This window comes from Ranitomeya imitator, chromosome 1 (genome assembly GCF_032444005.1).
Source record: "Ranitomeya imitator isolate aRanImi1 chromosome 1, aRanImi1.pri, whole genome shotgun sequence".
In the NCBI taxonomy this organism is placed as follows: domain Eukaryota; kingdom Metazoa; phylum Chordata; class Amphibia; order Anura; family Dendrobatidae; genus Ranitomeya; species Ranitomeya imitator.
Window position 1 is genome coordinate 903,146,863 of NC_091282.1, and position 288,358 is coordinate 903,435,220.

Genomic DNA, 288,358 nt, shown 5'->3' on the forward strand with positions numbered 1-288,358 from the left:
CATGGTGTCCGCTAACAATTGGAGCTAATTTTCCATTCAAAAAGTCAAATGGCGCGCCTTCCCTTCCGAGCCCTGCCGAGTGCCCAAACAGTGGTTTACCCCCACATATGAGGTATCGGCGTACTCGGGAGAAATTGCCCAACAAATTTTATGATCCATTTTATCCTACTGCCCATGTGAAAATGAAAAAATTGAGGCGAAATAAATTTTTTTGTGAAAAAAAAGTACTTTTTCATTTTTACAGATCAATTTGTGAAGCACCTGAGGGTTTAAAGTGCTCACTAGGCATCTAAATAAGTTCCTTGGGGGGTCTAGTTTCCAAAATGGGGTCACTTGTGGGGGAGCGCCAATGTTTAGGCACACAGGAGCTATCCAAACGCGACATGGTGTCCGCTAATGATGGAAATAATTTTTCATTCAAAAAGTCAAATGGCGCTCCTTCCCTTCCGAGCCTTACCATGTGCCTAAACAGTGGTTTACCCCCACATGTGAGGTATTGGTGTACTCAGGAGAAATTGCCCAACACATTTTAGGATCCATTTTATCCTGTTGCCCATGTGAAAATGAAAAAATTGAGGCTAAAATAATTTTTTAGTGAAAAAAAAGTACTTTTTCATTTTTACGGATCAATTTGTGAAGCACCTGGGGGTTCAAAGTGCTCACTATGCATCTAGATAAGTTCCTTGGGGCGTCTTGTTTCCAAAATGGGGTCACTTGTGGGGGAGCTCCAATTTTTAGGCACACGGGGGCTCTCCAAACGTGACATGGTGTCCGCTAAAGAGTGGAGCCAATTTTTGATTCAAAAAGTCAAATGGCGCTCCTTCCCTTCCAAGCCCTGCCGTGTGCCCAAACAGTGGTTTACCCCCACATATGAGGTATCAGCGTACTCAGGACAAATTGGACAACAACTTTCGTGGTTCAGTTTCTCCTTTTACCATTGGGAAAATAAAAAAATTGTTGCTAAAAGATAATTTTTGTGACTAAAAAGTTAAATGTTCATTTTTTCCTTCCATGTTGCTTCTGCTGCTGTGAAGCACCTGAAGGGTTAATAAACTTCTTGAATGTGGTTTTGAGTACCTTGAGGGGTGCAGTTTTTAGAATGGTGTCACTTTTGGGTATTTTCAGCCATATAGACCCCTCAAACTGACTTCAAATGTGAGGTGGTCCCTAAAAAAATGGTTTTGTAAATTTCGTTGTAAAAATGACAAATCGCTGGTCAAATTTTAACCCTTATAACTTCCTAGCAAAAAAAAATTTTGTTTCCAAAATTGTGCTGATGTAAAGTAAACATGTGGGAAATGTTATTTATTAACTATTTTGTGTCACATATCTCTCTGGTTTAACAGAATAAAAATTCAAAATGTGAAAATTGCGAAATTTTCAAAATTTTCGCCAAATTTCCGTTTTTATCACAAATAAACGCAGAATTTATTGACCTAAATTTACCACTAACATGAAGCCCAATATGTCACGAAAAAACAATCTCAGAACCGCTAGGATCCGTTGAAGCGTTCCTGAGATATTACCTCATAAAGGGACACTGGTCAGAATTGCAAAAAACGGCAAGGTCTTTAAGGTCAAAATAGGCTGGGTCATGAAGGGGTTAATGAGTTCATTGCTACTGGGTAATGTAGATCATTTCCCCTTTGACTGCCAGCCGAACTGCCGATATTAATAAGTTCGACCAGCGGTTAGTGTATTGTTTATATGGGTTTATTTGCTGCAAGTCTGCTGTAATACTGGCAGGAAAAATGCAGCATAAAATACATGCGATTTTGGAGACCACATAGCCGTCCAGGTTCTGGACACGTAGGCCACAATATTTGTTCATTAATGTGTGATTGGTCAGGGTTAAACACCAAGGAGCTCAGTCAATGACTATATGGAAAAAAAAACTTGCTGGAGTGCTGCTATTCATTAATTAATTTTACTTGCATAGCAGGTTATCCATACAAGTGGCTGTGACTAAGGCTATGTTCACACGTTGCGTTTTGCTGCTTTTTTTCTGCAGGCAAAACCTGCTCTCTTGGCAGTAAAGACGCTGCTTACAAAAAGTAGGTTTTGCAGCGTTTTTCAGGCTCCCAAAGTTCAGCTTTACTTCCAGCACAGAAGCATGAATAATGCAATGTGTTAGGGCAGGGCCGTATTTAGAGTTTGTGCTGCCCTAGGCACTTTTCATGCTGCCTCCCCCATTTGTGAGTATGACTAATGCAGACACGGTCGGCAGTGACTTAGGCTACTTTCACATCAGCGATTTTTGCCATCTGTGGCAGATTCGGCAGTTTTTCCGCATCTGCCGTGTAACAGATCACTTAAGGCAACACTGCGTTCGGCCTCATTCATTCCCTATGGGACTTGTGGACATGTGCGGCACTTGCGGTTTTGCCGCAAGCCTTGTAGCCCTTTTTTTTCCTAAAAATTAGCGGTGATTCAAATTAATGAACTACATTGACAAGACATTTGAGAATTTGCATTTTGGACCTTTTAAGAAATCTTATTACAAACCACACGTTTTTCATGTGAGATCTGCATGTTCTGCTCCCTTGACACATACGAAAACGGGTGTCCAGGAGAGAACCAGTGTAATGATACCAGCTTAGAGAAAAAAAATACTATTGGATATTGCCTGGCATACTGTACCAGTCCACTATAACCATTGGATACTGCCTGGCATACAGTACCAGTCCACTATAACCTTTGGATACTGCCTGGCATACAGTACCAGTCCATAAGAACCATTGGATACTGCCTGGCATACTGTACCAGTCCATAAGAACCATTGGATACTACTTAGAGGGGGGAGGAAAATATCCAAACAACAACCTAAGGTCTATTATATTAACATTGCATTATTGTAGAATGCAAGGAAACAGTGAAAACTGCAGACAATCATTCAAAAAAATTAAAAAGGGGCACAATGAACCATGAATGCCATAATTTGCATAAGGTGCTGAATATTACACACCATTTGTAGCAGCGGTGGATGCATCCAAACAGTAACGCACCAGAGGATACAAATAATTGGATTAAATAATAAACATTGCCATAACTAGTACCAAATATAACCTGTAAATATACTAGAACGTACAAGACAAATAGCAAGAATACATCACCTGAAGTGCAGGCAAACAGAGGGTCCCCGTGCCTGCCCCAACGCGCGTTTCGGAACACCTTCGTAAGGGGGCGTGATCAGGGGTGGATTAAGGGTAGCCAGGGCCCCGGGCTGTTCAGACACTGTGGGCCCCCCCGGTCATGTGACGGGGGTCATGTGACGGGGGTCATGTGACGGGGGTCATGTGACGGGGGTCATGATATACCCGAACCAGATTATTCCAGAAAAATGGCCAGGCCCTACTCTACTGTAACCTATTAAGTATTTGTTAAAATCTGCAATACAATTTAGGTATATTTTGACCAATAATATCACATACAAGGAACAAATACCACCGCACCATGACCAGACCACAAATTACAACCAAAGTGATCGAATAATGTCACATACAAGGAACAAATACCACCGCACCATGTCAAGACCACATATTACCACCACTTGGTGACCAAATAGCACATACAAGGGACAAATACCACAACACCATTTCCAGACCACATATTACCACCACATAGTGACTGAATACTACAATACCGATCAGTAATAAAAAAAAAAAAACAACACAATACTATCACCATAAGTGCCAGTATTCACAGGAGATCTGTACTTAGTATGCAGTGTCTGTGTAGAGGTAATACAGAGATCACTGGTGGTATTATACACAGGAGCTCTGTATATAATGTATAGGTAATACAGTGATCACTTGTGACATTGTACACAGGACCTCTGTAAATAGTATACAGTGTATAGCAGGGGTGTCAAACTGCATTCCTTGAGGGCTGCAAACAGGTCATGTTTTCAGGATTTCCTTGTACTGCACAGGTGATAATTTAATCACCTACACAAATAATGAGTTGGTGATTAAATTATCACCTGTGCAGTACAAGGAAACCCTGAAAACATGGCCTGTTTGCAGCCCTCGAGGAATGCAGTTTGACACCCCTGGTGTATAGTGTCAGTGTATAGGTAACACTGACTCACCAGTGACGTCTCTAGGTGAAGTTCTTCATCTTTCATCCAGCACAGACCGCCATCATTTCTTCCAGCCAGGACTCGTTTCTGCAGGAAATAAAACAGTTATCTCGAGCTCCGCTTGCAGAATACATTACTTAATTTTTAACAACTTCTACATTACACCACATGAAGAAAAAAAGGCGATATAGTATCACTCTGCACAGTAACAGGACCGCCCCCATTTAAAACAGTGTCCTCAAAAAATAAAATAAATACATCACTGCAGTAATAATATCCCTTAATTAGCCCCTATGGTAATAATATTCCCCATCCTGGCCCCGTTTATCTCATTCCTGGCTCCAGCCATATGTTCTTGCATCCTGCCCTCATGAGTATCCATTCTACATTTCTACCCCATATGATCTCCTCATCCTGCCCCATTTGTCTCCATCCTGCCCCATGATCCAATCCTGCCCCATGTCTTTCATTTTGCTCCGTGTCTCCAATCATGACCCGCATCTACATTCTGCCCATGCCTCCAGTCCTGCCCCCAGTGTGTCCAGCATTGCCCCCAGTTTGTCCAGCATTGCCCCCAGTGTGTCCAGCATTGCCCCCAGTGTGTCTAGCATTGCCCCCAGTGTGTCCAGCATTGCCCCCAGTGTGTCCGACTCCAGCATATTGCCCCAGTGTGTCCAGCATTGCCCCCAGTGTGTCCAGCAATCTTCCCCAGTGTGTCAAGCATATTGCCCCAGTGTGTCCAGCATTGCCCCCAGACAGTGTGTCCAGCAATCTTCCCCAGTATGTCAAGCATATTGCCCCAGTGTGTCCAGCATTGCCCCCAGACAGTGTGTCCAGCAATCTGCCTCAGTATGTCCAGCATATTACCACCAGTGTGTCCAGCATTCTGCCCCAGTATGTCCAGCATTCTGCCCCAGTATGTCCAGCATTCTGCCTCAGTATGTCCATTTGTCCAGTATTGCCCACAGTGTGTCCAGCAATCTGCCCCAGTGTGTCCAGCATTGCCCCAGAGTGTCCAGCATTGCCCCCAGACAGTGTGTCCAGCATATTACCCCCAGTGTGTCCAGCATATTGCCCCAGTGTGTCCAGCATATTACCCCAGTGTGTCCAGCATATTACCCCCAGTGTCTCCAGCAATCTGCCCCAGTGTCTCCAGCAATCTGCACCAGTGTCTCCAGCAATCTGCCCCAGTGTCTCCAGCAATCTGCCCCAGTGTCTCCAGCATTGCCCCAGTGTCTCCAGCATTGCCCCAGTGTCTCCAGCAATCTGCCCCAGTATGTCCAGCATTGCCGTCAGTGTGTCCAGCAATCTGCCCGTGTCTCCAGCATTGCCCCAGTGTGTCCTCCAGCATTGCCCCCAGTGTGTCCTCCAGCATTGCCCCCAGTGTGTCCTCCAGCATTGCCCCCAGTGTGTCCTCCAGCATTGCCCCAGTGTCTCCAGCATTGCCCCAGTGTCTCCAGCATTGCCGTCAGTGTGTCCAGCATTGCCCCAGTGTCTCCAGCATTGCCCCAGTGTCTCCAGCATTGCCCCAGTGTCTCCAGCATTGCAGTCAGTGTGTCCAGCAATCTGCCCCAGTGTCTCCAGCATTGCCCCAGTGTGATCAGCAATCATCTGCCCCAGTGTGTCCAGCAATCTGCCCCAGTGTGTCCTCCAGTATTGCCCCCAACGTGTCCAGCAATCTGCCCCAGTGTGTCCTCCAGTATTGCCCCCAATGTGTCCAGCAATCTGCCCCAGTGTGTCCTCCAGTATTGCCCCCAATGTGTCCAGCAATCTGCCCCAGTGTCTCCAGCATTGCCCCAGTGTGTCCTCCAGCATTGCCCCCAGTGTGTCCTCCAGCACTGCCCCCAGTGTGTCCCACCGTTAGCTTACAAAAAAAAAAAAAAAACGAGTCTCCTCACCTGACCTGGAGCTCCAGCGGCGAGCTCCCTGCAGCAGCGCACACTCGCCGGCGACTGACAATGATGTCAGACGCCGGCGACGTGTGCGCTGCGGCCTACATCAGCCGCCAGCCTCCAATTGGCTGGCGGCTGTTGTTGTTAACTATTGACGTGCGGGCGCGCGGCCGCACGTCAATAGGAAACCGCCGCAGCGCCGGAAGGGGCCCGGTGAGCAGACGAGACGGGGCCCGATGCGGGCCTCCTCTCTCTGCCCACCGGGTACGGGGGCACCACCACACTCAGGGCTCCGCCGCTATTCCTGGAGAGTTGTTTCACTTGCAGGCTGCGGCCAATCGTCAGCTTCAGCCAGGGGCGGATTAATAAGAGGGTCAATCTGTGTGGTAGCTCAGGGCCCCCCCACACCACTGGGCCCTGGGCTACCGCCCATATTGACCCTCTTATAATCCGCCCCTGGGCGTGATGTATAACAAGAAAAACTGATTTGAAAGGCCAGAGACCGGAAGAAGACACTGGATTCGCTCCGGAAGTGATCATGCGCTGCCTAGGTAACCAGGCGCGGCGCCATCCGGGCCATGAAGTCGGAAACACGTGGGGCCCCAGGTGATTCAACTACCACCGCCATATAGACATCGCCACCAGCAGAATAGTAAGGGCGTAGCGCATGGGCAAATCCAACGGTGGCTAAAAACGGCATATTAACTAAGGACAAAGCATGTCCAACAATCACTACGTTAATTCAATGGCTAAACTAACTCAGAGTAGCCACAATTAATAAAGGTAAGACATGCAGATGCAACCAAAAATAAAGAACGAAAAACAGAAAATAAACATAACAAATAAAAATACATATTACATCATAACAACAGTGCCGACACCACCGCCAGGAATACAAAAGAGCCAAACACATTAATTACATCATGTCATAGAGAGAAGAGAAGATACATAAAAGATCAATTACAGCATAAATCTATACAGTATATGATCATAATATCACCCTCAATGTGCCCAAGATAAAATGTTCAGATGATACAACAAATATAGTATGAAGGGTACATGCAATGCAACATCAAATGCCATAAAAAAGAGCATTAAAGGGAACCTGTCACCCCGAAAATCGCGGGTGAGGTAAGCCCACCGACATCAGGGGCTTATCTACAGCATTCTGTAATGCTGTAGATAAGCCCCCGATGTTACCTGAAAGAGGAGAAAAAGACGTTAGATTATACTTACCCAGGGGCGGTCCCGCTGCTGGTCCGGTCGGATGGGCGTCTCTGGTCCGCTGCGGCGCCTCCCATCTTCTTTCCATGACGTCCTCTTCTGATCTTCAGCCACGGCTCCGGCGCAGGCGTACTTTGTCTGCCCTGTTGAGGGCAGAGCAAAGTACTGCAGTGCGCAGGCGCCGGGCCTCTCTGACCTTTCCGGCGCCTGCGCACTGCAGTACTTTGTTGTGCCCTCAACAGGGCAGACAAAGTACGCCTGCGCCGGAGCCGTGGCTGAAGATCAGAAGAGGACGTCATGGAAAGAAGATGGGAGGCGCCGCAGCGGACCAGAGACACCCATCTGACCTGACCAGCAGCGGGACCGCCCCTGGGTGAGTATAATCTAACGTCTTTTTCTCCTCTTTCATCGGGGGCTTATCTACAGCATTACAGAACGCTGTAGATAAGCCCCTGATGCCGGTGGGCTTACCTCACCTGCGATTTTCGGGGTGACAGGTTCCCTTTAACAATATTGTCAGACAATGGAAGCATGTCCGAGGTAAATCTATAACATATAGTATAGTATATAAGGACAGATCGAAAATACTCATATCCTTTTTCATGGAAAAACCTTATCATATTACACTACATAAATCAAAGGGCACAAAGAAGTCCATAGATAAGATTAATTAAGATGGTAAAGGACTTGACATTTTCATCTTCCTCTGTTAGCCAACCAAAAATACATTCATCCAGCCAAGGCCAAAATACAAGGATGGAATATATTATCTAAAAAAAATAAAAAGGTATTAAAAACAAAAATGGATAACAATCAGCAAGCAAATGGAGCCTCACAGTCTGATACTCAGAGGAAAGGGACAAAGCTGAGACTTTCATTTAAACCATGAAGATGTACAGTTCCGAAGGTCCAGATCCACCTTGATTCAAAACACGCAAGCTTGGTGGATAATTTACCACCCCGTATACCAACATCTAGTGTGCCAATTCCTCAAAACCGTATCAATTTGCTATTACTCTCATGAAAAAATTTAAAGTGCCGTGGAAGTGTCTTCAATGTGGATGCATCCACTCTGTCCGCTGCCGCCTCAATGCCCAACACATGTTCGCATATGCGAACCTTCAGTTGGCGAGTTGTTAGGCCAACATAGATTAAACCACATGGACAAGTGGCATAATAGATGACAAAACGTGTGGTGCAGGTTATTGATTTCTTCATTTTAAATGCTTTGCTACCGCTAGAGTCAAAGAATGTATTGACACGATCTACATTGGGGCACGCAACACAATGACCACATGGAAAACATCCACATTGAGGGACAGCCTTGTCCAAAAAGGTAATTTTTGGTTCTCCTTCATAGTGGCTACGTGTTAGGTGGTACTTCAAATTCTTAGTCCGTCTAAAAGACATATATGGACGAACTGGTAGTATCTTAGAAATTATCTTGTCTACCTTGAGAATGGGCCACGATTTTTGCAAAGCCTCACGTATTTAGTGGAATTAAAGTTTGTTACAAATCATAATTGCCTATTGGTCACAGAGGACCTAGTCCCTGTATTGTTATACAGAAGAGATGAACGAGAAGCTATCCTAGCTCTGTTATAGGCCTTCTTGATGGACCGCCTACTATATCCCCGATTCAAAAACCACATTTTTAGCTCTTTGGCCTCTTGCTCAAAATCTGAGTCAGATGAACAAATCCTTCGTAGATGGAGAAATTGTCCTATCGGTACAGCTCCGATCACATGTGCTGGGTGACAAGACGAAGCATTCTACCATGCCAGTAGAATCTTTCTGCTGGTGGTGACGTCTATGAGGTGGTGGTTGTTGGATCACATGGAGCCCCATGTGTGTCCGACTTCATGGCCCAGATGGTGCCGCGCCTGCTGGAGTGCACGTAGCTTACCTTGGCAGCGCATGATCACTTCCGAAGCGAGCTCAGTGTCTTCTGAAGAAGGTGTTCCGAAACGCGCGTTGGGGCGGGCACGGGGACCCTCTGTTTGCCTGCACTTCAGGTGATGTATTCTTGCTATTTGTCTTGTACGTTCTAGTATATTTACAGGTTATATTGGGTACTTGTTATGGCAATGTTTATTATTTAATCCAATTATTTGCATCCTCTGATGCGTTACTGTTTGGATACATCCACCGCTGCTACAAATGGTGTGTAATATTCAGCACCTTATACAAATTATGGCATCCATGGTTCATTGTGCCCCTCTTTAATTTTTTGGATGATTGTCTGCAGTTTTCACTGTTTCCTTGCATTCCACAATAAAACAGTTTTAATATAATAGACCTTAGGTTGTTGTTTGGATATTTTCCTCCCCTCTCTAAGTTGTATGCTATTGAGAACCGGTCTTTTTACAGGTCCATAGCATCTACTTTTTCTGGGTATTAAATGCTTATGATTTTGTTATTATCTATGGTACATACTAGTTACCCAGATGATTTATTTGCTTTTGTTCACTCCCCAATTTTTTTGTTATTTCCACCTTTGAATACTGCCTGGCATACTGTACCAGTCCATAAGAACCAATAAACACTAGCAGCCCATTGTAACCAGGGTACAAGTCAGTATATACCTCTGTACTGAACCAGTCCATTGCAAACCCTACCCAGTAGCTGCTACTGCCAGTGCACCCTACCAGCTGGGACAGATGGGAAGTGGCACATCCGCCAATGCTCATATGCCACAACTGGACAGGTAGCCCACTCCGTGCACACGATGCCCCCAGTCTGGCTGCCTGCTTCCACCACAGGACCAGGTATAGCTGCCTGTTCCCGCTGCCCACACCATGTCCCGTTCCATGCAGCAGTCACATAGTGGACACTAATTTCCTCCAGTCCCAACCACCCCGCAGGGCTGGCAGTCTGAGCCCCCAGTACCCACCATCTCATCCCACACCGGGCTCCGGCCGCTGTATGAAGGATATGTGTGCTCCATCATCCCCCAGGAAATCGCCAGAGGCGCGGGCGGACACACACAGCTAGGAGCCCCTGTGCAGGAAATATGTCTGGGCCCCCCTCCTTTTAAGGTGACAAAGCTATTTTAAATATATATACACACGTACACATATACATACACATACACACACACTGCTCAAAAAATAAAGGGAACACTAATAAAATCCCACATCCTAGATATCATTGAATGAAATATTCGACTTGTAAATCTTTATTCATTACATAGTGGAATGTGTTGAGAGCAATAAAACCTAAAAATCATCGTAAATCACAACTAATATCCCACAGAGGTCTGGAGTTGGAATGATGCTCAAAATCTAAGTGGAAAATGAAGTTACGGGCTGATCCAAATTCAGTGGAAATGCCTCAAGACAAGAAAATGATGCTCAGTAGTGTGTGTGGCCTCCGTGTGCCAGTATGACCTCCCTACAATGCCTGGGTATGCTCCTGATGAGGTGGCGGATGGCAGGTACGGACTGGGGCTGTAATTCAGTCCTGGCATTTGAAATCACCCAGGCCCATGTTGTCCCCTTCCCCATGAACCAGATGGGATATATTACTACTATTATCCTGGATGGAGGAAAGGAAGATTTTCTACAAGACCAATATTTCTAATGATATCTGTGGCCTGCTGGGGTAAGTGACAGAGTCAGCAACTTTGTGCTCCATCACAACTCTTAACAGTATGGGTATCTTGAGAACACCGATTCTATTTAACAATGTAGCAGACAAGGCAGCCCATGACCAGACAGGTCCTTCTGGCATTTGCCAGAATTGCCAGTCTGGCCCTGGCGGATGGTCTCCTGAGGTATCTCTTCCCAGACCTGGACTAAAGCATTCGCCAACTCCTGGACAGTCTGTGGTGTAACGTGACGTTGGTGGATGGTACGAAACATGATGTCCCAGATGTGTTCAAACGGATTCAGGTCTGGGGAATGGGCAGGCCAGTCCATAGCTTCAATGCCTTCATCTTGCAGAAACTGCTGACTCACTCCAGCCACATGAGGTCTGGCATTGTCCTGCATTAGAAGGAACCCAGGGCCAACCGCACCAGCATATGGTCTCACAGGGGGTCTGAGGATCTCATCTCGGTACCTAACAGCAGTCAGGCAGCCTCTGGAGAGCACATGGAGGGCTGTGCGGCTGAGGTAGCGGTCCTGCTGCTTGGTTGTTGCCCTCGTATGGCCCCTCCACATCTCCTGGTGTCAGTGGCGTATCCAGGGGGGGGCAGCCGGGGCATGTGCCCCGGGCGCAGCCGACAGGGGGGCGCCAGCGGGCCGCCTGATGATGCGGCGGTCCAAGAAGGCTCGGGTGGGACTGCACTTGTCCCGCAGCTGAGCAGAGCCCCTGCACCGCAGAGAGCCGCACACCACAGCTATTGCTTGTGCAGCTCTGTGCTCACAGGACCTGTGATGAGGTCACGGGGGGGGGAGGAGTCAGGAGTCACATGATGAAGGGCTTCTGTGTAGTGCAGGACTCTGCTGATTGTCATGGTGCTCGGTGCTGGACGAGGGTAAGGGTCAGGAGTGGTTTGTGTGGATGTAGCAGAGCCATGTGTGTACTAGGTGTACAGAGCGGAAGCCGTGTCTGCAAGGTGTACGGAGCGGAGCCGTGTCTGTGTACAGAGCGGAGCCGTGTGTGTACGGAGCGGAGCCGTGTGTGTGTACGGAGCGGAGTTGTGTGTGTGTGTACGGAGCGGAGCCATGTGTGTACGGAGCGGAGCCGTGTGTGTTTACGGAGCGGAGCCGTGTGTGTGTACGGAGCGGAGCCGTGTGTGTGTATGGAGCGGAGCCATGTGTGTACGGAGTGGGGCCATGTGTGTACGGAGCAGAGCTGTGTGTGTGTACGGAGCAGAGCCGTGTGTGTGTGTACGGAGCGGAGCCATGTGTGTACGGAGCGGAGCCATGTGTGTACGGAGCGGAGCCATATGTGTACGGAGCAGAGCTGTGTGTGTGTACGGAGCGGAGCCGTGTGTGTGTGTACGGAGCGGAGCCGTGTGTGTGTGTACGGAGCGGAGCCGTGTGTGTGTGTACGGAGCGGAGCCGTGTGTGTGTGTACGGAGCGGAGCCGTGTGTGTGTGTACGGAGCGGAGCCGTGTGTGTGTGTACGGAGCGGAGCCGTGTGTGTGTGTGTACGGAGCGGAGCCGTGTGTGTGTGTACGGAGCGGAGCCGTGTGTGTGTGTACGAGGTGTACAGAGCTGAACTGCGTGTGTGCAAGGTGTACATAGCGGAGCCGTGTGTGTACGAGGTGTACATAGCGGAGTCGTGTGTGTACGAGGTGTACGGAGCGGAGCCGTGTGTGCAAGGTGTACGGAGCTGAGCCGTGTGTATACGAGGTGTATGGAGTGGAGCCACGTGTGTACGGAGCGGAGCCGTGTGTGCAAGGTGTACGGAGCTCAGCCACGTGTGTAGGAGTAACTAGGTGTGGCCATTACATTACTGTACTCAGTGTGTGTGTGTGTGTTTGTGCGTGCATGCGTAGCGCTGCGGGTGAATGTGCAGAGACGTAAATGGTTTTGTGTGTGTACGGAGAGGAGAGGCGAGGGCAATGATGGGACTGACGGGGAGAGGGCAATAATTGGGATGGAGGGGGAGGAGGAAATGATGGATGTGGTGGAATGGGCAATAATGAGGGGGGAAGAAATGATGGAGGTAGTAGAATGGACAAGGATGGTGGTGGTGGAAAGCACACTGATGATATTGGAGGGGGAGAAAATGATGGAGGTGGTGGAATGGGCAAGTATGGTGATGGTGGAAAGGACAATGATGATGGTGGTGGAAAGGGCAAAGATGGAGATGGTGGGGGAAAAGAAAATGATGGATATGGTAGAAAAGGCAAAGGAGGAAATGATGGAGGTGGTGGAATGGGAAATTATGGGGTGGTGGGGGAGAAAGCAATTATAGTGGTGGTGGAGAAAGTAAAGATGGAGGTGGTGAAGAGAGCAATGATGGGGTGGGGTAGAGGAAAATAATGGGCATATATGAGGAAACAGTTCAGGAGAATGGGGGGCATATCTGAGGAAACAGTATGGGGGATGGGTGCAGACAGTATGAGGAGCGAACGGGGGAATGTATGTGGACACAGTATGAGTAGCAATGTGAAAAATGTATGTGGACAGAGTACGGGGAGTGAGGGTGATGGGATGTGTGCAGACACAATATAGGGAGTCAGGTGAGCAGGCAGTATAGAAAGCGAGGGGGTAAATATATGAGGAGACAGTTTGGTGAACAGGAGGGATGTGAGAGGAGACAGTATGAGGAGGGAAGGGAATAGTGTGAGGAGACAGTATGCGGGAGAAAAGTGAGTGGGCACAGAATAGAAACTGAGCAGTAGGGGTGTAGAATGAGGGGACAGTGTAAGGGCACAGCCAGCAGAGGACGGTATACCAAGGAGGGGGGAGTGTAATCAGAGTACAGTACAAATACTGGGCCCTATAGAGGGGGACACAGTGTGAGAGGACAGTGTGAAGAGGGGACCGGTATGGAAAGGAGAGGTTAGAGTGAAGAGTATGTACCATAAGAGGGACAGTGTGGGGGTCATATTTTGGGCAGACAATATAGTGAGGGGCAATTTTTTATTCAGGAGCATTATAATGACACTTGTATCTTTAAGGGCGTCATGTGGAGATTTTCTGCAAAAGAGCGGACAAGATGGAAGTCTGCAGAGACGGCTGTGGATGAGAAAACTCATCATGGGGTCTGGACAAGATGAAGAAAAGAAGTAGAACGACTCCAGAGATGACGACATCTATAAGGTACCTGGATGTAAATGTTATTTGTGTGTTGTGAATTCTGTGGCAGAGCTCCCTCCTGTGGTCACAAGTGGTACTGCGGCTTCTGAGTTTCCTTCCTCAGGTGATGTGGTGAAGTCGTAAGGTGTTGCTCTATTTAACTCCACCTAGTGCTTTGCTCCTGGCCTCCAGTCAATGTTCTAGTGTTGGTCTTGCTTCCTCCTGGATCTTTCCTGTGGCCTGTCTGCTCAGCATAAGCTAAGTCTGCTTGTGTTTATTTTGTTGCTATATTTTCTGTCCAGCTTGCTTTTTGGGTTTTGCTTGCTTGCTGGAAGCTCTGAGACGCAGAGGGAGCACCTCCGTACCGTTAGTCGGTGCGGAGGGTCTTTTTGCCCCTCTGCGTGGTTGTTTGCAGGTTTTTGTGTTGACCGCAAAGCTATCTTTCCTGTCCTCGATCTATTCAGTAAGTCGGGCCTCACTTTGCTAAACCTATTTCATCTCTGTGTTTGTATTTTCATCTTACTCACAGTCATTATATGTGGGGGGCTGCCTTTTCCTTTGGGGAATTTCTCTGAGGCAAGGTAGGCTTATTTTTCTACCTTCAGGGCTAGCTAGTTTCTCAGGCTGTGCCCGAGGCGCCTAGGTCTGTCAGGAGCGCTCCACGGCTACCTTTAGTGTGGTATTATAGGATTAGGGATTGCGGTCAGCAGAGTTCCCACGTCTCAGAGCTCGTCCTATGTTTTGTGGGTTTTGTCAGGTCACTTGTGTGCTCTGAACTTCAAGGTCCATTGTGGTTCTGAATTACCTAATCATAACATTGTGATACTGACTAACTCATGTTTTTATTTATGTTAGGAGCATTAAAGGGGTTGTCCAGGTTTGTAATGAGTCTGCAGTCATTCTTTGTGACTGCAGACTTCTGAATTCTCACAGTGCGCCCTGCACGCTGTCAGGATTCTCTCGTGCTGGTGATTTACATACATGCGGTCACGTGCTGACTAGACATGTGTGGCCTCACTCAATGAAAATGAACTGAGCGAGGCCGGCACGTCTAGTCGGAATGTGGTCAGAAGTATACTAATCACATGCTTTTGCTGACATGACCGTCCACCGGCAAGGGAGAATCCTAAAAGAATTCAGAAGCTGCGATGTCAGGATTCAGCTCTGCAGGTTCCAGTAGTCGTCACATGGACACTTCACTCATATGCGACTTTCAGACTTGTGGTCCTGTGACAACGAGCTTCTCTTCTGCTTCTCTCAGTTTTTCACTGAATATTGAGAGCATTAGGGAGAGGAGCTCGTGGGTACATGACTAAGTGTGAAAATCACATATGTCCTGGGGGGGGCGCCGAAATGAATTCTTGCCCCGGGTGCCAGAAACCCTAGATACGCCTCTGCCTGGTGTACTGGTCTGTCTCCTGGCAGCGCCTTCAGCCTCTGGACACTACTCTGACAGACACAGCAAACCTTCTTTCCACATCCCGCATTGATGTGCCATCCTGGATGAGCTGCACTACCCGAGCCACTTATGTGGGTTGTAGAGTCCGTCTCATGCTACCACGAGTGTGAAAGCACAACCGACATCTAAAAGTAAGCAAAACATTAGCCAGAAAGCATTGGTACTGAGATGTGATCTGTGGTCCCCACCTGCAGAACCACTCCTTTATTGAGTGTGTCTTGATAATTGCCAATAATTTTCTTCTGTTGTTTATTCCATTTACACAACAGTATGTGAAATTGATTGTCAGTGTTGCTTCCTAAGTGGACAGTTTGATTTCACAGAAGTTTGATTTACTTGGAGTTATATTCTGTTGTTTAAGTGTTTATTTTCTGAGCAGTGTATATATACACTAAGGCTTCTTTCACACTTCAGTCGTTAGGCTCCCGCCAGAATGCATCATTGTGACGTATCAACGGATGTCTTAAAAAAAGTGAAAAACGGATGTAACGCATCCTCTGTCCTGATGGATGCATTGAACTAGGCGCTGCCTGAATTTTAATGAGAGAGAGAGACTAGAAAATCCTTCCAGGCATGCTCAGAATAGAAAAACGGGATACGTCGCTGGATTCCTGCTTTTCACAGTCAGTGACGGATCCTGTGTCCATAGGCTTCCATTATAACCAACGACGGACAGCGCAGGACCCGTCTCTGGCCGATTTTCCGACGTGCAGAAAAAACGTACCTCTGAACGTTTTCTCCGCCCGACGGACAGCAATTTTTCGACGGATCCAGTGCACGACGGATGAAATGGATGGCCATCCGTCACAATCCGTCGCTAATACAAGCCTATGGGAAAAAACAGGATCCTGCAGAAAAATTTGTAGGATCCTGTTTTCTCTAAAATCGACGGATTTTGACAGGAGCTAAATGACGGAAGTGTGAAAGAGGCCTAAGGGACTGTGCTATATATAAGTGAGTACACTTTATGCTACGGGACTGTGTTAGACATAATCGATAATAACGTCTTCCTCCACCTCCCCCTGTTCCTAAATCCATTATAAATCCCCCTTCCTCCCATCCCAATCCCCCACACCCTCATTGTCCTCCTCCAACTGCATCTCATTATTGCCCTCTCATACACCCCCATGATTGCCCTCTTCACAACCTCCATTATTGCTTTCTCCTCACCACCCCATTATTTCCCATTCCACCACCTCCATCATTGCCTCCTCCCCACCACCCCCATCATTGTCCTTTCCACTGCCACCATCATTGCCTTCTCCCCCACCCCCTCCATCATTACCTATTCCACGACCTCCATCATTACCCACTCCACGACCTCCATGATTTCCTCCTCCCCACCACCCCCATCATTACCCATTCCACCCTGTCAACCCAATCATTGCCTTCTGCCCCATCACCACCATCATTGCCCACTCTGTCGACCGAATCATTGTCTTCTGCCCCATCACACCCATCATTGCCCTCTCTGTCAACCCAATCATTGCCTTCTGCCCCATCACCCCCATCATTGCCCTCTCTGTGAACCCAATCATTGCCTTCTGCGCCATCACCCCCATCATTGCCCTCTCCGTCAACCCAATCATTGCCTTCTGCCCCATCACCCCCATCATTGCTCTCTCCTCCACCTACACACACAGCACCATTCACCTCCCTGCATACACACACCTGTTGTGAATTCTGGCTGAGTTCACTTCTGTGGTCACAAGTGGTATTGCAGTCTCTGGGCTTCCTCCTTCAGGTGTTTTGGTGAGCTCGTTGGCTGCCTTGCTATTTAGCTCCACCTGAGTCTGTCTTCCTTGCTCCTTGTCAATGTTCCAGTGTTGGATCTGAGCTACTGCATCTTTCCTTGGGCCTGCTGCTCTGCTAGATAAGTGCTTCTAGTTTGTTTTCTGTTTTTTCTGTCCAGCTTGTTATTATCTTTTGCTGGAAGCTCTGAGAAGCAAAGGGGTGCACCGCCGTGCTGTTAGTTCGGCACGGTGGGTCTTTTTGCCCCTTTGCGTGGTTTTCGGTTTAGGGTTTTTGTAGACTGCATAGTTCTCTTTGCTATCCTCGCTCTGTCTAGAATATCGGGCCTCACTTTGCTGAATCTATTTCATTCCTACGTTTGTCTTTTCATCTTGCTAACAGTCATTATATGTGGGGGCTGCCTATTCCTTTGGGGTATTTCTCTGAGGTAAGTCAGGCTTGTATTTCTATCTTCAGGCTAGTCAGCTCCTCAGGCAGTGCCGAGTTGCATAGGTAGTTGATAGGCGCAATCCACTGCTGCTTCCAGTTGTGTGAGGATAGATCAGGTACTGCAGTCTACAGAGATTCCACGTCTCAGAGCTCGTCCTATTGTTTTGGGTTATTGCCAGATCTCTGTATGTGCGCTGATTACTGCACGCTGTGTTGCCTGATTGCCAGCCATAACAGTACAAGGAGCCATTCGATGATTTCCAATAGAGGGAAAAAAGAAATCCTGACATCATTTTTTTTTCTTAGCTCTGTCTTCAGTCTTTTTTTTCCCCTAGACATTAGAGTGCTTCAGGACACAGCTGTGGACATGGATATTCAGGCTCTGTGCTCCTCAATGGATAATCTCGTTGTAAATGTACAAAAGATTCAAGATACTATTGATCAGAAATCGATGCTAGAACCAAGAATTCCGATTCCTGATTTGTTTTTTGGTGACAGAACTAAGTTCCTGAGCTTCAGAAATAATTGTAAGCTATTTTTGGCCTTGAAACCTCATTCTTCTGGTAATCCTATTCAACAGGTTTTGATTATTATCTCTTTTTTGCGCGGCGACCCACAGGACTGGGCGTTTTCTCTTGCACCAGGAGATTCTGCATTGAGTAATGTTGATGCATTTTTCCAGGCGCTGGGATTGCTTTACGATGAGCCTAATTCAGTGGATCAAGCTGAGAAAAATCTGCTGGCTTTATGCCAGGGTCAGGATGATGTAGAAGTATATTGTCAGAAATTTAGAAAATGGTCAGTACTCACTCTGTGGAATGAATCTGCACTAGCGACTTTGTTCAGAAAGGGTCTCTCTGAAGCTCTTAAGGATGTAATGGTGGGATTTCCTATGCCTGCTGGTTTGAATGAGTCTATGTCCTTGGCCATTCAGATCGGTCGTCGCTTGCGCGAGCGTAAATCTGTGCACCATCTGGCGGTATTGTCTGAGAGTAAGCCTGAGCCTATGCAGTGCGACAGGACTATGACTAAAGTAGAACGGCACGAACACAGACGTCTGAACAGACTGTGTTTCTATTGTGGTGATTCTACTCATGCTATTTCTAATTGTCCTAAACGCACTAGGCGGTTCGATAGCTCTGCCGTTATTGGTACTGTACAGTCCAAATTCCTTTTGTCCATTACCTTAATGTGCTCTTTGTCATCATATTCTGTCATGGCGTTTGTGGATTCAGGCGCTGCCCTGAATCTGATGGATTTGGATTATGCTAAACGTTGTGGATTTTTCTTGGAGCCTTTGCGGTGTCCTATTCCGTTGAGAGGAATTGATGCTACACCTCTGGCCAAGAATAAGCCTCAGTACTGGGCCCAGCTGACCATGTGCATGGCTCCTGCACATCAGGAAGTTATTCGCTTTTTGGTACTGCATAATTTGCATGATGTGGTCGTGTTGGGGTTGCCATGGCTACAAACCCATAATCCAGTATTGGATTGGAACTCTATGTCGGTAACCAGCTGGGGTTGTCAGGGAGTACATGGTGATGTTCCATTTTTGTCTATTTCGTCATCCATTCCTTCTGACATCCCAGAGTTCTTGTCGGACTTTCAGGATGTATTTGAAGAGTCCAAGTCTGATGCCCTTCCTCCGCATAGGAATTGTGATTGTGCTATCGATTTGATTCCTGGTAGTAAATTCCCTAAGGGTCGTTTATTTAATTTGTCCGTACCTGAACACACCGCTATGCGCAGTTATGTGAAGGAGTCCCTGGAGAAGGGACATATTCGCCCATCGTCGTCACCATTGGGAGCAGGGTTCTTTTTTGTAGCCAAGAAGGATGGTTCGCTAAGACCGTGTATTGATTACCGCCTTCTTAATAAGATCACTGTTAAGTTTCAGTATCCCTTGCCATTGATTTCTGACTTGTTTGCTCGGATTAAGGGGGCTAGTTGGTTTACTAAGATTGATCTTCGTGGTGCGTATAATCTGGTGAGAATCAGGCAGGGAGATGAATGGAAAACGGCATTTAATACGCCCGAGGGTCATTTTGAGTATCTGGTGATGCCGTTCGGACTTGCCAATGCTCCATCTGTTTTTCAGTCTTTTATGCATGACATTTTCCGTGAGTATCTGGATAAATTCTTGATTGTTTACTTGGATGACATTTTGATCTTCTCAGATGATTGGGAGTCTCATGTGAAGCAAGTCAGAATGGTTTTCCAGGTACTGCGTGCTAATTCCTTGTTCGTGAAGGGATCAAAGTGTCTCTTCGGTGTGCAGAAAGTTTCATTTTTGGGGTTCATCTTTTCCCCTTCTACTATCGAGATGGATCCGGTTAAGGTTCAGGCCATCCAGGATTGGACTCAGCCGACATCTCTAAAAAGTTTGCAGAAATTCCTGGGCTTTGCTAATTTTTATCGTCGCTTCATCTGTAATTTTTCTAGCATTGCCAGACCATTGACCGATTTGACCAAGAAGGGTGCTGATTTGGTTAATTGGTCTTCTGCTGCCGTGGAAGCTTTTCAGGAGTTGAAGCGTCGTTTTTGCTGTGCCCCTGTGTTGTGTCAACCTGATGTTTCTCTTCCGTTCCAGGTCGAGGTTGATGCTTCTGAGATTGGTGCAGGGGCGGTTTTGTCACAGAGAGGTTCTGGTTGCTCAGTGTTCAAACCATGTGCTTTCTTTTCCAGGAAATTTTCTGCTGCTGAGCGTAATTATGATGTGGGCAACCGAGAGTTGCTGGCCATGAAGTGGGCATTCGAGGAGTGGCGTCATTGGCTTGAGGGTGCTAAGCATCGCGTGGTGGTTTTGACTGATCATAAGAACCTTACTTATCTTGAGTCTGCCAAGCGCTTGAATCCTAGACAGGCCCGTTGGTCGTTATTTTTTGCTCGTTTTGATTTTGTGATTTCATACCTTCCGGGCTCTAAAAATGTGAAGGCGGATGCTCTGTCTAGGAGTTTTGTGCCCGACTCTCCGGGGTTATCTGAGCCGGCGAGTATCCTCAAGGAAGGAGTCATTGTGTCTGCCATCTCCCCTGATTTGCGTAGAGTGTTGCAGAAATTTCAGGCTAATAAACCTGATCGTTGTCCGGCCGAGAAACTGTTCGTCCCTGATAGGTGGACTAGTAAAGTTATCTCTGAACTTCATTGTTCGGTGCTGGCCGGTCATCCAGGAATCTTTGGTACCAGGGAGTTGGTTGCTAGATCCTTCTGGTGGCCATCTCTGTCACGGGATGTGCGTGCTTTTGTGCAGTCCTGTGGAATTTGTGCTAGGGCTAAGCCCTGCTGTTCACGTGCCAGTGGGTTGCTTTTGCCCTTGCCGGTCCCGAAGAGGCCTTGGACACATATTTCGATGGATTTCATTTCTGACCTTCCCGTTTCTCAAAAGATGTCAGTCATTTGGGTGGTCTGTGATCGCTTTTCTAAAATGGTCCATCTGGTGCCCTTGGTTAAATTGCCTTCCTCCTCTGATTTGGTGCCTTTGTTCTTCCAGCATGTGGTTCGTTTACATGGCATTCCTGAGAATATTGTTTCTGACAGAGGTTCCCAGTTTGTCTCGAGGTTCTGGCGAGCCTTTTGTGGTAGGATGGGCATTGACCTATCTTTTTCCTCGGCCTTCCATCCTCAGACTAATGGCCAGACCGAACGAACCAATCAGACCTTGGAAACATATCTGAGATGTTTTGTTTCCGCTGACCAGGATGATTGGGTGTCATTTTTGCCGTTGGCTGAGTTCGCCCTTAATAATCGGGCCAGCTCGGCTACCTTGGTCTCTCCATTTTTCTGCAATTCTGGGTTCCATCCTCGTTTCTCTTCAGGACAGGTTGAGTCTTCGGACTGTCCTGGTGTGGATTATGTGGTGGACAGGTTGCAGCAGATCTGGACTCAGGTAGTGGACAATTTGACCTTGTCCCAGGAGAAGGCTCAGCTTTTCGCTAATCGCAGACGCCGTGTGGGACCCCGACTTCGTGTTGGGGATCTGGTTTGGTTATCTTCTCGTCATATACCTATGAAGGTTTCCTCTCCTAAATTTAAACCTCGTTTTATTGGTCCGTATAGGATTTCTGAGATTCTCAATCCGGTGTCTTTTCGTCTGACCCTCCCAGACTCCTTTTCCATACATAATGTATTCCATAGGTCGTTGTTGAGGAGATACGTGGCACCTATGGTTCCATCTGTGGAGCCTCCTGCCCCTGTTTTGGTGGAGGGGGAATTGGAGTATATTGTGGAGAAGATTTTGGATTCTCGTGTCTCTAGACGGAAACTCCAGTATCTGGTCAAATGGAAGGGTTATGCTCAGGAAGATAATTCCTGGGTTTTTGCCTCTGATGTCCATGCCCCAGATCTTGTTCGTGCCTTTCATGTGGCTCATCCTGGTCGGCCTGGGGGTTCTGGTGAGGGTTCGGTGACCCCTCCTCAAGGGGGGGGTACTGTTGTGTATTCTGGCTGAGTTCACTTCTGTGGTCACAAGTGGTATTGCAGTCTCTGGGCTTCCTCCTTCAGGTGTTTTGGTGAGCTCGTTGGCTGCCTTGCTATTTAGCTCCACCTGAGTCTGTCTTCCTTGCTCCTTGTCAATGTTCCAGTGTTGGATCTGAGCTACTGCATCTTTCCTTGGGCCTGCTGCTCTGCTAGATAAGTGCTTCTAGTTTGTTTTCTGTTTTTTCTGTCCAGCTTGTTATTATCTTTTGCTGGAAGCTCTGAGAAGCAAAGGGGTGCACCGCCGTGCTGTTAGTTCGGCACGGTGGGTCTTTTTGCCCCTTTGCGTGGTTTTCGGTTTAGGGTTTTTGTAGACTGCATAGTTCTCTTTGCTATCCTCGCTCTGTCTAGAATATCGGGCCTCACTTTGCTGAATCTATTTCATTCCTACGTTTGTCTTTTCATCTTGCTAACAGTCATTATATGTGGGGGCTGCCTATTCCTTTGGGGTATTTCTCTGAGGTAAGTCAGGCTTGTATTTCTATCTTCAGGCTAGTCAGCTCCTCAGGCAGTGCCGAGTTGCATAGGTAGTTGATAGGCGCAATCCACTGCTGCTTCCAGTTGTGTGAGGATAGATCAGGTACTGCAGTCTACAGAGATTCCACGTCTCAGAGCTCGTCCTATTGTTTTGGGTTATTGCCAGATCTCTGTATGTGCGCTGATTACTGCACGCTGTGTTGCCTGATTGCCAGCCATAACACACACCCAGCACCATTGACCTCTCTGCACACACACACACAGCACAATTCACCTCTCTGCATACACATACACACAGCACCATTCACCTCTCTGCATACACACACCCAGCACCATTCACCCCTCTGCACACACACACACAGCACAATTCACCTCTCTGCATACACACACACACAGCACCATTCACCTCTCTGCATACACAAGCACACACACACAGCATCATTCACCTCTCTGCATACATACACACACACACACACACACACACACACATACACACACACACACCTCACCTCTGCGCATGGTATCCTGAAGCCTCACCATCGCCTGCAGCTTCCTGTCTTGCACAGCCATGGCACTGAATGATGATGTAATTCAGCCGCTACTGTGTGAGACAGGAAGCGTGGGCAGGAAGCAGGATGGATCAATTCCCCGCAGATCCATTCCGCTGCCATTTTCTCTTGCAGGCAGCGGAGCTGCAGGGATTGCTCCCTGCCCGCCGCACATGAGGGCAATCTGAAGCAAAAACACACGAGAAAACAACGAACAATAGGCCAGGTATATTGAAAAAGGTATAACAAATCTTTATTTAATTATATACAATAAAACAGGTGAAACAGTGAGTGTCCCTACAGGACATGTATGTTAATAGAGTCAGCATAAACGGGACATGGGAGGTCTGGTGTGAGTACCTACAAAATTGTTCATATATAATAGCTCAATATGCTATATTTCAGTACTAACAAATTATAGTCCCCATTCATATATATAGGAGCTGCCCTATGGGTCTTTATCAAAACCTCACTTATGCCAAAGAGGTAGAGGAGAGGAGAAAGAGCCGAGTTCCCATAGGGCAGCTCCGGTGGAGTTGTGTGAAAGCGCATCCGCCTAGTGGGTGATGTCATCCCCATTTGGGTCGAAACGTTACCCGAATTGAATAGTCCGCCACCCATTTACCTCCTAAAAAAGCACCTGGTGATGTTAATTGTATATGTTAATAAAGAAACTACACAGTTTGCTGAACTTTCAACCATTTGAGTGCGGCTGATTTTTCCTATACTTAGCAGTGAGCATGCCCTCAGGACACACTGATAGTGTAGGACAGGTTACACCGTGCAGCAGTGAGCACGCCCACAGTACACACCGATAGTGTAGGACAGGTTACACTGTGCAGCAGTGACCACGCCCACAGGACACACCGCTAGTGTAGGACCGGTTACACCACGCAACAGGGAGCACGCCTATAGGAAACACCGCTAGTGTAGGACATGTTACACCGTGCAGCAGTGAGCACGCCCACAGGACACACCGCTAGTGTAGGACAGGTTACACCGTGCAGCAGTGAGCACACCCATAGGACACACCGCTAGTGTAGGACAGGTTACAACGTGCAGCAGTGAGCACGTCCATAGGGCATACCGCTAGTGTAGGACAGGTTTCACCGTGCAACAGTGAGCACGCCCACAGGACACACCGCTAGTGTAGGACATATTACACCGTGCAGCAGTGAGCCCGCCCATAGGACACACCGCTAGTGTAGGACAGGTTACACGGTGCAGCAGTGAGCACGCCCACAGGACACACCGCTAGTGTAGGACATGTTTCACCGTGCAGCAGTGAGCACACCCACAGGACACACCGCTAGTTTAGGACAGGTTACACCGTGCAGCAGTGAGCCCGCCCATAGGACACACCGCTAGTGTAGGACATGTTACACTGTGCAGCAGTGAGCACTCCCACAGGACACACTGCTAGTGTAGGACATGTTACACCGTGCAGCAGTGAGCACTCCCACAGGACACACCGCTAGTGTAGGACATGTTACACCGTGCAGCAGTGAGCACACCCACAGGACACACCGCTAGTTTAGGACAGGTTACACCGTGCAGCAGTGAGCCCGCCCATAGGACACACCGCTAGTGTAGGACATGTTACACTGTGCAGCAGTGAGCACTCCCACAGGACACACCGCTAGTGTAGGACATGTTACACCGTGCAGCAGTGAGCACTCCCACAGGACACACCGCTAGTGTAGGACATGTTACACCGTGCAGCAGTGAGCACTCCCACAGGACACACTGCTAGTGTAGGACAGGTTACACCGCACAGCAGTGAGCACGCCCACAGGACCAGGGGTGGATTAAGGTTAGCCAGGGCCACAGGCTGTTCAGACACTGTGGGCCCCCCCGGTCATGTGACGGGGGTCATGTGACGGGGGTCATGTGACGGGGGTCATGTGACGGGGGTCATGTGACGGGGGTCATGTGACGGGGGTCATGTGACGGGGGTCATGTGACGGGGGGTCGTGTGATACCTGAACCAGATTATTCCAGAAAAATGGCCGGGCCCTATTCTACTGTAACCTATTAAATATTTGTTAAAATATGCAATACAATTTAGGTATATTTTGATTTATTTTTCAATTTTTAAAATGACCAATATCATATACAAGGAACAAATACCACCGCACCATGACCAGACCACAAATTACAACCACAGTGATCGAATAATATCACATACAAGGAACAAATACCACCCACCACATATTACCACCACTTGGTGACCAAATAGCACATACATGGGACAAATACCGCTACACCATTTCCAGACCACATATTACCACCACATAGTGACTGAATACTACAATACTGATAAGTAATAAAAGAAAAAAAAACACAATACTATCACCATAAGTGCCAGTATTCACAGGAGATCTGTACTTAGTATACAGTGTCTGTGTAGAGGTAATACAGAGATCACTGGTGGTATTATACACAGGAGCTCTGTATATAATGTATAGGTAATACAGTGATCACTGGTGACATTGTACACTGTATATAGTATACAGTGTATAGTGTCAGTGAATAGGTAACACTGACTCACCAGGTGATGTCTCTAGGTGAAGTCCTTCATCTTTCATCCAGCACAGACCGCCATCATTTCTTCCAGACAGGACTCATTTCTGCAGGAAATAACACAGTTATCTCGAGCTCCGCTTGCAGAACACATTACTTAATTTTTCACAACTTCTATATTACACCACATGAAGAAAAAAAGGCGACATAGTGTCACTCTGCACAGTAAAAGGACCGCCCCCCCATTTAAAACAGTATACTCAAAAAATAAAATAAATACATGACTGCAGTAATAATATCCCTTAATTAGCCCATATGGTAATAATATTCTCCATCCTGGCCCCGTTTATCTCATTCCTGGCTCCAGCCATATGTTCTCCCATCCTGCCCTCATGAGTATCCATTCTACCCCATATGATCTCCCCATCCTGCCCCATCGTATCCATCCTGCCCCATGATCCAATCCTGCCCGATGTCTTTCATTCTGCCCCGTGTCTCCAATCATTCCCTGTATCTACATTCTGCCCATGCCTCCAGTCATGCCCCCAGTGTGTCCAGCATATTGCCCCAGTGTCCAGCAATCTGCCCCAGTGTGTCCAGCATTGCCCCCAGTGTGTCCAGCAATCTGCCCCAGTGTCTGACTCCAGCATATTGCCCCCAGTGTGTCCAGCAATCTGCCCCAGTGTGTCCAGCATTGCCCCTAGACAGTGTGTCCAGCAATCTGCCCCAGTGTGTCCAGCATATTACCCCCAGTGTGTCCAGCAATCTGCCCCACTGTGTCCAGCATTGCCCCCAGACAGTGTGTCCAGCAATCTGCCCCAGTGTCTGACTCCAGCATATTGCCCCCAGTGTGTCCAGCAATCTGCCCCAGTGTGTCCAGCATTGCCCCTAGACAGTGTGTCCAGCATATTACCCCCAGTGTGTCCAGCAATCTGCCCCAGTATGTCCAGCATATTGCCCCAGTGTCCAGCATATTACCCCAGTGTGTTCAGCAATCTGCCCCAGTATGTCCAGCATTGCCCCCAGACAGTGTGTCCAGCAATCTGCCCCAGTGTGTCCAGCATATTACCCCCAGTGTGTCCAGCAATCTGCCCCAGTATGTCCAGCATATTGCCCCAGTGTGTCCAGCATTGCCCCCAGACAGTGTGTCCAGCAATCTGCCCCAGTATGTCCAGCATTGCCCCCAGACAGTGTGTCCAGCAATCTGCCCCAGTGTGTCCAGCATATTACCCCCAGTGTGTCCAGCAATCTGTCCCAGTATGTCCAGCATATTGCCCCAGTGTGTCCAGCATTGCCCCCAGACAGTGTGTCCAGCAATCTGCCCCAGTGTGTCCAGCATATTACACCCAGTGTGTCCAGCAATCTGCCCCAGTGTGTCCAGCATATTGCCCCAGTGTGTCCAGCATTGCCCCCAGACAATGTGTCCAGCAATCTGCCCCAGTGTGTCCAGCATATTACCCCCAGTGTGTCCAGCAATCTGCCCCAGTGTGTCCAGCAATCTGCCTGTCATGATCCCAATGGCAGGGGATCACAAAAGGACAAGCACAAAAACAAAACAAGCTCTAGGGTGATGGAACCTGAGCTGACCGCGATCCTGAACCTAAACACACAACTAGCAGTAGCCGGGGAACGTGCCTACGATGATTCCTAGACGTCTCGCGCCAGCCGAAGGATTAACTTCCCCTATGAGAAGAAACACAGACCTCACTTGCCTCCAGAGAAACACCCCACAGAAATAGCAGCCTCCCACATGTAATGACGGTGAAATGAGAGGAAAGCACATACGTAGTTATGAAAATAGAATCAGCAAAAATGAGGCCCGCTAAAGCTAGGTAGCAGAGGATACAAAAGTGAACTGCGCGGTCAGCGAAAAACCCTTCAAAAAACCATCCTGAAATTACTTGAACTCATGTGCCAACTCATGGAACATGAGGAGTAATTTCAGCCCACTAGAGCAACCAGCAGCAAGGAGTCACATATCTGCAAGCTGGACTAAGACAAAAAGAAAGCAAACGTAGAACAGGAAAATCAAAACTTAGCTTGTCCAGAAGATAACAGACGCAGGGAGCAGAGGTAAAAAGACACGCTGATTACATTGATAGCCGGCGAGGAAATGACAAAAAAGCCAGGTTAAATAGGAAACACCCATAACCTGATGGAACAGGTGGACACCACAGACCGCAGAGAACACAAGTCACCCAGTACCATCAGTAACCACCAGAGGGAGCCCAAAAACAGAACTCACAACAGTACCCCCCCCCCTTGAGGAGGGGTCACCGAACCCTCACGAGAACCACCAGGGCGACCAGGATGAGCCCTATGAAAAGCACGGACCAAATCGGCAGCATGAACATCAGAGGCAATCACCCAAGAATTATCCTCCTGACCATAACCCTTCCACTTGACCAAATACTGGAGTTTCCGTCTGGAAACACGAGAATCCAAGATCTTCTCCACAACATACTCCAATTCACCCTCCACCAGCACCGGAGCAGGAGGCTCAAGCGAAGGAACAACAGGTACCTCATACTTCCGCAACAACGACCGATGGAACACATTATGAATAGCAAACGATGCCGGGAGATCCAAACGAAACGACACAGGGTTAAGAATTTCCAAGATCTTATAGGGACCGATGAACCGAGGCTTGAACTTAGGAGAAGAGACCTTCATAGGAACAAAACGAGAAGACAACCACACCAAGTCCCCAACAAGAAGTCGAGGACCCACGCGGCGACGGCGATTAGCAAACTGCTGAGCCCTCTCCTGGGACAACTTCAAATTGTCCACCACATGACTCCAAATCCGATGCAACCTATCCACCACCATGTCCACTCCAGGACAATCAGAAGGCTCCACCTGACCAGAGGAAAAACGAGGATGAAACCCCGAATTACAAAAGAAAGGAGAAACCAAGGTAGCAGAACTAGCCCGATTATTAAGGGCAAACTCGGCAAGCGGCAAAAAGGAAACCCAGTCATCCTGATCAGCAGAAACAAAACACCTTAAATAAGTTTCCAAAGTCTGATTAGTTCGTTCCGTCTGGCCATTCGTCTGGGGATGGAATGCAGACGAAAAGGACAAATCAATACCCATCTTAGCACAGAACGTCCGCCAAAATCTAGACACAAACTGGGATCCCCTGTCAGAAACGATGATCTCCGGAATGCCATGCAAACGGACCACGTTTTGAAAAAACAGAGGGACCAACTCAGAGGAGGAAGGTAACTTAGGCAAGGGCACCAGATGAACCATCTTAGAAAAGCGGTCACACACAACCCATATGACGGACATTTTTTGAGAGACAGGGAGATCCGAAATAAAGTCCATGGAAATGTGCGTCCAAGGCCTCTTCGGGATAGGCAAAGGCAACAACAATCCACTGGCCCGAGAACAGCAAGGCTTAGCCCGAGCGCAAACTCCACAAGACTGCACGAAAGAACGCACATCCCTCGACAAGGAAGGCCACCAAAAAGACCTGGCCACCAAGTCTCTAGTACCAAATATTCCAGGATGACCTGCCAACACAGAAGAATGGACCTCGGAGATGACTCTACTGGTCCAATTATCCGGAACAAACAGTCTTTCCGGCGGACAACGATCAGGTTTATCCGCCTGAAACTCCTGCAAAGCACGCCGCAAGTCTGGGGAGACAGCCGACAAAATCACCCCATCCCTAAGGATACCAGTGGGCTCAGAATTTCCAGGGGAGTCAGGCACAAAACTCCTAGAAAGAGCATCCGCCTTCACATTCTTTGAACCTGGCAGGTATGAAACCACAAAATTGAAACGGGAGAAAAACAGTGACCAACGAGCCTGTCTAGGATTCAGACGCTTGGCAGACTCAAGGTACATCAGATTTTTGTGATCAGTCAAGACCACCACACGATGTCTAGCACCCTCAAGCCAATGACGCCACTCCTCAAATGCCCACTTCATGGCCAAAAGCTCCCGATTACCAACATCATAATTCCGTTCAGCGGGCGAAAATTTTCTAGAAAAGAACGCACATGGCTTCATCACTGAGCCATCGGAGCTTCTCTGTGACAAAACCGCCCCCGCTCCGATCTCGGAAGCATCAACCTCAACCTGAAAAGGAAGCGACGTATCTGGCTGACGCAACACAGGAGCAGAAGAAAGCCGGCGCTTAAGTTCCTGAAAGGCCTCCACAGCCGCAGGAGACCAATCAGTAACATCAGCACCCTTTTTAGTCAAATCCGTCAAAGGCTTAACAACACTAGAAAAATTAGTTATGAAGCGACGATAAAAATTAGCAAAGCCCAAGAACTTCTGTAGACTCTTAAGAGATATAGGCTGCGTCCAGTCACAAATAGCCTGAACCTTGACGGGATCCATCTCAATAGTAGAAGGGGAAAAAATATACCCCAAAAAAGAAATCTTCTGGACTCCAAAGAGACATTTAGAACCCTTTACAAACAAAGAATTGGCCCGCAGGACCTGAAACACCTTCCTGACCTGCTGAACATGAGACTCCCAGTCATCAGAAAAAAACAAAACATCATCCAAATACACGATAATAAATTTATCCAGATATTCACGGAAAATATCGTGCATAAAAGACTGGAAGACAGAAGGAGCATTAGAAAGTCCAAAAGGCATCACCAAATACTCGAAATGGCCCTCAGGCGTATTAAATGCGGTTTTCCACTCATCACCCTGCCTTATCCGCACAAGATTATACGCACCCCTAAGATCACTCTTAGTGAACCATTTAGCCCCCTTAATGCGAGCGAACAAATCAGTCAACAATGGCAAAGGATACTGATATTTGACTGTAATCTTATTCAAAAGACGATAATCTATGCAAGGCCTCAAGGAACCATCTTTTTTGGCCACAAAAAAAAAACCTGCTCCCAAAGGAGACGAAGATGGACGGATATGTCCCTTTTCCAAGGACTCCTTAACATAATTCCGCATAGCAGTATGCTCTGGCACTGACAGATTGAACAAACGACCTTTAGGGAATTTACTGCCAGGAATCAAATCTATAGCACAATCGCAATCCCTGTGAGGAGGAAGCGAACTGAGCTTAGGCTCCTCAAAAACCTCCCGATAATCAGACAAAAATACAGGAACCTCAGAAGGAGTAGATGAAGCGATAGAAATCGGAGATGCATCATCATGAACCCCCTGACATCCCCAGCTTAACACAGATATTGTTTTCCAGTCCAGGACTGGGTTATGAGTTTGTAACCATGGCAGACCAAGCACTAAGACATCATGTAAATTATACAGTACCAGGAAGCGAATCACCTCCTGATGAACGGGAGTCATACGCATGGTCACTTGTGTCCAGTACTGAGGTTTATTCATAGCCAAAGGTGTAGCGTCAATTCCTTTCAAAGGAATAGGAACTTCCAGAGGTTCCAGATGAAACCCACAACGATTGGCAAATGACCAATCCATAAGACTCAGGGTAGCGCCTGAATCCACATAGGCATCGACGGAAATGGATGATAATGAACAAATCAACGTCACAGACAGAATGAACTTAGACTGTAAAGTACCAATGGCAACAGACTTATCAACCTTTTTTGTGCGTTTAGAGCATGCTGATATAACATGAGCTGAATCACCACAATAAAAACACAATCCATTTTTCCGCCTATAATTTTGCCGTTCACTTCTGGACTGAATTCTATCACATTGCATTGTCTCAGGTGCCTGTTCAGAAGACACCGCCAAATGGTGCACAGGTTTGCGCTCCCGTAAACGCCGATCAATCTGAATAGCCATAGTCATGGACTCATTCAGACCTGTAGGCGCCGGGAACCCCACCATAACATCTTTAATGGCCTCAGAAAGGCCATCTCTGAATTTTGCAGCCAGAGCGCACTCATTCCACTGAGTAAGCACCGACCATTTCCGAAATTTCTGACAATATATTTCTGCTTCATCTTGCCCCTGAGAGAGAGCCAAAAAAAAAAAAATATATCCTCAGACTACTTTTCCTCCTACTTCAGCCAAAACGATGACCAATTTTTTTTTTCGGCCGGCTATACTGTCATGATCCCAATGGCAGGGGATCACAAAAGGACAAGCACAAAAACAAAACAAGCTCTAGGGTGATGGAACCTGAGCTGACCGCGATCCTGAACCTAAACACACAACTAGCAGTAGCCGGGGAACGTGCCTACGATGATTCCTAGACGTCTCGCGCCAGCCGAAGGATTAACTTCCCCTATAAGAAGAAACACAGACCTCACTTGCCTCCAGAGAAACACCCCACAGAAATAGCAGCCCCCCACATGTAATGACGGTGAAATGAGAGGAAAGCACATACGTAGTTATGAAAATAGAATCAGCAAAAATGAGGCCCGCTAAAGCTAGATAGCAGAGGATACAAAAGTGAACTGCGCGGTCAGCGAAAAACCCTTCAAAAAACCATCCTGAAATTACTTGAACTCATGTGCCAACTCATGGAACATGAGGAGTAATTTCAGCCCACTAGAGCAACCAGCAGCAAGGAGTCACATATCTGCAAGCTGGACTAAGACAAAAAGAAAGCAAACGTAGAACAGGAAAATCAAAACTTAGCTTGTCCAGAAGATAACAGATGCAGGGAGCAGAGGTAAAAAGACACGCTGATTACATTGATAGCCGGCGAGGAAATGACAAAAAAGCCAGGTTAAATAGGAAACACCCATAACCTGATGGAACAGGTGGACACCAGAGACCGCAGAGAACACAAGTCACCCAGTACCATCAGTAACCACCAGAGGGAGCCCAAAAACAGAACTCACAACATCTGCCCCAGTGTGTCCAGCATATTACCCCCAGTGTGTCCAGCATATTGCCCCAGTGTGTCCAGCATTGCCCCCAGACAGTGTGTCCAGCAATCTGCCCCAGTGTGTCCAGCATATTACGCCCAGTGTGTCCAGCAATCTGCCCCAGTGTGTCCAGCACTCTGCCCCAGTGTGTCCAGCACTCTGCCCCAGTGTGTCCAGCACTCTGCCCCAGTGTGTGACTCCAGCATATTGCCCCCAGTGTGTCCAGTAATGTGCCCAAGTGTGTCCAGCATTGCCCCTAGACAGTGTGTCCAGCGATCTGCCATGATCCAATCCTGCCCGATGTCTTTCATTCTGCCCCGTGTCTTCAATCATGCCCTGTATCTACATTCTGCCCATGCCTCCAGTCATGCCCCCAGTGTGTCCAGCAATCTGCCCCAGTGTGTCCAGCATATTGCCCCAGTGTCCAGCAATTTGCCCCAGTGTGTCCAGCATTGCCCCCAGACAGTGTGTCCAGCAATCTGCCCCAGTGTCTGACTCCAGCATATTGCCCCCAGTGTGTCCAGCAATCTGCCCCAGTGTGTCCAGCATTGCCCCTAGACAGTGTGTCCAGCAATCTGCCCCAGTGTGTCCAGCATATTACCCCCAGTATGTACAGAAATCTGCCCCAGTGTGTCCAGCATTGCCCCCAGACAGTGTGTCCAGCAATCTGCCCCAGTTTCTGGCTCCAGCATATTGCCCTTAGTGTGTCCAGCAATCTGCCCCAATGTGTCCAGCATTGCCCCTAGACAGTGTGTCAAGCATATTACCCCCAGTGTGTCCAGCAATCTGCCCCAGTATGTCCAGCATATTGCCCCAGTGTCCAGCATATTACCCCCAGTGTGTTCAGCAATCTGCCCCAGTATGTCCAGCATTGCCCCCAGACAGTGTGTCCAGCAATCTGCCCCAGTGTGTCCAGCATATTACCCCCAGTGTGTCCAGCAATCTGCCCCAGTATGTCCAGCATATTGCCACAGTGTGTCCAGCATTGCCCCCAGACAGTGTGTCCAGCAATCTGCCCCAGTGTGTCCAGCATATTGCCCCAGTGTGTCCAGCATTGCCCTCAGACAGTGTGTCCAGCAATCTGCCCCAGTGTGTCCAGCATATTACCCCCAGTGTGTAAAGCAATCTGCCCCAGTGTGTCCAGCAATCTGCCCCAGTGTGTCCAGCATATTACCCCCAGTGTGTCCAGCATATTGCCCCAGTGTGTCCAGCATTGCCCCCAGACAGTGTGTCCAGCAATCTGCCCCAGTGTGTCCAGCATATTACCCCCAGTGTGTCCAGCATATTGCCCCAGTGTGTCCAGCACTCTGCCCCAGTGTCTCCAGCATTGCCCCCAGAGTGTCCAGCAATCATCTGCCCCAGTGTGCCCAGCATTGCCCCTAGACAGTGTGTCCAGCAATCTGCCCCAGTGTGTCCAGCATATTACCCCCAGTTTGTCCAGCAATCTGCCCCTGTTTGTCCAGCATATTGCCCCAGTGTCCAGCATTGCCCACAGACAGTGTGTCCAGCAATCTGCCCCAGTGTGTCCAGCATATTACCCCCAGTGTGTCCAGCAATCTGCCCCAGTATGTCCAGCATATTGCCCCAGTGTCCAGCATATTACCCCCAGTGTGTTCAGCAATCTGCCCCAGTATGTCCAGCATTGCCCCCAGACAGTGTGTCCAGCAATCTGCCCCAGTGTGTCCAGCATATTACCCCCAGTGTGTCCAGCAATCTGCCCCAGTATGTCCAGCATATTGCCCCAGTGTGTCCAGCATTGCCCCCAGACAGTGTGTCCAGCAATCTGCCCCAGTGTGTCCAGCATATTACCCCCAGTGTGTCCAGAATATTGCCCCAGTGTGTCCAGCATTGCCCCCAGTGTGTCCAGCAATCTGCCCCAGTGTGTCCAGCAATCTGCCCCAGTGTGTCCAGCATATTACCCCCAGTGTGTCCAGCATATTACCCCCGTGTGTCCAGCATTGCCCCCAGACAGTGTGTCCAGCAATCTGCCCCAGTGTGTCCAGCATATTACCCCAGCGTGTCCAGCAATCTGCCCCAGTGTGTCCAGCAATCTGCCCCAGTGTGTCCAGCAATCTGCCCCAGTGTGTCCAGCATTGCCCCCAGAGTGTCCAGCAATCATCTGCCCCAGTGTGTCCTTCAGCATATTGCCCCCAGTCAGTGTCCAGCATTCTGGCCCGCCCGGGCCTCCCAGATTGCCGTCAACAAAAAAACCCCAAAAAAACGAGTTCTCCTCACCTGACCTGCGCTCCAGGCGGCGAGCTCCCTCCAGCAGAGCGCACTCGCCAGCGACTGACAATGACGTCAGACGCCGGCGACGTGTGTGCTGCGCCTGCGGCCGACTTCAGCTGCCAGCCTCCAATTGGCTGGCGGCTGTTAACTATTGACGTGCGGGCACATGCAATAGGTGAAACTGTCGCAGTGCCGGTAGGGGCCCGGTGAGCAGATGAGATGGGGACCGATGTGGGCCCCCTCTCTCTGCACACCGGGCCCATAAATTATACGCCAGTCAGGGCACGGGCAGTAATGCCCTGATGACGGCGGGCAATATGAGTGGTAGCCCAGGGCCCCCCACACCACTGGGCCCTGGGCAACAGCCCAGATTAACCCTCTTATAATCCGCCCCTGCACAGGACACACCGCTAGTGTAGGACAGGTTACACCGTGCAGCAGTGAGCACGCCCATAAGACACACCGCTAGTATAGGACAGGCTACACCGTGCAGGAGTGAGCATGCCCACAGGACACACCGCTAGTGTAGGACAGGTTACACCGTGCAGGAGTGAGCATGCCCACAGGACACACCGCTAGTGTAGGACATGTTACACCGCGCAGCAGTAAGCGCGCCCACAGGACACACCGCTAGTGTAGGACATGTTACACCGTGCAGCAGTGAGCACACCCATAGGACACACTGCTAGTGTAGGACATGTTACACCGTGCAGCAGTGAGCATGCCCACAGGACACACCGCTAGTGTAGGACATGTTACACCGTGCAGCAGTGAGCATGCCCACAGGACACACTGCTAGTGTAGGACACGTTACACCGTGCAGCAGTGAGCACGCCCATAGGACACACCGCTAGTGTAGGACATGTTACACCGTGCAGCAGTGAGCACGCCCACAGGACACACCGCTAGTGTAGGACAGGCTACACCGTGCAGCAGTGGGCATGCCCACAGGACTCACCACTAGTGTAGAACATGTTACAACGTGCAGCAGTGAGCCCGCCCACTGGACACACCGCTAGTGTAGGACATGTTACACTGTGCAGCAGTGAGCACGCCCATAGGACACACCGCTAGTGTAGGACAGGTTACACCGTGCAGCAGTGAGCACGCCCACAGGACACACCGCTAGTGTAGGACATGTTACACCGTGCAGCAGTGAGCCCGCCCATAGGACACACCGCTAGTGTAGGACAGGTTACACCGTGCAGCAGTGAGCACGCCCACAGGACACACCGCTAGTGTAGGACTTGTTACACCGTGCAGCAGTGAACCCGCCCATAGGACACACCGCTAGTGTAGGACATGTTACACCGAGCATGCCCAGAGGACACACCGCTAGTGTAGGACATGTTACACCGAGCACGCCCACAGGACACACCGCTAGGGTAAAACATGTTACACCGTGCAGCAGTGAGCACGCCCATAGGACACACCGCTAGTGTAGGACAGGTTACACCGTGCAGCAGTGAGCACGCCCACAGGACACACCGCTAGCGTAGGACAGGCTACACCGTGCAGCAGTGAGCACGCCCACAGGACACACCGCTAGTGTAGGACAGGTTACACCGTGCAGCAGTGAGCACGCCTATAGGACACACCGCTAGTGTAGGACAGGTTACACCGTGCAGCAGTGAGCACGCCCACAGGACACACGCACCGCTAGTGTAGGACAGGTCACACCGTGCAGCAGTGAGCACGCCCAAAGGACACACGGCTACTGTAGGACAGGTTACACTGTGCAGCAGTGAGCACGCCCACAGGACACACCGCTAGTGTAGGACAGGTTACACTGTGCAGCAGTGAACCCGCCCATAGGACACACTGCTAGTGTAGGACAGGTTACACCGTGCAGCAGTGAACCCGCCCATAGGACACACTGCTAGTGTAGGACATGTTACACCGAGCACGCCCATAGGACACACCGCTAGTGTAGGACAGGTTACACCGTGCAGCAGTGAGCACGCCCACAGGACACACCGCTAGTGTAGGACAGGCTACACCGTGCAGCAGTGAGCACGCCCATAGGACACACTGCTAGTGTAGGACAGGCTACACCGTGCAGCAGTGAGCACGCCCACAGGACACACCGCTAGTGTAAGACAGGTAACACCGTGCAGCAGTGAGCACGCCCATAGGGCACACCGCTAGTGCAGGACATGTCACACCGTGCAGCAGTGAGCACGCCCACAGGACACACCGCTAGTGTAGGACATGTTACACCGTGCAGCAGTGAGCCCGCCTATAGGACACACCGCTAGTGTAGGACAGGTTACACCGTGCAGCAGTGAGCACGCCCATAGGACACACCGCTAGTGCAGGACATGTCACACCTTGCAGCAGTGAGCACGTCCACAGGACACACCGCTAGTGTAGGACATGTTACACCGTGCAGCAGTGAGCACGCCCACAGGACACACCGCTATTGTAGGACATGTTACACCGTGCAGCAGTGAGCACGCCCACAGGACACACCGCTAGTGTAGGACAGGTTACACCGTGCAGCAGTGAGCACGCCCACAGGACACACCGCTAGTGTACGACAGGTTACACCGTGCAGCAGTGAGCACGCCCACAGGACACACCGCTAGTGTAGGACATGTTACACCGTGCAGCAGTGAGCCCGCCTATAGGACACACCGCTAGTGTAGGACAGGTTACACCGTGCAGCAGTGAGCACGCCCATAGGGCACACCGCTAGTGTAGGACAGGTTACACTGTGCAGCAGTGAACCCGCCCATAGGACACACTGCTAGTGTAGGACAGGTTACACCGTGCAGCAGTGAACCCGCCCATAGGACACACTGCTAGTGTAGGACAGGCTACAACGTGCAGCAGTGAGCACGCCCACAGGACACACCGCTAGTGTAGGACAGGTTACACCGTGCAGCAGTGAGCACGCCCATAGGGCACACCGCTAGTGCAGGACATGTCACACCGTGCAGCAGTGAGCACGCCCACAGGACACACCGCTAGTGTAGGACATGTTACACCGTGCAGCAGTGAGCCCGCCTATAGGACACACCGCTAGTGTAGGACAGGTTACACCGTGCAGCAGTGAGCACGCCCATAGGACACACCGCTAGTGCATGACATGTCACACCTTGCAGCAGTGAGCACGTCCACAGGACACACCGCTAGTGTAGGACATGTTACATCGTGCAGCAGTGAGCACGCCCACAGGACACACAGCTATTTTAGGACAGGTTACACCGTGCAGCAGTGAGCACGCCCACAGGACACACCGCTAGTGTAGGACAGGTTACACCGTGCAGCAGTGAGCACGCCAACAGGACACACCGCTAGTGCAGGACATGTCACACCGTGCAGCAGTGAGCATGCCCACAGGACACACCGCTAGTGTAGGACATGTTACACCGTGCAGCAGTGAGCCCACCTATAGGACACACTGCTAGTGTAGGACAGGTTACACCGTGCAGCAGTGAGCCCGCCTATAGGACACACCGCTAGTGTAGGACAGGTTACACCGTGCAGCAGTGAGCCCGCCTATAGGACACACCGCTAGTGCAGGACATGTCACACTGTGCAGCAGTGAGCACACCCACAGGACACACCGCTAGTGTAGGACATGTTACGCCGTGCAGCAGTGAGCCCGCCTATAGGACACACCTCTAGTGTAGGACAGCTTACACCGTGCAGCAGTGAGCACGCCCATAGGGCACACCGCTAGTGCAGGACATGTCACACCGTGCAGCAGTGAGCACGCCCACAGGACACACCGCCAGTGTAGGACAGGCTACACCGTGCAGCAGTGAGTACGCCCACAGGACACACCGCTAGTGTAGGACAGGTCACACCGTGCAGCAGTGAGCACGCCTATAGGACACACCGCTAGTGTAGGACAGGTTACACCGTGCAGCAGTGAGCACGCCCACAGGACACACCGCTAGTGTAGGACAGGTCACACCGTGCAGCAGTGAGCACGCCCACAGGACACACCGCTAGTGTAGGACATGTTACACCGTGCAGCAGTGAGCACGCCCATAGGACACACCGCTAGTGTAGGACAGGTTACACCGTGCAGCAGTGAGCACGCCCACAGGACACACCGCTAGTGTAGGACAGGTTACACCGTGCAGCAGTGAGCACGCCTATAGGACATGCCGCTAGTGTAGGACATGTTACACCGTGCAGCAGTGAGCCCGCCCACAGGACACACCGCTAGTGTAGGACATGCTACATCGTGCAGCAGTGAGCACACCCACAGGACACACCGCTAGTGTAGGACATGTTACATCGTGCAGCAGTGAGCACACCCACAGGACACACCGCTAGTGTAGGACATGTTACACCGTGCAGCAGTGAGCCCGCCCACAGGACACACCGCTAGTGTAGGACAGGCTACACCGTGCAGCAGTGAGCACGCCCACAGGACACACCGCTAGTGTAGGACAGGCTACACCGTGCAGCAGTGAGCACGCCCATAGGACACACCGCTAGTGTAGGACAGGCTACACCGTGCAGCAGTGAGCACGCCCATAGGACACACCGCTAGTGTAGGACAGGCTACACCGCGCAGCAGTGAGCACGCCCATAGGACACACCGCTAGTGTAGGACAGGTTACACCGTGCAGCAGTGAGCACGTCCATAGGACACACCGCTAGTGTAGGACAGGTTACACCGTGCAGCAGTGAGCACACCCACAGGACACACCGCTAGTGTAGGACAGGTTACACCGTGCAGCAGTGAGCACGCCCATAGGACACACCGCTAGTGTAGGACATGTTACACCGTGCAGCAGTGAGTACGCCCACAGGACACACCGCTAGTGTAGGACAGGTTACACCGTGCAGCAGTGAGCCCGCCTATAGGACACACCGCTAGTGTAGGACAGGTTACAACGTGCAGCAGTGAGCACGCCCATAGGACACACCGCTAGTGTAGGACAGGTTACACCGTGCAGCAGTGAGCACGCCCATAGGACACACCGCTAGTGTAGGACATGTTACACCGTGCAGCAGTGAGCACGCCCATAGGACACACCGCTAGTGTAGGACATGTTACACCGTGCAGCAGTGAGTACGCCCACAGGACACACCGCTAGTGTAGGACAGGTTACACCGTGCAGCAGTGAGCACGCCCATAGGACACACCGCTAGTGTAGGACAGGTTACACCGTGCAGCAGTGAGCACGCCCATAGGACACACCGCTAGTGTAGGACAGGTTACACCGTGCAGCAGTGAGCACGCCCATAGGACACACCGCTAGTGTAGGACAGGTTACACCGTGCAGCAGTGAGCACGCCCATAGGACACACCGCTAGTGTAGGACAGGCTACACCGTGCAGCAGTGAGCACGCCCATAGGACACACCGCTAGTGTAGGACAGGCTACACCGTGCAGCAGTGAGCACGCCCATAGGACACACCGCTAGTGTAGGACAGGTTACACCGTGCAGCAGTGAGCACGCCCACAGGACACACCGCTAGTGTAGGACATGTTACATCGTGCAGCAGTGAGCACGCCCATAGGACACACCGCTAGTGTAGGACAGGTTACACCGTGCAGCAGTGAGCACGTCCATAGGACACACCGCTAGTGTAGGACAGGTTACACCGTGCAGCAGTGAGCACACCCACAGGACACACCGCTAGTGTAGGACAGGCTACACCGTGCAGCAGTGAGCACGCCCATAGGACACACCGCTAGTGTAGGACAGGTTACACCGTGCAGCAGTGAGCACGCCCACAGGACACACCGCTAGTGTAGGACAGGTTACACCGTGCAGCAGTGAGCACGCCCATAGGACACACCGCTAGTGTAGGACAGGCTACACCGTGCAGCAGTGAGCACGCCCATAGGACACACCGCTAGTGTAGGACAGGTTACACCGTGCAGCAGTGAGCACGCCCACAGGACACACCGCTAGTGTAGGACAGGTTACACCGTGCAGCAGTGAGCACGCCCATAGGACACACCGCTAGTGTAGGACAGGCTACACCGTGCAGCAGTGAGCACGCCCATAGGACACACCGCTAGTGTAGGACAGGTTACACCGTGCAGCAGTGAGCACGCCCACAGGACACACCGCTAGTGTAGGACAGGCTACACCGCGCAGCAGTGAGCACGCCCATAGGACACACCGCTAGTGTAGGACAGGTTACACCGTGCAGCAGTGAGCACGCCCACAGGACACACCGCTAGTGTAGGACAGGTTACACCGTGCAGCAGTGAGCACGCCCACAGGACACACCGCCACTGCTCTCCTGGCTCTGAGGAACATTTCCCAACCCATGGGGATACGCCCTCTCCCTCCAGCTGTGAGCGATGCTCCTCCGCCATTGGTCAGTTTAGCGTTTTGTATCCGCCCCTCCTCATCTAACCTATCCAATCGCCTCCTGGCTCTATTGACGACCCTTCAGTACACTAGAGACACCCGCTACGCAGCCCTTCCAAGTTCTGAATTAAAGAAGCCTCCACTTCCCTGGCCTCAGTCTCACACCATTCCTCCCGCTCTTCCTCTTTCAGACACCTCGCGAATATAGAAGTGGTTTATCCCAGAGACCAGAGCAGACTCCGCCATTGTCGTGTAACCGCGCCCCCTCTCGTGTGGGCGTGTCGAATAGCGTTTGGTGGGCGTGGCTCAGGGGGGACGAGTGCCGCCGCAGGGAAAGACGTGCAAGTCTACAGAGACTGGGGCAGCGCAGCTACCGCTCCAATATGTGACTGACCGGAGGAGCAGTGCGAGCGGCACCACAGCACCTGGAGCCGGGGACGGACACACGACACCTCATGGACGCGGGACGCCTGCTGTAAGACACGTCGCCATGGCTGCCCAGTCCAGGTATGGGGCTCCAATGAGGAGCGTTATTTATTATTTATTATATACCGATATGTGCGCCGTTATCCCGTGCTGTGCATGTGACGTCTGACAAGTGTGTGCCTGTGCAGCAACAGGTGGCTCTCTGAGGGGTTAATTATTCTGGGGGTGTCGGTGAGCAGCCAGTTAACTCTTTGTATCGGGGTGAAGTGAAAAGCCAGCCCTCCCCTCCCCACCATCCTCGGTGGCTGCCATATTGCTGCAGGGTCCTGCCATGTCCCAGTGTAGCTATAGGGAGGTGGTCCTGGCAGCGGGGCTTTCATGGCGCTGGGCAGCTGGCCGGTCAGTCACTGCTCCTCCTGACTCCCTGTTTCCAGGCTGTGGGGAGTGCGGGCTTTGCTGACCCAGCAGTTACCTATTCGCTGCCTTTTATAGAGCCTGCAGCTCTCAGCCTCTTCCTAAAGTCACTGGTGACCTCCCCTCCCCCCATCCAGTGACCTAGAAACTTTAATGGCCACTTGAGGCTACCAGAAAAGTTAGACAGATGGCGATTACCGTGGCCAAGGCACGTAGATTGGGCCTATCCGACAGGCATTCACACGTAGCGTAAATTCTGCCTTCAAAATATGCAATAACAATCTTCACTGATTATTGCAGATTTGAAGCACTTTATTTTTTTGACTACAGAAAAGCTTAGATGCCGCGTTTAAAAAAAAAAAAAAAAAAAATTAGCATCTTTTTTTTCGTACTTCTTTGTGTACTTTCCCTTTTTACATGCATTTTTTTATCCTCCCATGGAAGCCTATAGTGTAAAAAAACAAACAAAAAACCACCCCTAAAAGCTGACAGATCAGCAGCCTATTTGGACTCACAGCAGGTGTGAATTTTCATAAGATCACAGCTGATTTGCTTGGACAGTTAAATGCAGTAGAAAGAAAGGCAGCGTTTATGCTACATTGGGGCCCAGCCTTGGAACTTTTGGCTTACTAATGCCAGATTCCGCATAGATTGCATTTATAGCTAGGGTGTTCATATATATATCTTCCATTGATTTGCAGATTTTTTTTCATGGGATGGTTACAAGCTGCTTTCAGCTGTTGAGCCTGGTTCAGAGATTGTGTGCTAATGAGGTGGGCTGTGCAGTCTCTGAAGGGAGAGGGCCAGGAGTGCTGCCCACCACACTTGCAACTCATTAGCATATAATATAGTTTCTACCATGGATCTCCCTAAGGCCATGTTCACATGTTCAGTATTTGGTGTGGTTTTTTCCATCAGTATATGTAAGCCAAAACCAGGAGTGGAACAATCTGCATATATCACCCACTCCTGGGCTTAGAAGTACTGATGTAAAAATATTGAATGTGTAGACATGGCGTAAAAGAGCAAAACAGCTTTTCACAATGTAAGGATGTAATCAGCATTGGAGAATCTCCCACCATATTTTTGTTATCCCATATCAGAGACCCTTATTCCAGCGATGTATCACTTGCTGGGCTGCATGCTGTCATTTTGCTAAAATCCGTTTTATCTGCTTCAGTTCTCTGAATATTGATCTCTGTGTAACCCTGCACACCACTGGTAGCTTTCTGTCAATCAGTGGTATTATACAGAGCTTATGAATATGCTTGACTACCTGCAGGTCTACTAGTCCTCTAGTGATAATCTCCTGCTGATAAAACTAGACACTATATAGCCCAGTGAGTGACACATCACTGGAAGTCTCTGTCCCTACGTTTTGGTGCTCTCAAATTGGGTGGCAAAAACCTGGTGACAGATCCCTTGTGAATCACCTTATATAGATGCCATTAGTTTGGGGAGTAAAATCCTGATGACTGCTTCCCTGTGAAAAGCACCTCTCATCAGAAAATGACCTATTGTATAAAACAGGTTTTTGTGTTACGTGTCTTTAATGTTTTTGTCTTTTTTTTCATATCAAGATCTTTATTAAGAAAAAATAACAATTGTGCAAATTTCAGTTACTACTGGGGCTATTTTAGACACATGCTTTGTCCTTTCAGGAAGAGTTTTCAGCAGGCTCCTCGGCATCAGAGGCAGGATTACAGTGACAGGTAACAGCTTATAACACAGTATCTAACACTTTGTACAAGCTTATTAGGTGCTTCAATACAAAAAATGGGGTTTGGGATCTGACTATTGTAGCTACGTGCATGTATTGATTCCCGAAACTATATATTAAAATCTAAAAAAGTCCCAGTGGGCAGGGTGAAAGTAGCAAGAGTACTATTTTACATTTTTAATACCGATTTTGATATGTAAAAATCCCAAATATTTAAAAGAAATACATTTAATATAAAAACATATCTTAAACAGGTCATTTTCTGATACATTTTCTTTAAACCATCAGTAAAACGTCTGTCTCACATAATCATTCTGAGCATTTGTCTACTACTGGGCAGCTCCTTGATGGCAGCAGTCTGCAAAATACCCCCCGAAATAAAAATGCTTACTTGTCTTCTGTAATGGCTCTGGTCTCCCGGCAGTGAGGTAACGTTCACACTAGCGTTATGCTAGTGTGCGTCGGGTTAGCGTCGGGCGACGCACGCGTCATGCGCCCCTATATTTAACATGGGGGACGCATGCGTTTTTGTTTGTTGCGTTGTGCGACGCATGCGTCTTTTTTGCCGCAAACGTCGGACCAAGAAAACGCAACAAGTTGCATTTTTCTTGCGTCCGATTTTCGGCAAAAAACGACGCATGCGTCGCAAAACGCAGCGTTTTTGCGTGCGTTTTGCCGCGTTTTTGCGTGCGTTGTGCGTTGCGTCGCCGACACAGCGGCGCACAACGCTAGTGTGAACGTAGCCTTACATGACTGCTGCAGCCAATCAGTGGATTCTGATTAGCTGCAACCTCTCAGTATTTGGTCAGAAATGAAGTCCTTACTTCATGGTCGCACTGAGACCCAAAGAACGAGTTACTCCTAGTGTTCTCTGATCGTTTGGGCTAATAGATGTGGTCCAGAATAGGGGAATTGCCCCCTCTAAAGGTCATATATTCTATTATGGCACAGACAGAGATTGCCTTGGGACAAGCGTTAAAATATTTCTATGAAATGCAATCTTGTCTTCATATTCTTATTTTTTTGGCTGTGGTCGATTTAGAAATATATATTTTATTATATATTTCCATATGTTTTAAATGTGTCCTAATAAAAGGTTCTAACTAATGTGTACAGACTTGGTCAGAAATATTTCTTCAGTTACTTGTATTCTGCGGATTCATTTTAAATGTCTAAGCAGCGTAAAATGTCCGTCTGTAGAGAAATGGCATGAGCTTGTATGTGAAAGTCTCTAATCCATAAATATTGGGTGACTTATCTGCCCAATGTGGGATCCCCTTACGCTATAGTTCAGCCCCCCTCTCCATGCACCTGCTCTATAATTCAGCACCCCACTCCACACACGCGTGCTATAATGCAGCACCCCACTCTACGCATGCGTGCTATAATTCAGCCCCCCACACTCCACGCATGCGAGCTATAAATTATCCCCCCACACTCCACGCATGCGCTATAATTCAGCCCCTCACACTCCACGCACGCGAGCTATAATTCAGCCCCTCACACTCCACGCACGTGAGCTATAATTCAGCCCCTCACACTCCACGCACGCGAGCTATAATTCAGCCCCCCACACTCCACGCATGCGAGCTATAAATTATCCCCTCACACTCCACGCACGCGAGCTATAATTCAGCCCCTCACACTCCACGCACGTGAGCTATAATTCAGCCCCTCACACTCCACCCACGCGAGCTATAATTCAGCCCCCTCACGACTCCACGCACGCGAGCTATAATTCAGCCCCCCCACACTCCACGCACGCGCGCTATAATTCAGCCCCCCACACTCCACGCACGCGCGCTATAATTCAGCCCCCACACTCCACGCTTGCGAGCTATAATTCATTCCTCCACACATGCGAGCTATAATTCAGCCCCCAACACTCCACGCATGCGAGCTATAATTCAGCCCCCACACTCCACGCATGCGAGCCATAATTCAACCCCCCACACTCCACGTGTTTGAGACATATTTTTCCATTGAGCCGGAGTATTAAATTTGAAAGTACAAAAATAAAGCAGAATTGCTGTTTTGTCTATACTGTCACATAAAGTTAAGTTTGTGTACCCCAGGAAAACCATCCCTCATCATGAATGAGACTGAAATAGTTATGTATTCAGAAGTGACACAATAACATAAAAAAAGTGCAACACTGACATGGAGGGGTTAAACTCAATTGAAAAATGTAAAAGGATACACTTTTTTGAATCTAAATTTAAGAGGTTCTCTATCTTGTACTCCTGCCTATGGTCAGAAATATAGTAGCCAAATTTGTAAGTTTTGTACCCAAACTGCAAACCACAAGGACTTCCTGTTGCAAAACCTTGGCAGACGTCCTTGCATTTATAGCTATGATTTAGTTTGCGGCTTTAGTTTATTACAGGGTCTAATGTTTAGCATTTTTGGTGAGTAGCCTAACTCAGACCCGAAAAACACATCTGCAGCTAGATAACCATGTGAAGGGAAAAGTCATCTAGTCTAGACATTGTCATAACATGTCAAAATTTGACAAGATTGCTTCATTTTAGAAGTTTATATGTGAAAAACACTGTGGGTCACCCAAAATGGGATATGGCTTATCAGACAAATGGGTGTTTATCTGTAGAAAGGGGTGTGGCTCAAGATCCATCAACTGGTGCCACAATTTTTGCATAGAAATTGTTTTGAAAGCAAACCGCTTAGTGATGTGCGAGTGTGCTCGTTACTCGAGTTTACTGAGCATGCTCGGGTAATCTCCGAATATTTTGGGTGTGCTTGTAGATTGTTTTGTGTCCCCGCAGCTGCATGATTTGCAGCTGTTAGACAACCTGAACACATGCAGGGGTTGCCTGCTTGTTAGGGAATCCCCACATATATTCAGGCTGTCTAGCCTCTGCAAATCATGCAGCTGCGGGGGACACAAACATAATCTACGAGCACGCCCAAGATACTCGAAAATCACCCGAGCATGCTCGGAAAACTCTAGTAATGAGCACACAAGCTCATCACTAAAACGGATGCTTCTAAAGTTGTGCCAAATGTATCCAGCATGAGGCGCTGTGATTTTTTTCAACGATAGCGGTACATGGTACTACCATATTAGAACTCGCTAATGGCTAAGCTAATATTTGCAGAGATCCAAAACCAGTTTGATATCGGCTCACAATGAAAATTTTTTAGTCAACACTACTGTTTATAAACATCTCTAACCGTGATGTTGGTCTGACCACTGGGACAATAACGATCAACAGAGCAATGAACAGAAAAGCGCACTGGTGGAGCATGCGTTTCATTCACGGTCTGTGACTGCTGGAGACGTCACAGCTGTGTACCTGGCTATCTACGTGGCGCAGTATCGTGTATGCTGGTCCAGTGCTCCATTCACACTGGCTATTCGCTAGTTGGGTTGTTTTTTTATGTTTTGCGAGAGGTAGATCACACTGTACAGTCGACATAAGTCTGATTTTGCATACATCACTTTTCACTAAAAGTACCAATGAATTTAGCCACGACGTGGAAAATTACAGTTCTTTAACTAGTTGAAAACTGCTGCTGAATGCAGACTTTGCTAAAATAAAAAACATGGCAAAAAGAACCCCTAAACTGGACTTTGCATACTTGTTAACATCACGTGATTTTGGGACAGTAACAGCTGCTGTACATTGTCTATCACAATCTTCCCTTGGGCTTTGACGCAAAGCCTGGGTTATGCTGATTCACTGCCAAAATACTGCAAGTTGTTGGTTCAGGAGATAAGCCTTCATTGAACTAAATACACAAACCAACAGTAGCCACACATGTTGGTTCATGGTTATGTGGATAATATTGCATAGTATAATATTGTATAGTAGATGAAGTATAAGCAAACATCTTTACCAAATCCAACCGCTCAAAGCCTAGAGTTTATTGCCTCATTTAGTGATCAATGTGTAACAACATCTTTATGGAAGGCCTAAACTATACTGTCTTATTGAAGAACTGGCCAGGCTGGCAATAAATGCTTAAAGGGAACCTGTTACCAGATATAATATACGGCTACCACCTTTCAGCCCCATGTGACTGCATTCTATAATGCTGCACATATGCCTCCAATTCACCCTGGAAGGCAAAAAACCTTTTATTATACTCACCTGTGGCCTGGTCCGATCCGATGGGCATTGCTGGTTTTGGTCAGATGGTTCTTCTCTTCTTGCGATGCCATCCTCCTTCTGTGGGTGACGCGTCCACCATCCACAATGTTCCCCTTTGTGCTTCTCTCTGCCCTGGAAAGAGCAAAGAACTTTGGTGCACATGTGGCAGAGCTCTTTTGACCTTTCTTGGCGCATGCGCACTGCAATACTTTGCTCTGTCCTCAGCAGGTTGGAGAGAAGTGCAAAAGATGAAATAAAATCCAGCTCACTGCGATTGGATCTTGAGGGTGTTTGGAGCCCAGAAGCGCCTTCTCAAGGCTTGGAAAATGCAAAGACTCCAGCTCCAGATTTACATAAGCAATTCGGAGGACATACACAGTCAGAGATACAAATTCACATGGCCCACATCGATGCGTTTCAGATGTCTGCGCACCATTAATCATGATGCCAAGTTTTGGGAAGTGACCTTTTTTATGTTGTTGAACACACCAGTGCACTAATTAGCGTAGCTCATTAATATCTGTTATAACACACAAGTGATATACAAACAACATAAAACGTATAGAAATAAAAACACTTTGACAATTTGATGTTCCGTGGCTCAACGTTCAGCTGATCACAGTATAAGTGTAAATGTATATACCCATTATAGATTCCTAAATATATACGATCAAATATGACAGTGTATAAGCTCTACTGATAATATAGATGAGTGGTCATCTATTTAAAGGAGATAAATTATAATCTATCAGTACATACCAAAAGTTTGGACACGCCTTCTTATGTAAAGATTTTTCTGTATTTTCATGACTGTTATGTCTTATATTCCAGGTTCTTCAAAGTAGCCACCTTACCTTTTGCTTTGATGACTGCTTTGCACACTCTTGGCATTCTCTTGATGAGCTCCAAGAGGTAGTCACTGAGAATGGTCTTCCAACAATCTTGAAAGAGTTCCCAGAGATGCTTAGCACTTGTTGGCCCTTTTGCCTTCACTTTGCGGTCCAGCTCACCCCAAACCATCTCAGGTCTGGTGACTGTGGAGGCCAGGTCATCTGGCGTAGCACCCTTCTGGTTCAGTATGCCTTCAATTTTTAATAAATCCCCAACAGTGTCACCAGCAAAGCACTCCCACACCATCACACCACCTCCTCCTCCATGCTTCATGGTGGGAACCAGGCATGTAGAGTCCATCCATTCACCTTTTCTGTGTCGCACAAAGACACGGTAGTTGGAACCAAAGATCTCAAATTTGGACTCATCAGACCAAAGCACAGATTTCCACTGGTCTGATTTCCATTCCTTGTGTTCTTTAGCCCAAACAAGTCTCTTCTGCTTGTTGCCTGTCCTTAGCAGTTGTTTCCTAGCAGCTATTTTACCATGAAGGCCTGCTGCACAAAGTCTCCTCTTAAGGGTTCTTTTCCATTTGCGAGAAACACGTCCGTGTCTCGCATGTGAAAACCAAGCTCTGGCACCGCCACTTTGGAGCGGAACGTGCAGCTCCAAGTGTTGCTATGCGGCCGCACGCTCTGCTCTGGAGTGCCAGCGCCAGAGCTTGGTTTTCAGATGCGAGACACGGATGTGTTTCTCGCAAATGGAAAAGAGCCCTTACAGTTGTTGTAGAGATGTGTCTGCTGCTAGAACTCTGTGTGGCATTAACCTGGTCTCTAATCTGAGCTGCTGTTAACCAGCAATTTCTGAGGCTGGTGACTCTGTTAAACTTATCCTCAGAAGCAGAGGTGACTCTTTGTCTTCCTTTCCTGGGGCGGTCCTCATGTGGACCAGTTTCTTTGTAGCGCTTGATGGTTTTTGCCACTGCACTTGGTGACACTTTCAAAGTTTGCCCAATTTTTCAGACTGACCTTCATTTCTTAAAGTAATGATGGCCTCTCGTTTGTCTTTGCTTTTTTTTCTTGCCATAATACAAATTCTAACAGTCTATTCAATAGGACTATCAGCTGTGTATTTCTGCACAACACAACTGATGGTCCCAACACCATTTATAAGGCAAGAAATCCCATTTATTAAACCTGACAGGGCACACCTGTGAAGTGAAAACCATTCCCGGTGACTACCTCTTGAAGCTCATCAAGAGCATGCCAAGAGTGTGCAAAGCAGTCATCAAAGCAAAAGGTAACTACTTTGAAGAACCTAGAATATAAGACATATTTTCAGTTGTTTCACACTTTTTTGTTAAGTATATAACTCCACATGTGTTAATTCATAGTTTTGATGCCTTCAATGTGAATGTATAATTTTCATAGTCATGAAAATACAGAAAAATCTTAAATGAGGTGTGTCCAAACTTTTGGTCTGTACTGTGTGTGTGTGTATGCATAGAGATACTCATAAGGTTACGGTCACAAGATGGTACTAGCGCGATGCCAGGAAGTCAGCGGATTGTGACTATAATTGTAAGTTCATGGACCTTAGGTTAATCCCCCCCCCCCCCCCCTACCCAGCTGGAGTGGTGCTTTAGGGCAACTTATAATTTTCGATAATTCTTTAGACTCTAACGTAACAACCCATCATTCATGATGGTTGAGTGGCTGAATATGTCCAAAAAATGCTCGCTGATCATGCATCAAATCGTTTAGGAGGGCAAAATATTCTCATTCATCTTTTGAAAAGTGTGTAATGGTTCGCTCGTTGAATGATTGGACTGGCAAAAGTCCTACATAGGCATGGCTTTCAGTGATTTACATCGACACATGATGGATCATTGTTCAGAAGCAGCTGTAGTATTGGAATGAGTAGGTTACAAATGCTACTGTTCATAGAAAAACTTGAAATTGATTATTGTACAGTATGTAGATTTGTGCTCAAAAGTTTACATACCCGGCAGAATTTTTGCTCATTTGGATGTTTTGGGTTGTCATTATGATTTTAAAAAGAGAAACCACAGTAGTTTGACAATAAATGGCTTCACCCAACCACTAATCATGAGTGGAGAAAAAGTTTTCGTGTTATCATTCATATTCGCTTAAAGGCCAAGAAAGTAAAAATTCTGCCGGGGTATGTAAACTTTTGAGCACAACTGTAGCTATAGTTATAAAGGAAAAAATTGCTTCCATGACTGGAAAACCATTACCCTGAGTTATTGGGGCAGCAGTACAGCATAGCGGAGGTATATACACTGATAAAAGGTCATTGAGGGCCGTAAATGGCCCTGGGCCTGAGGTTCCCCACCCCTGGATTAGCTGAATAGTCAATTTTCTGATGTCAATTTCTCTTTACTCAATGTCCGTTTCTCTTTACTCACTGCCTCCTTTGTAGGTGTTGAGCTAGTAGATATTCTTACACTCCCCCAAACATGCCAATATTTTATCAACAGCGAGAGGGGAAACTTTATTTACCTTTTTAAAGCGTTACTGTTGTTTAATTTTACCTTCATATATCAATAGTACACATGAACATAAGCAACAGTGTAATATATCATCAGAGAAATCTGCTTCTTTCTCTGACAAGATTGATCAGTCATTATCAGACCGCAGTTCTGAGGTAAAATCTATTCAGTAAAGACGTTCTCATTACTGAGATAGGAGACGTCAGTTACTATGGAAACAGTTTTATATTTTTATGTGTCTCTTTAGTGTTTGCTTTAATTTGCGAAGTGCAAGTAATTCAATACCACAAGCCTCCCAAATGAGCTGGGATTACAGGTGCACGCCACTGCACCCAGTTCTGCACTTGGCAGTTCTGGTTCATCCTGTCTTGTGTGGATCAGGGCTCTACTCTGTCCCCAGCATCAATATGGTGACTCTGAGCCAGCTTCTTGGAGACACAAAGGAGGGGTTGCTCCTAGTCATCAAATATAAATCATGGACTTGTGAGGAAGAGCTAGAGGCAGAGCTCCTCCCCCTATAAAAATAGACCTAGCAGCTGCCATCTTCTATCTCCGTAATGGGAAAGTCTTCACTGAATACAGATTTTACCTCAGAATTGAGAATTTTGGTAATCACTGATCAGTTCTTTGATGGACGCAAATTCCTCTAATATTCCTAAGGCTAGGTTCACATTGCGTTGGGGCAATCCGTTAAGCACATAGCGCTAGCGGATTGCGCTAATGCAATGTTTGTTTTGGGGCCGCATTCGCCCTCCTCGCTAGAGCAGATCCCCGATCTGCGCTAGCGAGGGACGGACCTCGGACGCTGCGATGCGCTACAGGCAGAAATCACATTGGTGCCAATGGGTGCGCTAACGGACCCATTGCACGGTGTTAATTGTGACATTTTCGCCGTGCAATGCAGTCCGTTAGCGTTAACCCATTAACGCAATGTGAACCTAGCCTAAGATATATCACAAAGTTGCTTATTTTTACGTATACTATTGATCTATGAAATAAATTATAACAAATTGTTATACTAGAATTTGTCCACATTTTTGGGGGACTTTTTTCTTAAATGACTGACTAAAAATAATTTTTTTACAGTTTGCCTCCTATAGCTGATGTATCCTGTGGTCTATTGTGTTATCGAGGCTGGCCAAATTATCTTTATTTTATCGATGTGTTGGGGACATGTTTACGTGGCACTTACATTATATGGGTATGACCGGTTCTCCTGCTGCTGAAGAATCTGTCTACTTGTATAATAGTAAGTGCCACAAAACCATGTCATCCTCACGTCTGGTAAAAATGAATTACCGGTATGCAGCCAGCCATAGACCATGTAATACAGCGGCTGCAAGATGCAAATGGTGCAATATTTTTAATGAAACCCAACTGCAATTTTTTTTATTTTTTTGCCACAATTTTCGTGCATTAAAGTAACATAGTAACATAGTTAGTAAGGCCGAAAAAAGACATTTGTCCATCCAGTTCAGCCTATATTCCATCATAATAAATCCCCAGATCTAGGTCCTTCTACAGAACCTAATAATTGTATGATACAATATTGTTCTGCTCCAGGAAGACATCCAGGCCTCTCTTGAACCCCTCGACTGAGTTCGCCATCACCACCTCCTCAGGCAAGCAATTCCAGATTCTCACTGCCCTAACAGTAAAGAATCCTCTTCTATGTTGGTGGAAAAACCTTCTCTCCTCCAGACGCAAAGAATGCCCCCTTGTGCCCGTCACCTTCCTTGGTATAAACAGATCCTCAGCGAGATATTTGTATTGTCCCCTTATATACTTATACATGGTTATTAGATCGCCCCTCAGTCGTCTTTTTTCTAGACTAAATAATCCTAATTTCGCTAATCTATCTGGGTATTGTAGTTCTCCCATCCCCTTTATTAATTTTGTTGCCCTCCTTTGTACTCTCTCTAGTTCCATTATATCCTTCCTGAGCACCGGTGCCCAAAACTGGACACAGTACTCCATGTGCGGTCTAACTAGGGATTTGTACAGAGGCAGTATAATGCTCTCATCATGTGTATCCAGACCTCTTTTAATGCACCCCATGATCCTGTTTGCCTTGGCAGCTGCTGCCTGGCACTGGCTGCTCCAGGTAAGTTTATCATTAACTAGGATCCCCAAGTCCTTCTCCCTGTCAGATTTACCCAGTGGTTTCCCGTTCAGTGTGTAATGGTGATATTGATTCCCTCTTCCCATGTGTATAACCTTACATTTATCATTGTTAAACCTCATCTGCCACCTTTCAGCCCAAGTTTCCAACTTATCCAGATCCATCTGTAGCAGAATACTATCTTCTCTTGTATTAACTGCTTTACATAGTTTTGTATCATCTGCAAATATCGATATTTTACTGTGTAAACCTTCTACCAGATCATTAATGAATATGTTGAAGAGAACAGGTCCCAATACTGACCCCTGCGGTACCCCACTGGTCACAGCGACCCAGTTAGAGACTATACCATTTATAACCACCCTCTGCTTTCTATCACTAAGCCAGTTACTAACCCATTTACACACATTTTCCCCCAGACCAAGCATTCTCATTTTGTGTACCAACCTCTTGTGCGGCACGGTATCAAACGCTTTGGAAAACTCGAGATATACCACGTCCAATGACTCACCGTGGTCCAGTCTATAGCTTACCTCTTCATAAAAACTGATTAGATTGGTTTGACAGGAGCGATTTCTCATAAACCCATGCTGATATGGAGTTAAACAGTTATTCTCATTGAGATAATCCAGAATAACATCCCTCAGAAACCCTTCAAATATTTTACCAACAATAGAGGTTAGACTTACTGGCCTATAATTTCCAGGTTCACTTTTAGAGCCCTTTTTGAATATTGGCACCACATTTGCTATGCGCCAGTCCTGCGGAACAGACCCTGTCGCTATAGAGTCACTAAAAATGAGAAATAATGGTTTATCTATTACATTACTTAGTTCTCTTAGTACTCGTGGGTGTATGCCATCCGGACCCGGAGATTTATCTATTTTAATCTTATTTAGCCGGTTTCGCACCTCTTCTTGGGTTAGATTGGTGACCCTTAATATAGGGTTTTCATTGTTTCTTGGGATTTCACCTAGCATTTCATTTTCCACTGTGAATACCGTGGAGAAGAAGGTGTTTAATATGTTAGCTTTTTCCTCGTCATCTACAACCATTCTTTCCTCACTATTTTTTAAGGGGCCTACATTTTCAGTTTTTATTCTTTTACTATTGATATAGTTGAAGAACAGTTTGGGATTAGTTTTACTCTCCTTAGCAATGTGCTTCTCTGTTTCCTTTTTGGCAGCTTTAATTAGTTTTTTAGATAAAGTATTTTTCTCCCTATAGTTTTTTAGAGCTTCAATGGTGCCATCCTGCTTTAGTAGTGCAAATGCTTTCTTTTTACTGTTAATTGCCTGTCTTACTACTTTGTTTAGCCACATTGGGTTTTTCCTATTTCTAGTCCTTTTATTCCCACAAGGTATAAACCGCTTACACTGCCTATTTAGGATGTTCTTAAACATTTCCCATTTATTATCTGTATTCTCATTTCTGAGGATATTGTCCCAGTCTACCAGATTAAGGGCATCTCTAAGCTGTTCAAACTTTGCCTTCCTAAAGTTCAATGTTTTTGTGACTCCCTGACAAGTCCCCCTAGTGAAAGACAGGTGAAACTGCACAATATTGTGGTCGCTATTTCCTAAATGCCCAACCACCTGCAGATTTGTTATTCTGTCAGGTCTATTAGATAGTATTAGGTCTAAAAGTGCTGCTCCTCTGGTTGGATTCTGCACCAATTGTGAAAGGTAATTTTTCTTGGTTATTAGCAGAAACCTGTTGCCTTTATGGGTTTCACAGGTTTCTGTTTCCCAGTTAATATCCGGGTAGTTAAAGTCCCCCATAACCAGGACCTCATTATGGGTTGCAGCTTCATCTATCTGCTTTAGAAGTAGACTTTCCATGCTTTCTGTTATATTTGGGGGTTTGTAGCAGACCCCAATGAGAATTTTGTTACCATTTTTCCCTCCATGAATTTCAACCCATATGGACTCGACATCCTCATTCCCTTCGCTAATATCCTCCCTTAAAGTGGACTTTAGACAAGACTTTACATAGAGACAAACCCCTCCTCCTCTCCGATTTTTACGATCCTTTCTAAACAGACTGTAACCCTGTAAGTTAACTGCCCAGTCATAGCTTTCATCTAACCATGTCTCGGTTATTCCCACTATGTCAAAGTTACCTGTAGATATTTCTGCTTCTAGTTCTTCCATCTTGTTTGTCAGGCTTCTGGCGTTTGCGAGCATGCAGTTTAGAGGATTTTGTTTTGTTCCAATCTCCTCACTGTGGATTGTTTTAGAAATGTTCTTACCTCCCTTCTGAGTATGTTTTCCTGGGTCGTCTTTGTTCGGGGGAAAAAAATTGGACAATCCCACTTAAGAATAACAGGATTGATTTTTCTGGAAACCCAACAAGGTGGATTCTTCTATTATTTGGCATCAGTCATCGGTAAAATGGTGATGACATCATCATACCGTAGACTGTTCAGATTAGCGTACTTCATGGTCCATATACAGCCTGCAATGCCTGACTGACCGGTCTCCTGACTCAAACTGACAGCTTTATAGACACACATAAGGCTGTAAATTCAGGAGAGGAAGAAGCACAGTGGCTCCAGACATTGCAGTCCTTATACAGACTGAAATACGCCCTGGACATCCTGTCCTCTTAACAAATAGCACCTGCTAATTTGTAAACAAGTAGATTTTTACAAGACCCCATTTTCTTTAGTCTGGGATCCCCTATCGGATACAAGCTAACCCCTGCACCCCTGGCCCTCCTACTTTATATTTTTAGCTGAGCGAACAGGAATGATGTGTATGTGTATGACCTGCCATAGGCAATTGGATTGCTTGTACTGTTAACGACATGCATAGAGTTGTGTGCCTCCCTCAATGTTCTTTCCATTGCTGGAGAAATACTGCACCATTAATCCTAAATACTGAAAACCGCTCTTTCAACAAATGCTAAAAGTCCATTGTAGGAAAAGTTGCTTTTCATTTATGTGAAAATGTCGGATTCTCAGGATTAGTAAGTGCACATCTACATAAGTACGTGTGTTGGCTCTCCACGTTGATATTATGGGGGTGTATTTGCTTACCTTTTTAACATGATGTTGGTTCTACGGATTTTAGTTGTAATATTTGTTTTAATTGCCCATTTCCCCCCACACACACCCTTGGGAACGTGTTTCGGAACATCTGTTGCTTACATTTCAGCACTACTAAATTAAGACCTGTCCTTGAGGGAAGGGAAGCATAGCCTTGTAAATTGTGCTTGTTTTCGATGCTATGAGCTTATGTTTTGAGCTTTCATTGGTCTGTATATTTAGATTACCGTAGATTTGTTGGTTAACCTATATATGGTGATGATAATGTGTTTTCATGATTATTTAACCACGTATTGCTGTGTTTGGAGCATCTGTGCTGACTGACTTCTGTTAAGCCTTCCATACACTATAGCTGTTGGTCGAACAATTATTCAGCTGATCGGCCGAATATCTCTCTCCTGAGTCAACCATATCACAGGAACAGTCAGCTCAGTGCTTCTGTGTCCTCATTGAAGGGGACGTCACCAGACTCTTCTGGAAGCAGCTCATCTCCCAGAGAGTGGAAGGATCGTCCTTTTGAAATCCGAAATTCCAGATCTTTCTCTTCCCCGACATCGGGAGACCACCATCCACATTAACTATCGGCGGTTTCAGCTGATATTAGTCTGGTGTTTTGTAGTCTTTAGTATTGTACAAGTATCTGGATTGAGCGGTTAGAAACATTGTTTATATTTTTGTCACAAATTTTTAATGGCAATATCACAAATATTTTTAAATAAATGTAGGTTGAATAACCGACATCCAGTCGCTGACATTTTCATTAGTTATGGTGCCTCCTATATTTTCTCTTCCAATAATTTTTATTGAACATTCAAAAATTTTCAAAGGGTGGGAAGGGGAAACATGGGGAATTGGGGAAAAAGGAAGGCGGAGAGGGGAGAAAGGGATAAGGAGGAAAAATAGGGATAGACAGGCAAACATATATATCAGAAATACACATTTTTAGGCTGGGTTCACACTGCGTTCAGTGTCTCCGTTAAACGGACTACATTACACCGCGGCATAACGCGGTGTAACGTAGTCCGTTAACGCCGCCATTGAATGCAATGTCGAACGCATCGCTAGCGCACGCCCACAATAGGCGTGCGCTAGCGATGTGCCGTCATTGAGTGACGGACCCGAGATGCGGGCTGCAGCGTTTCCGGGTCCGTCACTGGTAGCGCAGATAGAGCTAGCAGATGCTCCATCTGCGCTAGCACTGTGCCAAAGTCGGCACTTGCATTAGCGCCGTCCATTTACCGTATGCATTGAACGGACTGCACTAACGCAATGTGAACCTACGCAGCTTAATATTTCAACACCTAAAATCAAAACAGGTATTAATAATCATACAAAGATTGAGATGCAAAATCCACAAAGTACAGAGTATTATCATGCATGAGTAATATACATATATCGAGTAATGTATGAAGGTATGAAGAAACATGAGAGCCTGTCGCGTCTGGAAACACCTTAAGATGATTATAGGACTACAGTAGTTAGAGGGATAAGTCCGGTTATTTTATTATAGCAAGTGGAATAAAGATCTTTTCAAGTGGGATACATGTTTGCTGAAAACAGAGAGGAGCGTACAGGAGAGTCTGTAGAAGATGATATTGGTGCCTCTATATTTTCAATGGCCGTTGGATGAGCGTAGGAGTGGGAGTTTGCTGAAATCCAACTAGTCCGATCCTTCTTTTCTTCAACATTTGTTTTTGGGCGAGTCGTAACACCTCATACACATAGTTAGCCTATCATGCCAAAATCAATGGGTATGGTTGGCTTTTCTCTTTGTTATATGGAAGTCTATATTTTGGGAGTTTCAGCTCTAATGACTTGGAACATACTAGAATTATATCCCAAATGTGACTGAGCTCTGATGGACAGATTTATCAAAACTGCCTAAAAACTAAACTGGTAGATATGGGAAACGTTTGAATCAACCATATGGTTTGATCTGAGCGCTTTCCTGTGCAGTGTTTAAATGCAGGGGCACTGAAGCTGGCCGGATCCAGCACGGAGCTTGCCTAGGTGATCAGCCACTCTGAGACTACAGGGTGGCCGGTAACCTAGGCAATGAGCTGTGCACAATAGATTTAAAAATCCCTCTGTTCTAAAGAACGGGGAGGGCTTTTGATAAAAGGAAATTGCAGTTACGATACTTGTTTTTACAAGCACTTTTAAAATTGTATCCATTAATGAAGATGACAACCCTTAAGAAACGAGAATACTGTGCAATCCAAAATGTGCTTTTTCTATCCCTGTTGTGGGCCTTCACCATGACCTGGGTAGATATACCGTAACTTCTCAAACATATTTTGATTACTAAGCAATTTGTTTTGCAGTTGAAATACAGCAAAAAGGTTATCCCCCTAATGGTAAGTTGATTACAGGGTATCCAATTGCTGACACCTTAGCAATGTTTCCCTGCAAAGCCTCCAGAGGGAAAGTGTAAGCATTGCATAGTGCCTATTGAAATTAAAGAATGCTTGAATGTCTGCTTCATAGATGGCACGTCTCCGTATGCAAGTGAAGAAATTTCCATATTGGAAGTCTCTGATCTCTTCCTTTCGTCTGGGATTTATTACAAGCGCCCTCCCCCCTGCCATTTGACCAGTCCGTGTGATTAATGACGAGTCAGCTGTAGTCCATGTAAGCCTGTCCAAGCGGTTGCCATGGCAGTACCAAGCTTCATGGGAACATTGAGGATGACTAACTAATGACTGCTTCATCCATGCAGGTCAGCAAGCTCCTGTCTGGTATGGGGAAGAGAAGGGAACCTGCATGGTGTTCTGTGTAATGTAAATGGAAAATGGAGAAGGATCCGAATTTTTCAGATTGCTTAGAGTATCTGATTTTTGGATGGCAAACCGTGAATACAAATTTCACTGTACTTGTGGTTAAAGGGAGTCTGTCTCTTACACCCCCCTCCCCAAAACGCAAATTGAAATATTGATCATTCATATAGGGCTATATACAGTCGATTTGACTAATTTACTATCTATCTGTCTATCTCTAGGCATATCTGCGTGTGTATATGTATATATATTATATAAATGAGGGGGCTTTGGCGCACCCTTAGCGTGGCCACAAGTTACAGTACACTGTACAATCCTCTGTATCTCCCCTTAATTTGATTGAAAGCACTCAAGTGCTGCCTAATCAAAATCCTCAGCGCTGCAATAAGGTGTCAGTGTGTTCTCATCCCTCCCCTGTGGGTAGCGGCCCCTCGTTCTCCTCTCTTCTTTTGCTGCCCCTTGCTTTGTGACCCTGTGTGCAGTGAGTAGCCTCTATAGAAGGATGAGCACACACCTGCGGACAATGACACAGCATGTGATCTAGACTCCTGCAGTGTCAGTGCCTGCAGGGCTGGGGATTTAGATAAGGCAACACTCCAAAGGGGGCGCTGTCACTTACCATAATGGGAGGTGCTGAGGATGTCAATTGAGGGGGCAGACCAGTGCTTGCCATGCCAAGGGTGCAGCGAAGCCCCCTCCTCTATATATGTACTAAATCTTTTTATAAAATGCGCTGTAGATTTTACCAGTTTCAAGTATGAATTGTGTAGGGGCGAAGTCCCTTGTATGAAAATGTTGTGGAATTAATGGTGTCATAAAAGTAAAATAAATATATCAATTTCTAAACTTCTCATGTTTTGCGGTATGCAACTTTTCTTCCTCCCCATATGTCATTAAAAAAAACTTTAGTGCTCAGTTAACATCTACTAAGCTTTATTTGCTAAAGTAAGAGATGGTTTTAGAAGCTCAATTCATGAAGCAGTTATTTTTCAATATGTTCATAGAGGCGTTTTTATGTTTACTGAGTTTTGTACTAAGTCACTAAAATCATGGGCTACATATACTCTAGAGCTTAGACATTAAAAAAAAACCAGGTTAATGGATCTTAACATTGAAACCCACAGCTGTAAAGACCAAATCTGCATGGATTGGCATGGATTTTATGGCAGATTTGAGCACTCACAGCAGTGGCGTGTGATGTGATAAGTAAATATGGAGTAAATGCAGGGCGGGATCCAGGATTCTTCACGTATGTGTCAGTAGGGGTTTCTGACTCCCACCCTTTCTTTACATGAATTGTACCTTGTTTTACAGACTTTTTGAGGTGCAAATCATTAATTAGGCTTCTTCCACATTTCCGTCGGTACGCGGCCGTCGCTAAGCGTCGGCGCGACGTACCGATGAACGTTGTGAAAATTCTGTGCAACGTGGGCAGCGGATGCAGTGTTTCAACGCGTCTGCTGCCCACAGTAAAGTCCCAGGGAGGAGGGGTTGGAGTTCCGGCCGCGCCTGCGCCCTTAAAATTGCAGGACCCGATGTACAAAAAAAAGTTCCCTTGAACGTTTTTTCACTACAACGGTCTGCCAAAAAACGACGCATCCAGTGCATGACGTATGGAACTTGTGTCCATACGTCGCGATGCGTCGGTAATACAAGTCTATGGGGAAAAAAACGCATCCGGCGGCAACTTTGTAGGATGCGTTTTTTCACCAAAATGACTCGGCAAAAGAGTATTCAGGATTAAGTGTATATAGTATGGGCCCAATCAATTCTAAAGTACTGTATAATTGGGTTAAACCTTTAAGCAGATCAAATGGGAAATCCAACAAAAGTAGAGAGTATATCCATAGAATAATATGCATTAATGTATGCCATTAATCCTTATAAATAAGCTTGTTTGTATAAAATTGGAGACAGAGGGATAAAGTATGATCACTGCATTACTATTCTATATGACAATAATTTAATATGGTCACTTCTGTACATTCAAGAAACAGAAGGTGCTTCCATACCCTAAAGTAGCCAGCAGAGCCCACCGATTTCCAGATGACTTGAGTTCCTGGTCAGGGTGAAAGAAGGATTGGGATTATGAACACCCGATCCTTTGATTCTCTCTGGAGAAATATGCCTTCTGAGGTGTATAGCAGCTGGTTACTTCACTCTCCCCATTCAGAACAAACATTCAGCCAAACCGAGCAGACATGTTCAGCTAGTGTAGGTGCATGGGCACCTTACCCATTACTCTAGTTTCAGATTTGCTTTGATGGGGCTTAATTGACCTTTAAAACCTTGAATACAATTTCTAAAGGACCCCATGCGGAACAGGTTATAGCTGTGGTCTGAATAATATAAAACAACTGCTGTTAAACTCTTCTGGTGGCAGCTAATCTCACCAAGAGCAATAGGGTCTGCAGTCTGAGATTGTACCCATTGGCCTCTTCTGTTGGGGTAGAATCTGGATTGCCCCATACACCAGCTGAGAACGCTGATATTGGGGGGGTTCATCTGATATTGCTCTGTTTGTCGTAGGACTACAGCTACGTACTATTTTTCCTCTATGTGAATATACATATTTTAGATAAAGTTCTCTCATATTCTTATCTAACCCCTGCAGATTTACTGTACCCAGCTGCTGTTTTTCTGATAGTAATATATTAAAAGAGCAGCAGGTTTTGATAAGCACCATTAGGTGATGATGCAGAACTTTGAACATTATGAGCCTGGTTATACTTGATACTGTCCTGGTGTCCATTTCTTTTGTGGATTTTCTATATTTTTCTTTTAACATGCATGTCATGTAGAGTTTTGCTGTGTGTACTGTGATAGTATATCATATGGCAAGCAAGTTCACAGAGTTAAGCCACAGGGAATTATGTTGAATTAATTCAAGTCCTGTCTTGTACATTATGGCAATCATTAACCATTTGTTAGCGTTTTAGCCACACCTAGTTGCTTAAAAATCGTTCTCGACAGCACACTTGTGACTTGCAGATGTAAATCTAAATTCTTTCAGCATTTTTGCTGCAGATTTCACTCGTGCTAACGAGTGGGGAAAAAATCTGCCCCTATTTTTCACAGAGTTTTTCCTGCCAAGAGAAAAAATTCTGCATCTTATACTTAAAGGGAATCTGTCACCCTTTTGAGCTTTTTCATTTAATATTATGGGCATACAGGTTGTATACAGCTGAAATTATTCATACCTGTATGCCTCCTGGAAGTGGTCATGTTTAGTAAAAAAAAATCCTCTTTTATACCTTCGATCTTCCAGGCTATGGGGCGTAGGCTGTCCAGAAGAGAAGACTGCCTCCGATTTTGACGCCCCTTTGACTTCATGTGCTACTGTGTCTGAATGTCCGCCCCCTGTAGGTGTAGACTCCCCAAAAAAGTGCACGGCAGAGCGTACGTTCGCTTTGCCTTCACCATTACAGTGTATGGCCCTATCGGCACATACGTCCGGACCCTTTTATGCAGGGCCCTGACGGGGACACAGAACACAATGTGCAAGCACCCTAAGGATCTAACATACCAGGTTAAGCTCCCATAGAGAGTTTTGATGCTAAAAAGTGGATGGGATTTTGAAGAAATCTCATGTCCACATTTTTGTAGAATTGCATTAGATTTTTAAAGTCAGCAGGAAAAAAACACACATGACTGTATTAATAAAGTTTTGTCAAAGCCATATACTGGGAAATAACTAAAACAATGCAGCTTTATTTAAATAGAATGTAAGTCCGCAAGGACAGGGTCCTCTCCCCTCTGTACCAGTCCGTCACTGTAAACCTGTTTACTGTAAACGATATCTATAACCCTGTATGTAACCCTTCCTCATGTACAGCACCATGGAATTAATGGTGCTATATAAATAAATAATAATAATAAAAATAATAATTTAAAGGGGACCTTTCACCAAAATTTTACATATTGAACTGGTCACACAATATAATAGTGGCTGCTGTGTGGAAGAAAAAAAAATTGTCTTTAATTTCACCTCCGTTTCAGAGATATTGGCAATCTTAAGTATTAGTACACGAGTTAGCTTGTAAAAAGCTTGCAGTCACTATGTGGAATGAGACTTGTGAATCCTCCCAGCGCCCACACTGTGATCTGTGAGGATTCCCTGTTGTCAACCCCCTGGAGCGGCAGTGAAGTATGTGATATGCATAGTCCCAGACAGACACCATCACTTGTATTGAGAGAGGCTGTGCCCACTAGTCGGGTCTTTCCAGGACTATGCATATTGTATACCTGACCGCCATTCCCGGCGCCGACAACAGCGAATCCTTGCAGCTCACAGTGCGTGCGCTGTATTTTTTTTCTAGACTGGACATCCCCCTTTAAGTCCAAGTTGGCCTTTTTTTACATAGCAACTAGTACAGGGAGAAGTACATGCCCCAGTGAAAAGTATCTAATAACACCCACTTGGAATTAACTTTAGATAACTTATGTGCCAAATACTTTGCTAACATATCTGCAACAAAGGCAAAAAAAGGTTTTATTCTGCTCTGCAGCTGCTATTTCATCCTGTGCCCAGTTTGATATGAAAAATGTAACAAATACGTACAGTTAATAGCAGATGTCAAAAAGAGAGAAAAGGGCATGTAAAAAAAAAACCTACAAGTAACCTAATTTAGCTAATGCTGCCGAAAATCTGCAAAATCAAACTCCCCAGAGACATTGCTTTAATGATTTTGAAGTGAGCTACGCTCTTTTCCCGGCTCCTTTTTGTATTTCAATAGACAAGCTATCATGGAGGCAATGCTGTACTTGGAGAGGGATTCCCTGATCTTCACACCTCCTCGCATAACCACGCTGACTGTAAACCAGTAAGACCTGCGTATTCATGGATTAACAGATGGGCTGGCGAAAAAAGTGTGACCGACAGTTCTGTAGCTTTACTGAACTGACACTTTATAATGTTTAGATAATGCTTTTCTTTGGGTCTTTTGAAAAAAAAAAAAATGTTGTATGTAGGTTGAGAATGTAAAATACTGTATGTAAAGTTTTAAGAGAAATCACAAATATGTGTAGGTTTGTGTGTGTATGTATATATATATATATATATATATATATATATATATATATATATATATATATATATATATATATATATATATATATATATATTTTCATGTGTGAATATGCTGGTGTATATATTTTTATTCATAATCTGTGTACTTAATATTTTGCGTTATAGAATAGGTTACAATATATATTTTTATTTTCTCAGCAGCTTATACAATGAAGAGAGGAATTTACTCCGCATCAGAGAACGGGAACGACGAAGTCAGGAAGCTCTTGAAGAAAAAGACCCTTTCATTGACAATGCTCCACTTTTTCCAGAACCTTACAAGGTATATTTACCTACAGGATAACAAATTTCACCCCAAACAGTGGTGACTGTGACTTGACTTTCTACAGATGTTGAATTTCTAGAAAGCAACCAAAAATTACTCCCAATAGTCTGTTAGGAGAGCAGCTGCAGTTTAGTTTTAAGTTGCAAGATAAAAGGATTGGTTATTCCCTTGCCTAGTGAGAAGGCACCAGAGAGCAGGAAAATAAGGGAAAGCTGCTGTTTGGAAGATCTCACCAAGTCTTGAAGTCAGTCGGCAATTTCTTTGCAGCGTTTGCTTCCGTTCTGCAGTTAGTTACAGGTCTTTTTATTTTCTGTCCTTTCAGCTGTTGAGCATACAATTAAATACTGCCACTTTGTATAATAGTAACTTTAAATGTGAATACATAAATCATTGTGGTTGAAAAAATAGATTTTTTACAATGCGTTAATGATGTACAATAATAAATTGTATTGTGGTACAATGTGTTAAAAATGTTATAATAACTGAGCAGAATCATATCTTTTGTTTTCTCAGACAAGCAAAGGAGATGAGTTATCTAGTCGTATTCAGAGCATGCTTGGTAATTATGAAGAAGTAAAGGAGTTCATTGGTGCAAAATCACATGAGAACCTTATTGGCATCCCAGTTACTTCACAGGGACGATCTGATAAACTGCACCAAATTTGCAGCAACACCAGTCAATCCATCGACCCTCCAAAACTATCAAGTATGTCTGCAGGTCCTAGGAATAGGCCTCGAACAGCTCCTGAACTGTCCTCTGGTGAGCCTATAAAAACTCACGTTGAAAGTCATAGCCTTCAGAGTAAGAAGACACAGGAGCAGCGTTCTGGAATCATGTCTGTGGAAAAAAATGGAAAACAAGGTCAAGATAAACACTCCATGGGACAGTCCTCCTCACCAGCATCAGTCTTGGCCCTTTCCCCGTTGCTGTCATCCTTGTCCCCTCCTGTTGAGCCATTATCCCCGTTACATTCCAGCCATCAAAGTGATTCCAAGCCTCACTGTGGTCAAAGCCATGAAAAATCTTACAAGCGTGCCACTAAGTCCCCAAATCTATCAGACCCAGCTATCAGGGAAGGTTCTACCACTGTTGCCAACCTAGTGCCTTCATCACAAACCTTCCCAACCTATTTGACTTCAAAAACACATACGTTGCCTCCAAAGCCCACAGCCTATGTGCGTCCTATGGATGGTCAAGATCAGGCTCATACTCTTTCTCCAGATCTGAAGCTAATGCAAGAGGGCTATCATGAGGAGTCTTATGAAGGTCATGGAGATCTTAAACCAAATGCCAAAGACAAGCTTTCTAGAGTGGAAATGACTTCTGAACATTTTGAGGTAGGTTGTTATAGGGTTTTAACAAGCTTGACATAGACAGTAATTGTATGTCCTGTTGCTTGCAAGTATAGTTGATCTTGGAAAGTGTGCAAATCTCTCAGTAGAAAGATATACTAGGGTGATTAAGATACGGTATATATTTAAAGGCTTCATGTAACATTCGCTCTATTATCAAGTAAACACATTTGTCACCTTTGTGAGATGGAAATATTACAGGTGTAGACTTTCCCAGTGCAGTGAAAACATGCATCCAAACATTCATATTCTTCTTAGGTCACATAACTGTAATGAATTAGTAGCTGTAACTCTAGAATAGACCTCCCATTTTACTTGCAACTTATACACCATGTTACTTCTTATTTGGTACCTTCTTATGTTGGGACACATTAGGCAACATTAGGCCCCCTACTCATATAATTATGCTACAGAACACCTTCCCATAGTAGGATGTAATATAACTAGTGATGAGCGCAAGTAATCGTTACTTGAGTTTGCCTCGGTTGCTTGGGTATGCACATGTAACGCGGGTGCTTGAGTGACATGTTTGAATTCTCCTGTTTCGTGGTTGTTACAGTCAAAAAATATGCAGGGATTGCCTGTTTATCAGGCAATCCCTGCATGTTTTGCGGCTGTTGTAACAGCCGCAAAACATGCGTCTGCGGGGACTCAAACATGTCACACGAGCACTCGCGATACTCTATGAATAACCAAGCACCCTAGGCAAACTCAAGTATGGAGCACTTGAAGTCATCACTAAATATAACCTCCCTCGTCGGGTCTCCATGTAAAGGAACTGAGCACGTGCCGAACCCGCAGATGTTGGTTACACAGCTGACATCTGCCTTCAACAGCAGTGACTCGATCAAAGCTCCAATTGCTGCTGTTTAACCATTTATATGCTGCTGACAATTGTGACAATACGATCATGGGGTCAAAATAGCTTATGACGTAAGCTGTGGGGCTAGCTGAATGGCCCCATGGTGGCCATCTTGGTCCTTCTGCGAAGTCCAGCCTACCGGCTGTGCTGCTTAGGTCAATGTAATTTTCTGTACATACTGCAATACATTTAGTATTCCAGTATATAAAACAAGCAATAAAACAGTCACAGGTTCGATTTCCCTCAGGGGCTTTTTCAAAAAAATTTTTTTTTTTTTTTGCAGATTCGAATTGTATTTTTTAATACAATTTGAATTTTTTTCCCCTCAAACTTAAAATATACAAAAATTAAAAGTTCCCCTTTTTTTCACCCTTAAAAATAAATGGTAAATTTTTTTTGCCATTGCCTCTGTGAAGGTAAAAAAAAATAAAATAAATAAATTACCTGTGCAGTGAATGAAATAAATCAAAACTTAAGAATTACATGTTTTTGTTGTCACCACACCTCTTAAAAAAAAAAAAAAAAAAAAAAAAAACACAGAAAATAAGCCCTCACGCAGCTCCATAGATTGGACAATGAAAGGAAATGGTGACCCAAATACATTTTTAGAATTTTTTTTGTATCCAAATTATTTTCATAGCTTGAATAACAAAAAAAATAAATCTATGCATGGCATCTCCATAACTGGACTGACCTGGGGATTCATGTTGTCAGGTTATTTTTACTGCATGATGAATGCCATAAAACAAAAATTAAAATGATAGCTGAATAGTTTTTTTTTTCCCTCTCGCTGCACTTTGGAATTGTTTTCCCTTTTTTTTCATACATTGTATGGTAAAGTGAATGTTGTAATTCAAAACGCCAACTTGTCAAGCAAAACGCAAACTCTTATGGCTATGTTGATGGGAAAAGTAAAATTGCTGTTGGAAGAAAAGGGGCAGAAACTAAAGCACAAAAATTAAAATTGTCAATTGAGGGAAGGGGTTGAAATTTATAGTGTAGACTAGTCACGCTACAGAAAGATTGCTGTGTGTAATATGCGGTCTTGTTATTCAGTGCATATTTGCTGTAGTTCAGCAGTGCGGACATCCGTACAGTAAACCCCAAACTTACCCTTAGGCATTTGAGATTTTCTCCTGTACATAAAAACATAGATCGCTGTTAAATCGGATCCAAAATACTGATTTTCGTCAACTTGGTCAGGATAGAACACGTACGTGATTCCCAGATCTCTAAATCAGGGGTCCCCAACTCCAGTCCTCAAGGCCCACCAACAGGTCATGTTTTCAGGATTTCCTTTGCATTGCACAGGTGATGCAATTATTACCTGGGCAAGACTAAGGAAATCCTGAAAACATGACATGTTGGTGGGCCTTGAGGACTGGAGTTGGGGACCCCTGCTCTAAATGACTAGTGGCATTAAACTGCTGATCAGCCGCTACATGTTACCTGGTCGGCAGCCATTTAATGGCCTGTTTAGACAGGCACACCGCATTTATCATGCACATAGAACGATCAGTAATTAATCGTTGTGCGCACATAGGCTGCCACTGTTCTAGACAGTTTTCCACTTTTAAACAAACTAAAAGATTATTTCAGCTGAGGATTTAGCGTTTTGCTCATTTGTCCGGTGGTCAGCAGCCTGTTACATTGGGAAATGAGCATTCCTAGGAATACGCGTTCCTGAAAATTGCACAGTGTGAATAGGCAATAGGAGTTGTTACACAGCCCACAAAATCTCCCCACAAAGAACACGTGAACGCTCAGCCAAGACTTCATGTGTTAGGGGAGAGTCGACAGACTACGGATATCGAAGACGCATGGGTATCTTTAGGTCCCTGGTGTTGGCCATCCCTGGGCCCTATGTGGTCATACGCTGGTAAGTCACAGCCTCAGTAGGATTAGCTATCCCTACTGCCCTCCATTGTTCTTGCTGACATTACTAGGTAGCATTATAGAAACGGTTCTTCCTGTTTAGATGTTGGAAGTGAGTGACGGGGTTTAATTTGGCAAGACATCATAAGCCCAATAAAAATTCCCACGTGCTGCTTCATTCCGTTCAAGATGTTGTTGCTCAATTTTATTTTTCTTCATGTGAGTTTTCCGGAGTCTAGTCTGCTTCACTTGATTTCCATTACTATGATGTGAAATTTCAACATTAAATATGAGTGCAGAGGAAAAAGGAAGGGACCTGTGGTCTGGATATTGCTCACTTGTTGCTCTTGAGAGATGGGTTTCCTTGTGCTATTTAGCTTTTAGCTCCAGGGCTGCCGGAATTTGTGTAGGTAGAGAATGTTCTGGGAGCATTTTATGGAGCGCAAGTGAAGGAAGTCACTGATTCCATTGTTGTATTAATGACAGCAGTTCCTACTGTAACAATGCTGAAGAAAAGGCTCTGTGCATTTGGCATCCTTATTCAATGTCTCTTAATTATGCTTGTTTTAAAAAAAAACCTTAAGCAATATTCTGAATTGTGTTCATTTAAGAACGCTACAATTTTGTGTATATCACTGCCTTGCATATGGCTGTCTCCTCACTACAAGCGAACAGTGTGCAGTGACGCGGTTTTGATCAATCATTCAGTGTCATCATATCTGTAGTATAGATTTTGGTTGCCAAACAAAACTACTTGGTGTGCAAATGAGGGGATTCTTGTGCACTGTGTCGCACCATAAGTTTGCTCACTGAATACTTTGTCATATCTTCATTGACCGCTTTCAAGCGAGCGCCTCCTGAATTCAGCGGCTCTGCAGAGAGTCCCCCTACAATTCTGCTATGTGAGCACGGTTGCACTGCTTGTGTCCGAGCTGAGTTCAGGCAGCACTATCTTGAGCACAGTTAAACAGCAATATGGTAGTGGTTAGTATGTAAATTGAAGTGTTGTAGCGGTGCACTGAAGCCCAGTCATTTGCATAATTTTTCTTTTTCTGGCAAATAAACCTCAAATCTATACAAGTATGCTATTTATTGGAGCTAAGTCCCGTACACTTTTTTTTTTTTTTTAATCTAAGTGGATTAATCAGTATTTTGGGGGTGACCTACTCTTTTAAAGACCATTTGCTATTGCAGTTCTAAAAATGTAGTGTAATGGGAGAAAACAAATGAATGGCAAAAGGGCTCTTTAGCTTTAAGTTATTTGTTAGTGGGTTAAGAGAATGGTATAGAGTCTTTATATCCCAAATTGTTGCGTATTGTCATATTTTCAGTGCAGTCTGTAAGATGACGGCAGTGCAGTCTGTAAGATGACGGCAGTACAGTCATGGCCAAAATTTTTGAGAATGACACCATAATTATATTTTCACATGATCTGCTGCCCTCTGGTTTTTATTAGTGTTTGTCTGATGTTTATATCACATACAGAAATATAATTGCAATCATATTATGAGTACCAATAGGTTATATTGACAGTTAGAATGAGTTAATGCAGCAAGTCAATATTTGCAGTGTTGACCCTTCTTCTTCAAGACCTCTGCAATTCTCCCTGGCATGCTCTCAATCAACTTCTGTACCAAATCCTGACTGATAGCAGTCCATTCTTGCATAATCAATGCTTGCGTTTTGCCAGAATTTGTTGGTTTTTGTTTGTCCACCCGTCTCTTGATGATTGACCACAAGTTCTCAATGGGATTAAGATCTGGGGAGTTTCCAGGCCATGGACCCAAAATCTCTCTGTTTTGTTCCATGAGCCATTTAGTTATCACCTTTGCTTTATGGCAAGGTGCTCCATCATGCTGAAAAAGGCATTGTTGGGCGCCAAACTGCTCTTGGACGGTTGGGAGAAGTTGATCTTGGAGGACATTCTGGTACCATTCTTTATTCATGGCTGTGTTTTTAGGCAAGACTGTGAGTGAGCCGATTGCCTTAGCTGAGAAGCAACCCCACACATGAATGGTTTCAGGATGCTTTACAGTTGGCATGAGACAAGACTGGTGGTAGCGCTCACCTCTTCTTCTCCGAATAAGCTGTTTTTCCAGATGTCTCAAACAATCGAAAAGGGGATTCATCAGAGAAAATGACTTTGCCCCAGTCCTCAGCAGTCCACTCCCTGTACCTTTTGCAGAATATCAGTCGGTCCCTGATGTTTTTTCTGGAGAGAAGTGGCTTCTTTGCTACCCTCCTTGAAACCAGGTCTTGCTCAAAGAGTCTCCGCCTCACAGTGCATGCAGAAGCACTCACACACCAGCCTGCTGCCATTCCTGAGCAAGCCCGGCACTGCTGGTAGTCCGATCCCGCAGCCGAAACAGTTTTAAGATACGGTCCTGGCGCTTGCTGGTCTTTCTTGGGCGCCCTGGAGCCTTTTTGACAACAATGGAAGCTCTCTCCTTGAAGTTTTTGATGATGCGATAGATTGTTGACTGAGGTGCAATCTTTGTAGCTGCGATACTCTTCCCTGTTAAGGTACCTTCACACATAACGATATTGTTAACGATATTGTTGCTTTTTGTGACGTAGCAACGATATCGTTAATGAAATCGTTATGTGTGACAGCGACCAAAGATCAGGCCCCTGCTGGGAGATCGTTGGTCGCTGAATAAAGTCCAGAACTTTATTTCGTCGCTGGACTCCTGCTGACATCGCTGGATCGGCGTGTGTGACACCGATCCAGCGATGTCTTCACTGGTAACCAGGGTAAGCTTTGGGTAACTAAGCGCAGGACCGCGCTTAGTAACCCGATGTTTACCCTGGTTACCATGTCAAAAGTAAAAAAAAAACAAACACTAGATACTTACCTACCGCTGTCTGTCCTCCAGCTCTGTGCTCTGCTCTCCTCCTGTACTGGCTGTGAGCCGGAAAGCAGAGCGGTGACGTCACCGCTCTGCTTTCCGGCTCACAGACAGTACAGGAGGAGAGCAGAGAAGCAGAGCGCAGCGCTGGAGGACAGACGGCTGTAGGTAAATATGTAGTGTTTGTTTTTTTTACTTTTAGCATGGTAACCAGGGTAAACATCGGGTTACTAAGCGCGGCCCTGCGCTTAGTTACCCGATGTTTACCCTGGTTACCGGCATAGTTGGTCGCTGGAGAGCGGTCTGTGTGACAGCTCTCCAGCGACCAAACAGCGACGCTGCAGCGATCCGGATCGTTGTCGGTATCGCTGCAGCGTCGCTTAATGTGAAGGGGCCTTTAATCATGACTGATCGCTAGCCCTGTCCTCATCAACACCCACACCTGTGTTAATGGATCGATCACTAAAACGATGTTAGCTGCTCCTTTTTAAGGCAGAACTGGAATGATGTTGAAATGTGTTTTGGGGATTAAAGTTCGTTTTCTGGGCAAATATTGACTTTGCAAGTAGAGTAATTGCTGTTAAGCTGATCACTCTGACATTCAGGAGTATATGCAAATTGCCATTAGAAAAAATGAAGCAGTAGACTTTGGAAAAATTAATATTTGTCTCATTCTCGAAATTTTTGTCCATGACTGTAGATACAATCTGTGACACTTTCTATCTGGTTAGCTAAAAGCTGGAAATGTATTCAATTACCTATGAAGAAGTCCGATCTTTACATCTAGTACTATGGACGCCCCCCAAGTTTCTAAACACCACTGGATCCCCTGGATAAAATAGTCTGGATTATTTTCTGATGCCTTCAGATCTGTTGTCCGGCTGTCCAGCAAACTTGAAAGCTAATGCAAGAATCCGCATCTGTCAGTCTGATCAGAATTGGGGTATGTTTCCACGTGCAGGAAACGCTGCGTGTCTGACGCTGCATAGAGCCGCAGCGTCAGACACGCAGCGTCCAGATGTTACAGCATAGTGGAGGGGATTTAATGAAATCCCGTCTCCACTATGCGTGGTAACACGCACGCGGCGGCCCTGCGACTCCGGACATGCTGCGCGTCTTTTCAGATCGCAGCATGTCCGTATATCTTGCGGCGACGCTGCGTCACCGCAAGATATAGCACAGGGCCCTATGGTGGGGAGCGATGATGCCGGATGTGTGCTATGAACACATCCGGCATCATCGTGTCCCAGAAAGGGGGCGGGGCTTACCGCAGAGCGGCTAAGCCGCTCCGGCGATACCGCCGGCCATCCTGATCGTGGACACATACCCTAAGGCTGCATTCACACATCCGTTGTACACGTCCGTATGCTAAAATTGACACACAGACCTATATTCCGTAAAGTGTTTTTATGTACAACTCTGAAAAGTCGCATGCCACTTGTAAGGCTATGTCCCCACGATGAGGTTTGTGCAGCATTTTGGTCTCTGTATTTTTGCTGCATCCAAAACGCTGCGTTGTAATCACACAGGTAAGTCCCCATGTGCTCATTGAGCCATGCTAATTTACTGCATCTAATGGCTATGGGTGAAACTTTGCAGAAGCCTAGTGTCTCCGCTGCAGATAGTTGACATGCTGCAGCTCGTAAACCCGCACCGCTGGTGATTTTACACAGCGTTAAATAGAAGCACAGTGGGCATGGGATTTGTATACAGCCAATCCACTGTGCTTATAACCTATAACGCAGCGCAGGTGAGCTTGGTCCAAAATTCTGGATCGTGGGCACATAGCCTTAAGACGTGTGCCTCTTAATGACTCTCAGACGCCTCTGACTCCTCCATGCATCTTTTTCAAGACTGATGTTAACTTTTCTCAGCAGTTTATTGGAAACTGAAGCTGTTAGATTGCTTGAACTTTTAGGGTACGTGCCGATGATCAGGAATTGCTGTGGGTTTGACGCTGCATATTTCTAGAAATCCCATGTCCACTATACCTCCACAGTCTTCTGCGGATCACCTGCAGAGACGGACATGCGGCGCATCTTCCAAGTCTGCAGCATGTCAATTTTTCTTGCGGAGACACTAATCTCTGCAATAGAAATGTATTGAACGTGGTAAATCCGCATGGTTCATTGAACACATGCTGATTTACCTGCATTCAATACACTTCGTCCACAGCGCTTCTACTTCTGGATCTTGGGAACGTAGCCTTATCCGTTGACTTTTAACAATGGGTCATTGAAAAACTGATGAAACTTGGGGCTGCTCCAAAATCCACTTTTTCTGTTAAGGCTTTTTTTTTCCTTTTACTATATAAGTAAATGGAACATTTCAGAAGAAGCCCAAAAGATTCCAGGGTATCTTTTGAGCGTTTGTGCTTTAAAAATCGCCAGTGGTTTCCTCATGAAGGGAGTTTAAGAAACGTCCAGAAAACACCATATAAAGACGCCCCCAAAAAAATGCTCAAAAAATAAAACAGCATGTTGCAAAAGCGACTGGTAAACGACCAACAACCAATATAAAAAGAGGATTACTGGGCTACAAAACAGTTTCCTGAAGCGTGTTCTTCTTGGAAAAACTCTGCGTTTTTCCTCTGAAAAAGTCATTATGTTCATGTACACTAAAAATATGCTTTTATAGAGGGAGGCATTGACTTTTTTTTTTTTTTCTTCTCGTGCATGATCATTGCTGTGCCCCAAAATTTCCTAATAGATACATGCCCTCTGAGTAGCTTTGCTGCCCTGCTTTGGGAAGGGCAGCACGTTTTAATGACAGCTCAGAGAACACATGTTGCATGTCAGAAACAAACTTCAGCATAGTAGCCACTGACTTGCTGGCCTTCGTTATAAATGTATCCCTTTGTATATCCACACATAGGTACATACAGGTTGTGCAAGTGCAGGCAGATGAATTGTGGAATGTTTCACCCGGAGTCCAACTATGTAACTATTCATCATCTGCTGTGGTGCTGGATGCCACATATGAACAGTGTGAGCTACAGGAAAGATATAGATCTTGGTACCGTGTTAGCCAGTAGATAAAAAAATATTTGTGAGCTAGTCATAATCTGCTCTTTCATCACTTGTGTATTCCCTGTCTGATATTTTTTTTTAGCTACTTATCCTCATTACTTGCACAATGTCCATCCCCCTTAACACCCCAGACTATGACATCAAGCTAAAGAGATTTCCTCTTCCACATAGCTATTCACTAATTACATTTCCAGGGCCTATATGTCACCTGCAGCTGCTGTTTCCATTGTTGGCAGCTCCCATGCTTGGCACCAATCTCAAGCTGAGCCTTGTCTCCTGAATAGGCCAGCAGCAGAATGGAATTCTCCACAATGGATGGCTGCGCAGTGACTCACGTGGACAGTACTGTGCAGGCAAAGCTGCTCTTTATAGGACGCCCTTACATCTTAACTACCAGATTATTGCAGCAAGCCGATTCACGTCAGCATCAAGCTTCAGAGCTATAGTCTGGTATGACTGATGTCCTAATACCACATAACTCATTATGAGCTTCTGAGTGTAAACATGTTTGTTTGGGCCAAGTACCCATTTAAGGGGCAGTCACTAGGTTTTCCTTTTTGCTTATCTGTGCTTGACCTAGTGACCCGTTCTCTTTTGGAGAGCACAGATCCAGGATAAAACCACCTTAGAGTGATACCTGTACCACTGAGCTCCAGCCATGGAGTAGATATTTGATGACCTGACTACTAGAAAAGTGACATCTCATGACATAGTAAATAGGCGATTAAAGAAATACACATCGGTGATCATGTTACTTTGCTGTAATGTTGTTCGAACAGTAAGGTAACTCTTGTTCCTCATTGACGTTAGCAAAGAACATTTAAAGCCCTCTACTTTTCAATAGCTTGGTCTTGATTTCCCACCAGGGAACTGATATAAATGGTTGTTTTACAGAGATGACAATATTGGCCATTCCGTAGAGAGACCTTGACATCTGACACTAAACTCTGACTAAAATTTCTGCAATTGTTGGACAGTATGTGAACTTAGAATAGACCACACATGTCAAACCCTGGCCTGTGAGCCAAATCTGGCCCGCAGGGTAAGTGTATTTGGCCTGCTATGCTGGGAGGGTACCCCCTGAGTATATTTGGCCCGCAATGCACAATGCGTCCCCTGCTTAACATTGCACTTTCACCCGGTATCACACTTTCAACTAAATCGGCATCTTAGATGCCCGATACAGTTGAAAGCAATGATGGAGGAAGGCGCGTCAGGTGACATTCTCTCCTATCATTCCCCCTCTACTTCTGACTTCTCAGCCCAGCGGGCGCTATGAGGTCATTACAACGCTTCTGCTATACCGAGATGTATCAGATCAATGGGGTCTGGCACCTTGCCCCCCATCAGCTGTTCTAGGTGCCAGGCAGATGTTGGCGAGGCACCAACCGCACAGCTCAGCCAGTTGTGTAGTGGCTGCGGCCAGGTACTGCAGATCTCTTGATCGGAATAGGGGGAAGAACAGATGTATGAGCATGGTTTCCCTGCAAAAGTCACTGCTCTTACCCAAGAACCCACATCCCTTTTTGGATAAACCAGTCTCCTAAACACAGAATAAATTAGAGGTAAGGTACATAAGCGTGTGTGTATATAAGATACTGCCTGCATTCTGGCAGATTTCGGATACTTTTACATTTGAGCATGGGATGGTGTCTCTCACTTTGGGGGGAGGGCTGACATGGCTGTGGGAGGACTTGCACATTGAAAACATATAAGACAGAGAAAAATGACTGACCAAGTGCGATGAGTCAGGCCATTCATACGATGTACAAGGACCCAGTTAAATGGCAAATTCTCGTGTCCATGTAACATTTTTGTTCTGTGAAATCTCTCAGGAATACCCTCACCCCTTACCCCCCCCCCTCCTATCCAGAGAATATTTTCTTTGACAGATTTACATTTCCACAATATCTTACATATACACTATTAGGGGTGAGCGAACCAGTGGAAGTTAGGGTTCAACAGAATTAGGCCGGCTTCACACTCAGCGTATGAAAATACGGTCCGTATATTACGGCCGTAATACGCTGAAATGTCCCGAAAATAGTGGTCCGTAGCTCCTCCGTAGGCAGGGTGTGTCAGCGTTTTTTGCGCATGGCATCCTCCGTATGTAATCCGTATGGCATCCGTACTGCGTGGTTTTCTCGCAGGCTTGCAAAACCAACATACCGCTATAGAAATGATCCATGTGTCCCAAAAAGAAAAAAAAAAAAAAAAAAAATATATATATATATATATATATATATATATATATATATATATATATATATATATATATATATATATATATATATACTGTATGTAGACACATATATCTATATATATTACTATTTTTTCCAGCGCTATACAGCTTGAAAGCCGGTAATTCAATTACCGGCTTTTTCTTTCTCCTTCCTAAAACCCGACATGATTTGAGACATGGTTTACATACAGTAAACCATGTCTTCTCTCCATTTTTTTTGCAGATTCCACACTACTAATGTCAGTAGTGTGTATCTGCAAAATTTGGCCGTTCTAGCTCTTAAAATAAAGGGTTAAATGGCGGAAAAAATTGGCGTGGGCTCCCGCGCAATTTTCTCCGCCAGAGTAGTAAAGCCAGTGACTGAGGGCAGATATTAATAGCCTGGAGAGGGTCCATGGTTATTGGCCCCCCCCTGGCTAAAAATATCTGCCCCCAGCCACCCCAGAAAAGGCACATCTGGAAGATGCGCCTATTCTGGCACTTGGCCACTCTCTTCCCATTCCCGTGTAGCGGTGGGATATGGGGTAATGAAGGGTTAATGCCACCTTGCTATTGTAAGGTGACATTAAGCCAAATTAATAATGGAGAGGCGTCAATTATGACACCTATCCATTATTAATCCAATTGTAGTAAAGGGTTAACTAAAACACAAACACATTATTTAAAATTATTTTAATGAAATAAAAACAATGGTTGTTGGAGTATTTTATTCTACGCCCAATCCAGTCACTGAAGACCCTCGTTCTGTGAAAGAAAAAACATAATAAACCAACAATATACTTACCCTCCGCAGATCTGTAACGTCCAACGATGTAAATCCTTCTGAAGGGGTTAAAACATTTTGCAGCAAGGAGCTTTGCTAATGCAATGCTACTCCTCGCTGCAAAACCCCGGGGAATGAGTCTAAATATAGATCAATGAGCTATATTTAGCTTCATTTGCAGTGAGGCGCCCTCTGCTGGATGTTCATAGATCGTGGGAACTTATCTAGAAAGCTCCCAGGTTGGTTTATTATGTTTTTTCTTTCACAGAACGAGGGTCTTCAGTGACTGGATTGGGCGTAGAATAAAATACTCCAACAACCATTGTTTTTATTTCATTAAAATAATTTTAAATAATGTTTGTGTTTTATTTAACCCTTTACTACAATTGGATTAATAATGGATAGGTGTCATAATTGACGCCTCTCCATTATTAATTTGGCTTAATGTCACCTTACAATAGCAAGGTGGCATTAACCCTTCATTACCCCATATCCCACCGCTACACGGGAATGGGAAGAGAGTGGCCGAGTGCCAGAATAGGCGCATCTTCCAGATGTGCCTTTTCTGGGGTGGCTGGGGGCAGATATTTTTAGCCAGGGGGGGGGCCAATAACCATGGACCCTCTCCAGGCTATTAATATCTGCCCTCAGTCACTGGCTTTACTACTCTGGCGGAGAAAATTGCGCGGGAGCCCACGCCAATTTTTTCCGCCATTTAACCCTTTATTTTAAGAGCTAGAACGGCCAAATTTTGCAGATACGCACTACTGACATTAGTAGTGTGGAATCTGCAAAAAAAAAAATGGAGATAAGACATGGTTTACTGTATGTAAACCATGTCTCAAATCATGTCGGGTTTTAGGAAGGAGAAAGAAAAAGCCGGTAATTGAATTACCGGCTTTCAAGCTGTATAGCGCTGGAATAAATATTAATATATATACATATATGTGACTCACTGACATATATGTATATATATATATATATATCTCTCTCTCTCTCTCTCTCTCTCTCTCTCTCTCTCTCTCTCTCTCTCTCTCTCTCTCTCTCTCTCTCTCTCTCTCTCTCTCTCTCTCTCTCTCTCTCTCTCTCTCTCTCTCTCTCTCTATCTATATATATATATATATATATATATATATATATATATATATATATATATATATCTATCTATCTATATATCTATTCTGTGTGTACACATTTATTCTACCTATTCTACTGTAAGCTGTCAGTGTGATTTTACTGTACACCGCACTGAATTGCCGGCTTTTCTCTCTAACAGCGCTGCGTATTTCTCGCAAGTCACACTGCTTGTCCGTGTGTAATCTGTATTTTTCACGCTTCCATAGACTTTCATTGGCGTATTTCTTGCGCAGTACGGTGACAAACGCAGCATGCTGCGATTTTGTACGGCCGTAGAAAGCCGTATAATACTGATCAGTAAAATACGGCAGATAGGAGCAGAGGCATAGAGAATAATTGTGCCGTATTTTTTGCGAGTTTTACGGACGTAGTTTCTGCGCTCTTACGTCCGTAAAACTCGCAAGTGTGAAGCCGGCCTTATAGTACCAAGTTTGATTCGGGTATCTGTGTAACAGGCTGGATTAACCCCCCACCCCCACCCCCGCCCAGAATATACCCGGGGTTAAAGTGGCCTAGTCCAGATTATACCCTGGGTATATTCTGGCGTAGCCCAAACTATACCCCAGGGTATAAATTGGACTAGTCCAGTTTATACCCCTCTGGGCCAGAATATAGCCCTGGTATATTCTGGCCTAGCCCAAACTATACCCTGGGGTATAAATTGGACTAGTCCAGATTATACCCCTCCAGGTCAGAATATACCCCAGCTGCTGTAGATCAGATTTTTCAGCCTTTTGAGAACCATTGAGTGATATAATCAATAACGGGGCCCCAGGGAGCACGCAGCGGGCCCCAGGGACTGCATAGGGCCCCAGGCAGCCCACAGGGGCCCCAGGCAGCCCTCAGGGGCCCCAGGCAGCCCACAGGGCTCCAGGCAGCGCACAGGAGACTTAGGCAGAACTCGGGGCCCCAGGCAGCGCACAGGGGCCCCAGGCAGCCCACAGGGGACTTAGGCAGAACTCGGGCCCCAGGCAGCGCACAGGGGACTTAGGCAGAACTCGGGGCCCCAGGCAGCACACAGAGAGGCCCCAGGCAGCCCGCAGTGCCCAGGTGCCCCAGGCAGCCCACAAGGGTCCCAGATAGCACACAGGGGGCAGAGACAGTGAGCAAGGGGGAAATAGACAGAGCGCATGTCCCCTGTGCACTGTCTGGGACCCCCTGTGCGCTATCTGGGACCCACTGTACGCTGTCTGGGGCCCTGCTCTTGAGTATATCACTCAATCCTGTAAGGCTAGTTTCACATTTGCGTACAGTCGTGCGCATGCATACACTCAGTGAAGCCTTGACCACTGCTGCGCCCCTCCGGTTAAGCTCCGCCCACGTTCTTTTGACGGTCCTGCAACCCGCAGTGAAGGCAACAAGTTGGATTTTCTTGTGTTCACTGAATCGTCAAAACAACGCCTGCGGACGCAAACACAAACATCCACAGGGCCTGCGTACCCAATGATAGAGTACGCAGGCTGCATGCATACCTGGGCGGAGCTTAACTGGCAGGCGCGGCATTGGGCGGGGCTTCACTGAGAGCGTACACAGCGGTGCGCAAATGTGAAACTAGCCTAAGATGTCTAGGGCCCCTATGCGCTCCCTGGAGTCCATGTGCTGCCTGGAGCCCTGTGCGCTGCATGGGGCCCTGTGTTCTGTCTGGGGCCTTGTGCACTGCCTGGGGCCCCATTAGCTGTCTCTGCCCTCGTGTGCTGCCTGGGGGCCCCTGTGCTCTGCCTGGGGGCCCCTGTGCTCTGCCTGGGGGCCCCTGTGCTCTGCCTGGGGGCCCCTGTGCTCTGCCTGGGGGCCCCTGTGCTCTGCCTGGGGGCCCCTGTGCTCTGCCTGGGGGCCCCTGTGCTCTGCCTGGGGGCCCCTGTGCTCTGCCTGGGGGCCCCTGTGCTCTGCCTGGGGGCCCCTGTGCTCTGCCTGGGGGCCCCTGTGCTCTGCCTGGGGGCCCCTGTGCTCTGCCTGGGGGCCCCTGTGCTCTGCCTGGGGGCCCCTGTGCTCTGCCTGGGGGCCCCTGTGCTCTGCCTGGGGGCCCCTGTGCTCTGCCTGGGGGCCCCTGTGCTCTGCCTGGGGGCCCCTGTGCTCTGCCTGGGGGCCCCTGTGCTCTGCCTGGGGGCCCCTGTGCTCTGCCTGGGGGCCCCTGTGCTCTGCCTGGGGGCCCCTGTGCTCTGCCTGGGGGCCCCTGTGCTCTGCCTGGGGGCCCCTGTGCTCTGCCTGGGGGCCCCTGTGCTCTGCCTGGGGGCCCCTGTGCTCTGCCTGGGGGCCCCTGTGCTCTGCCTGGGGGCCCCTGTGCTCTGCCTGGGGGCCCCTGTGCTCTGCCTGGGGGCCCCTGTGCTCTGCCTGGGGGCCCCTGTGCTCTGCCTGGGGGCCCCTGTGCTCTGCCTGGGGGCCCCTGTTATTAAGAATGTCACTCAATGGTTCTCAAAAGCCTAAAAAAATCTGATCTACAGTAGCTGGGGTATATTGTGACCTGGAGGGGTATAAACTGGACTAGTCCAATTTATACCCCGGGGTATAGTTTGGGCTAGGCCAGAATATACCCGGGGTATAATCTGGCCTAGGCCACATTAACCCCGGGTATATTCTGGGTGGGGGGTTAATCTGGCCTGTTACACCGGAACTCTACCTGAACTCTAACCAGAACCCGAACCCCTATGGAAGTCAATGAGCATTTGAACGTTAATCTCTCTCTCTCTCGTCTTATTTCAGAGAGAGTTTTTTTCTTATATGTGACTGAGCTGTTAAGATCTATGGACCAGACTTAGATCTCATAAAGAATCTGACTCCAGAGCCTATTTTAAATAAAAGCAGTGTTACCAGTATGAGACATGTAGTGACTGACAGTCTGCTTTCATAGTTTTCATGTCTGACACTGGTAACACTTATAATTTAAAATATGCTCTAGATGCAAATTCTCAGTGAGATCCCTGCCCCACCCATAGATCTTAACAGCTCATTTACATATTAAGAAAAACATGGATTTCTCTGGAATTGGACATCGGATCGCAGATATCGGGTATCCAGCTTTCTTTGACCTGCATGCCCATATACAGGTCCTTCTCAAAAAATTAGCATATAGTGTTAAATTTCATTATTTACCATAATGTAATGATTACAATTAAACTTTCATATATTATAGATTCATTATCCACCAACTGAAATTTGTCAGGTCTTTTATTGTTTTAATACTGATGATTTTGGCATACAACTCCTGATAACCCAAAAAACCTGTCTCAATAAATTAGCATATTTCACCCATCCAATCAAATAAAAGTGTTTTTTAATAACAAACAAAAAAAACAACAAATAATAATGTTCAGTTATGCACTCAATACTTGGTCGGGAATCCTTTGGCAGAAATGACTGCTTCAATGCGGCGTGGCATGGAGGCAATCAGCCTGTGACACTGCTGAGATGTTATGGAGGCCCAGGATGCTTCAATAGCGGCCTTAAGCTCATCCAGAGTGTTGGGTCTTGCGTCTCTCAACTTTCTCTTCACAATATCCCACAGATTCTCTATGGGGTTCAGGTCAGGAGAGTTGGCAGGCCAATTGAGCACAGTAATACCATGGTCAGTAAACCATTTACCAGTGGTTTTGGCACTGTGAGCAGGTGCCAGGTCGTGCTGAAAAATGAAATCTTTATCTCCATAAAGCATTTCAGCCGATGGAAGCATGAAGTGCTCCAAAATCTCCTGATAGCTAGCTGCATTGACCCTGCCCTTGATGAAACACAGTGGATCAACACCAGCAGCAGCTGACATGGCACCCCACACCATCACTGACTGTGGGTACTTGACACTGGACTTCAGGCATTTTGGCATTTCCTTCTCCCCAGTCTTCCTCCAGACTCTGGCACCTTGATTTCCGAATGACATGCAAAATTTGCTTTCATCAGAAAAAAGTACTTGGGACCACTTAGCAACAGTCCAGTGCTGCTTCTCTGTAGCTCAAAAGTGGCTTTACCTGGGGAATGCGGCACCTGTAGCCCATTTCCTGCACACGCCTGTGCACGGTGGCTCTGGATGTTTCCACACCAGACTCAGTCCACTGCTTCCTCAGGTTCCCCAAGGTCTGGAATCGGTCCTTCTCCACAATCTTCCTCAGGGTCCGGTCTCCTCTTCTCGTTGTACAGCGTTTTCTGCCACATTGTTTCCTTCCAACAGACTTACCATTGAGGTGCCTTGATACAGCACTCTGGGAACAGCCTATTTGTTGAGAAATTTCTTTCTGGGTCTTACCCTCTTGCTTGAGGGTGTCAATGATGGCCTTCTTGACATCTGTCAGGTCGCTAGTCTTACCCATGATGGGGGTTTTGAGTAATGAACCAGGCAGGGAGTTTATAAAAGCCTCAGGTATCTTTTGCATGTGTTTAGAGTTAATTAGTTGATTCAGAAGATTAGGGTAATAGGTCGTTTAGAGAACCTTTTCTTGATATGCTAATTTATTGAGACAGGTTTTTTGGGTTATCAGTAGTGTTGAGCATTCCGATACCGCAAGTATCGGGTATCGGCCGATACTTGCGGTATCGGAATTCCGATACCGAGATCCGATATTTTTGTGATATCGGGTATCGGTATCGGAAGTGTAAAATAAAGAATTAAAATAAAAAATATTGTTATATTCACCTCTCCGGCGGCCCCTGGACATCAGCGGGAGGATCCGGCGTCCGGCACGGCTTCTTTCTTCAAAATGCGCGCCTTCAGGACCTGTGGAATGACGTCCCGGCTTCTGATTGGTCGCGTGCCGCCCATGTGACCGCCACGCGACCAATCAGAAGCCGCGACGTCATTCCTCAGCTAAAGTCCTAGAATGAGCGCCTTCTAGGACCTGAGGAATGACGTCGCGGCTTCTGATTGGTCGCGTGGCGGTCACATGGGCGGCACGCGACCAATCAGAAGCCGGGACGTCATTCCACAGGTCCTGAAGGCGCGCATTTTGAAGAAAGAAGCCGTGCCGGACGCCGGATCCTCCCGCTGATGTCCAGGGGCCGCCGGAGAGGTGAATATAACAATATTTTTTATTTTAATTCTTTATTTTACACTTTAATATGGATCCCAGGGCCTGAAGGAGAGTTTCCTCTCCTTCAGACCCTGGGATCCATGAGGATACATTCCGATACTTGATGTCCCATTGACTTGTATTGGTATCGGATATCGGTATCGGCGATATCCGATATTTTTCGGGTATCGGCCGATACTATCCGATACCGATACTTTCAAGTATCGGACGGTATCGCTCAACACTAGTTATCAGGAGTTGTATGCCAAAATCATCAGTATTAAAACAATAAAAGACCTGACAAATTTCAGTTGGTGGATAATGAATCTATAATATATGAAAGTTTAATTGTAATCATTACATTATGGTAAATAATGAAATTTAACACTATATGCTAATTTTTTGAGAAGGACCTGTATACTCTTTAAACTGCTTATTTTGTGTCAAGTCTGATGAACCGTTCGTTGTCTAGGTCTGTGATGTGTTGACAGAGCGGTGGCCTCCCTGCGTCCTGCTGAACCTGCTACTGTGCACAGTATATTCTAGCATGCTTACCCAGGTTATTCCGCTTGCTGGAGATGGGCACAGACACAAGAAGTGCCAGTCTTTGCTGACATCTCTGGCTGTTAAGTGTGCTGTTCCCATGACTTCCTGCAGGTCAATGTCAGGCCGTTGCTAAACCAATTCATTGTGCTGTCAGAGCAGTAGGCTTATAAAAGGTGCTGAACGCATTGTAAAGGGTGTATGAGTTTACAAAAAACCTCAAATATCCCTCGTTCGAAGTATATCGCTGCTGAATTAGCTATGTCTTGCTTTTTCTTTTGAAAATAATTTTTCCCTTTTAGTAAATTGAATCCCATATGATTCCTGTAATGTGAAATATCGTAGTACTCCCCTTCCACGCTCCGCGTCCCTGCAGCAGTGACAATAGACGGTGACATCACTAGGCGCAGTGGTTGTAGCTGTCATAAACCACTGCGCTCAGCTGGTATGATGAGCCTTATTGTATGGTAATTAGCGTGGCGTAATGGGAGACTCATTCAGCTATTTTACTACAGGAAAAGAAATGCTGGATTCTAGTTCTCTGCACATGACCTTAACCCCTTCACCCCCATTTTTCGCACCCTCTTTTTTTTTTTTTTTTTTTTATACCATGTTCACTAAATGCTAAAACTGACCTGCCATTATGATTCTCCAGGTCATTATGGGTCCGCAGATACCAAACCTGACTCGTCTTTCATATGGTAGCATAGATCTTAGTAAAGGGCAGGGGCAGGGTGAGCTGTGACATCGCCTATTGTGCTCCCTGGATTCTGTGTCATCAGCTGTGTTTGCATATATAGGTGTTGCCCATCATTGTAGTCCTGACTTAGATAAGGAACCTGCTATAAACTTTTCCAGAAAGGACAGGAATTAGGAGCCTAAAAAAACTTAAGCGGACAGTGTGAAAATTGCAATACTACAAATGTAGTTGTTTTTCTTTTTTTAAAGAAAGAGCTTGATATGAAAAAAAAAAATCCAAATTATGAAATATACTTGATGGTTCCCTGTGAAATAAGTTGGTGGAACCCGCTGACTGTTATGTCTTATGCTGGCCATACACGTTTATGGCTTTTGGTCTCTCCCATACGCAGGACCACTCCCTGCGCTGCTATTAGTCTGTGTGTGGGGACCTGTAGGGCCTCCTGGCTCTCCCCTGACAGATGACTCAGGACAGATAAGGGCACTTGAAATGCAACCACGTAGTATATAACAGTGGCCACATAATATATAGCACAGCCCACGGAGTAGATCACACAGCCCACGTAGTATACAGCAGTGTGGGCACCATATCCCTGTTTAAAAAAAATAAATAATTAAAATAAAAAAGTTATATACTCACACCCTGGGATCCAGCGAAGCTCCGGCAATAAGCGTGCGGCTGCCGCCATCTTCCGTTCCCAGGATGCATTGCGAAATTACCCAGATGACTTAGCGGTGTATGTATGTATGTATGTATGTGTATGTGATTTATGTAGACCACAATTCCCTGCTGTATTGATAAACCTGTCAGAAAAGTCAAATCAAATCCCTTTCTCTGTTTCATAGGAATAAAGTGAATCTTTGGCCCCATTCACACACCCATGAATTGTATCAGACCGTTTACGCATGTAACACTGATGGCGTCCATCTCCTTTGTTACATCACGGACCCGTTTATAGATGGGTCTGAATTTGGTTCATGAATTGGACTAAACTCAAACGCTTCTTCCTTTTTTATAAACAAACGGTCTACGCTATGAAGTGTTTCGGTACACCAAAAGAATGTAATGCGTGTTCTATTTGTGAAAAAATCTGGATAGCACACATAATCAGACACTCTGTGATTGGGGCCTAATGTGTTTTCCTTAATTGATTGATGTGCACAAATTCCACTTCCGCGAGATGTCCTGTTAGGTTAGATGTTTGCAGCTTTCCCGGGAATTGCTTGACACGTTGTGTTCTTGTCAGTGGTTAAGGTAAAATATAAACCTTTTATAGAAGAGGCTTCTACCTGGGACTTATTGAAGTTTGTGCAAATTGCAGCAAAAAGGCCAGGTTTTATGAAAAAAAAAGTCAATTTTGTGCAAATTGCAAAATTAAAGACATTCTGTACAATGCCTGTATTCACAATTGTATTAGGTCCAGTGCTTCCCATAACATAACTATGAGAGCACCTTGTATTTAAGAAAATGATTTGCTGCTTGACCATTGACCATCCTGTGTTCGCACAATAGGACTATTATTGTCTTGATCATATACTGGCGTGCCTGTTTGGTTTTCCTCTTGCCATAGCTTCTGAATGGCAGCGTGTGTCTCCTGCACCTCCAGTACGCAGGCTGCGCCACCGCAACAGCTGATACATAGCGCCCTATCTGCACTAGGATTGCTTGTGCTTCTTCAGTGCCACCGACTGATAACACATTAGTGTATGCTGATAAATACACAGGCAGTGAGCGAAAGTGAGTGAGTAGTGATCCAATAACAATCTGCTAGCAAAAAAGTTGTGCAGACACAAGTTTAGTCCATTTTTAAATAACTGATCTGTTCTGGATCTTTTTTTTTTTTTTACATTGAAGTCTATGGAAAACTGATCCGTTGATTATTCATCTGTTTTTCTTTCACTTGTAGTATATCTGTTTTTGTTGCTTTTACTGGATCCAAAAAATGCCTTACTCTGCTTGGTAATGCATCCTTATGATGGCAGTTATATAGCAATCAATAGAAACCTTTTTTAAAGTGACATCCACAGATGACGTCTTGTGACTGGCCTGTGTCCTTAGAAGTGCAAAGATGAAAGTTCCCTTCAAAGGGAACCTGACATCAGATTCATGCTGCCTAAACTGCCAGCAACATGAATCAGAGCTTGGCTAAGTTCTACTGTGACATGCGTTTCAGAAAAAAAAAACAACCTCTCTCTTTCACCATGGCCTGTGTTGTTGCAGTGTCCTTGATTACACCCCTCAATGATCGCCAATACGTCTTTTTACTGGCCTGAGATGAGAGAATAGCATCCGCATACTGGTAACAATCCAGCAGCTGTCGGCTGTACAGTATAGCTGACAACTTGCTGCATCAGCCACGATCATTGTTGGCACCGTCCATATGTTTAACCCCTTAGATGCTGCTGTCAATAGTGACTACATCATATAAGTGGCTGAGTGTTGGGGCTTCCTATTTAACCCCAATGGCACCCTGATATCATGATTGTGTGGTCCTGATATTTGCCGTGGCAGTTCACGACCAAATAGCGGCCTTAGGGTATGTTTCCACGGTCAGTATTAATCAGTGCTTTGGATGCAGCTAATTTCCGCTCCGTCCAAAGCGCTGCCGGCTTTAGTATGCCGGTGATTCCGCATGTGTTCATTGAACCGTGCGGAATCACCGCATCCTATAGATTAGACTGTGATATATTTATCTTGCGGAGACTGATCGTCTCCACAAGATAAATGGACATGCTGCGGTCTGGAAAGATGCGCCGCATGTGCGTATACCCAGGGAAGCCAGAGGCATCCGTACACGCATAGTGGAGATGGGATTTGATAAAATCTCATCCACTATGTTGTAACATCTGGGCGCTGCAGATTGGACACTGCGGATGTACGCAGCATCCAATCCGCATCGTTTACTGACCGTGGAAACCTACCCTTAGAGTCTGCTGGCTGTAGTAGTCAGAAGTGTTCAGAAGTTAGCAACATTTAGGTGCTAAAAAAACATTTTTCCATTCCTGTCATGTCACTTTGCATTAATTCCTGAAAATCACCTGACAGAAGTTTTCAATATGTCAAAGGGTGCTGTTTTTAAAATGGTATCACTGTTTGGGGGTTTCCTATATATAGGACCCGGAAAGTCACTTCGAACCTGGATAGGTCCCTGAAATAAATAATTTTGTAATTTTCCTTGGGAAAAGGAAAAGTTGCTGCTACGTTTTTTAAACTTCCTAAAATGCTAACAAAATAAAATAACACTTTACAAATGGTGCCGATTTAAAGCAGACATGAGGGAAATGTTTATTAATATTTTGCTATGGTATGACTATATGGGTTAAAGGATAATCATTCAAAGTTTGAAAATTGCTTTTTTTTTTTTTTTTACATTTTTGTCTTTTTTTTTTTTTTTTTTTTATAAATAAACACAAATATTGATCTCAATTTAGCATTATCATAAAGTATAATGTGTTACGAAAAAAAGTCTACAAATCAATGGGATCTGTTGAAGCGTTTAGGAGTTATTACCACGTAAAGTGACATTGGACAATTTAGAAAATTAATCACTATGGGGTTAAAACTGGAAGTGCTTGTGCAGGTTATTATGATTATCATTTTACAGGCCACAGTAAATGGAATGAATGCTACTATAAAATACTGCCGAAATCTCCAAACCCTTTGCAAAGGATCCCACACACATTAGACTAATGTAGGCCGGATCCATTGATGGTGATGGGTTTATCGATCACTGTAGGAACGCCCTGGACCATTCATTGTCGGGGGAGATATTGATCCAGCATGAATTTTCTATTCTGGAGATAATCCGTCGCCAGATATGTCTTGCCAGGTCTCTCATAGAGAACACAGAAGCGCTCCTGTCTGAGATGGCTGTAGACTAACCATTCAGCCAACACTTTTCAAAGGTGCATGTGAGGTGCTTTTTGCTCTGAAAAGAGCAGTATTTACATTGCAAATTATTTGCCTCTCCATTGTGGAGAAATTAGCAATCAAAGTATTTGGCACTTAATGAGAGAACTTGCTGAGTAGTGATGAGCGAGTATGCTTGGATAAAGGTACCGTCACACTAAGCGACGCTGCAGCGATACCGACAACGATCCGGATCGCTGCAGCGTCACTGTTTGGTCGCTGGAGAGCTGTCACACAGACAGCTCTCCAGCGACCAACGATCCCGAAGTCCCCGGGTAACCAGGGTACACATCGGGTTCCTAAGCGCAGGGCCGCGATTAGTAACCCGATGTTTACCCTGGTTACCATCGTTAAAGTAAAAAAAACAACCACTACATACTTACCTACCGCTGTCTGTCCCCGGCGCTCTGCTTCTCTGCTCTGGCTGTGAGCACAGCGGCCGGAAAGCAGAGCGGTGACGTCACCGCTCTGCTTTCCGGCTGCCCGGCGCTCACAGGCAGAGCAGAGAAGCACAGCGCCGGGGACAGACACGGAAGGTAAGTATGTAGTGGTTGTTTTTTTACTTTAACGATGGTAACCAGGGTAAACATCGGGTTACTAAGCGCGGCCCTGCGCTTAGTAACCCGATGTTTACCCTGGTTACCAGCGAAGACATAGCTGAATCGGCGTCACACACGCCGATTCAGCGATGTCAGCGGGAGAGCCAGTGACGAAATAAAGTTCTGGCCTTTCTTCCCCGACCAGCGATATCACAGCAGGGGCCTGATCGCTGCTGCCTGTCAAACTGAACAATATCGCTAGCGAGGACGCTGCAACGTCACGGATCGCTAGCAATATCGTCTAGTGTGACGGTACCTTTAGGTGTTATCCGAGTACACTTGTGTCCTAATCGAGTATTTGGGGCATATCCGAAGAATGTTGAGTCCCCCCAGCTGCATGTCTCGTGGTTGTTCGACATCTGCAACACATGAAAGGATTGCCTACCAAGCAGGCAGTCCCTGGGCAGGGACACATGCAGCTGCGGGGACTTGAGCATATTTTTTGAGTATGCCTAAAATACTTGATTAGGACACAAGTGTGCTCAGATAACACCTTATCCAAGCACGCTCACTCATCACTAATGCTGATCAATCACATAATAAGTAACACACAGGAGTGATTTCTTACATCTCTGGATGCGGCGGGGAGCAGTACAACACAGGTGATTGTACTGAGAGGAAGAGTGCTCATAGAAGGGGTTGGTAATGTGACATAATTAACCTTCACTGTGCTGCCCCTCCCATCAAACTGACTCATGTGTGACATTAGACCAAGAGATCAGATCTGTATCATTACATTTCACACACTGAGAAACCTGCACTAAGCTGTGGAAAGACATGTTCTTTTTCTGCAGTTTTGTGGCCTGCTTTTTATAAGGCCTGTTTCACACTTCTGTCTGCTGGCGGGCGTCGTAATGCGTTGTTGTGACGTATAGACGGAGAGAGAGTGAGTTTTCCCCGGCTTGGAATATGCTTCCACGCATGCTCAGAAGTAAAAACTGCATCCGTCACTGGATTCCTGCGTTTCAGTGTGCGCAGGATTCAGTGTCCATAGGCTCCCATTCTGTGGAACGACTTATGCCGCAGGAAGCATCGGGGAACTTTTTTCCACTGCAGACAACGTTTCATGGAACGTTTTTTGGAAAAGACAGGCCGTCAAGTTCCGCAGGATCCAGTGCACAATGGATGAAACGTGTGGCCATCCGTCGCAATATGTCGCTAATACAAGTCTGAGAAAATGCAGGATCCTGCAGGGTTATACAGGGTAAAGTACCCACCCATAGTGAGAAAAAGAAATCTTAAAACACCCACTTGTCTCATTAGGTGCTAAATGGTTTAATATCTCAGCAACAGAGAGGCAAAGTTAGGCCGGGTTCACATTGCGTTAACAGCAGCCCGTTCAACACATACGTTAACGGGCTGCTGTTAACGCAAGTTCTGGTATGGCAGCGCGCTAGCGCAGATAGAACATCTGCTAGCTCTATCTGCGCTAGCAGTGACGGATCCAGAAACACTGCAGTCCGCGTCTCAGGGTCGTCAATCAATGACGGCACATCGCTAGCGCACGCCCATTGTGGGCATGTGCTAGCGATGCGTCCGATATAGTAATTAATGGCGGCGTTAACTGACTACATTACACACTTATGCCGCGGTGTAACGTAGTCCGTCTAACTGACACCAGCAACACAATGTGAACCAAGCCTTAAAGGGAATATGTGAATCCTTGGGACTATCACTGTTAAGCTATTACTATGGGTATACAGGTGATAGAATTGTTAAGATAGTCCTACATATATATCTCATAGCTGTTGTCTTGTTGCTGAGAAATAGACTTTTAATCTTTTATGTTAATTAGTTCTTCCAGGCTCTGTGGTGTGCTGCGCCTGGAAGAAAACTCTGCTTCCAGGGTTAATTTGCGTACCACCCCTCTCCCATCAGCATCACAGTGCCATGTGATATGCAGTTGTGGCGCTGGAATCCTGTACCCTGCACTCGCGCAATTATACTTACCTTTTCCGCTCTATGGGCATTGGCTTCATTGTTTTTCTGTGCAGGCATCGGCGAGTCACTGCTAATGAAGATAATAAAAGATTAAGGCTGGAGTCATACTACCGTACAACATGGCCGTGTGCTCTGTGATAAAACATGGGGCAGCTCAGATTTGAGATTTTCTCATGTGGAGTCGGCATGTTGCGATTGGCATCTCCACTAGGCCGAGTCTTGGCTCACTCTCTCCCTTATAAGTGTATGGGTGAGAGTGACATCATGCACAGCGCTCAGATATCGCCCAAGTTCTGTGCAATATACCCTGACACCGGCAGCAGAGGAGATGGAGAGATTACTGTCTCTACCTCCTCCGCAGCTGTGCGAGAGGATGGGAGCACAGTAGCATGGCACTTGGCTCATTCTCGCAGCAGAGCAGGAGCTGAGGGCTATTAGCATATCACATTGGATTCCATACACTAGTGTGACCCAGCCTAAGGCTGGAGTCATACTGAATGTATAAAAAATCAGTCCGATTCTCACTGCCGATAGTTGAAGGAGTATAATGCGAATATAATTCCATTTTTCACACCAAGCATCCAATTTACATCCAAATGCAGTGCGATTGCTATCCGATTGCAATGCGTTGTTAACATGAGCTTTTACATAGACCAATTCATTTATACATCGTTTTCAAAGGAAATATTCTTCAAAACACACTGTGCTCCCGCTGACATCTCGTAGGTGAAGTGAGTTCATTGCCTTTGAACTCCCAGGACCTGTCTGACGGCACCACGAGCAGAGAATAGGGACTAGGAGTTCACAGGGAGTCACTGAGCACAGGCTGCTCAGTGTCTCTGCTGGATGACAGGCTGTATGGCCACATCATGCAGCCATGCAGCCTGCCATCTAGATGTAGCAGAGCTAGACCCGTCGTGGGACAAATGGATTATCATCTCTGCGGATAGGTGAGGAATATTGCTTTGTTTTTTTGGTTTGGTTTTTTTCAACTGTTTTGCAGGAGACAATGGCGTTGGTGGAATAGTTTAATTAAGATTAAGGAGTCTGTGTCATTCTTTCAGGAGGAGGGGGGGGGGATGGGGGGGGGGAGTCAGTTACCAGTGTATAATTTTAATGATATTTATAGAGGTGTAATGTAAAACTTTTTGCCCCCCTGTAACAGTATGTGTATTCACATATAACCCAAATGGTCCTTTTGGGCTGCCCAGACCTGGTGTGACTGCAGGCCCTGCATCGGCTTTAGTTACGCCTTCTCTGACCCAACACAAGCATTGACTCCTTGCCTTGCTGCATTGTTTGCCTCCTGGCTGGAAGCAAGCAGGTGTTTTCTCACTGCACTGTGCAGTTACTAAGGAGTTCCCGTGGGCATTGCACCTTTCATCAGCTCCGGCCCCTCCCCGGCTGAGCGACAGTTCGCTCAATAAAATTTGAAGAAGCTAGCTTCCGAGCTGACCTCGGGGGCATTTCCGAGAAATGGGTGTGTTAAGGTGTGCATTCTGCACTCTCACCAGGTCGCCTTCATTCTAGTCAGTGTGCTGCCAGAGGGACAGATGTTGCCAGTTTCGAATATACAGCGGGGAAGGCAAATATTGCTAAGCAACCATTTACTTGAGAGAGCATTTTTAGGAGCGCAGCCAAGGGAGTTATGCCTGGGAGCTCAGCGAGCCTTCTCATGGCCCTGCCTGTGCGAGGGAAGAGATTAAAAGTTCTTTCCTGTGAAAGCTACCGTGGAGCCGCCAGGAGAAAGGCTAACCTGTTGTCACTGATGAGGGCTGCTGTGGAGACACACCAAGCTTTTGGCCATGTAGGAGGGAAGTGAGACATGTTCACAGAGGTAAGGTCTTCTTTCTGGCTGATCAGCTGCTACAGTGGTACTCAAGGTGCTTGCCTTTCAGTACAAGGATCTCTTTTCCCAGTTCCTGTAAATGGAGACGCCTGTTGCTTTTGCTTTAGTCTTGTCGCTTAAGCATATGGTAATGAAAAGGCCCAAAAGGCAGGTTTCGAAGCAAATAGTGTCTGCGCTCTAGCTGTCACTCCCCCCCCCATGCACTGGTATTACTGGTAAGAAACTCATTGGGTGCTTTACTACATGTGGTGGGTGAGCTTGAAAAGGTCACGAGCAAGCGAGTATCAGAGGGGGGGACTAGGACTTTGCATTCCCTCTGCACCCTGTAAATACATAGCTGCTTAGATTAAGTTACTTGTGCACGCATGGAGTTGTCGCACTGTGTCTGCATTTATGTATATTTATATCTCGGATGACATCTCTGCGTTTTGTAAGAAAATCCTACAGGGAGTACAAAGTCCCTGTTATAGTAATCTCCCGAGTAGTACTCTGAGCAATTAGCAATGTGCTTCACAATGGCTGTTGTACAGCAGAGCCCTGGCTTGTAGTATCTCTGACTTCATGACACATTGTATTTTTTATATAATAGTACACGCTATATAGCTATACGATGCACACAGATGTTATTGGGCTGGCTTGTGTGGCAAGAATTGTGTATTGCCAGCAGTGGTAATGGTTTTCCATTCACGTCAACACTGGAAATTAAGTGGCGAATGGTAAAATGAGGTACAGGGGGGGAAAAAAAGAAAAATAAGCAGATGACCTATTTTCCCCCACTCATCGAGGAACCCACAATCTGCTCCAGAATGCGTGGGGTCTTCTTTACCCTTCCCCCTCTGTAAGGTGTGCTTATTTGGCTTGGTGCCCATGTTTGTACATTTCCTGTGGCACTTTGGATTCTTTTCCTGCTGATTTTAATTTGTTTCGCTTTGTGAAAATTTTTGTTTAAAAAAAAAAAAAAAAAAAAGTACACAAGAATTATTTTTTTATCTTCATGTATAAGAAGGTGTGCAGGTGACTTTTTTTGAGGGCTTGGGGGGGGATTGTATTTGTTGCATACCACCCCATGTTCATAACAAATGTTATTTCTGTGTACTACTTGTACATATGACAAATGGCAAGGCCTCTTTTCTTTTGTACTTTCTTAGGTTGCATATAACGTTCCTACATATAATTGCTATGTTGTAGTCTCTTCTCGAATGTTTTCCTCTGGAGTTAGGGGAGTTGCTAGCTCTCTTTAATGGGTACGTGAAGTTTTTACCTAACAGATGTTAGCATTTCCCACATCTACGGACTATTAAGTTAGTAGCATTAAAGAAGTATTCATGTAAGAACTGTGAGGAAAAACCTGTAATGGTTGAATCATTAAACTGTGAAATAAAAACTAGCTTTTTGTGAGATGGAAGAACGAATTCCATAGAATGATCTCTGCTGTGTGATTCGGTGCGGTGTGTGGTCGGTTAGGAACGCCATGTCTTGTTTGCATGTTGGTAAATACAAGTTGGTAGATTTTGGGAAGATAAATAAAGCAGCCACATCTGCCTGTGAAACACCACACCTTTTATCACCCCTTATAACAGAGGCATAACAACATAAATTTGTTTCCATGGGAGAGTGCTACCCAAGTGACTTCTCCATAAGCCTTGGAGACTGCTATGTGCAAGAGGACGTGTACACAGACAAGTGTGTAATGCAGAACTATTCTGTTGAAATGGAGTCCTTCATTGTAGATGTTTTACATTGTCTTAATTAAATGATGTCAAATGGCAAATAGTGACTATTTGAGTATTGTGTGCATTGTGGGTTATTTTAATTAACTGTCCTGTTAGACCAATTCTTGTAATATTTTTTAGACAACGCCTGTAAGTTTTAATTGAAATCCTTGGTGTTTGTATACATATGGGTCCAGTGGGTGATACTACTCACTGACTATAAATCTGAAGGGACGTCTGTCAATCACTGAATAGGACCACCCTCCAAAGATTCCAAGGAATAAAATATAAGATATGCAAAAAAAAATATGGCTACAGCTACTATTATAATTTGTGTTAAGTTCAACATTAAAAATGTAATGCAAAAAAGCCCTCTTTAAAGGGGTTTCCCAGGAATTTGAATTATACTTGATAGGCTCACAATAGGTAACATAGCAACATAGTTAGCAAGGCCGAAAAAAGACATTTGTCCATCCAGTTCAGCCTATATTCCATCAGAATAAATCCTCAGATCTATGTCCTTCTAAAGAACCGAATAACTGTAAGATACAATATTGTTACGCTCCAGGAAGACATCCAGGGCTCTCTTAAACCCCTCGACTGAGTTCGTCATCACCACCTCCTCAGGCAAGGAATTCCAGATTCTCACTGCCCTAACAGTAAAGAATCCTTTTCTATGTTGGTGGAAAAACCTTCTCCTCCAGATGCAGAGAATGCCCCCTTGCGACCGTCCTATTCCTTGGTATAAACAGATCCTCAGAGAGATGTTTGTATTGTCCCCTTATATACTTATACATAGTTATTAGATCGCACCTCACTCGTTTTTTTTTCTAGACTAAATAATCTTAATTCTGATAATCTCTCTGGGTATTGTAGATCCCCCATCCCCTTTATTAATTTTGTTGCCCTCCTTTGTACTCGCTCTAGTTCCATTATATCCTTCCTGTGCACTGGTGCCCAAAACTGTACACAGTACTCCATGTGCCGTCTAACCAGGGATTTGTACAGAGGCAGTATAATGTTCTCATCAAGTGTATCCAGACCTTTTATTGCATCCCATGGTCCTGTTAGCCTTGGCAGCCACTGCCTTGCACTGGCTGCTCCAGGTAAGTTTATCATTAACTAGGATCCCCAAGTCCTTCTCCATGTCAGATTTATCCAGTGGTTTCCCATTCTGTGTGTAATGGTGATATTGATTCCTTCTTCCCAGGTGAAAATAACAGCGCTTAACTTACCTGGCCCCTGCTCCAGTGATTGACTTCACCTCTGACTTCAGTGCTGCAGATTTGTAAATAGACCAGAAGCAATGGTTCCGAGCTCTGTTTGTTGGTTTCACTCAATTTGGAGCCTATGAAGTGGATAAATGTATTCCTGGAAAACCTCTTTAAGGCTATTTCTGCATGGAGTGTGTTTTGAGATTTGGAAAGTTTATGCTCTGAAAACTCTCTAAAGTTCTTAAATTTGTTTCTGCTCTATAAACACCGTAAAATGACTGTATGTCTTATCCTTGGCCAAATCGCACAGCATTTTAGAGCATTTTGGCCTAAAGTAGAGTGAGCCTGCTGCAAATCACTTTAAAAGTGATCCATTATGTGTAATTACACATGTCATGGTCTTCACTAATTTTCTTTATTTTTATTTATTTTTTGTAAACCATAGCATAAAGCCTCATACTGTAGCTAAAAAGGTATGCCTGACATTGGCCACAACTGCCACAATCAGAAATTTCTGGGCTACTTCTTACAGTGAAAGTCAGTCTAAAGTGGTAATTGGCTTGCCCGGAGGTCATCCACCCAACGATTGGCTAAACAGGGGATTACCTTTCTGGTGTCATTAGAAATTCTAAAAATGCTATTGCTCCATTACCCTGATTATGCCGATGCCACAGCAAAACACGTCTGAGGCTTTAAAGAGATTGTCTACTACCTACTCAATCCCTTTTTAAATGAAGCATTCCATCCCGTCCCCTTCCCAACTTGTGAAATAAAAATTTCAAATGCTCCCTTCCTGCACCCAATTTGTTCCGGCGATGCCGGGGCTCACATGGCATAGCAATCAGCAGTCAATATTGGGCTCTGTACTACTGCTTGTCCTACATTTGTCCAAAGGGGGTAGCTGTTAATTGGCTGCAGGGTTCAGTTGGCAAAATAATGCCACATGAAACTCTACAATAATTTATATAAATCATATTTTATTTTACAAGGGGAAGTACTTTGTTTAAAGATTGTGTTGAGGTATGTGCAGACGATCAGGAATTGGCATTGCTCTGGACGCAGCGGATGTCCGCTGCATCCAAAGCGCTGCTGTCTATTGAACGCACAAGAATCCTCTGTGGTCACTGAACCGAGCGAATTCACCAGGTTCAATACATTGTATGGGGTGAAATTTCTCTTGCAGAGACTCGCATCTCCGCAAGAGAAATAGACATGCTGCAGTCTGGAGAAACATGCCGCATGTCCGTCTCCGCGGGTGTCTCTGGATGCATAGTGGGCATTGGATTTCTTGAAATCCCATCCACTGTGCTGTGACATCTGGCTGCTTGGGTTGGATTCTCCGAAGTATGCAGCACCCAACCCGCAGAGTTTACTGATCGCACACGTACTGCCCATACCCTTAATGGTTTGAGGCTGGGATTCCAGGTAGAATTTGACTCTGATTTACAGCTTCCTGCAAAATGCAGAATCATTAGTAAAGTAATTCCAAATGACTTGTCTATTGTTAGTTTCTGCAAAATTGTACGGTCTCTATGTGGGTACTAACAATATGCAAGCCATTCGCAGCTCATTTCTATTAATGCAACAGAAAGTTGCTGTGACCTTTAGGAAGCGGATATTTAGTCGTTGCTCCTTGGACACGCGTTATATGTGGCGAACACTGAGGGTCCATCGTATCCGTTTTGTGGACTGCAGCCACTTGTCAGTATGTCTCACTGGCTGTGCACTATCACTAGGCAGCTGACAGTTACTCACACTTATACTTCTCCTCATTTTGGGCTTTTTTCATTTGTATTGGCTTTTTATAGTCACATTTACATTCTAAGTTCCACAAATAACCACATAAAAAAACTTATATTAGTGCAGGGATATTTCATTGGTAGACAATAAACATAAGGCAGCTATGTGCAATGTCACTCTCGCCAATTTACACACATAGGAAGGATGGGCGCGGGCACTAGAAGTGTGTAGTGGCAAAAGACAACAATGTGTTAAAAAGTGATTTTGCTGGGCAGGAAAGAAAGGGGTTAATGCTAAGGCACTTTAATTTTAAGCACAAGACACTAACTTCATTTAGAAGAGCTGGAAAGCATTTATAATGTCACTAACTAGCTGGCATCAGGAGGCTGTATGCCAAAAAAGTATGGCTGGTCTGAGGATAATACTGTGACCTCATATATATATAAAAGGATGACAGCCATGATGCAGTAGTCCCCACTCCCCTGCTTGATGCCAGGCTGCCTCCTTCTTTTCCTCATTTCCAGCCACCAGCCTGTATACTGAGAACAGATAAGTGCCCTACATAACAAACATGGAGGAGCGGAGAAAAGAAAAATCCTCCAAACACAAGTGGTAAGAGTAAATCATTTTAATAGAAGACACACAATTTAAAAAGATTAAAAATGGAGATGTTCACATACAAAACAGAAACTGAAACCAAGCAAACACTGGGCAGATGGGTGGGTTATGTCAGAAATAAGGCATGAAGTATTGCAGAATAGACGCTGTTACTTTATGCATTTACTCATATGTAGATGGAGTGCATGGTGCAAATAATTAAGGTGCAGGAAGGGACATAAATAAATCAGCTGGACACAGCTGGGCTTTCTCTCTGGTAACTCCTAGGGAAGGTTATACTAAATCTATGGTAGATTAAGTAACACAAATTACTGTAAGTGGTGCATAGGAGAATCCAGAGACCAAGAATTTTTGCACACCATAGCTCAAAGGAAAAATAGGTACGTAGTATCACATGGAGACATATAGATAAGTCCAGTCAGGAGATGTATCAATAAATACCCAGGGTCCAGAGAGTTCCAGTGACGCGTGTTTCAATGATTTCATCCTCAGAAGGGATGCATGAGAAGCAGACTGAAAAGACCACCTATTTATACCCAACCCCAAGGGACGTCATATCAACCAAATATTAACAGCACCTGTTGTATGCCGCCGTCCACATGTATCCGGAAGTCCGATCCGCCTGAGCCTGCAAGACCGTCCCCGATCCCTCCTCCAGTGTTGCTCACAGCCTGACCGCATGTGGGGTCTGTCATTTCATACTTTATGCTTACATCGGGGTCCCCTGTTCTAATGAACAGGGCCTATGCAGTAGAATTCTACTGCCTTGATGGTGGCCACGGTTAACACTTTGTATGTTGCATTGTAAGCAAGAAATGATTGGATACTTTTATAGGGCAGCACCGTGGCTCAGTGGATAGCCTTGCAGCGCTGGAGTCCTGGGTTCAAATCCCACCAAGGACAACATCTGCAAGGAGTTTGTATGTTCTCCCCGTGTTTGCGTGGGTTTCCTCCGGGTTCTCCGGTTTCCTCCCACTTTCCAAAGACATACTGATAGGGAATCTAGATTGTGAGCCCCGATGGAGACCGCGGCAATAATGTGTGAAAACTGTAAAGCGCTGCGGAATATGTTAGCGCTACATAAAAAATAAAGATTATTATACTTCTGAATGTTTTTGGGGAAGTTAAAAAAAAAACTTTTAAACTAAGAGAAAGCATTAATGTGTATGGATAAAGGGGAAGGGGCACTTAATATTGCCTTCCGGACTGGCACAGATTTATGCACTCGGCACTGCGTCCCCTGCGCCTGCCTTTTGATATCAACATGTGACTCCTGCAGCCTTTCAGCTGCTGTTGGTCAGCTGCACCCTTCACGTTTCATCCAAACAAAATGTGACCGCTTCATTGTTTACATTAAGGAGTTGGTGATTATTATTATTATTATTTATGTATGTAGCACCATTAATTCCATGTTAGAGACGTTCTCCATCCAAGTGGTGCTATATGGATTAGGGAATGTGATAACCGCACCCCTACACCTCTGATAAATGAGGGTCCAAGAGTAACTGAAGACATGTATATCATAGTTAGGTTCCATAGAAAATGAGGAGATACTTTTACATATACATTTGGACATTAGGGGCGATGAATTCTTGCTTAGACGGATAACCTATAGACCAGTGGTTCATGCTGTGTAACAGACTTGGCCCAGCTTGCCAGATGTGTTAGACGCTTTACACCCCCGTAATGTGCATGAAGAATACGTGCAGTCTCTAGCAGAATGGTCTGCATTCAGATCTGAATATTTTACGTCCTGGCTGCAGTATTGATCTACGTTAAGGTACCTATGTTATGTACACCATGTTGGATAACATGTTAAACACTTTATACGTTCCATAAGGCAAATCTTGGCTGCAATGCAATAAACTAGAATTGTGCTCCACTGTTATGTCCTACATGGTTAATAAGTTTAATAAACTTGGCGCCCTTTGGGACTCCATGTAGGCCCCCTCTTACACTAGCCCCTAGACACTTTTAAAGTAATCTATACATTACGTCGTAAAAAGTGCTTAAAACGCACAGATCTTGTGCATAGCATATGTGCCAACTTTGTGGGACAAATATGAAAAAAATGGTGTGCAAGGGATCTAAGTCATGTCTCTTAGAAGCGCCAGTCAAAGCAGCTGATCTGACAGGTTTAACAAGGGTTGTCTAGATTTCTGGATCCCTTAGTGGCAAGTCCGCCTGGTTATGTAACAGTATGGGAAAAGGATGCCTTGCTGCGTGACTTGGCAACATTTTCCATTCAGGAGTCTGAGAAAAATAGGAGACATCCACTGTGAGCGAGCTCCCACGTGTCTCCAGGTTGTCAACTGCTAGTTCAGCTCTTTTACTGTAGGTCATGGAGAAAAAGGACTAATCCGGAATAATGGCAGAAGACCCCCCAACACCGCCCCCAGTGAGCGGGTTTGCATTTGTGCCCTTTATAGACTGGAGTCATGCTGGTCACACGTTTCAAAGGCAGATCTATGTACCGATAACACTTCAGTGATAGGATTGTGTTTCGGTGATAGGAACGTTATAGTCTTTTCTTCAACATAAAAAGTAAAGCCCCTAATGCCGCTATTTCATTTGGCAGTTCCAGTCCCTTTCCATTTGCAAAGCTGGCAGTCACTTTTGCCTTTTAACACTTAGTATGGCAATCTACTGATAAGCATTGACAACAGAATAAAATGCAAGCTCCATGTGAAGGTCTCCAGTTTTTTTTTCAGAATGGAAATGTAAACACAACCTTGTGTATCATGGAAACAGCCCAGAAAAGATCATTTTGCACTTTGCCCTGAAGGTGAATCAACAGAACTTGGAAGAAAACAAACCAGTTTCTCACCTCTGTTGCATTGCCCAACATCTTAAAGGGCCAGATAGTTGAAAACCTCAGATGTGGCAGTATATAGGACTTTATTTTAGACAAACTCATCTGGATCTCATGCATCTCATGATCTTATTGATGCACACTAGTTTACATTTATAAAGGTGGCAACCTATCCTTAATACAGATAGCATAAATAGGACAAAATATCCTGTACTAGAAGTAGATGATGAAATTTTGAGAGCTGACTATTTTCTTCACTCCATTAAAACCTGCTTATTGTGTAACTCTGCATGTATTTAACTTTAATTGCATTGAAGCTTAAAGAGGTCGTCCACTACTTTTACTTAAGGTACCGTCACATTTAGACAACGAGCCAATCGCTGCAGCGTCGCTGTTTAGGTCGCTAGGAGACGTCAAACACTGGCAACAGCTGAACGATACAGGAGTGATCCAGTGACGTACTTATCGTTCTCGCTGGTTGTTAGCTCCGTGAAAAAACATTGCAGGCATCGTTCCTTTTGCTGTCAAACATTACGAATCACGCCGACCTGATGACCAAATAAAGTTCCGGACTTTCAGCGACGACCAGCGATGTCACAGCAGGATCCTGATCGCTGCTGCGTGTCAAACACAACGATATCGCTATCCAGGACGCTGCAACGTCACGGATCGCTGTCGTTCTCGTTGGAAAGTTGTTCAGTGTGAAGGTACCTTAAGGATAGGTCATCAATGTCTGATCGACCGGGGTCCTACACCCGGCACCCCCACTGAGCAGCTGTTTGTGGCAGCCGCCACCACCAGGCAGACGCACTCAGTTGCCGAGCTGCTCTACTTGTAGTGTCCGCCACAGGGTACTACACACCCGCCTTCTATTGATGTGAATAGGAGGCGGATGTGCAGTACCAAGCCGCGTCCACTACAAGTAGACGTTACAGCTGATGGATGGGGGTGCCAGATGTCATACCCCGGCTGATCACTGAAGTATCATTGACTCGCCTGTGCAGAAAAACAATGAAGCCAATGCCCTTAGAAGGGTGGAAAAGGTCAGTGTAATCGAGCTATTACAGGGCACAGGAGCAGGATTCTGGGGCCACCAATACATGTCACAGGGCAATGTGACACTGATGGGAGGGGGATGGTACACAAATGAACACCATAATCAAAGTTTTCTTCCAGGCACTGCACAGCCTGGAGCCTGGAAGAACGCATTAACATAGGATTAAAAGATGATTTCTCAGCAACAAGACCGCAGCCGTGAGGCACACAGGAAGAATTATATGAACAATTCTATCACCTGAATGCCCATATTAATAGCTGAAAACGTCCCAGGGGGTGACAGATTCCCTACAACCTTTTTCTACGTCCTGAAAACTCTTTACTTTTAGTTTTTTCTTCATTCTTCGGTATAAGAAGTCATCGCAGGGGGCTAGGTCAGGCAAGTAAGAGGGATGAGAAACCGTTGTCATGCCTTTTTTGCCAAAAACGTGTTAATTTTCAATGTTGTGCGGTGGGCAAATTGTCAAGATGAAGCAGCCAGTCCCCCCTATCATCACAATTCGTTTTTTTTTTTCTCACTGGCTCACACAGTCACTTCAGCACTTGCAGATAGTAATGTTGGTTCACTGTGGTGCCCTGAGGAACAAATTCAACATGAACGACTCCATTGATGTAGAAAAAAGTCATGGGCTTCAAACTTGACTTCACTTGCTGTACGTTTTTTTTTTTTTTTGTTTTTTTTTATAAATCTGGGCGTTGAAGCGATTTCCACTTGCTGGATTGCTGTTTTGTTTCAGGATCATAGGGGTAACACAAAGATTCATCCCCTGTGGTGACTTTTTGACAAAAAATTGGGGTAACCTACCTCCCCCGTGACAACTTATTTGCAAGAATGAAGAAAAACCTAAACTGAATGCTTTTTCAGAATGTAGAAGAGGGTAAGTAAAAGTAGCAGGAGGCACTTAACAGAAGAAGAGTATAAAAAAAAATGATTCTGACAGTGTTTTCAAGGGGATTCAGGTTTCCAAGATGTTATCTTGAATAAAAAATGTCTAAGTAATTCTCATGTTTAAGTACCCTCTCATATGTATGTGACCTTTGATGTGCTTTTACATGGATGTGCTGAACAGGAACTAAACAGAAATTGATCATATTTCTAGTAAGAGTTGAGTCTATCTAGTATTTAGTGCGGTCCTCCATGGCAGCTGGATCAGGGTACTCTTCATTTCTGAGTGCTTCTTGCACTTACCGGGCTTCACAACATTGAGGCCTAGTCACTAAGCTCATGCTATGTTAGGATGTGCATCATGCCCAAGAAGCGCCCAGGGTGCTGGGCTGAGGATGCCAGCCAGAGAAGTTTAGACCACCCAGGTTGTGCTGCCGTGGAGAACTGATCTGGATGCCGGACAAGGCGAAGCATTTTGCCCCACTGCAAGTAAGAGTTATGGGGGTATATTTACACATGGGTACAGTGGGATTTTCATTTGGCTTTTCTTCCTATAGAAGTGAATGAGCTTCTGTGAAGCATATGTCTAAATACTGCTTAGGCAGGATTCCAGCCCCCATAATCGTGTATAGATTTGTGCACAAAGCAAATCTACAATCAGAAAATTGATAATCCAAAATATATATCTTACTATCTGGTTAAATTGGCAAAAATGAATCTAGACCATTAATATTCCTTCAAGTGAATGACTTTTATTATACCAGTGGAACACCAGCGATTAAATGGAAGGATGCGGTGACTGTGGCTTCTTGTGCCACTAATGAACCAGTCTCGCACCATGTTTTCCACTCTTGTATCTGCTTTTGTACTCTTCATCTATTCACACCTGTTCGACTGGATTGAGAGAGAAAATGGAGTAAACCGTCAGCAATCAAATGCAATTATCTGCAGATGTTACTGTATCCCAATGGAGTTTTTCAGGTTGAAAACATTGACTTGCAAAAATATGTGCATATCCTGACCATAGCAGAATAAATGTGAGACGTGACAAGTGCATTGTGCCTTCACCGGTCACTGCAGAGATCCATCCAAGGATAGTCCAGTAATAGCTAGTCATGGAAATCCATACTGCGAACACTTTATATTGGCTGTAAATGCAGACATGAGATTGTGGTGCTCTGAATAGAAATTGTTTGATCACCATTTCCCACTTGGCCATTGTCCTGTCAAGTTGACCTTAAGGCTATATTCACACATTGCGTTTTTGCAGCTTTTTTTTTTTTTTTTTTTTAAAGCTGTGTTTTACTATACCAGCAAAGTCTGATATTTCAGAAATCTCATGCACGCACACATTGTTTATATTTTCCTGACTGATTTGGAAAACTGCTGTGTGTTTGCAAACAGCAGCATGTAACTTCTTTCTTTCATTTTTTTTGCTGCGCTTTTGCAGCCATATGATCAATGATTAAATGCAAAAAAAAAAATGCAGATATTCGTTTTTGGTGGCTTTTTGTATGCCGCTTCTTTACTGCCAAAAGAGCAGATTTTGCCTGCGTGGAAAAAAATGCAACGTGTGAACATAGTTATAGGCTACTTGTCAAAATAATGATTGGAAAAAAATCTGAAGGCTGAAGTGTTGTAGCTGCAATTGGGCATGTAAGCAGCCGAAATGTGTGATATTCCTGTGTTACAATGCTGGCAATACAGAAGGTGGCAAAAAAGGCTACATTCAGACACTGTTGGCACTGTATGTTAAAATCTTTCCAATGTTCCAGACAGGGCCTTCTTATCTTATGGAATATATTCAGAAATTTTCCAAACTAATTTTTTCATTAGTAGACATGTGGAAGTCTTTAAAGAGAAACGGTCATTTTTATTTTACCAGTAGTTCAGTCGATGGTTCACATGAAAATAAGCAACTTTATAATATATCTTACCAGAGAAATCTGCTTCTGTCTCCTGGACCGATCATTCATTCTCAATTCACAGGTAAAATCTATATCCAGTGAGAACAGATTTTCACATTACGGAGAGAGAATATGGCAGTTGGTTTCCATAAGATTCTATGTAGATGGGAGGAGCTCTGCCTCTATCTCCTCCACTCTACATAGAATCTTATCAGTACCAGCTGTCAGCTATCTCAGTAATGTAATAATCTGCCTTCACTGAATGCAACTTTTACAAACGAATTGAGAATTTTCAGAATGACTGATCAGTCCAGACTATGAGTACCTTGTTCTGGCTCTCAGACTTAGGGTACCGTCACACAGTGCCATTTCGATCGCTACGACGGTACGATTCGTGACGTTCCAGCGATATCGTTACGATATCGCTGTGTCTGACACGCAGCAGCGATCAGGGATCCTACTGAGAATCGTACGTCGTAGCAGATCGTTTGGAACTTTCTTTCGTCGCTGGATCTCCCGCTGTCATCGCTAGATCGGTGTGTGTGACACCGATCTAGCGATGCGATCTAGCGATGCGTTCGCTTGTAACCAGGGTAAACATCGGGTTACTAAGCGCAGGACCGCGCTTAGTAACCCGATGTTTACCCTGGTTACCAGCGTAAATGTAAAAAAAAAAAAACAGTACATACTTACATTCCGGTGTCCGTCAGGTCCCTAGCCGTCTGCTTCCCGCACTCACTGACTGCCAGCCGTAAAGTGAAAGCAGAGCACAGCGGTGACGTCACCGCTGTGCTGTGCTTTCACTTTACGGCCGGCAGTCAGTGAGTGCGGGAAGCAGACGGCAAGGGACAGACACCGGAATGTAAGTATGTACTGTTTTTTTTTTTTTTTTTTTTTTTTACGCTGGTAACCAGGGTAAACATCGGGTTACTAAGCGCGGCCCTGCGCTTAGTAACCCGATGTTTACCCTGGTTACCCGGGGACCTCGGCATCGTTGGTCGCTGGAGAGCTGTCTGTGTGACAGCTCCCCAGCGACCACACTGCGATTTACCTACGATCACGGCCAGGTCGTATCGCTGGTCGTGATCGTAGGTAAATCGTATAGTGTGACGGTACCCTTACACTGAGAGCTTGTTTAACTTCTGACTTCCGGCCAGTCAGAAGCTGTGGTCATAAGATGGCAGTACTGGACCAAAGCGGTGCCAATAGAGGGTGAAGGTGGAGGCAGGTGAGTATAAGGCTGTGTGCCCACGTTGCGTTTTTTATGCGTTTCTGCCACAGTGGAAACTCTAAAAACCGCTTAACACTTGGACTACTGGACTCGTGACCCGGACTAGAACTACTGCAAGTAAGTAGTCAAAATGACTATACCAGTAGTCCTGGTGTTAAAACGCATTCCCATGCAATCCTATGGGATCCCGCAGTTGCTGTGCCCATGCTGTGGATTTTCTCATTGCGGAATCGCCCTCATAGGATTGCATTGAAGCACTCATTTTACGCTTGTGGCTATGCCCACCATGCGTAAAGTGAGCGCGTCTTATGCGAATGGTACTGAGGGTTTGGAGGAGAGGAGACTCTCCTCCAGGTACAAGGTAGAATATTCCTGTATAAAAAAATACATATACTTACCTTCTGATGGCCCCCGGAGTCCTCCTGCCTCTCAGCGGTGAACGCGGCGGCTTCCGTTCCCAGGGATGCATTGCGCGAATCACCTGGGATGACGTCGCAGTACCGTGACGTCACAAAGGTCCTTCACGCAAAGCATCCCTGGGAATGGAACGTACCGGGAGAGCCGCTGAGGGGATTGGGGGGGCGTCGGAAGATGAGAAAAAAACATTTTTTTTTTTATTATTATTTTTAACATTCTATCTTTTACTATTGATGCTGCATAAGCAGCATCAATAGTAAAAAGTTGGTCACACTTGTCAAGCACTATGCTTGTGTGACCAACCTGTCAATCACTTTTCCAAGCTAAAAACGCTTGCAAAATGTTTGTTTTGCTGGAAAACGCATGCAAATTCCGCATGCATTTTACCCGCGGCAGGGAGTTGCGGAAATGCTGCGGACATTTCCGCAGCATTTCTGCAACGTGAGCACATGGCCTAATACTCAGGTTGGGGACCTTAGATTAGAAGCACCACTCAGCGAAGCACTGTACAAAAAAAACCAAAACACTGGAGTGGTGCTTTAATATCCAACATATGGGTCTTTTTATGTAGTGTGCCCAATATGTTATATCTCTTCAAATTCAGGGACACCGAGTATATCAATCTCCCACCCACCTCCATTTTTTTCTTAAATTGTGCTATGAAAAAAAGAAAAATTCTATGCCCAATTATTACATCATTTTTACCCACTCATAGAAATAAATGTTATTTTTACCCCAGCAGAAAATGTGCAGTGGATATTGATGAAATGCTGTTTGTTTACTTTTTACATAGCAAAATGGTGTAATTGCACGAAAGTATTTTTCCCACTGAAAATAAAAACAAGCCATCATTAGCTACATCAAAAGTAGGAAAATAAAGAGTTAAATGTGCTGATGAAAAAAATGACTTGGTCTTTTCATGCTCTAAAGGGATTTTCCAGTGCTTTGATATTGATAACCTATCCTTTGATCTATGGGGGCTTTGTGTGTTGGACCCCTGTTGTAAAGTATAGAAGCTGATCTGCAGCAGCCACCAAACCCCCCCCCCCCCTTGTTGAGCTAGCATACGTGATCAATATAGGATAAAGTACTGGAGAAGGCCTCCTAACAGGACCTGAGGTCTAACCTTCTGTCATTTTTATTTGTTTGTAAGGGGGTGCTTTTGCATTGTGTTTAGGCACCCGTTCAGTGGTTCAGTCGGGCTTACATACAAACACCCCGCAAAATGGGATTTGGGCGTATGCGCTGGTGGGGCCATATACTCTAACGGTGATGACAGAGCGAACGTGCGCTCTGACATTCATCTTTTCGGGACGTCTGGGTGTCAGCCTCTGTTAGTATAACACACCCCAAAATGATGCATGTCAGTGCGCACATTCACTCTATCATCACCATTAGTCTATGGCACTACCAATGCATACGTCTGATTACCGTTTTGCTGGGGGTTCCGACTTAAGCCCCAACCGGATCACTAAATGGGTGCCTGAACGCTATGTGAAAGCACCCTAAGGCTTATTGTCAGAAGCTGCCAGAAGAAGGGAACATATATTGTCTTCATGGATCAGTGGTTTACTATAGTCTCGTGTTTCCATATAATGAGAAGTTACGGTGTCTCTGACATACGAGTTGGTGTTATGGCTTGTAAATCTCAGGTTCCCTTTCCCATGCGAGCTGTGCATGAAGAGGACATCAGCTGTTAGCCAACCTCATTACCTATTTCTGTAAAGCCACAGCACTCTAATTCCTAAGTCCCTAGAGAATATAGGATCAGTCTGGGCACATGATTATCTATATATCTTTACAGTCCAGTATCTTTCATTTTGGGACATTAGGTAGTTTAAGGTTTTGTATAAATCAGGTTTATTGAAGCAAATAAACAATACAAACAATGGTACAGTGCTGAAACAATTGTTAAACTCGACGGGGTACAACCCGTAGATCATACAAAAGGAGAAAGTCTCAGCAAGTATTAAATGTAGTTGGCCACTGCCAACGATAACACTTTCAAGTTAGCAATGATACTTTTCATAGTTGAAACATATAAACAGCATCAAAAGCAATCAAGCATTACTAGCTATATTTAATCGTTTATATTAGTATAAAATGTCGCTAGATATAAGAAGTAAGCAGAAGTGTAAAGAAACGGAAAGAGGAGGAAAGAAAGAAGAGAAAAAGATTAAAAAAAAAAAAGGGAGGGGGGAGGAGGGGGGAAAGGAAAGTGGATGAAGGTAAGAGGGTACGCTAGGTTTGAGGAATGCGGCACCCCTCCCGGGCTGACCCCAGGCCCCATGTAGTGGAGAGAAGAACATTGAGTCACCAACATTGGTTTTAGGCCACGACAGCAGGCCAGAGGATAGGGGCAACAACCATTACGCGAACGCTCCCATATCGGCTCCAGATATGAATTAGGACCTGGACAACCATACGTCCAACTCCGGGGTCTCCCTGAATACAATCCATGAAGCCCAAGTGTTAAAAAATTTTGCCGAATCCCCCATGGATTCACTTATCAATTGTTACATTCTGTAGATGTTAAGCTCCGCAACAAAATCGGAGCCTGAGGGGTAACGATCCTGCTTCCAGTATCTAGGAATCAAATTCCTGGCAGCCGTAAGAAAATGTCTGAGAAGACTCCTCTTAAAACCAGAGATCGGCATGTCACACAGAGACAAGAGGGCTAGTTCCACTGTGGGTTGTATTTTGCGAAAGGATAATTTGTTATGGAGATCGAAAATTAGCATCCAGAATTTCTTTATGGGTGGACATTCCCACCAGATATGGACATAAGTCCCTTTTTCTGATGTGCATCTCCAACAAATATCCGGTATCACCGGGAACATAGTGTGAATCCGGCAGGGGCATCTATACCACCTCGACAGAACCTTGTAACTCCTCTCCTGTGACACAGCCGACAGCGAAGTCCTAAAGGTGAACAAAAAAATCTTATATTTTTCCTCTTGGGACAATGAAATCCCCAAGTCACTCTCCCATCTTGAGAAAAACGTTGGGAAGTCATGTGTTGGGGTCTGACTCTCCTGGAAAAGATTATATAAAAGGGACACCTTATGAGACGGGGGCTCCTCAGCGAGACAAATTTTCTCGAAAGGGGTTAACACCCCCATGGACTTATTAAGTTTAAATGATGTGCCTATGAAGCTCTTTAGCTGTTCGTAAAAGAACCAAGAGCCCACAGGAGGTTCCCCTCCCCTGGTATATTTCGTGTAGGGACTTAATACCTGTCTGATTTATGAAGTCAAATATAATGGGTCTTGAAGCTCTATTTTTACTCAGGAAATTTTCCCTACGGAGACCTGTGGGGAAGTGAGGATTGTCGTAAATTGGGGTTAGTGGACCCGGGGCTGTAGAGGTTATAGTATTTCTGCCACTCTGTCGTACAAGTAGAAGCATGTTCCTAGTCATGAATGGAAGGTTCAACCTCCCCCTCCCCCCCCCCCCTCCCGTGTTCCATAGTATCGTCTGAGGATCCCCGCCAATGAGATCACCCTCCAGGCCCACCCATTTCTTGTTGTTACTGCTGTGGTATAAGTCTAAAATGCAGGTACCTAATGAGGCACGACTATATACTAGGAAGTCTGGTAGGCCAATTCCCCCCCTCTTCTTGGACCTGCTTAATACAAAATGTGATATTCTTGATCTAGCATGAGACCAGACCAATCGGATGACCGCTTTCTTGAGTCGCGAGAAGGACGCGGGAAGATATAACAGGATTGTCTGGAAATAATATAAAAGGCAAGGCAATAAGTCCATTTTAATTACATTAACTCTACCAAACCAAGACAGTTGAAATTTATGCCACTTCTCTAAGTCCAGCTCCGCTTTTTGTAATGCCTTTTTAAAGTTTGCATCATACAAACCAGATGTTTTGGCTGTTATTCTGATCCCCAGATATGGAAGTGAATCGAAGCGCCAACCAAACGGGAAAGAGGCTCGCAGCCCACTCACCTCAGATGGTGGTAGGAATATGTTTAAGGCCATGGATTTATGGGAATTAATTTTGAAATTGCTTAGGTGACCGAATTTCGATAATTCTAAAATGATATTGGGTATGCTAGTTATGGGGGAGGTAACATATAAGAGGATATCATCGGCAAAAAGCGCCAACTTGTGTTCCTCCGATCTTAATTTAACTCCTCTTATGGAGGGGTTATTGCGCATGGCGGTGGCCAGGTATTCCATTGACAGGATATATAGGAGAGGGGAAAGCGGGCACCCCTGCCTCGTACCATTCCGTATCTTGAACGTGTCTGAAAGGGTGCCATTCACTTTCACCTGGGCGTTAGGGGAGGTATATAAGGCCTTTATTCTATGCATCATGTTTTCTCCCAGACCAATCCCCGCCAGGGCCCGGAACAAAAACTCCCAGTGTACCCTGTCGAAGGCCTTCTCAGCATCGATCGACAGGATACACATGGGATCACCCCCCTCCCGTCCCGCCCTGTCTATTAAAGAGATGGTCCTAATGGGAAAAAACCAACCTGTTCTTGGTTTATCACGTTTGGAAGGAGAGGGCTCAATCTATTTGCAATCATCTTCGCGTAGATTTTAATGTCTAAATTTATAAGAGATATTGGACGATAATTATTACGTAACGAGGGGTCTTTATCTGGTTTTGGTATGACCGTGATATGAGCGGCCAAAGCCTGAGGGGGAAAGGAACCACCCGAGGAGACCGAATTACACACTTCAAGAAAAATCGGGCTCAATAATGAGGAGAATGATTTATAAAAACCGGCTAAGTACCCGTCTGGACCTGGACTTTTCCCTTGTTTCAGGCCTTTGATCGTCTCCAAAACCTCCTCCAGTGTAAACTCCCCCTCCAGGCCCAGAATCTCGTCCTCCGGTAGAAGGGGTATATTGTTTTGATGTAAATACGTATTAATTTTGTTATGGAGAGCGGATGCGGACAGATCTTTGTAGTGGCCATCTATGTTGTATAAGTCCTTGTAGTAATCACTGAAGCTCGAGATGATGTCTCTAGTATTATGTAACTTTTCCCCTTTCCCATTTTTAATAAAGGGAATAAATGTATTTGGGCCACGTGGGTTCATGTATCTAGCCAAGATCTTGCCACTTTTGTTTCCATATTGGTAAAAGCAATTTCGGGGCCTTTCCCTGAGGTAGCGTGATTTTTGGTCCAGTAAGGCGAGCAACTTTTGCCTGGTTGTGGACAAGTGTGCGAATGTAACCTCATTGAGATCTCTTTTGTGTTGCGTTTCTAATTTATGAATTTGGTCTGAGAGTTTAATTATTTCTGCGACCCTCTCCCTCTTCAAGCACGCGCCATGTGAAATAAGAACTCCCCATATCACGCTTTTCAGGGCCTCCCATTTCATAGGATAAGATGTTGTGTCCCCCCCCATGGTCCGCTACAAAATTGGATATCGTCTTTTCTACATCGGTTTTGTATTGGGCATCCTGGAGTAAGTTCTCATTCAGGCGCCACGAAAAGCCCGGTTTTGTATTAGAATGAAACAGAATTGAAAGAAATATCGGGGCATGGTAGTTTAAGGTTTTAATGTTTTGCTATGTGTAACATTGCCTCCAAGCTCCATCCTACTGTGTGTATACTGGCACAATCGGCCATTTTGGAGTTGAATTTGCCACAGAAGACCAGTTACACTGCAGATGGCACCTTTCATAACACCAACCTTTGCACAGCCAGGGACATATTGCTGCTTACTACATTAAATCCATTTCCAACTTTAGTTTGAAGGAAAGAAAATATCATTTCTAATGACCAAATCTAGATCTTTACTTTTCCTTTAATGTAGAATGTCGATGCTACAGTCTTATTATGCATATCGATTCTTAATGTGTTTTTTTATTTTGATTTTTCAGACCTTCACCAATGAAGCCCATTGTGTTGAAGACATTTTGAAGGTTTGTAGGATTTATACACTTGATCTCCATGCAAATATGGTCATCGTGCTATTATAAAGCAATATTCTGAGGGAATATATCATGTAGAGAGAACACAAACGCTTGAAATATTGCAATATTCATAGTGAATTCAGAATACAACGATTCTATGGCTCAGCCATATCATTAATATCAGTGATTACTAAAATTATTTTTTTTCGGGAGAATGTCAAGTGTTGAGATATATCAGCAACAAATGAACAGTAAGTTCTTAAAAGATATGTTAGGAGCAGAGAAATTGCCTACTGGAAAAAGCACCAAATTGTGATGGGTAGAAAACTGGGTCAGTACATCTCCAAAAAGGCAGGTCTTGTAGTCCGCATTTTCATTGATCTGTATCTACAAAGACTAGGTAACCACAGATTAATCATAAGTGCCCGCAGATCGTTGAAATTCGTAGGGAGAGTTAGCTAGCCCATTTGGCCTGAACTCACAGAAAACTTGCTGTAGTGCAAATTGCTGAAATGGTTACTACTGGCTAAGAGAAGGTCCAGAGCGCACAATATATCACAACCTTTTTTTTTTTTCTTCTTCTTATGTCAAGCTGGTCACTTGGGAAAGTGGTGACCGTGAGATGCACTATGGGATTAAAGGGAATCTGTCAGTAGGTTCAACCTTAAACAATCTGAGTATGCTGCTGCACGGTATTAGCGCTGCTGCACGGTGTAAACGTTGGCTCGCAGATATCAAGGTATCATTTTATTCAGCTTCCTATGACCTGCAAGCCCAAATAGATGGCCTCAAAGGGTTGATCCTGCTGACATATTCCCTTTAAGGCAAGTCTGCAAAGGAAATGTGATGCTCTGTGTAAGGTTCTGCTGGGAAAGCTTGGACCCTGGCATTTATGTGACTAAGGGTACCATCACACAGTGGCATTTTGATCGCTACGACGGCACGATTCGTGACGTTCCAGCGATATAGTTACGATCTCGCAGTGTCTGACACGCTACTGCGATCAGGGACCCCGCTGAGAATCGTACGCCGTAGCAGATCGTTTGAAACTTTCTTTCGTCGTCTAGTGTCCCGCTGTGGCGGCATGATCGCATGGTGTAACAAAGGTGTGCACGATATTGTATACGATGTGCGCATAGTAACCAACGGCTTCTACATCGCAAATACGTCATGAAATTATCGCTCCAGCGTCGTACATTGCAAAGTGTGACAGCAGTCTACGACGCTGGAGCGATATTGTTACGATGCTGGAGCGTCACGGATCGTGCCGTCGTAGCGATCAAAATGCCACTGTGTGACGGTACCATTACTTTGACATGTCCCTTGACCTCTTGACGAGTTTATATAGTATTGGGTTGACCTCCAAGTGGCCATATCTTAAGCCATTTGAGCATCTGTGGGATGCTGGGAAAACGAGTCCAATTTCTAGCTGCTTGTTCACTGCTGCACCCTGCTGCTCACGGGTACTGTGTCTGGCCTAAAATCATGGGAGTCATGTAGTGTTTACCCATGTGACCATCTACCTTCTACTCTCTTGCAAGACCAAATGTTCCCTAACCGGCACCTATGCCTAATGCTTTCAGCTCCTATATAGTAGAGGACATGTTACTGTCATCATCTTGGGAGATTGGATGGAGACATTTGTACTCTCTCTGTACCCGTGGGCAGCAAGGGACTTCTAGGGGCGTGCTATAGTAACCATGAGCTAGTTCAGCACTTAATACACCGTTACACATGTGTATGGTCTTTCAGAAATTTCAGCAAAAAGCTGACAACCTCTTTAATACTCTGTAGAAAATTGACACAATTTTATGCAGTTCCCAAATTGTTAGTTTCATGTCACCTGTAGATGGCTCTGGTGCCTTTTAGGAACATAGCGGCTGTTTTTTATTAATTTTGGATAGCCCTTCTAAGAGCTTCAGTTCGGTTGTTAGTAATTGTAGTGGAACATGGTATATAAACCAAACTTTAAGGCGTCCTCTGAAGAGGTAGTAAAACAGTGTCCAAGACATTGCCTGGCAGTGTTAAATTGGTGGACGTGTTCCTCCATTACTTTCCCACATGACCTATATTACTGCTACTGGTCCTGATTTTTACATTTTTGGGATTTCCTGATTGAAGGATTGTCATTGGATCCCATTTCAGTAGGCATTGTGCGCTAGGTGAAATGTGAAATTCACACATTGGGATCCTCTATCACACTTTTGCTCTGGGATTGATCACATATTATTTTTATCTGGCGCGCAGTGACCATCGATCTTATGGTTTTTTTTTTTAAATGTTTAACTTTATATGTATGTCGACATTTCTTTTATGTCCTTTAGGAAATGACCCATTCATGGCCTCCACCATTAACAGGTATCCATACACCAAGTACCGCTGCATTTCCGAATAAGGTTTGTCTATTTATTCTTTTCTGTTTTTATACATGGTGTTTGTTGACCATCTTTGCCTCTTTGTAACTATCTGGATTGGAATGCTGGATCTGCAGTATTACTGGCAGGGTGCAGTCAGAAAGCAAGTATGAAGCCACCTAGTAAGAAGCCATTAACTTCCTAAAATTACACAATGACGCAACGTGCATGGTTGGACGCAGGCTGCAGTGTTTCCGGTTCCGTCACCGCTAGCGCCGATAGAGCTAGCAGATGCTCTATCTGCGCTAGCGTGCTGCCATAACGGCACTTGCGTTAACAGCAGCCCGTTAACGTATGTGTTGAATGGCTGCTATTAACGCAGTGTTAACCTAGCCTTAGCAGTGTAAACCCTGCCAGATTCTTGTTGCCTTTGTAATTTCAATGGCTGATCTTTTTGTTTGGTGGGGAGACTTTTGCAGTGGTTCCTGTGTATGGAGGATCCGGTGGAGATGGCTGTCTGACAAGCAATCGTATCTAATGTGTATGGCCAGCTTTAGTCATATAATAGGCTTTGCAGGCAGTTATTAGCTGTGTGCAGCTGATTTAGGGGTGACAGGAAGGCTAGCAATGCATGATGTGAGGAATATGGAAAAAAGAGGTGCTCAGTCTTCATGTGCGTTCATAGTGTTCTGTCTAAGCCAGACGTCCTCAACCTTTCTGACCTTGAGAGCCACATTCAGCTATGAAGGAGGGTCTTGAGCCACATTCAGCTCTGAGAGAGGGTCGCGATCCACATTCAGCTCTGAGAAGGTTACGTCCACATCCCGCTTCCGCCCCACTCGCAGTAGTGACACCCAGAACCAGGGCTGAGGAGTCGGAGTTTTCATTAAAAGGACCGACTCCAACTCCTAAAATATATAATAAATTGGGTACAGTAGTGCAATGCAGGATGTGCTGTACATTATTTTCATAATAATTTGGGAAAGTTATGAAATGTCCTATAAATGTCTGTTCTGCTCCTGATCTAAGGTTCTGGGCTTTTAGGTGAGATGAATCTGTGCTGCGCTTTATGTACATGCTCAGTAGTGACCAGTGCTATGGGGTCGGATATTTGGCTTACTGACTCCACAGCACTGCCCGGAACCCCGTTACCGGTATAATGACAGCCAAAGCTTTTCCACTGAATCACATCAAGGAGTATCCAAGCTCCAAGGTTTCCTATCTTGCCCCCTACTGAGATCTGCTCACACAGGGCTACACACAAGTCACCATCCAGAGATCTACTGTTAATAGCCGTTTGCTACACCTAGTGTGGCTTGCGGCTGTTCACCAGGTTGGCGATACATGTGGCTTTCGAGCTACAGGTTTGGGAGCCCTGGTCTAGACCTTTGGTCTGCAGACACATTGCTTTTTATACTTGCTGTAGATGCATATGATACAATGCTGTGGATAGGATATGGTGATGCTATGGGAAATTCTCTTGTCACCATCTATATTCATCTATTAGATGTTATCAGATATTGCTCCTACACAAAAAGCTAATTTAACATAGACAAACACATAGGCCGCAGTCGCACAACTGTGTTTCATGGTCCGAGTATGGACCGCAATGCACTGACTGGCCGTTGTTGTTTACTGACCCATTTGATGGGCTCATAGGCTTAAATGAGGCTGCGGAGTCCAGATCAGGAGCCGGCGGACTGTCCTACTCAGATCATGAAATACAGCTGTGTAATACCAGCTTTACTATAGAGATAGTACGGTATATATTCTCTGTATCGATGTATAATCTCTAGTGATGAGAGAGTGTACTTGTTACTCGAGATTTCCCGAGCACGCTCAGGTGACCTCCGATTATTTGTAAGTGCTCGGAGATTTAGTTTTCATCGCCACAGCTGAATGATTTACATCTGTTAGCCAGCATAAGTACATGTGGGGGTTGCCTGGTTGCTAGGGAATCCCCACATGTAATCAAGCTGGCCAATAGATGTAAATCATCCAGCTGCTGCAAGGAAAACTAAATCTCCGAGCACTAAAAAATACTCGGAGGACCTCTGAGCATGCTCGAGAAATCTCGAGTACCGAGTATATTCGCTCATCACTAATAATCTCCCTTCAGGTATTAAAAGCTGCTGATGTAGCGCTAGGAAACAAAACGTAATGGTTATTGTGACATTTCTTTACCGTTCCAAAGTACTGAGTACGTGTTTATCCGTATATTCAGTCGCATTGGGCTTATGATAGTGCGTTTGAGTGTTGTGCTATAATTAATAAAACATTTCTTTTAACCTTCAGGATAGTCAGCACGTTCCATCTGTCAAAGTGAACCAAAGTAAGTGATGCATTTAGATGTATAAGAATGCCTGTGAGTGAGAAACAGCAAATGCTCATGGTGGTACTCCGAGGTTTTTAGTTATGAGGACAATTTAGTGGTATCTAATAGGTTTTCCTTTTACTTGCATGTGAATTGCCTTTTTGATTGGCTGGTCAAATGTCTGTTAACGAATGTACCTGGAAATTAGCCACTGATGCTTAATTTTTCAGATTGTGTCCTGCTGGTGTCTATGGACATGCCATCAAAAGTGATATTTCAACATAACTAGTCACATGAAGATCACTTGTGCGCAGAATTTAAAGGGCTGTGTTTGAGGTCAAGCCTCAAACATTCATGCAGATTACCACAAGTTGTTGTGCAGTGTAGTGCAGCATGTAAGAGGCCAAGCCATGTTTAATAGCAGGGGGAAGCGGCGCTGTGCAGGATTAGAGCTGGAGTGACAGAGGCTTCAGATCTTCAGCTTACTTTACTATTACAACGATCTATTACTGATTAAGTGTGGATATTAAATGCAGTCCGCCTGTGTAAACAGGTTATAAAAGGACTACAAACATGTTGCCCATCAGCAGTGTTCTAATGCCACCAGTAGGCTGGTGTAATTTAAGCCTTAAGTCCCCCCAATACACATTAGACTAACGTCTAACCCTCCGATATATATATATATATATATATAAAAAAAAGTTGACAGCCTTTTGTGTATGGGGCCCCGGTCACATGATTGTGGACTGTGGGGTAATTTTGTTCTGCTCAAGATAAACCACTGGCACAGCAAGCACTTTTGTGTATGAAAGAGATGGCTACGATAGCTGCTGGCTGAACGATTGGCCTTACCATGATTCATGGACAGCCACCTCTAGAGTGTAAGCCCCCAGTACACCTTAAAAGAAGCCATCCGGTCTAAAGCTACAAGTCTGCAATAACGCTTATGTGACTACAGACATGTGAATTCTCACATTGTGCATGCTGTGAGGATTCTCCAGTGTCTGCACAGGAGCTGCGGTCATGTAACAGCAAGTATGCAATATGAATACTCCCGGCCACATTCCAACTAGACTGTTTTCTGCCTCGCTAAATAAACTCTGGTTCGGCCTGGCTCAATTCATCTAGTCGGAATGTGGCCGGAAGTATGTATATCGCATACTTGCAGTTACATGACCGCCACTTTTGATGACACGACTGGAGAATCCGCGCAGTGTGCACAATGAAAGGATTCGCTATGTGACTGCAGACATTTTAGCTTTAAACCGAAAAACCCAGTGTTAAAATGAAAACTATAAAATCATTCACAGTGTTGTTTTTATGGTAGCTGTTTGGCCTATCTTCTGTATTTCCACCACTGATGACCATTGGAAGCTTTTACTTCCAGATCTGTGAATGACGTGAATGTGACTGAGACGCTGTTTTTGTAAGCTTTGTAGGCTCAGAGGTAATAGGAGCCTGCAACTGTTAGTTTTATTTACTTTTAAAATGCCATTAACCTTCAAAGCGCTGGGCATATGAGATGGAGAACCAGTCAGCTTTCATGACTGATTTTAGAAAATATTTGCATTTCTCATAAAATAAAAATTCTGGAGCATCTTTTCTTAGAACTGTTATCCGGTTCCCCTGTGGATTCCTTCTAGAAATATAAGAATATATAGACAACTGGGATTATCACTTGGGGGGCCAAACAGTGTTACAGGTGGCACACTGTGTAGGGGAATGGTAACACCCAGTTGTGTGAAATAAAAAAACAAAAACAAAAAAGGATGCTCCTTATTAACAATCTTACTGCTGTTGGGTGGTAGCCGTAGGGTCTAGTAAAAAGATTAGATTCCACACCCAAGAGGCAAGGGATCTTTCAGTGCACAAAGCCGCAAAACTGCACAAGAAGGATCAGTTTTGGGATAGTTTTTCAGGGTCAGTATTGACACTCCCTTTTTAAAAAGAATTTCTCAGCTAGGTGTCACCCCACAAACTATATATGCATGTAGATCCTTCGAAGACAAGTCCAGCAGTACTGTAAAAGGCCAGTCCGTTCCTCCATTACTGAGAAATCATTGTGTGAATGGATATGCAAAGGAGGCTGAAGAGCACTTCAGATTGTAGAGGTCTACCACTCCAGCTCTATTCCCCGCCCAGCGCTGACAGCCTCTATCCTGTGAGACTTCAGGTAAAGGAGCTGTCAGGCAAGCCAAAGGAAGCGGTGCACTGCGGGGAATAGATCTGTATAGACAGGCTTCAGACCTACAAATAGCTCTTCAGCCTCATTTTCACATTCCTTTTAATGTAAAGTATCTTTATGGTGATATTTTACTGCTCGTTATTGCTAGTTTTCAATTTTTTATTTATTTTTTTCTCATTCTTTCACTATCGACCCCTTCAGATCCATATTGCTTGGCGACTCTTCTGGCAATTTTTCCCACTTGTAACTTTGTATCATTTGAAATGTTTTGGCTGTTTTCTTCCTTTCTTGTTAGTTCAGTCTCCTACAGAGGAAATGACTCATTTATTTTTCTTACAGGACACTATGACAACTTCTCAAAAGTTTTCCCAAGCCCACATAAGGGATCATCATCGTAAGTCATTGAGTTTTGTTTTTTCAATGTTTTTCCAAGTTTTGGTAAAACACAGAAATCTTGTTATAAGTTTACTACAGACAGCTGTTGGAGAACACTATTAATAGAAATACCCATACAGGGCATGCAATGACTCTGAATCTCTTAGAATCTCGATTCACATGAGTTTACCAAAATGTGACACTGATGGTAATAAAGGACATCATATACAATTAGAAAATGCCTTAGTTTTATGAACATGACAAAGAGGCCATGATTCCCATTCTTGGCTGGAAAACAAACTGCATAAGAATAGTATAAACCTCCAAATCAGGTTAACACCTTAAATATCAAATGTAAATATCAAATGCCAAAATGGAGGAGAGCTTCAGGGAGAATAAAGGTGTGAATGACTTAAAGGGACTCTGTCACCTGAATTTGGCGGGATTGGTTTTGGCTCATATGGGCGGAGTTTTTGGGTGTTTGATTCACCCTTTCCTTACCCGCTGGCTGCATGCTGGCTGCAATATTGGATTGAAGTTCATTCTCTGTCCTCCATAGTACACGCCTGCGCAAAGCAATCTTGCCTTGTGCAGGCGTGTACTATGGAGGACAGAGCATGAACTTCAATCCAATATTGCAGCCAGCATGCAGCCAGCGGGTAAGGAAAGGGTGAATCAAACACCCAAAAACTCCGCCCATATGACCCAAAACCAGTCCCGCCAAATTCAGGTGACAGGTTCCCTTTAATCAGTCCCACCGCCCCTCCAGAACAGGATACCATTATGTAACTCTGTGACATAACTGGAAAAGATTTGTCAACAGCAATTTGCCAAAATAGAAAAATAGCTACAATGTAGAAGCAACCCAAAAACTGAAAGAATCTAATGTTGATTTCAAGTGCTGCAGATAATGTTGGCGCAATATAAGTAAAATTATTTAATCATGATATTGGATATTCTATATATTTATACATACAATAGTAGCCTTGTACTTGTATTGAAGCCACCTAATCAAGATGTCAGACAATTGCCACGCATTACAAAGTACCACATCCTGTAGGATAGGCTTGCATTTAGTGTGCATTTTTGTTTGGATGGTTTCATTCAAATGCTGCTTACTAAAAGAGTGAGCAAAATATGTAAATCAGAGGGGGTTTACTAATCTGCATACTAATCAACATAAACACTTCTTTTTGGATTTAGCATGTTGGAAGATGACCTGCAGATCAGCGACAGTGAGAACAGTGATGAGGAGGAGGAGGAGGTAGGTCACCAAATACAAATTTTAAAAAGGCTGAAATGGAAAATGGCATTACTACTGCCAATCAGGGCCAATTTTAGGCAAAGTGGGGCCCTAGGCAAACGCTTAAAATGGGGCCCCAAATGCTAACACATTGCACATTACACAGAAGCATTTCAGTTGTACTTATGTGCGCTGAGTTCAGGCAGCTAAACGAGTGTGATCAACAATATTGAAGTCGTTCGACACTTGTTTCCCTGCCTCTTTCCACTGGCTGAGGAATAATGATGGGATAGAACAATCACTAATAGATCAATTTCTCCCCATACAGTATCATGTTATCAGCAGCACATCTGCAGTTTTCACCTGGCGATATGCTGCTGAGAACAATTTTTTTTCCCGGCATAAACAATCAAATTAATCAATGAATATGCAGCATTTTGCTTGTTTAGTATAATATACCCCATAGTCCTCCATATAGTATAATGGGCACCACAGTCCTCCATATTGTATAATGCACACCCCATAGTCCTCCATATAATATAATGTTCTCCATAGTCCTCCATATAGTATAATACACTCCCTATAGTCCTCCATATAGTATAATAGACTACTTATAGTCGTCCTTATAGTATAATACACTCCTCAGTCCTCCATAAAGTATTATACACTCCTCATAGTCCTCCATATAGTATTATATACTCCCCATAGTCCTCCATATAGTAAAATATACTACTCAGTCCTCTATACAGTATGATACACTCCTCATTCCTCCATATAATATAATACTCCTCATAGTTCTCCATATATTAAAATACTCAGTCATCCATATAGCGTAATACACTCCTCATAGTGCTCCATATAGTATAATGCACTCCCATAGTCCTCCATGTAGTAAAATTCACCTCCCATAGTATAATGCACTCCATAGTTCTTCATATAGTATAATGTATTTCTCAGTCCTCCATATAGTATAATGCAGCCACTCCACAGAGTATAATGCAGCCAACCCACAGAATATAATGTAGTCCCCTCAGAGTATAATGCAGACGCGCCATAGAATATAATGCAGACCCCCTTATATAATATAATGCAGCCCCTCCATAGAATATAATGTAACCCCCTCATAAGGTATAATGCAGACCCCCATAGAATAAAATGCAGCCCCCAAAGAATATAATGCAGCCCCTCTGATATAGTATAAAGCAGCTTCCCATAGAATACAATGTAGCCCCCTCATAGAGTATCATGCAACCCCCCTCATAGAATATAATACAGCCCCACCATAGAATATAATGTAACCCCCATTGAATATAACACAGCCCACCTTCCCATAAAATATAATGTAGCCTCCTCATAGAGTGTGATGCAACCCCCTTCAGAATATAATACAGCCCCCCATAGAAAGTAATGTAGCCCCCACCCCTCCCAGAATATAATTCAGCCCCACAGTCCAGTACTCACTCACTGATCCTGGTCCTAATTAAGCAGGTTTAGTTGTCATGAAAGGCATGATATTGTACAATCAAGGCAGAACGCTAACATCTTACTACCCCCCCCCCCCCCCCCCACCCACACTGGTCACTAAAAAAAAAAAAAGTGTAAATGTACTATGAACCTTTTAGGCTATATTTGCACATGCGTTTTTGCATAGATTGTAAACTTGCGATCAGAGCCCTCACCTGGTACATGGTGAATTGTTTACTCTGTTATGTCTTTGTCTGTTCGTCTCCTCTGAAATGTGACGTGCTGCAGAATGTCCTGCAGCGTATTTTTCACCCATAGAAAGCAATGAGTACATGCAAAAGGACAGCAAAAACGTTGCTATCAGTGCTTACAGCATTTTTAGTGTAAAAAATGAAGGTACAAGATGTGAAAATGTGAAAAAAAAACAGGAAGTGAAAACCCATTTATTTTTGTGATTTCCCAACCCCCCCCCCCCCCAAGTTTTAACCATAATCCTTAAGGTACCGTCACACATAACGATATCGTTAACGATATCGTTGCTTTTTGTGACGTAGCAACGATATCGTTAAGGAAATCGTTGTGTGACAGCGACCCACGATCAGGCCCCTGCTGGGAGATCGTTGGTCGCTGAGGAAAGTCCAGAACTTTATTTCGTCGCTGGATCGGCGTGTGTGACACCGATCCAGCGATGTCTTCACTGGTAACCAGGGTAAACATCGGGTTACTAAGCGCAGGGCCGCGCTTAGTAACCCGATGTTTACCCTGGTTACCAGCGTAAACGTAAAAAAACAAACAAACACTACATACTTACCTTCAGCTGTCTGTCCCCGGCGCTCTGCTTCTCTGCACTCCTCCTGCATCCTGTGTCAGCGCCAGCCAGCCGGAAAGCACAGCGGTGACGTCACCGCTCTGCTTTCCGGCTGACCGGCGCTGACAGTGCAGAGGAAAGCAGAGCGCCGGAGGACAGACAGCTGAAGGTAAGTATGTAGTTTTTTTTTTTTTTTTTTAAGTTTACGCTGGTAACCAGGGTAAACATCGGGTTACTAAGCGCGGCCCTGCGCTTAGTAACCCGATGTTTACCCTGGTTACCGGGGACCTCGGGATCGTTGGTCGCTGGAGAGCTGTCTGTGTGACAGCTCTCCAGCGACCAAACCGCGACGCTGCAGCGATCGACATCGTTGTCGGTATCGCTGCAGCGTCGCTTAGTGTGACGGTAGCTTTAGTTTTGGTATCCTCACATGAGCATGGATGCTAGAATTAGTACAGTTTAATTAAATTGGTGGTATGTGTGAAAGTAAACAATGCCCTACCAATGTGTTGAGTAAATAGTGCCCGACCAATTCAACTTCCTCTGCTGTTTTTACATTTGCAATTGTGTATTTTTTCATGAACTCATAGAACATTAGTTCAATGCTACACTTCATAAATTAATTCAGCTTTTTTTTTTTGTTGTTCAGAATAGTCACTATTTTTTTTCAGACAAACATTTTCCCCAAAATAATGTTCTCAAATTGCCCTTTTTTCCCAAAACTGTTATATGGTAGCACATTAGCCTTGCATCAGTTCTCGAACACTTTGTATCGTTCATGCCTACAAGTTGGAAGCAAAGCTTAGCTTTGGGATCCTGAAAAACGCAGAAAATAAAGCATCGCAAGAAAAATGGCAAAAAAGCCAGCAAAATCTGTGTTTTGACTGCAGCTTTTTATTGAGATCGGGTTTCAGCTGCAGAAAAAGCAGTAAATAAGGAACGTGTGAACATAGCATTATAGTTATAGCTTGTCCCACACAAAAAAACAAAACCTCGTACAGCTCCATGAATAGATAGTCGATTTAGGGTATGTTCACACGTTCCTGATTTCCATCCTTTTTTTTTTCAGGACTGTTTTTTAAAAAACTGCAGCTCTTGGCAGAAAACGCAGGTCCTTTTTTTGGTCCTTTTTTTGTCCTTTTTTGATGCGTTTTTTGATGCGTTTTTTGATCCTTTTTTTGATCCTTTTTTTTATGCAGTTTTCTATGCAGAGTCTGTGTGTTTTCTAGGAAGATTTTTAGGGTTAAAATGGCTGAAAATACCCTAACCCTACCCCTAACCGTACCCCTAACCCTACCCCTAACCCTACCCCTAACCCTACCCCTACCCCTAACCCTACCCCTAACCCTATTCTAACCTTAGTGGAAAAAAAAAATTCTTAATTTTTTTTATTGTCCCTACCTATGGGGGTGACAAAGGGGGGGGGGGTGTCATTTACTATTTTTTTTTATTTTGATCACTGAGATAGATTATATCTCAGTGATCAAAATGCACTTTGGAACGAATCTGCCGGCCGGCAGATTCGGCGGGCGCACTGCGCATGCGCCCGCCATTTTGCAAGATGGCGGCGCCCAGGGAGAAGACGGCCGGACGGACACCGGGACGCCGGGTAAGTATAAGGGGGGGAGATTAGGGCACGGGGGGGGCATCGGAGCACTGGGGGGGGGGGGGCATCGGAGCACGGGGCGGTGGGATTGGAGCACGGGGGGGGGGGCGGGATCGGAGCACGGGGGGGCAGCCACACTCCGCCCACGCACTTCCGCCCGCTTCCCCGCACTTCCTGCTGCAGCGGTTCTGCACCACAAACCGCAGTAAAACCCGCAGATATTTTTTTCATCTGCGGGTTTTACTGCGGGTTTGACCTCACAATGGAGGTCAATGGGTGCAGAACCGCTGCGGCTCCGAAAAAAGAAGTGACATGGTACTTCTTTTTTCCCGCAGCTATTCAGCGCGGCTTTTTTTTTGATTTTCCGCATTGTGGGCACAGCAGTTCCTGTTTTCCATATGGTACAATGTAATGTACCCTGCATGGAAAACAGCTGCGGACCCGCAGTGGGAAAATCGCGGCAATTCCGCATGAAAAAAAGGATCGTGTGAACATGGCCTTAGAGTATGTTGGTACAATTTTTATGCAGAAAAAAATGTTTTCATTGTACTGGTGTTTAGTTTGAAAGAAAGTGAACATGGTTGTTAATTCCTGGATGGGGTAAAAAGATTTTTTTTTTTTTTTTATTCTATGTAAATTCTGGGAAAATTGACCAAAAGCTATATTTCCTTTAATTTTAAGACAAAGAATGGCATAAATATTGCAAAAATCTACACCAGCTGGAGTAATGTGTGGTTGTGACACACAAACAGCACAAAGATGTGCCAGTTTAAGAGGTTAACGCTTCTGCATCAATTTGGTTCATCTTACTCCAGCGGGCTTTTGATTAAAAGTAGCATACGCTGTGTGTTTCAACTCAGTCTTTTCAAGATATTTGTTTGAAGATGGAAATTAAAAAAAACAAACAAAAAAAAAAACGCTGAGATTTGAATGTCCTTAATTCTTGGAAAAATGAATTTAGGAAATTAATATTTTGTTTATTGCTAATGTACCCTTAAGTGTGCTTTTTGTTTTTCTTTCCAGATCACTGAAAAACCCCTTTCTTCTGCTCCATCTAGGTAATGCATGTATTCTCTATATGACATTTATGCACTTTTTTATACATTTAAGTTTCCTACGAATGTGGATACCTTTCTTCATTGTTATTTCTTAAAATGGTAGTTTAGTTGGGAGTACCTCATCTTTGTTCTATTCCTTAAGAGATCAAACTGTAAAAATAAACTGCTTAAAAAAATAAAGGGGAACACTTAACACAATGTAATTCCAAGTCATTCACACTTCTGTGAATCAATTTCTCCTGCTGTTGTGCAAATGGAACACAGGTAGATATGATAGGCAAGTAGCAAGAAAATCCCTATAAAGGAGTGGTTCTGAAGGTTGTGACCACAAACCATTTCCATATTCTCATCCTTTTTGGCTGTTTTGGTGACTTTTGCATTTTGTAATTGCCCTCGCCCCTAGAGATACAGTAGCAACCCACATAGGTTGCTCAGGTAGAGCAGCTCATCCAGGATGCCACATCAATGAGAGCTGTGGCATGAATGGTAGCTGTGTCTGTCAGCACAGTGTTCAGAGCATGGAGCAGATACCAGGAGATAGGCCAGTACACTGGGAGATGTGGAGGGGGCGTAGGAGGGCAACAACCCAGCAGCAGGACCACTGCCTTCTCCTTTGTGCAAGGAGGAAAAGTGCCAAAGCCCTGCAAAATAACCACCTGCAGGCCACTTACATCTATGTGTCAGCTCAAACAGTCAGAAACAGACTCCATGAGGTGGTATGAGGGCCCAACGACCACAAGTGGGTGTTAGGTTTACAGCGCAACACCATGTAGGGTTATTGGCATTTGCCAGAGAACTCCAAGATTAAAAGATTTGACGTTGGCACCCTGTGCTCTTCACAGATTATTATTTATTTGTATAGCACCAGTAATTCCATGGTGCTGTACATGAGAAGGGGTTACATACAAAGTTATAGATATCGTTTACAGTAAACAAATTTACAATGACAGACTGGTACAGAGGGGAGAGGACCCTGTCCTTGTGGACTTACATTCTACGGGATAATGGGGAAGAGGCAGAAGGTCGGGGGTGCAGCAGCTCGGGTGGTGGTGAGGCAGATGAGAGCAGGTTCATATTGAACACATGTGACAAGAGTCTTGAGACACCATGGAGAGTGATCTCCTGCCTGCAGCATCCTCCAGCATGACTGGTTTGGCAGTGGGTCAATAATGGTGTAGGGAGTCATTTCTTTGGAGGGCCGCACAGCCCTCCATGTGCTATCCAGAGGTAGCCTGACTGACAATAAGTACTGGGATGAGATCCTCAAACCCCTTGTGAGACCATATGCAGGTGCAGTGGGCCCTGGGTTCCTTCTGATGTATTACAGTGCTAGGCCTCATGTGGCTGAAGTGTGTGAGCAGTTCCTGCATGATGAATGCATTGATGCTGTGAACTTACCTGCCCGTTCCCCTGACCTGAATCCAATCGAGCACATCTGGGACATCATGTCTCATTCCATCCACCAACGTTGCACCACAAACTGTCCAGGAGTTGACTGATGCTTTAATCCAGGTCTGGGAGAAGATCCCTTAGGAGAAAATCTGCCGCCTCATCAGGATTATGCACAGGTGTTGTAGGGAGGTCATACATGCATGTGAAGGCCACACACACTACTGAGCTTGTCTTGTCCTGAGGCATTTCCACTGAAGTTGGATCAACCTGTAATTTTGATTTTCCACTTTGATTTTGAGTATAATTCCAAATCCAGACCTCTATGGGATATTAAAGGGAACCTGTCACCCCGTATTTTAAAGATGAGATAAAAATGGCATTAACAAGGGCCAGAGCTGAGCTTTACAGTACTGTCTTCTGTGTGTTTATATTCCGCACCTATCTTGCCGAAATACCTTTTGAAAGTCGGCGTTTGGTGCTGTCACTCAGTCAGGTCTGGGCGTTGATAAGTTGCGGTTCCTCCCCCCTGCTCCTCGGCGTGTATGACTTAAATGCGCTCTGTGAATCACACAGATCGCGCACTTTTTTCGCAGTTGCGCATTAAATGAGCCTCTTGCGCCTGCGCGTTATGCTGTGCCCAACTGTGGGCATAGCGTACGTTACATCACTGCGCAGGCGCTTGTCGGCACTTTTACCTGTGTGCCCCGGAAGTGGTTATATGCGCATTTAATGTATAGCTGGATGCCGGTAAAACTTACGATCGCAGGTGGGGCTGAGAAACTGTTACCGGCATCCAGCTATACAGTATGCGCATATGACCACTTCCGGGGCACACTGGTAAAAGTGCCGACACGCGCATGCGCAGTAATGTCCATTATGATATGCCCACAGTTAAGAAAACCATAATACGCAGGCGCCAAATTATACGTTAGTGCGCAGGCGCTAAGCACAACGCTGACGGCGGGAATAACATTCGCAGGGAAACGCAAGAGGTGGGGGAGGAACCGCAACTTATCAACGCCCATCTGACCAGACCTGACTGAGTGACAGCACCAAACGCCGACTTTCAAAAGGTATTTCGGCAACATAGGTGCGGAATATAAACACACAGAAGACAGTACTGTAAAGCTCAGCTCTGGCCCTTGTTAATGCCATTTTTATCTCATCTTTAAAATACGGGGTGACAGGTTCCCTTTAACTTTGATTTTATGTTTTATTGTACTCAATGCTTTCCAGTATGTAATGAATAAAGATTTACAACTGGAATATTTCATTCAGTGATATCTAGGATGTGGGATTTTAGTGTTCCCTTCATTTTTTTGAGCAGTGTATATCAAAGTGTACAGTCATGGCCAAAATTTTTGAGAATGACACCAAAATTATATTTTCACATGATCTGCTGCCCTCTGGTTTTTATTAGTGTTTGTCTGATGTTTATATCACATACAGAAATATAATTGCAATCATATTATGAGTACCAATAGGTTATATTGACAGTTAGAATGAGTTAATGCAGCAAGTCAATATTTGCAGTGTTGACCCTTCTTCTTCAAGACCTCTGCAATTCTCCCTGGCATGCTCTCAATCAACTTCTGGACCAAATCCTGACTGATAGCAGTCCATTCTTGCATAATCAATGCTTGCATTTTGCCAGAATTTGTTGGCTTTTGTTTGTCCACCCGTCTCTTGATGATTGACCACAAGTTCTCAATGGGATTAAGATCTAGGGAGTTTCCAGGCCATGGACCCAAAATCTCTGTTTTGTTCCATGAGCCATTTAGTTATCACCTTTGCTTTATGGCAAGGTGCTCCATCATGCTGGAAAAGGCATTGTTGGGCGCCAAACTGCTCTTGGACGGTTGGGAGAAGTTGCTCTTGGAGGACATTCTGGTACCATTCTTTATTCATGGCTGTGTTTTTAGGCAAGACTGTGAGTGAGCCGATTTCCTTGGCTGAGAAGCAACCCCACACATGAATGGTTTCAGGATGCTTTACAGTTGGCATGAGACAAGACTGGTGGTAGCGCTCACCTTTTCTCCGAATAAGCGGTTTTCCAGATGTCCCAAACAATCGAAAAGGGGATTCAACAGAGAAAATGACTTTGCCCCAGTCGTCAGCAGTCCACTCCCTGCACCTTTTGCAGAATATCAGTCGGTCTCTGATGTTTTTTCTGGAGAGAAGTGGCTTCTTTGCTGCCCTCCTTGAAACCAGGCCTTGCTCAAAGAGTCTCCGCCTCACAGTGCGTGCAGAAGCACTCACACCTGCCTGCTGCCATTCCTGAGCAAGCTCGGCACTGCTGGTAGTCCAATCCCGCAGCTCAAACCGTTTTAAGATACGGTCCTGGCGCTTGCTGGTCTTTCTTGGGCGCCCTGGAGCCTTTTTGACAACAATGGAAGCTCTCTCCTTGAAGTTCTTGATGATGCGATAGATTGTTGACTGAGGTGCAATCTTTGTAGCTGCGATACTCTTCCCTGTTAGGCCATTTTTGTCCAGTGCAATGATGGCTGCACGTGTTTCTTTAGAGATGACCATGGTTAACTGAAGAGAAACAATGATACCAAGCACCAGCCTCCTTTTAAAGTGTCCAGTGATGTCATTCTTACTTAATCATGACTGATTGATCGCCAGCCCTGTCCTCATCAACACCCACACCTGTGTTAATGGATCAATCACTAAAACGATGTTAGCTGCTCCTTTTAAGGCAGGCCTGCAATGATGTTGAAATGTGTTTTGGGGGTTAAAGTTCATTTTCTGGGCAAATATTGACTTTGCAAGTAGAGTAATTGCTGTTAAGCTGATCACTCTGACATTCAGGAGTATATGCAAATTGCCATTAGAAAAAATGAAGCAGTAGACTTTGGAAAAATTAATATTTGTCTCATTCTCAAAATTTTTGTCAATGACTATACTGACCTGATAATAATAATAATAATAATAATAATAATAATAATAATAATAATAATAATAATAATCTTTATTTATATAGCGCCAACATATTCCGCAGCGCTTTACAGTTTAACAGTTTCAAACACAAAAGTCATAAGTAACAACGTTAACAATACAATAATTAAAGCAAAATAAGACGACCCTGCTCGTGAGAGCTTACAATGAGGTGGGGGAGATAGAAAGTACAGGTGTGTATTTACAGTGATGTATTTACAATCATGGTCCAGCCATCTTCAGGGGGTGGGGGATAGATGGGGATAGTGAATGGGCTACACACACACAAACAAAAAATGACTTTGATTAGTGAACGTGATAGGCCGCTCTGAACAAATGTGTTTTGAGCGAGCGCCTAAAACTATGCAAATTATGGATGGTCCTAATATCTTGGGGTAGAGCATTCCAGAGGATTGGCGCAGCACAGGAGAAGTCTTGGAGTCCTGATGAGACCTGATGCAGTACAACATGCTGGATATATTGTCATTCTTTTACTTTATTATATACTGTACATCATTCTGTTCCACTAGAGAAATGTATCATCTGGACAGGTAATAAGTTTGTCCCGCATGAAAACTAGTGCATTCCCACAGGGGACTTGGTGATGCCTGTTGTCGGGGATCACTAGGTTTCTGACCACTGGGACCACTGGTGGTCCTGATAATGGGTGTGTGCTACAAAGTCCCCTGTGTGAGTAAAGCAGTAGTGTGCAATCATGTCCAATAACCTATTCACCTCTATGGCACTGATGGAACTGCTATCTTTGTCCGCCTAATAGAAGTGATTGGGCAAGCATGTGCAGGCTACCCCATTGCATCTGTTCTCTGTTGCTTGGAAGGGTTGATGCCCTCTAATTTAAATTTTTTTTTTTCTAGGACACTAGGCAATGTCTCTTTTTTCTACTTTATAGCTTCTTCATAAAAGAAATGTATTCATGTGAATCGGCCAGGTTCCTTACTGTATTTTGTTTGAGTCTAAATATATACTTTATACTTATTTGTGCCTGGCAGTAAGGCTATGTTCACATGTTGATTTTTACGCATTTTTTTTATGCAAATGAAAAGCGGCTTTTTACAGTACCAGCAAAAGCTGCATTTTCAGAAATCTCATGCACACCGCTTGTTTTTTTTCTTGACTGTATTGGAAAACTGCTGCGTTTTTTTTTTTTTTTTTTTTTTTTAAACTGCAGCATGTCAATTCTTTCCATGTTTTGCAGCGTTTTTCTTCTAAAGAAAGAGAAATTTTTTAAAGCGATTTTAAAGAAAAAAGATGCAACAGGATGTGAAACCCATTTGTTTTTCTAATTTTCCAAAGTTTAAAAATGTCTTGGTGTTCTCATCTGAGGATTGGAGTTAGGATTAGTGTAGTGTAATTGAATCAGTGATGTGTACATAAATAATCTATATATATGAGGCATTGTGATTACACGCTAATACCGCCCCCTGCACAGTAGCTCTGCCCCCACCCCATTACCACACATTATCCCACCCCCCACCCCATTACCACACACAATCCCACCCCCCACCCCATTACCACACATAATCCCGTCCCCCCACATTACCACACAAGGCTCTGTCCCCACACATTACCACACGAGGTTTCGTCCCCCCACATTACCAAACGAGGCTCCGTCCCCCCACATTAGCACACGAGGCTCCGTCCCCCCACATTAGCACACGAGGCTCCGTCCCCACACAGTACCACACGAGGCTCCGTCCCCACACAGTACCACACGAGGCTCCGTCCCCACACAGTACCACACGAGGCTCCGTCCCCACACAGTACCACACGAGGCTCCGTCCCCACACAGTACCACACGAGGCTCCGTCCCCACACAGTACCACACGAGGCTCCGTCCCCACACAGTACCACACGAGGCTCCGTCCCCACACAGTACCACACGAGGCTCCGTCCCCACACAGTATCACACGAGGCTCCGTCCCCACACAGTACCACACGAGGCTCCGTCCCCACACAGTACCACACGAGGCTCCGTCCCCACACAGTACCACACGAGGCTCCGTCCCCACACAGTACCACACGAGGCTCCGTCCCCACACAGTACCACACGAGGCTCCGTCCCCACACAGTACCACACGAGGCTCCGTCCCCACACAGTACCACACGAGGCTCCGTCCCCACACAGTACCACACGAGGCTCCGTCCCCACACAGTACCACACGAGGCTCCGTCCCCACACAGTACCACACGAGGCTCCGTCCCCACACAGTACCACACGAGGCTCCGTCCCCACACAGTACCACACGAGGCTCCGTCCCCACACAGTACCACACGAGGCTCCGTCCCCACACAGTACCACACGAGGCTCCGTCCCCACACAGTACCACACGAGGCTCCGTCCCCACACAGTACCACACGAGGCTCCGTCCCCACACAGTACCACACGAGGCTCCGTCCCCACACAGTACCACACGAGGCTCCGTCCCCACACAGTACCACACGAGGCTCCGTCCCCACACAGTACCACACGAGGCTCCGTCCCCACACAGTACCACACGAGGCTCCGTCCCCACACAGTACCACACGCAGCACTTCCTTTCTATGTAATTCAACCACTTCAGCCAAGGTAAATGTACATTTAATTGCATAATCACCAGCAGCGTTAATTAGATATCAATGAGCGTGCTGAGCGTTAGCTGGCTGGAAACGGCTAGTACTAAATAAAGCCCAACCAACCATTTCAATGCCCTACCAAGGTGTAAAAGTAAACTGTCAACTTAGTGCCCTACCAAAGTGTAAAGTAAAGCATGCCTGACCAACTCCTTACACTGCCAATGTCTTTGGTAAACTATGCCCGACCAATTCAACTACCACCTGTTTATTTATTTTTTTTTCCATGAACGCACATGAACTTTTTTGTTCAGAATAGTCCTTTTTTTCAGACATAAAAAAAACTTTCCACTAAATAAATTCATCAATTGACCTTTTTTTCCAAAAATGTTTCATATTTTCTTATAAGGGTAAGTCGACGCTAGTTTTTTTTTTTGGCAGCAAAACCTGATCTCTTGGCAGGAAAGAAGCTGCAGAAAAAAAGCATGTTTTCCTTGCGTTTTTGCGGCGTTTTGGATGCGTTTTTGCAGCGCCTGTTTTTTACTGCCAAGAGATCAGGTTTTGGCTGCAGAGAAAAAACCACGTGTGATCATAGCCTAATGGTATAGTCTTTCCCATGTATTAGTAACTGTGTGTATCAGTATGGAAACGCTGTTATAGACCTTGTCATGTTTTCTTTTTGGCTCCTTGGCAGAATGGAGATTAGATATGTTTTAACATGCTGTACCAGACAGTGACTCATGTGTCTGAGATTGGCGGAGATGCTGGGGGTAGCTGTTCGAATATGGAATGTACAGTTATAGCAGATGTTCAGATTGGTTACTAGTGTAAATGAGAACATTGTTTTTCTTAATATTTTACTTGCCCTCAAGAGTGTGTGACAGATGATTGGGGGTTAAAGATATTGAGAATATGCATAATTTTAATAATGGAAAGAGGGGAAAAATGTGAATTGAATATCGCTAATGCTAATTTGATTGTTCGGTGGGGTGAAATATACTTGACAGCAGGTGCCATGGTCTTTCGTGAGGTTCTTCCCTTTCTCCTGGGATACTGTTGACCTCAAATCCACAGAATGGCTGTAATGTCAGTAAAGGTCTTTGTAAGCATAGGATCTCAAGTGATTTTTGAGCAAAATACTTTTATGAGAATATCTATTTACATATCACCCGATACTAATGCGATAATCTTATAATTTCTTCATCAGCGTTGTGCAATCTCACGTGGACAGTGTGGCATCGGCACGTTCCAGCAGCATGGAAACAGAAGGCAGTGAGACTGACAGCTCTTCAGACTCCGAAAGCGACAGCGGCTCAAGTGAAAGTGAAGTGCCGCCGCCGCCACCACTGCGCAGATCCCCTAGTCCAGTGGTAATTTTTTTTTTTGGGACAATTACTTTGTACTTCTCACTAAAGCAATTGTCAGATGAAGACAAACTCTTTTTAAAAGATTGCTGCATATGTATCTATATGTATCATGTGCTTACTCTGTGAGAGCAGACTAATGAATCCTTTGTGAGCACCGCAATGTGATTTGCATACTTCGGGCTATATTCTAATAATTATGCGTGGTCTAACTAACGTGTGTGGCCTCAATCCGTTCCTATGCATTGAGTTACGTCGAGCACGTTGTAGTCAGCTCGTGAATGCATGTATACAAATCGCATAGACTGCCTGTTCTCGCTAGCTACACCGGAGAATACGGATAGCGTGCACAGTAAGGATTCATTAATATGCAGTCACATAGTGACTGCCGACTTTTACTAGAAGATAGGACATCCCCTTTAATAAATTAGGCACACGATACAAGTAACAAAAAAAATGGTCCCAGAAGCCCTCATACACCTGGGTTCACAGACAAACTTAAAATGATATGGTAATGTTGGGGGGAAAAAGTTAGTTTTTTTTTTTTTTTTTGTCCTTAAGGTCTAAAACAAATGGCCTTCCTGAGAAATTATGTAGATTCAAAACAGAAACCGATTATTTTTTTAAAGTGATACTAATTTGTTCTTACTCTATTGCAGCACGACACTTCATCTACTGGCATTTGGCAGTTGGGGAACTTTCTGGTCAAACCTGCACCTCTAGCTGAGAACCATAATAATGTTGCAGATGATGAAGAACAAGAAAGCCATTGGGGGAGTAAAGAACATGACTGTCTTTCACCTCTTCCCCATGAATCTCCAAAGATTGAGCCTCAACACAAAGCTGCTCTTTGGACTTCTCAGGAAGACATCCAGAACAAGCCCAGCTTTCCAAATTCCCCCATAGCCAATGAAACTGTTCCTCCTAGGCAGACTGTTGGCATAAAACATCCCAGAAGGCCTGTGAAGTCTTCATTTCAAGAGGAGCCAAAGGGTGGTCTTACTGTGGAAAGTGAACCCGCTCCATACAGGCCAAGAGACCAGCCCTCCAAAGAAAAGCCAACTGTGAAAACGAAAATGAAAACCAAATCAAATGAACGCAAGGAATCAAATACAACCATTGCACATCCAAATGAGAAAAAGCACAGGAGTTCCCACCACAGTAGTAGCACCAAAAAGTGTCCAAATACCCAAGCAGACAAACCTCAAAGTGCCCCATCCCACCTCCAATCTCCTCCTAGTCAAAAGGTACACATTGAGGGCAAAACCAACCACCGGACTAAGACCGCTCATCCTGCTGTTGTTGTGCGTGAGGACTGTCATAGGGACAAAGTGTTATTACCCATAGGGGAGAACAGATTGCTGCCACCGAAGAAGAGCACTCATAAACCTATAGCGCTTCTTGTCAAAATAGAATTGTCAATGCTTTCTAGGATCCCAGGAGCAGCGAGTAAATTAAGTGAGACCAAAAGTAAAAAGGTGAGCAGTCACCACAAGGAGAGGCCGGAGAAGACTCACAGTCACAGCAAAGAGCACACCAAGAGAAAGGTAATGGTCTCATGTACCACCGTGCCTACTGAAAAGTGGAAAACGGGATGACTGCATTTTACCTGAAATGGATGCATTTGGTTCATATACTTTTTTTTGTTCAGGCATATGGGCATTGTTTTAACGTGTCAGCAGGATTTTGCTTTTTTAATCTGAGAGCAGCATAATGTAGGGACAGAGAACCTGATTCCGGGTAAGTGTCACTTGTTCAGCAGCTTCCTGTAGTTTAAATACAATCAGTGTTTTATTATCAGGAGATTATCACTGCAGGACTAAGGGTACCGTCACACTGAAACGACGCTGCAGCGATACGACAATGATGTCGATCGCTGCAGCGTCGCTGGAGAGCTGTCACACAGACAGCTCTCCAGCGACCAACGATCCCGAAGTCCCCTGGTAACCAGGGTAAACATTGGGTTACTAAGCGCAGGGCCACGCTTAGTAACCCGATGTTTACCCTGGTTACCAGCGTAAACGTAAAAAAACAAACACTACATACTTACCTTCCGTGTCTGTCCTCCGGCGCTGTGCTTTCCTCTGCACTGTCAGCGCCGGTCAGCCGTAAAGCAGAGCGGTGACGTCACCGCTGTGCTTTCCGGCTGACCGGCGCTCACAGCCAGTGCAGAGAAGCAGAGCGCCGGAGGACAGACACAGAAGGTAAGTATGTAGTGTTTGTTTTTTTACGTTTACGCTGGTAACCAGGGTAAACATCGGGTTACGAAGTGCGGCTCTGCGCTTAGTAACCCGATGTTTACCCTGGTTACCAGTGAAGACATCGCTGAATCGGCATCACACACGCCGATTCAGCGATGTCAGCGGGAGATCCAGCGACTAAATAAAGTTTCAAACGATCTGCTACGACGTACGATTCTCAGCGGGGTCCCTGATCGCAGTAGCGTGTCAGACACAGCGAGATCGTAAGGATATCGCTGGAACGTCATGGATCGTGCCGTTCTAGCGATCAAAGTGCCACTGTGTGACGGTACCCTAAGTGTTGTATGCAAGTCAGTCCAACTAATCTGTGTAACCCCGCCCCATCACTGATTGGCAACTTCCTGTGTACACTGCCAATCGGGGGCGGGGTTATTAACAGCTCAGCATTTTGACCACTCCTACGTCTACAGCAGAGAAAACATGGATCGTTTCAAAACTACACCAAGCAGTCCGGTCAGTGACATATCCCTGGATTCCTGTTTTCTTACATCCTGCTGCTCTCAGATTACATAACAAAAACCTGCTGACAGAATCCCACTAAGAGCAAGGAAGTATAGGGTATGTTCACACGTCACATTTTTGCTGCAAAAAATGCAGCTTTTTACTGTCCCAGATTCTGAAATCTCGTGCACATGCTGCTTTTTTTTGTGCAGATTTGAAGCTGTTTCTAATCTGCAGTGTGTCAATTCTTTCATAAGATTGGACATCAAAACTGGATCAGTGGGGTCTCTTAGCACCCGCCACATTGATCTGCTGTTATGAGGACCGCTGCGCTAAAACTATGAATTAGACTCCCTTAATGTTCTCTAGGCACATCTCTATACTGACTAGTGGTGGTCCTGGCACTGCAGCTTTTCATCTTATCATAGTATATTGGTTTTCCAAGTGCTATCAAAGGTCTGCAGCTGTGGCTGGTAAAAAAAAGAAGAAAAAAAAAGTGAAGGAGAAAAATTCCAGCTTCTTCAAGTATCTGATGGGCATAGGTGCTGAGAGCTGGAGTCAGTGTGTGTGTGTGTGTGTACCGTACATATAATATGCGTTAATTTAGGGCTAAAAACTAGATTTTTGCACAGTTTGCAATCTATAGCCTTGTGTTCCATTGTATATCACTGGCTGCAGAAATGAGTCAACAGTCTATCCGTCAGTGAGCTTGGTCTGACGAGAGATTTAGAACTCTACTCTTCCTTCCTCTGAGCTCCTCTCCGCCAATTTATAACCACATTAAACTTTGCGGCCATATATCAGCTGAGACCAGCCCAGACAAAGGAAGATAAGCGTCATAAATTTTCCTCACAAAACCAATTCCCTGAAGAATGTTGTGAATTTTTCCCACTTGTTTCTCATGGTCGTAGTAGCTTCCAATGTGCACTGCAACTCCGATTGATGACCATTCTGCCAGTGTCGCCATGTAGGCCCAGCCATAGGGCATGCTACCAACTTAGACTGCTCAGCAATAAGCATTGATTTTTGATGTTGTATTTTTTTTTTTTTAGTATTGTCTTAGCTCACAATGTTTTACAATTTTGTTTTTCCCAGTTGGAAAACCATGAGAAAAATGGAACACACAAAAAAATAAAGCTGTCAAATGATTCCACTGCCCACAACGAATCGTCCATGAAAAGGTGAGCGTAGTACTGTAACACCTCATTCACTTTACGCTCTAAATGATAAGGCGCTAGGAGTTTGTATAGCAAGCTGTCACATTGACACAGAATCTCACAATTTCCCAATGTTGTGAGGATTTCCTCCTGGTTCTCCAGATTCCTGCCAAAGACTGCTAGGAGAATTTTTAGATTGTGAGCCCCAATGGGGACAGCGATGGTGGCTCTAAAGCGCTGTGGAATTGGAGTAAAAATAAATACATGCTATCCCCAAAGCATAATATTGGAAATGGTAGCCTATTGATCTAAAATAATTGTCTTCTCTAATTGGAAATGAAACAAAATGCAAGATCATTTGCAATCTGTAACTTCCACAGGTTACCTAAACCCTCTTCTGAGGAGATCCATAAGGACCATCGACAGCAGAAAACCTCTTCTCCCACACGTCACGCACATAAGAAACCTGAGAAAGTGGCACAGAAAAGGCGACCCAGCGAGAGCAGCACTTGCAGCCAGCAGTCCACCACCAGCAGCAGTAAAAGTACCAAAAAGCCCTCAAGTCCCAAACAAAGGAAGGTGGAGGAAAAGAATGTGGAAAGTTCAAAAAGCAGCAAGGTATGCCTAATGGCGCCAATCGCTGGGACTTTGCAGCAGCAAATAATATCTGGTAAATGACGCTGATGTTGGCAAGTGTTAGCATACATAGGCATGAGAAATGCTGCATCCCTCTGGTGCCTCAGGATTGGTTGGCAGCAGTCTAATCCCCCCATTGCCCCCCGAGAATCCTGTGAGCCACACCCCTTGGTGAACAACAATTCCAGTGAGAATAAAATAAGTGCAAAACTGGCCACTTTTGACTTGGTGACAGGTCCTCTGTAATCTAGATTGCCAACTGTGCGGTCTGCACTGCTTTCCAAACTGCCCATCTTCGCTCCCTTAATTTAATATCTATATATTTATTGCATTTCTACAGCTTTCATAAAACAATTGCTGCTCTTTTAGTCAAACATACTCTTTTTACATCTGTACAAATGGATCATTAACAGATTGACCTTAAAGTTAGGATTAGTGGCATGATTGTGACGACTTCTGGTGGATGTCACCGATTAAAAGCAGAAAAAGAGCAATGCTAAAATGAAGTAGTTTTGACCTAAGGGGCACAATTTTGTCACACAATAATAAGTCAAAAGAAAGCAGGAAAAATAAAATAATAATAAAGAACAAGCCAATTCCAGTCCAATTATCCAAGATAAGATAAGATATAAAAGTAACTGTAAAAGGAAAGAGAAAATAACCAAACGTTCCTCTTAATTTTTCATATTCAGCAGACCCTTGAATTGCATACAGATTTCATATGCTCAATACTTGCTTCCAGAGTGCTGATGTGATTCATTGGTTTGAATAGCCTGCATTTTGGTGGGAGTCTGGGTTCAGAGACCCCAGAGTTGTGCACAACTTGCCATATAGGAGCCAATGCTTTCTACTGAATCTATACTTTCATGTATGCTCAGAAAGATGCTGTGCGCACCTGACTATTAATCTACGCACTTCTTGGGACCCAGACTCCCACTGACATGAAAAATCAAGAAGAAAGATTATTTGTTTTTGAAAAAGTGATATTGAAACGCATACTGTTTTATACATTTTTCTCGGATATCGACAAAACAAAACCAAAAAACTGAATACAAGAATTGCGTAAAATTAAACCCCACCTATTATAAAGCAAAATTAAAAAATGGTTTCAACTTAACGAGAAACATTTTAGATTTCTTAAAACCACATGTACAAAAAACGAAATTTGAAATTGGACCTGGTCATGATTGGAGGAGTGGGGTGCTTAATGGCCTAGTCTGGAACAGATTAATGGGAGCCTGTCACCTGATTGTTGCTGCCCACATCGCGGGCAGTATGAATCAGAGCCAGTGTACCAGAGCAATTTTTTTTTTTTCAATCTTGCTGGGGAGCATAGCTGAGAGCAGACTGGTCCGGCTATCGGATGCTGAAGGCCTCACCACCTGTTAATCTCATTTTGTGTAGAGACTAATATTGTTGGCCAGTTTCCCTAAACCTCCAGCAACACTGTAGTGATCTTCTAATATTAGGAGATGAGAATAATGCGTGAGATGGAGAAGGCCAAGATGGGAAGTTGACTGGAGCATTGAGCAAGTTTTAAGTAGTGTATCGGGCGACTTAACACTTTTTTTTTACATGGTTGCTCCTTAATACTTTCACAGAATCTTGTATATATATTTAAAGTCCAGTATTTGCTCTTATAGTAGAAAAAAAATGTTATATACCTTATAGTGCTAGAACATTTAATCTAACAGTTATGGACTAAACCTCTTATAAAAATTTCCAGGGTTCTGCAGAAAATAACACAAATCCTTTCCCAGTGCCTTCTTTGCCAAATGGTAATGCCAAGCCAACAAGACCTCAGCTGAAGTTTGAAGAAAAGTACGTGTGTTGTATTCTTTCTTGGTTACTCCTCCCTGAGAGTATTGCCGTGTCCTGGAGGCTGAATTGTGACTTGTGTGCTTCTAATGGCGTCTGTGACTTTTCCTCAGGTTACATTCACCCGAATATTATATGAAGGAGGCCAAGAAGCTGAAGCATAAAGCTGATGCCATGGTGAGTTTGTCACTGTGCTTCATTCCATGCCATGGTTATGTCGGAGGCTTCATATGGTGCCACTAATTTCATGTTAAGAACAAAGGATTTTCTGAAAACGCTTACATTACAGGGTCCTTCTCCTGAATTCCCATCCAGTCCAGTAGCAATATAAGCAAGATGTATCACTATTAATGCCGCCAAATCTGTGGGCTGAGTTTCTGCTCCCTGGCACCATCAAAAGCGTTGTCCAATAAACCAAGATTCATCTCCCATTCATTTATACTATTTTTTTCTTTTACTTATTTATCACAAGATTAAAATTCCCTATGTGAATGGAATGGTAATGCGCTCCATACCTGGTATATGGAAGTAGTAGTGCAGATGGGTGACGAGTGAACGTGCTCGGATATCGTGTTATCGGAGTATCTTGGGCATGCTCAAGTGACATGTTCACATGTTTCTCAGCTCTTAGCCACAACACGTGCACGGATTGCCTGTTTGTTAGACAATAACGTAATATCAGGGCAGCACGGTGGCGCAGTGGTTAGCACTTCAGCCTTGCAGCGCTGGGGTCCTGGGTTCTAATCCCACCCAGGACAACATCTGCAAAGAGTTTGTATGTTCTCTCCGTGTTTGCGTGGGTTTCCTCCGGGCACTCCGGTTTCCTCCCACATTCCAAAGACATACTGATAGGGATTCTAGATTGTGAGCCCCATTGGGGACAGTGATGATAATGTGTGCAATAAACTGTAAAGCGCTGCGGAATATGTTAGCGCTATATAAAAAATAAAGATTATTATTATTATATCTGAGCACGCTCGTCTATCACTAGTGTCCAGCACTTTCATAGAACGTAAATGGAACAGGCATGCGCACTACTGCTTTTTCTACATAGGAGAACGTGAAACCCCATTCCCGTGATCTCTGGAGGCTTCGGCATTTTGGCCCCAGCAGTCATACATTTACCACTGAACCTGTGGATAGGGGAGAAGTGATCTGCTTAGTGCAAAGCATTGTAATATGCCTGATCCATCTTTCCCCTGGCAGCACACTCGTATATGACCTAGTCAGGCAATCTTGTCAGTATGGCTGGGTTCAGGTAATAATAATAGTTTTTGTTTATATAGCACCAACCTATTCCGCAGCACTTTACAATTAAGAAGGGACATGTACAGGCCATAAAAACAATAACAACAGTAACACGGGTAACTTTTTAACGGTTATGGCAATTTAGGACAAACTGCTTGCTTTGGGGGCCCTGCCTAACATCACTTTTTCAGAAGACTGCTGCATTTAGTGTTCACTACATTTTAGAAAGAAAGCTATAAAGGCAGCATAGAATGTCAAGAGTTGAAGTAACCCTAAAGGCAACGATGAAACAAAAAAAAAGCATTGGCAAAGAACTGTGCTGCTAACATCACTGTAGATGGGTAAGGATAACCACAGACCCAGAAACTAGAGCGAGGAGGAAAAGAAGAGGGCATTAGTGGTAACTTATACCCAATATCAGAGGGTGTGAGGGCAGCCTAGACTGGTAAAGACAAATGGCCTACATGTGCCAGAAAGCTTGCCGTGTTATCTATTTGAGCACCCTATGTACCCCATCTAAGGCCTCATTCAGACACCTCTGAATTACATACATGTTCTATAAGTGTTAAAGGATAGAACACCTACCCATTTTTACTCTCTAGGGCTGTTCACATGTCCTTTTTTTTTTTTTTTTTTTTGCTAATGGTGTGTCTTCAAAAAAATCATGAAGATATGTCCACCTTTGATTGGAGTCATGGATCAAAATTCCACATACAAGGTTATGGATCAATGGAAATCACAGCCAGAACACCGTGCAGCCCGTGTGTTGTCTGTGATTAACATTGTAATGAGTAGGAGAAGCCTTGTCATTTATCTCTGTTTTCATATGGGAAAAATCCCACCCGCCCCATAAAAAAGAAAGTGAAAAATCACTGATGAAACGCTGATCCTAAACTCAGACACTGACCAAACACTGATGAAACTCCGATCCAAATGATGAACAGCAGTCCATGTTCTTACGGACGTCTGCATGAGGTCTAGTAGCACCCTGTGTGGTCTAACTACATATACGGTCACTAGTAGTCTGATTGTAAAGTGTTAATCTGCTGGTTTCTTTCATGAGGAGTACAGTGAGGATGTCCCCCTCTCAGCCGTGTGATGTAGGCATTGCTTGCCATATGTTTCCTGGCAGGCTGCCCGCTTCACGGTTTACATTCCTGTAAGGAAGATTAGCCAATCCCCTCTGCTGTTCCAGTACAGCGCCAAGGTCCTATTAACTGCTTCAGACATGTCTGTTATGTGCTGGGAACCATAGCATGACCACAGGACCCAGAATGAAGCCCACTATGGAGCGTGGAAATCTGCTTGTCAGCAGGACCACCATATATTGTAACTGCAGACCATCTTTTACTGAAAATATCTTTTTGTTCCCAAATGCACAGAACTGACGCTGATATTATTGCATGCAGTGTTTGGCACTACTTTTTGTATCGTCACTTGGGCTCCTAATAACCTCATACATTACTTCCAAGTAAATCCTTTTATCGTGCGGTCTTATTTCAGCAGTGGGATTACCCAAGAAACCCTCAAATCTTGATCATGGCTGCCGGTCACACTCTACTTGTCATTATCTGACAGCACGACTTCTGTTTCCCATTTCAGAATCCAGAGTGATCATTTGAAAGCCTTGCACCATATATAGAGGGGTTTTGAGGTTTTTTGTGATGTGACTGAACTAGTTACTTATGTATTTTTCGTCAGCTTGATGATCTTTTTATTGACTGTTTCCAAATCTCATTCTAGTCGGACAAGATTGGAAAATCCTTCAACTACCTGGATGCTGCCATGTTTTTCATAGAGTGTGGTATTGCAATGGAAGCAGATGTACAGGCACCAAAGTCTGCCTACACCATGTTTGCCGAAACCGTTGATCTCATAAAGTGAGTTCTCAGGTTTGAACTAATAAACCACTGCTATATCTGACATGTATGTGGGGTATGTTGCTACATTTCACACTTAGTGACTGTGTCTATAGGTAAGATGCCAGGGTTCACTAGCTGCTACTGCCAGGGAAATTCTAATGTGGAGTATGGAAGCCATTTATTTTTTTTCTGATTTATGACTACATGAAAGGTCAGCTGAGAAAAGCTTAGGAAAAAGACAGACCTAGCCAGAACAAGCTCACTCGTGGACCCTTAGTTGATACATTCTGCAACCAACACTGTGTAGGGAAACAAGAGTCTGTAAAAGCCAAATAATGCAAAATTTGTCATGATTTTTATAACGCATGCATGCATTTTAGTATAAAACATGTTTCCCGTGTGTCCATATCCTTTAACCAAATCCTCATTTGATTTGTGCAATTCAGTGTAATAGCTTTTATTATATGAAATGATCACGTTGTATCTGTGCCAAAAAATAACTAGAACTGCCTCTTGAACTTAATTTTGATATCTTTCCCATAGGTTTATTATGAAGTTGAAGAACTTCTCTGATAGTTTAGCACCTGCTCATGAAAAATCATTTGCAGTCTTGTGGTAAGTATGCTATGCATATTCTTTGTTCCTACATTGTGTTGAGCTATAGTCACATGCATTATTCCAATATTTATTTTCTTTTTTCACTTTTTGATATTCAGCATGCGTTGCCAGTCCGTTCTCTACATGGCAATGTTTCGCTACAAAAAAGACACTGCGTTAAAGTATTCCCGCACTCTTGGGGAACACTTCAAGGTAAAATACTTTAATTTCCCAAGTGAAATGTTCAAATGGTTACTTAACAAAATGTTATTGTACGACATAATTTTCATTTGAGTTTCAAAGCATATTTTTTTTTTTTAATTCTAGAGTTCATCCAGAGCTGCACAGGCACCTTCCCCATGTGTTGCTAGGTAAGCTGAATTTTATTATTGAACTGTTCTTGTCCTCTAGATTATCAAAGCCCTCAGTGAACTAATGAAACTTGAGCTCAGAAATCAATGATTGCCTGGTCTATAGTCATGCTGAAAACAATGCAGGCATGGGATAAGGGATGACTTTATTGGGTATTGACTGTCTGAAAAGAAAATCTCAGAGCGGAACAATTGTTCTAAAGGAGCCTGTCTGCAGAAAATCAACAAGAAACATAACTCTATTTACATGTAGATCTAGTGGTAATCTGTAGGTAAATATCTTTTAAATCATGTTAGGCTAATTCCTTTTAAAACCCCTTAGTGACTGCCAATAGGACTTAAAACTGAGAATAGCATCCTCCGACCGACCAATCCTACAGCTGTCGGCTGTACACTATAGCCGACAACTTGCCGCATCAGCCACGATCAGTGTTTGCACTGACCCTGGCCGTTTAACCTCTTAAATACTGCTGTCAATAGTGACTACAGCATCCAGATGATTAAGAGTGGGGGGTCTCCCTATTTAACCCTATCGGCACCCTGAGATCTTGAGTGACACGTCAGATTTCAAAAATTTGGCCTGGTCATTAAGGGGTTAAGACTGACTGCAGGTAGAAAATGAAGTCATTTCATCGCTTCCAGTATCAGTCAGCACTGCGCACACAGTGAGCCGTTGTGATCACGCCATCTGCACCTGCAAGCTTTCAATGCACAGCACACTCACTGTATGACTGAAAGCAAGAGGCTGCAGGGAGAATGGAACTTCATTTTCCCTTGTAGACGCTTTACCGGTAAACCAGCATAACATGATATAAATCTATTTACCTGAAGATTATTCCTATGTCTCCAGGTAAAGAGCATTATTTTTGGAGATGTGGGTTCCCTTTAAACATCAACAATTTATTATGGCTGTGTTTAAAAACATAAAATCAGCTGGTACTTGTCCTCCCCAGGTTCAGCGCTGTCTCCGCCACTGCTCCAGTCAGTGTTTAAGTTTCAGATGCTACTTTAATAGCGCCGCAGGTAATCACTGGGCTACACTTTAGAGACCTCAAGCCGCTGAACCCAACGATTGTCTGCAGCCTGTACACAATAACTGTAGCAAGCATTGGGCTCTGCGGCTTGTGCCATCTACTGCTGAGACCAGTGAGTAGCAGCAGTGCTTTTGACTTAGTGGTTACAACCAGTAATCACACGCTGGCAGAAACACATTGTGGACCCAGGGAGATCGAGTACCTGCTGATTTTATGATTTTTAACACATCAAAAACAAAAGGCGGAAAGCGGAATACCCCTTTTAAGGTAGGGTCCAAGGGGACTGTCTGAAGACTATACTTGCCTAAACACAAGGACTAAAAAAAAAATATAAAAAGTTACCATGTTGTTCTTAAAAATCAACTATTTTTTTCTATTTTTATGGGCAGAATGAATAGAATGCTGCTTGTTTTGATCTGTGCAGTGATCTTTTTCATAATGTTTAATAATATAAAGCAGCAGGTAGGGTTTTTGTGACTTACTGTGATATTGTACCAATACTGTGTAGCGTTAATGCCGAAGTCCAGTAAATGCCTAGATATATGGTGTCTGTAGCAAAATAGATTGTGGTTCATGTCTGAAATGGATAACCTTTGCTTGTAGAAGTACTGGTACGCCTTCCCCCATGTCCCCCACACCTTCACCTGCCAGCTCTGGAGGATCTCAGCCAGGGTCCATTGCCAGCAACAGCGGAGGGCAAAATCCTTCAGTCGGCATCCCCCAGATGATACACCAGATAGCATCCTCTTACGTCAATATCACTTCTTACTTTCTCTATGCCTATGACATATGGGAACAAGCGGATATGCTTGCAAAGAAAAACAAAGGTATGATCTTATTTCCCTCCATATAGACCATAGATAGTCCAGCATCTTTCTATTTTCCATAGCTCCATTCCTGAGATCGTTTCTACATACGTTTTTTTATTGGGGAGGGGGGGGGGGGGGAGTAAATTTTGCCAAGTATGTCAACTTGCTTGATGATAAACGATTTCTTACCTTCTTAAAGGATAAACTTGCCTTAGACTAAGTCACACATCTTGCCTATAGTAAGTGAAGCGTGAGACGCTCCCAGTTTCCAGGAATCCATATAAACATTTACTTTCTCCCACACCCATAGAATACAGATCTAAGCAGATGGTGGGTGCTGTATAGTTGCAAGGATGTTTTCCACTGTGACCTGTTCTCACGCGGTCGTCTTTCCTTCAGATTTCTTTGCAGATCTCGGTGCAATGGTCTGTCCCCTGGCGCTGAACAGCTCTATGACGGAACTGGTACACTACACTAGACAGGGTTTACAGTGGCTGAGGCTGGAATCAAGTATGACTTAAACTGGGCTGGAGGGCACTTACCCTCTGAACATTTTGCACTTTGAAAAGCCTGGAGTTTACGATTGGGTTCATGAATTCTAGGTATATAAAGATAATATATATATCTATATTTCTATATGGTTCCTGGGTTCTGCTATAACTGGAAGCTTGCTGAACATTGCCTGAAATCGATGCATCAGGTTATGTGAGAAGACTATGAGAAAATAATACATTTTATATTTTTGATTACAAAAGAAGTGCAATGTGATGTTAAAAAGGTCAGAAGTCAGTGGTCTTTATACATTTCTTAATAAAACCAGCATGAGAAGAGATGTCTTCTGGAAGATCTTCATCCTCCACCTTTAAGATGTGGTGTAACTCAGCAGCAGGCCTATGCAGGACAACTGGAACTTGCCAAACAAGCCGGCTCCTTACTGCCCTAAAGTCCGATGACGAAGGAAGAGTATGCCCTGATCTGTACATCTGCACAGAATGGATGGCTGTGGAGCAGGGGATAACCTATGACAGTGCATAGTCTGCGTTTCTAAATTCAAAGCTTTGTGCCTTAATCCAACTTCCAAATGTCGTCCTGGTTCTGTTATATCTTATTCTCAAGCTAAAAACGAAACATTCTTGCTCATTATTCTTTTATTATTGATCTCTGCTGGTTCTGGCATCGTTCTCTCCGCTATCAGGACTATGAATGAAATGATGGAACTTCATGTTGGGATTTATTTTAACACTGCCACCAATTCTATAATTTCTGCTGTGATGCTGTGGCACTCCAGCTATTGTGAATCTATAACTCCTAGCATGCTGAGAGTTGTAGTTTCACAACAGTCGGAGGGGCAACAGGTTGTAATGAGGTCATTTTTTTGTTTCCGCTTCATTCCTAAAGTGGCCCACACCCCCACATCATTATGTTTGGGAGAAGGGGGAAGGCAAGTTTGTTGCCACTTGGAGCGAAAACAAGTGCCTGGCAAATCCGAATCCAAAATATCCAAACACTATCAAGCTGTCCATATAACTTCTTGGGCGCCATTTATCAAAACTGTCTAAAAGAAAAACTATCTTTGAAGGCTACAGAAATCAGAGCTTGGTCTTTAATTCTTAAAACTGCCTCTGATAAAATGAAAACTATGCTTTGCTTGGTTTCTGTGGGCAGTTTTTCTTTTCAACAGATTTGATAAATCTGCCCCCGTGTGTCTGTCCTGTTTTTTTTTTTTTCTTTTTTTGTACAGCACTGCATTAAAAAGTTTGGCAAATGAATGATGCATCTTCCTACTGGCAGTCTTTCTACTTCATCAGTAACGTTTTGACTTTGAGACCCAGTGGGCTTCCCCTTTTTTGGATTTTAGCGTAGATCATTGACAGTAGATTTGTGTGATTCTCTGAGGATTCTCCGGTGCATGGAGTGGTGGGGGGGTGCGACCGCAAGTATGTGGTTTGCATACATGCGGTCACATGCCAACTAGTTGGGCACAGGCTCGCTCAATGCAAAGGTATTGAGCGAGGCCGGATACAGTCTAGTTTGATTGTGGCCAGGAGCATGCATATCATTGCATATTTGCGGTTACATGACCACCCACTCCTGGCACCAGCACTGGAGAATCCCCAGCATGCTATGCGTGCAATATGAGGATTCACAAGTCTGCAGTCACATAGTGACTTGGTCACTTTTGCCCACAAATGATTAGTATGGGCAGCACATCACTCGGAATAAACTGGACTTGTGCTGCTGACAACATGATGTAGTTTAGGGACAGAACCGATGTATTAGTGATTGCTCTGTCCCCATCATTGTTGGCCGGTAAAGCATTGAATAAATCGTTATATGGTCTCTGAAGTTGGTCACACAACTGTATTTTCTCTCATCTGAGAAAATCGGGCTGATGATCAGACTCTGATTAGTGTGTGGTCTGATTTTCTCAGATGAGGAGAATGAGAAAACAGATAAACTTGCACGACCGAATGTGATCCAGATATTAGATACAAATAGTTCACGCAGCGGTTTTTTTTCCTTGGAGAGGTTGTGTCCAAGGAAAAAAATATATACTTGTGCATGGCCCCACAGAATTACATTTGGTCGGATTGCAATCCGTTGTTTTGTTGCATTGCACTTGGATGGTAAATATGGAAGTCTGCACGAATGAAATATAAAGTATTGAAGGTGGCACTGACTGGCGAAACAATTTGGCATCGTAGTATTGTGATGGTCCCATAGACTAAGGGGGCATTTTCTCAGACTCCAGCTTTTTATGTTTCGCCATAAAGGGTAATCTCCTATATTATGCTGGTTCCTGCGATTAAAAGCAAGACTCTTCCCACTCTGCACTCCCCTTGAATAGCCCCCCTCTATAAATTATTCCTCTGAGCGCTTCTTGGGAATAAAACCACATTCTTATTAAAAAATCTGCAGACAGCCGACTTGCGTTTTGGCAGAGGGAAATAATGATCCTGAAACGCTTCCAAGCTGCATTCAAGTTTATCAGGGCAAACCCTAATTAGACACTTAATACATGAAATTGTTCAAGGCCATTTCATTAACGGAATGCTGCAAAGTAGATTAACTATTTATTCACCGGGTATTTTTCAGTCTGTACTTGGTAGTTCAGTTCAGTTTGAAATGCTATACTACTTTATATAAAATATTCACCATCCTGCAAGCTTATTATTTTGATAATTCTAATATAAATCTATTGGGGATTTCCTTTAGGCTATGTGCACACGCTGTAGATCCGCAGCGGATTTGACGCTGCAGATTCGCCGCAGTTTTCTATGAGTTTACAATACCATCTATGGAAAACAAAATCCGCAGTGCACATACTGCAGAAAAAAAACGAGCGGAAACGCAGCTGTTTATATTAAGCAGCAGGTCAATTCTTTGTTCGGATTCCGCAGCGGTTTACACCTGCTCCGTAATAGGAATCCGCAGGTGTAAAACCGCAGGTGGAATCCGCACAAAAACCGCGGTAATTCTGCAGTAAATCTGCACTGCGGATTTCCAAAAATCAGTGTGGAAAAATCCGCATACCATTCGGCAGCGTGTGCACATACCCTAAAGGTTAGCATCTCCAAAGGCTTTAAGCCCAGGTAGTGCGTTCATGTGGAACCATCTAACCTGATCATATGACTCTGCTGGTTACGTTTGTATAGGAGGGTATTAAGTGTCACCCATGTGGCTCAGTTATAGTTGTATGGGATCAGTTTCGGCTGGGATACATGAGCATATTGTTCAGTGTATTACAGGCTTCCTCTGCTGGATTAGTATGGAAATATAATCTCTCTTCTGATCCAGGTGCTGTGTGATCTCCTTATATATTAATACTCTTGTTAATGAACTATACTAGTTCTGGTTAAAATATTGTATTGTACTGGGATATGAATTGCCTAAGCCGATTTATTGCATCAATTTCCAAGTTGGGTGGTGTTGGAGGCTAGTTATTGCATACATTACACATGCTAAATATTTGTGCATCCCATATGACGTGTATAAACTTTATTGGTGAATTGGAATTATTGACTTAAAATAGTTTGGATTTCTAAATAATTGAAAAAAGGTTTGTTGTGTAAGCAGTGCCCCTTGTGTGATGCATCATTCATTTTGTCTTCCTGTGTAATACATTTTGTTTCCTGCAGGTGGCACTGGTCTCTTTGTTTGACTATTAAGAGCAACAGTGACACCTGCAGATTAAAAGAAGTACTGCACGCCAGAAATTATAGATTTGCAACACCTATATGGATTTACTAATAACTTCCTTTTTAAAAGATTGGGACCACAGTCACTGTTTTAGTTCCCTTTAATGAGTTTTGTGAAAGATTTACTTTTTTTTATTATTCAGTTGAGTGCTTAATTATACAGTCTTTCACACTACAGCTTACAAGCAAATCAAGAAATATCCATGCTGTAGTGGTGATATGACAGGCACTGGCTCATGCTACCTGGCAGACTGTAGCTTTAACTGACTTATGCATTGAGATTGTGTGCATTTATGACATTGCTGCCGCCACCCATCAAAAGCAGTCATCTTACTATGAAATAATGGACTTGGGCATAACCATGACATGATTTGTCAGGCAACTTTCTTTATTTCCTAAGGAAATTATGAAAAAATATTTTTTTTTTATATATTATTGAAGTTGCCACAGCAAGGTCCCATGAAATTGCATGTGGTCATCTGTCTTCTGCAGCCTGTCATGTTACCAGAGCCATAGTGCCATGCCAGACACTACATTTCAGGAATAACTCAATGTATTGGTCAAGTGATTGCTCCCAATACAATAAACCCGCCACTAATTACAAATAAAATGTGCAAAGAACAATTGATAAGAAGTAATTGGTGAATTTTAACTACATCAGGAATAGATCTGCGTTCTGGGGCTTCTGTGAATACTCTATAGCTGCCTTGTACAGTGCCTTAGGGCAAGAGAGACTGAACAGATCTGTGATTTTGTTTATTATGTTATCTTTTATTTAAAGAAGAAAGTCTATGCGAAATCTCTTTCCAAAGAAGCTGTGCCACTCCTATTTTGTTAATTATATTGTTGACGATGAGGATAATTTGATGTAAAGAACAGAGGAAAATGATTTATTCTTTCTTTTTGGCAAAAGAGATGTCAGAAATTAAGCTGTAAATAAAATGTCAAATACATTTCTATGAATGGTGTCTTTTCTTTTATTGATGGTGATGACATATTTAATAACACGTGTATATGCGCACAACGATTGTGAATGATCTAGTGGGCACAAGGTTCAGAACTAGCGCCGATTTAAAAGGTTATCCCCAAAATCACAATGTGATGTATGCACTGCAGTCTCTTATCTGGTTTTCTGCCAGCATAGCTCTGGCTCCAACATGCACACGGTGCATTCTACCTTTCCAAATACTCCCTGCCTTCTGTACAGTACCCTGCCTGACCGATTTTTCTTTGGCCAGCTACATGAGTTTAGCTATCAGTGTGGTTTTACATGATTGTTAGCCAGTTTCTAGTAGAGCTCAACTCTCCTGCATTTCTCCAAAAAGGAACTTGGAATTCCTCGGCAGTGCAGAGTTGAGCTGTTTGTTGCCTGCTGCTAACAGGTCAGTGATGTGAAACCTGAAAATGCTGCTCTGTTGATGGATATGGCAGAAGATAAACCTCTGTCATATGCGTTAACAGAGTAGTATTTGCAGTTCCACATCACTGATTTGTGGTGGACTGCAGGGGCGTTGAGCTTGGAGAAAAAAAGACGATAATTATGGAAATACACACTACAGCTTTACATATATCAATGGCATAAGATGAAATTGGCCATAGGGTACTGTACAGGAGCAGAGTGCGCACAGAAGCATTAGGTGAATTATACAGTGGGTGTGAAAAGTAAAAAAATTCACTCTTTGATTCATAGCAGCCATTTGGTAAATTCAAAAAAGTACATTTTTTTCTCTTTACACTCTGCACCTCATCTTGGCTGAAAACCCCCCAGAAATGTAGTAATTTTTGTAAATTTAATAAAGAAAAACTGAAATATCACATGGTCATAAGTATTCAGACCCTTTGCTCAGTATTGAGTAGAAGCACCTTTTTAGCTAGTACAGCGATGAGTCTCCTTGGGAATGATGCAACAAGTTTTTCACACCTGGATTTGGGGTTCCTCTGCCATTCTTCCTTGCAGATCCTCTCCAGTTCCATCAGGTTGGATGGTGAAAGTTGGTGGACAGCCATTTTCAGGTCTCTCCAGAGATGCTCAATTAGGTTTAGGTCAGGGCTCTGGCTGGGCCAGTCAAGAATGGTCAGAGTTGTTCTGAAGCCACTCCTTTGTTGGAAGGTGAACCTTCGGCCAAGTCTGAGGTCCAGAGCACTCTGCAGGAGCTTTGCATCCAGGATATCTCTGTACTTGGCTGCATTCATGTTTCCTTTATCAATGACAACCAGTCGTCCTGTCCCTGCAGCTGAAAAACACCCCCCATAGAATGATACCACTAGGGTTGAGCGACCTTTACTTTTATAGGATCGGGTCGGGTTTCACGAAACCCGACTTTTTCAAAAGTCGGGTCGAGTGAAATCGGCCGATCCTATAAAAAAAGTAGGGGTCGGGGTTGGCCGAAACTCGAAACCCAATGCAGTGCATTAGGTTTCCAATGGTTCCCAGGGTCTGAAGGAGCGGAAACTCTCCTTCAGGCCTTGGGATCCATATTTAAGTGTAAAAGAATTAAAATAAAAAATATCGCCATACTTACCCTCTGACGCGCCCTGGTACTAACCGGGAACCTTCCTTCCTTAGAATCAGCCTTCCAGGCCCTTGCGGTGACGGCTTGTGATTGGTCGCGCGGCCGCCCATGTGACCGCTCGCGCGACCAATCACAAGCCGCGACGTCACCGAAGGTCCTGGAAGGGCTGATTCTTAGGAAGGAAGGCTGCCGGAAAGAAGCAGGGTGCGTCCGAGGGTGAGTATATACCTAATAGGAATATACTCACCCTCGGACGCGCCCTGCTTCTTTCCGGCAGCCTTCCTTCCTAAGAATCAGCCCTTCCAGGACCTTCGGTGACGTCGCGGCTTGTGATTGGTCGCGCGAGCGGTCACATGGGCGGCCGCGCGACCAATCACAAGCCGCGACGTCACCGCAAGGTCCTGGAAGGCTGATTCTAAGGAAGGAAGGTTCCCGGTTAGTACCAGGGCGCGTCAGAGGGTAACTATGGCGATATTTTTTATTTTAATTCTTTATTTTACACTTAAATCTGAATTCTGATACCAATTCCCGATATCTTAAACATATCGGGAATTGGTATCGAAATTCCGATTCCAGATTCAGAAGATCGCCGACTTCATGGCCGACCCCACACATGGGTCGGGTCGGGTTTCATGAAACCCGACTTTGCCAAAAGTCGGCGACTTCTGAAAATTGCCGACCCGTTTCGCTCAACCCTAGTTACCACCACTATGTTTCACTGTTGGGATTGTATTGGGCAGGTGATGAGCAGTGCCTGGTTTTCTCCACACATACCGCTTAGAAATATTACCAAAAAGGTCTATCTTTGTCTCATGAGACCATCTTCTTTCTCATAGTCTGGGAGTCGTTCATGTGTTTTTTAACAAACTCTATGCGGGCTTTCATATGTCTTGCACTGAGGAGAGGCTTCTGTCGGGTCACTCTGCCATAAAGGCCCGACTGGTGGAGAGCTGCAGTGATAGTTGGGAGAAAGTTCCACAGAGTCATCTCCCTACGGCATCTCTGGAGCTTAGCCACAGTGATCTTGGGGTTCCTCTTTACTAGTGATGAGCGAGGGTATTCGTTGCGTGAGTTTTCCTGCGCACGCTCGGGTGGTCTCCTGAGAATTTGTAACTGCTCAGAGATTGTTTTTGTTGACGCAGCTGCATGATTTACGGCTGCTAGTGAGCCTGAGAACATGTGGGGGGTTGCCTGGTTGGTAGACAGCTTGAATGCATGTGGGGATTACCTATCAGCTGTAAATCATGCAGCTGAGGCAACTAAATCTCCAAGCAGTTACAAATACTCGGAGACCACCTGAGCGTGCTCGGGAAAACTTGATCAATGAGTATACTCACTCATCACTATTCTTTACCTTTCTCACCAAGGCTCTTCTCCCACGATTGCTCAGTTTGGCTGGCCGGCCAGGTCTAGGAAGACATCTGGTGGTTCCATTTTAAGGCCACTGTGCTCTTTCTGTTGTAACCTTGGCCAGCTCTATGCCTTGCCACAATTCTGTCTGAGCTCCTTGGCCAGTTCCTTTGACCTCATGATTCTCATATGGTCTGACATACACCGTGAGCTGAGGTCTTATATAGACAGGTGTGTGCCTTTCCAAATCAAGTCCTATCGGTTTAATTAAACAGTTGGACTCCAAAGAAGGAGTAGAACCATCTCAAGGAGGATCACAAGGAAAATGGACAGCATGTGACTTAAATATGAGTGTCTGAGCAAAGGGTCTGAATACTAGGAGAATGTGATATTTGTTTTTCTTTTTTATTAAATTTGCAAAAATTTAAACATTTGTGTTTTTTTCAGTCAAGATGGGGTGCAGGGTGTACATTAATGTGAAAAAATGAACTTTTTTGAATTTACCAAATGGCTGCAATGAAGCAGAGTGAAAAATTTAAGGGGGTCTGAATAATTTCCATACCAACTGTACATGTAGCTGCACATTGGGCCCCCAGAGTCTATGTAACTGGACCCTTGGCATCCCAGTTTCAAACTGTTTGTGACACCAATACATATATTCTCATCCAGCACTTTTCAGTACAACCTCCGCACAGGCTGTGCATTTTTCAAGTCTGCAAAATGGCTGCATCTGGTGAAACATCTGACCAGAACTGTCAAGCAGTATCCTGCAGTTGAAAATCTTTTTCCAATGTGCAGTGGGAGTCAATAGATCTGTTAGCAGTCTGATATAGATAGCTTCTTCTAGTGTTGAAGCAGTGAAGTTGGAGATTCCCCTCCTCTGTTGTGTCAATGAAAATATAATTGTGACTCATGTCTGTGCTGATGCTTGGCTGATGGATGCATGCAATGCTTAGGATAGCAGCTCCTCTGACAGTTGAGATGCATTTCAGGCTGTTTCTTCTGACTGCAGCAGTCCCGACATGTATCTTGGATGGCTGTAATTTGAATTAAATTATAGATGTCATGTTTGTCACATTCTCAGAGAACTCTAATATATTACCTGGTGCCAAGTTGTATTACAGGCACCAATAGGTGGCAGCAGAGGTTTTAATACTAGAGACAGGTTAGAACCGTCTTGATGGGTACACCTTGTCGTGGCTTTTATGTTTTTATCAAAATGGTGTTAACCAAATACCCAATGTTATTTACATGTACTATTGCTATTTACTTGCTGTATGGTTATATACTCACTTTCATGTTTTTCTTTGCTTTTGCCTGTGAAATGGCCACAGTGTGAACACGCTTTTACACTTTGCACATATACCAACTTATAGTCCAACTCAGTTTTTCGGTTTGGCAGCAGAGTATTATCAGTTTTAAACGGATGTTCAAATAGCACAGAAACTTTGTCTGGTAAAGCGGTTGTAGATGATAGATATTAGCAGAATCCCTTGGACTGTTGTCTGTATAGAGGCAGTTATTGAGTTTGTCAGCCTGTCGCACCCTGCCTACCAGAGTGGAGAAGTGGCAAGTATAGCTGTGGTGCATTTGGGAACGTAAAGACTAGTGATGAGCGAGTATACTCGTTGTTCGGGTGGTGTCTGAGTATATAACTGCTTGGAGATTTAGTTTTCGTTGCCTCATCTGTTATGATTAGGTAATTCAGAACCACAATGGACCTTGAAGTTCAGAGCACACAAAGTGACCTGACAATAACCAAAAGACATAGGACGAGCTCTGAGACGTAGGAACTCTGCTGACCGCAATCCCTAATCCTATCCAACCACACTAGAGGCAGCCGTGGATTGCGCCTAACGCTCCTTATGCAACTCGGCACAGCCTGAGAAACTAGCTAGGCCTAAGATAGAAAAACAAGCCTACCTTGCCTCAGAGAAATACCCCAAAGGAAAAGGCAGCCCCCCCACATATAATGACTGTGAGTAGAGATGAAAATACAAACGCAGAGATGAAATAGATTTAGCAAAGTGAGGCCCAACTTACTGAACAGACCGAAGATAGGAAAGATAACTTTGCGGTCAACACAAAACCCTACAAACCACGCAGAGGGGCAAAAAGACCCTCCGCACCGACTAACGGTACGGAGGTGCTCCCTCTGCGTCCCAGAGCTTCCAACAAGCAAGAAAAAACAATTAAGTAAGCTGGACAGAAAAAATAGCAAAACAAAAATAACACAAGCAAAACTTAGCTTATGCAGAGCAGACGGCCACAGGAACGATCCAGGAGGAAGCAAGACCAATACTAGAACATTGACTGGAGGCCAGGAGCAAAGCACTAGGTGGAGTTAAATAGAGCAGCACCTAACGACTTCACCACATCACCTGAGGAAGGAAACTCAGAAGCCGCAGTACCACTCGTGACCACAGGAGGGAGCTCTGCCAACGAATTCACAACACTCATCTGTATGATTTACAGCTACTAGACAGCTTGAATATATGTGGGGATTCCCTAGCAGCCAGGCAACCCTCACCTGTACTCAGGCTGGCTAGCAGACATAAATCATGCAGCTGCGTCAACAAAAACTAAGTCTCCAAGCAGCTACATATACTCGGAGGTCACCCGAGCAACGAGTACACTCGCACACATTAACTCGCCACTACTTGCAGTATTAACCAGTCTGCTCAAGATCCTCCAAACAACATTTCCCAGAGAAGCACTGTGGCTGAAATCTCCTCATCTCTGCATGCTTGACTTGTCGCTCTCCGCAAGGAGAAACGTTACCACTTGGCTCCTGGTCAGACGATTCTCAGACAGCCAGATCTCACACTTTGCACTGATGATGGGCAGTACTTTGAACCACTGCAAATTGAGATTCTGGTTTTGGCTTTTATCCTAAGTCATGTGACAAGGCTCGTTAAAGGGTTGATATTGACTTTTAGGATTGCTACTTCCTATAGGTGGCACTAGAGTTCTAATCCTCTTCCTCTCTGAAGAGACCATCTCCAAAAAAACAAAGATACAATGTGGGGAATAAAAAAAAAAAGTCTTGACTACATGTAGGGTAGTAATGGGCAGCCAACAGTATCAGTCCTCACATGCACGCTGCTAAGTGGGTGTAACTGACCCTTAATGAAGGGGGGGGGGTTCTAATACCAGTGTGGATATTCATTTAGTGAGGTCATTCACTCTATGAAGAAACAGATGTCAATTATGGCCCTTCTTTAAAGGAGCACAACAAATGTTATACCTGCTGATTTTGGCTCTTGCTCAGTGAGTAAAATGGGTCATTGCAGATGTTGTACTGAAGGAGAAAAAAACTTTGATCAAGGAGTTAGAGCAGAAAATAACTGGCTGCTCAGCAAAAAAGATTTCCAATTCTTTAAAATGGCAAACAAAACAAGAAATACATGGTAATAAAAGAAACACTACCATCCACATATCAGATGTGTCAAATTCATTGTTGCCAAGGACCATATCCACCTTGTAATTGCCTTCAAAGAACAGCTTGTAATTGTAAGGATTCAAGCAGATGTCCATGCAACACAGTACAAGCACGGACTGTAATGCACAAACTGTCCAGGGGCAATAAGAGCTGTCCCTGGGTAGTAGGGCTCAGTGTGGTACCAGACATCAGAGTGTAAGATGGACTGCTCCCTATGCTAAGTACTGGCTGCATTGTCTCTGATTCAAAGATGGTACTGCGCAAACGTACTGGCTGACTTTGTTCACTGCAGTCATCTTTTGTGCTGGCTGATTGTGCTGCCCCCTCTTGGCTGCATCTGCTCACCTTCAAAAATTACATCAGCTCCCTGTGCCACCTCCCCTATCTGCTATGCACAGGATGTGTCAATGTAGAATGGAGCCAGTACTTAGTAGAGGGGTTGGTGCCAGCACATGGGTTGGCTGCCATCTTACATTTTGAGCTTTGGCACACGCTTCAATACTACATCCAGCTCTCCACTTTCCCAGTACGAAGAGCTGGTCAGAGCAATGTTGAAGTGTGGCCTGACCTCATGGGCTGCATAGAATGACATGGTGGACCAGATTCAGCCTGCAGGCCTTCAGTTTGACACCTACAGCATAGATCATAAAATTACAAGAACGGCAAAGAAGCATCCAATGATCAGCTCCACGGAGATCAAAGATCTTCAGGTACCCGTGAGTCCTGCAACTTTCTGAAGATGCAAATGTGAGGCCAAACTGTTTAACAGAAACCTTTAAGTACCATTACTGAAAAAAAAAAAAACCGTTGAAAAGGTTACAGTTTGCAAAAGGACACATTGACTAGCCCAAAGAGAATAGATGCAACATTTTATGGACAGATGAAAGCAAGATTGTTCATACTGGGTCTATAGGCTGCAGACAATTTGTAAGAGGACCTATAAACACTGAATTCAAGTTCACTGAACCCTGTAAAACATGGAGGTGCAAGCAATGGTTCGGGGTGAGGTTTCGCAAACCATGGGTTTGAGCTACCACATTTCAGGCACCACTGACGAAAGGGCGAAATGCCCTTGAACTTGATGTATGAGCAAGCCAACAACCGCAAAACACACCAGCAAGTGGGCCACCTCCAGGTTCCAGACCAACAAGATTTATATTATGTAGTGGTAAGTAGGCTGTACTGTAGGGATCTAATTCTACAGATGAGGCTGCACATTAACATCTAGGTGGCAAATAATGCTGTATGTGAGCAGTGCGAGGGCTTTATAGCTTAAAGGATTTTTAGCTGAGGATTGCTTTGATCTCTGCCCTGAGCTTGTAAACACCAGACTCCTGTCCGTACCTTGTGTAGTAAGGCCATACTCCCCTCGGGTTTACAGAAAATTGTAGCCCATGTCATGTACATTTAGAAACAAACTGGAAACAACTTTAATGTCAATTTGCAAAATTAGTAACTTATTAATAAAAAAAAACACTTTAATAAATATACTTCTATATGTACACACACAAAACACCAATGCAGATTATATACAGGGACAGCAGAAACCGTGAAACCTCAATAGAAAAAAAACAGTTGGCACCTCAAGAAATTTACAGGCTGTCCTTTAAGTGTACAGTTATGTAAAAAGGTGAAGAAAAAAAAAACAGACTTGTAGTATTGCTCAGTGATTAAAGGGAATGTGGCATCAGAAAATATATAGTTTAAATAACCTAGTGAATTAATATGACAGGGTTGGCTAAAGAGATGCGTTTTTAGGGTACATGTAACACTATGGACACCAGGAATTGCCTAGGACAGTGCATTAGACTTGAATGAGTGGATCACATTATGAAGAATGCTTGTCTACCACCGTACCTGTCCTCTCCATGCGGCTAATGCTCCAAGCCTGAGATATGTGAGGAGAACAATAGTGGTGTATCACGGAAGAGCTTTGTGGACAAGTTTGATAGGTTTATATTTTAAACATATAGTGGATGTACAATGACTAGCACAGGGTGGAGGCATCAGTGTATGAGCTGCACTCAGGCTAGATTGTAGAGAGGAGGGCCGTGTGGCAAATGGCAGTAATCCAGAAGTGAATGAGTAAAAAAAATTATTTTTTTCAGCTTCAAGGTCAGAAAGGGGGGGGAAGAAAAAAAAACAACTACCTTAGTTTCAGTGAAACAGGTAGTCTCTACTTTTTGTAGTCACATTGATCAGCAATTGATCAGTTAAAAAATGGCTGAAACTTTGAAGTACAAAGTATGGCTTCGGTGTGCTTTATGGATTCTAATCGGACTTTAGCAGCAGAACCTGATCTGCACAAATCAGAACAAGACATGCACCAACTTAGGCCAGTTTCACACATTAAAGCCTCCGGTACGTGAGGTGACAGTTTCCTCACGTACCGGAGCCACTGACACACGTAGACACATTAAAATCAATGCCTCTTTTCAGATGTCATTGATTTTTTGCGGACCGTGTCTCCGTGTGCCAAGCACGGAGACATGTCAGTGTTTGTGGGAGCGCACGTATTATACAGACCCATTAAAGTCAATGGGTCCCTGTAAAACACGTACCGCACACGGACGTTGTCCGTGTGCAGTCCATGTGCCGTGCAGGAGACAGCACTACATTAAGCGCTGTCCCCCCCTCACTGGTGCTCAAGCCCCATTCATATCTTCCCTGCAGAAACGTTTGCTGTAGAGAAGATATGAATATTAGTGTGTAAAATAAATATCCAGGTCCCCGCCCCCCTCCCACCCCCTGTGATTAAAATACTCACCTAGCTTCCGGATCCCTTGCAGCGTCCTGTCCTGGCCGCACCTTGTACTGTATGAGCGGTCACGTGGGGCCGCCGATTACAATCATGAATATGCGGCTCCACCTCCCAAAGGGGTGGAGCCGCATATTCATTACTGTAAATGAGCGGCCCCACGTGACCGCTCATACAGTACAAGGTGCGGCCAGGACAGGACGCTGCGAGGGATCCGGAAGCTAGGTGAGTATTTTAATCACAGCAGGGGGGCACACAGGGGGTGGGGACCTGGATATTGATCTTACACACCAATATTCATATCTTCTCTACAGCAAACGCTGCTGCAGGGAAGATATGAATGGGGCTTCAGCACGATGCCGGGGACAGCGCAAAACTTTAGCGCTGTCTCCGGCACGGTGCGTGTGGTACCCAGTGGGCACACGTGTGCCACAGAAACGCACCGGCACACGGATAATTCCGGTACCGGAAATATCTGGACGTGTGAGACTGCCCTTAAACAGATCTCACTCTCCGATCTATACTTTCAATGACCATATGAATACATCCAATCTACTCTATGGGTAGAAGTGCTGTCCAGGAAAGAAGTGGGGGCAGTATGTGAATTGGCTACTACATCCACGTGCCCACCTGCAGCAGGCATACACACCAAAAAGTGATGCATGACGGAGCCACCTTCACTCTGTTGCCACTAGTATAGTCTTCTATAGCCCCAGTGGCACAAACATCCAAATCCTGTTATGTGGGTGGTTTGGACGCAAGCCCAGACACTGAAGGGGTGCCTAAATGCAATATGAAAGCACTCAAGCCATTCCTTTCAGGAAGCACTTTCAGTAGGCTCCTGATCAGAGGCAGGATTACTGACTGATCATCTGTGAGGTGGAGTATCTTGGAGCTCGCAACTGTGGATCTAGTTAAGCTTAAACCCTGCTTTTGTATTGATGCAAGTGTGTGTAGAGTGTGGTCACATGGATTTCCTGAAACAGTCTTAAAAGCTCCAGTGGCCAGTATGAAATTTACAAGATCTTAAATTATAAAAAAGATAAACATTAAACCTGATTTAAAGTAGTTAAATTTTTGGATGATCACTTCCCTTTAAATGTCACAGCATAGGAGGTTGTACGAGAGCAGCCTTCATATAACAACTATATACAAACACGCACAAACAAGATTCCTAGTAAACAAGTCAAATATTAGTGGCAATCACAAGTTTGTCTAAGAGTTTAGAATACAGTTTTGCTGGTCACATGCAGTCCACCACATTGCTTGAGCCATGGCCAATATCCCGGATCTGACTGGTCAGGCACGCACAGACGGCAACTCCAGCTCCAGCCCGGCAGTGAGCCACAGTTCCAACATGCTCCCATCTGTAGTATAAGTTGGAGAGACAAGAAGGTTATTAACTTGAACATGAGACCATACAAGATCCACTGACTGAAAGAAAAGCGAGAAGGGAGAGGTGTCCTCTACTCATTTAAACTACGATGCTCCAAAAAATAAATGTGACTACTAAAATTACCACATCCTAGAGATCACTGAATGAAATATTCCTGTTGCAAATCTTATTCATGTAAGCCCTCACAGATAGGTTCCTCTCTCCTCCTGAGCCAGTCAATGACTCGTTTTGTATACCCCTTTACACACGTAAAGCACCATGAAATAAATAGCACTATCATAATTCATTACATAGTGGAATGGATTGAGAATAAAACACAAAAATCATTGTAAATCAAAATTAATATCCCATGGAGGTCTGGATTTAGAATGATACTCAAAATCAAAGTACAGGCAGATCCAACTTCAGTAGAAATGCTTCAGTGTGAGCAAGTGTGTGTCTTCCACATGCCTGTATAACCTCCCTACAATATCTGAGCATGGTCCTGATGAGGCAGTGTTCTCCTGAGGATTTCCTCCCAGACCTGGATTAAAGCATCAGTCAACGTCTGGACAGTCTGTGGTGCAACGTGGTATTGGTGGATGGAACGAGACGTCGCACATGTGCTCGACTGGATTCAGATCTGGGGGAACTGGCAGGTCAGGCCAAAGCATCAATGCCTTCATCATGCACAAACTCCTGACATTTCAGCCACATGGGTTTAAGAATCTCAGCCCGGAAACTTGACAGTGAAGGTATCTCTGGCTAGCACAGAGGGCTGTGCAGCCCTCCAAAAGAAATGCCTCCCCACACCATTAGTGACTCACTGCTAAACCAGTCAACTTGGAGGATATTGCAGGCAGCACAATGTTCTCCATGGCATCTCCAGACTGTCACAGGTGCTCAGTGTGAACCTGCTCTCATTGGTGAAAAACACAGGGTGCCAATGTCAAATCTGCCAAGCTTTGTGGTTTCTGGCACATGCCAATTGCCTTGCACAGTGTTGGGATGTAAGCTCAACAACACCCACTTGTGAAAACGGTGGCCCTCATACCACCCTCATGGAGTCTGTTTCTGACAGTTTGAGCAGACATGGATGTTAGTGGCCTGCTGGAGATAATTTTGCAGGGCTCTGGCACTGCTCCTCCTTCCACAAAGGAGGTAGCGGTACTGCTGCTGGGCCCCCTCCACATCTTCTGGCATCCGCTTCATGCTCTGCACAATGTGCTGACAGACGCAGCTACTCACAGCTCACATTGATGTGCCATCCTGGATGAGCTGAATTGTGTGCGCAACTTCTGTGGGTTCTAGACAATGCCTCATGCTACTGTAAACTACCTCAAGGGTTGAAAGCAATGACAAAATGCAAAACTGACCAAAACAGCCAAAAAGGATGAGAACAGAGAAATGGTCTGTGGTCACCCCCTGCAGAACCACTCCTTTATAGGGGCTGTCTTGCAGATTGCCTATCATTTCTACCGATTGTTTGTAACACATTGCACAATAGCAGGATAAATTAATTCGTGAGCAGTGTTGCGTCATAACTGGACTGATTGATTTCACAGAAGTGTGAGTGACTTGGGAATTAAACACCTCAATGTGAATGTTCCCTTTATTTTTTTAGCACTGTAGTAGGAGCATTCTATTATATTTTCTCAACTTGACTGATCTCTAGGACAGTCCAACAACAAAACACAAACTCAAAGTGTGCAATCTCAGACTATTACCTGTTGCTAATTGGGTCAAAGGACTCCACAGTATTCAAATAGGCATTTCCATTATGACCACCAACTGCATATATTTTGCCCATTAACGAGGCTATGCCTACTCCACCCCTTGGGGTAGTTAGCTCTGCAACATATTCCCATTTGTTGCTGCGTGGGTCATATCTTTCTACTGAACTGAGGGGAGAGTTGTCATCAAATCCACCTGTAAGGATAAAAACAGAAGTTATCAGAGCAGAAGCTTTGGGATCACAGTAAAATATACACAAGAAAAAGTGATCCCTTCAGGAACAGTGTACCAAACTATCTACCCTAGCACTTTGATAAAAATTAGTTTTCATGAGTCTAAGTGTAAAATAATTCTTATGGCCCAGTCTAGATTCAGTGATCTGCCTTATTTAGTGGTGACTGACATCACAAGACAATTAATGGGAACACAAATCTAGTGATGACCATGTCCCCTTTGACATCAGACAGGATAGTAAATCCAACGTCAGGAGCCCAGCTTTGAGGTGGGCTCCGGCGGTGAGCCCACTTCAAAGCCACGACATGTCAGCCGTTGAAAAACAGCTGACGTGTCCGCAATAGGCATGGGCGGAATCATGATTCGCCTGTGCCTATTAACTAGTTAAATGCCTCTGTCAAACTGGCATTAAACACGTGCGTCTGGCCATTGGGCTGGAAATACGTGCACCGCTGACCCCAGGCACGTGACTGGGGAGGAGGGGGGATTTTGGAATCAGCGGTGCATTGACATAACAACCCGTGGTTAAAATGCTATAACGAGCGATCACATTTTTGTGCAGATACGATCTTTTGATTAAAAACGTCAGCTCGGCCTGCAAAAAATAAGCCCTCACCCTACCTCAGATCATTAAAAATGGAGACGCTACGGGTATTGGAAAATGGCGCAAATAGTTTTTTTTTTTTTTTTTTTTTAAATAAAAACTTTGCCACTTCGATAAAAAACAAAACAAAAAAAAAAAAAACACATATTTGCTGTTTATGAACTCGTAATGACCTGGAGAATCATAATGGCAGGGCAGTTTTAACATTTAGTGAACCTAGCAAAAAAAAAAAAAAAAGCAAAAACAAAAAACAAGTGTGGGATTGCACTTTTGCAATTTCACAGCACTTAAATTTTTTTCCCGGTTTCTAGTACACGACATGGTAAAACCAATGGGGTAGTTAAAAAAAAACTACTCTTCCCGCAAAAAATAAGCCCTCACATGGCCGTATTGACGGGGGGAAAAAAAAAAAAAAAAAAATAGTTATGGCTCTGGGAAGGAGGAGAGCGAAAAACAAAAATGCAAAACCGAAAAAGCATCGGTCATGAAGGGGTTAAAAAAAGTCATCAGGTTTTATTCCCCCACCTAATCTGATTGCTGGGAACAGTGTATCTACAATATTTTGCCCTTTCGTTTACTGGTCTCCCTGTGATGGTGTTTCCACGGACAGTATTGGCACATTACCCCATATCCCACCGCTACAGGGGAGTGGGAAGAGAGGCGTAAGTGCCAGAATAGGCGCATCTTACAGATGTGCCTTTTCTGGGGTGGCTGGGGCAGATGTTTTTAGCAATGGGGGGGGGGGGGGGGGGGGCAATAGCCATGGTCCCTCTCTAGGCTATTAATATCTGCCCTCAGTCGCTGGTTTTCCCACTCTGGCGGAGAAAATTGCGCGGGAGCCCACGCCAATTTTTTCCAGGATTTAACCCTTTAATAGCTAGAGACCCCAAATTTGACACAGACACTTCTTACATTACTGAAGAGGAATATGTAATAAAAGAAGGGATATGAGATGGTTTACTGTATGTAAACCATGTCTCATATCCTGTCAGGTTTGTGAAAGAGATCGCAAAAGCCATCTAGCGCTGAATATAATTACTGTATTTTCTGGCGTATAAGACTACTTTTTAACCCCTGAAAATCTTCTCAAAAGTTGGGTGTCGTCTTATACGCCAGGTGTCGTCTTATAGGGCAGATGCGGAGTAATCTGCGGTCCCCACATATTGTGGGGGGAGCGGTCCCAATGACGAGGTGAGGGGGCGCCTCACCGGGAAGGTGTAAGTGAAGCAGAGGCAGAGAAGGAGATAATAGGATACAAGGGCGAGCCAGATGAGTGAAAGAGGAGTGTTTTTCTAGGCACAGCACTGCTCTCTCTCTTTTTTGCATACCCCTGGCATCCCAGACGCTGACAGCTTGCTTCACTTACACCTTCCTGGTGAGGCGCTCCCTCACCTCGTCATCGGGACCACTCCCCCCCACTATATACGTCGACCGCAGATTGCTTCGCACCCACCCTATAAGACAACCCCCGACTTTTGAGAAGATTTTATATTTTAACTGGAAAAGTTGGGGGTCGTCTTGTACGCCCAGTCGTCTTATACGCCGGAAAATACTGTGTATATATATATATATATATATATATATATATATATATATATATATATATATATATATATTTTATTCTACATATTCTATCAGTGTGATTTTACTGTACACCGCACTGAATTGCCGGCTTTTCTATAGAACACCGCTGCGTATTTCTCGCAAGTCACGCGCATGGTCCGTGTGTACTCCGTAAATTTCTCGCCCCCATAGACTTTCATTGGCGTATTTTTTGCGCAATACGCTGACAAACGCAGCATGCTGCGATTTTCTACACCCGTAATATACGGCAGATAGGAGCTGCCCCATAGAGAATCATTGGGCCATGTGCAATGCGTATTTGCTGGACGCATTTTCTGCACTCATACGTCCGTAAAACTCGCTAGTGTGACGCCGGCCTTAGTCTGAAACCCATATGTAAATTTCAATTAACGCTTTAATTGCAAAAGTCAAGTCATGGTAAAATTCCCTACCATTGCAACTTAGGGTTTTTGTTTGTATTACCCACTTCCTATGAGGAATCGTTTGAGTATCGCATCATGCACTGAGGATTCTCTTTCAAATAATTTTTATTATTTCTTTTGGAATTTAGTATTAACATGCGGAGATAGTCATATAATCAGCTCTCAGGAGAATAAGGGCTCATCTCCACTTGTGTGAGAAAAAAATGGTCCGATGTACGGACCGAAAAAACGGATGTAACGTGTGCGAGTGCCATGCGAGTGTGATGCGAGTTTTTTTATCGCAACATCCGTATGACATCCGTATTGCTGTCCGATTTTTACGCACCCGTGTCCTTAGAAAAACCGGCAATTCAGCGCAGAGTACAGTAAAAATCACATTGACAGGTTAGATTAGAGTAGATATATACATATATACATATACATATACATTTTATCAAAAAAAGAAAAGCAGCACAAAAAATGATACAAAAAGTGGACTTTATTGCCTGAGCAGGCGTGGCAACGTTTCGGATATAAGAATCCTTTTTCAAGCAGTGAACATGTGAGTGAGACCTCTCTTTATACAGATACTAAACATATCCAATTAAAGCATTCATTATATTCAATATCATAAATGCTGAATCAGTGTAAATACCAATATTACAAAAATCAGTGCAGTAGTGCAATCAGTGCTTCACCTAAAACATTCATTATTCATAAATACAATGCATTACACATCCTGTGATTAATCTTAAAATTCTGCTCAATGAGCAATTAATACTCATAAAATCCAGGTGCTCCATTCCCCAGAATCATGGTTCTATCAAACTTACAGCGTTGTTTTCATACATGCCCCCATGTCTTCGGCGTCCTAGCGCACTCACTGCGCATGTCTGTGACATCACTGCCAGCGTACCCATAGTACACAGGCACGCAGCTGCGCAGTACCGCCAAGAAGACTGCAGCGCCATCTTGTTTAAGGGAGAAATCGTCCTAACACACCTACTGCGCATGTCTGACTTCACAGCCAACGAACCCATAATACACAGGCACGCAGCTGCGCAGTACTACCAAAAGAACTGCGGCGCCATCTTATTCAAGGGAAAGACCGCTGTATGGAGTGCTGAATCACTACAATAAATGATAATAGCAAAAAGGTCAAACTATGTCCGATTTACATCACCCCGCTCTCTTTATTCTAATTAACTAAAAAAAATAAATAAAAAAATTAAAAAAAATTTAACACCTAAGAGCATTAATAGAAAACTCCATATTGTGCTAGAAATGAATCAAGTTGTGCCTTCAGCACAAAAAATGATACAAAAAGTGGACTTTATTGCCTGAGCAGGTGTGGCAACGTTTCGGATGTGCCTTCAGCACAACTTGATTCATTTCTAGCACAATATGGAGTTTTCTATTAATGCTCTTAGGTGTTAAATTTTTTTTAATTTTTTTATTTATTTTTTTTAGTTAATTAGAATAAAGAGAGCGGGGTGATGTAAATCGGACATAGTTTGACCTTTTTGCTATTATCATTTATTGTAGTGATTCAGCACTCCATACAGCGGTCTTTCCCTTGAATAAGATGGCGCCGCAGTTCTTTTGGTAGTACTGCGCAGCTGCGTGCCTGTGTATTATGGGTTCGTTGGCTGTGAAGTCACAGACATGCGCAGTAGGTGTGTTAGGACGATTTCTCCCTTAAACAAGATGGCGCTGCAGTCTTCTTGGCGGTACTGCGCAGCTGCGTGCCTGTGTACTATGGGTACGCTGGCAGTGATGTCACAGACATGCGCAGTGAGTGCGCTAGGACGCCGAAGACATGGGGGCATGTATGAAAACAACGCTGTAAGTTTGATAGAACCATGATTCTGGGGAATGGAGCACCTGGATTTTATGAGTATTAATTGCTCATTGAGCAGAATTTTAAGATTAATCACAGGATGTGTAATGCATTGTATTTATGAATAATGAATGTTTTAGGTGAAGCACTGATTACACTACTGCACTGATTTTTGTAATATTGGTATTTACACTGATTCAGCATTTATGATATTGAATATAATGAATGCTTTAATTGGATATGTTTAGTATCTGTATAAAGAGAGGTCTCACTCACATGTTCACTGCTTGAAAAAGGATTCTTATATCCGAAACGTTGCCACGCCTGCTCAGGCAATAAAGTCCACTTTTTGTATCATTTTTTGTGCTGCTTTTCTTTTTTTGATATTATTACTGGAGGCCGTTTGGACTGCTGGTTGGGAGAGCTTTGCACACCATTGAGGTAGTACTAGATGCTGTTCCTGTTTTTTTCTATATATATATATATATATATATATATATAATGCAGCGTGAGATAGCTTTAAAGCTGGTAATTCAATTACCGGCTTTTGCTTTCTCCTTCACAAACCCGACATGATATGAGACCTGGTTTACATACAGTAAACCATCTCATATCACCATTTTTTTTTCATATTCCACACTACTGTTAGTAGTGTGTATATGCAAAATTTGGCCGTTCTAGCTAGTAAAATAAGGGGTTAAATGGCGGAAAAAGTGGCGTGGGCTCCCGCGCAATTTTCTCCGCCAGAGTAGTAAAGCCAGTGACTGAGGGCAGATATTAATAGCCTGGAGAGGGTCCATGGTTATTGGCCCCCCCCCTGGCTAAAAACACCTGCCCCCAGCCACCCCAGAAAAGGCACATCTGGAAGATGCGCATATTCTGGCACTTGGCCACTCTCTTCCCATTCCCGTGTAGCGGTGGGATATGGGGTAATGAAGGGTTAATGCCACGTTGCTATTGTAAGGTGACATTAAGCCTAATTAATAATGGAGAGGCGTCAATTATGACACCTATCCATTATTTATCCAATACTAGTAAAGGGTTAAAAAAAAAAAAAAAAAACACATTATTAAAAATTAATTTATTGAAAAAAATCACAAAGGTTGTTGTATTAATTTATTCTACTCTACAGATCGAGGGTCTTCAGTGAGTGGATTGAGAGTAGAATAAATTAATGGTCCGATATATATTGCAGCGCTAGATAGCTTTAAAGCTGGTAATTCAATTACCGGCTTTTAAGAGATATAGATATAGATATAATTGTCTAAGGGTTTTTCTGTCTGTCCGTCTGTTAGTCCTGGAAATCCCGCGTCTCTGATTGGTCGAGGCCGCCAGGCCTCGACCAATCAGCGATGGGCACAGCGACGATGATGTCATAAAGGACATAGAAATCCCACGTTTCTGATTCAGCGATGGGCACAGTATCGACGTAGATGTCATAATGGTTGCCATGGCGACGATGATGTCATAAAGGTTGCGTCGACCAATCAGCGACAATCACAGTCTGCCGCGAATTCTGGAATCATCATTGTCCATATACTACGGGGACATGCATATTCTAGAATACCAGCTGCGTTAGAATATATACAGTACAGACCCAAAGTTGGGACACACCTTCTCATTTAAAGATTTTTCTGTATTTTCATGACTATGAAAATTGTACATTTACACTGAAGGCATGAAAACTATGAATTAACACATGTGGAATTATATACTTAACAAAAAAAAAAAAATGTGAAACAACTAAAATTATGTCTTATATTCTAGGTTCTTCAAAGTAGCCACCTTTTGCTTTGATGACTGCTTTGCACACTCTTGGCATTCTCTTGATGAGCTTCAAGAGGTAGTCACCAGGAATGGTCTTCCAACAATCTTGAAAGAGTTCCCAGAGATGCTTAGCACTTTATTTGATTTCTGTTATCTACTATGTGGTTTATGGAGCAATAAACCCTGTGAACTTTTAATGGAACTTGCCTCCCGAGTGTCAGCCATTGCACCTGAGTGAGTGTAACCCCTACAATTGGTAGTAGACATGCGGGCAGCGTTCCCAGCGGAGACGTAAGTCTGTTATTGGATATCCTGGGTCAAGGCTATTGCAAGCTGTCTGTCTGTCCTGGAAATCCCACATCTCTGATCGGTCGAGGCCGGCAGGCCTCGACCACTCAGCCATGGGCACAGCATGGCGACGATGATGTCATAAAGGTTGCCTCGACCAATCAGCGACGGGCACAGTCTGCCGCGAATTCTGCAATCATCATTGGCCATATACTACGGGGACATGCATATTCTAGAATACCCGATGCGTTAGAATCGGGCCACAATCTAGTATATGTATATATACCTATTCTATGTGTATATATCTACTCTAATCTAACCTGTCAGTGTGATTTTACTGTACTCTACGCTGAATTGCCGACTTTTCTAAGGACACGGGTGCGTAAAAATCGGACAGCACTCGCATGGTGCGAGTGCTGTGCGTTTTTTTTCTCGCACCCATTGACTTGCATTGGCGAGTCTCGTCCGAGAATTGCAACAATACGCAGCATGCTGCGATTTTTTTCTCACCCGACAGATTTTTCTCAGTTTGATTTCGGCTGAGGGAAAAAAAAAAAAAAAAAAAGCAAATGGAATGTCACCTATTGATTAACATTGGTCCGAGTGCAATCCGATTTTTTATCGGATTGCACTCGTCCGTTTTCCTCGCAAGTGGAGATGAGCCATAAGGGTAAGGAGAGGGAGGGAGGTAAGGGAAATGGGACTGGGAAAGGGAAGTGCAACTTTGTGGACACGCTGTCCAGTCATAACAGAATTTGATAGTTATTAAACAATTCTTAACAGATTAACATATAACATATTATCCTCACAGGTATGCAGTAACCACCATCTTTCCTTTAATGCGATAAGTTGGAGTCTACCTCAACCCACTTCTTCCATTTCCTATCATATTTCTTATAATATTGAGAGATCTTTGGTGCCGAGGAAATTTAGGTCCTCGTTTATAGTCTCCAAGAGTTTGTCCAGATTTTTCTTCATTATTGTGTCTAAGTTTTTTGAGATGATTGTGCCTAGATAGTCGAAGTCTCCTTCTGACCAACTTAATGAAGCCATGTCCTCTATTTTCTTTGTTTCTGATTCCGTCAGGTAAAATGGCAATATTTTTTATTTATTTTCATTTATCTTGAAGGTAATATTTGAAAAAATGTGAAGGGTTTTTTGTAGCTCAGAAATTGATTCATAAGGGTCCGTCAGAGTAAACACCAGGTCGTTGGCAAAAAGCCCAATCTTGTAATGACGTGTTCGCGTTTGTAAACCTTTTATGTTATTATTTTGCCTAATTGATTGCGCCAGTGGTTCAATTGATAAAATGAAAAGAAGCGGAGATAAGGGGCAACCTTGTCTTGTACCATTTGAAATATCAAATGGTGTAGAGGAATAATTGTTTGCATAAATTTTAGCTTTTGTCCTTGAATAGAGTGCCATGACGCTGTTGATATATTTTTCGTTACACCCAAATTTCCATGAAACTGATGTTGAATAAAGCCAGTTTAGTCGGTCAAAAGCCTTTTCGGCGTCTAGAGTTATAATTACCGTTGGCACTTTAGAGGAATGAATCAATTTGATTGAGTTAATAAGTCTTCTAGTGCCATCTGGCGCTTGACGACCCGTAATAAAACCCATCTGGTCCCCATGAATCAATGACAGCAAATAGGATTTGAGCCTATTTGCTATAAGCTTGGAGTAAATCTTCAGGTCTGTATTAATTCGTGAAATTGGCCTGTAATTTTTAACAAGGGTTAAGTCGGAATTGTGTTTGGGGATCAAAATAATTGTCGATTCTAACATTTCTGCTGGGAAATTACCTGAGGAACTAGCTATATTAAAAAGATTTTGTAGATGTGGGGAAAGTAAGTTGGTGAAAGTTTTATAATATTCGTTTCCGAAACCATCTGGGCCTGGCGATTTAAAGTCTTTGAATTGGAGGATAGTTTTTTCGATTTCTTCTTGGGAGAATGGGGAAGTTAGATTTTCTAAATCGTCGTGGGTCAATTTTGGAAGGTCAATTGAGGTCAGAAATTTTTCGATGTCAGATATATTGGGTTGTGGGGTGGAAGGTTGGGAATGTAAATTATACAATTTGTTGTAATAATCTGCAAAGGAGTTAGCTATATCTTGGGGATGAGATACCGTTGTACCATTTTGAGTTTGTATTTTGGTGATCCTATTTGTCTTATTTTTTTCATTCTATTAAGTCATGTATCATGTTGGCTTATTAATTGAGGAATACTGTTTCCTTTTGGAAATTTTAACCATGGTGTGATAGGAGCTCAAGAAAATCTTATTTTCATCATGTCTGAGTTTTAGTAGCTCTGTTTTAATTTGAGTAGATGGGGGGTTTGAATTTAGTTGTTCGCTTTCCTTATCTTTTATTTTATTTTGAATATCCTCAATCTGGATCCTGAACATTCTTTTCCTTTTTGCAGAGATTTGGATCATGATGCCCCGTATGACCGCTTTATGGGCGCACCAATGGGTGAATGGAGTTGTTTCAGTGGGTGAATTTTCTGTGAAATAATTTGTTAATGATTTTTCTATTATTGATTTGTGATCAGGGTGGTGTAATAGGTTAGCGTCACATTTCCATAGTGGATTTTTATTAATCATGTGGCCAATTTGAATTTTCGCTGAAAATGGGGAGTGGTCTGAAAAGGTTTTCCTTTCTATAGTACTTCTATGGATCTTGGGGAGCGTAAAGATATCTGATTAAGTCAATTCGTGACGCTGATTGATGAGGGTCAGAGAAATGGGATAATTCAATTGAAGTGGTGTTTAGGCACCGAAAGATGTCAAATAATTCATTTTGATGTATCTAATTGTCTAAACTGTGTGGTCTGTATCTATTTGGGTTGGAGGAATCCATATTTGCATTCGGAACCATATTAAAGTCTCCTAACCAAATCATGGCACCTCTCTTGACTGACATGACTTTCTTATTTACTTTGTTCAGGAAACCTTTTTGACCCGCGTTGAGGGCGTAGATATTAACAATTGTGTTATTCAGAGAACAAACAAGAATATGAAATCTCCCTTTAGCATCTGTGATCTCCTCTAGAAATTCAAATGAGATAGTTCCTTTGATGATGGTGACCACGCCGGCTTTCTTTTTTTGTGTTGTCAGACTAGTAGATATATGGGAAGTTTTTATGCGAAAATTTTGGGTTGTCTGTTGTGAATTCTGTGGTCGAGCTCCCTCCTGTGGTACTTCGGCTGATTCTGTCTATGGGCTTCCGTTGGTGGATGTGAGTGGTACTGCGGCTTCTGAGTTTCCTTCCTCAGGTGATGAGGTTAAGTCGTTAGGTGCTGCTCTATTTAACTCCACCTAGTGCTTTGATCCTGGCCTCCAGTCAATGTTCTAGTATTGGTCTTGCTTCCTCCTGGATCGTTCCTGTGGCCAGTCTGCCTTGCATAAGCTAAGTGCTGCTTGTGTTATTTTTGTTGCTATATTTTCTGTCCAGCTTGCTTTATTGGTTTTTCTTGCTTGCTGGAAGCTCTGAGACGCAGAGGGAGCACCTCCGTACCGTTAGTCGGTGCGGAGGGTCTTTTTGCCCCTCTGCGTGGTTGTTTGTAGGTTTTTGTGTTGACCGCAAAGCTATCTTTCCTATCCTCGGTCTATTCAGTAAGTCGGGCCTCACTTTGCTAAATCTATTTCATCTCTGTGTTTGTATTTTCATCTTACTCACAGTCATTATATGTGGGGGGCTGCCTTTTCCTTTGGGGAATTTCTCTGAGGCAAGGTAGGCTTATTTTTCCTATCTTCAGGTCTAGCAAATTTCTCAGGCTGTGCAGAGTTGCGTAGGGAGCGTTAGGCGCAATCCACGGCTACCTCTAGTGTGGTGTGATAGGATTAGGGATTGCGGTCAGCAGAGTTCTCACGTCTCAGAGCTCGTCCTATGTTTTTGGGTTATTGTCAGGTCACTTGTGTGCTCTGAACTTCAAGGTCCATTGTGGTTCTGAATTACCTATTCATAACAGTTGTCTGTGTGTTTAAATTTGGATTCCTGTATACAAATTATTTCGGCATGGCTTCTCTCCAAAGGGTGTGTCTTTTGTATGGACTATTTAAACCTCTTACATTGTAAGATAATTTTAAACTCATTGTGTACAAGCAAACCTAGGAGGATTAATAAACCTATAAACTTTAAATAAGAGTAGGAACAATAAACAAACTGAAATGTCCACTTGAAGTGGTCCACTGCAGTGAACCTGGCTTCACCTGTTGGGGGGAAAAAGTTCGTGTTACATGCTCCCAAGCAACACCTTCTTAGTTAATGAACATATATTTGATGTAATAAATCCTTAAGATTAATTTTAACAGTAACAAACATCCAAGAATAAGAATTGGCTTCGTATCGGGATGGTTTCCCATTTATATAATCAATAAGCTGTATCAAAATCTCTTCATATTTTACCATTGGAGTCAGGGCGATCTTTATGTCGTGAGTATAGTGAAATACTGCCTTCTTCTGGAGAATTAAGAACGATAAAGTTGCCTTTGTAGTTGACTATTAACTTGAGTGGGAATCCCCACTTGTAAGGGACCCCATTGTCTCTGAGAGGTATGGTAATGCTTTGAAAAGCTTTCCTCCCTTCTATCGTTTCTTTGGAGAGGTCAGCATATAGTTTTAGTTTTTCAAATGGCTCAGGGAAGTGTTTATTTTCTCTAAAGTAATTTTGGATTTTTTCTTTTGTTTTGAAGAAGTGTACTCTCATGAGTGTGTCTCTGGGTAGATAGTGGGCGGTTTTCGCAACCTATGGATTCTGTCAATTTCTAACTCTTGCTCCGTTAGGGTAGGGATAATTTTCCTGAATAATTTTTTGGTAAATTCTTCCAATTTATTTGGGCCTATAGTCTCGGGAATCCCCCTAATTTTAATATTGTTTCTGCGATTGATATTCCAAGTCCGCTACCTTGAGCTTCAATTTGTGTATCTCTTATGATGTCTGTTTATTTTAGAGGTAGAATCTGGCCTCTCCTCCATCTTTTTAATTCTATCCTCAAATTTGTCCATCCTTTTGTTGAGGAGGGATAGTGAGTGTTCTAGCAATTTATTTTGTTTATTAAATTTTCCGTTCATACCATTTTCAAATTTATCCATTTTTTCTGTCAGTTTAGACAGAAGATTCCTCACAGAATCCATGTCAAATCCTTGGGTATCGTCTAGGTTTGGGTTATTTTTTTGTTTGGATTTAGCTGGGCTTAAGTTAGGAGAGGTCTCTGAGACCTCGTTGGATGAGTCATGTAGAGTAGTATCTTTTTCTCCTGTTGCCCCTGGAATTTTCCTCTTTAAAGAAGTAGATGAATCCATCCCTTCAATAGTAGTGGGGGGGGGGGAGGGGGGGAGGGTCTTTTAACTCCATTGTGATTGGAGAGTTTGTCATAGTCTGATTCCTCATTATCTTTTAGTGGGGACCTGGACCTATTGGGACTTGTTTTGATTATCAGGTCTTTTGATGTGTTTTGCCCTGCCCCTTTAAACTTTTGGGCTTTTTAAGAATTGGATGAGGCCATGTTTGAAAATTGGGGTTTGGCCGAGGTTTTACTCATAGTTATCCCCGATCAGTGGTCTAGAGTTCAGAGAGTGGCAGCTGAGACAGTCTCAGGATAGGGCAAGAGGGTTGTCCACACACTGTCTCCCAACAAAGTTGGAGTTATAGAGAATGGTTTAGATTTTGTCTGAGGATAAGTCAGGTTATAGCTCTTTTGCGTTAAAAGCCCTCTGGGCTCCTAACTAGTCGCCGGCAGTGTGAACTATGCTGCAGTCTCCTCTTTTCTTGTAGATATGTCTGGGTCTTCAAAGCCACCGACAATCCGGACCGTCGGTCTCCGTTGTTCTCTACACCCCCTGTCCGTCGGTGTGATGCAGCTACCAGCAGTGGGCTGGAACTTACCACCTCCAGAAGATGGCGTCAATGCAGTCCGGCCGGCGATCTGTGTCTTCTTGTGCTGCCACGCTGTCGTCTTCCGGTACAGGAACGTTCCCAGCCAGAAGCTGGAACTTACCACCAATTGAAGCTGAAACTGTTCGGGTCCGGAGTCTGTTTTCCTGTGTTGACCGGCGCAGAACGTCTGCTTCTGGTCGTTGACAGGAGCCGGTCGCACACGTCGCCTGGTCTGCCACCAATAAAATGGCGGCTTCTTCTGTTTTCTTCTGTGATGCTAGGTCCGGGTGAGAGTGTCGGAGGCGGCTTGAGGCGCCATCTGTCACTTCACCGGATCCTCCCTGAATCTACCCCACCGATCCTTATTCGTTCTCTCTGCCTACGCCTTTCAGTCCAGGGAGGCTTGGTGTCGTATGGAAATGGGCAGGGTGGTATATCCCCCTATTGTGTCAGATGACGGCTATCCAAGATGGCGCCCGGAGAGTCGGTGCAACACTAATTAGCCGGGCTGGTGTCGGGGTGAGGGTAATAGACGCTGTAACTCGATAATTCGTGGGTTAATCTTCACCCCGTATGAACTGGAAGCGAACTCTGTTGCCTCACAGAGTCGCGCTGTACACAAAACTAATACCCTAACTAGGGTTGTGCTTGCTCTGGAACTCTTCGGTGTTAACCACACACATGAAGGAACCAGATGCTAAGCCAATGGCTAATTGCCCCCACTGATGCCAGCTGCCTGCCTGAGTGTACAGTCCCAATGCTACAGCTTCACACCACATAAGAAAGGAGTGGTATAGTATCCACTGGCATAAGCCAAAACACATTTGATACTAGCGCATGGCCGTGCGGCCATGCGAGCCTTAAATAATTACAGCACGTACAGGGCCTTCAAAGAAGGACCAATGGAGTTGCTGCAGTACCTGAGCAGGTGACCCTAAATCTCCACGGAGAGATCTTGCCCTGGGCATGCTCAGTGTGTGCAAAGCAGGACTTGGTCCTAGCACCTACAAGGACCTTCCAAGAAGGACCAATGGAAGTTGCTGCAGTACCTGAGCATGTGACCCTAGATCTCCACTGAGATCTTGCCCTGGGCATGCTCAGTGTGTGCAAAGCAGGACTTAGTCCCAGAAAAGCCTGCTCGCCGCAGATCAGTGCAGGGTACAATAGCAGAGCCTGGAAAGGCAGTAGTAACCCTCTGCACAGTATCAGTACCAGTGAGACGCTGGGAGCGACCTCTCCGCTGAGCAGGCTCCACTGCGGCCGATACAGAATGGGAGACCGCAGCAGACACGGATCGAGATTCCCCCTGTGCAGCAGAGGAAACTCGACTCCTAACACTCGTATGTCCAAGATTGTAAAGGGGTTAGAATGAGACCATTTAGAAAATCATGCTTCAAAATATGATCCTACGGAGATCCCAACTTGTGACAAATGTCACCAAGAACACAACATATGCATTTTTTTTTTCTTTTTTTAAGTTTTCTAAAAAAAAAAAAAACAAAAACCAAATTTTAGAATATGACTCCTCAAAATATTAAACAGTCTTGTGCCTCATCAAATTGAAACTTGTACAATTCTGAACACAGTGGTGGTTCTCATCTTAGTTCTAGCCAGAGATTAAAAAGGGAGGGGAAAAAAAAAAAAAAAAGATTTTAATCAAAACTAATCACAGCAAGCAGCCCTGTAGGTGACATTGCTGAAATCAGGCTCTGTCTCTACATTGTGTTGCTCGGATTAGGTGGCAAATTCCCTTTAAATAAAGAGCCAAGAGTGGATTCAGAAACATTAGTGATAAGCGAATATTCTCGTTACTTGGGATTTCTCGAGCATGCTTGGGGGTCCACTGAGTATTTAGTGCTCGGAAATTTAGTTTTTATTGCCGCAGCTGAATGATTTACATGTTAGCCAGTATAAGTACATGTTGGGGTTGCCTGGTTGCTAGGGAATCCCCACATGAACTTATGCTGGCTATCCGATGTAAATCATTCAGCTGCGGCAAAGAAAGTAGGAATTAGTCCTACCGGTAAGTATGTTTCCAGGCGTCCATCATGACAGCACCACCAGGAGGTTGTCCTTATCCTTGATAGGGACAGGAAACACAGAAGAGGTTAAATAGCCCCTCCCCACCTCCACCCCTCAGTGATTTTCCAAGTACCACACCAGGATGGATGCAACTCTATTTTATTGAAATTCCTTCTACACATGTTTATATCACATATCAGACAGGAACTCAAGGGAGTGCATATAATGGGTGCTGTCATGATGGACGCCTGGAAACATACTTACCGTTAGGACTAATTCCTATTTTCCAGGACGTCCCTCCTGACAGCACCACCAGGAGGAATACCAAATAACTCCTTAATTTTTTACGGCGGGATAACAGCCTGGAGGACTTTCCTCCCAAATGTAGTCTGTTGATTCACAGTTATGTCTAACTTATAATGTCTACAAAAGGTATTTGACCTCGACCATGTTGCAGCTCTGCATATTTGGTCCATAGAAGCCCCAGCGCTTTCTGCCCATGAGGCCGAGATTGCTCTCAATGAATGCGCCTTGAGGCCTTCTGGAGGAGTTCTTCCTGCCGAGATGTAAGCTGCCGTGATGGTAGATTTAATCCATCTCGCTAGAGTAGCTTTGGATGCTTTCTTCCCTTTATTCTTCCCGGTCATCTGAACGAAGAGGTTAGAGTCGATTCTCCAACTATCTGTGATCTCTAGATAGTGTAGAATTGTCCTTTTTACGTCCAAAGCGTGAAGAGAACGCTCTTTTTCATTAGAGAAGTTCTGGCAGAATGTAGGCAAGACAATTTCTTGACTTCTGTGGAATTCCGAAACCACTTTAGGAAGGAACCCGGGATCTAATTTAAGGATGATACAGTCATCCAGGACCTTTAAGTAGGGATGTTTAATAGAGAAAGATTGGATCTCACCAACGCGTCGTGCTGACGTTATTGCCACCAGGAAGAGAGCTTTAAGGGTTACGGCTCTCAGGTTTGCTTGAGCTAGTGGCTCATATGGTTCTTTACAGAGTTCATTCAAGACCAGGTTTAGATCCCAGGGAGGCACTGTACTGCGAATTGTAGGCCTAAGTCTCTGAATGGCCTTGACGAACCTCACTATCCATGGATGAGAGGCTAGCTGGACGTCAGAAGGAACTGAGGGCTGAGATCTGTACCTTCAGAGTACTAGGCCTCAGTCCTTTATCAAACCCCAACTGGAGAAAATCTAGAATTTTCGGAATATCCGGACCGTGAGACCGATACGGGAACTGGACTCCGAGCAGAACTTTTTCCGTATCTTCCTGTATATTGCAGAAGTTACAGGTTTCCTACTATTTTGAATGGTAGCAATGACTGGCTCTGAGAGACCTTTTGATCTTAGGATCTCTTTTTCAGGATCCATGCTGCTAACTGTAGTAGGCCCGGGTTCTGATGGACTAGGGGCCCTTGAGACAAAAGGTCCGGTACGACTGGTAGATGGATTGGATCTTCCCAGGACATCTTCTTTAGTAGAGAGAACCAGCTCCTTTTGGGCCAGTAAGGGGCTATTAAGATAACTGATGTCTGGCTCTCCTGAATCTTCCTCAGTACTCTCGGTATTAGGGCCAATGGAGGAAAAGCGTAAGCCAATTTCATGTCCCAGTTCTGAGCCAGTGCATCTATTCCTGATGGCCTGTCTCCTGGGTTTAGTGAGAAGAATTTTCCTGTTTTTGCGTTCTTCTTTGAGGCGAATAGATCTACTTCCGGGAAGCCCCAACGTTGAGTTATCTGGAGGAAGATTTCTTCGTTTAAGGATCATTCTGTGGGACATAATTTCTGTCTGCTTAGGAAGTCGGCTATCTGGTTTTGGGTTCCCTTCAGGTGAACCACCGTTATCGACCTGACTGTCTGTTCTGCCCAAGAAAATATCGCTACTGTTGAGTTGTCTGAGAAAATACGGATGTGTCGGTCTATTAACTTTCCCGGGAATGCCTTTAAGGCCTCCCAGACTGCCCTGTAATTTGAGGACCTGTTTTGCACGAATACAGGCCAAGTTCCCTGGGAGTAACTCTCGTCTATGTGGGCTCCCCAGCCGCTGTGACTTGCATCTGTAGTGATGTTTATACACGGAGATGTTCTCCAAGGCCTTCCTTTTTCGAGATTTCTGGTTATGGTCCACCATGTCAGTGAATTCTTTGTATCTAGTGACAGACGTATCTTGTTGTCCAGGGTCACATCTCTGCCGTCCCAAAGTGAGAGGATTTCTTTCTGCAGGGGTCTTGAGTGATATTGGCTCCACTGGACGCTGGAAATACAAGAGGTCATCAAGCCTAATACCCGCATGGCCTTCCTTATGGATGTTTGTTTTTGCTTTTGAAATTTTTGAATTTCTTTTTTGAATGACTCCTGCTTGTGATGTGGGAGGTACGTATGTTCCTGAACAGAGTCTAGGATTACCCTGAGAAAGGATTTCTTTGTTTCGGGTTTGAGGTTTGACTTTTTGAAGTTTATAAGCCATCCTAGCTCTTCCAGGAGTGAAATAGTTGTTGATAAGTCCTCTTCCATCTGTTGTGGAGAGTCTGCTATTAGTAGTATTCGTCGAGATAGGGGACGGTGAGTATTCCTTTCTCTCTCAAGAACGCCATTACCTCTGCCATGAGTTTGGTGAAAACTCTGGGAGGTGACGAGATGCCGAATGGCAGGCATGTGAACTGATAGTGTAGAATTTGGCCCTGGTCTTTTATGGCGAATCTGCCTGAAAGGCACCCCTGCCTCTACCACCCTTCGGGTAGCTCCATCTTCCGCCCTTCCCTTTTCCTCTATAGTCTTGCCTGGGATGAAATCGAGACCTACGAAAGGATGGTATGTTTTTCGGTTTCTCTTCCGGGAAACCCTTTTTCTTGTCCGCTGCTTTTTCAAGCAATTCGTCCAATACTGGACCGAAGACATGAAGGCCAGAGAAGGGTATTGAACACAGTTTATTTTTTGATTGTGTGTCGCCAGACCATGATCTGAGCCATAGAGCTCTTCTTGCCGCATTAGACAGGGCATTGTTTCTTGCAGCAAACCGCACTGACTCTGCCGAAGCATCGGCCATAAAGTCTGTTGCTATCTTCAAGAGTGGTAAAGATTTTAGGATCTCGTCTCTAGGAGTTTTATTGTTAATTTGGGTCTCTAGTTTTTCTACCCACAGAGACATTGACCTGGCTACAGAAGTGGCTGCAATATTGGTTTTCATGACAGCGGCTGAAGCTTCCCAGGCCTTTTTGAGAAGATCTTCAGATCTTTTGTCCATCGGATCTTTAAGGCCCGAGGAGTCTTCAAAAGGGATGGCGGTCTTTTTCGAGACCTTAGCTACAGGTATATCCACTTTAGGAACGGATTCCCAGATCTTTTTTCTCCTCTGGGTCAAAGGGCAGACGATATTTGAAATCCCTTGGTACTATCAGTTTTTTCCCCACATCGCTCCATTCTTCCAAGATCATTTCCTGAATATGGCGATTTACGGGAAACACTCTGCTCCTATGAGCTCTGAGCCCCCAAACATTTCGTCTTGGACTGTAAGGGGTTCTGTGGCTTCCTCTACCTTCATGGCATCTCTGACAGCCTGTAGTAGTGTCTCTGTGTGTTCAGAGGAAAATAGATACCTCTTCTTTTCCTCTGGGAGGATATTTGAAGAGGATTCTCCCTCCATGGAATCAGATATGGAGTAAGCTGAAAGCTCCCCTTCTTCTGAAATAAGATCCTGTTCCCACCTAGGTCTCTTAGGACGGGGAGGGTCGACTGGCAACAGCGCTGATACTGTGGACTGTACTTCCTCTCTGATCATAGTTTTAATATTATCTAGAAGGGAAGCCTGTTCTCCTTCCAGCAGTCCTGCCATGCATTTATCACATACTTTCTTTCTATGCCCCTCTGGTAGCCTATTGGAGCACAGAGGGCATTTACTTGTCCTGCGCTTTTGGCCTGACGCTGGGCGCTTGGATGCCTCCTTATCCTGCAATAGATACAGAGAGGCCCTATAGCTTTGTGTTGCAATGTGATAAAGACCCCCTATGTATAACTTACATGAACAGGGGCGAGCTCTGAGGACAGGATCTCTGGACGATCTGCACCCTCCATCTCTCTAGGATCAGTGTGCCGTCAGATGTTCGTGATTAAATAGGCATCTCACCTGTCTTCAGAACATCTGATTCGTCCTCCTTCCGAGCTCAGCTGCCAGTGATCACTGCGGGCTGATGGGCCACTGTTCGGCTGTATGATACAGCCCGACACCAACTTCCGGCGTCCCCGAGGCCTCAGCTGTTCAGGAACGCCACCGGAACTCATTGGTGATTGCAGCACTAAAGCGGCACGCCCCGAGACGCCGCGCACTCGCCGGCACGGCGCGCCCCAGTGACAGCGCGTCCCCAGAGACGCGGTGCGCCACGATGACGCGGCGCGCTGACGATGCGACGCGCCCCGCAGACCAGGATGCTCCCCGCAGGCCCAACCCGGCGCGCTCCCTGGCGTGAGTTGGGAGGATTACCGCCGGTATCCGGGTGCAGCAAGAAGGTGCAGAGCCCTCTGAAGAGGGATGCACCGGAGTCGGGAGCATAGCTCAACCGGCGCTGAGGGACCTCCAGCGGTATCAGCGCTGTCATGCAGAGACCTGCTCCGCCTGCTCAGAGCCCTCGGGATGAGGCCGCTCCGGGAGCTCTGCTCAACCGGTTACCTGGAATCTTCAGCACGGTAAGCCGTGCCACTCTCCTCTGCATCTGTCCCTAATAAGGACAGGAAAAACACTGAGGGGTGGAGGTGGGGAGGGGCTATTTAACCTATTCTGTGTTTCCTGTCCCTATCAAGGATAAGAAGGACAACCTCCTGGTGGTGCTGTCAGGAGGGACGTCCTGGAAAACAATCTCCGAGCACTAAAAAATACTCGGAAGACCCCCGAGCGTGATCGAGAAATCTCAAGTAACGAGTATATTCGCTCATCACTAAGAAACACACACCTACCATGATCCACTCCTGGCCCCGGCATCAAAAAGCTGTACATGGGCACACTAGAGAAATACTGAAGGTATCCATTGCATTGACAGCAAGTCACCATTTTGAAAAATTCCATTTAACAACTTTTTTTTTTTTTTTTAATAACTACACACAGACTACCCTTTGTTACCACTCCGTAAAATACGGTTTGACTTTCATTACACTGGTTTTAAATCCTGCTCAACAGCATAATGCGAAGGCTATCACATGGACTGCTCAAGAAGGGTCAATCTTGCAAGGATAACCATAGTAAGAAAGATACAAGACCAGACATAAGACACACTTACCTACAACATACAAGCAACCATGAAGTTCACTAACGCCGTTACCAGCTCGTCGCTGGCCCATCTCCTTCACATCCACCCATTTGTCTAGATGTGGGTCATACCTTTCCATACTTGAGAGGGAAGAGACACCGTCATTTCCTCCCACGGCATAGACATGATTCTAAAATACAAGTGTACAAGGTATGCCTTTACTTATAAGAGGCAAGTTAGTTAAAAAAAATAAAAAAACAGATACCAGGAGATCATAAATAAAACACTATTAGGGCATATGGACATTCATAGATCCCTTGGAGGGGTGTTCCAAGATGGAAAGACATTAAAGTTAGAGCAGGGAGCCATTTCAAGGAGCGGCTTCAATTCTTGCTCCTTGTGGAAGGAGCAGGGGGAAGTCTACAGACACGAGATAACCAACAATAGACATTAGAGCTCCATCAGCAGCAGTTAGCAGAGCTTCAGAGCAGCTTAGTCTGAGAAGTGATTGCCCAATGGGAATCCGTAGTAAAGATCTTTGGTTCTGAGGACATTGCCTAATGACCAAGTGCGGTGATACTTGTCAGTGTCCAATACATTACACATTAATACTGCAGGGTGTACACGACTGTACAATACTGTAGTGGCCATAGCACTGGCTGCAAATATGGATTCTTGAAAGGACTGTCAACATTATTGTGGTTTTCAGGATCCTCCAAAGATGAAGTAGATGAAACTATTTGATTTAACCACAGACAGCCATCAAAATATAGGTGTTGAAAACCTATAAGGAGCCATTTACATAAGGCTTCCAATGTTTTTCCCTTTAACGTAGCCCTCCATTAGTTTACTGTCTAGCATCATACCACTAGAGCTACAGATCCTACGCCTCCACGAGGGGTGTTCATTGAAGCCACAGCAGTCCAGCGGTCACATTCCACATCATATCTCTCCACATGATTGAAGCAAGTGCTGTCATCCAGCCCACCAATCGCATATACTGGCCCACCAAGGGACGACAGGGCAATGCCTCTCCTGTGAAAACCAAATGTTAAAATGCCATTAATAACTGGAAATCAGTAAGGGTGTATATTGCAAACAGGCTACAATAAAAGAAACTTCTGCATGACGTGCAACTTGAAAGAACCATGGTAGGGCATGTTCACACTACAGTATGTATTTCCACAAAAATACCACTGTATTTTGGCCAACATAGCAGTCTTTGGGTGATGTATTTGTTGGAGATATAAATCAGGAAGTCATTCATAAGCTGCAAACCAGACAGCACGTAAAAGAGCAAATGTATCACTGACAAAATAGCCAGAAGTGTCCCATTCCAACTTTACAGGTATTATGTTTGGTTCATGTTGTCCAAGTCACTGCCCCATGAATCAAAACATCGGCTGAGCAACTGCAGACAGGTATGTTTTACTTAAAAATAGTGCCTTTGTCTCAGCTAACAGACTCCGTCTCCGTGCATGACTGACAGCAAGGACTGTCAGTCAACTAGAATGGTGAGTAGCAGATGGGAAACATGCCTTGGACTAGGAAGCTAAAAAGGACACAAAAGCAAAACAAGGACAGTTTTTTGGCCAACTAGTCTGACGCAAGTTCCCAGGCTGCTTCTCCCCATTCCAGATGGAGTTCCCTCCCCATCAGTCATGGGTGGGGGCAGGGAGAGCATGACTAGTCAGCCAAGACACGGCCATTGGGCAGCCAGTGTCAGATTTATGCTACCTGTGGTCAAGGCATTACTGTTATATGGGGCCCAATAAGCAGAAGGGGCCAGGCTAATTACTTTATTAAGCCCTAGTCACTCACAGCTACTTCCGTTGTATTGCCGAAGCAGAGGGGGCTGAACAAATCTGACATCCGACGCTGCCGGCACATTCTCTATTACTAAGCCGACAGCATGCGCCCTGCCCTTGTGGCACATCATATGCCTAAGAAGAGTATTGGATATTTTAAAAATTTGAGTCAACCTTGTCTTGGTGACCGGCTTAAAACAAACAAAAAAACACCACACTTTTTGGCCACAACAAAAGCCGATGGCCTTGTATGTGATCTGATGTTCGATGGGAACAGTTAATGTACGATTGGTGAGGACGTAGTGCAGATGTGGAGTTTTTCATGAGTGGGTGGTGGGACTGTGGAAGGTTTGAGGGGTGGAGAAGGAGCCTGGGCAGATTCTCCAGGGGCCTGAAAATTTTCCCAGTATTGGACCTTGAAATATCTGGTAGTAGCCCTGCCTGTGGTTCAGCCAGTACAAGTCTAATGACAGGTTCCCTTTAACCCTCAGTTGTTAGTGCATGTAGCCTTCATGGTAACACTAATATTTTGGGCACAGTTCACATGAGCCAAGTAACATTGCAGTCCATAAGCTGAACCTCTAGGGGAGATTATGCTTTGGAAATCCAGATGGCCCATTACTACTTCTATGCCCTCTAAAAGTAGACAACCTGCTCCAGCTTCTTACTTTACCATCTGTCCCTTCATCCGTGACTATGTACATTCCATTTTTTAAGCAAAAAGTCATAATAAAACTGGGTAATGTAGATCACATACATATAATCTACTCTGGCCTCATGTGTACAGTATACAGCCTATACACAAATCCTACTGTAAGCAACTAACCTAGTTACTGTGAACTTTGATGAAGCTAGCCCAGAGTAGGAATGCCAGGGGCAGAGATTCCCAAAGAAGTGCTGAGCATGCTTTGCATATTGTGAACCAAGCAAGAACTCATGTCCTGCCACTTGACAAATCGTCCATATGAGGTCTCAGAAGGGCACAGTCAAAAGAGCCTTTGTTCAGCCACCTAACAAACACTGCCAATGTGCACAATAAGGACACACAATTGGTGTTGTCCCTTCTAACATTCATGCCATGCTTAGGATTTAATACAAACAATAGCAAAGCTTCAATTCGGTCTGAAATTTTAGGCGAATATGGGGGAGGAGAAAGCAATTTAAAAAAATAAAAATGCCAAAAACTAAAATATGGCTGTGCCATATATAAACACACATATTTGCACATATATAAACTAATCCTGCAGAATTGCTTTTTGAGCTCAGAAAATGAGGGGACAGGCCCATTCCTTATACTGACTGGTCAACATCTCTGGATGGATTACAGGTCATCATGTCGTATCATTGCATTACTCGTCTTGCACTGTTGACTTTACCTTTTGGTATTCATTGATGCCTTCATCATCCACTTATTTGTTAAAGGGTCAAATACCTCCATGCTGCTTAAATGTTCATTTCCATCATGCCCACCGACTGCATACACCTTGCCTAGAAAAAAAATATATATATATATCTTTCGCGGACAGACTAACAGATCGCTTGGAGTGTATAGGTCGCTATGGCTCTCCGCAGCGCACGTCCGATTTACACACGTGCGCTGCATTTTGCTCCTTCATCGGGTGATTGGCAGTCTGTTTACAATAAAAGATCATGAGCGACTGTTCTTAAATATGCTTAACAGTAATCTTAGTGTAAAACCAAAGCCCAAGAAACGGTCATTGTTCTTGATAACAATAACTTCATTATTAGCAGACGGCTGGCTGAGTGACAGCTACACCAGTAAGGCTGTAAGCGTCTGATCACATGACCACTCTCCTACCTCAGATATAGCTAGCACATGCAGTGGTCAGCTTTGAAGGCGCCTATAATATTTGTAACATATGCAGTGACCTAGTGAGGAGAACAGGACATGTTCTACTTACCACCCACAGAAATGACACCTACATGTCTTCTCCGACTGTTCATTTCAGGGCCAAAGAACCAGCTGTTTTTGTTAACAGAGTAGCATTCAATACTGCGAAATGGGTCACCGGAGCCCCCACGTCCTCCCACACAAAACAGAACACCTGGCGGAAGCACAGACAGGAGTAAACGAATACATAAGAGTCATTTTACACTTATCATGAGCATTGTCACCATGAAATAAAGTTACGGTATATCTTGTGCATGTAGATACAAACTATGCCATAGATGTCTTAATCAATATATGGTTGCACCATAAGGATCCTTCTTCAGGCTGGTAAAAATGTGCATCTTTCTCATACTGAAGTTTTCTGCAGCAGGTTACATTGACATTGAAGATATGACAGGCACATATGGCAAATCAACACTTGGACTGAAGATATGGTTGTGTGAACCAACCCTTACAGGCGCCCGTGTGACTGACAGCTCAGATTCCTAATCTGCATCCAACACTTCTGTAGTGCAACCTACTGATTGGCTCTCATGTCCAGGGTTTTTTTTTTATATATATATATATATATATATATATATATATATATATATATATATATATATATATATATATATATATATATATATATATATATATATATATATATATATACCTAAAAAACACTAGTGTCTAGAGTTTGGGAAAATTTTATCAGTCAGCTTTTACCTTGTGTGTTTCAACAGCGATTTTCATGTACAGATAAGTTAGACAGCCTTCTACTATCCTTTACAATGCTAATAATGGAGCACACGAATGCAGTCATTTTCCACAGTCTTGTATTGGAATAAGAAAAAAAAAAAATGAAAATAAAATAAGCTCCGTAGACTAATGGGTATGCATTTGACTTCTGGACATCTGAATGACGTTTCATATGGTAAAAGCTTAGTGACATTTAAATTACCACCAGCTACGATTGTTTTTTAAATTTGGGGGTGGATGAGAACCATGCAAGAAAATATTGATATCTTAATTACCAGCAGTCTGTTTCCTGGGCGTTGTGCGCATAGTGTACTCAAAGTCAGGCACAGCCTGGCTGCTCAAGTGTAGGTGGTAGTTCCTTGCTTCGTCTAGCAAATCTCTGCATTTCAGGTCTTGTCGGATGATTTCTTCCTTGGCCACAACTGACATTAGGAATTCAATGGGCAGGAGAGGCAGACGAACCTAAGTGTTTTTAAAAAACAGAAATTACAAAAAAAAAAAAAAAACACCAAACTCTAGTATACGCAAGAATAAGATGCAAAATATTATATATATATATATATATATATATATATATATATATATATATATATATATATATATATATATATATATTATAAATTTGTTTTGCAATATTAGTGTCTCAGTGTAAAGGGAAATTGTAGTTCTCCTACGGAGCAGATCACATGTCGGTTAAGGGGCCTTTGGCAAGCCCCCCTGCTGCTATGTAAACCCATTGGTTGGCCAATGGGAGTGTTGCAGGGAGCCAATGGAAGCTTCATGGGCATCGTGTAAATGCAGTTGCCAAATTGACGCAAGCACAGTAGTTTAACCACTTCAATTCCGATGCTGATCTCCAGCTACTAAATCTATTTAACACAGCTAGCATCTGCTTAAGGTACCTTCACACTGGTCAACTTAACGATATTGCTAGCGATCCGTGACGTTGCAGCGTCCTGGCTAGCGATATTGTGTTTGACACGCAGCAGCGATCTGGATCCTGCTGTGCCATCGTTGGTCGGAGCAGAAAGGCCAGAACTTTATTTCGTCGCTGGATCTCCCGCAGACATCGCTGAATCAGCGTGTGTGACGCTGATTCAGCGATGTCTTCACTGGTAACCAGGGTAAACATCGGGTTACTAAGCGCAGGGCCACGCTTAGTAACCCGATGTTTACCCTGGTTACCAGCGTAAACGTAAAAAACAAAAACAAACTACATACTTCATTCCGGTGTCTGTCCTCCGGCACTCTGCTTCTCTGCACTGTGTAAGCGCCGGCCGGCCGTAAAGCAGAGCACAGCGGTGACGTCACCGCTGTGCTTTCCGGCCGGCGCTTACACAGTGCAGGGAAGCTGAGCGCCGGAGGACAGACACCGGAATGTAAGTATGTAGTGTTTGTTTTGTTTTTTACGTTTACGCTGGTAACCAGGGTAAACATCGGGTTACTAAGCGCGGCCCTGCGCCTAGTAACCCGATGTTTACCCTGGTTACCAGGGGACTTCGCATAGTTGGTCGCTGGAGAGCTGTCTGTGTGACAGCTCTCCAGCGACCACACAGCGATGCTGCAGCGATCGGGATCGTTGTCTAGATCGCTGCAGCGTCGCTAAATGTAACGGTACCTTTAGTATTAAACAGGCTGAGCTTCTGAATGCCTCATGCAGTCCTTATTGAAGCATGATGAAAATGTACACAATAGGAGCACAGCTGTAGTACAAGATAGCAACCACCAGTGTATGGTGCCGAGATTAGAGAGGAGATAACCTTTCAAGATTCGGAGAAAGTCCTGATGATCGCTAAACCCCATTAGTTTTGCTTCCTATGGATGTCAAATGCATAGACAACACAATGGGGGGGGGGGGGGGGGGCAAAAAGCTTAAAGAAAATAAAATAGTTAAAATAAGGGGCGGACACCAAGTGGCATTTACTGACCCATCAATTGCGCTATTTAAAAGAGAAAAAAAAAAAAAAGCCTGCAGCCACCCCAGAAAAAGGTGCGTCTATTAGATGTGCCAATACTGGTGCTTTGCCCGAGTCTTATTACTTGCCCTGTGGCAGTGGCAAGTGTGGTTCATATCTGTAAGGTTGATGTCACCTTTATATTATCCAGCGACATCAAGCCCACGGCTTAGTGATGGAGAGGAGTCTGTAAGATGCCCATTACTAATACTATAGTTATATTGTGAGTCAACAGCGCCAGAATAAAGTCCTTTAACTGAAAGAATGTCAGATTCATTAAAGGTGTCCAAGTTTAACCATATGCGAGTCATCACCCATTCCACTAAAGCCATTGTCTCCTGTAATAAGACAACAACCAACCATATCCCCCACCTGTTTGTCGTTCTGTCCCATGCCGTGAACCATGTAAGAGGATAAAAAGTTTTCAACATTGATGTTGCCAAGATGTGACCATCCAGGCTGAGAACCACTGAGGAACGAGACTGCGCTTGCAGTAGCTCAATGACAGAAGTCATCACAGTTCAGGGTCCTGACTGGGAATGCAGCCTTAGTAGCCAGCGGAAGCCTTGATGACGTCACTGATGCTGCATTTGCAGTAGCTCATTCCTCAGTGGTTCCAAGTCTGGATGGTCACATCTTAGCACAGTCCAGGTTGAAAACGGTTTATTCCCAGACATGAAGGGTATGTGCACACATTGCAGCTTTGGCTGCGGATCCGCAGTGGATTGGCTGCTGCGGATTCGTAGCAGTTTTCCATGCAGTTTACAAGTACCATGTAAACCTATGGAAAACCAAATCCGCAGTGCCCATGCTGCGGAAAATACCGCACGGAAACGCTGCAGTTTATTTTCCGCAGCATGTCAATTCTTTGTGCGGATTCCGCAGCGTTTTACACCTGCTCGTCAATAGGAATCCAAAAGGTGTAAAAATGCAGGTGAAATCCGCACAAAAAACGCAGCCCAGTGTTTTGCCTGCAGATTTTCAAAAACTGTGCGGAAAAATCCGCAATGTGGGCACATGGCCTGATTATGGCAAGTGACAGAACGATGGACAGGTGAGGGAGAAATTTATATATATATATTATATATACACACACACACACATACATACACACACACACACACACAGGAGATCATGGCTTCAAAAAAGGAAAGAGCTAAGAAATTACAGGCCAGTGAGCCTTACTTCTATACCAGGAAAGATATTTGAACAAATTATTAAACAGCATGTATGCAAGTACTTTGCTACAATCCTGTTCTGGTTAATTACTGTATTCTTATCAAACAAATCATGCCAGACTAAGCTAGCTTCCTTCTAGATGGAATCACTGGGTGGATCAGGGAAATGCAATAGATATAGTGACTCAACTTCAGTAAAGCATTTGATAAAGTATCTCATACTATCCTTATTTAAGAAAAAAAAAAAAAAAATGACCAAATATAGGATTGACAAGGCTACAGTTAGGTGGATTCAGAACTGTGTCTCAGTGATCGCACTCTGAGTGGTAATAAATGGTCGTACATCAAATGGGCAGTGACTAATAGAATGGTATGTAACAGGGCGAAATGCAAAATTCGACATCTGGGTAAGAAAAATGAAAATTACATATATTGAATGGGAGGACTAGAACTAAGCAACAGTATTTGTGAAAAGACTTGGGTATACTAATAGAACACAGACTGCATGAGTCAATAAAATATAAGGGAACGTTCATCAGCTCACCCTTGAATTGTCGACAGCAGGTGCAGTTTTCCACGAAGGTGCATGGAATAGCATTCAAGCCTACATGCAAAATTAATCCATAGTTATCCAGCACATCTTCTTGATTATAACAATTTCTCTTTATTCAAATCCTCTTAAAAAACATTGTTAGAGATCAAGACAAAGGGATAGCTAATCCCACGAGAATAAAACTTACACATTTCGACCCATGTGCGAGTCTTCTGATTAAGACCCACACATGGGTTGAAACATGTAAAGTTCTCATGTGGGATTAGCTATCCCTTTCTGTCTTGATCTCTAACAATGTTTTTAAGAGGATTTGAATAAAGAGAAATTGTTATAATCAAGAAGATGTGCTGGATAATTATGGATTAATAATTGCACACGAGTCAGTATGATGCAGCAGCAAAAAAGGCAAACAATTCTAGGATGCATCAAGAGAACCATAGCATCTAGATTATGTGAAGTAATTATCCCCTTCTACTCCTCCTTGGTCAGCCTCATCTGGAATACTGTGTCCAGTCCTGGGCACCACATTTAAACAAAAAAAAAAAAAACCACAACAATGAAAAACTGGAGCAGTTCAGAGAATAGCTACCAGGATGGTGAGCGGACTGCAGTATCTGGGAATGTTTAACTTGCAAAAAAGAAGGTTAAGAACTAGACTTAATAGCGGTCTACAAACAACTGAAGGGATATAACATTTGCACATGGAAACACTAGAAGCAATGGAATGAAACTGAAAGGGAGAAGATACAGGTTAGATATTAGAAAAACTTTTTATAAATATAATCTAGCGGCGAACTTTCATTATGCAATCGTCTGCATAAGGGGGAAGTCCCACTTTGCTAATGTTCAGGTAGAGCAACAACTTTGTCATCATATTTCATTAGCAGCCCTACTACACCTACATAAACGAAGAAATTCCAAACGATTTTAAGGAACACCCAACATTCTTGTCCACAATTTTTACTTGGCGTAGGGTTCGAAAACTATGTAGGCTTGATAGCTACTCTTCCCCATTTTAGCCATTCTTGGGTCATCCTCGATTTACGGGAGGGAAAGCTTCTTTGATCTATAAAGTACTAGAGACACAGGGTTGTACTAAGGTGGTAAATTTAATGAATGACGACTTTTCGCTGCTCACTTTCGACAGGGCGTCATAAAGGTTTCCAGCGTTTGTGTGTAAACCCTTTGGCTATGTGCACAAGTTGCGGATTTTGACGCTGCGGATCTGCAGCTGTTTTCCATGCGTTGTACAGTACCATGTAAACCTATGGAAAACAAAATCCATAGTCCACATGTGTAAAATACCACGCGGAAACGCTGCAATTTATGTCAATTCTTTGTGCGGATTCTGCAGCGGTTTACACCTGCTCCTCAATAGAAATCCGCGGCAAATCCACAGTGCGGTTTACCTGCGGATTTTGCAAAAACAGTGCGGAAAAATCTGCACACCAATCCACAACGTGTGCACATACCCCATCTCTCTCTACAGGCACGTAGCCTGGCGCAGGTGAATAGCACGAAGAGTTCAGAACCCAAATTAGGTAGGCATCTAGACACCTTTAATAAAAAGGAACTTTATCCCAAATTTCTTCCACAAGCAAAATCTACTCAATAATAAGGATGCAAGGGTCCTGAAGGGAAATTGAAGGGTCCAGGCAAGTGGAGAGAGGATATACCAGGGTTTGAAACGGAAGACTTTCTAAAAGCCACACTGACCCAAAAGAAAACGATCCCTTACAATAGCTACACTGACATGGCTTTGCTGATATTCTACAGGGCATATATAACCCCTTACATACAATCAAAGATGTCTCCTGGGACTACCTATTCATGCTCCAAATGTGGTTCAGCTAATACGGATATACTCCATCACTTGTGGGGATGCATGCATATCCAGAAATAATGGAAAAGCATTCATTCATATGTCCAAAACACATATTGCATTACTTTTCCATTAACACCAAAGTGGGAGGTTTCCTACATCCTGGCAGATAGTCATCAAAATATAGCGAGTTTAGATCATCACCAATTGTTTGGGCCTCAGCTACGAGGAAGAGTATCCTCCATCACCCAGTGCCACCACCACTAACGCTTATCCAATCCAAAATTATGTTTGTTTAAAATGGATTGGCTGGACACACTGACAAAAAAAAATGACCGGGAAATCTTTGAAAGATGGGCGTTGTTCATTCCCACATTACCAGACAACACTAAAGATAAATTGTGGAAACAATTTGAACACACCTCATAGTACTTACTTGAGACACTTCATAATCAAGTTCCAATACCATAGTCATTGAGTGCGAGAGTTCAGGTAGCACATGGTGGGGATGGCAGGGAGGGGTTGTTTTTTCCTTTTTTGGGGAGTTAAGTTAAATTCATGGTATTTGTTGGATATCATTGCCTGTATGTACTACTATGCATTTAATAAACGGTTTAAAAAAAAAAAAAAAACTTTGACAGTGAGGATCAATGAGTGGAACAGGCTGCCACAAGAGGTGGCGAGTTCTCCTTCAATGGAAGGCTTCAAACAGAGGCTGGACAGACATCTGTCTGAAATGGTTTACTGAATCCTGCATTGATCGGGGGGGCTTCCCGACAAGATGACCCTGGAGGTCCCATCCAACTAACATTCTATGATTCAGTGGAACGGGTGGTGATGCAAATATGGTTTAATTTAGATTCATTAAACGAGTCATTCTTTCAATAGGATTATTTAGTCTAGAAAAAAGACGACTGAGGGGCGATCTAATAACCATGTATAAGTATATAAGGGGACAATACAAATATCTCGCTGAGGATCTGTTTATACCAAGGAAGGTGACGGGCACAAGGGGGCATTCTTTGCGTCTGGAGGAGAGAAGGTTTTTCCACCAACATAGAAGAGGATTCTTTACTGTTAGGGCAGTGAGAATCTGGAATTGCTTGCCTGAGGAGGTGGTGATGGCGAACTCAGTCGAGGGGTTCAAGAGAGGCCTGGATGTCTTCCTGGAGCAGAACAATATTGTATCATACAATTATTAGGTTCTGTAGAAGGACGTAGATCTGGGGATTTATTATGATGGAATATAGGCTGAACTGGATGGACAAATGTCTTTTTTCGGCCTTACTAACTATGTTACCATGTTACTAATTAAAAAGGACTTTTCTTCCTGCGCGTTTATTTACACTATAACTAAAGTATTAGTAATGGATTAAAGACTCCTCTTTATTACTAAGGCTACTTTCACACTAGCTTTTGACATACGTCGCAATGCGTCGTTTTGGAGTAAAAATGCATCCTGCAAAGTTGCCCGCAGGATGCGTTTTTTATCCATAGACTTTCATTAGCGACGCAGCGCCACATGTTGCATCAGTCATTCCATGTAACGCTTTTTGGTGCGTCGAGTCCACCATTTCCGACCGCGCATGCGCCCTCCTCTCCGGACCTTACAATGGGGCAGCGGATGCGTTGTAAAACTGCATCCGCTGCCCACATTCTTTTTTTACGCAGTTTGCGTCGGGCCGACGCATGGCGACGGCCACGTACCGACGCTAGTGTGAAAGTAGCCTAAGCCGTGGGCTTGATGTCACCAGACAATACAACCAATCAATGCACATTTTCTGGGGCGGGAGCAGCCCATGTTTAGGCTGGGAGGGGGTCAAATCTATGGCCCCTTACCAGCCAAAGAATACCAGCCCCCAACTGTTTGCTTTAGCTTTGTTGGTTGCTGTCAGCTTTGCCTGTTTGGTTATCAAAAATGTAAGGGAACCATTTTTTTTTTTTTTTTTTTTTTTTTTTTTTTAGTATTTATAGCGCAGGTGGTGGATGAATACTCCCAGCCACCGCCTGCTCTGTTAGGCCGGGGTCACACTGGCGTATCGCATCCGATGCGAGATCATCGGATGCGATATGCTAATGACACTCGGCTCCTGCTCGCAGCAGAGCAGGAGCCGAGTGTCACGCGTCTGTGCTCCGATTCGCTCGCACAGGGAGGATCGGAGCACAGCTGCGGAGGAGAAATGAATTTCTCCATCTCCTCCATTGCTGGGGTCCGCTTATAGCGCACATCACTCGGATGATATTCGCTGTCTTATATGGGTGCGAGTGAGCCGAGAGTTTTCCTCGGTCTGAGACAATCGCAGCATGCTGCGATTGTCTCGGACAGAGGAAAACGGCCGACAAAAAGTCGGCTGGTGGGAGCGGCCCCATATGGTAACATTGGTACGAGTGCAATGCGATTTTTTATCGCATTGCACTCGGACGTATTACGGTCTAGTGTGACCCCGGCCTTAACAGTTGAATACAACTCTCAACACTGTCCCACAACACAGTGATGAGAGCCATTTTCAGCACCCGGCGCCAGAGAACAGCAACGCTGATTACCAGGCGCCGATACGCGGCACACGGATGACACAGGAATGTCAGTGTGCAGGACATTTTGTGGCCCGTGCTGCTACCGGAAACACTGATGTCTGAAAGTCTTTAGTGGATTCTTATTTACTGAACTTTGGATGACTTTTCGGAAAAAGCTTGTGAATCCAAACACAAATCCAAATGGTAAAACATTTTGGCCCAAACAAGTTTGCGGATATTTTGGGTCTGTACACAACTGGAACCTGCTGTGATGCAGTGACCCCTGTTACAGCTAAGGGGCGCTGTATGTGCTCCTCAGGATATGCATTAAGGCATATCTGTGGTTATGATGGTGAAACAGTAACGGCAGAGTTGTAAATGGCCGATGTGTCGCAGGGGGAGTCTGAGCTGTAAGCCTGAAGTTATGTTGTTGTTATGGGACTTGTAGTCCCGCAAGTGTTTGTATAATTGTGAAGGGAGACTTACAGGGCTAGTTATGAGAGCTGGGCGGGTCGAACTAGCCACACACAGCACCCATATATGGGAGTGGTTACAACTGCATAATGTGACCAGGGTGTGGGTCACATGGTTCCTGTGTATGGACCTGAATGTTCTCTGCAATGGGGAGTGAGATCCTGGACAGCTTGTGTGTTGGGAGGTCCTGTGTGCAGACTGGATCCCTGAACAGCACACTATGAAGCAGTGTATCTGAAGTCTGGTGTGTTGGGAGAACCTGGGAGTAGGATCGGATTGTGTATTGGACGGTCCCAGGTGGGGACTGACGTCCTGAATAGCGCACCGAGTGGCCCGTGTTGGAAGTCCTAGAGTAGGACTTCCTGAAGAGCACATAGGAAGGAGAGACTGCGAACCAATGTCGTGTGTGCTATATGACTAGAGACATTGATACTGCATACGGACACCCCCGGGAACTTGTCAAGGAGGGCTGGCGGGTGAAGTGTCTGAGCTGTGAGTTAAAAGCTGTATCTGAAATATCTTAGTTAAAGCCACAACTTAATATGACCTGTTGGTGCCGATTGTGTTCCATGTAGTTTATAGTGAACTGTGCATGACCCGGTTTATGCTGCATAAAATAAACCGGATGGACTGATTTTGTGAGAAAAACGTGCCTGTGTGACTGAATCCTGTTGCTAAGAGAGTGTCCCCCAACAGCGCTCTCTCACACTGCTAACAACTGATTGGCTAGTACCATGTCAGATCCTCACCGATATATCAACCCCTTTAACCCCTTACCGGCATCGGACGTACTATACCGTCCGATGCCGGCTCCCCTGCTTTGATGCAGGGCTCCGCGGTGAGCCCGCACCAAAGCCGGGACATGTCAGCTGTTTTGAACAGCTGACATGTGCCCGTAATAGGCGCGGGCAGAATCGCGATCTGCCCGCACCTATTAACTAGTTAAATGCCGCTGTCAAACGCAGACAGCGGCATTTAACTACCGCTTCCGGCCGAGCGGCCGGAAATGACGTCATCGCCGACCCCCGTCACATGTCCGGGGGTCGGCGATGCGTCTCCATTGTAGCCATAGAGGTCCTTGAGACCTCTATGGTTACTGATTGCCCGTCGCTGTGAGCGCCACCCTGTGGTCGGCGCTCACAGCACACGTGCAATTCTGCTACATAGCAGCGATCAGCAGATCGCTGCTATGTAGCAGAGCCGATCGGCTTGTGCCTGCTTCTAGCCTCTCATGGAGGCTATTGAAGCATGGCAAAAGTTAAAAAAAAAAAAGTTTAAAAAAATGTGAAAAAAATAAAAAAAACATAAAAGTTTAAATCACCCCCCTTTCGCCCCAATCAAAATAAATCAATAAAAAAAATATCAAATCTACGCATATTTGGTATCGCCGCGCTCAGAATTGCCCGATCTATCAAATAAAAAAAAGTATTAACCTGATCGCTAAACAGCGCAGCGGGAAAAAAACTCGAAACGCCAGAATTACGTTTTTTTTTGGTCGCCGCGACATTGCATTAAAATGCAATAACGGGCGATCAAAAGAACGTATCTGCACCGAAATGCTATCATTAAAAACGTCATCTCGGCACGCAAAAAATAAGCCCTCAACCGACCCCAGATCACGAAAAATGGAGACGCTACGAGTATCGGAAAATGGCGCAATTTTTTTTTTTTTTTTTAGCAAAGTTTGGAATTTTTTTTCACCACTTAGATAAAAAATAACCTAGTCATGTTTGGTGTCTATGAACTCGTAATGACCTGGAGAATCATAATGGCAGGTCATTTTTAGCATTTAGTGAACCTAGCAAAAAAGCCAAACAAAAAACCAATGTGGGATTGCACTTTTTTTGCAATTTCACCGCACTTGGAATTTTTTTCCCGTTTTCTAGTACACGACATGTTAAAACCAATGATGTCGTTCAAAAGTACAACTCGTCCCGCAAAAAATAAGCCCTCACATGGCCAAATTGACGGAAAAATAAAAAAGTTATGGCTCTGGGAAGGAGGGGAGCGAAAAACGAACACGGAAAAACGAAAAATCCCCTGGTCATGAAGGGGTTAAAGCTCAAAGATTAAACTGTTTTTTTTTTTTTTGCTTTTTTTTGTTTTTTGTTTTTTACAGTGACCAAAAATGCAACACAAGTCTATTAAAAGCGTTACCTGAGACATTAGCTCATTCAACCACACTTCATGGTGCTGCGGATTAGCTCGGAGCCACTTTACAGCTGCATTGTAGACTTGCTGCTCATCGTCAATGTTTAGATCTCCAGAAGACAGTAACTTGTAGAGGTGCTGAGGGGACATACTGACAAAATCCTCACAGTCTACCACTTCAGTGAAATGGTCACAAGCATAGCGATCCGCCATGTCCATCAAGTCCACACGATTGTGGCTTTCGGCAAAAGCCCGGACAGCCAGGCAGTTAGAGGGGTGAAAATGTAACTTCATATATTCACAACAAGCCTTGGCAACAAGTTCCACCTGAAGGATACAGGCGGCGTACAGGAGAGGCTGAACGTTGTCAACAGTCAGGGTGACTTGTGATGAATAGGCAAACCTTACCAAGTCTTCAATGGCGTCACCATCAAAGTCACGGATCTCAATGAGAGTCTGTTTGGCTTCTGCCATATCAGACAGGAACATGGCACGAAAATATGGTATCACGCAAGCCAAAACAAGTTTGTGGCATGGGATCAGCTTACAACCAACCTAATTAAAAGAAAAGAAAACCACACATGTCAAGTTGGGAAGTCTATTTCTTCTGTGAGTAAAAACTGACTCTGCTCAACTCAGGATCAAAGTAATTGGAGAGGGAAAAACAAAAAAAACAAAACACACATGACAGAATTTAGCATGTACTGATTCTCTCATCAGGTTCTTATGGTGTTAAGTCAATATTAGCTCAAGTGTTTAGAACACAGCAGCTTCCATCATCTTCAAACTAAAGTTAGGACAAGTTGTTTTATTACAGGTTTACCAGTTCATTGAGCAGGAATGTCATATCTAAACTCAAGGTCTCTGTCCAGAAAGCTAAAGCAAGGTAAGCTCAAGTATGACAAAGACATCCTTAAACAGTACCTTAAGTGTGATGTCACACAGCTCTCCCACTTCATAGAAATGGAGAAGCGAGCTGTGAAACTCCTTCCAAGCCTCATCAGCTTCAAAGACAAAGGAGCCATCTCCCTCACTGTCACTCGTGAAGGACTTGTCCTGGTGGAGCTTCCTTTTCCCCTTTGTCTGTGGTTGCTTTGGTTGTCCAGGGAGCATGGATTCTGATGCCATCAGAAGCGTAGAAAGCTTGGCAAATCACAAATCCTTCATATCAATGGATATGGCCCAAAAAAAAAAAAAAAAAAAAAAAAAATACAAAGCAGCCATCTTGATCTGTGAATAGAAAAAAAAAAAATGATATACCTTTAAGTTCAGTAATTTCATACATACATTGAATATTTGACAGTATTGTTTAGAGCATGGATCATTCAAAAAGGTCACCAATGGTCCAGATCTTATATGGATTCCTATTTCCAGCAGCACCTATATAATAGCTTGAATTCAGGAAACGGTGTGAATACTGGCATTATTGAATAACAATAGATCAGAAGACATGAGGCAGCACGGTGGCTCAGTGGATAGCACTGCAGCGCTGGGGTCCTGGGTTCTAATCCCACCAAAGACAACATCTGCAAAGAGTTTGTATGTTCTCCCTGTGTTTGTGTGGGTTTCCTCCGGGTTCTCCTGGTTCCTCACACATTTTAAAGACATACTGATAGGGAATTTAGATTGTGAGCCCCATCAGAGACAGCAATGATAATGTGTGCAAACTGTAAAGCGCTGCAGAATATGTTAGCGCTATATAAAAAATAGAATTAGGCTTACTGGTAATTCGGTTTCTAGGAACCTTCCACGACAGCCACTTCTGAGGTTGTCTTCCCCGCCCTAATGGGGGACAGGAACACAGAACCCCTTCCTACACCGCCAGTGTTTTCCTGGACACAGTAGCATGTATAATTACCACAAAAGTGCAGGAATCATCCAATAAAAATATCAGATAGGGAGGGAAATTAGTGCTGTCGTGGAAGGTTCCTAGAAACCGAATTACTGGTAAGTCTAATTCTATTTCCTCTAGTCACCTTCCACGACAGCCACTTCGGAGTAGTACCAACAGCTAATTTCTCTAGGGAGGGATCACGGCCTGCAGGACACGTCTGCCAAATGTTAAATCCCTATTGAAATTTAGCCTGTAATGTCTGGTGAACGTATAGATGGCTCTGCAGATCTGCTCTGATGAAGCATTCCGCCTCTCTGCCCATAATGTTGCCATCGCTCGGGTAGAGTGCTTTCAGAGAGGCAGGTGGATCCAGTCCCTGTGATGAATATGCCAGACAAATAGACTGTTTGATCCAGTTTGCGATAGTGTTTTTTTTTGCCGCCTTCTTTCCTTTCGTTTGGGCAGAATGAAGGTAGTACAATGTCCTGATCTCTGTGGAAATTTGACACCACTTTAGGCAGAAAGCATTATACTAAAACTAGACCAGTCCTATCCGTAGTGAACATTAGATAAGGTTCCTGTATTGACAGGGCCTGTAACTCTCCAATACGTCTAGCCGTAGTGATTGCGACTAGAAAGACTGTTTTAAGAGTTAAAGGGAACCTGTCACCCCGTTTTTTAAAATTGTGGCTTCAGTAGCCATGCTGCCAAGTTCAATCTGTTTAGGTCTGGATGTAGTAGGGGACCCTGGTGTAGGAGATCGAGTTTGAGGTAGAAGGTAGGGACCTTCCAGGGCCATGTCTAATAGGGCACTGTACCAACTCCACCTGGGCCACAATGGGGCAATCAAGATTGTGGTAACTCGGTCTGTCCTGATCTTTTGTAGAGTTTTCGCCAGCATGGGAATGGGTGGAAAGGCATATGCAAGGTTGACACATGGTAATACGGATCCCTCAGATCCACAGTCGCCATCATCCAATTTTGACCGATGAGGGGGGGGGATTACCGATTTGACTGTCTCCATTTTGAATCACCTGTACCGGACTGATTCGTTTAAGGGTTTCAAATTTATAATAATCCTGTTTCCCCCCCCCCTTCCGACGGCTTGGTTATCAGAAAGAGACGCGAAAATGACCACATCCTTCTTCCGGTTTCGGATCACATTTGATCGCAGTAGTTTTTGTAGATCCTTTAACAAGGAGTTTTGGAGGTCTGGGATTTGAAGGGAGGTTATCCTTAAGCATCGTGGAGGTGGTCTCTCAAATTCTATTTTTAGTCCCTCTTGTAAGGTACGAAGGACCCGCTGATTTGTGGAGATGGTCTGCCACTTGGTGAAAAAGAGTGAGTCGACCCCCGACCGAATTTTCTGCTCAGGGAGAGATTTCTTTTTATCTGCTGCCTTATTCAAAATATCATCCAGAACGGGTCCAAATACATTATGACCCTGGAAGGGTATGCTACATAATGTGGACTTGGAGACAAAATCGCCTCCCCAGGACTTTACCCAAAGTGCTCTCCTGGATGAGTTGGAGAGGACGGCAGCTTTCGCGGCTACTCGGACCGATTCAGCAGAAGCATCGGCTAGGAACCCCGTTGCTTTCTGTAACAGGGGGAGGGAGTCTAAAATTTCCTCTTGGGGTGCCCTGTGTCAAGTGATCCTCAAGCTTGCGTAACCAGACAAACAGATCTGACCACGCAAGTGGAGGCTATATTGGACTTCAGTAAATTTGTGGAGGTGTCCCAGGACTTCTTTAATAAACTCTATTACGATCCATAGGATCCTTGAGTTGAGAAGAGTCCCCAAAGGGAAGGGCTGTTTTCTTAGTCACTCTGGACACCTGTACATCCACTTTCGGGGTCTCCCATAAAGAGTCATGCCCGTCCAATGGAAAGCGGTTCTTTAGTTCTGATGGAACAGTCAGACCTTTTTCAGGGAAGTCCCATTCATGTAGAATTAGAATTCGTATATTCTTATGTACTGGAAACCCTTTTTGATCTTTGGGTTTTAGACCTTCAAACATCTCATCCTGTACTGTGAGCGTAGCTTCTTCATCCTCCACCCCCATGGTGCCTCTTACTACACTAATTAGGTCACTCATGTCCTCAGAATTAAAATAGTAAGTTGGCCAAACATAATAGACAGGTGTCTGTATACCGTCCAACCCTCTATATGAGGGGGATAGTTATTGGGAAACCAGTGTTCTACTAACATCCATCTTAACTTTAAGACCACCCTGAAGGAGTTATCCAGCACTACACTTCTGCAACAGGATGCGAGATGCCGTCGATATCACAACAGTGGCCACTCGCCTGGTTAGCAACTATGGAGCACACATCCGATTCATAGGACAGGAGCACATGCACAAGTCCCACAACCAGACATCACCTCTCACCACCCGATGCTGAAGTGAAAGGAGCATAAGAGCAAACATGAAGCCAATTGCTTCTTCCACATGTACATTTAACTATACAAAGTGTCACTTGTCCAGCAGTAGGCATTGCAGAGCACCAACACTGGCGGGCTAATTGCAGTAGACAGGAAAAACTTGCTTGCCAACTTCTTGCTATTGAAATGATAGCATGAGAACAATTATCCAGTAACTATGGAAACCCGTAGTAAGAAGCCGGGTACTGACGTGTGAATGTGAACTTTGTGCCTCCCACTTAGTGACTAAATAATTACCCTCAATAATAAGCTATGCTAATCACATACTCATGCCATACCATAGCATGCCGCACATAGCATGTCATGGTCAATGATACAAAGCTGTGAGTGTATCCCATATCTGCACCGAATTTTACAAGTGGTTATTAGTGTAAAGAACTCATAGGCCTCTAAAAGATATAGGAGAGCTATCAGTAATGGCTGGAGTATGTCCAATGCATATACTGTTGTAGGTAACAAGAAAAAAAAAAAAAAAAAAAATTTATCTATTCTACAATGGAGAACACCAGGATCAAAGAACAGCACAGACGACACGAGCTCTCCAGAGCAGAAGATGCATACTAGTAGCCTTATGGTCTGGCCAATTAAGGCCTCACTCAGAAGGCCATTATTCACGTACATGGTGCTTTCTAATTGGGTTCCAGCATCAGGTCAGTGAGGCTTAGGCTACTTTCACACTTCCGTCGGTACGGGGCCGTCGCAAACCATCGGCCCAATGTACCGACGGACGTTGTGCTAAATTTAGCACAACGTGGGCAGCGGATGCAGTTTTACAATGCATCCGCTGCCCATTGTGATGAGCGGGGAGGAGGGGTGGAGTTTCGGCCGCGCATGCGCGGTCGAAAATGGTGGATACGTCGCAGAAAAAAAACGTTACATTGTACTTTAATGGTACAATCTCTGCTTGCTGTTATCTGCTGCTTATCATCCTGCAACATTTCCTTTAATGGTATATAACAGTGCCTGCTGAATGTTTGCTAAATTAATTTGTTGCATTGCATACAATACTTACTGCTGTATATCCATGTTGGGGCCACAGGAAATGTTATCTGGTGCAAGGTGTTACAGCATATGGATGTAGCCAGGCCCAGTGCCTTTGATCATGCAACCTCCCCTGGTGTGTTGGCCAATTGTTAATTTATCCCAAATAATGTCCCACAATCCCTCTCACCTGATCCTCTACATAGTCCTATAAATTTAGTAGCATTCTAGGGGACCATGCATCTCCCAGCAGCAAAGTATTATGAAGTGCAATAATTTCAACAGCAGTTAGTCACGGCAGGAGTCAGGATCCCACACTATGTGTCTGTCTCTTTTGGGTATGTCTGCCGAGTAAGCACTTCTTATTACTTTGGTCTAGCTTTTGTATTACCCCATCTTACTCCTTCACCATGTTTACATATGCCCTTACAGTGGTTGCTCCACTAATTCTCTCCTTTGCTATCCACAAACCCCAGCACCCTCTAACCAAATATCATCTCCCCTTCCCTCTTACCTACCCACCTGTCCTCGTCTGCTGACCTGCTCCTCAACCTCAAATCTGTCCTAATAAAACAAGCTGGCCAATCTCCTCCCACCTGCTCTCCCTTTCTCTGCTTCTCCTCACTGCTGGCGACATATCTCCCAACCCTGGACCCCACAGCTCATACCTCCCATTACTACCCCTCCCCATCTAATATAAACTACTGCAATCTTTCCAACATAAAACCCATGCCCCTGACACCCATCCCCCTGATCCCCCTCTCTCTGGAGCACTCTGGAATGCCTGCTCAATCTTCATTAAGCTTCATGTGATTCATTACCTTTTTTCTCTCTCACAAGCTTGCCTTCCTCGGCCTCACAGAAACATGGCTAACACCCTTTGACACCACCTCCCCTGCTGCACTGTGTTACGGCAGCCTCCACTTCACCCACATCCCGGCAACAAACATGGTGGAGGTGTGGCTCTCCTCCTTTCTTCAAACTGCACCTTTAACCCAATCCCACCTCTACCCTCCCCTTTTTTGAAGTCCACTCTGTCCGCAAATACTCTCCCTCCAACCTCCAAGTGGCCGTCATATACTGACCTCCGGGCCCGGCCACTGCCTTTATTGACCAATTCTCCACTTTCTCTCTGCTGACATTCCCACCATCATCATGGGTGACTTCAACATACCCACTGATGCCCCTTCAGTCAACTACCTCCAAACTTCTGTCCCTTACTTCATCATTTGGACTTGCTCAGTGGTCCTCCACAGCCACCCAGACAGACATACCCTAGACCTGGTCTTCACCCGTCTCTGCTCTCTAACTTCACCACCTCCCCTCTCCCACTATCCGACCACCATCTGCTTACTCTCTCATCCCTGTCCTCCTCACCGGTCACCCATGTCCAGCAACATGCACACCCCTGCAGAAAACTTCCACACCTAGACACCCACACGCTCTCTGACTATCCTACCACTGGCATCCATATCCTCACTCCACGACAGACAGTGCCACTGCTTTCTACAATGCCACTCTCACATCAGCTATTGACACTGTTGCCCCTCTCGTTCATGGCAGAGTGCGACGTATCAATAGACAACCCTGGCACAATAACACCACTAAAAAGCTCCAGCAAGTGTCCAAGGTTGCAGAGAGGCATTGGAAGAAAACATTAGCAAGATGACTTCACTGCATTCAAACAGTCAACACTCAATTTTAAATCTGCCCTCACCTCTGCTAAACAGGCCTACTTCACAGCCCTCATCTCTTCCCTATCCTACAATCCCAAACAGTTATTCAAAAACGTTACTCCCTCCCCTGCCCCCTCCAACCTCCCTCATCTCTGCTGAGGACTTTGCCACACACTTTAAAAATAAGATCAACCAACAAGGCACTTGCCTTGTCTTCATTGTTCAACTACCATAACCCCTTTGTATACCAGACCAATGCCCAAACCCCATAACCTCCCTCTCCAAGATCACTGAAGGGGGGCTTAATTGTCTCCTCTCCAAATCGTACCTCACCACCTGTGCGCTCGACCTCACCCCATTCCACCTACTCCCCAACCTCACCACCACACTTATCCCATCCCTAACCCACCTCTTCAACCTATCACTAACTTCTGGTACCTTCTCTTCTGCTTTCAAATATGCCACAATCACAACATCATACAGGGAGCATCATCATTCCTCACCGGAATCCAAATGAACACAGATGCCAGGAACAAGTGGCTGGATACCACTCAACAGCAACAAGGAAAGGAAAAAGTTCCAGCACCAGGCGTCTCTTCATAAGATCTTCAGTACTTTATTCTCGTCAAGAAAAAAAAAATCATCATGTAGGGACGCAGCCCCTAAACGCCTGACGCGTTTCGAACAAAGTTCTTAGTCATAGGCATATGAACAATACATAAAAACATCCTTATATACCCATTCCATTAAGTAAGACCATGTACACCTGTTGCTTGACATGATTGGTTTACATTTATTACAAAATCAAAATGTGAGACAGCCTACCAGAAATCATGACAAAAATCGCCTCCTTATCCACACACAAGTTTGTGAGAGATATCCCTACTGACTCAATATAACAACTCTGTGGATTAGCCTGTGTGTTGTGCATAACAGCTAAGCATCTGCCACAATAATATCCAATACAACCTGAATATGATATACTAGATGGTCGCCCGATTCTAACGCATCGGGTATTCTAGAATATGCATGTCCACGAAGTATACAGCACAGAGCCACGTAGTATATAACACTGCCCACGCAGATAGAGTGTCTATCAGCCATATCCTCCTCTCACTTCCTAAAACTCAATATGGACAATTCTGAACTCATCTTTCCTCTATCTCATAAATCTTCCTTACCTATCTATCGCAATCAATGACATCATGCTTTCCCCCGTACAGGAAGTCCGCTGCCTCGGAGTAACCCTTTACTCTGCCCGGTCCTTCAAACCGTACATCCAAGCTCTTTCCACCTCCTGCAGCTCAAAAATATCTCCAGAATCCGTCCTTTCCTCAACTGTCGATCTACTAAAATGCTTGTGCATGCCCTCATCTTCCGCCTTGACTACTGCAACATCCTTTTCTGTGGTCTCCCTGCTAACCACACTGCACCTCTCCAGTCCATCTTTAACTCTGCTGCCCAACTAATTCATCTCTCTCCTCGCTACGCCTCCGCTTCCCCTCTGCATATCTCTTCACTGGCTCCCGTTCCCTCAGCGTATCCAGTTCAAATCTTATATATAATTGTCCAAGGGTCACTTCCGTTTGTCTGTCCCTCTGTCACGGTTATTCATTCGCTGATTGGTCTCGCCAGCTGCCTGTCATGGCTGCCGCGACCAATCAGCGACGGCCACAGTCCGGAAGAAAATGGCTGCTCCTTACTCCCCGCAGTCAGTGCCTGTCACCCAGATACTCCCCTCCGGTCACCGCTAACACAGGGTGGTAACGGACCGCGTTATGCCGCGGGTAACGCACTCAGTTACCGCCGCTATTGACCCTGTGTGTCCCCAACTTTTTACTATTGACGCTGCCTATGCGGCATCAATAGTAAAAAGTGTAATGTTAAAAATAATAATAATAAAAAAAAAAAAACTGCTATACTCACCCTCTGTAGTCGCTCGCGCCGGCCGCCATCTTCCGTTGCAGGTTCCGGTGGCAAAGATGGTATGGGAGAAGGACCTGCCATGACATCACGGTCATGTGACCACGACGTCATCACAGGCCCTGCGCTCATACCAACCCTGGGACCGGAAGCTGCCGTGGACTACAAGGGGCCCTCGGAAAGGTGAGTATATGTTTATTTTTTAACCTGTGACAAACCTGGCTGGGCAATATACCACGTGGGCTGAGAAATATACCACGCGGGCATGCATATTCTAGAATACCCGATGCGTTAGAATCGGGCCACCATCTAGTTACTAATACTGACCTACAAAGCCATCCATAACCCGTCTACTCCATATATCTCTGAACTAATTTCCTGATATCTTCCTTCACGTAATCTCCGATCCTCCCAAGACCTTCTCTCCTCCACACTTATTCGCTCCTCACCCAACTGCCTCCAAGACTTCTCCTGAATATCCCCCATCCTCTGGAATTCTGTGCCAACACGTCCGACTATCAACCACATTCGGATCCTTCAGACAGAACCTCTTTAGGAAAGCCTACAGCCTGCACTGACCCCGCTGCCTCCTCACCACTACCAAAGCTACCGCCTCACCAACACAGGAGCTCCTGCAACCCTCAACCTATTGTCTCCTTCCCCATCATCCTGCAGAATGTAAGGCTACGTTCACATTAGCGTCGCGTCGCTGTTGCGTCGGCGACGCAGCGGCGACGCACGGAAAACGCGCGCGTTTTGCGACGCGTGCGTCGTTTTTTGCCGAAATCGGACGCAAGAAAAATGCAACTTGTAGCGTTTTCTTGCGTCTGACGCTAGCGTCTAAAACGACGCACGTGTCGGAAAACGCGTGCAAAAAGACGCACGCGTCCCCTATGTTAAACATAGGGGCGCGTCGCCGCTGCGTCGCCGACGCAACAGCGACGCTAATGTGAACGTAGCCTTAGCCGGCAAGGGCAGGGTCCTCGCCCCTCTGTATCAGTCTGTCATTGTTAGTTTGTTTACTGTAAATGATCTGTAATTTGTATGTAACCCTTTCTCATGTACAGCACCATGGAATCAATGGTGCTATATAAATAATAATCTAGACTCTAAATGAGTCTCCAGCAGTGAGAAGCACTCAGAAGAGTCTGGCCTTAGGCTGTGTGCCCACGTTTCGTTATGTGGTTCTGCCGCGTTTCTTGCCGCAGCAGAAACGCATAAAAAACGCATTCCCATGCAATCCTATGGGATTCCGCAGTTGCTGTGCCCATGCTGCGGAATCACATAGCGGTAAAATCCGCAGCATGTTCATTATTTCTGCGGAATCGCAGCGATTCCACTTCCATAGGATTGCATTGAAACGCTCACTTTATGCATGTGGCTATGCTCACTATGTGTAAAGTGAGCGCTTCATGTGCAGAGGGTACCCAGGGTCTGCAGGAGAGGAGACTCCTTCAGGCCCTGGGATCCATACTCATGTTAAAAAAAAAAAAAAAAAAAAAAAAAAAAAAAAGGGAGGATATACTTACCTTCTGATGGCCCCTGGAGTCCTCCCGCCTCTCAGCGGTGCACGCGGCGGCTTCCGTTCCCTGGGATGCATTGCGCGAAGGACATGGGATGAGGTCGCGGTCACGCAACATCACAAAGGTCCTTCGCGCAAAGCATCCCTGGGAACGGAATGTACCGGGAGTGCCGCTGAGGAGATCGGGGCTGTCAGAAAGTGAGAATAACCATATATTTTTTAACATTCCATCTTTTATTATTGATGCTGCATAGGCAGCATCAATAGTAAAAAGTTGGTCACACTTGTCAAGCACTATGCTTGTATGACCAGCCTGTCACTTTTCCAAGTGATGCTTCAAATTTCTTGGAAAACGCAAGCATTCTGCAAGCTAAAAACGCTTGTGTTTCGCAGGAAAACGCATGCGAATCCCGCATGCGTTGTACCTGCGGCAGGGAGTTGCGGAAATGTTGTGGACATTTCGGCAACGTGGGCACATAGCCTTACAGCGAGGCCGATGACATGTCAGACTGCAACGTAAACAATCCGTCTATCAACATGCTGGAGATTAAAAACAAATAGTGACAGCGATCTTACAGAGGGATTGCCTACTTTTGAGAACATTTTTTGTCAGTTACGGTAAATGCCTACAATTTGGGCAAAAGTCATCTAGCATCATTTGCCTTCTATAGCCTCTGCTATACTGTATAGCTGGCGACAGAGTGAGATAACGGGAGTCCACCATATTACCTTTACTAGATGTGTGGAGGACATGACACCTACACTTTATATAAATATGACTGCTTCTCCTGCCCACAAACTATACAGATCTCACATCCACAAGACAGAACGAGGCTGAAGTTGGTTTCTTATTTGTCAGTTTCTCATTCAGCAATTTTCTCTTTTTCGTTTTTTTTATAGGTTTCACCTCCAAAAATAAGCATCATAACAACATACAATGCATCGAGGTGCCCTGATGTGAATACATTTAACATCAGCTGCAAAAATTATAGAACTGGCACAAAAGTGGGCACCGAAGGGCATGAATGAAGGGGTTAAATTACTTTAGACCAATAATATCACAGTGCAGACATATAGCGCAGGGAGCCCCACATCAAAACCAGGTCTCTTCAGCCTGGCCCAAATAGGTTCTGGGCATCAGAATTGGCATCAAGGTGGGCAAACAGCCAATTTTCTCAGATTTGATATACAACTGAAGTTTCTAAGGGCTTAAATGACTTTGGGCCACTGATCTCAGAACTACAGTGGGCAGTGCACAGAGGCTCTAGGGGGAAATCGGGACCAGTTTTTAATGAAACCCAATTGTAAAGAGTCACAGACCAAAAGGCATTAAAAAGTTCACAAGGGAAGACCCTCCGTAAGGTCACTCAGCACACATAGAAGTGGGCTCGGGTTTCTTCTATACTTTCTTACAGGTCCAGAAGTTGTCATTTATAGTTAGGATAAGTAGGGTCTATCACTGATGGGGTCTTCACCTACAGACTCAGCCCATTTATATAGGGGCATAGCCAGAAGGGCTGGGAACCAGGGGCTCCTACATGCCACAGCCTGGGACCTTCAGTCATGCCCTCAGTCATGGTGGAGCTGTGGAGTATACAGCACACAGGCCCGCATACCATACATGCGAGTGACAGTGAGCCTTGGACCATCATAGCTACAGGTAGGTAGTAAGCTCGTGTCTAGCTCCGCACACTGACAGTATACATGGCCATATAGAGTGATATCACCACGGGAGCACATGGACCGGGCCCAGCACTCACCTTACCGAACCGGTCCCGTTCACCCCGCACACTGCCGAACAGCCTCCGCTCCTGGGTCCAGCTGCTGCTTCTACTTTCACTCGCCTCCTTCCCTTATATACGGTCAGAACGCATGCGCATCATTGCCTAGCGGCCATCTTTGTTGTGTGCAGCTGCCAGTACGCTGGCCGTAAAGGAAGTACGCGACGTCTCAGATATCTCAGTAGTGATGGCGCCTCCTGCTGTTAGAGACTTCTGTCGTAAAGAGCTCTCTGGTTTCCCTTAGTAATCAATATCAATCGGATAACTGCACTTTGGATGCGGTTGTCATGGGCAATACTTGTTTTTGCCGATATTGGTCATTATTTTAATAAATGGTAGAAAAACTAAACCAAGCTCTGTCTGGTGTTTTTAGCCACATAGTGTGAATGCTGATCACTGACCAGCGATGACTGGTTAACCTCTCGAGTACCAGATACCTTACTCCCCTTCATTAGAAGCAATTTTGCTGGAAATTTTTCATCTTCACAAGGCCACGTTGCACACTGAGTATTTTGTGAGCTTTTTACCTCAGTATTTGTAAGGCAATATCAGGAGTGGGTGATAAAATGGTTTTCATCTGATTGCTCCACTCCTGGCTTGACTTGCAAATCCTGAGGTAAAAAACTCACAAAATGCTCAACGTGTGCACGTGGCCTAAGGGGTTTTCTGCCCTGTAAATTCATTGTGCGGTGTAAATAAAACTACGATTGTAACAAAACCAAACAGCTTATAAAAATAAGCGTAAGAATTGGGTGAAGTAATTTTTATGTCTCCAAGAGTTGTATCTTTTTCCACTTTTTCCCGCCATTTAGTTAATAGAGCCATTTTTTTTTTTTTTTTTTAAGAAAGAGGAATAGTCAGCTCACCTGCGTTTAGGCCATTCCTCATCTGTTCCTGCACGGAAAGCGATCGAGCAGTCAGTTCCAAGTAGGGGAAAAAAAGTGTTTGTCCAGCAGGAATGATGAATGAAATTTCAATTTATTGATCCATGTTAAAAAAACGTAGTATTCTTATGGTAAACCACATACAAAATATTTAGTCCATTACAGCATATGCACATATAGCAGCGGTTTGCCAACGCGTTTAGACTACTGTCCTAATCATGGCATGTATGAAATGAAACTGAATGGCTCTTGTTTTAGGGTATGTGTCCACTTTCAGGATTGCATGAGGATTTGGTCAGGATTTTATGCAGGTAAAATCCTGACCAAATCTACACGTGAGGTCACTGGCAGGTCACCTGCGCTGTTCTTGCGTTTTTTCTGCAATGTAAGGACATGCTGCGTTCTTAAAAGACGCGCCGCATGTCCGTTTCCGCGGGTCTGCCGCATGCGTCTTTTAATGCATAGTGGAGACAGGATTTCATGAAATCCCCTCCACTATGCTGTAACATCTGAAAGCTGCGTTTTTGACGCAGCGGCTCAACGCAGCGTCTCCTGAACGTGGAAACATACCCTTACTCTTCGGAGTTATCGCAGCTGATTCTGCTCCAGTTAATTACCTCCGAATAACACCCCATGCTGGCTGCACTTGTATACTTTAAAACTAAACAAGAAAGAATGAATAAAATAGATTTGTACACCACACATGCCTTAAAAACATTGAGAAAAAACATATGTTTGTATATGGACATGCATTCAAGTAATTTTAGAATACTGCAAGATCAGATCTGGTCTATGGTTCAGACCATGCGGATTTCTCGTTTCCAGGGTGAAGATCCAGAAGGATTCTCTATCGAGTAGTTTCCTTCTGTGATCTCCATCCCTGTGCACTTTCTCTATTGCGCAGAAGGAAAACGCAGTTGTGTCACCTTTGTGTATATTAGAAAAATGTTTTGATACAGAAGAAGATGAAACTGCTGTTGGATTACTCACATCGAACAAATGTCTACGTATCCTTGTTGTTAAAGTGAATATTGGGCACCCTACATATTGTAGTTTACATATAGAACATTCAAATAAATATACGGTACTGCATAGGTATCATTGCAGTTAATAAAATCATGAATAGAAAATTCCCTGAGATTATGGTAGGAATGGAAAACATTAGTCTTGAATAGATAATTGGCATATTGGACAACGTTGTGCTCCACATTTGAAAAACCCTGTGAGGTTTAACCAAGTTTTTTTTCCCCTACTCTTAATTATTATTGTCATAAAATTGGCTTGGCGACAAAATAGGTCCCAGAGTTGGAGCTTTTCCAGCTACATACCGTATTTCTTTAGAGATTATTCACCTCACGTTTTTCACCGGATCCATCGCTGGCTGTTTTTTAGCCGGACAGAAAAAAATGTTCCTATGTACGTTTTCTCTGGCCGCCCGAAAAAGGATTTTCGACGGATATAGCAAAAAACAGATGAAACGTGAGGCCATCAGTCACAATCCGTTGCTAATACAAGTCTATGAGAAAAAACGGATCCGTTTTTTTCAAAATTCGCCGGATTGTACCTGACAGAAAAAAAACTGATGTGTGAAAGCGGCCTAAGCTGCTCTCCCTCCAGTTTGATTTCAAGCTGTGATCCAGCAGTTGTGAGGTTAAAGAGGACACAGCTCTGCCCTTCTTACACAGCACAGTCCCACCACAAATGCCTCCTAGTTCTAATCTCAAACATCTCCCACTTATAAGGTGACTAATTACCAGCCAGATATGAGCAGAAGCTGCAGGGCCAGGCAGTGACCTCAGTAGCTCCTCGCTTCCTCCGGCAGAAGCAGCCTCACCAATAGTAGTGGGGCAGGGTTAATACCAAGCTATCGAGTCACATTTGAGTTCCTGCCCTTTCGAACTTGTTTCTGTCTGTGGTCAGACAAACAACCAAAGGGCCGGATGTTGCCCGCGGGCCGCCATTTGCACCCATGTCTGGAATAAACAATCCAAGGTCAGGGCAGACAGAGCATATTCCCTACAGGTAGCCATGGTCAGGATCAGATAGGTAAACAAGCCATGCTGAGAACAGGAGACAGCCCATGGAGACATGCATAAACAATGTGCTAGACTAGGCACCAACATTCAGACAAGGAATGGAGGGTGGAGTCACCTGATATACCACCTGCTAGCAGGTGATAGGCTGGGGAAGTAAATCTCTGCAGGACAGAGTGGATACAAATTCCTGCAGAGTTTGTCCACACCCCACTATGACAACTCATAGCAATGGTCAGGTTGAACACAGTGAGTAGGGCCGTGCTTAGAAGGCGTGCAAGTAGTGATGAGCAAGTATCTCGTTGCTCGGGTTTTCCTGAGCACGCTTGGGTGGTCTCCGAGTATTTGTTAGTGCTTGGAGATTGTTTTTGTCGCCTCAGCTGCATGATTTACGGCTGCTGGACAGCCTGAATACATGTGGGAATTCCCTAACAAATAGGCATTCCTCACATGTATTCAGCCTGTCTAGCAGCCGTAAATCATGCAGTTGCGGCAATGGAAACTAAATCTCCGAGCACTAATAAATACTCGGACACCACCCGAGCAACGAGTATACTCGCTCATGACTACGTGCAAGTGTCCAGTGTAACACTTTCCTAGACCTTTCCCTAACTCAAGATGGGGAAACATGTGAGACCCTATTTTCCTGCTGCAAATGGAGCGCCCCATGGGGCCATAGGGCACCGGGTCCGGTGGTCGTTAAAGAGGTAGTCACGGCGGCAGCGACCCGGTCCGTGGCCCTGGGTATCCAAGTAAAAGGGAAGGTCTTTAAACGGATTATTTGGAATAAAGAATGTTCATGATGCTACCTGTGGTATTCGGTCAGAGACGACTGACGCTGCTAAAAGGGGTCCACTGAGAATGATGGTACTGCAGCAGGGATGGTATGGCTTCCCACAGGTGAAGCTGGATCCCCAGGACTCCCGGGGTAATAGGCAGAGATGGTGCGGTGCCAGAAAGAATCAGAGGACACAAGGTTGCAGTCTCTTTACCTTTTACTGGTGGATTTTGGCCACAGTCCAGGGAAACGGTAACAGGTGACGGTGAGGTCCAGGCAGCCTGGAAACGATTAGGGATCCCCTTAGCCAGGTGGGATTAGGAGCCTTCCTTGCTGCGCTGTAAGGTGCATCCCTTGCTGCCTATGGCTTCTTTCAAGGTCCTCTCTCTCTCTCTGTTTCCTAGGACAGTACCCGCATGGAAGGCAACGCAAGCCTTTTTACACGTGTCTCTATTTACAGTGACTCCGAGCTCTGTATGCTGCTGTGCTTTCGGGTGTAGTTATGGGCAGGTAACTTTCAATCTCCTGCCCTCCGGTTCTGCTGTGGGGTATACAGTGCCACACAGCCTCGGACTCCCAGTGTCCGGTTCCTGCACTCAAGCATGGAAGGAGCACAGTCACAGCTCCCCACCAGCTTCTCACTTCTCCTCTGCTCCTTCACTGTCTGCTACAGACTAAAACTCACTCCTCCTCCAAGCCAGAACATATATAGGAATGTTCCCCTGAAACCGGGTCTAGAGCTCCCCCTTCAGGCCTGGAGTCAGAACATGTTGCATGTATTGTGCTACCTGTTAAAGGGATCCTCCTCGTTTCCAGGCATGGCATCACCCTCCCCGAAAGGAAGGCAATACCACTGTGGTACCCGAACTCCTGGGGTGCCACACATGGTGACCTCCAGGCTTAGGCTTTATTCTCCACCACCTGATGCTCAGCAACTCTCCACAGCTGACTCTTTCTTGGGCTCCTGTATGATGACCTAGACTTAGTAGCATTTGTAGGGGCAATGTACTGCTGAAGAGTACTGTAACCTGGTGCAATGTACTGCTGAGTACTGTACTGAATGGGCTCTGCATTATACTGTATAGAGGACAATGGGGGGTGCATTATACTGTATGAAGGAGTATGTAGGGTGCATCATATTATTTGGAGGACTAAGGGTTGCATTTTTACTGTATAGAGGAGTATGAGGAGTGCATTATGCTAGATGGAGGATATGGCGATGCACTATACTATAGGGAGGACTATGGGCTGTGGAATATATTTCTGCCATGGGGCCCCATGAATTTAAATGTTTGTTCACACCTGGTTAGTACAATAGTTTCCTCTTTTCTATACATTAAAGAACAGCGGCAGAATGGGGGAGATATACAGAATATACCAAGATGGGGGCCAAGATAAGGGACATATATCAGGATGGAGGGAACATATATACCATAATGAGGGATATATATATATATATATAGGGGTTGGGGGGCATAAGACTCTATTTAGGTCACTGACTGGGCCTGTGGCCATTGTTTCGTAGTGGATTTTCTGGCCGACTCTAGGAAATATTAGTACTTTCCCTTGACGGAACCATGTTCTTGGCAATCTATCTTCAAAGGCAGCTGTGTGAGAGCAGTCAGGAATGCACTGCTGTTTGCGCACCTCAGCTTAGGACTTGTATACCTGCTATAATTACGGTACTGAGAAGGCCATGCAGTCCATTCAACAAGTGATCAAGATTATTACTGCCGGTCAAAGCACTGGTGACAGCGTGAGTCAGCAGCTGTGACCAGCGGTAAACCGTTTACCTCTGGTGGTGTCATGGCGTTGGCTGATGGGAGAGTATTACTGCCATCAGCCTGCGCCTACTGTCGCTGAAAACAACTAGAGCAGCTGCCACTGATGGGAGTATTCATCAGCCTGTGCTTCAAAGAAATGTAAAAATAAATGATGAGGGCTCTCCTTTATTTTTAATAACCAGCGCAGGCACAAGTGACAGCTGCAGGCTTCAATACTCAGCTGTCAACGTTATCATGGCTGGCTATTTTTTCACGGTGCTCGCTGTGATCTTTTTGAGGTCACCGCAGTTCATCATGCCAGCTCACAGTGCAGCGCTGGTGGGAACGATGTCTCACTGACCTGCGGTAATCTGGATGACGTCACCGCTAGTCACTGAAGCTGCTCTCACAGCACCTCATTTTCCCATAGTTTTCAGCCTGATTGGTTGCATCATGGCACCGTTCAGTTGTTAACCAATTATCGCAGAGATGGATTTCGGCGATGGACAGTATGGCTTATCTTCACTTCGGACAGGTGAGGAATATTTGTTTTGTTTTTTGTAAAGGGGACAAGGGTTTCAATTGAATGGGTGTAAGGTGAGTATTATGGTTGTTTATTAGTTTCTGTTGTTTACAGGTTACATATATGCACAATATGTTAATTTTCTTTCTATGTTAACTTTTATCTCAATATCTAGCCCCAGACAGTACTACAACCCAAACATTTTGTTTCTCTTAATTTCCATCTGTATATCCTACAGGAATGCCATGATTCAGTAGTTACAGTCCATACTGGGATTAATAACACTCTTTGACTGATAGCCAGGTATTGTTGGTGGCCAAATGTACTTTGGGACCGTAGGGAATATGTGCTTGCATGGCACTAAAACACCTTGAACCCGTCCTGCCTGACTACTCCTGCCCATTCCTATTCCTAGAAGTCCCTGGACTCCTCTCTCCATGAACTTTATTACTGATTTGCCATTCTCTGATGGGAAAATTGCAATTTTCGTACTAGTTGAAAGTCAGTAACCATTGTCACTTTTGTCTGTTACCTAATTTCTAAACCTTAAAGCTCCACTCCAGTGTCTTTTTGTCTTGTTTCAGCGCTGGAGTGGTGCTATTCAATTTTTCTGTCGCTAGTCTTACATCTGCCAGCGGCCTTCTTCACCTTTTATAGGTGCCACTGCGGTACAGCAGCGCCATCTTGTCACCGCAACTCCTGACTGATCGGAAGTCAGAGGTAATGGTAATAAACTTTCAGTGTACATCTAGGAGAGTCTCATTCTGGCTCTCATAGACTTACATTGAGTTGTGAATTCCGGATCACTCCAGCTAATACGCGAGCGAACCGGCAGGTCATAAACTTCTGGAGGCCGACCGGAGCATTGCCAATAACAGAAGACTGTGGGAGATAAGTGTAAGACTTAGTGCAGGGAACTTGGATTAGAGGGTGAGCTATAGAAGCCTGGGACAACACATGTGCATCTGTAGTACAATTTTCCAAATGTTTTGAGTGACAGCTGCCATTTATAAAAATGCCTCTAAGATGGTCATACAGGAATAACTGTACAATTGCACACTATGCATGAGAATATGCCAAAACAAAAGGGCCGATTCATTAAGACTGGCGTATAAAGCCAGGGATTGTATGTGACTGCTGACTTGTGAGTAGTCTCCATTGCACATGAGGCTATGCATAGCTCCCAACTGTCCCAAATTCAGCAGGACTGTCCCAATTTGAGGACTCAGTCCCGTATCCCATCACGTCTCAGCTGTTCTCCCGCCTTCTTTTCTCACCTCTCTGGCGGTTTCATTGCTCCTGTAGCTCCTCCTCCTTGGGGGTGAGGCCACTTCTCTCTGCTGAGTGCATGCATTAAATTAGATATTCACTTCTTCTCCCTCCGGTGATTGATCTCCCCAGGACTCTATGTCTGCAGGCTGTTGCATTACCAGTGAACCACAGCTCACAAAGCTGGAGATAGGAGATCCTGGTTATCTTGACCTCTATATTGCAGGCAATGAACTCACAGTATACATATGCACAGAAATACTTTGTGTGTATAACCATGTATTTTTATGGTGCCTGAACACTGAGGTGAAGAAAAATATTTTTTTGCTCCCATAAAAATAATAAGCAATTACAAATTTCTTTTTTGTGAGTCTCCCAGGTCTTGAATCCATGACCTTAAAGGGAATCTGTCACCCCCTGGACGATTTTGAGCTATTACTATGGGCATACAGGTAATAGAATGGTTAAACCAATCTAACCTGTATGCCTCACAGCTGCGGTGATCTTGAGAAATGCAGTAATAATGTTTTATGGTAATGATTTCTTCCAGGCTCTGGGGCGTGCAGTGCCTGAAGAAATCCCTGCCCCCTCTCCATGATAATGGCGCCCCCTGTGACGTGCAGTTGCGGTGCTGTAATCCCGCGCATGCGCCATCCACTCACGCGGTTATGGGAATCTGATTTGCCCTTCTATGGGCAAAGTCTTCATCAATCTTCTGTGCAGGCGAGTCACTGCGCAGTATCAGAGACTCGGCGGCACCTGCGCAAAATATCAAGATCAAAACCGATCAGAGTTCAGCAGTGTCTTCAGGCCACAGAGAGATGAGATTTCATGGAATCACATCCACTTTGCTTTGAAATTTAGACCGTGTTCACATGTAGCATAAATTCTGTTTATTTTCTGCTGCTTTTTTTGCTTAAAAATTCTGCTGTGCCCGAGCAAAGTGGATGTGAGTTCATGAAAACTGTGCGGCTATTAGAACTCGGCAAACAGTATTTTGCATTATTTAAAAATTAGTATTTCTCTACCTGTTGTCTCTCCACCTGTTTACAGGTGTTCTTCCTTTCCCTTTTCTTTTCTTCCCTTCCTGCATCTTAAATGTTTTATACATAAGGTATCTTATATGTGGTCCGAAACCCCTTTCCCTCGCCTATCCTGTACAGGCCAATCTTTTTCATTTTCCTTCTATCCCTTTAATTTTTTATTGTACCCTTTTTCTCATTTTCCTTAATAAACTATATTTTTTCATTTCCCCTCCTAATCCTCAACCCTTTCCACAATTTATTTTGCCTATATCTTTCATCCATTTAAATTTAGCTTTCTTGCTTGCATTTTGTTCTTGTCTGCTGCTATATTACTGTGTAATTATAATATGTCTCCCCCTTTATCTTTACCTCATTTATCTAAAGAATCCTTAATAAAAACTACTTTAACAAAAAAGGCTCCCGCTGTGTGCCCAAGGACGCTGCTGATCTGTGCGGTTTTGGTGCTTTTTTTTTCTCTTTTCTTCTATATGGAGCCTAAAAAAAAGCACATAAAAAACTGCATTTACTTTATTAAGAGCAGAATCAAAGCTTTTGTATAGTATGAAAATCACATTAAAAACGCGGCTTCACATCTGCACCAAAAATGCACCAAGTAAATGGGAGAAGATTGATATTGTGTAGTTTGGTGCGGATCCTGCAGAAAACAAAAAACACAGGATTTCTGCAACGTGTGAACACAAAAAGTCGGATGTCGTATAGTGAAGCTACATCAAGATAATAAAGTGCTGGCGTCTCCGACTGTGAATGAATGAACAAAAAATAAACCCACAGGTCCCAACTAGAGATGAGCGGGACGCACAGATGACATCCCGCCAGCTCTGGCTAATCAAAAACCATATAGAGGCACCAGAAGGTAAGAAATTCATGGCCTCCCATCCAGCTGCGAGGTACGACTGACCGGCACTTTGGTTTAGAGACCCATTAATCCATCCGCTCATCTCTAGTCCCAGCTGTACCGGATACAGCGGACAGTCCTGAATTTAGGTCTATGCCCTGCAGTCTCGGGTGTCTGCTGAATTTCCCTCACTACCACAGCTTCTGTGACATTCCCTCCTGCCAGGGTAGAAAGAAATGGTAAATGGGCATGGATTGGGGTGCGGCCAGTGCCGTGACCAAAATTTACCAAGGCGCTATGCGAAGCGCATGATCTGTCCCTCTTTCTGTTCTTCAAAAGTTGGGAGGTATGGGCTACAGCATTTAGTTGTAATGTGGCTGGTATTATACACAGCCCGAAGTGCGCACGCTGTAACAATTCTTAATCTTGCAGTCACACAGGGTGACTTCAGACTTATTCCGTTGGGCCGGACAACCCGTTATAAGAACATTAAGTTGTTGAGGAGCAATGATTGTCTGAAATGGGAACACAGGCATATACCATATTATCATCCTGTTATATCCTGAAAGTGAGCAGATAAATTAGGATTCTGCTACCGATACATAGGACAGCGGTTCCGCAGTATAAGCATGGGGTAAGAGAGCCTCACATCTGAAATTACAACTGAATTGTATATATTAAGGCAAAATATGAGAAAAAAACAAATGTACAGTTTGCCTGGAAATATCTTTAAAGGGAACCTGTCACCCCGAAAATCGCGGGTGAGGTAAGCCCACCGGCATCAGGGGCTTATCTACAGCATTCAGTAATGCTGTAGATAAGCCCCCGATGTTACCTGAAAGAGGAGAAAAAGACGTTAGATTATACTCACCCAGGGGCGGTCCCACTGCTGGTCCGGTCGGATGGGTGTCTCTGGTCCGCTGCGGCGCCTCCCATCTTCATTCCAAGACGTCCTCCTCTGATCTTCAGCCACGGCTCCGCTGCAGGCGTACTTTGTCTGCCCTGTTGAGGGCAGAACAAAGTACTGCAGTGTGCAGGCGCCGGAAAGGTCAGAGAGGCCAGACGCCTGCGCACTGCAGTACGTTGCTCTGCCCTCAACAGGGCAGACAAAGTACGCCTGCGCCGCAGCCGTGGCTGAAGATCAGAAGAGGACGTCTTGGAATGAAGATGGGAGGCGCCGCAGCGGACCAGAGACACCCATCCGACCGGACCAGCAGTGGGACCGCCCCTGGCTGAGTATAATCTAACGTCTTTTTCTCCTCTTTCAGGTAACATCGGGGGCTTATCTACAGCATTCCAGAATCCTGTAGATAAGCCCCTGATGCCAGTGGGCTTACCTCACCCGCGATTTTCGGGGTGACAGGTTCCCTTTAAAGGGGTTTTCTCACAAAGTACATTTTAATCATTAGATCTTTGAATAAATATAGGTTACACAATTGGATGTGCTAAAAAAAAATGTCCCAGTGCTGAGATAATTTTATAAACGTGCCCCTGCAGCTGATTCTTATTGCGAGGTAAAACATTTTCCTCTTTGTTTTTAAACAATGTTTTACTTCAAAAAAAGAATAATTTACGATCCTGTGCTGTAATGTCTGCATACTCCATTTTTCTTCCTCCCCTGCCCAGGAGATGAGGTATGATCAGACCATGTTCCTGTACGGTCAGACACGGCCATTACACAGTACACAGCAGGGGCACATTTATAAGATTATCTCAGCACAGGAACATTTGTTTTCTAATACATGCCCTTATGGAACTTATTTTTATTTCAAGATCTATTGATTAAAATTAACTTTATTCATGGGAAAACCCTTTAAATTCATTGTTTTTACATTCTTGAAGGTGGAAGTTTTTGTTAGTCGCCCGCCAGTGGGTACCCGGTACCGGGTCCGGTATTCACAGGGGGATGTCACGGTGGCTGCGACCCTGTCCATGGCCCTGGGCGCCCATGTAAAAGGGGAAAAGTCTTTAAAGGGGTTTGGTGAATAGAGTTTATGTTTGTGACGCCACCTGTGGTATTCGGTCAGTGTGGACCGACGCTGCTTTAAGGGGTCCTCTGGGGAGATTGTTGTGAATTCTGCTTTTGGGTTCCCTCCAGTGGTTGTAGGTGGTAATGCAGTTGCCCCTGAGTTGCAGTCCTGGTCAGGTGTTTCTGCTGATTGCAGTTCTGACTGGGGTATTTAGGTGTGCAGGATTCATTAGTCCTTGCCAGTTGTCCATGGTTCTGGGAGGTTTTGGATCTTTGTCTGGTTCCTCCTGCCTTGCTGCCAATTCAGCAAAGATAAGTGTCTTGTTTTTGTTTCTGTGGCACACATGCTGTGTGCTTAATAATTCTGTGCTATTCATTTGTTTTCTCTTGTCCAGCTTAGACTGTGTCAGTGTTTTCTCAGTCTTGTTGGATTCTCTGGAGTTGCAGATGTATGCTCCACATCTTTAGTTAGATGGTGGAATTTTTGTATTTTCTGCTGTGGATATTTTTGGAAGGATTTTAATACTGACCGCTTAGTATCCTCTCCTATCCTTTCCTATTTTAGCTAGAGTGGCCTCTTTTGCTAAATCCTGTTTCCTGCCTGCGTGTGTCTTTTCCTCTACTACTCACAGTCAATATTTGTGGGGGGCTGCCTATCCTTTGGGGTTCTGCTCTGAGGCAAGGTAGAATTCCTATTTCCATCTATAGGGGTATTTAGTCATCCGGCTGTGTCGAGGTGTCTAGGATTTGTTAGGCACACCCCACGGCTACTTCTAGTTGCAGTGTTAAGTTCAGGATTTGCGGTCAGTACAGTTTACACCAACTCCAGAGAAAGTTCCATGCGGCTCCAAGGTCACCGGATCATAACAGTACAACTGACCAATAATGAGTTAAATGCATCTCAGAAGAAGGGAAGAAAGGTGTTGAGCCATTTTTTTTTCTGCACTCTGTTTTGTCTTCTCTTCCCTCTTTTACTCTGGGTGGCTGAGGAGTCTTGTGCTAGCATGGATATTCAGGAATTAGCTTCTCGTGTGGACCAGCTTGCTGCTAGGGTACAGGGTATTTCTGATTATATTGTTCAGACTCCTGTTTTAGAGCCGAAGATTCCTACTCCTGATTTGTTTTTGGTGACAGGTCCAAATTTTTGAGTTTTAAAAACAACTGTAAACTGTTTTTTGCTCTGAGACCTCGATCCTCCGGTGATTCCATTCAGCAGGTTAAAATCATCATCTCCCTGCTGCGTGGCGATCCACAGGATTGGGCATTTTCCCTGGAATCTGGGAATCCGGCTTTGCTTAATGTAGACTCCTTTTTTCAGGCTTTGGGTTTATTATATGATGAACCTAATTCTGTGGATCAAGCGGAGAAGACCTTGTTGGCCCTGTCTCAGGGTCAAGAGGCGGCAGAATTGTATTGTCAGAAATTTAGAAAATGGTCTGTGTTGACTAAATGGAATGATGATGCTTTGGTGGCAATTTTCAGAAAGGGTCTTTCTGAATCCGTTAAAGATGTTATGGTGGGGTTTCCCACGCCTTTCGGTCTGAGTGATTCTATGTCTCTGGCCATTCAGATTGATCGGCGCTTGCGGGAGCGCAGAACTGTGCGCGCTGTGTCGTTGTCCTCAGAGCAAATTCCTGAGCCAATGCAGTGTGATAGGATTCTGTCTAGAACGGAACGACAAGGTTTCAGACGTCAGAATAGGTTGTGTTATTATTGTGGCGACGCTTCTCATGTCATTTCTGTCTGCCCTAAGCGGACAAAGAGGATCGCCAGTTCATTTACCATCAGTACTGTACAACCTAAATTTCTGTTATCTGTATCCTTGATCTGCTCATTGTCATCATTTTCTGTCATGGCGTTTGTGGATTCAGGCGCCGCCTTGAACTTAATGGACTTTGAGTTTGCCAGGCGTTGTGGTTTTCCCTTGCAGCCTTTGCAGAACCCTATTCCTTTAAGGGGCATTGATGCTACACCTTTGGCAAAAAATAAGCCCCAGTTTTGGACACAGGTGACCATGCACATGGCGCCAGCCCATCAGGAAGATTGTCGATTTCTGGTGTTGCATAATTTGCATGATGCTATCGTGCTGGGTTTTCCGTGGTTGCAGGTACATAATCCTGTGTTGGACTGGAAGTCTATGTCTGTGACTAGTTGGGGTTGTCAGGGGATTCATAATGATGTTCCTTTGATGTCAATCTCCTCTTCTTCCTCTTCTGAAATTCCTAAGTTTTTGTCTGATTTTCAGGATGTATTCGATGAGCCCAAGTCCAGTTCCCTTCCACCGCACAGGGACTGTGATTGTGCTATTGACTTGACTCCAGGCTGTAAGTTTCCTAAGGGCCGACTTTTCAACCTGTCTGTGCCTGAACATACCGCCATGCGGAATTATATTAAGGAGTCTTTGGCGAAAGGGCATATTCGGCCATCTTCTTCACCGTTGGGAGCGGGATTTTTTTTTGTTGCTAAGAAGGATGGCTCCTTGAGACCCTGTATTGATTATCGCCTCTTGAATAAGATCATGGTCAAGTTTCAATACCCTTTACCTTTGCTTTCTGATTTGTTTGCTAGGATTAAAGGGAACCTGTCACCCCGAAAATCGCGGGGGAGGTAAGCCCACCGGCATCAGGGGCTTATCTGCAGCATTCTGTAATGCTGTAGATAAGCCCCCGATGTTACCTGAAAAAGGAGAAAAAGACGTTAGATTATACTCACCCAGGGGCAGTCCCGCTGCTGGTCAGGTCAGATGGGCGTCTCTGGTCCGCTGCGGCGCCTCCCATCTTCATTACAAGACGTCCTCTTCTGATCTTCAGCCACGGCTCCGGCGCAGGCGTACTTTGCTCTGCCCTGTTGAGGGCAGACAAAGTACTGCAGTGCGCAGGCGCCGGGCCTCTGACCTTTCTGACGCCTGCGCACTGCAGTACTATCCTCTGCCCTCAAGAGGGCAGAGCAAAGTACGCCTGCGCCGGAGCCGTGGCTGAAGATCAGAAGAGGACGTCTTGTAATGAAGATGGGAGGCGCCGCAGCGGACCAGAGACGCCCATCTGACCTGACCAGCAGCGGGACCGCCCCTGGGTGAGTATAATCTAACGTCTTTTTCTCCTTTTTCAGGTAACATTGGGGGCTTATCTACAGCATTACAGAATGCTGCAGATAAGCCCCTGATACCGGTGGGCTTACCTCACCCGCGATTTTCGGGGTGACAGGTTCCCTTTAAGGGGGCTAGTTGGTTTACTAAGATTGACCTTCGGGGGGCATATAATCTTGTTCGTATTAAGCAGGGTGATGAATGGAAAACTGCATTTAATACACCTGAAGGTCATTTTGAATATCTTGTGATGCCATTCGGGCTCACTAATGCTCCATCTGTTTTTCAGTTCTTCATACATGATATCTTCCGGACTTATCTTGATAAATTCTTGATTGTATATTTGGACGATATTTTGATTTTTTCCAATGATTGGGAGTCTCATGTGCAACAGGTCAGGATGGTATTTCAGATCCTTCGTGACAATGCTTTGTTTGTGAAGGGGTCTAAGTGTCTCTTTGGGGTGCAGAAGGTTTCTTTTTTGGGCTTCATTTTTTCTCCCTCATCTATGGAGATGGATCCGGTTAAGGTTCAGGCCATTCATGATTGGATTCAACCCACATCTGTGAAGAGCCTTCAGAAATTTTTGGGTTTTGCAAATTTTTATCGCCGTTTCATTGCTAACTTCTCTAGCGTGGTTAAACCCTTGACCGATTTGACGAAGAAAGGCGCTGATGTGGTGAATTGGTCCTCTGCGGCTGTCGCTGCCTTTCAGGAGCTTAAACGCTGATTTACTTCTGCTCCGGTGTTGCGCCAACCGGATGTTTCTCTTCTATTTCAGGTTGAGATTGACGCTTCTGAGATTGGGGCAGGGGCCGTTTTGTCTCAGAGGGATCCTGTTGGTTCCTTGATGAAACCGTGTGCCTTCTTTTCCCGTAAGTTTTCGCCTGCTGAACACAATTATGATGTCGGCAATCGGGAGTTGTTGGCTATGAAGTGGGCGTTTGAGGAGTGGCGACATTGGCTTGAGGGAGCTAAGCACCGTATTGTGGTCTTGACCGATCATAAGAATCTGATTTACCTCGAGTCTGCCAAACGGCTGAATCCTAGACAGGCTTGATGGTCCTTGTTTTTTTCCCGTTTTGATTTCGTAGTTTCGTATCTTCCGGGTTCTATGAATATTAAGGCTGATGCGCTCTCTAGGAGTTTTTTGCCTGATTCTCCTGAGGTCCTTGAACCGGTCGGCATTCTGAAAGAAGGGGTGGTCCTTTCTGCCATTTCCCCTGATTTACGACGGGTTCTTCAGGAATTTCAGGCTGACAGACCTGACCGCTGTCCAGTGGGGAAACTGTTTGTTCCTGACAGATGGACTAGTAGAGTGATTTCTGAGGTTCACTGTTCTGTGTTGGCTGGTCATCCTGGTATTTTTGGTACCAGAGATTTGGTTGGTAGGTCCTTTTGGTGGCCTTCTTTGTCACGTGATGTGCGTTCTTTTGTGCAGTCCTGTGGGACTTGTGCGTGGGCCAAGCCTTGTTGTTCCCGTGCTAGTGGGTTGCTTTTGCCATTGCCAGTCTCTGAGAGGCTCTGGACGCATATTTCTATGGATTTTATTTCTGATCTTCCGGTTTCCCAGAAGATGTCTGTTATCTGGGTTGTTTGTGACCGGTTCTCTAAGATGGTTCATTTGGTGCCTTTGCCTAAATTGCCTTCCTCTTCAGATTTGGTTCCGTTGTTTTTTCAGCATGTGGATCGTCTGCATGGTATTCCGGAAAATATTGTGTCCGACAGAGGTTCCCAGTTTGTTTCCAGGTTTTGGCGGGCCTTTTGTGCTAGGCTGGGCATTGATTTGTCTTTTTCTTCTGCATTTCATCCTCAGACAAATGGCCAGACCGAGCGAACTAATCAGACTTTGGAGACTTAGGGTACCATCACACTATACGATTTACCTACGATCACGACCAGCGATATGACCTGGCCGTGATCGTAGGTAAATCGTAGTGTGGTCGCTGGGGAGCTGTCACACAGACAGCTCTCCAGCGACCAACGATGCCGAGGTCCCTGGGTAACCAGGGTAAACATCGGGTAACTAAGCGCAGGACCGCACTTAGTAACCCGATGTTTACCCTGGTTACAAGCGTAAAACTAAAAAAAAACAAACAGCACATACTTACATTCTGGTGTCCGTCAGGTCCCTTGCCGTCTGCTTCCCGCATTCACTGACTGCCGGCTGTAAAGTGAAAGTGAAAGCACAGCCGCTGTGCTCTGCTTTCACTTTACAGCCGGCAGTCACAGTGCGGGAAGCAGACGGCAAGGGACCTGACGGACACCAGAATGTAAGTATGTGCTGTTTGTTTTTTTTTAGTTTTACGCTTGTAACCAGGGTAAACATCGGGTTACTAAGCACGGCCCTGCGCTTAGTAACCCGATGTTTACCCTGGTTACAAGCGAACGCATCGCTGGATCGCATCGCTAGATCGCTAGATCGGTGTCACACACACCGATCTAGCGATGACAGCGGGAGATCCAGCGATGAAAGAAAGTTCTAAACGATCTGCTACGACGTACGATTCTCAGCAGGATCCCTGATCGCTGCTGCGTGTCAGACACAGCGATATCGTAACGATATCGCTGGAACGTCACGAATCGTACCGTCGTAGCGATCGAAATGGTATAGTGTGACGGTACCCTTATTTGAGATGCTTTGTGTCTGCTGATCAGGATGATTGGGTGGCCTTCTTGCCATTGGCCGAGTTTGCCCTTAATAATCGGGCTAGTTCGGCTACTTTGGTTTCGCCTTTCTTTTGTAATTTTGGTTTTCATCCTCGTTTTTCTTCTGGGCAGGTTGAGCCTTCTGACTGTCCTGGTGTGGATTCTGTGGTTGACAGGTTGCAGCAGATTTGGGCTCATGTGGTGGACAATTTGGTGTTGTCTCAGGAGGAGGCTCAACGTTTTGCTAACCGTCGTCGGTGTGTTGGTTCCCAGCTTCGGGGTGGGGATCTGGTCTGGTTGTCTTCCCATCATGTTCCTATGAAGGTTTCTTCCCCTAAGTTTAAGCCTCGGTTTATTGGTCCTTATAGGATTTCTGAGATTATTAATCCGGTGTCTTTTCGATTGGTGCTTCCGGCTTCTTTTGCTATCCATAATGTCTTCCATAGATCTTTATTGCGGAAATATGTGGTGCCCGCTGTTCCCTCTGTTGATCCCCCTGCCCCTGTGTTGGTTGATGGGAAGTTGGAGTATGTGGTTGAGAAGATTTTGGATTCTCATTTTTCGAGGCGGAGGCTTCAGTACCTTGTCAAATGGAAGGGTTATGGCCAGGAGGATAATTCTTGGGTTTTTGCCTCTAATGTCCATGCTGCTGATTTGGTCCGTGCCTTTCATCTGGCTCATCCTGATCGTCCTGAGGGCCCTGGTGAGGGTTCGGTGACCCCTCGTCAAGGGGGGGGGGGAAATACTGTTGGGAATTGTGCTTTTGGGTTCCCTCCAGTGGTTGTAGGTGGTAATGCAGTTGTCCCTGAGTTGCAGTCCTGGTCAGGTGTTTCTGCTGATTGCAGTTCTGACTGGGGTATTTAGGTGTGCAGGATTCATTAGTCCTTGCCAGTTGTCCATGGTTCTGGGAGGTTTTGGATCTTTGTCTGGTTCCTCCTGCCTTGCTGCCAATTCAGCAAAGATAAGTGTCTTGTTTTTGTTTCTGTGGCACACATGCTGTGTGCTTAATAATTCTGTGCTATTCATTTGTTTTCTCTTGTCCAGCTTAGACTGTGTCAGTGTTTTCTCAGTCTTGTTGGATTCTCTGGAGTTGCAGATATACACTCCACATCTTTAGTTAGATGGTGGAATTTTTGTATTTTCTGCTGTGGATATTTTTGGAAGGATTTTAATACTGACCGCTTAGTATCCTCTCCTATCCTTTCCTATTTTAGCTAGAGTGGCCTCTTTTGCTAAATCCTGTTTCCTGCCTGCGTGTGTCTTTTCCTCTACTACTCACAGTCAATATTTGTGGGGGGCTGCCTATCCTTTGGGGTTCTGCTCTGAGGCAATGTAGAATTCCTATTTCCATCTGTAGGGGTATTTAGTCCTCCGGCTGTGTCGAGGTGTCTAGGATTTGTTAGGCACACCCCACGGCTACTTCTAGTTGCAGTGTTAAGTTCAGGATTTGCGGTCAGTACAGTTTACACCAACTCCAGAGAAAGTTCCATGCGGCTCCAAGGTCACCGGATCATAACAGGTGATGTCATGGCAGCTAGATGGTATAACTTCCCACAGGTGAAGTATAGTGCAGCGCCCCAGAGATCTGGTCGTTGCAGTATGACACTCTGCCGCTAAGGGGAGTGATGGTACGTCTGATGGCACTAAAGGAGTTCTACTGACCAGGTATCACCAGCACACATTACACTTCACACTCCGGCCACTAGGGGGAGAAAAAGGCTTTATTTATTGGGCCACTCCTCACACTGGTAAAACTAGGGGTTGGGTAGGAAGTTAGTCAGAAGCTGACTGGGTTGGATTCAGGCAACATCCCGTGGCAGGGGGTGTTGCAGGGAGAAGACACAGGGGGGTCCCTGTCAGGCGTGGGAACCTGGCAGGTACCTAGCGAACAGAGCAGAACGTTACGGAACAGCGCCTGCACTACCTTGCGGCGGTATCCTAAGAAAGAGACACGAAGCGAAGGGTATTGTGGAACAGTGAGAAACGAGATCAAGCACAAAGGAGAGCCAGTAGGAGTCGTGCCGTGAGACCGAGGCAACTTCCTACTGAGGCGCGTAGCCAGTGGCCGGAACACCGCGGAAGTAACTGACTCTATGCCTTACTTCGAACTCCGCAGGACAGTTAATTATAGGTTGGCTGTCTACCTTAAATTTCCTACGAAGACATAGGGACCAACGCATGGAGAGGGGCATCTCTAGGGTCCTGGAAGAGCTCCGAGCCTTCCCGTCATACGGGTGCGTCCTAGCCATAACATACCTGGGGGACGAGAAACTAGTAACATCTGGAACAAGAGAGAGAGAAAGAATTAGAAAGAACTAGAAAGAATGAACGAACGAGAACAGAAGTTGTGAGGACTATTCCGAATGCTCAGCAGGGTAGCACTACAACACACAGGCGCTGGTAGTAGGCACTGATTTCCACCTGCAAAAGGAACTCTGGATGTGCCCATCGGCCCGGCCGGTCTTAGAAAGCCCTGTTAACCGTACTCTGGATTGCGGATCCTGAAGTCTTCAGTAAAGAGGTAAAGAGACTGCAACCTTGTGTCCTCATTATTGTCTGCACCTCACACCATTGCCATCTACATCACTGGGAAGCCCTGGGGGACATACTTCACCTGTGGGAAGGTATACCATCTAGCTGCCATTCCATCACCCCAGCGGACCCCAAGCAGCGTCGGTCATCCTGACCGAACACCGTGACAACCCTAGAACTGAGACAGAAAGGACCGGTACCGAGTGACCTGTGGCCCTGTGTTTGGGGACGCTCCAACTTGGTGTCACGAACAGGATTGTACTTAAGCCTGAAGGATCAGGTCATGTGTGCCTTGGAACTGTGAGTGAAACGTGTTTGAACTGTGATTTATTGCAAGGACTGTGTATTGCTATCTGCCGCAAGATTCCCGCCAAAATTGCCGCCATTGCAGCGCCACGAGGAGCGCAGGAGAAGAAGAAGGGCGTGGAAGTGGGCGTGGACAAGCTGAAGAGCGCGAACGACAATGGCCGCCCAGTCTAAATATTTCTGTACCTTGAGGACGTGTCCGTCAGCGGCTGAGATCCGCCTCCTGATCCTCGGAGGGCGGAGACAAAGGAAGCGAAACTACCCACGAAGGAGAGAGCGGGAAAAGGACAAGGAGGGAGAAGAAGCGAGCCACGTGGGAGACGCCATGGCCAGCCGCCCAGGATCGGAGCGTGGGGTCGGAGCCGAGGACTCCCCCAGCTACCCAGAGAGATACTGCGGCCAGGCATCACCTGTTGGCCCCGACTCCCTGCAGGCCAGAGTGGACGAGCTCAGCGATCAACTCCGGCGGACGCAGCTGAGCACTGAGGCCGGGTGGAAGGAGACCGTCATCAGGGGCCTCACCAGACGTCTGTCAGCAGCCTCATCTGTTCCAGAGCAAGAAAGAAGTTCCAGCGCTCCGAAGCCAGAAAGCAAGGCCCTGCCGGAAAGCGAGATACTGCAAACAGAGATGACAACACCACAGCACAAGGCCCCGCAGTCAGCGTTCCAGATCCCAGCGGAGACTGAGCAGGCCGGCACCGGAGGGACCGTATCTGAAGCAGGTATGAAGAGCGACCCTGCCCCAGTGACAGAAGACCTAATGGTAGGCCCCGTAGCAGCGCCACCTGCTGCCAGGACTAAGACTAACTCTGAACTGACAAATCCTAATACTACTACCACAGTGGACATTATTGCCGCTACTGAACCTATCACCAAAATTGACACTCGAACCCAGATTATACCTGAAGAACCGATTAGTGACATTGATACTGCACCGGATGAGAAAAGAGAAATGCAAAGCCATAAGACCCCCTTCTGGAGTGAGGGAGCCCCTTATGTGGCACCTGGTAGCCGCCAGTATCCAGCTGGGCTACTCCGACAGGTGCTACCCTCTGAGTTACAGCACTAAACCTCGAAACCCCGAAAATGTACATAGTTAACTGTTTCCTGTTTTTGCTGCTTTAAAGCCACCCAGGGTTAACTCTTAAAGGGGTCCCTTTGTTTACCCGGGATCCCTATTGTTTTACATTTCTTTTTGTACTTTGCACAAGTTATCATTGTTTCCAAAGACTGCCGGATCATGAACAGTGAATGATTCCAAAACTGTTTTGTACATAGTTCGCACCTTATTAAAGGTGCTCCCTACTGGTTTTACATCGAAAGAACACTTTGCGAAGATAATGTTTTGGACGTGGCGCAGAGGGTCTTGCTTTCGTTGGACTTGCAGACGGAGAGAATCTGCACTACCTCAGAAAGACTTGGTTCCCTCTTAAAGGGAATGTTCGCATGTTGCCTTAAGAAAAGTTAAAATGTTAATAATGTTGTGATTCATAAAACTTTGATAATGTTGCTAGAGATTGAGGACAGGAAAGGTCGAAAGTGAACCTGTGGGGGTTAGAGAGAGCGTCCTCCTGAGAACTGTAGAACGATAGTTGGTTACTGAAAGAGAGACAATGACAGTAGGCCCAGCCGAGGAGCTAGGCAGTCCTGCATTGGTGACGCTAGAAAGAAGAGAAAGAAAAAAAGTTGAGTTATTTTATAGTATTTTATAGTAAGCCTTTAGTGGGTTTAGCTTATACGCCCTTAAAGGAAAAGTTAAATTATTGGTCAGAATTTGCACTTAGTAGAATACCCGGCAGGGTACTAGAAGTTATTTATAGTCAGAATGTTATTTAAAAATATTTAACCTTGCTTTTGTTTGTAACGTTCAAGTGTTCTCACCTCCCATAAAGGGAAGCTTTGTTATATTTACTCGTTTCAAGCATTTCAAAATCTTGTATGTCTTTTGCTGATATGTATTGTTGTTCTTCTTCCCAGTCCAGGAGTACTGGATTTAACCGTGGGGGAGTGCAGCGCCCCAGAGATCTGGTCGTTGCAGTATGACACTCTGCTGCTAAGGAGAGTGATGGTATGTCTGATGGCACTAAAGGAGTACTACTGACCAGGTATCACCAGCACACATTACACTTCACACTCCGGCCACTAGGGGGAGAAAAAGGCTTTATTTATTGGGCCACTCCTCACACTGGTAAAACTAGGGGTTGGGTAGGAAGTTAGTCAGAAGCTGTCTGGGTTGGATTCTGGCAACATCCCGTGGCAGCGGGTGTTGCCAGGAGAAGACACAAGGGGGTCCCTGTCGGGCGTGGGAACCTGGCAGGTACCTAGCGAAAAGAGCAGAACGTTATGGAACTGCGCCTGCACTACCTTGCGGCGGTATCCTAAGAAAGAGACACGAAGCGAAGGGTATTGTGGAACAGTGAGAAACGAGATCAAGCACAAAGGAGAGCCAGTAGGAGTCGTGCCGTGAGACCGAGGCAACTTCCTACTGAGGCGCGTAGCCGGTGGCCGGAACACCGCGGAAGTAACTGACTCTATGCCTTACTTCGAACTCCGCAGGACAGTTAATTATAGGTTGGCTGTCTACGTTAAATTTCCTACGAAGACATAGGGGGCAACGCGTGGAGAGGGGCGTCTCTAGGGTCCCGAAAGAGCTCTGAGCCTTCCCATCACACGGGTGCGTCCTAGCCATAACATACCTGGGGGACGAGAAACTAGTAACATCTGGAACAAGAGAGAGAGAAAGAATTAGAAAGAACTAGAAAGAACGAACGAACGAGAACAGAAGTTGTGAGGACTATTCCGAATGCTCAGCAGGGTAGCACTACAACACACAGGCGCTGGTGGTAGGCACTGATTTCCACCTGCAAAGGGAACTCTGGATGTGCCCATCGGACCGGCTGGTCTTAGAAAGCCCTGTTAACCGTGCTCTGGATTGCGGATCCTGAAGTCTTCAGTAAAGAGGTAAAGAGACTGCAACCTTGTGTCCTCGTTATTGTCTGCACCTCACACCATCGCCATCTACATCACTGGGAAGCCCTGGGGGACATACTTTACCTGTGGGAAGGTATACCATCTAGCTGCCATTCCATCACCCCAGCGGACCCCAAGCAGCGTCGGTCATCCTGACCGAACACCACAGGTGGCGTCACGAAACCTTGACAGACTCCTATCACCTTTTATTGGACACCCCTTAGCAGGGTCATGGACCGGGTCCAGCCACCGTGACAACCCCAGAACTGAGACAGAAAGGACCGGTACCGAGTGACCTGTGGCCCTGTGTTTGAGGGCGCTCCATATAGCCCCAGGGCTCCCGTTGTGTAGACGGAAGATGGTGAATGGCGCAGTAAAGAACGAGGACGCTGGTATGCTGTCTCTTTACCTTGTTTACTGAAGACTTCTGGCAGCCACAGTCCAGGGCACCAGATCACAGGGCAGGCAGGGCCCGGCCGGCTTGGAAGCGAATCCAGAATCCTCTTTACCAGGTGGAGTTAAAAGCCTTCCTCTAGGGCGGTGGTGTTGTAGTCCCTTACTGCCTATGGCTTCAAATGAGGCCCTCACAATTCGTCTCTGTCCTCCATGTAGGATAGGACAATACCTGCATGACAGGTAGCTCGAGCTTGTTTATAGGGATTCTAGCACGCCCCGGGCTCTATGTGTTACTGTGTCTCAGGTGTGTGTGGCGGACAGGTAACTTTCAGTTCAGCTGTCCTGCCGGTCTCTGATGTAAGTCGTGGAGTCCCTTACAGTCCTTGGTGTTCTGGCTACCGGTGTCTGCGCCTCAGAAGGAGGCAGCCTGCTCCTGTCTGGTCTCCCACTGGTGTTCCTCTCCTGTGCTTCGCTCTCCTGCACACTCACTGAACAATGTTCGGCTTTCTGTATGTCTCTTTCCACAAGCTGTAGTGCTTCAGACTACACGGCCCCTTCAGACCTTCGGACACTCTATGTCGGTCTGCTCTCTTCTGTGCCTCTGTGTCTCTCTCTCTCTTTCTGAACTGAAACTGAAAACTCTCTTTCCCTCCAGAACAGAATGTCTTTATAGGGTAGTTCACCTTAAACAGGTTTAGAGCACCCCCTTCTGGCCTGGAGTGTGAACATGTTGTATGCATTGTGGTTACCTGATAAAAGAGCTCCTTCATCGCTTCCAAACGTAACATCACTCTCCCTGTGAGGAAAGCAATGCCACTGTGATGACCAGGGCCCTGGGGCGCCAACCTCCCCCTTCCCCCCCGTTAAATCCAGTACTCCAGGACTGGGAAAAGAAGAACGACAATATTTGTCAGCAATTAAGACATACAGATTTTGAAATGCTATAAAACATGTAAAATAAGTTAATAGTACAAACTGGAGCTTCCCTTTATGGGAGGTACTGTAGGCTTGAACGTTGCAAAAAACAAGTTTATAAAAGTACACCTGGTTTTATACCAGGGTATCTTTGTTTATAAATGAAAGTACCGATGCAAGGGACCCATCATAAACCCCAACGTAGGTCTTGGGAGGGCTACAAGGTGTATCCAGACCCAAGGTTCACCACGCGAGACGGTTTTGCTTCAGGTCTGTGAAGAAACAAGCAAACAAGGCCCTACCCATGTTGGCAATGTGGGTAAAACCAGGGTGCACCTTGAGGGTGCCAACTATGTACAAATATAGTTTTTGAGTAATTCACTGTTAATTACCCTATTGTCCATTTAGAACCTGTAACAAAGATAAGCAAGCAATTCAAACAACAATAATTATTGACATTTTTAGTCCTGTAACGAGCTGGAATTTGGCCCTTGGTGCTACGGGTAGTCCTACGCAGTGCAGGGATTGCTAGTGACCTAGCGGGGTTTACTGTCCTCACTACTACTGGTGTAGTGCTCTCTCTTATGGCTACACTTCTGGTGAGTCTACGTAGCACTGGTATACTGGACCTTCGGGAACTACTTCTACTCACTGTAGGCATGGCAGATTCACCGATAGCAGATGGTGGATTTTCTAGTTCCACTGCTGGTGTGACGTTTACTGCTTGAACCTGCTGGCGTAAAGTCTCTTCTGGTTCAGAATGGTTCTGAGTCACTTCTGCTTCTGGCATTTCCAACTGGGGAAAAGTCAAGACAGGTACCACTATGGCTGATGTATTTGAGTCCAAGATTGGGGAAAATCTCCAAGGATGGTGTGGATTTTCTTTTCTTCTTCCTCCATTGGTTGAGAAGTACTTAGGTCTTTTTCTTGGTTTCTCAGTTTATCAGGGCATACTTTGAGATGGTCTCTGGATATTGCAGTTGACGTTTCTCATCCATCTTTACTGATAAGGCAGACTTTGGTGTTGTCGAAGTTTGAAGGTCGGATAGTATACGGTTCTGCTTCCCACTGGTCGTCAAGTTTGTGCAATCTCCTTTTACGTTTGAGCACTTGTTCACCTGGTGACCAGGGAATTACAGAGGTTCGTAGGTTATAGTCTCTCTCTTGTTTCTGTCTCACCTGTGATAGACTTCTTTCAACGCACTCCTGTACTTGGTGGTACCTTTGTTGTCTCTCGGTATCCCAATTTGCATCAGATAAGGTATTTTCTGGGGTTAGGACTCCCATGTCTAGATCAACAGGTAGTTTGCTGGATCTTCCTGTCATCAGGTATGCTGGGGTGCAGTTGGTTGAATTCACTGGAATGTGGTTGTACAAGTCTACTAAGTCTGGTAACTTTTCCGGCCATAAGTTTCTTTCATGTAAAGGCAAGGTCTTCAGTAAGTCGATCACTACTTGGTTCATCTTTTCACACATACCATTGGTTTGTGGGTGGTACAGTGTGGTTCTGATCCGTAGAGATTGCAAAATTCTTGAAACACTTCCGCTTCGAAGGCTGGTCCTTGATCAGTAAGTACCTTCTCAGGATATCCATGTGGTCTACAGAAGTGCTGTTGGAAGGCTCTGGCTGCCGTCTTTGCTGTCTGATCCTTGACAGGTACGACTACCAGGAATCTGGAGTAGCGATCCACAATAGTCAAAGCGTAGACATAGCCTGACTGGCTTGTAGTTAGCTTCACATGGTCTAAGGCCACCAGTTCAAGTGGCTGTTTGATGACTATGGGCTGTAGGGGAGCCCTCTGGCTGTTACGGTCCTTCTGCGCAAGCTACATGGGCCACATTCTCGGCACCCCTTTTTTCGATAGCTTTTCTCATGCCAATCCAGTAGAACCTTCCATGAAGTAGGATCTCTAACTTCTTCCATCCGAAGTGTCCTGATCCATCGTGGTTTGCTTCCAGAACCATTGGCGCATCTTGGACAAGGCATCGGCATTTGCATTCATGTGCCCCGCACTGTACTTGATGGTGAACTCGTAATTGGACAACTGAGCCACCCATCGCTGCTCCAAAGCACCTACAGTAGTTTTGCTGTCTCCAGGTGTGTCAGCGGATTGTTGTCCGTGAAGACGGTGAACCTTGCCGAGGCCAGATAGTGTTTGAACCTCTCTGTCACCGCCCAGACGATAGCGAGGAACTCCAGATTAAAGGAACTGTAGTTCTCGGGGTTCCTTTCGGTGGGGCGAAGTTTCCTGCTGGCGTAGGCCATTACCCTTTCTTTGCCTTTCTGTACCTGGGACAGCACGGCTCCCAGTCCCATGTTGCTGGCATCCGTGTACACATTTACAGAATAGGTTGATTTTAGTCTATTGTGTATGGGAACCTTATTTAAAAAGTATATGATAAAACACAAAAACATTTTTTCACGCATTCCACAACTTAAAAATTAACAACTTTGATAGTTTCATTCATTTTAGCTACTTTTCCAAAATAATCAGCAAACAAATAGTTGCACACCTAAAAATAAAATTAAAAAACATAGGTGTTAGGGGTCGAGTTCCCGCTTCTGCACAGTGGGAATCTCGGGCCGTTTCTGCTGCGGTCTCCCATTCTTCTCCTGCCGCAGTGGAGCCTGCTCAGCGGAGACGTCGGTCCTTGCGTTTGGCTTAGTCTCACTATGTGCTTAGGCTTGCTGTTGCTTTTCTAGCTTTTGCCTTTAAAGCCAGTGCTGGGCAGCAGCGAGCGGACGCTTTTGGGACTAAGTCCTGCTTTTACCCTTCTGAGCATGCCCAGGGGGAGATCTCCCATTGGAGATCGAGGGTCACATGCTCAGATGCTGCAGTGGTTCCCATTGGTCCTCCTGGAGGGTCCTGAAAGGGCTAACCTCTGTGGCAGCTGCCCATTGGTCCTTTATTGGAAGGTCCTGAACTTATTGCAGCTATATAAGGCCATGCGCTAGTGTACATTTGTATATGTGTGTTTGTTGTGAGTGCAAGTCGTTCATTAAATACCCCTACCCTATTGTATGACTGTTCGCGTAAGGAGTATGGCTGCTACCTAGCGCCCGACTAATCACTCAACGCGTTACACACGAATCGGCATCTATTGCTGTGACCCCCAGTACGGCGCCATGCGCCAGTAGTGCGCTTCCTAACCCACGTCCGGGTACTTAGTGGTGTGTGCCAGCACAGCACAGTTCTCACTTCGGTGCTCTTACTATACCTAACACACCCAGTTGCGGTGTGGTGCGCAAGTAGTCTGTACGGACTTCAACCCTGAGTCTTGGGATTGAGTTCACTGACTCCTTGCTTGCACTCATTAGTGCGGTATTGCGGACCTGTGGCTTTACAGGGTTCGCTTCCACCGCCATATAGCGCTGCCACTTACTAGCAGCATGTTTTTTACCTGCACGGTGGACCCCGGACTGCGAACGCACCAATATTATTTCATCTTATACTTGGTGTTTTCCGCCAGTCCTAACAGAACACTAGCGCCAGGGTCTGGCTAGTAAATGGTGGACGATCAGCGTTTACAGCGGTACATCCAGCAGCTGGAGGGAAGGTTGGCGGCTCTAAAGCATTCATCCTCAGCTGTGGATGTCACTGCTGTCGCTGTTCAGGCTGCAAGTGTAGCCGCAGCCAGTTTGTCCGCTGCCACCCCTGCTCCGACTAAATCCCATCTCCCGCTTCCTGACAAGTTTGCTGGTGACAGTAAACAATGTCGCGGATTCGTAAGCCAGTGCTCCATACACCTCGAGCTCCTGGCGGCGCGTTTCCCTACGGAACGGGCGAAAGTGGGATTTATTTTATCTCTCTTGTCGGGCAGGGCGTTGGAGTGGGCAACGCCACTTTGGGAGCGTGATGATCGTGTGGTACAGAGTGCTCCTCTTTTTCTGGACGCTCTGAAGCAGGTCTTTTTGGGACCCCATATTACCCACGATACCGCGCTCCAGTTATTGACTATTACTCAGGGCTCGTCCGTGGTCAGCCAGTTTGCCGTCCAGTTCCGGACTCTAGCCTCAGAGTTAGAGTGGTCGGATAAAGTTCTAATTCCGGTGTTCTGGAAGGGACTGGCAGACCACGTGAAGGACGCCTTGGCCACCAGGGAGATACCCGCCATACTGGAGGAGCTTATTTCTCTATCTACCCGCATCGACCTCCGTTTTCACGAGCGGAGGTTAGAGCGGACGGACCCAGTGTAGGCAGAGGTTTAGACTGGCCCCCACCTTCGCCAGACCTCTTGAATCTTCTGTTCTGGCGTCCGACTCCCATGAGGCCATGGAGGTTTCTCGAGCGGGACCTAAGTCTCAGGCCGCTTGAGTACCTATGGTTTGTAAAAATTGTCACCAACTAGGACATTAAACCAATAAATGTTCACGGCAGTCGGGAAAACGATCGCGTCTAGTAACCATAGGGGGAGGTTCACTAGACACAGCGGCATTTTCCTCCAAATTATCCTTTAAAGGGACAATCCTGTTTGACTCATCCACTCTAACAGTTGAGCTTTGTGTGGATTCAGGAGCAGAGGGAAATTTCATGTCCTCTGCTTTTGCTCTGCGCCACGCTGTACCACATGTTATGCTCGCCAAACCTGTAACTGTTAGAGTTGTGAATGGGTCGACACTTCCACAGCAAATCACACACCAGACTATTCCATTCTCGTTGTTCATGTCCCCTTCCCACCAGGAGATTATTTCCCTTCTTGTCCTTCCCGAGGGAATGGATGAGATTTTACTGGGAATACCCTGGCTCTGTTTCCACTCCCCACATATTGAGTGGTCCTCAGGGAGAATATTGGGTTGGAGTGAGTCTTGTATGGGCAAGTGTGTGAGTGAGTGTGTACAGGTTTTTACTACCGAGATACCCACAGACCTTTCTTCTCTTCCCAAGTGCTACTGGGGTTATGCAGACGTATTCTCTAAAAAGGCTGCAGAGACTCTACCGCCTCATCGCCCCTACGACTGTCCTATTGATCTCTTGCCTGGAGCGGAACCTCCTCGGGGAAGGGTATATCCCCTCTCTCTCCCTGAGACAGAGGCTATGTCTCAATACATTCAGGAGAATTTGGCAAGAGGGTTCATTAGGAAGTCAGTGTCTCCTGCAGGGGCGTGATTCTTCTTTGTACAGAAGAAGAACGGGGAATTACGTCCTTGCATTGGTTACAGGGGTCTTAATGCCATCACCATTAAAAATAAGTACCCGTTGTTAGGATTTGCGGAATGCACCGAATATATTTATTAAGTGGGATTGGTGCGTTCGCAACCCGGGATCCACCGTGCAGGAAAGAACCTTCTGCTAAATAAATGGCGGCACTATATGGCGGTATAAACCAGCTCTGTTAGCTTCACAGAGCAGCCGAGAAGGCAAAGCTCTGTGCCCTGTTAGACTTTCACAGAGGCACAGGCCAACTACCCAGATGTGAGCAGTGAGTGGTCATGCATGCACACAAAACTCCTCGCTGGAGGTGCCAGCATTCTAGGGGCTTATTTCAGCCGGGTCCCTGAACACACTTAAACACAATCTCCTCGCCGGAGGTGCCAGCATTCTAGGGGCTTATTTCAGCCAGGTCCCTGAACACATTCAAACACATGACCATACTGGCGCAAAGCACATAACATAAGAGGATACTAGCGCATGGCCATGCGGCCATGCGAGCCTTAAATAGCTGCAGCAGGTATAGGACCTTTCAAAGAAGGACCAATGGAATTGCTGCAGTACCTGAGCATGTGACCCTAGATCTCCACTGAGAGATCTTGCCCTGGGCATGCTCAGTGTGCAAAGCAGAACTTAGTCCTAGCACCTACAGGACCTTCCGTGAGAAGGACCAATGGAAGTCGCTGCAGTACCTGAGCATGTGACCCTAGATGTCCACTGAGAGATCTTGCCCTGGGCATGCTCAGTGTGTGCAAAGTAGGACTTAGTCTCAGAAAAGCCTGCTCGCCGCAGATCAGTGCAGGGTACAATAGCAGAGCCAGGAGAGGCAGTAGTAACCCTTTGCACAGAATCAGTCTTAGTGAGACGCTGGGAGCGACGTCTCCGCTGAGCAGGCTCCACTGCGGCCGATGCAGAATGGGAGACCGCAGCAGACACGGATCGAGATTCCCCCTGTGCAGCAGAGGAAATGACTTCTAACACCCATTGCCCTTGATTTCTGAGCTCTTTGACAGGCTAAGGGGAGCAAACTAGATCTGCCGGGTGCCTACAACCTGATTCGCATCCGTGAGGGGGACGAATGGAAAATGGCTTTTAATACCAGGGATGGGCACTATGAGTATCTGGTGATGCCCTTCGGGCTCTGTAATGCCCCAGCCGTTTTTCAGGACTTTGTCAATTATATCTTCCGGGATATGCTTTCCACCTCAGTCGTACTCTATCTGGATGATATTCTCATCTTCTATCCACATATTGACTCCCACCGGAGAGATGTTGGCAGAGTCTTCCAACTCTTACGGGTGAATTCCCTTTATGCACAGTTGGAGAAGTGTGTTTGAGCAGGAGTCTTTACCTTTCCTGGGCTATATCATCTCCGCCCAGGGATTGGTTATGGATCCTCCCAAACTACAGGCTGTGATGGACTGGCAAGAACCCCATTCTCTTAAAGCGGTGCAGCACTTTATGGGGTTCATAAATTACTATCGCCAGTTCATTCCCCACTTCTCAACTTTGGTAGCTCCCTTGGTATCCCTCACCAAGAAGGGAGCGAATCCCAAATTGTGGTCGGAAGAGGTCTCCAAGGCCTTCACTTCTATAAAGGCTAATTTTGCTAGCGCTCCCATCTTACATCGTCCCGATGTGGATAAGTCATTCCTAATGGAGGTGGATGCCTCATCCGTTGGTGCTGGAGCAGTCCTCTATCAAAAGGATGCTCAAGGTCGGAAGCATCCATGCTTCTTCTTCTCAAAGACCTTCACACCAGCGGAGAGAAATTACTCCATCGGGGATAGGGAGTTGCTAGCAATGAAGTTGGCCTTTTCGGAGTGGAGACATCTTTTGGAAGGTGCTCGGTTTCCCTTCCAAGTCTTCACGGACCACAAAAATTAGGTCTATTTGCGTACAGCCCAGCGGCTGAATTTTCGTCAGGCCAGATGGTCCTTGCTCTTCTCCCGGTTCCACTTCACTCTCCATTATCTCGCCGGGGAGAAGAACATTCATGCTGACGCTCTCTCTCGCTCCCTTGTGTCAACTGAGGAGGAGGAAGAGGAGCCTCGGCTTATTGTCCCTTCAGAGAGTCTGAGAACCGTAGGCCCGATTTCGCTAGAGTCTGTGCCTCCGGGTAAGACTTTTGTTCCCATCAATTTGCGACCGGAGGTTCTCTCTTGGGCTCATTCGTCCAGAGTGGGTGGACACTTTGGGGCAAAGAGGACATCTGAGTTGCTGGCGAGAATGTACTGGTGGCCACATATGGTTCGTGACGTCAGAGACTATGTTTGGGCATGCGTCTCCTGTGCCAAAAATAAGTCTCTCCGACAATGGCCAGCTGGATTGTTATATCCTCTGCCGGTGGCAGACAGGCCCTGGGAGATGGTCGGGATGGACTTTGTGGTGGGTTTGCCCAAGTCACGTGGCTGTACCGTCATTTGGGTGATCACCGACCATTTTTCGAAAATGGTGCATTTGGTGCCGCTTCCTCGGCTACCTTCTGCACGGGCCTTGGCAGCGTTGTTTATTAAACATATCTTCCGCCTTTACGGTATGCCGGACAAAATTGTCAGTGATCAGGGTCCCCAGTTTGCGTCTCGGTTCTGGAGAGAGCTTTGTCTTCTTCTCAGTATTGAGTTAAATCTCTCTATTGCCTATCATCCCGAGATGAATGGGTTGGTAGAGAGAGCCAACTGTTATGATCCGGTGACCTTGGAGCTGCATGAGAACTTTCACTGGAGAAAGTGGCCACTATACTGATTGCAACCCTGAACTTAACACCGCAACTAGAAGTAGCCGTGGAGTGTACCTAACACACCTAGACACCTCGTCACAGCCGGAGGACTAAATTCCCCTAAAGATGGAAATCGGAATACTATCTTGCCTCAGAGAAAATCCCCAAAGGATAGACAGCCCCCCACAAATATTGGCGGTGACTCGGAGAGGAAAAAACATACACAGGCAGAAAAAACTGGATTTAGCACAGGAGGCCACTCTAGCTAGATAGGACAGGATAGGACAGAGTTCTGTGCGGTCAGTATTAAAACCCTTCAAAAAATCCACAGCAGGATATACAAAAACTTCCTACATCAAATTAAAGATGTAGGAGCGTATATCTGCAACTCCAGTGAATCCTACAAACAGAGCAGGAATAAACTGAAACAAGCACACAGCAGTGTGCCACAGATACAAAAACCAAACACTTATCTTTGCTGAGATTGGCAGCTAAGCAGGTGAGGCCAGGCAGAGAACCAATACTTCCAAAGAAACATTGACAACTGGCAAGGGCTAATGAATCCAGCAACCCTAAATATCCCAGTCAGAATTGTAATTATCCAATACACCTGGCCAGGACTGCGAGTCAGAGACAACTGCATTCCCACCAACAACCACTGGAGGGAACCCAAGAGCAGAATTCACAACAGCCAACCAGACCTTGGTCACATATCTGTAACATTTTGTCTCTGCTAGGCAAGATGACTGGGCATCTTTGCTATCGTGGGCGGAGTTTACTCTGAACAACGCTGTAGCCAACTCCACTGGACAAACTCCATTCCTCCTTAACTATGGTCAGCATCCACGGGTACCTGTGCCCATGCCCGTGTCTTCCGCCGATTCCAGGGTGGCAGACTGGGCTGTGGAGGCACGGGACATTTGGGATCGCACTCAGGATGCCATTCGGGCTTGCAAGGAGAGAATGAGGTCCTCTGCCGATGCACATCAGCGCCCTGCTCTGACCTTTGCTCCTGGCGACTTAGTGTGGCTCTCCGCCCGTAACATCAGGCTGTGAGTTGAGTCCACTAAGTTTGCACCTCGCTACTTGGGTCCTTTTAAGGTCCTCGAACAGGTTAATCCTGTGGTCTACCGTTTAGCCCTTCCGCCTCGCCTAGGTATCACCGACACCTTTCATGTGTCCCTTTTGAAGCCCGTATACATGTCCCGGTTTTCCGAGTCATCTGCTGGGACATCGGTTTCGTCTACGGACGATTACGAGGTGAATGCCATTCTGGGGTACAAGGTGGTACGTGGCAAAAAATTTTATCTGGTGGACTGGAAGGGCTGTGGTCCTGAGGACAGGTCTTGGGAGCCTGCTGAGCACATTTGGGCTCCGCAGCTCATTGCTGCCTTCGAGCGTAGCGAGGTCCAGGGAGGGGGGACGATGTTAGGGGTCGAGTTCCCCGCTTCTGCACAGGGGGAATCTCGGGCCATTTCTGCTGTGGTCTCCCATTCTTCTCCTGCCGCAGTGGAACCTGCTCAGCGGAAACGTCGGTCCTTGCGTCTGGCTCAGTCTCACTCTGTGCTTAGGCTTGCTGTTGCTTTTCCAGCTTTTGCCTTTAAAGCCAGTGCTGGGCAGCAGCGAGCGGATGCTTTTGGGACCAAGTCCTGGTTTTTCCAATCTGAGCATGCCCAGGGTGAGATCTCCCGTTGGAGATCGAGGGTCACATGCTCAGATGCTGCAGTGGTTCCCATTGGCCCTCCTGGAGGGTCCTGAAAGGGCTAACTTCTGTGGCAGCTGCCCATTGGTCCTTTATTGGAAGGTCCTGAATGTACTGCAGCTATATAGGCTTGGCATGACCGCATGGCCATGCGCTAGTGTACATTTGTATACGTGTGTTTGTTGTGAGTGCAAGTCGTTCATTAAATACCCCTACCCTTTTGTATGACTGTTCGCGTAAGGAGTATGGCTGCTACCTAGCGCCCGACTAATCACTCAAAGTGTTACACACGAATCAGCGTCTATTGCTGTGACCGCCAGTGCGGCGCCACACGCCAGTAGTGCAATTCCTAACCCACGTCCGGGTACTTAGTGGTGTCTGCCAGCACGGCACAGTTCGCACTTCGGTGCTCTTACTATACCTAACACACCCAGTTGCGGTGTGGTGCGCAAGTAGTCTGTACGGACTTCAACCCTGAGTCTAGGGATTGAGTTCGTTGACTCCTTGCTTGCACTCATTAGTGCGGTATTGCGGACCTGTGGCTTTACAGGGTTCACTTCCACCGCCATATAGCGCTGCCATTTACTAGCAGCAGGTTTTTCACCTGTACGTTGCCCCCGGACTGTGAACGCACCAATATTATTTCATTTTATACTTGGTGCCTTCCGCCAGTCCTAACAATAGGCCTCCTCCATATCCCCTCAAAGCCTCCTTTCCATCGCCAATATAAGTGTTCTTTCTACCATTCTTAAAGAAGAAAAAATAATCTGTTTGCTCATAATTTAGAAAAAGCACAAATAGAATGTTGTACGAAACACTAAACTGTCTTTCATAGATCTGTCTAGTGTATATCTTTACGAGTAAACTTGTAGCTCGATTTACATTACATTATGCTTGCTTCATGCTTTGCTAATTAGAAGTTGTTCCTTCCCTGCTCACACCTCTTCTTTCCCTACTCCCCCGTGCCGCGAAGATTGTTACAAAGATGCTTCAATAAAGTCGAATTCCTACCACAGGCTCGGTGAGTGTTGCCGCGTGTTTCTCTTTCTATGATATATTTCATGTACTGTTTTCTAACGTGAGCACCTCCTGAGTACGTCAGTTCTAGTGGCCAACTGCACACCGGGTTCCAACACGGGCTGTGCGGCTTGATTTTTTCTTCCCCCGTTGGTATAATTAGAAGTACAAGCTCACATTGATATGGTCTATAACCCATTATATCTTGATCTGGGTACCAATACTGGTAGTTATGAGAGCTATGAAACGTGATCATGTGGCTATCACTTCAAAACTGAGGAACAGTAAGACATTTCAAGGTCAAAACATCTTATTAACATATTAGAAAAATATATAATTACATATCAGCTGTAGATAGACATTGGAAGAAAGCATCATTGATATATGCTATTTATAACTGATCACCAAGTTACAATTCTTAAATCTTAGATTCTATGTCTTCTTTTCTGTTTAGAATTGTAACAAATGGCAATGTCACTTGTTTGATAATGCCGCTTAATTTGACCTCACACATTGAATGGCTGTCAACCAAGCGAGAGGTATTCCTGTTCAGCTCTATACAGATGCATGCTCAGTTTGACCAAGTATGCATGTGTTGTAAGTAAGGAGAAGTGAGCAGGTCAATTTCAGAAACTTTTGGCAGCAGCTTAACTCAATTGGGGACAAATGGAACGCAATGTTTTATTTCTTTAAGTCCATATTTACTCCTTTGTATAGATAGAGAAAATGTGGCCAAAACACATAATGCAAGTTACAAGGTAGGCCGTGTTTGTTCAAATCTGCAAAATCGTCTGATTTTAGTCTAATATGTATGGCAGCTTTTAAGATCTAAAGTCCATTACAGAAAGAAATCCATTTCTTCATACATTTTTTTTAAATGACTCATGTATTGATCTCGAGCCCTTTTGACTTGATAGTTGAATGATCTTTTAGAAGATCAACGTTATGCATGACTGGATAGGTCTGTCAGGGTCTTTTCTGCCTTTACTTTGACTGTATCAAGATATCGAGTTGCTGTTTTTTTTCTTTGAATATTCCTTTCACTTTTCCGGTGATGATGTCCTTCTCCAGTGATTCCTCTCTTGGTATGATGTGTCCAAAGTAGGAAATTTGTAGCCTGGTGATAGTTGCTTCAAGGGACATGTCTCACTTGATTTGATCCAAAATTGAATATTTTGTTCTTCTTGCCATCCATAGTATTGATATCAACCTTCTCTAGCACTACATTTCGAAGGTGACGATCCTTCTGTCTTGTTTCTTTATTGTCCAGGTTTTTCATCCATATGTTACCATTGAAACAACCAAACTATTTACACATACTCCTTACGCATCATTGCACAAAGTATGTGTTAGGTGTCAGGATTCTCCCGTTGCACGGGATAGATCCCAAGCCTTATCTGCCTCTACGGTCTCCCATTCGAGTTCGGCCGCTGAGGGTGCTTCTGAGCATAGACATCAGTCCCAGTGTCTTGCTCAGGTTCGTTCACACTTCAACTTTGGGTATTAACTCAGGGTACGTCCTTGGTTAGTCAATTTGCCATCCAATTCCGTACTCTGGCTTCTGAGTTGGAGTGGCCTGATAAGATCCTGATACCTATCTTTTGGAGGGGTTTAGCAGATCATGTTAGGGATGCTTTGGCCACTAGGGAGATTCCCACTACTCTGGATGAATTAATATCCGTGTTCACTCGAATAGACCTTTGGGATGTCAAGCAAGGATTGGAGCAAGTTCAGACTAGATCTCTGGGATTCAGTTGGTTTCGAACTTTGCCAATCTCATGAATCCACCAACTCAGGTTGTTGATCCTGTAGATCCCTTGGATGTCTCTTGAGCGGAATCGACCACCCGCTTGGTACTTTGTTTTGCATGCAGGCAGACTGACCATTTTGCAGCTAAATGTCCCAAGTGTCCGAAGGAGTCACAGCGTCTAGAGGCTTTAAGGAGAGGCTCACTAATTTCAGTAGATGACACTTCCAAAATGGACTTTGGGGTCTCTAACGTTTGGGTCGATTACTCTCTATGCTGAGGCTTGTGTGCAATCCGGGGCTGAGAGCAATTTCATGTCTGCTACTTTCACCCAACAGCACGCAATCCCATTAGTGCAGATTCCTAAGCTGATGTCCATTCTGGTAGCTAATGGGTCCATTTTACTAACCCCGATTTCCCATCATCCTATACCTCTTACTCTCACTATGTCTCCAAAACATCAGGGACAGTCTCTTTCCTCATTATCCCGGAGGGTATGGATGAGGTACTTCTGGAGATGCCTTGGCTGTGCTTCCATTCTCCCCAGATTGATTGGTCTACGGGGAGCATACAGAAATGGGGTATTTTCTGTGAGAAACTGTGCCTTAAGGCCCAGGTGACCCCGGACGAGATCTAGGTACCATCTGATTTTGAGCCGGCAGGTATCTCTGGGGCACATATCTGCAAATGGGGTGGTCTCTCCTGTACTAACAGAGCTACTGTGCGGTTGGAGCAATAAAGAGCTTCGGCCGCTGACTGACATCACATCGATGCCTCCCAGCTTGTGGCGACTTTCAAGCATGTCAAACTTCGCCGTGGGGATGCTAGCAGGGGTAATGTTAGGTGTTGGGATTCTCCCGCTGCATGGGATAGATCCAATGCCTTAACTGCCTCTGCAGTCTCCCATTCGGTTTCGACTGCTGTGGGTGCTGCTGAGCATAGATGTCAGTCCCAGCGTCTTGCTCAGGCTCGTGGTGTTCGTTTGGTTACTGCTGGCTCTCCAGCAAAGTCTATGTTAACCAGCGATAGGCAGCGGCAACCTGACGCTCTGGAGTATGTTGTGAATTCCGCTCTTGGGCTCCCTTCCGGTGGTTGTAAGTGGCACTTTTGTGAGTTCTGCTCTTGGGCTCCCTCTTGTGGTTTCTAGTGGTATGGCTGCTCCTTGGAGTTAGCTGTCATCAGCTGCCTCCACGTATCGTCTCTTCTGCTTGGCTATTTAGGCCTGGCTCTTTCTTCAGCCAGTGCCACTTGTAAATGGTTCCTGGTTGGATTCACATCTCTTTGGAGTTCCCTGTTATCCTGACCAGTTCAGCAAAGCTAAGTTTTTGCTTGCTCTTTTCTGTCCATAGATTGTGGACTTATCCATTCTGTGCTTTCTATGTTTGTCCAGCTTATCAGTGTGAATTAATTCTGTCTTGCTGGAAGCTCTGGGAGGCAGATTTGCCCTCCACACCTTTAGTCAGGTGTGGAGATTTTTTGTAAACTCTGCGTGGATTTTTGTAGTGTTTTATACTGACTGCACAGTATTCCATCCTGTCCTATCTATTTAGCTAGACTGGCCTCCTGTGCTCATCCTGGTTTCATTCTGTGTATGTCTTTTCCCTCTCCACTCACAGTCATTATTTGTGGGGGGCTAATCTATCCTTTGGGGATTTTCTCTGAGGCAAGATAGCTTTCCTGCTTCTTTCTTTAGGGGTAGTTAGCTCTTAGGCTGTGACGAGATGCCTAGGGAGAGTTAGGAGCATTCCACGGCTACTTCTAGTGATGTGTTTAGCTTAGGGACTGCGGTCAGTACAGTTACCACTTCCTTCAGAGCTCGTTCCATGTTGCTCCTAGACCACCGTATCATAACAGTACAAGTGGCCAAAAATGAATTAAATGCATCTCAAAAGAAGGAAAAGAAAGTTCTGAACCATTTTTTTTTCTGTGCTCTGGTTTGTCTTTTTTTTCCTCTTGATATCTGGGTGGTTCAGGATATATGCTTTAAATAAGGCAGCACACTGCAGCGCTGAAACATGCAAACTTGAAACACGAAATTTGAACTGCATTACTGCACCAGAAATATGAAAAATGAGAGCGTTTAGCGCATAAAAATGGCCAATTTTATGTGTACCTGGTAGCCACTTTACGGCATCTCTCTTATACCAGGTCCTACACTTGCCCTACCTCGCTGAGAATAAACGTCTCCATCTGAATGGGTACATGTGAAACCTCTTCCTAGACTAAAATTCTCTCTCTCTGTGGAGGGGTATTGGACCTGCTGTAATTAAAACACCTGTGGCTAGGAGGCGGAGTGCACGATCAGAAGGCTAAAGAATACATTTCAAAAACCTGACCGGCACATCCAAACATAGACTAAGTGTGAACAGGTGCTGAACCTAGAGTCGCCAACTCGTATATAGCCAAGTAAATAAGGCAGCACACTGCAGCGCTGAAACATACAAACTTGAAACACGAAATTTGAACTGCATTACTGCACCAGAAATATGAAAAATGAGAGCGTTTAGCGCATAAAAATGGCCAATTTTGTGTGTACCTGGTAGCCACTTTACGGCATCTCTCTTATAACAGGTCCTACACTTGCCCTACCTCGCTGAGAATAAACGTCTCCATCTGAATGGGTACATGTGAAACCTCTTCCTAGACTAAAATTCTCTCTCTCTGTGGAGGGGTATTGGACCTGCTGTAATTAAAACACCTGTGGCTAGGAGGCGGAGTGCACGATCAGAAGGCTAAAGAATACATTTCAAAAACCTGACCGGCACATCCAAACATAGACTAAGTGTGAACAGGTGCTGAACCTAGAGTCGCCAACTCGTATATAGCCAAGTAAATAAGGCAGCACACTGCAGCGCTGAAACATGCAAACTTGAAACACGAAATTTGAACTGCATTACTGCACCAGAAATATGAAAAATGAGAGTGTTTAGCACATAAAAATGGCCAATTTTATGTGTACCTGGTAGCCACTTTACGGCATCTCTCTTATACCAGGTCCTACACTTGCCCTACCTCGCTGAGAATAAACGTCTCCATCTGAATGGGTACATGTGAAACCTCTTCCTAGACTAAAATTCTCTCTCTCTGTGGAGGGGTATTGGACCTGCTGTAATTAAAACACCTGTGGCTAGGAGGCAGAGTGCACGATCAGAAGGCTAAAGAATACATTTCAAAAACCTGACCGGCACATCCAAACATAGACTAAGTGTGAACAGGTGCTGAACCTAGAGTCGCAAACTCGTATATAGCCAAGTAAATAAGGCAGCACACTGCAGCGCTGAAACATGCAAACTTGAAACACGAAATTTGAACTGCATTACTGCACCAGAAATATGAAAAATGAGAGCGTTTAGCGCATAAAAATGGCCAATTTTATGTGTACCTGGTAGCCACTTTACGGCATCTCTCTTATACCAGGTCCTACACTTGCCCTACCTCGCTGAGAATAAACGTCTCCATCTGAATGGGTACATGTGAAACCTCTTCCTAGACTAAAATTCTCTCTCTCTGTGGAGGGGTATTGGACCTGCTGTAATTAAAACACCTGTGGCTAGGAGGCGGAGTGCACGATCAGAAGGCTAAAGAATACATTTCAAAAACCTGACCGGCACATCCAAACATAGACTAAGTGTGAACAGGTGCTGAACCTAGAGTCGCCAACTCGTATATAGCCAAGTAAATAAGGCAGCACACTGCAGCGCTGAAACATGCAAACTTGAAACACGAAATTTGAACTGCATTACTGCACCAGAAATATGAAAAATGAGAGCGTTTAGCACATAAAAATGGCCAATTTTATGTGTACCTGGTAGCCACTTTACGGCATCTCTCTTATACCAGGTCCTACACTTGCCCTACCTCGCTGAGAATAAACGTCTCCATCTGAATGGGTACATGTGAAACCTCTTCCTAGACTAAAATTCTCTCTCTCTGTGGAGGGGTATTGGACCTGCTGTAATTAAAACACCTGTGGCTAGGAGGCGGAGTGCACGATCAGAAGGCTAAAGAATACATTTCAAAAACCTGACCGGCACATCCAAACATAGACTAAGTGTGAACAGGTGCTGAACCTAGAGTCGCAAACTCGTATATAGCCAAGTAAATAAGGCAGCACACTGCAGCGCTGAAACATGCAAACTTGAAACACGAAATTTGAACTGCATTACTGCACCAGAAATATGAAAAATGAGAGCGTTTAGCGCATAAAAATGGCCAATTTTATGTGTACCTGGTAGCCACTTTACGGCATCTCTCTTATACCAGGTCCTACACTTGCCCTACCTCGCTGAGAATAAACGTCTCCATCTGAATGGGTACATGTGAAACCTCTTCCTAGACTAAAATTCTCTCTCTCTGTGGAGGGGTATTGGACCTGCTGTAATTAAAACACCTGTGGCTAGGAGGCGGAGTGCACGATCAGAAGGCTAAAGAATACATTTCAAAAACCTGACCGGCACATCCAAACATAGACTAAGTGTGAACAGGTGCTGAACCTTGAGTCGCCAACTCGTATATAGCCAAGTAAATAAGGCAGCACACTGCAGCGCTGAAACATGCAAACTTGAAACACGAAATTTGAACTGCATTACTGCACCAGAAATATGAAAAATGAGAGCGTTTAGCGCATAAAAATGGCCAATTTTATGTGCACCTGGTAGCCACTTTACGGCACCTCTCTTATACCAGGTCCTACACTTGCCTACCTCGCTGAGAATAAACGTCTCCATCTGAATGGGTACATGTGAAACCTCTTCCTAGACAAAAAAATTCTCTCTCTCTGTGGAGGGGTATTGGACCTGCTGTAATTAAAACACCTGTGGCTAGGAGGCGGAGTGCACGATCAGAAGGCTAAAGAATACATTTCAAAAACCTGACCGGCACATCCAAACATAGACTAAGTGTGAACAGGTGCTGAACCTAGAGTCGCCAACTAGTATGTAGCCAAGTAAATAAGGCAGCACACTGCAGCGCTGAAACATGCAAACTTGAAACACGAAATTTGAACTGCATTACTGCACCAGAAATATGAAAAATGAGAACATTTAGCACATAAAAATGGCCAATTTTATGTGTACCTGGTAGCCACTTTACGGCATCTCTCTTATACCAGGTCCTACACTTGCCCTACCTCGCTGAGAATAAACGTCTCCATCTGAATGGGTACATGTGAAACCTCTTCCTAGACTAAAATTCTCTCTCTCTGTGGAGGGGTATTGGGCCTGCTGTAACTAAAACACCTGTGGCTAGGAGGCGGAGTGCACGATCAGAAGGCTAAAGAATACATTTCAAAAACCTGACCGGCACATCCAAACATAGACTAAGTGTGAACAGATGCTGAACCTAGAGTCGCCAACTCGTATATAGCCAAGTAAATAAGGCAGCACACTGCAGCGCTGAAACACGCAAACTTGAAACACGAAATTTGAACTGCATTACTGCACCAGAAATATGAGAAATGAGAGCGTTTAGCGCATAAAAATGGCCAATTTTATGTGTACCTGGTAGCCACTTTACGGCATCTCTCTTATACCAGGTCCTACACTTGCCCTACCTCGCTGAGAATAAACGTCTCCATCTGAATGGGTACATGTGAAACCTCTTCCTAGACTAAAATTCTCTCTCTCTGTGGAGGGGTATTGGACCTGCTGTAATTAAAACACCTGTGGCTAGGAGGCGGAGTGCACGATCAGAAGGCTAAAGAATACATTTCAAAAACCTGACCGGCACATCCAAACGTAGACTAAGTGTGAACAGGTGCTGAACCTAGAGTCGCCAACTTGTATATAGCCAAGTAAATAAGGCAGCACACTGCAGCGCTGAAACATGCAAACTTGAAACACGAAATTTGAACTGCATTACTGCACCAGAAATATGAAAAATGAGAGCGTTTAGCGCATAAAAATGGCCAATTTTATGTGTACCTGGTAGCCACTTTACGGCATCTCTCTTATACCAGGTCCTACACTTGCCCTACCTCGCTGAGAATAAACGTCTCCATCTGAATGGGTACATGTGAAACCTATTCCTAGACTAAAATTCTCTCTCTCTGTGGAGGGGTATTGGACCTGCTGTAATTAAAACACCTGTGGCTAGGAGGCGGAGTGCACGATCAGAAGGCTAAAGAATACATTTCAAAAACCTGACCGGCACATCCAAACATAGACTAAGTGTGAACAGGTGCTGAACCTAGAGTCGCAAACTCGTATATAGCCAAGTAAATAAGGCAGCACACTGCAGCGCTGAAACATGCAAACTTGAAACACGAAATTTGAACTGCATTACTGCACCAGAAATATGAAAAATGAGAGTGTTTAGCACATAAAAATGGCCAATTTTATGTGTACCTGGTAGCCACTTTACGGCATCTCTCTTATACCAGGTCCTACACTTGCCCTACCTCGCTGAGAATAAACGTCTCCATCTGAATGGGTACATGTGAAACCTCTTCCTAGACTAAAATTCTCTCTCTCTGTGGAGGGGTATTGGACCTGCTGTAATTAAAACACCTGTGGCTAGGAGGCAGAGTGCACGATCAGAAGGCTAAAGAATACATTTCAAAAACCTGACCGGCACATCCAAACATAGACTAAGTGTGAACAGGTGCTGAACCTAGAGTCGCAAACTCGTATATAGCCAAGTAAATAAGGCAGCACACTGCAGCGCTGAAACATGCAAACTTGAAACACGAAATTTGAACTGCATTACTGCACCAGAAATATGAAAAATGAGAGCGTTTAGCGCATAAAAATGGCCAATTTTATGTGTACCTGGTAGCCACTTTACGGCATCTCTCTTATACCAGGTCCTACACTTGCCCTACCTCGCTGAGAATAAACGTCTCCATCTGAATGGGTACATGTGAAACCTCTTCCTAGACTAAAATTCTCTCTCTCTGTGGAGGGGTATTGGACCTGCTGTAATTAAAACACCTGTGGCTAGGAGGCGGAGTGCACGATCAGAAGGCTAAAGAATACATTTCAAAAACCTGACCGGCACATCCAAACATAGACTAAGTGTGAACAGGTGCTGAACCTAGAGTCGCCAACTCGTATATAGCCAAGTAAATAAGGCAGCACACTGCAGCGCTGAAACATACAAACTTGAAACACGAAATTTGAACTGCATTACTGCACCAGAAATATGAAAAATGAGAGCGTTTAGCGCATAAAAATGGCCAATTTTGTGTGTACCTGGTAGCCACTTTACGGCATCTCTCTTATACCAGGTCCTACACTAGCCCTACTTCGCTGAGAATAAACGTCTCCATCTGAATGGGTACATGTGAAACCGCTTCCTAGACTAAAATTCTCTCTCTCTGTGGAGGGGTATTGGACCTGCTGTAATTAAAACACCTGTGGCTAGGAGGCGGAGTGCACGATCAGAAGGCTAAAGAATACATTTCAAAAACCTGACCGGCACATCCAAACATAGACTAAGTGTGAACAGGTGCTGAACCTAGAGTCGCCAACTCGTATATAGCCAAGTAAATAAGGCAGCACACTGCAGCGCTGAAACATGCAAACTTGAAACACGAAATTTGAACTGCATTACTGCACCAGAAATATGAAAAATGAGAGCGTTTAGCACATAAAAATGGCCAATTTTATGTGTACCTGGTAGCCACTTTACGGCATCTCTCTTATACCAGGTCCTACACTTGCCCTACCTCGCTGAGAATAAACGTCTCCATCTGAATGGGTACATGTGAAACCTCTTCCTAGACTAAAATTCTCTCTCTCTGTGGAGGGGTATTGGACCTGCTGTAATTAAAACACCTGTGGCTAGGAGGCGGAGTGCACGATCAGAAGGCTAAAGAATACATTTCAAAAACCTGACCGGCACATCCAAACATAGACTAAGTGTGAACAGGTGCTGAACCTAGAGTCGCAAACTCGTATATAGCCAAGTAAATAAGGCAGCACACTGCAGCGCTGAAACATGCAAACTTGAAACACGAAATTTGAACTGCATTACTGCACCAGAAATATGAAAAATGAGAGCGTTTAGCGCATAAAAATGGCCAATTTTATGTGTACCTGGTAGCCACTTTACGGCATCTCTCTTATACCAGGTCCTACACTTGCCCTACCTCGCTGAGAATAAACGTCTCCATCTGAATGGGTACATGTGAAACCTCTTCCTAGACTAAAATTCTCTCTCTCTGTGGAGGGGTATTGGACCTGCTGTAATTAAAACACCTGTGGCTAGGAGGCGGAGTGCACGATCAGAAGGCTAAAGAATACATTTCAAAAACCTGACCGGCACATCCAAACATAGACTAAGTGTGAACAGGTGCTGAACCTTGAGTCGCCAACTCGTATATAGCCAAGTAAATAAGGCAGCACACTGCAGCGCTGAAACATGCAAACTTGAAACACGAAATTTGAACTGCATTACTGCACCAGAAATATGAAAAATGAGAGCGTTTAGCGCATAAAAATGGCCAATTTTATGTGCACCTGGTAGCCACTTTACGGCATCTCTCTTATACCAGGTCCTACACTTGCCTACCTCGCTGAGAATAAACGTCTCCATCTGAATGGGTACATGTGAAACCTCTTCCTAGACAAAAAAATTCTCTCTCTCTGTGGAGGGGTATTGGACCTGCTGTAATTAAAACACCTGTGGCTAGGAGGCGGAGTGCACGATCAGAAGGCTAAAGAATACATTTCAAAAACCTGACCGGCACATCCAAACATAGACTAAGTGTGAACAGGTGCTGAACCTAGAGTCGCCAACTAGTATGTAGCCAAGTAAATAAGGCAGCACACTGCAGCGCTGAAACATGCAAACTTGAAACACGAAATTTGAACTGCATTACTGCACCAGAAATATGAAAAATGAGAACATTTAGCACATAAAAATGGCCAATTTTATGTGTACCTGGTAGCCACTTTACGGCATCTCTCTTATACCAGGTCCTACACTTGCCCTACCTCGCTGAGAATAAACGTCTCCATCTGAATGGGTACATGTGAAACCTCTTCCTAGACTAAAATTCTCTCTCTCTGTGGAGGGGTATTGGGCCTGCTGTAACTAAAACACCTGTGGCTAGGAGGCGGAGTGCACGATCAGAAGGCTAAAGAATACATTTCAAAAACCTGACCGGCACATCCAAACATAGACTAAGTGTGAACAGATGCTGAACCTAGAGTCGCCAACTCGTATATAGCCAAGTAAATAAGGCAGCACACTGCAGCGCTGAAACACGCAAACTTGAAACACGAAATTTGAACTGCATTACTGCACCAGAAATATGAGAAATGAGAGCGTTTAGCGCATAAAAATGGCCAATTTTATGTGTACCTGGTAGCCACTTTACGGCATCTCTCTTATACCAGGTCCTACACTTGCCCTACCTCGCTGAGAATAAACGTCTCCATCTGAATGGGTACATGTGAAACCTCTTCCTAGACTAAAATTCTCTCTCTCTGTGGAGGGGTATTGGACCTGCTGTAATTAAAACACCTGTGGCTAGGAGGCGGAGTGCACGATCAGAAGGCTAAAGAATACATTTCAAAAACCTGACCGGCACATCCAAACGTAGACTAAGTGTGAACAGGTGCTGAACCTAGAGTCGCCAACTTGTATATAGCCAAGTAAATAAGGCAGCACACTGCAGCGCTGAAACATGCAAACTTGAAACACGAAATTTGAACTGCATTACTGCACCAGAAATATGAAAAATGAGAGCGTTTAGCGCATAAAAATGGCCAATTTTATGTGTACCTGGTAGCCACTTTACGGCATCTCTCTTATACCAGGTCCTACACTTGTCCTACCTCGCTGAGAATAAACGTCTCCATCTGAATGGGTACATGTGAAACCTCTTCCTAGACTAAAATTCTCTCTCTCTGTGGAGGGGTATTGGACCTGCTGTAATTAAAACACCTGTGGCTAGGAGGCGGAGTGCACGATCAGAAGGCTAAAGAATACATTTCAAAAACCTGACCGGCACATCCAAACATAGACTAAGTGTGAACAGGTGCTGAACCTAGAGTCGCAAACTCGTATATAGCCAAGTAAATAAGGCAGCACACTGCAGCGCTGAAACATGCAAACTTGAAACACGAAATTTGAACTGCATTACTGCACCAGAAATATGAAAAATGAGAGCGTTTAGCGCATAAAAATGGCCAATTTTATGTGTACCTGGTAGCCACTTTACGGCATCTCTCTTATACCAGGTCCTACACTTGCCCTACCTCGCTGAGAATAAATGTCTCCATCTGAATGGGTACATGTGAAACCTCTTCCTAGACTAAAATTCTCTCTCTCTGTGGAGGGGTATTGGACCTGCTGTAATTAAAACACCTGTGGCTAGGAGGCGGAGTGCACGATCAGAAGGCTAAAGAATACATTTCAAAAACCTGACCGGCACATCCAAACATAGACTAAGTGTGAACAGGTGCTGAACCTTGAGTCGCCAACTCGTATATAGCCAAGTAAATAAGGCAGCACACTGCAGCGCTGAAACATGCAAACTTGAAACACGAAATTTGAACTGCATTACTGCACCAGAAATATGAAAAATGAGAGCGTTTAGCGCATAAAAATGGCCAATTTTATGTGCACCTGGTAGCCACTTTACGGCATCTCTCTTATACCAGGTCCTACACTTGCCTACCTCGCTGAGAATAAACGTCTCCATCTGAATGGGTACATGTGAAACCTCTTCCTAGACAAAAAAATTCTCTCTCTCTGTGGAGGGGTATTGGACCTGCTGTAATTAAAACACCTGTGGCTAGGAGGCGGAGTGCACGATCAGAAGGCTAAAGAATACATTTCAAAAACCTGACCGGCACATCCAAACATAGACTAAGTGTGAACAGGTGCTGAACCTAGAGTCGCCAACTCGTATATAGCCAAGTAAATAAGGCAGCACACTGCAGCGCTGAAACATGCAAATTTGAAACACGAAATTTGAACTGCATTACTGCACCAGAAATATGAAAAATGAGAGCATTTAGCACATAAAAATGGCCAATTTTATGTGTACCTGGTAGCCACTTTACGGCATCTCTCTTATACCAGGTCCTACACTTGCCCTACCTCGCTGAGAATAAACGTCTCCATCTGAATGGGTACATGTGAAACCTCTTCCTAGACTAAAATTCTCTCTCTCTGTGGAGGGGTATTGGGCCTGCTGTAACTAAAACACCTGTGGCTAGGAGGCGGAGTGCACGATCAGAAGGCTAAAGAATACATTTCAAAAACCTGACCGGCACATCCAAACATAGACTAAGTGTGAACAGATGCTGAACCTAGAGTCGCCAACTCGTATATAGCCAAGTAAATAAGACAGCACACTGCAGCGCTGAAACACGCAAACTTGAAACACGAAATTTGAACTGCATTACTGCACCAGAAATATGAGAAATGAGAGCGTTTAGCGCATAAAAATGGCCAATTTTATGTGTACCTGGTAGCCACTTTACGGCATCTCTCTTATACCAGGTCCTACACTTGCCCTACCTCGCTGAGAATAAACGTCTCCATCTGAATGGGTACATGTGAAACCTCTTCCTAGACTAAAATTCTCTCTCTCTGTGGAGGGGTATTGGGCCTGCTGTAACTAAAACACCTGTGGCTAGGAGGCGGAGTGCACGATCAGAAAGCTAAAGAATACATTTCAAAAACCTGACCGGCACATCCAAACATAGACTAAGTGTGAACAGATGCTGAACCTAGAGTCGCCAACTCGTATATAGCCAAGTAAATAAGGCAGCACACTGCAGCGCTGAAACACGCAAACTTGAAACACGAAATTTGAACTGCATTACTGCACCAGAAATATGAGAAATGAGAGCGTTTAGCGCATAAAAATGGCCAATTTTATGTGTACCTGGTAGCCACTTTACGGCATCTCTCTTATACCAGGTCCTACACTTGCCCTACCTCGCTGAGAATAAACGTCTCCATCTGAATGGGTACATGTGAAACCTCTTCCTAGACTAAAATTCTCTCTCTCTGTGGAGGGGTATTGGACCTGCTGTAATTAAAACACCTGTGGCTAGGAGGCGGAGTGCACGATCAGAAGGCTAAAGAATACATTTCAAAAACCTGACCGGCACATCCAAACGTAGACTAAGTGTGAACAGGTGCTGAACCTAGAGTCGCCAACTTGTATATAGCCAAGTAAATAAGGCAGCACACTGCAGCGCTGAAACATGCAAACTTGAAACACGAAATTTGAACTGCATTACTGCACCAGAAATATGAAAAATGAGAGCGTTTGGCGCATAAAAATGGCCAATTTTATGTGTACCTGGTAGCCACTTTACGGCATCTCTCTTATACCAGGTCCTACACTTGCCCTACCTCGCTGAGAATAAACGTCTCCATCTGAATGGGTACATGTGAAACCTCTTCCTAGACTAAAATTCTCTCTCTCTGTGGAGGGGTATTGGACCTGCTGTAATTAAAACACCTGTGGCTAGGAGGCGGAGTGCACGATCAGAAGGCTAAAGAATACATTTCAAAAACCTGACCGGCACATCCAAACATAGACTAAGTGTGAACAGGTGCTGAACCTAGAGTCGCCAATTCGTATATAGCCAAGTAAATAAGGCAGCACACTGCAGCGCTGAAACATGCAAACTTGAAACACGAAATTTGAACTGCATTACTGCACCAGAAATATGAAAAATGAGAGCGTTTAGTGCATAAAAATGGCCAATTTTAAGTGTACCTGTTAGCCACTTTACGGCATCTCTCTTATACCAGGTCCTACACTTGCCCTACCTCGCTGAGAATAAACGTCTCCATCTGAATGGGTACATGTGAAACCTCTTCCTAGACTAAAATTCTCTCTCTCTGTGGAGGGGTATTGGACCTGCTGTAATTAAAACACCTGTGGCTAGGAGGCGGAGTGCACGATCAGAAGGCTAAAGAATACATTTCAAAAACCTGACCGGCACATCCAAACATAGACTAAGTGTGAACAGGTGCTGAACCTAGAGTCGCCAACTCGTATATAGCCAAGTAAATAAGGCAGCACACTGCAGCGCTGAAACATGCAAACTTGAAACACGAAATTTAAACTGCATTACTGCACCAGAAATATGAAAAATGAGAGCGTTTGGCGCATAAAAATGGCCAATTTTATGTGTACCTGGTAGCCACTTTACGGCATCTCTCTTATACCAGGTCCTACACTTGCCCTACCTCGCTGAGAATAAACGTCTCCATCTGAATGGGTACATGTGAAACCTCTTCCTAGACTAAAATTCTCTCTCTCTGTGGAGGGGTATTGGACCTGCTGTAATTAAAACACCTGTGGCTAGGAGGCGGAGTGCACGATCAGAAGGCTAAAGAATACATTTCAAAAACCTGACCGGCACATCCAAACATAGACTAAGTGTGAACAGGTGCTGAACCTAGAGTCGCCAATTCGTATATAGCCAAGTAAAGAAGGCAGCACACTGCAGCGCTGAAACATGCAAACTTGAAACACGAAATTTGAACTGCATTACTGCACCAGAAATATGAAAAATGAGAGCGTTTAGTGCATAAAAATGGCCAATTTTAAGTGTACCTGTTAGCCACTTTACGGCATCTCTCTTATACCAGGTCCTACACTTGCCCTACCTCGCTGAGAATAAACGTCTCCATCTGAATGGGTACATGTGAAACCTCTTCCTAGACTAAAATTCTCTCTCTCTGTGGAGGGGTATTGGACCTGCTGTAATTAAAACACCTGTGGCTAGGAGGCGGAGTGCACGATCAGAAGGCTAAAGAATACATTTCAAAAACCTGACCGGCACATCCAAACATAGACTAAGTGTGAACAGGTGCTGAACCTAGAGTCGCCAACTCGTATATAGCCAAGTAAATAAGGCAGCACACTGCAGCGCTGAAACATGCAAACTTGAAACACGAAATTTAAACTGCATTACTGCACCAGAAATATGAAAAATGAGAGCGTTTAGCGCATAAAAATGGCCAATTTTGTGTGTACCTGGTAGCCACTTTACGGCATCTCTCTTATACCAGGTCCTACACTTGCCCTACCTCGCTGAGAATAAACGTCTCCATCTGAATGGGTACATGTGAAACCTCTTCCTAGACTAAAATTCTCTCTCTCTGTGGAGGGGTATTGGACCTGCTGTAATTAAAACACCTGTGGCTAGGAGGCGGAGTGCACGATCAGAAGGCTAAAGAATACATTTCAAAAACCTGACCGGCACATCCAAACATAGACTAAGTGTGAACAGGTGCTGAACCTAGATTCGCCAATTCGTATATAGCCAAGTAAATAAGGCAGCACACTGCAGCGCTGAAACATGCAAACTTGAAACACGAAATTTGAACTGCATTACTGCACCAGAAATATGAAAAATGAGAGCGTTTAGTGCATAAAAATGGCCAATTTTATGTGTACCTGGTAGCCACTTTACGGCATCTCTCTTATACCAGGTCCTACACTTGCCCTACCTCGCTGAGAATAAACGTATCCATCTGAATGGGTACATGTGAAACCTCTTCCTAGACTAAAATTCTCTCTCTCTGTGGAGGGGTATTGGACCTGCTGTAATTAAAACACCTGTGGCTAGGAGGCGGAGTGCACGATCAGAAGGCTAAAGAATACATTTCAAAAACCTGACCGGCACATCCAAACATAGACTAAGTGTGAACAGGTGCTGAATCTAGAGTCGCCAACTCGTATATAGCCAAGTAAATAAGGCAGCACACTGCAGCGCTGAAACATGCAAACTTGAAACACGAAATTTGAACTGCATTACTGCACCAGAAATATGAGAAATGAGAGCGTTTAGCGCATAAAAATGGCCAATTTTATGTGTACCTGGTAGCCACTTTACGGCATCTCTCTTATACCAGGTCCTACACTTGCCCTACCTCGCTGAGAATAAACGTCTCCATCTGAATGGGTACATGTGAAACCTCTTCCTAGACTAAAATTCTCTCTCTCTGTGGAGGGGTATTGGACCTGCTGTAATTAAAATACCTGTGGCTAGGAGGCGGAGTGCACGATCAGAAGGCTAAAGAATACATTTCAAAAACCTGACCGGCACATCCAAACATAGACTAAGTGTGAACAGGTGCTGAACCTAGAGTCGCCAACTCGTATATAGCCAAGTAAATAAGGCAGCACACTGCAGCGCTGAAACATGCAAACTTGAAACACGAAATTTGAACTGCATTACTGCACCAGAAATATGAAAAATAAGAGCGTTTAGCACATAAAAATGGCCAATTTTATGTGTACCTGGTAGCCACTTTACGGCATCTCTCTTATACCAGGTCCTACACTTGCCCTACCTCGCTGAGAATAAACGTCTCCATCTGAATGGGTACATGTGAAACCTCTTCCTAGACTAAAATTCTCTCTCTCTGTGGAGGGGTATTGGACCTGCTGTAATTAAAACACCTGTGGCTAGGAGGCGGAGTGCACGATCAGAAGGCTAAAGAATACATTTCAAAAACCTGACCAGCACATCCAAACATAGACTAAGTGTGAACAGATGCTGAACCTAGAGTCGCCAACTCGTATATAGCCAAGTAAATAAGGCAGCACACTGCAGCGCTGAAACATGCAAACTTGAAACACGAAATTTGAACTGCATTACTGCACCAGAAATATGAAAAATGAGAGCGTTTAGCGCATAAAAATGGCCAATTTTATGTGTACCTGGTAGCCACTTTACGGCATCTCTCTTATACCAGGTCCTACACTTGCCCTACCTCGCTGAGAATAAACGTCTCCATCTGAATGGGTACATGTGAAACCTCTTCCTAGACTAAAATTCTCTCTCTCTGTGGAGGGGTATTGGACCTGCTGTAATTAAAACACCTGTGGCTAGGAGGCGGAGTGCACGATCAGAAGGCTAAAGAATACATTTCAAAAACCTGACCGGCACATCCAAACATAGACTAAGTGTGAACAGGTGCTGAACCTAGAGTCGCCAACTCGTATATAGCCAAGTAAATAAGGCAGCACACTGCAGCGCTGAAACATGCAAACTTGAAACACGAAATTTAAACTGCATTACTGCACCAGAAATATGAAAAATGAGAGCGTTTGGCGCATAAAAATGGCCAATTTTATGTGTACCTGGTAGCCACTTTACGGCATCTCTCTTATACCAGGTCCTACACTTGCCCTACCTCGCTGAGAATAAATGTCTCCATCTGAATGGGTACATGTGAAACCTCTTCCTAGACTAAAATTCTCTCTCTCTGTGGAGGGGTATTGGACCTGCTGTAATTAAAACACCTGTGGCTAGGAGGCGGAGTGCACGATCAGAAGGCTAAAGAATACATTTCAAAAACCTGACCGGCACATCCAAACATAGACTAAGTGTGAACAGGTGCTGAACCTAGAGTCGCCAATTCGTACATAGCCAAGTAAATAAGGCAGCACACTGCAGCGATGAAACATGCAAACTTGAAACACGAAATTTGAACTGCATTACTGCACCAGAAATATGAAAAATGAAAGCGTTTAGTGCATAAAAATGGCCAATTTTAAGTGTACCTGGTAGCCACTTTACGGCATCTCTCTTATACCAGGTCCTACACTTGCCCTACCTCGCTGAGAATAAACGTCTCCATCTGAATGGGTACATGTGAAACCTCTTCCTAGACTAAAATTCTCTCTCTCTGTGGAGGGGTATTGGACCTGCTGTAATTAAAACACCTGTGGCTAGGAGGCGGAGTGCACGATCAGAAGGCTAAAGAATACATTTCAAAAACCTGACCGGCACATCCAAACATAGACTAAGTGTGAACAGGTGCTGAACCTAGAGTCGCCAACTCGTATATAGCCAAGTAAATAAGGCAGCACACTGCAGCGCTGAAACATGCAAACTTGAAACACGAAATTTAAACTGCATTACTGCACCAGAAATATGAAAAATGAGAGCGTTTGGCGCATAAAAATGGCCAATTTTATGTGTACCTGGTAGCCACTTTACGGCATCTCTCTTATACCAGGTCCTACACTTGCCCTACCTCGCTGAGAATAAACGTCTCCATCTGAATGGGTACATGTGAAACCTCTTCCTAGACTAAAATTCTCTCTATCTGTGGAGGGGTATTGGACCTGCTGTAATTAAAACACCTGTGGCTAGGAGGCGGAGTGCACGATCAGAAGGCTAAAGAATACATTTCAAAAACCTGACCGGCACATCCAAACATAGACTAAGTGTGAACAGGTGCTGAACCTAGAGTCGCCAACTCGTATATAGCCAAGTAAATAAGGCAGCACACTGCAGCGCTGAAACATGCAAACTTGAAACACGAAATTTGAACTGCATTACTGCACCAGAAATATGAGAAATGAGAGCGTTTAGCGCATAAAAATGGCCAATTTTATGTGTACCTGGTAGCCACTTTACGGCATCTCTCTTATACCAGGTCCTACACTTGCCCTACCTCGCTGAGAATAAACGTCTCCATCTGAATGGGTACATGTGAAACCTCTTCCTAGACTAAAATTCTCTCTCTCTGTGGAGGGGTATTGGACCTGCTGTAATTAAAACACCTGTGGCTAGGAGGCGGAGTGCACGATCAGAAGGCTAAAGAATACATTTCAAAAACCTGACCGGCACATCCAAACATAGACTAAGTGTGAACAGGTGCTGAACCTTGAGTCGCCAACTCGTATATAGCCAAGTAAATAAGGCAGCACACTGCAGCGCTGAAACATGCAAACTTGAAACACGAAATTTGAACTGCATTACTGCACCAGAAATATGAAAAATGAGAGCGTTTAGCGCATAAAAATGGCCAATTTTAAGTGTACCTGGTAGCCACTTTACGGCATCTCTCTTATACCAGGTCCTACACTTGCCCTACCTCGCTGAGAATAAACGTCTCCATCTGAATGGGTACATGTGAAACCTCTTCCTAGACTAAAATTCTCTCTCTCTGTGGAGGGGTATTGGACCTGCTGTAATTAAAACACCTGTGGCTAGGAGGCGGAGTGCACGATCAGAAGGCTAAAGAATACATTTCAAAAACCTGACCGGCACATCCAAACATAGACTAAGTGTGAACAGGTGCTGAATCTAGAGTCGCCAACTCGTATATAGCCAAGTAAATAAGGCAGCACACTGCAGCGCTGAAACATGCAAACTTGAAACACGAAATTTGAACTGCATTACTGCACCAGAAATATGAGAAATGAGAACGTTTAGCGCATAAAAATGGCCAATTTTATGTGTACCTGGTAGCCACTTTACGGCATCTCTCTTATACCAGGTCCTACACTTGCCCTACCTCGCTGAGAATAAACGTCTCCATCTGAATGGGTACATGTGAAACCTCTTCCTAGACTAAAATTCTCTCTCTCTGTGGAGGGGTATTGGACCTGCTGTAATTAAAACACCTGTGGCTAGGAGGCGGAGTGCACGATCAGAAGGCTAAAGAATACATTTCAAAAACCTGACCGGCACATCCAAACATAGACTAAGTGTGAACAGGTGCTGAACCTTGAGTCGCCAACTCGTATATAGCCAAGTAAATAAGGCAGCACACTGCAGCGCTGAAACATGCAAACTTGAAAGACGAAATTTGAACTGCATTACTGCACCAGAAATATGAAGAATGAGAGCGTTTAGCGCATAAAAATGGCCAATTTTATGTGTACCTGGTAGCCACTTTACGGCATCTCTCTTATACCAGGTCCTACACTTGCCCTACCTCGCTGAGAATAAACGTCTCCATCTGAATGGGTACATGTGAAACCTCTTCCTAGACTAAAATTCTCTCTCTCTGTGGAGGGGTATTGGACCTGCTGTAATTAAAACACCTGTGGCTAGGAGGCGGAGTGCACGATCAGAAGGCTAAAGAATACATTTCAAAAACCTGACCGGCACATCCAAACATAGACTAAGTGTGAACAGGTGCTGAACCTAGAGTCGCCAACTCGTATATAGCCAAGTAAATAAGGCAGCACACTGCAGCGCTGAAACATGCAAACTTGAAACACGAAATTTGAACTGCATTACTGCACCAGAAATATGAAAATGAGAGCGTTTAGTGCATAAAAATGGCCAATTTTATGTGTACCTGGTAGCCACTTTACGGCATCTCTCTTATACCAGGTCCTACACTTGCCCTACCTCGCTGAGAATAAACGTCTCCATCTGAATGGGTACATGTGAAACCTCTTCCTAGACTAAAATTCTCTCTCTCTGTGGAGGGGTATTGGACCTGCTGTAATTAAAACACCTGTGGCTAGGAGGTGGAGTGCACGATCAGAAGGCTAAAGAATACATTTCAAAAACCTGACCGGCACATTCAAACATAGACTAAGTGTGAACAGGTGCTGAACCTAGAGTCGCCAACTCGTATATAGCCAAGTAAATAAGGCAGCACACTGCAGCGCTGAAACATGCAAACTTGAAACACGAAATTTGAACTGCATTACTGCACCAGAAATATGAAAAATGAGAGCGTTTAGCGCATAAAAATGGCCAATTTTATGTGTACCTGGTAGCCACTTTACGGCATCTCTCTTATACCAGGTCCTACACTTGCCCTACCTCGCTGAGAATAAACGTCTCCATCTGAATGGGTACATGTGAAACCTCTTCCTAGACTAAAATTCTCTCTCTCTGTGGAGGGGTATTGGACCTGCTGTAATTAAAACACCTGTGGCTAGGAGGCGGAGTGCACGATCAGAAGGCTAAAGAATACATTTCAAAAACCTGACCGGCACATCCAAACATAGACTAAGTGTGAACAGGTGCTGAACCTAGAGTCGCCAACTCGTATATAGCCAAGTAAATAAGGCAGCACACTGCAGCGCTGAAACATGCAAACTTGAAACACAAAATTTGAACTGCATTACTGCACCAGAAATATGAGAAATGAGAACGTTTAGCGCATAAAAATGGCCAATTTTATGTGTACCTGGTAGCCACTTTACGGCATCTCTCTTATACCAGGTCCTACACTTGCCCTACCTCGCTGAGAATAAACGTCTCCATCTGAATGGGTACATGTGAAACCTCTTCCTAGACTAAAATTCTCTCTCTCTGTGGAGGGGTATTGGACCTGCTGTAATTAAAACACCTGTGGCTAGGAGGCGGAGTGCACGATCAGAAGGCTAAAGAATACATTTCAAAAACCTGACCGGCACATCCAAACATAGACTAAGTGTGAACAGGTGCTGAACCTTGAGTCGCCAACTCGTATATAGCCAAGTAAATAAGGCAGCACACTGCAGCGCTGAAACATGCAAACTTGAAAGACGAAATTTGAACTGCATTACTGCACCAGAAATATGAAAAATGAGAGCGTTTAGCGCATAAAAATGGCCAATTTTATGTGTACCTGGTAGCCACTTTACGGCATCTCTCTTATACCAGGTCCTACACTTGCCCTACCTCGCTGAGAATAAACGTCTCCATCTGAATGGGTACATGTGAAACCTCTTCCTAGACTAAAATTCTCTCTCTCTGTGGAGGGGTATTGGACCTGCTGTAATTAAAACACCTGTGGCTAGGAGGCGGAGTGCACGATCAGAAGGCTAAAGAATACATTTCAAAAACCTGACCGGCACATCCAAACATAGACTAAGTGTGAACAGGTGCTGAACCTAGAGTCGCCAACTCGTATATAGCCAAGTAAATAAGGCAGCACACTGCAGCGCTGAAACATGCAAACTTGAAACACGAAATTTGAACTGCATTACTGCACCAGAAATATGAAAATGAGAGCGTTTAGTGCATAAAAATGGCCAATTTTATGTGTACCTGGTAGCCACTTTACGGCATCTCTCTTATACCAGGTCCTACACTTGCCCTACCTCGCTGAGAATAAACGTCTCCATCTGAATGGGTACATGTGAAACCTCTTCCTAGACTAAAATTCTCTCTCTCTGTGGAGGGGTATTGGACCTGCTGTAATTAAAACACCTGTGGCTAGGAGGTGGAGTGCACGATCAGAAGGCTAAAGAATACATTTCAAAAACCTGACCGGCACATTCAAACATAGACTAAGTGTGAACAGGTGCTGAACCTAGAGTCGCCAACTCGTATATAGCCAAGTAAATAAGGCAGCACACTGCAGCGCTGAAACATGCAAACTTGAAACACGAAATTTGAACTGCATTACTGCACCAGAAATATGAAAAATGAGAGCGTTTAGCGCATAAAAATGGCCAATTTTATGTGTACCTGGTAGCCACTTTACGGCATCTCTCTTATACCAGGTCCTACACTTGCCCTACCTCGCTGAGAATAAACGTCTCCATCTGAATGGGTACATGTGAAACCTCTTCCTAGACTAAAATTCTCTCTCTCTGTGGAGGGGTATTGGACCTGCTGTAATTAAAACACCTGTGGCTAGGAGGCGGAGTGCACGATCAGAAGGCTAAAGAATACATTTCAAAAACCTGACCGGCACATCCAAACATAGACTAAGTGTGAACAGGTGCTGAACCTAGAGTCGCCAACTCGTATATAGCCAAGTAAATAAGGCAGCACACTGCAGCGCTGAAACATGCAAACTTGAAACACAAAATTTGAACTGCATTACTGCACCAGAAATATGAAAAATGAGAGCGTTTAGCGCATAAAAATGGCCAATTTTATGTGTACCTGGTAGCCACTTTACGGCATCTCTCTTATACCAGGTCCTACACTTGCCCTACCTCGCTGAGAATAAACGTCTCCATCTGAATGGGTACATGTGAAACCTCTTCCTAGACTAAAATTCTCTCTCTCTGTGGAGGGGTATTGGACCTGCTGTAATTAAAACACCTGGAGATGGAGACGTTTATTCTCAGCGAGGTAGGGCAAGTGTAGGACCTGGTATAAGAGAGATGCCGTAAAGTGGCTACCAGGTACACATAAAATTGGCCATTTTTATGCGCTAAACGCTCTCATTTTTCATATTTCTGGTACAGTAATGCAGTTCAAATTTCGTGTTTCAAGTTTGCATGTTTCAGCGCTGCAGTGTGCTGCCTTATTTACTTGGCTATATACGAGTTGGCGACTCTAGGTTCAGCACCTGTTCACACTTAGTCTATGTTTGGATGTGCCGGTCAGGTTTTTGAAATGTATTCTTTAGCCTTCTGATCGTGCACTCCGCCTCCTAGCCACAGGTGTTTTAATTACAGCAGGTCCAATACCCCTCCACAGAGAGAGAGAATTTTAGTCTAGGAAGAGGTTTCACATGTACCCATTCAGATGGAGACGTTTATTCTCAGCGAGGTAGGGCAAGTGTAGGACCTGGTATAAGAGAGATGCCGTAAAGTGGCTACCAGGTACACATAAAATTGGCCATTTTTATGCGCTAAACGCTCTCATTTTTCATATTTCTGGTGCAGTAATGCAGTTCAAATTTCGTGTTTCAAGTTTGCATGTTACATAATTACATAGTTATTAAGGTTGAAGGAAGACTATATGTCCATCTAGTTCAACCCATAGCCTAACTTAACATGCCCTAACATGTTGATCCAGAGGAAGGCAAAAAAACCCCATGTGGCAAAGAGTAAGCTCCACATTGGGGAAAAAAAATTCCTTCCCGACTCCACATACGGCAATCAGACTAGTTCCCTGGATCAACGCCCTATCAAGGAATCTAGTGTATATACCCTGTAACATTATACTTTTCCAGAAAGGTATCCAGTCCCCTCTTAAATTTAAGTAATGAATCACTCATTACAACATCATACGGCAGAGAGTTCCATAGTCTCACTGCTCTTACAGTAAAGAATCCGCGTCTGTTATTATGCTTAAACCTTTTTTCCTCCAAACGCAGAGGATGCCCCCTTGTCCCTGTTTCAGGTCTATGATTAAAAAGATCATCAGAAAGGTCTTTGTACTGTCCCCTCATATATTTATACATTAAAATAAGATCACCCCTTAGTCTTCGTTTTTCCAAACTAAACAGCCCCAAGTGTAATAACCTATCTTGGTATTGCAGACCCCCCAGTCCTCTAATAACCTTGGTCGCTCTTCTCTGCACCCGCTCCAGTTCAGCTATGTCTTTCTTAAACACCGGAGACCAGAACTGTGCACAGTATTCTAAGTGTGGTCGAACTAGTGACTTGTATAAAGGTAAAATTATATTCTCCTCATGAGCATCTATGCCTCTTTTAATGCATCCCATTATTTTATTTGCCTTTGTAGCAGCTGCCTGACACTGGCCCCTGAATATGAGTTTGTCATCCACCCATACACCCAGGTCTTTTTCATTGACGGTTTTGCCCAGAGTTTTAGAATTAAGCACATAATTATACATCTTATTACTTCTACCCAAGTGCATGACCTTACATTTATCCCCATTAAAGCTCATTTGCCATTTATCAGCCCAATCTTCTAGTTTACATAAATCATCCTGTAATATAGAATTGTCCTCCTCTGTATTGATTACCCTGCAGAGTTTAGTGTCATCTGCAAATATTGAAATTCTACTCTGAATGCCCCCTACAAGGTCATTAATAAATATGTTAAAAAGAAGAGGGCCCAATACTGACCCCTGTGGTACCCCACTGCTAACCGCTACCCAGTCCGAGTGTGCTCCATTAATAACCACCCTTTGTTTCCTATCCCTGAGCCAGCTCTCAACCCACTTGCACATATTTTCCCCTATCCCCATTATTCTCATTTTATGTATCAACCTTTTGTGTGGCACCGTATCAAAAGCTTTTGAAAAGTCCATATACACTACATCCACTGGGTTTCCTTGGTCCAATCCGGAACTTACCTCTTCATAGAAACTGATCAAATTAGTCTGACATGAACGGTCCCTAGTAAACCCGTGCTGATACTGGGTCATGAGGTTATTCCTCTTCAGATACTCCAGTATAGCGTCCCTTAGAATGCCCTCCAGGATTTTACCCACAGTAGAGGTTAAGCTTACTGGCCTATAATTTCCGAGTTCAGTTTTTGTTCCCTTTTTGAATATTGGCACCACATTTGCTATACGCCAGTCCTGTGGCACAGACCCTGTTATTATGGAGTCTTTAAAGATTAAAAATAATGGTCTATCAATGACTGTACTTAATTCCTGCAGTACTCGAGGGTGTATCCCATCCGGGCCCGGAGATTTGTCAATTTTAGTGATTTGTAGACGCCGCCGCACTTCCTGCTGGGTTAAGCAGGTGACATTTAATTGGGAATTTTTATCACTAGTCATTTTGTCTGCCATGGGATTTTCTTGTGTAAATACTGATGAAAAAAAGTCATTTAGCATATTGGCCTTTTCCTCATCCTCATCCACCATTTCACCCAGACTATTTTTAAGGGGGCCAACACTATCATTTTTTAGTTTCTTACTATTTATGTAGTTAAAGAATATTTTAGGATTATTTTTACTCTCTCTGGCAATGAGTCTCTCTGTCTCAATCTTTGCTGCCTTGATTTGCTTTTTACAGAATTTATTTAATTTTCTGTATTTATTTAATGCCTCCTCACTACCTACTTCCTTTAATTCTCTAAATGCTTTCTTTTTGTCACTTATTGCGCCCCTTACAGCTCTATTTAGCCATATTGGTTTCCTCCTATTTCTAGTATGTTTATTCCCATACGGTATATACTGTGCACAGGTCCTATCCAGGATGCTAATAAACGTCTCCCATTTTCTTTGTGTATTTTTGTGTCTCAGGACATCGTCCCAGTTAATTGCACCAAGATCCTCTCTCATCCGTTGGAAATTTGCCCTCCTGAAGTTTAGTGTCCTTGTAACCCCTCTACTACACATCTTTTTAAAGGATACATGAAAACTTATTATTTTGTGATCGCTATTTCCCAAGTGACCCCCAACCCTTATATTTGATATGTGGTCTGGCCTGTTGGTTAATATTAGGTCTAGCAGTGCCCCCTTTCTTGTTGGGTCCTGAACCAGTTGTGAAAGGTAATTGTCTCTCATAGTTGTCAAAAACCGATTACCTTTGCTGGAACTGCAGGTTTCTGTTCCCCAATCTATTTCAGGGTAGTTGAAGTCCCCCATAATAATGACTTCTCCTTGAGTCGCAGCTTCATCTATTTGCTTTACGAGGATATTCTCCATTGCTTCCATTATTTTTGGAGATTTATAACAAACCCCTATCAGTAATTTATTATTTTTTCCCCCTCCCCTTATCTCCACCCACAGGGATTCTACATTTTCATTAAATTCACCTATATTATCGCGCAGGATGGGTTTTAAGGACGATTTTACATATAGACACACCCCTCCCCCTCGCTTATCTGTACGGTCATTTCTGAACAGGCTATAGCCCTGCAAGTTAACAGCCCAGTCATGGCTCTCATCCAGCCACGTTTCAGATATCCCCACCATGTCATAATTATGCTCCAACAACATTAGTTCTAATTCGTCCATTTTGTTGGCGAGGCTTCTGGCATTAGTATACATGCACTTTATGTTCCTCTCTGTACTTCTATTTCTTAAATTATTAACTGTTCTGACCCCACCCCCCATGCCACCGCCATCCCCAACTTCCTTATTTGTGCCCAGGTCTCTGTCTGCACTATCTTCCCCTCCTATAAAATGAATACCCTCCCCCCCAATTCCTAGTTTAAACACTCCTCCAACCTTCTAGCCATTCTCTCCCCCAGCACAGCTGCACCCTCCCTCATTTAGGTGCAGTCCATCCCTAGCGTAGAGCCTGTAGCCAACTGAGAAGTCGGCCCAGTTCTGCAGGAACCCAAACCCCTCCTTCCTACACCAATTCTTGAGCCACTTATTAACCTCCCTAATCTCCCGTTGCCTCTCTGGCGTGGCACGTGGTACCGGCAGTATTTAGGAAAATACCACGTTGGAGGTCCTTGCTTTCAGCTTGCAGCCTAATTCCCTGAAATCATCTTTAAGGACCTTCCACCTACCTCTAACTTTGTCATTAGTGCCAATGTGCACCATGACCGCTGGGTCCTCACCAGCCCCTCCCAATAATCTGTCCACCCGATCAGCGATGTGTCGGACTCGAGCGCCAGGTAGGCAGCACACCGTTCGACGATCCCTGTCTTTGTGACAGATTGCCCTATCTGTTCCCCTAATAATTGAGTCGCCCACTACCAGCACCTGTCTGGCCTGCCCTGCTCTCCTATTTCCCTCCTTACTGGAGCAGTCACTCCTCCGGCTTTCAGAGGACATGCCTGGCTGCAGCAGTGCTACCCCTGTACTGGCACCCCCCTCATCTGCCAACTTAGCAAACTTATTGGGGTGTGCCAGGTCAGGACTAGCCTCCCTAGCACTCTTCCCTCTACCCCGCTTCCTAACTGTCACCCAGCTTCCTACTTCACCATCCTGCAGCTCCATCCTACCATCCCCCCCCTCATCTGTCCCATTGAGCGTCTGCTCCGTGAGCAGAAGACTCCTCTCCATATTGTCTATGGATCTCAGTGTTGCCAGCTGCACATTTAGAGTCAGAATCTGGGTTTCCAAATGCACAACGTGCTCACATCTCGCACAGCAGTATGCACCCTCGATCGGCTGCTCAAGGACTGCATACATGTGGCAAGACGTGCACTGGATGGCATTAACAAGAGTGGAGCACATTTCCTAATGGGGATTGCACCAGACAGAACAGTTCAATAAAAAAAAAAAAAATTAAATACAAAGTATTAATAAAAATCAGACAGCAATTCAGTAATTCCTCCCTTGGAAACTCCCGGACTCCAAAGTCACTGAATCACAAGTCACACTTACCGCCGTCCACACTTACACTCAGGCCACACTCAGCTCGCTCACACTCGCTATGCTGAAGATTTATAGATTTTTTTTTTTTCTCTCCCTTAATGTTAATGTAATGTTAATGTAATGTTTCAGCGCTGCAGTGTGCTGCCTTATTTACTTGGCTATATACGAGTTGGCGACTCTAGGTTCAGCACCTGTTCACACTTAGTCTATGTTTGGATGTGCCGGTCAGGTTTTTGAAATGTATTCTTTAGCCTTCTGATCGTGCACTCCGCCTCCTAGCCACAGGTGTTTTAATTACAGCAGGTCCAATACCCCTCCACAGAGAGAGAGAATTTTAGTCTAGGAAGAGGTTTCACATGTACCCATTCAGATGGAGACGTTTATTCTCAGCGAGGTAGGGCAAATGTAGGACCTGGTATAAGAGAGATGCTGTAAAGTGGCTACCAGGTGCACATAAAATTGGCCATTTTTATGCGCTAAACGCTCTCATTTTTCATATTTCTGGTGCAGTAATGCAGTTCAAATTTCATGTTTCAAGTTTGCATGTTTCAGCGCTGCAGTGTGCTGCCTTATTTACTTGGCTATATACGAGTTGGCGACTCTAGGTTCAGCACCTGTTCACACTTAGTCTATGTTTGGATGTGCCGGTCAGGTTTTTGAAATGTATTCTTTAGCCTTCTGATCGTGCACTCCGCCTCCTAGCCACAGGTGTTTTAATTACAGCAGGTCCAATACCCCTCCACAGAGAGAGAGAATTTTAGTCTAGGAAGAGGTTTCACATGTACCCATTCAGATGGAGACGTTTATTCTCAGCGAGGTAGGGCAAGTGTAGGACCTGGTATAAGAGAGATGCCGTAAAGTGGCTACCAGGTACACATAAAATTGGCCATTTTTATGCGCTAAACGCTCTCAGTTTTCATATTTCTGGTGCAGTAATGCAGTTCAAATTTCGTGTTTCAAGTTTGCATGTTTCAGCGCTGCAGTGTGCTGCCTTATTTACTTGGCTATATACGAGTTGGCGACTCTAGGTTCAGCACCTGTTCACACTTAGTCTATGTTTGGATGTGTCGGTCAGGTTTTTGAAATGTATTCTTTAGCCTTCTGATCGTGCACTCCGCCTCCTAGCCACAGGTGTTTTAATTACAGCAGGTCCAATACCCCTCCACAGAGAGAGAGAATTTTAGTCTAGGAAGAGGTTTCACATGTACCCATTCAGATGGAGACGTTTATTCTCAGCGAGGTAGGGCAAGTGTAGGACCTGGTATAAGAGAGATGCCGTAAAGTGGCTACCAGGTACACATAAAATTGGCCATTTTTATACGCTAAACGCTCTCATTTTTCATATTTCTGGTGCAGTAATGCAGTTCAAATTTCGTGTTTCAAGTTTGCATGTTTCAGCGCTGCAGTGTGCTGCCTTATTTACTTGGCTTTATACGAGTTGGCGACTCTAGGTTCAGCACCTGTTCACACTTAGTCTATGTTTGGATGTGCCGGTCAGGTTTTTGAAATGTATTCTTTAGCCTTCTGATCGTGCACTCCGCCTCCTAGCCACAGGTGTTTTAATTACAGCAGGTCCAATACCCCTCCACAAAGAGAGAGAATTTTAGTCTAGGAAGAGGTTTCACATGTACCCATTCAGATGGAGACGTTTATTCTCAGCGAGGTAGGGCAAGTGTAGGACCTGGTATAAGAGAGATGCCGTAAAGTGGCTACCAGGTACACATAAAATTGGCCATTTTTATGCGCTAAACGCTCTCATTTTTCATATTTCTGGTGCAGTAATGCAGTTCAAATTTTGTGTTTCAAGTTTGCATGTTTCAGCGCTGCAGTGTGCTGCCTTATTTACTTGGCTATATACGAGTTGGCGACTCTAGGTTCAGCACCTGTTCACACTTAGTCTATGTTTGGATGTGCCGGTCAGGTTTTTGAAATGTATTCTTTAGCCTTCTGATCGTGTACTCCGCCTCCTAGCCACAGGTGTTTTAATTACAGCAGGTCCAATACCCCTCCACAGAGAGAGAATTTTAGTCTAGGAAGAGGTTTCACATGTACCCATTCAGATGGAGACGTTTATTCTCAGCGAGGTAGGGCAAGTGTAGGACCTGGTATAAGAGAGATGCCGTAAAGTGGCTACCAGGTACACATAAAATTGGCCATTTTTATGCGCTAAACGCTCTCATTTTTCATATTTCTGGTGCAGTAATGCAGTTCAAATTTCGTGTTTCAAGTTTGCATGTTTCAGCGCTGCAGTGTGCTGCCTTATTTACTTGGCTATATACGAGTTGGCAACTCTAGGTTCAGCACCTGTTCACACTTAGTCTATGTTTGGATGTGCCGGTCAGGTTTTTGAAATGTATTCTTTAGCCTTCTGATCGTGCACTCCGCCTCCTAGCCACAGGTGTTTTAATTACAGCAGGTCCAATACCCCTCCACAGAGAGAGAGAATTTTAGTCTAGGAAGAGGTTTCACATGTACCCATTCAGATGGAGACGTTTATTCTCAGCGAGGTAGGGCAAGTGTAGGACCTGGTATAAGAGAGATGCTGTAAAGTGGCTACCAGGTGCACATAAAATTGGCCATTTTTATGCGCTAAACGCTCTCATTTTTCATATTTCTGGTGCAGTAATGCAGTTCAAATTTCATGTTTCAAGTTTGCATGTTTCAGCGCTGCAGTGTGCTGCCTTATTTACTTGGCTATATACGAGTTGGCGACTCTAGGTTCAGCACCTGTTCACACTTAGTCTATGTTTGGATGTGCCGGTCAGGTTTTTGAAATGTATTCTTTAGCCTTCTGATCGTGCACTCCGCCTCCTAGCCACAGGTGTTTTAATTACAGCAGGTCCAATACCCCTCCACAGAGAGAGAGAATTTTAGTCTAGGAAGAGGTTTCACATGTACCCATTCAGATGGAGACATTTATTCTCAGCGAGGTAGGGCAAGTGTAGGACCTGGTATAAGAGAGATGCCGTAAAGTGGCTACCAGGTACACATAAAATTAGCCATTTTTATGCGCTAAACGCTCTCAGTTTTCATATTTCTGGTGCAGTAATGCAGTTCAAATTTCGTGTTTCAAGTTTGCATGTTTCAGCGCTGCAGTGTGCTGCCTTATTTACTTGGCTATATACGAGTTGGCGACTCTAGGTTCAGCACCTGTTCACACTTAGTCTATGTTTGGATGTGTCGGTCAGGTTTTTGAAATGTATTCTTTAGCCTTCTGATCGTGCACTCCGCCTCCTAGCCACAGGTGTTTTAATTACAGCAGGTCCAATACCCCTCCACAGAGAGAGAGAATTTTAGTCTAGGAAGAGGTTTCACATGTACCCATTCAGATGGAGACGTTTATTCTCAGCGAGGTAGGGCAAGTGTAGGACCTGGTATAAGAGAGATGCCGTAAAGTGGCTACCAGGTACACATAAAATTGGCCATTTTTATGCGCTAAACGCTCTCATTTTTCATATTTCTGGTGCAGTAATGCAGTTCAAATTTTGTGTTTCAAGTTTGCATGTTTCAGCGCTGCAGTGTGCTGCCTTATTTACTTGGCTATATACGAGTTGGCGACTCTAGGTTCAGCACCTGTTCACACTTAGTCTATGTTTGGATGTGCCGGTCAGGTTTTTGAAATGTATTCTTTAGCCTTCTGATCGTGTACTCCGCCTCCTAGCCACAGGTGTTTTAATTACAGCAGGTCCAATACCCCTCCACAGAGAGAGAATTTTAGTCTAGGAAGAGGTTTCACATGTACCCATTCAGATGGAGACGTTTATTCTCAGCGAGGTAGGGCAAGTGTAGGACCTGGTATAAGAGAGATGCCGTAAAGTGGCTACCAGGTACACATAAAATTGGCCATTTTTATGCGCTAAACGCTCTCATTTTTCATATTTCTGGTGCAGTAATGCAGTTCAAATTTCGTGTTTCAAGTTTGCATGTGTCAGCGCTGCAGTGTGCTGCCTTATTTACTTGGCTATATACGAGTTGGCGACTCTAGGTTCAGCACCTGTTCACACTTAGTCTATGTTTGGATGTGCCGGTCAGGTTTTTGAAATGTATTCTTTAGCCTTCTGATCGTGCACTCCGCCTCCTAGCCACAGGTGTTTTAATTACAGCAGGTCCAATACCCCTCCACAGAGAGAGAGAATTTTAGTCTAGGAAGAGGTTTCACATGTACCCATTCAGATGGAGACGTTTATTCTCAGCGAGGTAGGGCAAGTGTAGGACCTGGTATAAGAGAGATGCCGTAAAGTGGCTACCAGGTACACATAAAATTGGCCATTTTTATGCGCTAAACGCTCTCATTTTTCATATTTCTGGTGCAGTAATGCAGTTCAAATTTCGTGTTTCAAGTTTGCATGTTTCAGCGCTGCAGTGTGCTGCCTTATTTACTTGGCTATATACGAGTTGGCGACTCTAGGTTCAGCACCTGTTCACACTTAGTCTATGTTTGGATGTGCCGGTCAGGTTTTTGAAATGTATTCTTTAGCCTTCTGATCGTGTACTCCGCCTCCTAGCCACAGGTGTTTTAATTACAGCAGGTCCAATACCCCTCCACAGAGAGAGAATTTTAGTCTAGGAAGAGGTTTCACATGTACCCATTCAGATGGAGACGTTTATTCTCAGCGAGGTAGGGCAAGTGTAGGACCTGGTATAAGAGAGATGCCGTAAAGTGGCTACCAGGTACACATAAAATTGGCCATTTTTATGCGCTAAACGCTCTCATTTTTCATATTTCTGGTGCAGTAATGCAGTTCAAATTTCGTGTTTCAAGTTTGCATGTTTCAGCGCTGCAGTGTGCTGCCTTATTTACTTGGCTATATACGAGTTGGCGACTCTAGGTTCAGCACCTGTTCACACTTAGTCTATGTTTGGATGTGCCGGTCAGGTTTTTGAAATGTATTCTTTAGCCTTCTGATCGTGCACTCCGCCTCCTAGCCACAGGTGTTTTAATTACAGCAGGTCCAATACCCCTCCACAGAGAGAGAGAATTTTAGTCTAGGAAGAGGTTTCACATGTACCCATTCAGATGGAGACGTTTATTCTCAGCGAGGTAGGGCAAGTGTAGGACCTGGTATAAGAGAGATGCCGTAAAGTGGCTACCAGGTACACATAAAATTGGCCATTTTTATGCGCTAAACGCTCTCATTTTTCATATTTCTGGTGCAGTAATGCAGTTCAAATTTCGTGTTTCAAGTTTGCATGTTTCAGCGCTGCAGTGTGCTGCCTTATTTACTTGGCTATATACGAGTTGGCGACTCTAGGTTCAGCACCTGTTCACACTTAGTCTATGTTTGGATGTGCCGGTCAGGTTTTTGAAATGTATTCTTTAGCCTTCTGATCGTGTACTCCGCCTCCTAGCCACAGGTGTTTTAATTACAGCAGGTCCAATACCCCTCCACAGAGAGAGAATTTTAGTCTAGGAAGAGGTTTCACATGTACCCATTCAGATGGAGACGTTTATTCTCAGCGAGGTAGGGCAAGTGTAGGACCTGGTATAAGAGAGATGCCGTAAAGTGGCTACCAGGTACACATAAAATTGGCCATTTTTATGCGCTAAACGCTCTCATTTTTCATATTTCTGGTGCAGTAATGCAGTTCAAATTTCGTGTTTCAAGTTTGCATGTTTCAGCGCTGCAGTGTGCTGCCTTATTTACTTGGCTATATACGAGTTGGCGACTCTAGGTTCAGCACCTGTTCACACTTAGTCTATGTTTGGATGTGCCGGTCAGGTTTTTGAAATGTATTCTTTAGCCTTCTGATCGTGCACTCCGCCTCCTAGCCACAGGTGTTTTAATTACAGCAGGTCCAATACCCCTCCACAGAGAGAGAGAATTTTAGTCTAGGAAGAGGTTTCACATGTACCCATTCAGATGGAGACGTTTATTCTCAGCGAGGTAGGGCAAGTGTAGGACCTGGTATAAGAGAGATGCCGTAAAGTGGCTACCAGGTACACATAAAATTGGCCATTTTTATGTGCTAAACGCTCTCATTTTTCATATTTCTGGTGCAGTAATGCAGTTCAAATTTCGTGTTTCAAGTTTGCATGTTTCAGCTCTGCAGTGTGCTGCCTTATTTACTTGGCTATATACGAGTTGGCGACTCTAGGTTCAGCACCTGTTCACACTTAGTCTATGTTTGGATGTGCCGGTCAGGTTTTTGAAATGTATTCTTTAGCCTTCTGATCGTGCACTCCGCCTCCTAGCCACAGGTGTTTTAATTACAGCAGGTCCAATACCCCTCCACAGAGAGAGAGAATTTTAGTCTAGGAAGAGGTTTCACATGTACCCATTCAGATGGAGACGTTTATTCTCAGCGAGGTAGGGCAAGTGTAGGACCTGGTATAAGAGAGATGCCGTAAAGTGGCTACCAGGTACACATAAAATTGGCCATTTTTATGCGCTAAACGCTCTAATTTTTCATATTTCTGGTGCAGTAATGCAGTTCAAATTTCGTGTTTCAAGTTTGCATGTTTCAGCGCTGCAGTGTGCTGCCTTATTTACTTGGCTATATACGAGTTGGCGACTCTAGGTTCAGCACCTGTTCACACTTAGTCTATGTTTGGATGTGCCGGTCAGGTTTTTGAAATGTATTCTTTAGCCTTCTGATCGTGCACTCCGCCTCCTAGCCACAGGTGTTTTAATTACAGCAGGTCCAATACCCCTCCACAGAGAGAGAGAATTTTAGTCTAGGAAGAGGTTTCACATGTACCCATTCAGATGGAGACGTTTATTCTCAGCGAGGTAGGGCAAGTGTACGACCTGGTATAAGAGAGATGCCGTAAAGTGGCTACCAGGTACACATAAAATTGGCCATTTTTATGCGCTAAACGCTCTCATTTTTCATATTTCTGGTGCAGTAATGCAGTTCAAATTTCGTGTTTCAAGTTTGCATGTTTCAGCGCTGCAGTGTGCTGCATTATTTACTTGGCTATATACGAGTTGGCGACTCTAGGTTCAGCACCTGTTCACACTTAGTCTATGTTTGGATGTGCCGGTCAGGTTTTTGAAATGTATTCTTTAGCCTTCTGATCGTGCACTCCGCCTCCTAGCCACAGGTGTTTTAATTACAGCAGGTCCAATACCCCTCCACAGAGAGAGAGAATTTTAGTCTAGGAAGAGGTTTCACATGTACCCATTCAGATGGAGACGTTTATTCTCAGCGAGGTAGGGCAAGTGTAGGACCTGGTATAAGAGAGATGCCGTAAAGTGGCTACCAGGTACACATAAAATTGGCCATTTTTATGCGCTAAACGCTCTCATTTTTCATATTTCTGGTGCAGTAATGCAGTTCAAATTTCGTGTTTCAAGTTTGCATGTTTCAGCGCTGCAGTGTGCTGCCTTATTTACTTGGCTATATACGAGTTGGCGACTCTAGGTTCAGTACCTGTTCACACTTAGTCTATGTTTGGATGTGCCGGTCAGGTTTTTGAAATGTATTCTTTAGCCTTCTGATCGTGCACTCCGCCTCCTAGCCACAGGTGTTTTAATTACAGCAGGCCCAATACCCCTCCACAGAGAGAGAGAATTTTAGTCTAGGAAGAGGTTTCACATGTACCCATTCAGATGGAGACGTTTATTCTTAGCGAGGTAGGGCAAGTGTAGGACCTGGTATAAGAGAGATGCCGTAAAGTGGCTACCAGGTACACATAAAATTGGCCATTTTTATGCGCTAAACGCTCTCATTTTTCATATTTCTGGTGCAGTAATGCAGTTCAAATTTCGTGTTTCAAGTTTGCATGTTTCAGCGCTGCAGTGTGCTGCCTTATTTACTTGGCTATATTCGAGTTGGCGACTCTAGGTTCAGCACCTGTTCACACTTAGTCTATGTTTGGATGTGCCGGTCAGGTTTTTGAAATGTATTCTTTAGCCTTCTGATCGTGCACTCCGCCTCCTAGCCACAGGTATTTTAATTACAGCAGGTCCAATACCCCTCCACAGAGAGAGAGAATTTTAGTCTAGGAAGAGGTTTCACATGTACCCATTCAGATGGAGACGTTTATTCTCATCGAGGTAGGGCAAGTGTAGGACCTGGTATAAGAGAGATGCTGTAAAGTGGCTACCAGGTGCACATAAAATTGGCCATTTTTATGCGCTAAACGCTCTCATTTTTCATATTTCTGGTGCAGTAATGCAGTTCAAATTTCGTGTTTCAAGTTTGCATGTTTCAGCGCTGCAGTGTGCTGCCTTATTTACTTGGCTATATACGAGTTGGCGACTCTAGGTTCAGCACCTGTTCACACTTAGTCTATGTTTGGATGTGCCGGTCAGGTTTTTGAAATGTATTCTTTAGCCTTCTGATCGTGCACTCCGCCTCCTAGCCACAGGTGTTTTAATTACAGCAGGTCCAATACCCCTCCACAGAGAGAGAGAATTTTAGTCTAGGAAGAGGTTTCACATGTACCCATTCAGATGGAGACGTTTATTCTCATCGAGGTAGGGCAAGTGTAGGACCTGGTATAAGAGAGATGCCGTAAAGTGGCTACCAGGTACACATAAAATTGGCCATTTTTATGCGCTAAACGCTCTCATTTTTCATATTTCTGGTGCAGTAATGCAGTTCAAATTTCGTGTTTCAAGTTTGCATGTTTCAGCGCTGCAGTGTGCTGCCTTATTTACTTGGCTATATACGAGTTGGCGACTCTAGGTTCAGCACCTGTTCACACTTAGTCTATGTTTGGATGTGCCGGTCAGGTTTTTGAAATGTATTCTTTAGCCTTCTGATCGTGCACTCCGCCTCCTAGCCACAGGTGTTTTAATTACAGCAGGTCCAATACCCCTCCACAGAGAGAGAGAATTTTAGTCTAGGAAGAGGTTTCACATGTACCCATTCAGATGGAGACGTTTATTCTCAGCGAGGTAGGGCAAGTGTAGGACCTGGTATAAGAGAGATGCCGTAAAGTGGCTACCAGGTACACATAAAATTGGCCATTTTTATGCGCTAAACGCTCTCATTTTTCATATTTCTGGTGCAGTAATGCAGTTCAAATTTCGTGTTTCAAGTTTGCATGTTTCAGCGCTGCAGTGTGCTGCCTTATTTACTTGGCTATATACGAGTTGGCGACTCTAGGTTCAGCACCTGTTCACATTTAGTCTATGTTTGGACGTGCCGATCAGATTTTTGAAATGTATTCTTTAGCCTTCTGATCGTGCACTCCGCCTCCTAGCCACAGGTGTTTTAATTACAGCAGGTCCAATACCCCTCCACAGAGAGAGAGAATTTTAGTCTAGGAAGAGGTTTCACATGTACCCATTCAGATGGAGACGTTTATTCTCAGCGAGGTAGGGCAAGTGTAGGACCTGGTATAAGAGAGATGCCGTAAAGTGGCTACCAGGTACACATAAAGTTGGCCATTTTTATGCGCTAAACGCTCTCATTTTTCATATTTCTGGTGCAGTAATGCAGTTCAAATTTCGTGTTTCAAGTTTGCATGTTTCAGCGCTGCAGTGTGCTGCCTTATTTACTTGGCTATATACGAGTTGGCGACTCTAGGTTCAGCACCTGTTCACACTTAGTCTATGTTTGGATGTGCCGGTCAGGTTTTTGAAATGTATTCTTTAGCCTTCTGATCGTGCACTTTGCCTCCTAGCCACAGGTGTTTTAATTACAGCAGGTCCAATACCCCTCCACAGAGAGAGAGAATTTTAGTCTAGGAAGAGGTTTCACATGTACCCATTCAGATGGAGATGTTTATTCTCAGCGAGGTAGGGCAAGTGTAGGACCTGGTATAAGAGAGATGCCGTAAAGTGGCTACCAGGTACACATAAAATTGGCCATTTTTATGCGCTAAACGCTCTAATTTTTCATATTTCTGGTGCAGTAATGCAGTTCAAATTTCGTGTTTCAAGTTTGCATGTTTCAGCTCTGCAGTGTGCTGCCTTATTTACTTGGCTATATACGAGTTGGCGACTCTAGGTTCAGCACCTGTTCACACTTAGTCTATGTTTGGATGTGCCGGTCAGGTTTTTGAAATGTATTCTTTAGCCTTCTGATCGTGCACTCCGCCTCCTAGCCACAGGTGTTTTAATTACAGCGGGCCCAATACCCCTCCACAGAGAGAGAGAATTTTAGTCTAGGAAGAGGTTTCACATGTACCCATTCAGATGGAGACCTTTATTCTCAGCGAGGTAGGGCAAGTGTAGAACCTGGTATAAGAGAGATGCCGTAAAGTGGCTACCAGGTACACATAAAATTGGCCATTTTTATGCGCTAAACGCTCTCATTTTTCATATTTCTGGTGCAGTAATGCAGTTCAAATTTCGTGTTTCAAGTTTGCATGTTTCAGCTCTGCAGTGTGCTGCCTTATTTACTTGGCTATATACGAGTTGGTGACTCTAGGTTCAGCACCTGTTCACACTTAGTCTATGTTTGGATGTGCCGGTCAGGTTTTTGAAATGTATTCTTTAGCCTTCTGATCGTGCACTCCGCCTCCTAGCCACAGGTGTTTTAATTACAGCAGGTCCAATACCCCTCCACAGAGAGAGAGAATTTTAGTCTAGGGAGAGGTTTCACATGTACCCATTCAGATGGAGACGTTTATTCTCAGCGAGGTAGGGCAAGTGTAGGACCTGGTATAAGAGAGATGCCGTAAAGTGGCTACCAGGTACACATAAAATTGGCCATTTTTATGCGCTAAACGCTCTCATTTTTCATATTTCTGGTGCAGTAATGCAGTTCAAATTTCGTGTTTCAAGTTTGCATGTTTCAGCGCTGCAGTGTGCTGCCTTATTTACTTGGCTATATACGAGTTGGCGACTCTAGGTTCAGCACCTGTTCACACTTAGTCTATGTTTGGATGTGCCGGTCAGGTTTTTGAAATGTATTCTTTAGCCTTCTGATCGTGCACTTTGCCTCCTAGCCACAGGTGTTTTAATTACAATAGGTCCAATACCCCTCCACAGAGAGAGAGAATTTTAGTCTAGGAAGAGGTTTCACATGTACTCATTCAGATGGAGACGTTTATTCTCAGCGAGGTAGGGCAAGTGTAGGACCTGGTATAAGAGAGATGCCGTAAAGTGGCTACCAGGTACACATAAAATTGGCCATTTTTATGCGCTAAACGCTCTCATTTTTCATATTTCTGGTGCAGTAATGCAGTTCAAATTTCGTGTTTCAAGTTTGCATGTTTCAGCGCTGCAGTGTGCTGCCTTATTTACTTGGCTATATACGAGTTGGCGACTCTAGGTTCAGCACCTGTTCACATTTAGTCTATGTTTGGACGTGCCGATCAGATTTTTGAAATGTATTCTTTAGCCTTCTGATCGTGCACTCCGCCTCCTAGCCACAGGTGTTTTAATTACAGCAGGTCCAATACCCCTCCACAGAGAGAGAGAATTTTAGTCTAGGAAGAGGTTTCACATGTACCCATTCAGATGGAGACGTTTATTCTCAGCGAGGTAGGGCAAGTGTAGGACCTGGTATAAGAGAGATGCCGTAAAGTGGCTACCAGGTACACATAAAGTTGGCCATTTTTATGCGCTAAACGCTCTCATTTTTCATATTTCTGGTGCAGTAATGCAGTTCAAATTTCGTGTTTCAAGTTTGCATGTTTCAGCGCTGCAGTGTGCTGCCTTATTTACTTGGCTATATACGAGTTGGCGACTCTAGGTTCAGCACCTGTTCACACTTAGTCTATGTTTGGATGTGCCGGTCAGGTTTTTGAAATGTATTCTTTAGCCTTCTGATCGTGCACTTTGCCTCCTAGCCACAGGTGTTTTAATTACAGCAGGTCCAATACCCCTCCACAGAGAGAGAGAATTTTAGTCTAGGAAGAGGTTTCACATGTACCCATTCAGATGGAGATGTTTATTCTCAGCGAGGTAGGGCAAGTGTAGGACCTGGTATAAGATAGATGCCGTAAAGTGGCTACCAGGTACACATAAAATTGGCCATTTTTATGCGCTAAACGCTCTCATTTTTCATATTTCTGGTGCAGTAATGCAGTTCAAATTTCGTGTTTCAAGTTTGCATGTTTCAGCGCTGCAGTGTGCTGCCTTATTTACTTGGCTATATACGAGTTGGCGACTCTAGGTTCAGCACCTGTTCACACTTAGTCTATGTTTGGATGTGCCGGTCAGGTTTTTGAAATGTATTCTTTAGCCTTCTGATCGTGCACTCCGCCTCCTAGCCACAGGTGTTTTAATTACAGCAGGTCCAATACCCCTCCACAGAGAGAGAGAATTTTAGTCTAGGAAGAGGTTTCACATGTACCCATTCAGATGGAGACGTTTATTCTCAGCGAGGGAGGGCAAGTGTAGGACCTGGTATAAGAGAGATGCCGTAAAGTGGCTACCAGGTACACATAAAATTGGCCATTTTTATGCGCTAAACGCTCTCAGTTTTCATATTTCTGGTGCAGTAATGCAGTTCAAATTTCGTGTTTCAAGTTTGCATGTTTCAGCGCTGCAGTGTGCTGCCTTATTTACTTGGCTATATACGAGTTGGCGACTCTAGGTTCAGCACCTGTTCACACTTAGTCTATGTTTGGATGTGTCGGTCAGGTTTTTGAAATGTATTCTTTAGCCTTCTGATCGTGCACTCCGCCTCCTAGCCACAGGTGTTTTAATTACAGCAGGTCCAATACCCCTCCACAGAGAGAGAGAATTTTAGTCTAGGAAGAGGTTTCACATGTACCCATTCAGATGGAGACGTTTATTCTCAGCGAGGTAGGGCAAGTGTAGGACCTGGTATAAGAGAGATGCCGTAAAGTGGCTACCAGGTACACATAAAATTGGCCATTTTTATGCGCTAAACGCTCTCATTTTTCATATTTCTGGTGCAGTAATGCAGTTCAAATTTCGTGTTTCAAGTTTGCATGTTTCAGCGCTGCAGTGTGCTGCCTTAATTACTTGGCTTTATACGAGTTGGCGACTCTAGGTTCAGCACCTGTTCACACTTAGTCTATGTTTGGATGTGCCGGTCAGGTTTTTGAAATGTATTCTTTAGCCTTCTGATCGTGCACTCCGCCTCCTAGCCACAGGTGTTTTAATTACAGCAGGTCCAATACCCCTCCACAGAGAGAGAGAATTTTAGTCTAGGAAGAGGTTTCACATGTACCCATTCAGATGGAGACGTTTATTCTCAGCGAGGTAGGGCAAGTGTAGGACCTGGTATAAGAGAGATGCCGTAAAGTGGCTACCAGGTACACATAAAATTGGCCATTTTTATGCGCTAAACGCTCTCATTTTTCATATTTCTGGTGCAGTAATGCAGTTCAAATTTTGTGTTTCAAGTTTGCATGTTTCAGCGCTGCAGTGTGCTGCCTTATTTACTTGGCTATATACGAGTTGGCGACTCTAGGTTCAGCACCTGTTCACACTTAGTCTATGTTTGGATGTGCCGGTCAGGTTTTTGAAATGTATTCTTTAGCCTTCTGATCGTGTACTCCGCCTCCTAGCCACAGGTGTTTTAATTACAGCAGGTCCAATACCCCTCCACAGAGAGAGAATTTTAGTCTAGGAAGAGGTTTCACATGTACCCATTCAGATGGAGACGTTTATTCTCAGCGAGGTAGGGCAAGTGTAGGACCTGGTATAAGAGAGATGCCGTAAAGTGGCTACCAGGTACACATAAAATTGGCCATTTTTATGCGCTAAACGCTCTCATTTTTCATATTTCTGGTGCAGTAATGCAGTTCAAATTTCGTGTTTCAAGTTTGCATGTTTCAGCGCTGCAGTGTGCTGCCTTATTTACTTGGCTATATACGAGTTGGCAACTCTAGGTTCAGCACCTGTTCACACTTAGTCTATGTTTGGATGTGCCGGTCAGGTTTTTGAAATGTATTCTTTAGCCTTCTGATCGTGCACTCCGCCTCCTAGCCACAGGTGTTTTAATTACAGCAGGTCCAATACCCCTCCACAGAGAGAGAGAATTTTAGTCTAGGAAGAGGTTTCACATGTACCCATTCAGATGGAGACGTTTATTCTCAGCGAGGTAGGGCAAGTGTAGGACCTGGTATAAGAGAGATGCTGTAAAGTGGCTACCAGGTGCACATAAAATTGGCCATTTTTATGCGCTAAACGCTCTCATTTTTCATATTTCTGGTGCAGTAATGCAGTTCAAATTTCATGTTTCAAGTTTGCATGTTTCAGCGCTGCAGTGTGCTGCCTTATTTACTTGGCTATATACGAGTTGGCGACTCTAGGTTCAGCACCTGTTCACACTTAGTCTATGTTTGGATGTGCCGGTCAGGTTTTTGAAATGTATTCTTTAGCCTTCTGATCGTGCACTCCGCCTCCTAGCCACAGGTGTTTTAATTACAGCAGGTCCAATACCCCTCCACAGAGAGAGAGAATTTTAGTCTAGGAAGAGGTTTCACATGTACCCATTCAGATGGAGACGTTTATTCTCAGCGAGGTAGGGCAAGTGTAGGACCTGGTATAAGAGAGATGCCGTAAAGTGGCTACCAGGTACACATAAAATTAGCCATTTTTATGCGCTAAACGCTCTCAGTTTTCATATTTCTGGTGCAGTAATGCAGTTCAAATTTCGTGTTTCAAGTTTGCATGTTTCAGCGCTGCAGTGTGCTGCCTTATTTACTTGGCTTTATACGAGTTGGCGACTCTAGGTTCAGCACCTGTTCACACTTAGTCTATGTTTGGATGTGTCGGTCAGGTTTTTGAAATGTATTCTTTAGCCTTCTGATCGTGCACTCCGCCTCCTAGCCACAGGTGTTTTAATTACAGCAGGTCCAATACCCCTCCACAGAGAGAGAGAATTTTAGTCTAGGAAGAG

The 288,358-nt window shown here is 44.9% G+C and overlaps 2 protein-coding genes across 8 annotated transcripts; one reads left to right on the forward strand and one right to left on the reverse strand.

Moving 5' to 3' along the window:
- The first annotated feature begins 41,169 nt into the window (after positions 1-41,169).
- On the forward strand, positions 41,170-151,373 carry AFF1 (ALF transcription elongation factor 1). Of its 5 annotated transcripts, none has more exons than XM_069743374.1 (22): positions 41,187-41,379; positions 43,374-43,424; positions 64,063-64,186; positions 64,703-65,527; positions 112,281-112,322; positions 114,638-114,709; positions 116,963-116,999; positions 119,506-119,560; positions 120,745-120,805; positions 125,686-125,720; positions 133,831-133,993; positions 134,647-135,534; positions 137,785-137,870; positions 138,227-138,464; positions 140,209-140,303; positions 140,414-140,477; positions 143,292-143,428; positions 143,954-144,025; positions 144,127-144,220; positions 144,335-144,378; positions 146,016-146,239; positions 146,621-151,373. In XM_069743374.1, exons 1-22 carry the CDS (start codon positions 41,363-41,365, stop codon positions 146,740-146,742), a joined length of 3,546 nt encoding a protein of 1,181 aa, XP_069599475.1. In that variant the 5' UTR covers positions 41,187-41,362; the 3' UTR covers positions 146,743-151,373. The 5 variants fall into 5 exon arrangements, with proteins under 5 accessions (XP_069599477.1, XP_069599475.1, XP_069599478.1 ...); XM_069743375.1 differs by having other exon boundaries at positions 41,208-41,379; positions 64,066-64,186; positions 146,621-146,891; XM_069743376.1 differs by lacking the exon at positions 43,374-43,424 and having other exon boundaries at positions 41,170-41,379; positions 146,621-146,891.
- Positions 151,374-159,127: 7,754 nt separating this feature from the next.
- On the reverse strand, positions 159,128-210,804 carry KLHL8 (kelch like family member 8). Of its 3 annotated transcripts, none has more exons than XR_011316064.1 (11): positions 210,710-210,804; positions 199,492-199,797; positions 198,574-199,122; positions 188,196-188,382; positions 187,190-187,333; positions 186,644-186,755; positions 184,326-184,494; positions 183,490-183,649; positions 163,586-163,787; positions 160,771-161,850; positions 159,128-160,463 (listed from the first exon to the last, which is right to left on the reverse strand). XR_011316064.1 is itself a non-coding variant. In XM_069743379.1 (10 exons), the coding sequence occupies exons 2-10, from the start codon at positions 199,693-199,695 to the stop codon at positions 161,727-161,729; spliced, it is 1,851 nt and encodes a 616-aa protein (XP_069599480.1). In that variant the 5' UTR covers positions 199,696-199,797; positions 210,710-210,804; the 3' UTR covers positions 159,128-161,726. The 3 variants fall into 3 exon arrangements, 1 of the variants encoding a protein (XP_069599480.1); XR_011316063.1 differs by having other exon boundaries at positions 159,128-160,523; positions 160,726-161,850; XM_069743379.1 differs by having other exon boundaries at positions 159,128-161,850.
- Between the last annotated feature and the right edge of the window lie 77,554 nt (positions 210,805-288,358).

Bases quoted from the DNA above. Each gene is read 5' to 3' on its own strand.
- AFF1 (XM_069743374.1), top strand. The intron at 137,871-138,226 runs GTGAGCGTAGTA...TAACTTCCACAG, and splicing joins AACGAATCGTCCATGAAAAG to GTTACCTAAACCCTCTTCTG. The intron at 144,026-144,126 runs GTAAGTATGCTA...TTTGATATTCAG, and splicing joins AAATCATTTGCAGTCTTGTG to CATGCGTTGCCAGTCCGTTC.
- KLHL8 (XM_069743379.1), bottom strand. From the start codon at position 199,695: ATGGCATCAGAATCCATGCTCCCTGGACAACCAAAGCAACCACAGACA. The intron at 199,123-199,491 runs GTACTGTTTAAG...TCTTTTAATTAG, and splicing joins TGTGTGACATCACACTTAAG to GTTGGTTGTAAGCTGATCCC. The intron at 188,383-198,573 runs GTAACGCTTTTA...AAAAACACTTAG, and splicing joins TGAATGAGCTAATGTCTCAG to GTTCGTCTGCCTCTCCTGCC.